We start from the raw sequence: 288,358 nt of genomic DNA, 5'->3' as shown, positions 1-288,358 counted from the left end.
TCCCATGTTTGGTTCTTTTAAAAATTGCCTTTAAATACACAGGTATTTTTCTGGCTACCAAAGTGACTTATGGGAAGGAGCACAAATCCCCAGCTGGTGTCATAAGAAAGAAACACTGTATTCAAACACAATATGTTAAGGGATGGGAGGAGTGCTCAATATGCAATAGTAGAAGGTCTATGAATGTCCAACAAGGCTGAGGCCTCCAGTATTGAGGAAAGAGAGTCTTTTTTTTTTTTTAAAAAGGACAGTAGTAAAATGCCATCCAGGAATTCAATAGTGACTTTGAGACAAAATAGACACATTTTATTCACTAAATTTTTGCTGAACACTGTATGTCCAGCATCAGTTTAGTCATGGGAAATTTGGCAGTAACCAAACCTCAATGGCAGGTTTGTGAAGCCTGTGTGCTGGTGCTTTTAGGCATTCAGATATGCTATAAGCAGACTGCACATAAAACGATATAGGTGCACACAGTAAGTCAAGTGTAAGTGTAATAATACAGATGAATAAAAGATGGTGGAGGAGGGTGAGGCAGCATAGGTGGAGTGCTGTTTCCATGGGTTTAGCGATATTCCTAGGCATATATAATAATTCTATGACATTAGAATGGAGCAAAAAAATTCTGAAGTCCCTGTTGTAGAGGGCTGCTTGACATTCATGGAACATGAAGTAATTCCATTTGGTCAGATGAACTAGAATGTATTGAACTGAATGGGACAGAGTAGTAAACAAGATGGGAGAAACAGTCAGGCAAGGTGTTGAGCTGATTATAAGGGTCTGAAACTGTTACTGTATGGATTTGGACAAACTGATTTTAAATATTATTTAAATAAAACAATGCTTTTAATTATCAAAAGTGACATGGAATTATCAATAAGGTAAATGAATATAAAGAAGTAAAAAGGAAGAAAACCCACCATCATCATTTACTCTACCTTCAATTTAATGTTAAAGAATACACTATCATTTGATTCAAGTTTTGAATGAGAGTCTTTTAGGATCACAAGTCTATTGGGTCTGTAGACCCAGGGGTGACATCATCCACGGTGGGCTGGGCCTTCCCACATCAACCATTAGTCAAGAAAATGCCCTATTAGTTAACCTGATGGAGACATTTTCTCAGTTTAAATCTTCTCTTCCCAGGGACCCTGGTTTGTGTCACGCAGACAAAACAAAATGAAGAAGAGTAGCTATAACAACAATCATTGAAAAACTTTGTGTATTACACTGTGGGGAGGAAAGTAATAGAATATTAAACCTAGTATTCACAAATGTTCTATACACAGTTACAACGATGTAAACTCTATAGTCAAGGGTTAGACTTTTTTCATTGTGCTATATCTGCTTATCGATACACTGTTCAAGTCTTGTGAACTGAATGTGTCCTCTCAAATTCTTCTGCTGAAGCTGTAATCTCCCACATGATGACATTAAGAGGTGTGCCTTTGAGATGGACTTAATTTTGCAAGCATTCATGGTGGGGGAGCTCTCACCATTGGATTAGTGTCCTTAGAAGGAAAAGACACATCAGCACCCTCTCTTCAGTTTATGAAGACACAGGGAAAATATGTGGCTTTCTGCAAGTCAGGAAGTGGGACATTATTAGAAACAGAATTTGACAGCACATTGATCTTAAACCATCTTCTAAACCTATGAAAAATAATGTCTATTGTTGAGGCACCAATCATATCATTTTTTATAGTAGCTTGAATTAAAGTAAGGTCTTCAATGTTGTGAGTGATAGTTCATTCAATGCAGGATACTTGAACTAATGGCTTTATTAATCTATGATAAATATATCTTGTCTATTTATTTTCACATTGCCTATAATTTCTTACTGAAAAGTTGTGCCTATGGTATTTGGTGTACATGTAATAACAACTATATTTTTTTCTGTTGGCTGTATTTTTGGTCAGAATTTTATTTATTTATTTATTTTTGGCTTGAGAGTGACATGATGACTCCTGATTTCCTTTTTTTATTAATTTGCATAGTATGTCTTAGGTGTCCTTTTGTTTCAATCTTTTGGCGTTTCCTTTGTTGTAGTTTACCATACTATTTTCACTAGCAAAGTGTATTGTGCTGTTTGTGAATTAAAAATAATTTTTTATAGAAAGGGGTTATTATTCATTATAATGACATAAAACAATATCTGATCTCGGTTCTGAAGTTCTATTAGAGATTTTCTTTGTGGTATATGTGAAATCTTTCACTGTGAACAATTTTTTCTTTAAAAAGAAATTTTTTCAATATTTGGGAAAGTTTACATTTTATTCTCTTAAATTTCCTAGTTTCCCTTTAAGTATAATATTTTGCATAGCTTTAGGATATTTTAAATAATTGAAATTAATTAATGAACAATTCTTTCTTGTGAGGATAGCAGACGGGGTAATTTTGGAACATATATATATATATATATATGTACACACACACACACACACACACACACACACACACATATATATATATATATATATATAATTAGCTCCTTTTGCTAATGCTTTAAAAGTTACCAATCCAGAAACTCTAATATATGGCAAAGCATAGACAAGAAATATGGGTTAATTTAAGTGTAAGAAGTAGCTAGTAACAAGCCTAAGCTATTGGCCAAGCATTTGTAATTTAAAAAAGTATGGATTGGATAGACAGAATATCTATCTATAGACAGATTATCTATCTATCTATCTATCTATCTATCTATCTATCTATCTATCATCTATCTATCTAGAATATCTATCTATAGAGAGACTATCTATTCAAGCACAGGACAAAAATGTGCTGATATTGACCTTGAGGCTGGGGACAGACAAATGAATTTTCTGTTTTGTGTACTTGTACATAATTGAAGTTTCAAGCTTTAGTTATCTTCTATTTTAGGTAGAAAAAATGATAGTGGATGCACTCATTGAAAGAGACTAATATAGAGGCTTGGGAAATGGTTCAGCGGGTAATGTGTTTGCTATATGAGTATGACTACCTGTGTTAGAATCCTCTTCTCTACATGTAAAAACCAAGGCATGATAGCATACACCTATAACTCTAACAATGAGAGTGGGGAGTAGCAGACACAGATGGGTTCCCAGGGCTCCCTGGTCACCCACTCTAGCAAAGCCTAACAACATCTAGGTTCAGTAAAAGACCCTTTATCAAGAAAAAAAAGTGGCAAGTGATAGAGGAGTATACGTAAGGTTGACCTCTGGCCTTTACACACATACATATACAGGTGCATCCATACCTGTATACACATACATATATTACACACATGTGTAAACACATATACAAAGATTAAATACATAAGAAACCTACAGATTAATAATAAAACAGAATTTATCACCCCAGAAATAACTTGTAGAGACAAAGCTCACATTCTTGGTAAGCACTGAAGATCGCTAGGATACTAACCATTACTTAGAATGATGGTCTCTAAGAGGTAATAAATAAAAATCTCATTTTTGCCATGTGAACATGACCTCAGAGGGGTTAAGCAACCCAGATGAATAAGGACAACTATTTTATGATGTATTCCAGCTAGCAATTATAAAAGTAATTGCATAATTAGAATAGCCACTGTTTTATAACCCAAAATAAAACAGTTGCCTTGAATAAAAGGTCCTCAAATAATGAAAACTATTAAGTAAAAGATTAATGATGTACTTATAATGAAAAAACTCTCACTCTCTCTACCTATAATTGCTGATAAATTAGTATTACTAAAACAGAGATGTTTATATTGCATATCTTGCAATAGAGGGATATAATTCCATGGTGGATTCCTAAACATTGAAATTCCTCTCTTATTAAGAGTTTTAGCACCCTAATCTAGTTTCCAGAAAAAAAGTTGTGAAATATAAATTCAAGAACAATGTAAAGTAACAACCTGCAAATTTAGAATGTGCAGGAGCAAACATTATCTGGATTTATTTTAAGTAAAACGTAGCATTACAAAGACAGGAGATGAAGAGAATTATTTACTGACAGTCTGAATCCCTCCATGCCATCAGTAGACCTCACTTAAATACTAATTTGAATAAACTAAGTGGGGAGGGGAGATATGACTCTAGGTAAATACAGAAATTTTGATCTGGTTTTGAAATTAAACATTAAGAAATTTGTGCTGACTTTACTTTGTATGACACAGCATTGTGGTTATACAAAGTCATTTTTGAGATGTACATTCAAATATCTTACAGTTAAGTAATTCTACAGCTAACATTTGCAATAAAATATTTCAGAAAATCTCAAAGAATTGCATTAAATTAGGAAATACAAAACATTGCTAGTTGTGTAATTGGGGAATTGATAGATGGGGTAGTTTTACCATTCTATTTGGGATACAATTAATAATTTCTATAATGACATCTACAAAATAACCAGCTTAAAATCTAGTACAATTTAAAATGTACTCTAGTAATTGAGAAGATAGACTCAAAGTCAGTACTTAATAGTGTACTGATAAAGCCATTAATTCCTCATGCACAACTCCCAAAACAATACAAACATACAATAATTCAGATCTGTGTTCCCATTTGGATGATATTTGTCACTCACATTTTTACCATTTAACAGTAGTTCAGGAGGAGAATAAATCACAGTTGCCCTGTGGCAAGCAGTTTGCAACTTGACATTTGGTGATGAAAAATAGATGAAAATTCAGAATATATATGCTAAAAGACTTTTGATTTTTCCCCCTAATAAACAGTTTATGCAAGTAAAATGAAAGGGAATTATTCAATAATCCAAAATGCATAAATGAAAACCAGTGAGTGCATGCATTCATACACAGAGCAGCAGAACATAGGTAATATCCTTGGGAAGCAGGCATCCTTTTTCTTGCAAAGTAGATAAATCTACTTTGACCAAATTATCTTTTTTTTTTCTTTTTTTTTTTTTTTGAGTAATGGAAGATTACTGTCCCCCAAAGTGAGTATTGTAAGACACAGAATACATGAAGACAGTTCAGGCTACGGACTTAGAAATCAAGTTTGATAGATGTTATTGTCTCTTGGCTAAGTATGCCTTAAGTACTAAATCTATAAGACATGTATAATAAAAGGTGCTCCATTGTTTTGTGGTGATTAGTAAACAATTACAGAATATATTTACTACAATGCTTAACTCATCAGCCTTCCACGACTAGAAACACATCTCTGTTTAAGATGTCATTCAAAGACAAATTCTATGATTCTGCTTGCTTGGAACAAATCCTTCCGTTGCCTACATGTTTTTATTTTCCTTTACATGTTATCTCACTCTGTATTCTTTGTGTCCAGATAAACTCTCCCATTACGGAAAAATACACAAGTTACAGGACTGAGCAGTCTTTCATTATCTTGGCTACACCAGGGTTTCCCTGCCTCCACACTGCTGAATTTGGGGCTGGATAATTCTGTTGTGGGAGACTGACCTGTGTACTGTAGAATGATGAGTTTTATCCTGTCCTCTGCCTCACTAGATGTGAATAGCACACTCAAGTTGGGACATTGCCAAACGTGCAAAACTGTACCTTGTTGACATCTACTGGACAAGAGTGATTGGCGTAAGGACTGGAGATATGACTCAGGTGGTTCCAATCAATTATTGGAATTACTGGGTAGGAGATGTGAAATTTCACTGGCTTCGCCCAGCTTGGCAGTTGTTAGGCTAGAATTGCGACGGATTTCTTGTCACCAGCTGGCAAGGCTACTCCTGAAACTGAAGGTTATTGTCAGCAGATGGAGAAAGAGAGAAAACTATTAGTCCTAGTGATATTGTATAAACATCTGCAATATTCCTGCAGTTTTTGGTATCAAGAAACATAGGCTTCCTTCAACTCCCAACTCTCTTTGAACTGGATTTGAAGCACTTGCAAGATATAAACTTGTATTAAACTTGGAAAATGTATTGGAATTACTGGGCAGAAGTGGAAATTCAGTCAGTAGTCTGTAAAACAATTTAGGATCAGCAACTCTTAACATTTTCATGACAAAGATCTTTATCAAATTTGAGGAAGCTATAGTCTTTCTCTGAAACACGCAGATGATAATATTGCTTGATACTTGATTTCAAGAGACTCAAGGACAGCTCCTTGAAACCCTAAAGATTTAGGTCCCACAAGTGGGACCTAAAATAAAACCACCTGAGCTTAACTTATATTTATCTTCTTACTTTTCAAGTACCATCTTGCCCATGAGACGGGAACTGGGTTGGTGAGAACACAGCTATTGCAAAATGCATTAGATGGAATGGTGGTACTCTTTCAAGTGTTTTAGATAATAGGTAAGCATGCAAGAATAGTTTCTCATGTTATACTTTAATACTTAATGTATTCTTAGAATCTGTGACAAGGCTACTCTCTGGGAAGCAATGGTATTTTGAGATTCTGTTCCTAATATTGTATATGATTAATAAGCATAAGGAAATTCAAGCAAAGTGCTTTGAATACTAAAGCCCAGGCCTACACATACAACATGGAAATGAGTTTTAAATGTGATAGTTACCACTGAATAAGTCTGCAAATGAATTATAATCATCAATGTGAAGCTTTTTTAAGCTTCTATTTCAAGGCTTCTTAGTGTTAAATAGTTTATCAGCGAGGGAAAAACCTGCTCATGCAACATGGCCATGACCAAAGGATCCTTTCAACTTTAATTTCTACTTTATGAATACATTCACAGAGATAAATTTTGCTTCCCAGTGTGGCCCAGATATGAATAGGAAAGGGAAGAGAGCAATGTTTATGGGAGTTACTGTTTCTTTTGTCTGATTATTTTACTGCCCTTGTGACATTGAACTATCAATATTACCTTTTTACTGCTGATTTCAATTGAAAAACATGAAATAAAGTTATTTTTCAGGAAGTTTAAATTTTGATTCCCATATTTCCTGCCTATGTGAGATTAGTTTTATACTCCATTTTACACACCACAAAGGAGCTGAGGGTTACATTTTCTTAGGTAGAATAATTGTCCTACTTTCCAAGATGTTTAAATAAAAACTAGCAACTGTGTACTTCAAATAACATTAGTCCCATTGAACAATCAAGGAATTTCTGGGCTGGATCTAACTGGAAGCAACATAATCTCTGACTTTGAAACATATTACATACAGGTCTATAGTAAGTAAAACAACATTGTAATGGCATAAAAACCAACACATGGACCAAAGGAATCAAATACAGGCCAGCAGTGAATCCCATTCATATATTATCTGGCTTTTGACAGAGGTACCAAGAACAGATAGCAGAAAAAAGACAGTCTCTTCAGAAATGATGCTGACAAGATTGAATACATGCATTCAATAGGATGAAATAATATCCCTCCCTCTCACTAAACAGAAAAATCAACCCATAGTGAATCAAAAGCCTCCATCTTCAAAATGAAATTGTGGCTGTTCCTGTGTTGCTTGGGGGTTAAAGATTCTATACTTTCGACTATAGTCACTGTTGGGAATTAATCCAGATGTTCATCTCTGAATAAATGGATGAGGAATGTGTGGTATATACACAATAGAATGTTATTTAGTCATAAAAGAGCAAAACACTGTCATTTGCAGCATCACAGATAGAACTAGAGGTAATTATGTCATGTGAAATAACTCATACAAAGAGAAATACCATACTATACTTAATTTTTGGAAACTACAGAGTCACTCTTGAAGAAGAATAGAATATTGGTCAACAGGGCAAAGGGTGAGAGAGAAAGTAATGGATAGAGCTTATTGAAAAAACACTAAAGCACAGAACTGAAGATTTTCTTCTCAATTTTCATTACACAGCAGGGCAACCATTGGTTGAAATTTTATGATGCACTTCAAAATGAATATACAAATATGACATTTCCAACAAAATGATTAATGTTTGAGGCAACAGAATCACCCACTACCCTGACTTGATTATTACACAAGTATACATCCACTGAATTACCATGGTGTACTCAATACATATGTAGATTATGCCTCAATAAAAGCTCCATGTAACATAAAAAAGCACATTTCTTCAGAGCAACATCTTCCCAGTTTGTGGGGAGGAAATGGATTGAACATAAAAGTGGTTGTTCCAGTGATCTTGTCAATCTAACCTTTCTTCCTGAACACCTATGACAAGCTGTTTGATTTGAGGTGGGGAACTGAATGGCTGGGGGATGCCAACTGTGATTTCAGAGGGCATCATGAAGTCTCTGAGTACAGTTTATTTCCTTGATGTGAACAAGATCAATTCCTATAAAAGAATTTTCATTCCTAAGTGAAGAACAGCAGATTTGCACAATCTCATCTGGAGGATATTTTCACTGAACTCATATCACAAGTGTACCCAGAAAGAGGAACTGATTTCCCCTATAGTTTATAAAATACCACTGCCCAGTTGAGTTTCTAAATCTCATACTGCTAGCTGACAAATGACTGCCTGGGTTGGTTTACTCAGTCAAGCTCCAATGATTATGTCTTTTACGCAAACAACTATTGCTATTACCCTTCTGTTATCAGTTAGGGAGGTCATAATTTTTATGGCTCCAATTTTCTACAGAAGAAAACCATTGTAGTGGGTAGCTGTTCCAGCTATGACCTTGAAGCATCACCCCTAGTGAGGCAGCAGGCAACTGCTACACCTGCCTATGACCTCGAAATACCTGCCCCTGAGGTCTGGCCGCTGAAGACCCTTAAGACCTGGGATGCACATACTCGTGGCCTTCACTTCATACAATAAATCTCCCATGGTAGTGAGTTAACCCTCAAATAAATTCTTTGCTCATTAAATAGACTCCATGGATTTCTCCCATTAAACCACCTGAATGGCATCAGCCCTGTGCTTCAGATTGGGAAACAATTTTATAATGCTTCCAGGGATATGGTGTTCACTGTGGGAAGCCTGGAACACACTGGACACATTGTGAGCTGACATGAGTCAGTGTTTGCCTGTTGTTAAATCCTATCTCCTTCAATTCTAACTATATACTTGTTTGGATAACATTGGGTGTTGTAATAAATCTCAATAATTTAAACAAAAAACATTCTGCTTCTCCGAGGTACAAGACAAATACCTTTGACTGCTCATAGCTCTTCTTCAAGTTAATGCTTCCAGAACACAGGCTGAATTCACTCTGTGACTTATCCATTTTCAAAGAAAGCATAATATTCAGTTTTCTACTTCTATAACAAATATCCAATACAATCAGTCACATTACAGAGAGAAAAGGGGTTGTTTTGGCTCACGGTTTTGGAGATTCCAGTCCATAGTTGGTTGGCTCTATTGCTTTCTGTCTGTAGTAGCATGTCAAAGTGTGAGCACACTGAAGACTCCAAGAATTCACCTCATGGCTAGAAATCAAAAGAAAGAGTGAGGAAAGAGACAAAGGATTCACAGTCCCTTAAAGTAAACATCCCGAATAACTTAGAGCATCCTCCAATAAGCCCCACATTTAAAGTTTTCACCACCTTCTTGCACAGAGGACTCTGAAAACCAAGCCTAAATTAATACATGAACACAAACTTTGAGGCCTATGTAAAATCAAATACCCTGCAGATGCCTTCCAAAGTAGGAGGAAGAAACAGCAGGTACAGGGGTTTGTTGGGGATCAAGTTTGAAGGTACAACTCTTCACTCCTCTCTGAGTCTTTGGCTAGAGCTTGCTAACAGTCAGCTGAATGAGAAAGCTGAGAAATTTTATTTGAATGTGTTTCCAAAAGGAAAAAAAAAAGACAAAATGGATTGAGTAACAAAGTAGACAGGTTCCTCTACACTGTGTGACTTAAAAAATACTTCTGCTCTGTCATGTTTTCTTCTTGCATAAAATTTAAAACACCTGGTCCTTCTGGATGGTTTGGGAACACTTCCCTGCTTGTTGGTCATATAGCATTGACAACTATTGTAACCAACAATATTTCAATGACATTTCCTCTATAGTAAGAAAGGTTTTGATTAACCAACTGCTTTCCTGTTCAACAAGAAGTTCTTATTCTCAATTCAAAGTGTGGAATTAAAATGAATGACTCTTCTTCCTCAACCCTAGCTGGATTTAAAAACTCAGGGAATCTGAAAATGGTAAAATTACAAAGAATATTTAAACTACATATGCTTAAATGAAATGCAACAGAGAAGAGCAGCAAAAAGTATCATGTTAAGGATGAAGATGCCATGAATAACTTTGTAGGAATTTTCTATTACCTGAGTACAATAGAAATCGTGAAGATACTGCTTTAGAGAAAATTACAGTTTTTCCTAGATTTTCTTCTTTATCTTTTTCATGTAATTGTTTAAATTATAATACTATATATTTATTTTTTTGAGAATTTCACATATCCACTCCAACTCCCTGTCTCCCCATTCTCCAAGATGCTGCCTCACACATCCCCTTCTTGACTTCATGTATATGTGTGGACACTGTGAATACTGCCACAGTCTCTGTAGGTTCATGTGCACACCAGTCCTGTTGGGTTTGAAAGATACCATTTCCTTCCTATCGTTCAGTATCTCTGACGATTACAATCTTTCTGCCTCCTCTTCTGCATAGGTCCCTGGTCCCTGAGGGGAGGAGTTTTATGAAGACATCCCAGTCCTAAATGATCCTTTTGATTTTATTTATTTGAGTTGTATCTCTTTTTTACTTACCTTAGCTAAGAGTTTTTCTATTTTGGGTATCTTGTCAAAGAACTGGTATTTTGTTTCACTAAACGCTGTATTGATCTTTCCCATTTTGTCTATTACTACTGTGATCTTTATTATTTCTTTCTACTACTTTAGAGTTCTGTTTGTTCTTATTTTCGTATTTCCTTGAGGTACAGTGGTAGAGTGAGAGCTTTGTGGGAAGGAGATAATAATGCTTTGAGCAAGCATCGTTTGCCATTAACTTCCCTCTGGTACTGCTTTTGATGTCTCTCCCACTGGTTTGTGTATGTTGGGCTTCTATAGTCCTCTGTTTCAAGGGTGTTTTAAAAAGTTTCCTTCTTGATTTCTTCTTTGATCCAATTGTCCAAAGCAAATCATTAACTATCCATATGTTGATACAGTTTCCTTTTTAAATTTTTATTGAAAATCGATTCTTCTCTCGTACAAAACATCCGACCACAGTTCCCCTCCGTTCTTGTCACTATTCGTTTCTACTTGCATTGCATGTGGGTCAGAAAAGACACTTTAAACTGTTTCACTTTCTTAGAAAGGTCATAGGACTTGTGCTTTGTCACATGATGGACCACTGAGAGTACTCCATGTGCTGATGAGAAAAATAATCATCTGGTGACTGCTGGCTGGGATGTTCTGTAATGTCTGCTAGGTCCACAAGGTCAAGGGTACAACTTAACTTTTCTACTTGTGATTTTTGTCTGAATGCCCAAATCATCGGTCTCTTGCTGAAAGTGGGGTTAAAGCTCACAACCATTATTACTGGAAGCTATTTTTCCCTTTGAGTCTGTTAACATTTGCTTTACATATTTGAGTGTTCCTCTGTTGGGTACACACATATTGAGCATATTTATTTTTCTCTTACTTCACTAACCCTCTATCATTCTGTAATTATTTTCTCTGTGATTTTTACTGCTTTTGATAAAACATTTACTTTATTTGATTTACATGTTTTTTTTCTACTTTTTTTTATATTCCACTTTTCAGGGAACATCTTATCCTGTCCTCCTAGTCTCATTTTTGAGACCTTAGAAAAGAAGTAAGTTTTATGTAAGTGAAAGATAATATATTAATGCATGTGGTGATATTATATTCCCCAAAATATTGTGCACCCACCGGGTGGTGGTGGCACACGCCTTTAATCCCAGCACTTGGGAGGCAGAGGCAGGCAGATCTTTGTGACTTCGAGGCCAGCCTGGTCTACAGAGTGAGATCCAGGACAGACACCAAAACAACACAGAGAAACCCTGTCTCGGAAAAAACAAAACAAAAAAAAAAAAAACCCAAAAAACAAAAAAAATACTGTGCACCCTAATAAACTTTTCTGGGGTCAGAGAACAGAACAGCCACTAGACAGACAGAGAGGCCAGAAAATGGTGGCACATACACCTTTAATTCTATCGCTTGGGAGGCAGAGATCCATCTGGATCTCTGTGAGTTCAAAGCCACACTGGAAACAGCCAGACATGGTGACACATGCCTTTAAAGGCATTAATGCCGGGAAGTGATGGCAGGAAGCAGAAAGGTATGTAAGGTGTGAAAACCAGGAACTAGAAGCTGTTAAGCTTTTAGGATTTTGAGCAGCAGTTCAGCTGAGATCCATCTGGATGAAGACTCAGAGGCTTCCAGTCTGAGGAAGCAGGATCAGCTGAGGAACTGGTGAGGTGAGGTGGCTGTGGCTTGTTCTGCTTCTCTGATCTTTCAGCATTCACCCCAATACCTGGCTTCAGGTTTGATTTTATTAATGAGGCCTTTTAAGATTTGTGCTACAAATGCAGTTGATATGAGTACTTTACATCTCACATATAAAATATTAGGGCAATTTGGAAACTCTTGTGCATAGTTACTCTTGGTGGTGAGTTTTCAGCTAACCTCCTCTGTTCTGTTTATGTCTGAAGATCTCCCTTCAGCACTTCTTATAGACTATATGTGGTAGAAGTTGTTTGTCCAGCTTTAGTCTAGTGATGTCTTCTTTAGCTTTATAAATGATTAATTTTCTGAAGAGAATATTCTCAAATCTTGTGCTTACTATTTTGTATATCTCCAGGAAATATACTGTGATACGTTGTTTTAAGCTTGTAGTGGTGTTGGAAAAAGCAGCAACTTGGCCACCTAAGCTGTCCCCGGGTTCACATCTACAAGAACCTGCATGATCCTTGGGATGCAATAAGGACCATACTTCCTCTGACAGCGATACAGGTCAAGAGACTGTTCTACTGAGGTATGAGTTTCTGCTTGGGCTCAGTTATTCTACAGCCTCATTTACACAGGCGTTGGCAAGGAAACAGCTTTTCTCTCATAATTTAAGGGTAATTTATGGAGACTATCCCCTGAACACCAAAGCTGACTCTGAGTTGAAGAATCTTGTCTCATGGCCTCAGAAGAATGGCAGGTACCCTCCTCACAGGATCCAAATTAGGGAGGTTGAAACTCATCTGCTCTGCCAGCCCAGAGGTCCCCATCTGATGCCAAGGTTGTTGGAGACTTACCTATGAGCTCTGGATGGCAAATGGACCTTCTATTTTGAAAGTGTGCTGGGTCGCACCAGGATGCTCTGTAGGTTAAACTCTAAGACAAAGCCTTTTGAAACCCAACTTTTACATCATCCTTCTAAGCAGGTTGAATTATCTTCCAACTCTGTCCCCAGAGACTTAGGGAAGTGTGACTTTTGCAGAGAGCAGGCTGATCCAAGGCAGCCCTAGCAACCCAGGCTTGGTGGCAGAGTCATGGGTCGTTGTGAAACACCGAGTTTCCCAATGGTTAGAATCTTATTTTCTTGTTTTTAGAATCTTCTATTCTAAGACAACTGATGTTGCTTGAGAAGTCTAATAGTAAGACCCTGAAAGACATGCAAGATGACCTTGGATAATCTAATTGCAACTTAAAACCTCTGGTCAAAGGTGGATCTCTGTGAGTTCGAGGCCAGCCTGGGCTACCAAGTGAGTTCCAGGAAAGGCGCAAAGCTACACAGAGAAACCCTGTCTCGAAAAAGCAAAAAAAAAAAAAAAAAAAAAAAAACACCTCTGGTCAAAAATGGCAAGTAGCAAATAACTGCAATCCCAGAACTTGGGACTCTGAAGCTGAAGGCTAGAAAATTTGAGTCCAGCTTGGGTTACATAGTGAATTCTAGGTTACTATGGAGTATGTCATGAGAACATCTCAAAACAATGAAGATTTAAAAAGAAAAAAAAAAACCTAAGGTCAAATAACCAAAAACTAGACTGGAGGGTAGAGACTTGAATGGGCAAAAGCATATTAGTGAACCCACCCCTAAAAGTTTGATGGGATGAGGTGGTACTGTCCAACATATCTGCCGCTTTTCACCCACATCTTTCTCCTTTCCCTCCAGTGACCTCTAACCTCATGCCTGTAAGATGAATGGTTGTACAATTTTCTGCCACTTTTATTTTTTGATATTTCTCTAAGCATATCTTCAGGACCCCCTTTCTCCCTTAGTCAACTACTGTTCATGCCTATGGTATTGAATTAAATACCTTGACATTTTCTAGGCTTTCAAGAGTTTCCATGAGGCCTTATTTTATCCAGTAATTAGCTTTATTATAGTAGTTTCCCTTTATCATTTATTATATAATATATTCCTTAAATTTAGAGATGTAAGTTTATCATTGTATCCTCCCAGTATTCTTTAAAAGGCTATGCACACAGTAAATGAATAACAAACAACTATTACCTTTTGTAAAGTAAATGAATAATAAATGAATATTATCTTTTGTACAGTAGCCTTAGTAGGGAGTCTCTGTTTTGTTGTCTTGCTGAAAGTAAGGTATGCACCAGATCTATTGCTCATTTTGTTTGGCTCATTTCAAACCAACCTTGAACTCTTTGGAGATCTGTGCAAAGGTGACAGATACATTAGTCTAAAACAGCGAGGATTATCTAAAATGGTTTGATGATTATCTCACTTGACGAAAGGGTAATGTCTGTCCTGTCCCTTGCTTAGAATAGTATTTTTATCATTCCATATGATATATGTCTCATTTTTCAAAAGCTATTCCTTATCCTAGTCATGCAGAATCTAAATAAATTGTGTTTATAAAAATATACTCTAATCTACCAACGAGTGCTGCTGTGGAGTTGGAGAAGCCTGTCCTGTTATCTGCAGTCACTCCGGGAAGTTTTGCATCTGAGAAACATCAGTTTTCAAATTGACTTATGCCCCATTTTGTGTTTTTAACTAACAATTAAAACAGCATTTGGACCAGCAGGTTTTCACTAACATGGCACTTGTATACAAGATGCTTCCATGCCTTTCTAGCTACAGAATCCTTCACAGAAATGACAGGCTAATCACCACTGCTTTAATGATTTGTTGTTATTGATTTCAATGCTCCATTTGTTTCAATTGTATGATTTTTATGCTACAAAAGGGTTCCTATTAACCATTCAAAGACAGTGCAGTTCACCCACCAAATAATGCTTACAAAAGTCCTAAGACAAAGGAGGGGGGAGAAACAAACAAAAATAAAGAAAAATGTACATTGGAGAAAGCTCCAATGGGGACGTTCACCGTAGTCAGTGAGGATCAGCTTCCACATGGGATGAAAAGAACTATGTTGTAACCAGCAGCTTGTATTAAAAAAAGACTATCTACATTATAATGTCTACTTTAGAGATGTGAGATGTGGTATATGAAAGCCCTATTATAATCTTAGTGTATACAGCCAAGGAAACTCACAGAACTGTAATTGAATTCCCTTACATGTTTATCATATATCTTTTCCTATTTATGGTACACAAATGACTTGGAGTAATGAGCTTTGAGGATTCTGCATATGTTGTGTGTATGTGTGTATGAGACTAAATGCAGGCCTGTGGCTGCTACAGTGTACACGTGAAGACAGAGGACAAACTCAGGTGTCAGCTGCTGCTGTCTACCTTGTCTGAGACAGAGTCTCTTGTCCACAGCTGCACAAGACAGCCTTCCTGGTTCACAAATGTCCTGTCTCTGTTGGAATTCAAATTATGGAGACCCACTCCTGACTTGGCTTTATGGGGGATCTAGGGATCTGAACTCAGGCCATCACACTGAGACAAGTTCTTTACCACAGAGCAATCTCCACCCTCTGCTTTCATTTTATTTGGGAAAAAAAAATCAGCTAGAAAGACTCCATGACAGAATAGACCCTTTAGAAATGGAAAACTTGAAGCTTCCCTTGTTTTCAATATTGGGAAGTGAGAGTTAAGGATGTGAGTCATCTTCCTTTTCCTTTGATGACATTTACACTAAGGCTTGCCACAGGCAGTGTATGTACAACTTATTTAAATGGTCTGGGTTCTGTCTTCCACACACTTGGACAAATTGCAGTCATTTATGGAATAAGTCCTATTTCGAACCTATGTGAAAATGTAGATTTCCTTTTTAAAAAGTTTCCCTTCTCTCTCTCTCTCTCTCTCTCTCTCTCTCTCTCTATATATATATATATATATATATATATATATATATATATATATATGAATTGTTCAAAAATTAAAATAAAACTGTAGAGACCTGTAGAAAGGCTCTAATGAATATTGCAGGAAGTGATCTGTACAATGCCTAGCCTCTTGTAATCTCTTCTCAGGTGGTACTTGCTACTCATGTCATTTTCAACTCATGTCATTACCAAGTGGGACCTTCAGAACCACACGGGGACCTGTCTGCCTTGAAAAGTCCTGTAACTGTGTCACATCTACATGGACACATTTCAAGGGCAACTTTGCAAATAACTCACTTTAGTTCTACGCTTAAGTAAATACTTCCTCTATTAAGAGGTAGCATGTGTTGACACCAGGCTGAAGCCATCTCACTGATCACCCGACATTGTTGCTTTTTTAAATGGGATATGAGGATTTAATTCTGGGGGCACATGCGTCTTTATATATCATTCACCAGGAACCATTGTGTGCTAAGTTGACTGTAGAGTCTAAAATAATTTGCTTATGGATATAAAATACTGTGGATTAACAATGAAAGCAGTGCCTGAGCCAGGGAGAAAAAAAACTTCCCTTAGTTATTTAATCAATACATAATTAGTAAAGTATTCCATTTTCTATGTAACTTGAAGCTTGCCTTCTACTTACTATTTGCCTTTGTCTGATAACATAGAGAAACAAATACTAATTCAATCAGTCCACTTGATGCCTCCTTTTGCCTAGAATAGGTGCTACCCGCCCCCCCCAGCCACTTACTTGGACAGAGGGATCCCAGATTTCAGCTTTATGTTTCACTTCCCTGTAGGTCTCTCTTTACTTCCTTTTGGTCTCAGCTCATTTTTCCACATTTTAAAGAAACTTTTACTTTTCAGATAAACTATAGTATTAAAAACCCCAAATTAGGCCCTCTGCATGGTGAGACAGTTGTGTAGCTTAATCTGCTTGGGGGCTCCCTGGAAATAGGATCAGAATCCATCTCTAGTGCATGAGCAGACTTTTGGGAGCCTACTACCTGTGATGGGACACCTTGTGCAGCCTTGAGGCAGGGGGAAGGGCTTGGACTTCCCTCTACTAGATGTGCCTCCCCATGGGAGGCCTCGCCTACTGGTGGGAGGGGGAGGCTGGGGAGTCGGGAGGACAGAAGAGGAGGAATCTTTGATTGGTGTGTAAAATGAATGAAAAAATTTTCTTTAAAAAAAAAAACTGTAGAAAAGAAAGCAAACTAGTACAAACAGCATATAATTCTTCCATTTCCAGAATGGGGGATGTGTTCAAACTACATAGAGTCTACATAGGAACTCACAAGGAATCACACATATATATCCTAAGATGCCTGGGCTGCGCTGTGTGAGAAGGCCAAACGTACACAGGTACCAGCCAGGCTTCAAGGCATCAAGCACTCACCTAACCTGTCTGTCTATGGTGCCTGTGTCATCCTTTCCTTCTGCTTGACTCCTATGCTTTTTCATTCTTTCTCTTGGTAGACTGGCTTTCTCTTCTTTCTCTTATAATTCCTCAGCTTTTATCTTCCCAACTCAAGAAAAGTAAAAGATGGCCAAATTCTGAAATGTCAGTTCAAGATCCCTGAGGGAGGAGTTGGAATTAACCTACTTAAATCCATCATCTGCGAGGTACTTCTTTATATGTGAGGGGATTACATCACACAAATACAACGCTGGCGCCTTCCTTCTCACTGCCAGGGTATAGAGTACAGTTTTCTGAGCGTGTTTGCATTTTAATTCAGTTCTTCATTTTGAAAAGATCATTTCAAATCCATATTTTTCCCTTAAAAGATTTTTTTCCCATTTTTATTACCTCAGGGAGAATGCAAAAAGGATAATTCTTGCCAAGCAATGCCAAGCCTATTCATATTTCAAAAGCAAATGAAGACACCATAGCTGAGTCCTTGGAGGCATTCTGCACAGGTAGGTAGATGATGCCCAAGAAATGAATCAATTTCATTACAACAGTTCCACCCAGCCTTATAGATCTGCTGAGAAGATTGTATTTTATTTTTGCTTGTTCAAACATGTAGGCTGTTGCCGTGGACAATGTCAAGGACATATTCCAGACAACGTCAGCCCATCAGCACCTCCAACACACACACATACACACATGCATGCTCACATTCACAGATTCATTTCTGAAGAAGTGGAACTTTGCTTTTAGAAGCAGTCAACATGCCATTTGTATTCTATACTTTCATATTAATAATGTCTAAGGCTTTGTTAGTGCTAGATCCTATACTCTGCTTGATAGTGCAAGAGTGGGAAATTGTAGCCCATATGCTTAGAGAGAACATAGCTTAGCAGAAGGGAGCATTAACTAAGTAGGTTACTAAGATGCAGGAGACGAGCTTTCGTCCTTGATTTGTAAGAACATTTTCTAGGAGGATTTCTGAAGAGTGTTTGTCAGGTTGAAGCCGAAAAAGTAATGGAGGTAAAAGCAACTGATCGAGGAAAAATATTCATTAAACAAGTACTTCCCTGCCATGATTTGTGCTATACACAGGATACAATGGCAGATAATCCACTGAGTCTATGTGGTTTAGTATAATGAAGCAGCCCAAGAAAAATGAACATACCCACTAAATTTCTAGGAAAGAAAAGAACCTGGAAGAGAACCTAGTTAAGGGAGGTTAGACATATTTAGGGGGGAAAGATTGAGGCAGGAAAGACACTCAGGGGGTCCAATGCAGGTGGAAGAAGATCTTTGGGGAGCGTGATACAAGATGATGGAGGCAGTGGCTAGCACTAGGTCATGCAAAGACCCACAAGTCAGACTAAAAGCTTTGATCTGGACCTAAGTGCAACTGGGCTCCACTGAGGGAAACAGGAAAGTAGGATGTTTGCCTTGCCTTTCAAAGATTGTATCGGCTAGTGTAGAGGGCATGGCAGACTGGTTTGGTGCAGGGAAGGCAAGATCTTAGACTGGATGAATTGAATATGATTCCATCTGATTGGAAGTTTAGATATTGGGGCTGGAAGGGGTGAGGTGGAGGTAAGTGGTATAGTGTAACAAGTATGCGTGACCCACACTCAACTGCAATGCTCAGGGCACTAGTTCTTTGTATGTTTCCCAAAATCAGCCAACTGAAATCAACGCTGTCTGTCTATCAAACCAACTCATCTAAACACATGGAACCACAGAGAAAAGCTGGAGCCTAGAAAGAATACTTTTGATGACACATCTCAGGAAATAGCTATCAACAAGTCATTCAGCTAGATCTTATTGGGGAGGGGGAGAATTTGTAAAGAGAACTTACATTTTTTTTCCTATTCATTCCAAGTCATTGCACTGTGATTATGATTCATTTCATAAGACAAATGTTTCCAGAAACCAATATTACACTTGCATTCACATTATTCTGATTACACGTTATCTTGAATACCTCCACCACAATATTCCAGTCTTTACTTCTCCTTTTCTCTAACTTGCTCTTGAGAAAGTCAGAGATGTTGCCAAGGGAGCAATGGTCCTTAAAACTGAAATTTTAAGCATGATATACTTTATGATTTATAATGGTAGTGAGTTGAACTCAGTGCAAAAATTTTCAAAAGAAGTCGAGTTGAGTCTCACATTTATGAACATGTTTAAACCTAGAGTACATGAGGGCATGAAGATCAAGAAGATGCATATAACAAATGTGACATTAAATAATGCCTTCCAATCATTCTTCCATGACTTAGTGTCAGGACACTAGACTCAAAGATCTGTCTCTATTTTGGGCCCCACGAAACTGCAAATTATTTGTTCATACACATAGTTATTTCCACTTGCAGAATCTCACATCATTATGGTGCTCATTGTATTTATCCTGTTTAAACCAAAGTGATTTTATATACTAAGAATTAGATGAGGTAACCTTGGCAATATCATAAGGTATGCTCTGCCAAAGCAGATTTCAGAGGGCATTAAGCTTCTGTGTGTCTAAAGATGCTTCTGGATGAGGTTTTAATTTTCTTAGTTTTACAGGGGAGGAAAATAAATACTTTGAGTTTTGAATTCAGGGAGTAGTTGGGACATTCTCAGTCTTTTTCTACTTTTTTTCTTTTTCTATTTCTTTAATAGCCAAGTATCACACCATGTAGAAAATGAGTAGATTTTGGAAACAGACAGGAGTTTTCTTTAAGCTAACAACTACTGTTGAGCCTCAAGTAAGCTATTAGAACTGCCAGACTCTTTATGTTGTCATCCCTTAACATGCAGATGGAGTACTCAATTTACATGCTAGTGACAATTTATGAACAATTCTTGGCACACTGAAATCATTCATAACAGGAGACATTAGTATTAATTATAATTGCCTACTTCTAACATACCAATCTTTTACATTTCCATTTCTTCTGTTCTTCTCTCATAGCATCACAATACCCAGGCTGCTTATCTCTGCTTATGGCCTCCTTCTGTCTCTGGCCAGGAAAAGGCCTTCGGCTTCACATTAGAGGTAGGAAGGGAAGTGAGGAAATCTGCTGTAGACTGGTTTCCTTCTGAAGCCAGGAAAACATTGGCTACTCCCCTCTCACCCTGCTCCTTTCTTTGGGACTTAGCTCTGAAATTCCCACCTAGGAAGTCTGTGAAAGATCTCCCATTGAATGTGGCTGCATTCTCTTCTGGTCTGTGTGTATAAGGACTTGCTGTTAAGTGCTGACTCTTTGGGAGTTTGAGGCTAATATAAACAAAATGAAATGAATAGAAAGACAGTATCAGTAGTAAAGACAAGTGCCAAATATCCCCTGCCCACAGCTGATTCCTTTTCCTGACCACCGCCCCTGCCCCTGCCCCCAACACGCACTCTCTTGGCATCAGAAATATTTACATAAGACCAACCAACATGGGACAGGCTGGGCCTGAACCGAGTGCTTGAAAAATCTATCTATGACTCCTTATTACTGAGTTTTCAACTTCTAAATGATAGTCTCGTGTAGAATTTAAATCAACTCTTTTCTTTTTTTTTTTTTTCCGATTTAAACACAGTTAATACCCAATTTCCTGCACTGGTGGAGAGAATAATTTACAGCTGAGGCTGGAATCCATTGTATACCGGGTGTTAGTTTTCTCAAGTTCTTCATTTCTAATTATGTCTGGTTGAGGCAGCGTGGCAGTGTGCAGTGTGCAGGAGCCCAGGTGTTAGGTCTGATTTATTATTTTGCACACAAAGGTCTATGATATTTGACCTTGAAAAGACAATTCATTTCTCGAGGAGCCTTAGCTTTCATTTTCCCCCTCTGGGAATAGTCATAAATATTTAGGGAAATCCACCCTGTAGGACACAGTGCATATTAATTGGAGTGTCCTCAGCCTGGACCACAGGGCCTGGCAACACTAGAGGTGATTAGTTCATGCTTATTAAAAGATTTGCGTTTGCCTCTGACATAGGCTACTTGTGCAATGGGAAATAAGAAAACTCATTGCTACATTTCATTTTCTTCCCCCACCAAACAAGAAGTTTCCTCTAATTATTATTATTAGTGAATGACAACAGCTAAAACAGACATGTTACCTCAGGCCTGGGACTATGAATGTCTCTTACTTCCTCTGTTTTGTTCCCCACAACACCTTTGAGGCTCCGTTTTAGGTGGGGAATCAGATAGATGTCAGTAGGGTTTAAGTAATTTGGCCCACTGGATAATGTCCATGCAAAAAAAAACAAACAAACAAAAAACCAAAAACAAACAAAAAACCAAAAAAAACAAAAAACCAACAACATCAACAACAAAAAAACTACTCTGACCTAGGAACACATGTTACTCCAGCTTTCAGCTTCCAACATGCAATAGTTTTGTAAGGTTGTTTTATAGTAACAGAACAAAGAACATCAGCCATCAAGGCACTTTTCAAATATGGTGGTGGAAATACCATGCAGGTGGGTTACAGCAAAAGAACAACCTCTATCATAGGCCTCAGATGCCATTCTTAACTTTTGTGTAGCACAAATCTTAAAAATTCTTATTAATAAAAACAAACTGGAGCCAGGTATTGGGGTGAACGTTGAAAGATCAGAGAAGCAGAACAAGCCACAGCCATCTCACCTTGCCAATTCCTCAGCTGATCCTGTTTCCTCAGACTGGATGCCTCTGAGTCCTCATCCAGATGGATCTCAGCTGAACTGTGCTGCTCAAAAGCCTAAAAGCTTAACCAGGCTAGTTCCTGGTTTTCATGCCTTATATACCTTTCTGCTTTTTGCCATCACTTCCTGGGATTAAAGGCTCTTGTTACCATGCCTGGCTGTTTCCAGTGTGACCTTGAACTCACAGAGATCCAGGAGATCTCTGTCTCTGGAATGCTAGGATTAAAGGTGTGTGTGCCACCATTTTCTGGCCTCTATATCTAGTGGCTGTTATGTTCTCTGACCCCAGATAAGTTTATTAGAGTGCACAATCTTTTGGGGAACACAATACCACCACACTTTTGGGTTGGTAAAAATTAGGCGGTATGTTTATCCCTTCTCAGAGACTTCCCCAGTAGTCACAAAAATGTTAGGTCACACACAGAGAACAACAATGACTCTTTAAGAGTTTAAGGCAGCCCGAGATTATTTGTACTTAAGCTTGGAACCTATATTATAATCTCTCTACAAACCTCAGACTTCCAATCACCCTTTATAGTACACTCAGCACAGCTGTATCTTTTTCCAAAGCAACTTTAGGTCACAATACCCATTTTTTTTGATGAAACATATTAACATCATGCTAAACTTTTCAAACTTTACCTGTTTGTTGGGTCCTGGTCACATTATCCTAAATAAGAATTGAAAGACAATACTAAAAGAGCTGAGTGCTCACCCCTTTGTTTCCCAACCTGCCCTGGGCTCTTTAGACTGAAAAGTGTCTTCAGGAGAGAGTAATTCAGGTATGGATAAGGACTGTACTCTTTCCAGCCTTAGCTATTGGAGGTGGGAGGAGGTAGTTAAAAACTATATTCACCTGAGATAAGTGACTTTCACTTGCTAGAAGGAAAGTGAGAGAGATGAGCAGCCAGAAAGAAATGGCTGCAACCCCGGCAGGAGAAAGCACACAGTGTAGGGGGCTGACATACAGCTTGGAGAATGCAGACTACGTCCTGTCTTCGGTATTCACTGTATTCTGTGACCTTGAATCAGCTCTTGAATCTCTCCGAACCTTGTTTCTTATTTAAACATGAATGGTAATAGCATGCCCTCTCCTCGCTGTGATCATTGGTGGGAGTGAGAAGATGCAGTGACAACACTTAGCCTGAGCCTGGGTGCTCAGTAAGTCCTCAGTCAATGTCAGCAAATCCTTAGACGGCGGGGCGGGGTGGGAGCATGTTGCTGTGCATGCACTAGCAGCTTCTCTTAGACATATAGAATAAAGACACATACAGCTGCACCCAACCGGCCTGCTTCACCTCGGACGCTCCTCTTAAAAGTTTGCATCGGTTCTTTCTGCTTCCTGGATTATGATGCAATCTAATGCAAATATTACCTTTCAGGTTCACTTCACTGCTATGTGGCAGTTGGTGACAATTAATTAAATTAGACGATAGTGATATATTGTCATAACTCCAGTCAGTTCTAAGAAAATGAACACTGCACAGTGTAGCCTGAATAGAAGTTCACCCTACTGCACCTCTCTCCCATTTTCCATGTTCCTTTAATTGTCCCGATTCTCCTCCTATCCCTTCTCCACCTCAGCCTCCTTTTGTCCTGTACCTTTCACCTGAAGGGATTTGACTTTGACCAACTTGATTTTGAATCTAATCATGTAATACAGAAATGTGGAAATTCATCTTCTAGCTGTCTGTGAGAGAGGAAAGCAGACACACAGCATATCAAAGGAATCAATTGGCAAGAGGGACATGTCCACAAATGTCATATCTCTAAGCTAATGACAGCTGAAGAAACACAGTGCCTGTGTGCCAGCAGCCTGAATGTATTTACTCCTGTAGCATTAACTACCATCTCTAAACAGGTCTTGGACTCTACCATCCAAATGCAGAGGGTCTATCCCTGTGTCCCCTGTAGTCTTGCAAGTTGTGTGGATCCTCTGAGAACCGCCATGTATCTGTTCTGTTGGGCCCAATTTTTGCTCCTTCTGTTCTCTCTTACTCTGGTCATTGCCTCTTCCTGAAAATGTGATTCTAGCTGCCTAATTGCATTTATGAACTGGACATATACCATACTGGTAAGCATTGCTAAGGCTGGGTTGCAGTATTTAACCAACGTTTACTGAAAATGTAAGTGTAGCATACAGGAATGTAAATGCAGTAATGTGAAGTTTCAACCTTTTCATCTGGGTATCAGATTTCACTACTCCTGGGGTCTAGGTCTACTGAAGTCATTTGTGCTTAAGGGATCCCTCTGCTCTGACTAGTCACAATTTTGCTGTTTGTACTGTGTTAGTTATTAGTTTCCTGTTACTGTGATAAAATATCCTAGTCAAAACAACTTAAGGGAAAAAAGGCTTATTTGTTGGACCTCAGTTCAGGGTACAGTCCATAATGACAGGGAAGTCATGGTGGCAGCTGGTCACATGGTGTCCATAGTCAGGAAGCAGAGATGGTGAACGATTGTGCTCAGCTCACATGCTCTTTTCCATTTGATCTGGTCTCTTCGTATGAGTCTTGCTCATATGCTCTTTAGAGGAGACAAAGAAGGAATTGTCCAAATGTCCAAATTACTTGCAATAGCTGTGTGGTAATGATGATTTTGAAGATATTTAGTATATGACATCACAAAATGGAATTAATAGCTGGTATGGGTAAAGTAGTAAGAGGGGGAAAAAGGGTATAAACGCATCTTTCTGAAAGTGAATACATTGAAGAGTAGAGTTACTGAAAATAACCAATGGGAAGAGTTTGAAGGTGAAGAGTAGAGTACCTGCTTGGGTAAGTCAACTAATTCCAGTGCTCAAGACAGTAAAAAGTCCACACTCTAGACAGAAAAGTAGCCCTTCTGAAGCCTAACACTCTTCTGGTCCATAGGTTATTCTGATACCAGCAAACAGCTAAGAAAACCAAGGGAGAACAAAGATGCTTCTGGGCGCTGATTGTAATGCATTGCTACCACTCTACTAGATGTCAGGCACGATCTCAAGCTCTTCCATTTATTATCTACAATCTCAATATCTGAAACATTTTTTAAAACATGTTTTTAAAACAAGTATGAAGATTCAGATGCCTCTATACAGTGATTAGTGCAGAGAATGGTGTTGGAGGAAATGCTTCATATATTGTCTGATGATAAACTAGGAATCCCGTGTATGCAGCTGGCATTACTCACACAGCTTATCTCTGCTTTACCGAAGACACCACAGAAAGCATAGGAATGAGGACAGAAAAAGACCTCAGCCAACTTCTGTTTCTGATACATGATTTATGAAGGTTCAGAATCATTGTCCTTTCCAGGCCTCCTTCCCTTTGCCATACATGAGTTTGTTTATATAGAATTATGTGGGATTAAGTTTCTCAGTGTCAATGAAAGCCATTTGACCACATTATTTTTGAAGAAATTGTGCCTTATTTGTTCACAAGGATGTTCTTGTTCTTTTCTGTTCTATCTAATGTGCTCTAATCCATGAGAAATAGCAGGAAATTCTCAAGAATTAGAAGTTGACTTAAGCTAAATATTAATATAACTAACATGATGGGCTCTAGAGCCACCCTGGAGGCAAACCGGTGAGTATGTCTGAGTAAGTTTCTAGATTGGGTTGAGGTGAGATGATTTATGTTAAAAATCTATGGGCAACACTGTCCAGTGGGCTAGAGCCGAAAGTGAGTTCGGCACCACCATTCATCTTTCTCTGGCTCCTGATTTCTGATACAATGTGACCAGCTCCCTCAAGTTCCTGTAGCCAGGCATTCCCAGGTGCTGTCTATCCTTGAACCAACTAAACCTTATCTTTCTTAAGTTCTTTTGTTAGGTGTTTGATCACAGCCATGAGGAGAGTAACTAAAATGCTAACTTACTAAAGAAAGATCTATTGTAAAGCCTAGATATCTCATCAAACTTATAAAGTACCACCCCATATTTTATAAGGACAGCTGTCAAATTCCTAGATGTTTGCTTTCCATTTCTCATTTTTCGTAAAATTTGTCTCTTTTAGACATCTGGTTAATTCATTTTTTCAGCATCTCTGCCCATTCTTCTAGAATTCACAGGGTGTATTGTGGCATTTGAGGTCTCCAAAGTCTATATGACCAAATACTATGAGTCCTGTATCTCCATTGGCAACATTGGTTTCTGTTTAAATTCTTAGTTGTCAAGATGGCATGTTTGAGGGGGCTATGTACTCCGTGTTCAGTTGGCTATAGGAAGATATTCTGGGACAAGGATAAATGAACTCATCTTTTCTATACTATGATAGAATATTTCATAAATGAGAAGTACAGGTGGGGAAGAGAATGTTGACAACTTTAGAAAGGCACAACGTGTGTTAAGAGAAACTCGGAATCATTTAGGTGTAATGGTGTTCATTAAAATACTCCTTTGACATGTCAGGCATGAGGAATATGGAATGGTACGGTGTAGCCAGTTTTCCTGTGTCCACCTGGTCCTGTAGCCACTTGGACCCAAGTAAACACACAGAGGCTTATATTACTTACAAACTGGATGGTCTAATGGCTCAGGCTTCTCGCTAGCTAGCTCTTATAACTTAACCCATTTCTATTACTCTATAAGTTGCTGTGAGGCAGAAGCTTACCACTTTCGCATCTTGCTTCTCCTGGGGGTGCTGGCAGCTCCCCCTCCACTCCTTTCCTCTCCCTTTTATGTGCTTAGATTTCCCACCTGCCTCTAAGCTGCCTTGCTGTAGGCAAGTGCAGCTTTATTTATCAACCAATCAGAGAAACACATATTCACAGCATACAGAAAGACATCCCACAGCAGTAAGGGGCTTTTCTAATGTTACCCAGAAAAAACTGGAGGTAATTATACCATGGAGAAGAGAGCTCATGTCATTAGAGGTCATAATAAGAAATTTAAGATAGCAGATGTTATCTTTTTTACTATGAAGTTCCCCCCATGTCTTATAAATATATCCCCTTCAATAATTTCCATAACTTTAATCCTCTCTGATTCTGAAAATATACCTTTTGGGGTGCTAGAACCCCACAGATCATGAACTTTAAGGCAGAAATGTAGCTTTGCCATTTCTTCTGACACTTGTAGAGAAAGAACATACTGCCAAGCTTTGATTTAATCACCTCAGAGCATTAAACCCTAACACTTAAAATAGATAAGTAAATGATTCTTGAAGGGGCATAAAATTCCTTTGTCTCCATTGGCAAGTCCATTATTTAAAATACGACATTCACTACAGTGTTTAAAAGTTGAGTTCTGCTCCAGGCCATGGGCCTCTTGCCAGGAACGAGCAAAGTGCAATAACTTAGAAAAGGCTAATAACTGTGAAATGTTATTACATTATTTAGACATCGCTCTGAGAGAGACTAATAGCAGTAACATTATGTGTGAACTGCCTGGTGCAGAAGCCACAGAATGGAATATCTGTTCATCAACAACTCCACAGGGTAGCAGACCTCCTTCAGTTGCCCTGTGTGTAAATCTCATTACGATTTCTAGGCTCTTCATACCACAAATTTGCCACATTCTTATCCAGCTCACAGCTTCTGTGACAGAATTGTTGGTTCTGTTCGTCCTTAAAAGGGTTGAGACTGATGGAATTGATCCTTTCAAATGTTAAAGGGAAAAAGAAAAAGTATGGGCAACTACTGTAAAATGAAAAGGCAAAGGTGAGAAATTCTCATGAAATACATAATTAGACAGCTTTTGGGGGCAACAACCCAACCCATGTTTTTCTATTCGTTTCTGGAAGTGATTCCCAGATCAAGGATAAAGATGAGGTCCAAATAATGTAGGGGTGATATTCTCTCCTGAGCAAGCTTACAGGTACTTAGTTTCTCATGTATTTTAACTAAGACGGCATTTAAACTTGCGAGAGTGTGTGTGTGTGTGTGTGTGTGTGTGTGTGTGTGTGTGTGTGTGTGTAAAGTCAATGATCAGGTCTGGAAAGCTTGTAGGAGGGGTGTTTTTGTTTAGTTATACTCAAAGAGCAGCAGAACTAAAGGGAGTTTGAAGGCCAAGGGCAACGGAAAAAGAATGTGGCCCTAAAGGTGTTAGTTGAAGAGATCTTTTGTGAGGTGTCAAAATTTTAATACATGTTTCCCCTGTTTTTGTTTTAAATGACAAAGCTCAAACATTTCTCTTTCAGAAAACAGAAAGCCTGATGAAACTATTCCTTGAGTTTTCTTTCCTAATACAATTCAGTTAGGAAATATTTAGGGTAATAAATCATTAAACTCCCATAAAAATATACTTTTCAAAATGAGTATCTTTTTCTTGTCGACTTTTGAAAGCCAGACTATTCTAAATTGTCTCATAATAGAGGCCAAATTCATAACTGTGGCAGCACAGTACTGGGAGAGTTTGTATTCCACACAGTGAGTGACTTTCGCTGGATTATAGGTCTGATTGCCTACTTTTCTGTAATAGGTACTACCATGCCAACCAGAACTACTATATAAGGAGAAGAGGCAAAAAAACTACTGTATCAGAGAAAACACACAGAAGATGAAATCATTTCTCTTAAGACAAAAATTGAAGAACCATTGATGACTAGTGGGTTTTTCATATACAATCAAATTTTAGGTACGATAATTTTGCCAAACAGCTTCTCAGCAGTGAACTAGAGAAGAGATACCATTGGGGAATGTTGTTGGGTTTGTTTCTGGTTGGTTATCTGTAGCTAGAGTTTTCCTGCCTGGTCCACAGTCAGGACAAATCTCTCTCACCCACCAGTCCTGCAGCTGCTCAGACCCAACCAAGTAAACACAGAGACTTATATTGCTTACAAACTGTATGGCCGTGGCAGGTTTCTTGCTAACTGTTCTTATATCTTAAATTAATCCATTTCTATAAATCTATACCTTGCCCTGTGGCTTGTGGCTTACCGGCATCTTCACATGCTGCTAGTCATGGCGGCGGCTGGCAGTGTCTCCCTGACTCAGCCTTCCACTTCCCAGAATTATTCTCCTCCTTGTCCCACCTATACTTCCTCCTGCCTGACTACTGGCCAATAAGTGTTTTATTTACTAACCAATCAGAGCAACACATTTGCCATACAGAACATCCCACAGCAGTTATCAGTTCTACTTTTTAGGGACTGGCTCAAAATCATTTAGAAGTTGTACATGTGATTCTTCGGTATCCAGTCAGTTTCTCCTGTCTCCAAGGAGAAGCCGTATTTGTCTTCCTGAGCAGTCATTAGTAGAGAACAGCAGCACTGGTGAAGCTGAGTCTTACTATTAATGGCACCTGGAAACCTTCCACAAGGAGCAGAGACCATTATGAAGGTCTCAATAAAGCCTGAAGCTCTGTGAGACTTTGAAATAAGAACCATGAGGCCAACTACCAGAGGTATAACATTAGGTGTTTTGGTCAGTGTTTTATTGCCATGAAGAGATACCATGACCATTACAACTCTTATAAAAGAAAACATTTAATTGGGGCTTGCTTAAATTTTCAGAAGTTTAATTATTATCATCATAGCAGGGAGCATGGTGCTGGAGAAGTAACTCAGAGTTCTACGTCTGGATCTGCAGGGAACAGGAAGAAAGAGAGACACTGGGCCTGGCTTGGGCTTTTGAAACTTCAGAGCCTATCCTCGGTGATATACTTCCTACAACAAGGCCACACCTCCTAATTCCTTCTCAAGTACTGCCACTCCCTGATGACTAAGCATTCAAATATATGCGCCTATGTAGGTCAATCTTATATAAACACCACACTGGGTCTCCTCTTTCAGGAGGCAGTAGAAGTGGGGTGCTCCAGAGTGGAAAGAATTATCATCAGGGGAGATGCTTCTAATACTGTTACCCTGTAGGTTTATCAGGGCTACCCTCTCATGGGTTGTTGTGTTGTGTCACTGTTTTGTTTTTTGGGGGAAGTGGTACAAGAGAAAAGATGATAATGTAATACAGACAAAATAAAATGCAGAAAGATCCATTTTGATAAATTTTTTTCATTTAAATCATAATTCTTCATTTTTAATGTCCATGAATATTATCCTGTGGACAGTAAAGACTTGATTCAGTTGATCTGGAGTTTGGTTCCAAGTTCTACTCACAGGATGTCCTGTCCTCAGCAGGTAGTTTCTGAGATAAAATCAAATTTGCTTTGCTCTGTAAGATAAGACTTCTACAGTTTAGAAGGGAGACAGAAAATTCTAAATGCTGGAAAATATAAACCTGAACTAAGGATTAGCCATTTCTTCAAGATGATTATGCAAACAAGAGAAAATACTTCAATTACTAAAATTGGCAAAGGAAGAGGTACATTTTTGCTACCCTTACATAAATTTTAAAAAAAAATCATAAAATGATTGCATGCCAGTAACCTCATATTATTGATCAAGTGGAAATATTTCAATAAACATTAAAACAACAAAACAAATTCCAGAAGTAATAGAATTTTGGAGTAAAATTATAAAAGGTAAAGAGGTTGAATTACTAACCAAAATCTTTCTGTAAGAAAAGCTGAAAACCAGTAGCTTCACTGGTGCACTTTGCCAAACATTTGAAGAAAATACAGGGGCAGTTAAAAGCAATGGTTGCTCTTCCAGACGACTTAGGTTCAACTCCGAGAACCTAGCATGGGGCTGAGAACCCTCTGTAACACCAGTTCCAGAAGACGCCACCCTCTTCTGGTCTCTGTGAGCCCTACAGGCAAGTGGTGCACAGATATCCACGTGGTAAAATAATCAAATTATAAAATTTATAAACCAATATTTCTTAAGAATATAGGTGAAATTTTTCATAAAAAATTTCTGACTAGGTATAATCAATGCCATCTATGCAGGATTATGTAGTATGAACAAGTGAGACTTACTACTTGTTAGGAACTTATAGTCTGTTTAAAATACAAACTTAACATGTATAAAATATAGATCAGTGCAATATACTATATTGATAGAATGTAGGAAAAAATAAAATAAAAACAACAATGGAACATATGACCAGCTTCATAGATGTCAAAAGTTTTTTTGTAAAGCATCGAACAAAAGCCAGTAAGCATTAAAAACATTAAACATCCTTTCATAATAAAAACATACCCAAGAACTTAGAAACAGACTGAAGCCTCCTCAAGCTGCTAAAGAACATGTACACACAACCTACAGCTAAACTAACATCATACTTTACAGAGGATGACTAATATTTTTTCTTTGACAATCAAGAATGCATCCAGGACATCTATGCTTACTACTTATATCAGACACATAAAAACAATTTTATATATATATATATATATATATATATATATATATATATATATATATATATATGTAATATAAATCTTCCCAAATTTGTGTGTGTGTGTGTGTGTGTGTGTGTGTGTGTATGAGAGAGAGAGAGAGAGAGAGAGAGAGAGAGAGAGAGAGAGAGAGAGAGAGAGATATCTAATGTTGCTGACTGGAAGTCTTAGATGATTAGTCATAGAAAATAAGTAACAGACGTCTAGCTTGTTGAAGCCAATATATATCTATCCTTATTTGCAGGTAACTTATACACAGAGTGTTCTAAAATGGATAAATATTACAGGCAGCAAGTAAGTTCAACTGAATTTCAGAAAACAAAACATCCAATAACAACTCTGTATACAGATCAGTTTTATTACTGTGTACTTGTAATAAATAATTCAAAAAAGAAATTATAAGAATAATTACATTTAAAATGTCGCCCAAAATAATGGAATTCTTAAAAAGTTTCCTGAAAGAAGTACAAGATTAGTGTGCTGATAATTCTAAAAGTTGTTGAAGTTAAACCAAAAAAAATTCAGATTAAATAAATGGAACATATTCCATATTTATCAGGATAGCAGAGTGTTATCAATGTGAGCATTATCTTCAAAATGGTGCATACACTCAAGCACAATTCCTATTGAAATTTCAATGGCTTTGGTGAAGAAGTCAATCTTGTTTTAGAAGTTGTACTAGTTTATATTGATGATTATTTTTCTCCTCTGGTAATGTGCAAGGCACCTTTCAGCCCTATAAAAGCTAGACAGTAGGGATGAAACCAGGAGTTACTGGCAATACATAGCAACTAGGAGACAGTTTTGTTTTAAGGTGTGGCCTCGAACAGGTCAAACACTCTCCAGTGGATGATCAGGAGCATATACAAACACCCCCCAAAAGTATATTATCAACACTAGCAAGACTTGATAGGTTAAAGAAAATGAGGATACAAAATTGGATGGGTCTCAAATAAAAGTTAGATCTGGGAGGAATTGAGAGAAGGGGGTGAATATGTCAAAATAAAATGTATACAAATTTCAAGGAATTAATAAAAATATACATTGAAAAGTCATACTGGAATGCAAGGGACATAGAATATTCAAAATAATCTTGAACACTGAAAACAAGGTTGGATGATTAAGATTTCCTGATTCTAACATTTCCTAAAACTTATGTTTTCTGTAAGGAAAGGACAGTATTTTGTGCTACTTTGATAATGGGACATGGATCAGTAGACTAGAACTGATTTCAGAAATAAACCTTATACTTACAGTCTACAGATTTTTGTTTTTTTGACAGGGATAGAACCTGGGGTTTTGTATATGCCAAGAAAAACATTCCACCAATTCTGGTTGAATGATTTTTTCATAGGAGTTTTAATTCAATTAAATTGTTTTGTTTTGTTTTGAGACTATTACTCTGTGTAATAGCCCTGGATGTTCTGGATCTTGTTTTGTAGACCAGGCTGACCTGGAACTCACAGAAATCCACCTGCCTCTGTTTTCCTGAGTGCTGGGATTAAAGGCATGCACCACTATGCCTGGCCTCAATTAAATTGTTAAAGAGTAATCTTTTCAACACATAAATGTAATATTTATGGTAAAACGACAAGGTACGCATGGTGGTACAAGCTTGATATCCCAGCACTCAGAACATTAAGGCACAGGAGTTGCCATGAAATTGACATCAGTCTGTTCTGCTTAGGAAGTATGGGGCTAGCTAGGATTATTACATAGCAAAGCTCTGTGAGGACAAAAGAAGCAATTGTACACCTATTTACAAATAAATGAAGTTGGACTCATATCACATATAGGTACAAAGTAAATAGAGACTGGAGACATTATAGTTAAAACTACAGAAGAAATAGGAAAAACTCCTCATTACCATGGGACTAGGCATTTTTTTTATTAGATATGATATAAGAAACACACATAACAAAGCAGAATAGATTTTAAACTCCTTATCAGTTATTATTCCCTTTGTGCTAAAACTTTTCTTGATAATATACTGATTTGATTGTATGAGTCGGAGGCAGGGATTGAAACACCCACCAAAGGAGGGCTCTTGTGTCATCAGTATCCAGATCAAGAAAGGGAATCATCAACATTTCACCAACATCCACAAATCCAGTAGCTAATCTCCCGAGAGGATATCATAGATTAATTTAGGCTATGTTTTGAACATTACAGTAATAAAATCATGATTTCTCAAGAAAAGGTAATAATTTTGTATCTATTGAGGAACTTGTAGCCATAATATACAAAACATTTTTACAATTCAACAATGGTAAGATAATTAGCCCAATTAGAAAACAGGTGAGAAACCTGAAATAATATTTTCAAAAATTGAAAGAAGTAGCAAATTGGTGAGAGCAATGTGGCTTCTTTGGGGAAGAAGACCTGAGGATAGCATGGACAGTTCTTCTTGTGGCAAGTCCCTGGAGACCCTAACAATTTGTCAAAGCCTGTGGGCAGTTCACTACATAATTCTGGGCATGACCCTGGGAGTGTATGTGCTTCCTGCTCCCCCTGCTTTCACTATGCTAGTCATATGGCTGGCTACCTTTACTTGCACTTTCTTAGTTAAGGATAAAATAGCTATCACAAAAGGAAAACTTTCCCCTGATGACTCTCCTCTGAGTGAGCCAGAGGGAATGTTGTTAAGAATATACAATGGACCTGATTTAGCCCCTAAACCTTTGATGTTTCAAATGTGACCATGAAATCAGGCTTTTTTAAGAACAGGATATTGCCTTTCCAATACACCCTGTGACTAGCCTGAAAAATCCACAGTAGCTCATGAAGTTTAATATTGCATATTTACGTAAGTGTTCTGGAAAGAATGATTTTAACCACCAGAGTCTTTGAGAAATGTTATTAAATAGATGATATTAGGAATTAATGGGAACAGTCTAGAGACAGGGAATGAAGTAAGATCATAGGAGACCACAGTTCTCTCATAGCTGTGCCAGTACACTAGAAGTTAAGAGAAAAGGACATGAGAACAAGAGGTAAACAGTGCCAACTGCTAAGAGTAAGTTTCCAAGTTATGTTGCCTACACAATAAATGGAAAAACCTGGTATATCCCCAGAGGAGATGGAGCAGTACAGAATGTAAATGGATTGATCTAGCTTCGGCTGGAGAGTTGATTGTGAGAACCCAGGCCCTGCCAGATGTAAATATTAACCACTGGAGACAAAACTGTCCTTCGCTCTCCATGATGCTGTCACTGCAAATGCTGCCAACTGGGCACACTGTTCTACCTGTAGATGTGCCTGTTTAGAAAACTTCCTTTGTCGTTTGCAACACAGCTTATGCTTCTGACAGTAGAGCTGTGGGTCAAATAGGTAATGGTTACCGTGGGATGTTGGGGGATGGGAGGGGAAAGAAGCAACAAACTGGTAATTATGGTAACCATTTTTAGAAGCGTAAAGGAACAAATCTGATTGTAAAACTGTTCATGCAAACCATTGAAAGTATATAAATAAAAACAACCCAGGCTATCCGGGGCCACTTGTTTGAACAGCAGGTAGTCACAATTTCTACGTTGCGCCGACTTCACACATCCATCCTAGGTCGTTGAACCCTTCTGGAGATAGGCTTCCAGCAGCAAATAATTACAAAGCAGATTTAAGGAAATGTAGATTAAAATTTCAGTGAAATACTACTTCTCCTTTGCTAAATGGATATGCTGTTAACAGCAGACAAGAGAAGTGTAGACACATATACAGGGGGATTTAAATCTTTGTTCAAATAAGGTTTTTAAATAGTATGGCCATACTGGAAAGTCATGTGCTCAGTCTTCAGTATATCAAATAGAGTTCCCTAGGTATATATGTACTTTGAAAATCTGTAACATGTTCACATTAAAAATATGTAAAAGATCCGGAAGGTGGTGGTACATACCTTTAAACTCAGCACTTGGGAGGCAGAGGCAGGTGGATCTCTATGAGTTCATGGCCAGCCTGGTCTACAAAGTGAGTTCCAAGACATCCAGGACTATTACACAGAGAAACTATCCCAAAAATCAGTATTATATGATATATATATATATATATATATATATATATATATATATATATATATATATATATATATATATATAGTTTCTCCTGGTAACTAAAATCAGTAAAAGGCATTCATAACACCCATAGTCCCAGTGCAAACAACTCAAATGTCCATCAACTGTTCGGTGGGTAAACAAAATATCTACACATCAAAATACTATTCAGCAGTAGTCACAAAAATTTAATTTATGAGTTTATATGAAATACCTAAATACCCAAAATAATAAGTCCATAGCAAGAACAAGTAGATTAAATGATTCTGAGGCATGTTTGAGCATTAGGGATTGGAAATGAAGCATGATTTTCAATGGATATGTTTTTACATATGGAAAGAAGGGAATTAGTACAAATCTTTTAAAATTTAAAGTGATGATGATGTTGTACAAGTGTGAATTTTCAGAAACCCACTGATTTTTTTTTTTTTTTTACTTCAAATGGGCAAATTTTATGGCAAGTAAGCTATATCTCAATAACAACCTTTTAAAGATTTTAGTGCTTTCAAGAAATAGCATAGTTATGACAACATCAATGACATAATTAAAATGTATTAGAATGTTAACATGATATCAATTACTTTATGCGATTGAAAAGTGTTATTTGTTACCAATTTATACTTAATGTGACTTGGCACTTGTCCCAGACTTCTCTAAACTCTTGAGACAGTGTTACGAGGCCTAAGGGATATGCCACATCTGCCTTTTCATTCATGAAATAGCTGAATGGCATCAACAGTCTTCCCAGAGTAGATTGTGCAACATTCCTTACCAGAGGGGCAGTGCCCTATAGATCAAGTAGCCAGGGTAAAAGAAACCCACTTTCTATCTGTTTAAATATACTTCTGAAGGACTGAGAATAGCCGTTAGTGTGTGTTATGGCTTAAATGTAAAATGTCCTTCCTAAGCTCACATGTTTGAGAGGGTTGAGGAACCTTTAGGAGATGAAGCCTTGCTGGAGGAAGTGAGACACTGAGGGTGGGGCTTGCAATGTTATTGCCTGGGCCTACTTTCTGGTCACTCTCTGCTCCCTAAGCATGACTACAGGAAAACCTGCCCTCTTCCTGGTTCTGCTGCTGTGTCTTCCTCTCCATGGTAGACTGGATCCCTCTGGAACTGGAAGCTCAAATAGATCCCTTCCCCCTTAAGTTGATTTCATCCATGTATTTTCTCATAACATCAAGAGAATAACTACAACAATATGGCCATGCAATGGTTCACAATTGGCTTTACTGACATTCTCTAGAACATCTTTGAATGAGACAGAATGTACCCTGCAACATTCTGGAAGATTCCATCCTAAGTTTGACCTGGAATGAATCCAGGAGGACTTTTTTGGGAAATCCAGATGCAAACATCTCATTTAGCTCCTTAAAAATTCACAGAAGAGATGTCAACGTCCAGAATATTTGATTTCTGAGAAATATATACGCATAACAGAAAACAGTTCCAGAAATTAACTTATCAAGAGATACTTCCAGTTGTAAGGAAATTTGAGGTAACTTTAGTAATTAGTGATCGATTTTATTTGGTAATGAGCTTCCTTTTTATATTCTTCAAAAGTAAGTTATCATTTATATTTTTCAATTGCATTTAAAAACAATCAAATTTGCCAATTATAAACAGATTGAGCAGGTTCTACAGCTAAATAATTAGTGGGATAGCTTCATTTTTCAAGGCCCAAGGAATGAATGAATACAGTATGAATGAATCTTGGAGAACTCATAATAACTGGGACTTAATGGACTTAATGTGTGAGATAACTGATGGAATCAGAAGGATTTTTCCACTCCCGCATTGATATTGAGGAAATGTACATTCTTAAGCAACATTGCTGTGGGTACATACTATTTCCTATTTATATTCATTCGGAAACAAAGAAAAATTTACAGTCATGAAGCCAGCTTTCATCACACCAAGCATCTCTTCATTCATAATATATCTGACTTGTACTAATCTATACATCTACATGTTAGCCTTCAGTCTAAAAGGTTTCCTTCCTGTAACATTTACACTGACATTTCAACAAATATCAAAAATCTATTTTTTTAGCATTTTTTAAGTCTATGATAGATTAATATCAACTAGATATATTAACTCAATATGTCCATGTTCTACATTATATCTCTTGAACTTATTGTCCTGGCAACTGGAATGCTCTGACTAACTGTTCACCTGTCCTCACCTTTCCACAATCTGTGTTTGTGAGTTCAACAATTTTAAATTCCAAGTAAATTAAACTATTTGGTATTTATCTTTCTGTGACTAGCTTATTTCACTTGGCATAGCGCCCTCCTGATGCATCAATATTGGTACAAATGGCAGGGTTTCATTTTGCTGTGTGATATTCTAGTATACATACATATTCATATATGTATAACATATACACACATATACATACATACACATTTACACATACACACATTCATCACATTTCCTTTATCCATTTAGCTGTGGTATGTACTTGTGATGATTCCAGATGATGGCTACTGTTCACAGTGCTACTCTGTACCTAGGAAAGTAGAAATCTATTTAACATACTGATTTCATTGATAAAGATTAATACTTATTAAAGCTTATTTTTTTATCTTGTGTATTCACGGTGCTGTATGCACCATCCCACCCACACATGTTTTTCTACTACACATATTTCTCCCAAATTGTTACATTCCTCAGTCTCAAAACCTGTCTGCTATGCTTTTTTCATCCTTAAGTCAAATAGTTTTGATTCTAGATTTCTTTAATTACTTTTCAAGTATTTTCTTAAAACTGGCAGAAGTAAAGCATTGTCCTGGTGCTGATTTTAATGGTGAAACTGGTTCTTCTTTAGGCCTAGAGATGGAGAAGGAGAAGCTATCTTGAAGATAGGTAGGAACAGTAGGGAAGAGGGGCACATGTAACTCCCAATAGTTTTAGGCCAATGATTATTGTGCCTAATAATGAAGTGAGCATGTTTTCCAAAGAAAGTAACTTGTCCATAACACTAAATAAGAAGAACGTGTGGGACACACTTTTGTACTGTGGAAGCAAGTTCACAAACCAATACATGCAGGACTCTCACAGCCCATAATATATGTAACTATAAATAATATATATGATGTGCCAGAATACTTGCTGAAAGGTATCCATAGTTTATCCTGGTAACTAAAATTAAAGCTTATGCTCAGAAGATTTGCATGGTTTATCTGCATTTTCTCATCTCATAGGGAGACCATTTTGAGTCTGACTGAATTTAAAAAATCTGTGCTCATTTTACTATACTTTTCACAAACTATCAATTGTAATCATGGAGAATGAAATGGTAAACATGTTGAACTTTGCCCAGAGAACCATGTAGTCCATTTCCAATGGTAAACAGTAACCAGTAGAGAATAAATATCATTTCCACAGTCCGCAGTCTATCTGGAAGAGTTTTCATCTGTATTTCATATACATATATATATCATACTTGAGTATGAGATATTCTTGCCCACACACTGTTTTCTAGTGTGAGTCTTTTCCCTCCACAATGTTTGCATATATCTGAATAGAGTGTTGTTTTCTGTACTGTGCCTGTTGCTTTCTATTCTCCTGATCCACTACATTTAATTGCAAACCTCTGGGCAAAGTGGAGGAATATTAGTTTTCATTTCTGTGGTGTTCTATGGTATGTGTTCTCAATTCAAAAGTCCCTGTTACCCTTTGGTATCTGTGGAGGGAAGCTGCTAGGCTATCCTTTGCATTCTAAGATGTTTAGAAGCAGTCAGGGATTTACTCAAGGACACTGGGAACACTTCACTCTACCAATTATAGTAACCAAAACACCTGCCAATGAGTTTAAAGGTATGTGTATGTATGGGAGGGAGATTTATCCCAATAAAACCAATACTTTAAATTTTCTTTCTTTAAGAAGTTTATAGGTTTATTACTAATTTACTATTCTTTGATGATGTTGAAATAAGTTACACTATTATTTTCCTGAAAAGTTTCTCAGGATGAATAATACATGAGATCATCTGACCCATAAATTCATAGATTTTTTTTTTCTGCATAGGTCCTATAACCATGAAGATAAATTCTGGGACTTTTACAATTTGGTTGACAGATCACATTCAGTAGCTTTAACACTCTTAAGAATTGTGTCTTTTGACTCTGGGCTTCTTTACTTTTTGTTTGCATGTCTAATATCACTGAAGTACTATAATTCAATTATGTAAAACCCATAATTCTCCTTCTTATTTTATGAATGAGGAAAACAAGAGTAATACAGAGCAAACAAATGGAAACACACAAGAATCTATAAAGGTGTTCATTCACTGAGGGTTTTTTTTATGTATTTCAAGAAAGCAGAGGTAAGAAAGAAAAAAAATCAATCTCAGATCCAGACTTGTCTGACTTGAAATTTCATCCTCCTTTTCCTTGCCATTATGCTCTACATCTCCATTTTTCCTGAGGCTGCCTGACTAGGTCTCAGGGACTCAGGTAGCCACTTACAACTGAAGAAGGTTCAACATGGAAGAAGGTTCAACATGGAAGGAGGCAGAGGTATGAGAAAAGAAGCAACCTGGATGCCGTCCACACTTGGCAGTCAAGGAGAGATTGCACAGCCTGTCAGTGGAGGAGGTCCAAATGCAGAGTGAATCATCCATTACCTTTGGAATAAGATGAATTTGATTCATACTGCAGATTGCTTTCTAGCAAACCTGTGACTCCATGCCCAAGGCTGGAAGTGTCAGGGACCTCTCCCTAGGATGCAGGCAATGGCTCTACCTTTTGTATCCCCTTGACCTCAAACTGTTGCTTGAGAACTTTTTTCCCATCATAGTTTCTGATGGATTCTCACTGCTGCTGAAGCCAGCTGCTCACACGATATGCTGGTGGCATATTCCTGGCAGGCACTTTCTCACAGCCAGTCTTGTTTATGCCCTTTCCAGCTGACTGCATGCTCTAAAGCTCACCCGAGCTTCAGAATCAAAAGAACACAGATGCCTGTAGGTACAAATCTTCCTGGGTCAAGTCAAAATTTGTGGGTTAAATGCATATTTATGATATTCATTATTTCATGTTAACAAAGTAACACTGGACAAAGCAACAGCAGTACTTTGTACTACATTCTGAAGTTGCATAAACATAGGAAACCATTGCCTAGCTGAAGACCACTGCATTAGCTGACAGAATTAAAGGATGTGGGAAGATGTTGTTGATTCTAATTTTTTTTTCCTGATTACTCAGATCAATGAAATTAGACTGCTAATGGGTCCAGTTAAATTAGCTCAAGGACAGAGAAGGAATTTATTGACTCACAAAACTGAAAAGTGCTTAGGTTTTCTAATAGTTGGATCTGGGCACTAAATAATGCCAGGAATCTCTTCATGGCTTCTGATAAAGATCTCTCCTTCTCTCTTCTTTCTCAAATTCCATACTAATGTCCCCACAGAAAAGTCCCAGTATCCTATGTATGATAGGTCAAGCAGTACACATCACTTAGGCTAGAAAGATTGGTGGATTGTTGCATAAAGCACACTCTAGAGGTAGTGTACACTCTAGAGTACAGGGGATCTTGATTGACAGTCAAACTTAAACTTATACAGGAAGATTCTGAAATTCAGTTGCCTTCCCAGTGAGAATCCTGGCAATTGAACAGGGTTTCATAGCTCCATGAGAAAAGGCAGTGCAAAATGGTACTTCCCTGGAGAATTATTCCTTTCCCAGTGTTTTCTCCCATTTTTGTTCCCAAGGCTAGAGGCTTGCTCTTGTCATCATCTCCTGCGTTGTTGTGGTTCTCCCCACGTTTAATCCCAGCACTGGAGAAGCAGAGGCAAGCAAACAATAGCTGAGTTTGAGGCCAGCCTGGTCTACAGAACAAGTTCCAGGACTGCTAGGGCTACACAGAGAGACCCTGTTTCAAAAAACCCAAAACCAACCAACCAAACAACAACAAAATCACATCATGTCCTATGGTGGTTCTATCAGACAGAGCTTATTCAACTCCTTATTTGTGTGCTTACTCCTAGATACACTGATGAGGGATAGTGATTTTTCTCCTCACTGGATCAACTGATTTGTCTTTTCTAGCACAAGAAGATTTTAGTAACCAAACAATTATTTTGGAGTTAGGAGCTAATCACCTTTTGCTTAATAAAAGAAACTTGATAATTGTACTCATGTTACTACAGTCCAGCCCAATGCATCTAGTCAGTACATCTTCCAGTCCAATAAAACCATAACAAACTATAAGCAATAATCATCAAATTTAACACCTTAAATTACATCATTATATTTTCTTAGATATTGTCCATGGCCTCTATTTTTTATTAATAACTTTCAATGTTATGCTTCACTAAATCTCTACAGAATATTTGGACATTTAAACTATTTACAAATTTACCAAGAAGAAAATGTGTTAGGCATATTTTATTGGCCGCAAAACTGAAAATTAGAAAGTTTAAGTTGTTCAAGCAATGTCTTGGAACTAATGAGAAAACGAGCTGGGATTCATACCAGACCTGTCTTGCTCTCTGTTCATCTAGTCCATCTTTCAGGACACCACATTAATGTGTTTTTTGTCATTTCTGCAATGATGGCTTTCACTTGAACAGGTTTTATCAAACAGTTAAGTGAAGGTCCTATTAAATAAGGAATGTTCTGTATTTTTTGGCAAGATTGGAGAGCAGTGTTCATTGAAATCTTTTGGCCTGCAACCTGAATTTCTCATATCATTGTTTCGCTCTTTAATTCTAGATAAATTAGCAGGTGACTTAACATGATTGGTGCAAGAACATGACAGAAAAGTCTATAAGAGGCTGAAATCAAAATTGAGTCACTTGAATCCAACCTTCTCCTTTGCAAAAAGAAAAAACCAAAACCCAAACCAACCAAACAAACAACAACAAAAAAAAAAGTAATAAAAAAAATAGCTCACAGGATGGTTTGCAACAGAGCATCTCCTTAGTGCCTATTTTTTTAAAAAAAAAAATCTTACTTAAGTTCTGATTCCTGGGGCTATCATCTGGTAGGTGAGGACTAGGACAAACCCAGGTGACACAAGTATAAGGGACCCACCAGGAGTCATCACTTTAAAATAATTCTACCTCGGAATCAGGGGATACCTTGATACTTGCTATGTGTGTTTTCTCATAGGCAAAATGAAGATGAGAAATACAGCTTATATTTGCTAGACTATATTGGAAACAAAAATAGACTGATAGTGGACTGGGAATCCAGAGTCAAGAACAAAGACACTTCTCAGGCTTGTATAATCATGGATTTTTTTTCTTGATAGAATTTGAATAGTAAGCTTAGTCTGTTTTCCCTCACTTCTTCCAATATTCTGAAACCCAAGATGTGGATTCCCTGTCCTTAGATGTAAATCTATAATATGCACATAATCATTGGGAAGCAAACTGTAAATTACATTGACTAGGAAAAATAGGCAGGTCCTTCTTGATCATTTGTTAGCTGAAGGAGAAATGTAACAGACTTAACCAGGGGCCAGTAAAAACAATAAAGAGGATAATTTGGGAGTATTGACTCAATTGTAAACTGCTTGTCTTTCATTGAGATCAACTCTGATAAACTTGATATCTCAGAAATATATTTATTTTCAAATTTGTCGTTTCCAAAAGGCAACTCAGAAAAGAAAAAAAAAAGGGGGGGGGCAATAAACAAAGACAGTATCTGACCAGTCAATCAGATAAATAAATTCCATTTAAAATGGTTGTCTTTCTATGAATAATACATTGGAAAATATTTGAATATGTACAAAATTCTAACTGCATTGAGAAGACCTCAATGAGCAGATTTTTTTTTTTCTCATTTAGAGGTGACAAACAGCACGGTATGGTGGCGTGCATGGCATTCATCAAATGTATTCATTTGACTTTGCATTGTCCTCTATAATAAAATATTACAAATGGGAGAAAATATTAACTTCTCTACAGCCGATTTCCAAAGATTAAGGTGTAATCAAAAGTAAGGACTTTCAACCTGTGGGCTGCGACCCCTTTAAGGTCACACATCAGATAGTTGCATTGTTATTCTTAACAGTAACAAAATTGCAGTTATGACATAGCAACCAAATAATTTCATGGTTGGGAGTCATCACAACATGAGGTACCAGCTTCCAAGACAAAAGCTACAGTAAGTGCTGTTATGCTAGTTGCTGCATTGAACAGCTGTGACAGAACCAATTTTACATTGCAGATATTTTAGGGAGGATTTTTGACTGGAATATAAGAAGTGTATATCACATTTTAGATCATGAGCTAACTCCCCTTGGGCAGAGAGAAGCACTGAAGTGATTCACATTTAAATTTATGGTCCTAGGAGGTTGTTGGCACATATTGCTGGTAACCCAAATGCTGATGATACTGTTGATGTAACAATGCCATAAATTCCACACTTGCTATTGGTCATAAATCCCTACTGCCTTTATGAAGACACAAAGCACACTACCCTTGTCTAGTTTTACTCTTTCCTTCCTTAAATTTATTGCCATGCTTACAATAGTAGGCCATGGCCTGTAATTTCAACACTCAAGTGAAGAAATTAAGAGGATTAAGATTTGTGTATTAGGCTAAGAGACCTCGTCTCTTTAAAACAAAAAATAAATAACAATTGTTGTTGTTTATTTTGATCTCTCAAACTAGTGGTTAACATTTCTATAGCAATGAAATATATGCTACACAGTCATCTATGAAAGGTCAAAACTGAACCTATCCAAATCAATTACTACTTATGATATGTTCTTATAGCTTCATTCTTGGCTTATAGTTTTCCTACATTCCTTGACACTATCATTTCCATTCTCTTCATAACATGTTAATCTAACATTTTGCTCTCATCACAAATGGAGGTCCTACAGTATATGGAGTGGTGGCTTCTTGGCTTATAGTTTTCCTACATTCCTTGACACTATCATTTCCATTCTCTTCATAACATGTTAATCTAACATTTTGCTCTCATCACAAATGGAGGTCCTACAGTATATGGAGTGGTGGCTTCTTCAGTGTTGCACTATAGTCACTTTGTGATACCAATAAGCAGAGTTCTTTACTATTTAGCAATCTGACTAATTAATCTTGTACCTCTGTCTCTCTGTTTCTCTTGAGTGAATGAAAGCCGAGTTAAAAACACAGTAAACAGAGGAGAGAAACTAAAATGATAGCTTTCCATTAATTGTACTTATGATCCTCAACTTAAGATCTTTTGACTGGTGTTGTTATTGACTTGATAATATTAAGATGACATATATTCAGTAGGAATTGTACACTGCAGTGAGAATTTTGACTTGTTGCTGGGATAGCCACATACAGTATTATACTCTGTTTTGATGCTTGGCAGCAGCCTTGAGTCATGGCTTTCAATGAGCCACACTCTACAGTGTATTGTGTTGCTTGGTTTTGGTGCTCAGTGGGTTGGATGTACACTATAAGCAAATGTGTTCTCTTCTCTGGCTTAAACTACTTTGAGTTAGATTTCTGTCATGTACACTTTGAAAATCTGTAACTGATGTTGAGTTTATAAGAAGCTTTATGATAAGTGGCTAAGGAAACAAACTCTAAGATGAATAAATTTGAGAATTAACTATTATAAATAAGGGACTACATAGGAGAATAAATAAAGAAAGGAAACAGTGTTGATATCATAGGGCTAACATGAGAAATACCATAGCCTAAATGTCTCACGGAAAGAAATTCATTTTCTCAATTCTAGAGTTTGGGATCTCTATGATGACTGAAGAGTCATTCCATAATGGGGGCAGGCTCTCTTGGCTCACAGATTTCTTGCTAACTGTGCCTCAGATCGACTCTTCTTGATATATGCCTGGAGGAAGAAATCCTGACTTTACTATTATAAAATTACAAACCAATTTTGAAAGTCCCATGTTACAAAAAATTGAGACCTAATTGCTCTCCAGAGATCCCATATTCAAATGATATCAGATAGGGATTGTTCACATGTGGATCTCATAGCAATCACTCTAGAATGTGATCTGTACTAAGATGAGTCATGATTAATCCATAAATGATGTGAACAGTAACAATATTTTTATGTATTTATTTAGTTCCTACTTTATATGCTGAGCACTCAATATCTAATTGTATTGTATGATCTTCACGAATAAATTATGAATCTACTGGTGATGATGTTCATCTCTTGTTTATTAGTGAGACAAAGAAAGCCAAGAGTTTAGACCACCTCCCCAGAGGTTCACGGTATGAGGGCTAAAACAATTCTGGAGTTTACAGCACTGAAGTCCATGCTCCTAACCAGAGTACTTCTTATTTTGTGAAGGGCATTTTATATTCTCTGCCCATATTTGTCATTGAATTGGTGACAATTATATAGATCTCACCTCATTCATTCCACTTGAATAGCTACCCTCAAAAGACTTTTCAAATATATTTATAAAGGGACACTTGGGTTATTTTTATGCATTTTGCCTGAAACAAAATCACACTGCTCATTCAATCATTCCTATTTATTGAACACTGGTTGTGTTTCTGTCTCATACAAGGCATAATACAAGGCATGGAGGATTCTTTGTTGCTTCAGTCAAAGTTCAAATGCTTTTGCAGATATGCGTTTCCATGAACAAAACTCATGTATCTTATAGCACAATATCTGCAAAGGCAAGTTGTCATATAACTTCAGGAAAAGTTCTTTCCATTCTAGCATTTATAAGCATTGGGTTATGAGCCATTTAAGACAGTGCTCTGTCACTGGATAAGGAAATGCTGGCTCACAGGTAAAGCAGCTTTTCATGGAGGGAGAAGATTCAGAGAAAAACTGAAAAAGGATGATTTAGGTTTGGAAAAGAAGATAAAATCAAAGCGTACTGAAATAGCTGTTTTAGAATGTGATAATGATGTCCTTCAAAGAACTCCCAATCCTTATAGCTTAAAAGAGTAAATACATGTCCTTCACTCATTGGCTCCTTGAGACAGCTCATGATCAGGCGGATGAATGGCAGAGCCAGAAAGAACTGTCTTGAAGAGTTTAAGGTAGAATGCTTCCTCATTTCTTCACATGGTTGCTGGGGTTTTGTCAGTTTATACTAGCATAGCTCCAATCTGGCTTCATGTTTAAAAAAAGCCAACTTTCCTGTGGCAGCATGGTCAAATATCCTCTTCTTCCTAGGATGCTGTCATTGGATTTGGGTCTATCTTATAACTTTATTCTAATATGGTTATACTTATAATATCTTTCCCCTCTTTGCCCAGATTTCAGCCATGTAGTCTTCATGAAATACACTTCTGTCTGTCATTGACTACTGACCTTTAATGTCCTGACTCACATACTTGTTTCCTTCATTTTACTGCAGGTTTTGGAGGCTTGTTCACTTGCATATTACCTATACTGTTTGGTATTTTGTAGTTAGTAAAAAAAATAAATTTATTTTAATTAAGAGCAATAATTGTTTTGGTGTAATATTAACTCAGCTGAATTCTAGTCACAAAAGTCTCACTCTCTGTTGTAAGGTGTGAGAAATCAAGCCCTTCTTTTGGAAAGCATATTTAAAGGGATGTGGAATTGGAATAAAGAGTTCCTGTTTAGTATTCTAATAAATGACGCTATTAGGTATGATTTTTGAGACATCTCTAATTGGAGTCATGCCTTATTCAGAAGTCATTAAAATTGTCATTTAGGTTTAAAAAAAATCAAACTTCTCTTTTTGATTACATCTGTAATTATAATGCATTAGCAGAACAACTATAAATACAGAAGTCCCATTTGCTTCTGACACCAAAATGTAGTTGTAAAAGAGATAAAATCACCTTGCTGTTGTGGCAGCCAAAGCCACATTAATTGCCTTAAGATTTCCAGTCCTGTGTCACAAGGTGTTACAAACATTATGTCTTATAAATTTGTGCTTCTGCAGGTGATTGAATGTCCTCCTACATTCCATTCTGGGCAAGGTTCCAATGTTTCTTTTCTGTACCAAAGCCTACATGAGAGATGCTTGGAAACTTTTACAGGTGGAAGAAGAGTTTGAACAATCCATTAGTCATCTATTGGCCTTCCATTCCCTTATTTGCAGGTGGTAAAACAGATGTAGCAGTGAGCTGACAGTAGAACCTGGGCTTCTGTCATTGGCAGAGGTACACTGGGTATTTTACCTCAGCTAGCATGCCTCCAAGCCTAAACCTGACGAGTCTTTTCATGGATTTTTTTTTTTTTTTTTTTTAGAGATTTCCAGAATGTGGCAAAAACAAAATTCAAGCCAGCTTGGGGCTTTCACATTCCAGAAAATCCAGACTGGTGTCTGCACATAATCCAATGATGTCATATTGACACAGTCTCTCCTTTCTCATCTCACCACTCTGCTTTCCTTTGTGTTTCTTCAACACCAGACTGTCTCTAAGTGTTGGCAGTATTGCTGCCAAACTGTCACAATTATGCCCTGTCTTTCTTCAAATCTAAATGAAATAAAGATGTATCCCAAGCACCACATACACAAACCCCTGCATTGTCTGTCATTCTTAGACTGACTTGGTCATTGATTTGTATTCTGGTAAATCATTAAGTTGCCAGAGTTAGGTAACTGGTCAGGCCTTGGTTGCATGTCCACTCTGGAGTTCATGGGGCTATGAGTACTGGAGGGTGGGAATCCACTAAGACAGGGAAGAACAACTGAAGTGCCTGGCTCAAGGTCTGACATGGTTTAGCATGAAGGGCTTATTATGGTGATAAGAATTAAACAGAATAACTCTGAACTTTTGATAAACAGTTTTCCAACAATGCATCTCTTCTTGTCCATACACAGAGAGAGTAGCTTGCATATTTAATCCTCTTATGTTTGGTAATCAACTGTCTTCTTAAGAATATAGACAATATAGAAAAATGTTCATTATGAATGTTAATCCAGAAATTGAAGGTGATTAATAATATTGATAGCATCTCATTCCAAACAAAACAGGAAATTGTCATGAAGATTCCAAAAGACTGCTCCTTTTGTTTTATTGAAAAGGAAACTAAGTTTCCTTGGGTCAAAATGAAGCTAATGGGGTCGTAGAACAAATCAAAGCCAAAAGCTAATTTTCCCTAGTCTGAGGCTTTATTATTCATAAACCAAATAGAACATCAGAGTCTGGTTTGCATAATCAGTACTTTTTTTCTAACACAATTTGTAGAAAAGTAAACAGAAAAGCATGAGTTAAAAATAAGTATGATGCATGGAAATGTGAGGTGATGGGTTGATAAGTGTCAGGATAACAGATTCCATTTTGCAGAGGTATTAGGAACATCTTTACTCTGATAAAAGCATACCTATTTTTTCTCCATTCAGCTTGTACCTTCCCAGGCATAGATTTTATTATTATTATCTAAAATGAGAACAGGTCAACATTTTTTCTCTCTATCTAGGGCAGCACTCTGGCTTAGCTGATGGTTTAAAGATAGAATAAAATCACTATCCAGAGCCCTAGTGTGGAAACACAGGAAGTTTTAAAAGACACTGATACTAGCAGAGAAGATTAGGATGCTGAGAAATTTTCAGCCATGCTTGCAAACTTTGATAATCATGACAATATAGAGATAATTTATAAACACATAAGCTGCTTATTTACTCCAAACTTGCTAAATTGATTATTAAAGGCATTCATTCAATAAATATTCTATAAAATACTTTGCATTTGAAAAATAACACATATTCTATTCCAGGTAATATCAGTGAATAAAGTAGACAGAATCTTTTCATTTATAAAAATAAATTTTAGCAAAGGAAACAAGTATAATCAATAAGTTTAGCATATAATACCATGGATGGAGAAAAACAATGTAAAGAAAAGAATAGAATCAGAAGGATAATAGGTAGGTGCAGACTTTAGAGAGTTAAAGGAAGGTGATGATACTGCATAATGTGGCAAGGACAGGCCTCATTCAAAGACTTTAAGGAGCTAATAAAGTGGGTTCTGAAGGGACAGTTCTAGACAGAGGGAAGAGAGAGGAAACTCTGGAAAGAAGCATGTCTTGATCATCGAGGTTGAACAATGACATCAGTTTAGCTGGAGCCTAGAGAAGTGAGAACGTGGCACCAGGTAAGGTATGCAATAAGATCACAGTATAAACAGCCTTGCCTTCTGAATCACTTTTTAAAACTTCTCTTTTGTTCTGTTAGAAATTAGGAGCCACTGAGATATCTTGAGCAAAGCGATTGCATGATTTGACTTGTCTCATAAAAGGCTCACTCCCGATGCTATAAAAACAGTGCAGGGGTTAGTTACTTATCTCCCTGCTGTGATAGGCTACCTGACAAGCCAGTATAAAGAAGGGAGGTTTTATTTTGGTTCATGATCTAAGAGGGGATACAATTCACCATGTTGGGGAAGGTGTGGCAGTAAGAATTTGAGGCAGCTGGTCTCATTAGATCCATATTTCTGAATCAGAGAGAGCTGAGTACTGGTGTTCAGCTTGCTTTCTCCTTTTTCCATTTTTATTCAGCATGCTAGTACAGCCTTATAGACATTCTCACAGGTATGTCTCCTAGTTCGTTCCTAACCCAGTCAAGTGGAGAAAGAAGGTTAATCTTTACTGTGTAGATACAAGCATGAAGGACAGGAGGAAGCCCAGCTAGACTCAGTTGAAATAATTCAGGTACGATATTGTTGTAACTCAGTCAAGTGGCTATACAGAAGGAAGTGAGTAGTGGTAATATAGTAGATATATTTTAAAGTGGTAGATACTAATTTTCTAATAGTTTAGATGTTAAGTAAAGAAACAGAAGAATAAATATGAGTACATATCAATAGCTTATTCAGTGGTGAACTCTATGAACTACACAATACTAGAGTGGAAAGCTGTACCCGTGGGTGAAATAATGGCATGAATGTTATGTGGGTAACCAACCACTTTCTGATTGGATTTAATACCCATTACAAAAGAGGAAATACATGCCTGGTACTGTAAATCTGCCCAAAAACCCACGATTGGGGAGCTCACAGGTCCCAGCAGTGAGTCTACTAAATAAATGGACATAGTATCAAACCGCAACTTAAATTTTTATCTCTATATTCACAGATTAACGTAACTTTCACTGTTCATCTGAAAAGTTTCATTGTGTAATGGATGCTGGTTAATGCAGTAACTCATAACTGGTGAAGGAAAAAAATAATCTGTGGAGTGCTGAGCCACAAATGTTATATCCATATCACTTTATTTCTGTGAAGGCTCAGGGATCACTGTGGAAGAGAAGGTGGAAAGATTATAAGAGGCAGAGGTCTAGGAAGACTAGAACACACAATGTCTTTTGGCCATGAGAAAACCGTTGCCCTCATGAACACAGAGCAGCTGTGGCTGCCTGCATATGATCTGCACAAGATAAATCTAGTCAACATTCTTGTGTGGTACAGAGGTGGGGCTCATGAGCTCCTACCCCTAATGAAGGGGCTATAGGCAGGTGATGTCTTTTGAAGGAGGGTAAGTTGTTTTCCATAATGGTGTTGATCCCACATCCATGAAAATATGGGTAGCTAAATTAGATTCAATTGATTATAACAACAATAACAAAAATGTGAGACTTTGGAGGTGGGTGGGCAGGTGGGTATGAATCTAGGAGGAGGTAGGGAAAGAGTGGAAGAGGTATATATGATCTAAGCACATTATATGTATATATATATGAAATTATCAAGGAATTAATAAAGTTACTATGTAAAAGGATACTATCATAGAGTTCCTGACAACAGTAAATGAAATTCCCATAAATTAGGGAGAAAAATCAGTTTGGATATTTTGTTTATGATGTGCATTAAATATATAAATACAATATGAAAAGTTGCTTGGATTCTAGAAGAGCGTTATACATTTAAGACATAATTTTTTTTTGGTTTTTCGAGACAGGGTTTCTCTGTGTAGCTTTGCGCCTTTCCTGGAACTCATTCTGTAGCCCAGGCTGGCCTTGAACTCACAAAGATCCGCCTGCCTCTGCCTCCGGAGTGCTGAGCTTAAAAGCATGCACCACCACTGCCCAGCTTTTTAGGCATAATTCAATGCACTCTAACATGAAGAGTTCAGAGTAGACTAAAAACTAACAAAGGTTTCTGAAAAGAGACTATTAGTGCAGTCACAGGAAAAGTCAGAGCTGAGAAGGTTGCTTCTGTGATCAAAGTGTCCTCTGATAAATACCCAGGTCACTCTGCATTCTCTAGAACATCCATAATTTCCCCAGTTACTTATGAAAGGGTTATGACACATTTGCTCTATGCAAAAGAGGAAGCCAAGAATGAATTGATGTTAGGAATCAGAAAGCTTTACCAAATGACAAGATCACCAGCTTTTTACCAGAAAAAAATACACAGAGAAATTACTATTCTTCACATAACAGTAGTGAACTTGAGTGTGGTCTACCCTTAGACAGATGCTCCTGGAGCCAGGTCTTTCCTTACCAGAAATCTGAGATCAAATTTGAAAATGGGTGCAGGCCTGCTTTTATTTAAAACTTACTTGTTCTCTTGGGAATCTCTGGCATCCATGAGTCTCACTGTCCAGGTGACCATATTTGTTCAGGAACAACAAATGACACAAAGGACTAGAGACCTGAGTGTGAATAGTGTCTCTGGGAAAGTGATTGAAACTCAATCATCAGGGAGCCTGAGTTCAAGGGCAGAAAGGTAGAAGCAGCTCTCAAACTGAACAACAAACCAATTGTAAAATACCATGATGTATCTAGTCAGAGGAACAAGGAGTTCATTGTGAGATCAACTCTCCTAGAAATACCAGAGAAGTTGCACACAGCAAGTCTCTCTAACATGGTTGCCTAATCATGACCTGAACAAGGATGGTAATAGTAGGCACTCTAATGTGGTAGGGGATAATCTCAGGAGGCCTCAACCCTAGACAAAGAACAAAAGGAACCTAAGAATGTTGAAAGTACAAGAAATAGTCTTCCCTGGGGAAGATAAAAGTACCATCATGGCATCACTGAGGATTATCTTTCCAAGCCAGTGGTTTCTGTGGTTCACTGGCCTTATAGCTGAGTAGGACTGTTCATGACTTTCTCCCTTAGCAACTTACACAGCGCCTGAGGTAGAAAAGTTAGTTTGGGTGCAACCAACAGCTGTCTACTTGGGCCTATGCCTCACTAAATGGGAAGCAATTCATGCCTGCTACTGCAAACCAAAACAATTACCCATGGCTGGGGGGGGGAGGGGCGGGGCCAGAGATTCTTTAGGAGAACCTAGTACTCCCTTTTCCTAAATCAATATAATGTCCATATACACAGAAAAGTAAGTGTAGCTTACACCTCACTATAAAACTTACTTTTACAATAGATGGAGATTATGATAGAGATTCATAACTGCTCAAAATGCAGAGAATAAATGACTATGGGCTGTTCAGTCCCAACTGATACATCTACAATGCAAAGTCAGCAATAAGGATCAGGGGAAATTTCAGAAGAAGGAGTAGAAAGATCATAAGAGCTCAAGATCCAGGACACCTGCTGCTAGATAACATTTTTAATGACAGAGAGGAGGCTGCACACTTAAAATCTCAATAATACGGTCGACTAAACGAGACCTGCATAATGACGATACCAGTTGACATGCCATTTTGAATGGGGTTCATTTCACAAGGTTTCCATCTCTAGATGAAGAGCTAGATCAATCACTGACTGTAAAGACAGGGAGAATCAGTTTTCTTGATGGATGAGCTTTTGGATAGGTTACCTAATCCCAAATTCTCAGCCCCAAATGAATTTACGTTTAAGCAATTCTAAACAGACCCTGTAGGACACACATACACACATGAATACATGCACATACACATAAAATTAAAGAAGCCATAATTTTGAAAGGGAGTCAGGGGAAGACACTGGAGGAATTGGGGAGACAAAGGGAGAAAGAAATGATGTAAATAAATATAGTACTCATAGTACTCAAGTATAAAATTCTCCAAGTTTTTTGTTGTTGTTTTTGTTTTTTTCAGACAGAGTTTCTCTGTGTAGCTTTGGCACCTTTCCTGGAACTCACTCTGTAGCCCAGGCTGGCCTCAAACTCACAGAGATCCACCTGGCTCTGCCTCCTGAGTGCTGGGATTAAAGGCGTGTGCCACCACTGCCTGGCTCTAAAAGTTTTAAATACATTTTTTAAATGAATACTATTCCCATATTGTGGTGGGTACATCAATTGACCTAAGACTGAGCATCCTCTATCAGGAAGGAACTCTACCAGTAGAGGGTCTTTGAACCAAAACATTGGCAGTTCCTCTGAACCTCAACCTACTGGTGCACACTAGAGGGTTTGAACACGTCTTTCTATAATGATTTGAGGAAATTTCTCATATCCAGTATCTCCAAGTATCGACATACGCCCTGCTGCTTATGTTCTCTTGAGAAGCTGAATACAACTGGGAAGGGAGATAACAAGCCCCGGGCCCAGGCTCTCCTTGAACAGTGAGAAAGCCTCACAAGCATTTACTTTTCTTTGCCCACTCCTAACTCTGTTTCCAAAGAGGTCATCCTGGGCGCTCCGGACGGCTCCTGGGAGAGGAGCCAAAGACAGATGCCAGCTTCCTCCTATCTGCCAGCCCTGGATGCAAAAAAAACCTCACTTCACACAGGCAAAATCCCCCCATTTAATTTTAGCAGAAACATTGTAAACATTTTAAAAGTTTTTACTTATTAATCATTTTGTACTTCATATGCATCAATAGCTTCATTTTATATATTTCGTAAGATTCTCAAAATGTTCAAAGGAATTCCTGGCAAGTGGAATGAGAAATCAAAATGAATAAATAAAGATTTGGCAAACCACTTCTGAAAGGTTGCCAGCTCTGAGCAGAGTCTTTGGTTCCTTCATGGTTGTTCTTAACCTTTTCCCCTCTGCCTCCATTTCCCATGCTTTCCCTTGCCTTCCCCTCTTCCCTTTACCCCTTTCTTTTTTCTTCTCTTCCCCCCTCTCCTCCCCTCCTTACTCTGTTCCCTACCTCACACCCTCCTATTCTCTTTTTATTCTTCATTTCCTTTCCCTTCCCATGACTAAAACTGGAAAGGTTTATGAAGCTCACAGTTGAAGGTCCATCATGGCTGGAAGTCAAGGAAGCAGGGGTGAGAAGCAGCTGATCACATCCCACCGGCTGTCCGAAAGGAGCAGTAACTGCTTCCATTCTGCTGCTTGCCCTCTTTTCCCGTTGATACAGCCCAGGGAATGGTCCAGCCCACTGTTACAATGGATGTTTTCTCATCAGCTAGTATAATGAAGACAATCCCCTACAGCTGAGGCCGATTCCCCAGCTAGCTCTCGGGTTCTGTCAGATGGACAACACTAACCATCACAGCCAACCTTTCCACTTTCTTCTGGTAGGATCCACTCTTGTACTGATGTTCTTGGAGCTAAGGATTTCCCCACTATGGATCCCAGGAGGAGCATTTGTTCACTTTCATGTGAAAAACCTCCTCTGACCTCCTGGGGGGCTTCAGCCTCCTCAGGTCTCGGTGGCCAGGTGTCAATAGGTGTCTTCTCTTTCTGTCCTGCCCTTTAACTTTGAGATGTAAAGAAAGAAAGAGAGAAAGGAAGAAAAGAGAGAAGGAAGCTAACGAAATCTTTCACATTGTGATATATTACTTTTACAACTCAAAATTGTTTTTAATGAAGACAGAGAAAAGAGGAACTTTTATAGAGTGAGAAAGCTGGGCTTTCAGATTCCTTGGATGATATATTTAAGGTTTTCATTTGATTTATTTCCACGCCCCTCTTCTCTTCAATAAATCGGGGATGGCAATCAAAACATCTAGAATTTGGAATTTGGGAGTTCTTGGGTTTTCAAAATACCAAGAAAATAATACAAACCTAGAGCAGGTGAAATGAACCAGGTGGTAAAAGCATTTGCTGTGCAAGCCAAGCAACCCTAGTTCAATCACAACACACTGCTTAAAGGTGGACGGAGAGGACCAGCCCCACAAAGTCATTCTCTGAATTCTACCCATGGACATCTACAGTTAGAAAGGAAACTTGGGAAAAAAATTTTTTTCAATTTTTTTTTCTTAAAAGTTTTGGCCTGGTTTCTGACTTTCCTCTTGCAGAATGTGTAGCCCCCAAAGGTATACTGAAACGATAATGAGTTGTGTCGCAAGCAGCAAAACAAAGGGGCTGAGTACTTAAGGTTGGGAGTCGGCCAGCTGAGGGTGCAGTGCAATCTGTGGCCCTATTACACGCTGTGCAGCAGGCTATGACAAATACGAGTTCCCCACACACCCTATTGTGTGCAGCATGGTTGGGGGTGTCAGTGCCTGAACTCATTTCCAAATTTGATCTTTCTTTTTTTTCCATTTACCTCTTTCCTTTATTCCTCCTCTCTCCCTGGTCTTCTCCTGGGACTGGATCCTTCAGCTCACTGCCTTGAATTGATTTTCAATCTGTTTTATCAACTGTAGTTTTATTGCAGTTAGGACCAAATTTCTCCTTTGTATTTAGTTTCTTTACATCATTCACTTTTTTATTACAGAAATGTTGGACTAAGTGTGTGTGTGTGTGTGTGTGTGTGTGTGTGTGTGTGAGAGAGAGAGAGAGAGAGAGAGAGAGAGAGAGAGAGAGACAGAGACAGACAGAGAGACAGACAGAGAGACAGAGAGAGAGAGAGAGAAGTGCTTACATGTGCAGTTATGCATACCCATGTGCACTGAGGTGGAGGCCAGAGGAGAAATGCAGGAGTCTTTTGGTATTGCTTACTACCTTGATTTGTTTGTTTGAGACAGAATCTTTCACTGAATCTGAAACTCCCCAGTTCAGCTGGCTGGCTGGCCGGTGTGCTCACAGCATGATCCTTTCCATCTCCCAAGCACATGTAGCCATGCCTGATGTGTGTGTGTGTGTGTATGTGTGTGTGTGTGTGTGTCTTCTGGGGATTTAAACTCTCAAGTGTTCCTAACCTACTGGCCCATCTCCCCAGACCACAGATAAACTTTTGGTTAGGTACTCCAGTTGTTTTCATTTGGTGGTGGTGGTGCTGCTGCGGGGGTGGGCAATGGGTTTTTCTCAGTAGCTTCCACTATCCATTTGATTTCTGCCCTTATGTCCATCACAGGCACCCTTAAACCTTAAATGGATGCAGCGCACTCTCCAACTCTGCACTTCTGCCCCTCCATTTCACAACCTCTGCCACACAAGGGATTTTGTTTCTCAGTCAGGCCTATATCACTGCTGGATAGCTCTGGGAATTGGTGCAGAGGGTCAAGGGACTCTGATCCAGGTGACAGGACAGAGATATATAGGCCTTCAACAAAATTGTATACCAGTTTACATAGTGAAAACTGGGCAGCTTCTTTGCCTGAACACATACACACACACACACACACACACACACACACACACACACATTCTTGAACAAATTTTCTTAAATTTGAGAAATTTCAGCCTCCACAAAAGAGAAGAAGAGTGACCCTGTCACAGTTACAATGGCATCTAATCTTATCTACACAGTCCCCTGGAGGTCCTAATACTCTATTCTTCAACTCAATTTGAGCCCTGCAGTGACAGAAACTTGGCGTACCCACTTGAGCACATGAAAAGAAGACTGAATTTTTCTAATCAGCCCATTATTGTCTTCAATAGCAAAAACTCAGTTCTTTGGTGTGGGTCAAGGTGAGAGTTGGGTTTCTTGCAGTCTAAGATTAATCTAGCAACGCTGGGCATGCAATCCTTCAAAGTGGTTGGATGGTACTTCTCAGGAGAAGCATGTCTTCCCAGAAGTTCACTTCCTCTTATAAGATGACAGCCCATACTACTTGCTTACAATCCGACTAAGCTTTCTGTAAGTGTGTCTACAACACACAAGGGTATGGGCTACACTAATCCTCTATTCAAATTTTGTTCATGTTGCTACTTGAATTTTCAGAACAAATGACAACACCCAACTTTCTGGGAATATGAAATTATCATATCAATTCCATCCTCTTACTTTGCACATCACTTTGGGGCTCTGGACTGACCACAGATTAACTAGGTTCCAACTAGGAACACAGTAATGAGTCTTACTTCTTTAATGAAGCTGCACAGACAATGCCCAATGTCTTTGTTGAGATAGCTCATTCTGATTCCTCCTTTGCTTGTGGTCACAGGCCTCTCTTGCTTTAGCAGCATGCCTATGGCAGGGCTCTGAACCTGGCCTTCTAATGTCACTGTGCCATCTGCTTTGTGTTGTGCCATTTCCCCGGGTCACAACCAGCGAGTAAAGCTTAAGTTTTTGCTTGACAGGTAACCTATTCCTCTTCTTCCAAGTCTTTGAGAAACTGTCTCGTTTTACTCTAAAAAAGTACTTTTATTTGCCTCAATAATTCTGAAACAGAATAGAGTGTTTCTGAGCTTGCCTTAGCAACTTTAATGTTTCCCATTAAAATCTCTGATGGAACACAAACACACACAGGAGAGATCTAGTGTAATTGTGTTTCATGTGCTTAGATTTTAATTTGTAATATAGGCAATGAGGAGCAGAGACCTCACATATCCTATAAAGTGTCTTTTTCCATAGCATTCACTCCTTGAGATCTATGACTCTCTTAAATCTGTGACTTTATTGGAAAATTGTGTGCTGGAAGGATACCTCCTTCAGGCTAGCATCTTCCACCAAAATGATGTTTGGAATTTTAAAATAACTAAGGGTAAAGGATACTGAGTTTGTCCCTGGAGTGTCCATTGGACCTAAGAATCTCAGAGGGGTTTGAGGGGGGAAGGCTGGGGCTGGAGGAAGGAAGAGAGGGGGATCAGTTGTTGGTATGTAAAAATGAATAAAAAAATTATTAATTAAAAAAAAGAATTTCAGCTGTGTGCAATGGTCAAGGACCATATATGTTCATGTCTGCTTTCCCCATGCCAGACAAACTGTGGATACGCTGGACAAATCTTGAAAGTAACCAAATGAGTGAAGATCAGACAAACCTGCTCACCCCTTTTCGTGATTGTTTAGTTAATGTTTCTTTTGCTACAACAAAACACCATGATCAAAAAGCAAGTGAGGAGGAAAGGCTTTATTTGGCTCACACTTCCAAATCCTAGCCTGTCATTGGAGGCAGTCAGAACGGAACTCAAGCGGGACGGGAACCTGGAAGCAGGAGCTGATGCAGAGGCCGTAGAGGGAAGCTGCTTACTGGCTTTCTCAGCCAACTTTCTTGTAGAACCCACAACCACCAGCCCAGGGATGGCCCTACCTACCATGGGCTGGGCCCTCCCTCGTTGATCACTGAGAAAATGCTTTACAGCTGGATCTCATGAAGGCGTCTCCTCAGCCGAGGCTCCTCCCTCTCTGATGACTCTAGCTTGTGTCAAGTTGACACACAACCAGCCAGTACAGTGATGAAGTAGAAATCATTTGTAAGAATTTGGGAGTGAGTCCAGGCTGTCCTTCTAAACATATAGACAAGATATTCATTTTTGTTGAACATGAGTTCCTTTTTCTATTAGAATTATAGTAAAGATTCAGGGATCCTTTCCATCTAGTTATTTGTCTTCAGTTACATGTTGAAGGTTAAGTACATGAAAGTCTTATGCATATCATGTTTTCATGAAGAAAGCCTGCCAAGTTCTTTTTTTTTTTTTTTTTTTTTGGCTGGGGGGAGGGTTTCGAGACAGGGTTTCTCCATGTAGTTTTGGTGCCTGTCCTGGGTCTTGCTCTGTAGACCAAGCTGGCCTTGAACTCACAGAGATCTGCCTGGCTCTGTCTCCCGAGTGCTGGGATTAAAGGCATGCACCACCGCCCCCCAAGTTCTTAATTAGTTATCTTTACCATACAGCATTGAGAGCTAAACTAAGGGAACATAGTAATTTCTGAGATATTTTAGAGGTGGAGAAAGCATTTGTGAAATAACTGCTGAATGGTCAAAGGTGATAAGTAAGAACAATAGCATATATTATTCACAGACCACTTACTGCACCTTGTACTATGTTAAGAGCTCTGTCATTTCATTTTTAAAATTACATTAAGAGTAAGAAAAATTTATGCCTCAAGATTACAATTAAGTATGTGCATAATTATTGCTTAGTAGGCATCATATAAGAACTCAAGTTGAAGTCTGCAAGACAATGGGTTCCAAACTTCTAAACTCCCGTGCTTCTCACAAAATAATTACAGTGTAAGCCACAGACACAGATTCAGACATTCATGCACAATAAAACCACACATAGAACTTTTAATTTTTATTTATATTTCTTAGCTCAAGAATTACACACTAGCCAACATTATTATATATTTACATGCGGAAACTGGCTGCAATAAGTTGAAATTCATGAAAATAATTCTTATGTGCTATTCATTGATAATCTTCCTTTGATTTTTACTACTGCATGTATCCCAGAGATTTTAGAAGTCCTGTTTTTAGAAAGACGTGAAAACGGATGCAATGTATCCCGCTAGTGCTTTGCATTGTCTAGCTGTAGGGGAGTGAACATGAAGTGTGTGTTCAGAAAGGCTACAAGGTCATTGTAAGGCTGATAATCACTACATTGTGAAGAAACTAGATCATCACTCCTTAGGAAAGGACAGTTCAGAACTATGCAGGAACAATTCCATAACAGAACTATTTAAACACCCGTGCAAAGAAAAATTCTAAGTGGCATGGAATTTAAATTATAGGCAACTTTGTTTGCGTGAACTGTGTTTAAAATAAACATGGTTGGATTCTTAATCATTGAACCAAAATATAAAATGAGAAAGAATACAAGCTGATGGAAATGTTGACTTGATTCAAATGGTGCAATGACAGAGGTGTGGCATCAGATGTAAGGTGGAGTGACTGGGAATGGCATTTTGCCTTAGAACTCAAAGTAATTTTTTTTCATTGTTTTGGATGTTTATCACAAAAAATACTTCTTAAATCAAATTAGAAATTGATGTCAAAATCTTGCACATATCCAGAGAAATGTTCTCATTGAATTTCCAAAAACTAAAGCTATTAAAGGGTACAACTTTTTCCAACTTAAAAATAACAAACACACAAACAAACAATAATTTGTTTAGGGCAGTATCTGAATTTACCCTCTATTGACTCCTTACTATTTTTTAAAACCATCTTCCTACTGCATTTGGAAAAAATATTTAAACTTTGGTGTAAAGCAGTGTCTTTTTTTCCCCATTTCCTTTTTTCTTTCCTTTTGAAAAATAATTCTGGAGTCTTTGGTTGAAAGGAATAATACTATCTAAAGACAGAATGCTACTATACATTAAAAAAACTCATCTAGCATGCACTGTATGTAACAAATTTCTGGAGCTGGCATGAATAAACATTTTTTGTTATCTGCAGTACGGCTACAAACCTCTAGTTTTGGGGAAAAGCTATCATTAGCAAACTTTGGCTTTTTTTTTTTAACTCTAGCTTAGAAAAACCACTAAGTTAACCCTAACCACTTTTCCTTTTCTCCAGTTGCCATTTCCAAAGCATCTCTTGGTTGTTAATATGACACCAAAACAATGCTACATTTCCCACTGAGAGTGAGAAAATAGGAGTGAAAAGAAGGGAGTGGAAGACAGGTGTGTGTGTGTGTGTGTGTGTGTGTGTGTGTGTGTGTGTGTGTGCATACTCATACCTCTATGTGAGAGACAGCAATGGAAATCCTTCTGTCTAGGATTCCCAAATCATTTATGCAAAAGGGTGTTTAAATTACTCTGCTGGGGCACTCCAGTAAACATACTCAGTAAAAAAAAAAAAAAAAAAAAAAAAAAAAAATAGATAAAATTAAGACAAAAACCCTAAACAGTTATTTGTATCTATTGACTATTAATTTACAGCATCTTTAATTATATACATATTGTAACACATCAATGTAAGCCATAAACAGAATTAGTACATTGCCTTACCATAAAATACAAATTAGAAGTTAAAAATATTTAAGAAATCTGTTTAAATATTTACACACACTCAGTGAAAGTCATGGTTGCTTACATAACAGACTCTGTACACTTGGCAAAATGGCGTGATTGCTACAGTTGTAATTTTCCCTGACCAACATGGTGAGGGTTAGTTTCTTTTTTTTTTTTCTTTTTTTCTCCTCCCAGGAGGATTTTTTTCCATTTTCTTATTTTTTTTAAATTTTAAATCACCAATGAACAACGTTATCTGTGTCCTTAGAAAGGGAGCAAATGGACATTTGACAAGCAATGCAGAAACTAGTTAACATCTGCTATTCTGAGGTACAGTTCTAGTGTAGTGTCAAACTGTACAATGTTCTTAGGAACTGTAGGCATTGATTTGCTGAGAGAGATGTTCAGTACCCTGTATTACTTATGTCAGAATGATGACTGTGGGTTGCCAAATTAGAAAAAAAAATACTCATATACAGGCTCAATGAAGGGAACAACTCATTAGCTTATTCCTTTTGTTTCTGACATATGAATGCATACATATGCATGTGTGTTTACACGGATCTCTATATACACATATACACATGTAGATATGCTATAAGACCTGTCTATGTTGATGTTTTCAGTTTTTGTTTTTTAGCATGAAATTAGCCATAAGACTGAAACACAGTGACCTACAGAAAATAGAAGTGGTCATAGTTGCCAATTTAAAGCAGGTCTTGCTTAAAATAACCATGATTCATTTCTCCATTAACTATTCCACTGCACTTTTGTGATGTCTTGTGCTTTTGTAAGCTGACAGATCATTTCTGTGTGGTCCTAATGCTAGAATGTAGAGTCTTTTGGTTTAAAAAAACAATCATTATTATTATTGTTGTTATTATTTTACTTAGCACTGCTCTTGTTGAGATGAAGAGAAAGAAGGACTAGATGACACTGCTTGAGTCCTATCCCCTGTTGTTAAATTGCAGTAGAAATAATTGTAACATTCCTATGCAAACACATGGGTATGTTGCATGAGATTTCAGTTCAGAAGTGCATTTCATACCTACAAGCAGTCATGTACAATATATATATATACAGATTGAGATCAGAGATTTCTTTTAGACTGTGCATTTGAGAGTCGGATTTTGCCTATTAATTTCTCAGAGATGAAAAAAAACACCTTAATTGCTGGCTATCTGGTTATTGTATAAACAAAAGAAAAAACTATACATATGTATAAACTTATTGTAATGCCATTTTAAGATTGCCAAAACACACCTTGGTGGTCCTTTAGTTTAATTACTGGGTAGCAAACTAATTGGTTTTCCCAGATTCATCAGACCTAGCACCCTTTCCTGCATTTCTAATTCAACTAAATATGTAGCTTAAAAATAAATTCTACATGGATCACTATTCCTGGACAGGATGAATCAGTGTTTTCTTCCTACATGGTTATTGAATGCCAACATATGGTTTCACTCTAGAACATTGGTTCCAAGGTTCCATCTTCTCTCTGCATTAGTTAAATGCAGAGATGTTTCCTAGTCATATGCATGTGAGGCCCATGCTGTGAGGCTGCTTCCCTCCATTTTGATCTAAATAGTTTGCTTGACTTCCCTGGACATCTAAGATTTTGTTATAATCACAAATGACAATATCTAGGATTCTTTATGGCTTTTATGGAAATTGCAAATGGGAGCCTAGATTTAGGCTCTGAATTGTCTTTAGAAAAATCTTCTCAGAATGGCGTGTCACAGGTGTGCCCCTGAGTTTATTGTTATGCTTCTTTCATGTTATTTTCGATTCGAACTTCACCCCTTGGTGACAAGGGATAGGCACTTTTATTACTGTGATCCACAGAAATGATTGCGTAGGAGAAAGCATGGAGAAGCTTGAAGGATCTCTACTCTGAGTGCATGCAGAGATTCTTTGTCAGATCTGTGGTCCAGTAACTTAGTGGTGTTCAGGTACATAACCAAAACACAGGAGCCAGACTTCCCAGCACTGACTGAAACCAAACCAAACCAACCCAAACCAAACCAAACCAAACCAAACCAACCCAACCCAAACCAAACCAAACCAAACCAAACCAAACCAAACCAAACCAAACCACCCTACCATCCCAACTTTGTGAAAATTTAGAAAATGAGTGATAAATTATTTTTCCCTTTTTCTTGTTTCTCTCTAATTGTTGGAATGGAAATGAACAATAATGCTTAATATCCCAAGTTTCTGAATCATGAGGGGAAGAAAATGGGTACTTTACCTGCAGAATGATACTAGCCTTGACGCCTACGCACTTACTGGGGACCTTACTCTGAGGACAGAATTGTTTTTGGATTATTTTGAAAGTAGAAATAGCAGGCATCCTCTGAGGAAATGGTCAATCAGAGCCAAACTTATAGAAAACTTAGTAATTCAGTATTTTCTGTAGGTGAAAGCCAGATAGGAGACCCCTATTGACAAAAAATAAAATTTATCAGCCTGTTCTCTTTTCTATCCAGTATATGAATGTGTAAGCCCAATATAGAAAGATGCAGAATGATATAATTGGAAAGGTAGAATAAAAACAACACATCTCACCATCCTGCTTGTCAGTTGTCTACACTTCTGCAGTGTCAACCCAGAGCTCAACACTTACCACGACTTTGTTCCAATCCCATTGTCCACTAGTTCTTATGATTTGCTTGACTAAGTAGGTTGCAATATATACAATGCAAGCACCCTTTAAATCACCAGACCCAACTGACACACAGATTCCCTTTGCACATACACCTGCCTTGGCAAATACAAAGACGGAGTTCAGGGCAACTAAGAAAACCCAGCTCCTGCAGTCTCTGAAATACCTCGCTGTGTCTGTCTCCTAAGTGTAAAAAGAGAATTTTGAAAGCAAGAAACGCTAAAGATGATGATTAATCATTTAGAGCAAAGAAAAAGTTCTCTTTTTGAAATACCGTATTCAATTCAGAAATAAACTGATGGGGAGATGATGTAGGGGCAGCTGACACTGAGAAAAATGACCTGCTCGTCTGTGCTCTGTGTTTGACTATTAGAATGATTCTCAATCTAACCTATCAAGATACTTTTAATTCTCTTCACTAGCTATTTGATAGCTACCTGTTGATGAGATAAACGATGAAAAAGCACCTTCCTTACATTTGCTCAGCTTATGCTTATGAGGTTGGCAAAGCCATCCCTCTCATTCTACTCTTTTATGATCAGCACTGTCTGCAGACCCAATGCCATGTGCCACAGATTTAGGGCTGCACTGGCTTGTCTTGCTTTCTCTTAACTACAAGTCATTTCTGGATTTTTAACCCTGCCTGATCCATGCTGTTAACTTATATTTTAACCACCTCAGAAATAGTTTTCTGACAAAACATACATCTTTGCTGCTATGCATGGTCTCCTCTGAAGTCTTCCTCTGTCTCAATGCCAAATTGAAAGACGTTGCAGCTGGTTCTTTGTAGGCAAGTGAACAGAGCAGATAAATTGGTTTCCTGAGTTTCTTCTTTGAAGCTTTGCCCCACCTCCCTACTTTGATTGTTCTCCAAATACATGTGAGTCTATTAGACCCTTGTGAATCACCTGTCCATGACACCATTATCATCTGGCACAGACCTCACTGACCATATTGATGTAACATGTTTCCATTATTGCAGATAATGCTTCATAAGCACAGTGCTGTCCCAACAGCATGCCATTCTTAGGAACAATGATGGAGAGCGAAATAATCATGTCTCAGAGAATTGACTGCCAGTACTATTCAGCTTTTTAACATCTTCTAGAATCTAGATAATAACCCTCTGAGTAGGCTGTGCACTAAACTCATAAAGTGGAATACTTCTCACTCAATCTTTCCAGCATGTGTATGTATCACTTGCTCTGTAACTGGAAAACCACAAGGACCTTAGTGTATTCATTACTTAGTAGAAGCAACCCAAATGGTATGAAATGGACCACAGGATAGGCCAGCAACTAAGGTATTTTAAGATCACTTTTGTCCTGGATTGATGTGTTTTCCAAGTCCTACATCAGGCTGTACAACAGTTTGAGGAGTAATCTAGTCCTTGCGTCCCATGGGAGGCTGTAGTTTAGTTCACGTAATAAAGCCAATAGACAATGTTGAAGAAGGAAAACACCACTGGGAAGAAAATGCGGGACCACCGATCTATGGCATTCACGTCAGTCAAGTCAGGGATGGTGATTTTCAGTTGAGAGGCACGTCTCCTCAGACGACTCTTCTTTTGTGCCACATGTCGCTCCAGAGCATTGCGGCCAAAACTATGCCTAGGCAATCCGGCTTTCCGATATTGGATGCTGGAGGCATCATAGGCAAGCATTGTGCTCCTGGGGTCTCCAAGTCCCATTACTGCTTCTGATGTGGCCATCTCATTTTTTATCTCGAGAGTGCTAAGTAAGATGTTCTCATGGGGGTCCATCTGCAAGGAGGAAGAATCAGAAAAGGTATATCTGAAACCATAAGCCTTTGTTGATGCTTGCACTACAAGGAATTATTACAAGGTACTAGATACTTAAAGATGTGTCTATCATAGTGACAAAGGGAGCTAGTTTTGCTATTGTAATGCTTGACTTTTAATTGCAGCTCTGCAACTATGAGCTATTTGAGTTTCAGTTTTCCCATTTATTAGATAGTATAGATTCAACCCCAGAGGATTCCTATAACGCAATTTTTATAACAGATTAGCTAGCACTCGTTTCATAATTTCTACTTACCTCATGCAGAGAAATAGAAGGTAAGAGACATCCCTTTACATAATTTATAGTATTGATATGAACAAATGCAGAATCAACTTTATTATGTATGGCATAATAGTAGGGAATTAGCTGCACAATTATATTCATATATTTATGTAAATTATGTATTCACTGAGTATATTTATTTTTAGAATCAATTATATCAATTGTCATTTTTTTCCTTCCTTTCTGGTAGTGTTGTGGAACTGCACCTGGAGCCTTCACCATCATAGGTAAGTGTCCTACCACTGAGCCACATGCCCATCACCATTTTTTTAATTATACGATAAGGACAAGTAAATTGAATTTTCTATGCATTGAGAAGTAAAACATTTTCGTATGTCTTACAAGAATCCAACATATACAATTTCTCTGAGGCATTGGTTATACAAGTTGGGCTTTCTACTTTGTTTCATCTGCCCTTATTACAATACAAACTAGACATGATGGGTCACTGAATATAGTTGTTGCTTTGACCCACTCAGAAAAAAAAATATTTTAAAAGAAAATTATTCAGTGGAGCAAGATTTTGTAACCTGAAAATTTCCCCTGGATTCAGTTCCCAACACACACATGGAAATTTACTAGTCCCAGGGGATTCAATGCCTTCTCCTGGCTTCTGTGGGCACTGCATACATGTGTTACACATATATAACATACAGGCAGAACATTTGCACACATATAATTAAAAACAAAAAAATCTTTAAAAATATAAAACTATTCTACTGCAGTGTTATTGACATGTAAATTACAATGCTATGTATAAAATAAAGCTTAATAAAAATAACAAGTAAATGAAATAAGGAAAATGTGGCTAATGAAAGGCACCGATGACATACAGAGTCAGGAGATGTGACCAATTAGTGACATTATATATTAGTGTGAACATGAACGTTGCAGAAAGAAAATGTTACAAGTATGACATATTAGTAATTAGCTTTTTATGTAATTTGAGGGTCCTATACTATAATTTCAAAGCAAAGATCATTTGAGAGATAGATGCTTTAAAATACAAAACATGCAGGAGCATAATAGTTAATCAATTATTGCTCCCTTACTCAAAATTCTTTATGTTTGTTGATGGTATAATTTTACTTTTTGGGTAGACTAACCAAAAGTGCTATTATAATTAACTTGGGAAGTTTAAAAGATGTGAAAGTACAAATAAATATATGATGAATGAGTATTGCCACAGCAGTCTTTGTGACCATTGGTTGGTTTCCTTTCCATAAACAAGGAAAGGGCCATTGAAATGCTTTTGCTATATTCCATTCTAGCAACTGCTGCAACTAAATACCTGTTGCCCAAGTAGAGGCATTCACTAAAACTTCCCCACCCCAAACACATGGTCACTAAGCAGAACTATAATTCAAAGCTTGCTCTTCTAAGAATTCAAATTTGCACGTGGGAGGATAGGGCTTTTTATCACTCCCTGCAGCTCCAACAATGTGTCTACTTTCTGTTATTTGTATTTGCTGTCGTTATATCCATAAGGGAAATAACTTTCAGCATGCAATTTTTTTTCAATGATTTCCAGAGCTTTCCTCATCCCAACACCAGGATGTTTGCTTTATTAGAGAGTGTTACTGTAGTAAGAGAGATTACAAATCAATGCTAGATTTGGCTGTTAATTTTGTAAAACAATAGTAACAACCACAATAAAAGCTTTGGCAACTATCAAAAGTAACCTTTTCTAAGTTTTAAACAAATTATCCTTGGACAATTGATTTAATATCAATCAGTTTCTACCTTATTTATGGAATTCAAAAGTTGAATTAGATGATCTCTGAAGGCTTATTATTATTTGTTTTTCACTTACAAATTCAAGAGATATTTTCTGTGTGATTAGCAGAGTGAGTTTTATAGACTATAGATACAGTACTGAGGAAGACCACAGTGGTGGAGAGTCCTCAACGCAAGGACCTTCAGCAGATACAACACTGGGTGCAAGTTACGTTGTATTTTTACATTTGTTAGTTTTGACATTAGAAAGTTACACATTCCTTTATCTGTATTGAGAGCTGAGATAGGATTTGGGAAAACTGACTGAAATGAAATAGGTAGACACTAAAGCACTATCCAAGCTGATTGTCATGACATGTGATAATTGTAGTGAAAGGCATACAAGTTCCCGGAACATAGAAAATAACAACAAGAATAAATAATCCAAGAAGCATTCCAAAATTGATAACTGTTCTCATAAAGGCAAAATCACCATTCACTAGATGATCAAATCTGATCTTCTAGAATAGACTCAGATGATGACCTTTTTCCAGGTAAAGCCAATCACCTCTGTCTTATTGGAGATCCTGACAGGCTGAAGCAGGAGTTAGTTGTGAAGATGGATGAGGTGTATGCAGCACCTGTGCAGACAAATGACGAGTTGCTACTCTTTGGTAGCGGTCTCCTCATTAGAATACTTTGTTGTTGTTGTTGTTTTTCAAGACAGGGTTTCTCTGTGTAGCCCTGGCTATGCTGGAACTTGCTCTATAAACCAGGGTAGCCTCAAACTCAGAGATCTGCCTGCCTCTGCGTATTGAGTGCTGGGATTAAAGGTACGTACCTAGCTTAAGAATACGTAAGTCTTAAAATATGATTGCTCTTCTAGACTCAATTACCTGAGCAATAATAGGAAAGAATAAATTTATCTAAAGTACTATTTTTTCCCCAGAAGATTCTTACCTAGGACCATAGAAATATGAAGTAGGGAGGAATAAGAAGTAACCGTCTTCATTTATAATTTGCATCTCAATTAACAGACAAGAAGGAGACTCAGGCCAGTTGTAGTTTACTGTGATATGCCTAGTAAAGTCCAGAGACATTGCTCTGGTTTTCCCAGCCAGTCCTTTGAAGGACCATTTTTTCTTCTTCATCTGTTCCCGTTTTGTACAAAGCTGTCTACATTTAGCAATTATCTTCACTTTTCTCTTAAAAGTAGTTGAATTCCTCGCGGAAAAGCACTCCTCAGTGCCCGTTTGTCCCACTCTTGGGATCACCAAGAAGGAGAGTGCTCTTCAGGTCTGCATGGGGGCTCAATCAGCACCTGGAATCCATTCTCTATTCTGTCTTAAGGCAGGCTGTTGTACAGTGTCCTGCTTCTGACTCTATTGGGACTATCCAAGCTGGTCCAGGTGCTACCTTTGAGACTAAATCTGAACTTCTCTGATTTCAGCTTTATTGTCAACTGGGGTAAAGTAGTAACATCAGCCTTCTGGGATTGTTTGAGAGGACTGAACTGCTCTTTGTTAAAAAAAAAAAAAAAACATAGCTAAGTTTATTAAAAACTCAATACAGCTGAGTACCCCAGAATCTCTTATTCTCTGCATGCCTTCACTGTAAATGGAATATCTATAGGCTCTAGAAGCCAGAAACAATGGATGCCTGTAGTGAAAATTATTTGCCAGACATGATATGACTATTGCTCACATGAACTCATAGCAGCTGTGACTGCCTACACAAGAGCTCTACAAGATCACACCAGCCAAAACCAGCATGGATAAGAGAAGAGTTCATGAAATTCCATCCCTGGTTGAGGACCTATTGGCTATTGATGGCTGATGACAGAAGGAGAGAGTTTTCTTCAGAGATGTGGCCTATAAAAGGCTATCTGGGCTCTAGTAGATGGTCCTATACCCATACACATGCAGGTAGCACTAAGTGGAATTAGTAGGTTTAAAAAAAAAGAGCATATGAAATTGAAAACAAACATGGTAGTTGAATAAGAGAGAAACTGAGTGCGGAGGGAATGGTAGTAGATTTAACTACAATTCATTATATGTGTGTATGAAATTATCAAACAATATATATCTTGATAGTTACTCAGTGAATAGATAGGTTTGATCTGTAGCTGCCACTGAAAAATGCCATAGAAACTAAACCTCCAAAGTCATTACTTTAAAATTAATTTTCTTTAAAATTCTGAGAGCAAGACTTAGTAACTAGTAAATACTACATGTTTAATTATAAAAACGATTATATTAAATATAATATGTCTAGACTACATTACATTTGGAAACAATTCAGTCTAGGCTTATTATATTTAATAATAAGATGAGCAGAAGTTGCATTTCATTTCTTGGCTGGCTGACAGACATTACTACATAACCATGTATGCCCTTTCATTTTAATCTACCTAGAATCTCCTGAGAGGACAGTCTTATGAAAGAATTTTTCTAGAACAAATTTGCCTATGAGCATGTCTGTGGGGGATTGTCTTGATTGTTATAGGAGACCCAGCACCATCCCCTAGACAAAGGATCCTGAACAGTGTTAAGTGAGGAGAAAGTAGCCAGACATGGTGGTGCATGCCTTTAATCCAAGCACTCTTGGGAGGCAGAGGCAGGCAGATATCTATGAGTTCGAGGCCAGCCTTGTCTACAGAGCAAGTCTCAGGACAGCCAGGGCTAAAAAGAAACCTTGTCTTGAAAAAAAAAAAAAAAAAAAAACCAACAAAGAGAAAGAAAGAGGGGGGAAGGGATAGGAGAAAGCAAGCTGAGTACAAGCAAGCAAACAAGCCAGCAAGCAAGGAGCCATGCCAATCATTCTCTGTGCTTGATGTGGATATGATGTAATAGCTGTTCAAGTTCCTGCCTTGACTTCCCTCGAGTGCTAAACTGTAATTTGGAATTATAAACTGAGATAACACCTTTCTCTCAGAAGTTTCTTTGGGTCAGGATATTTTATCACTGCAACAGAAATGAAAGTAGGCCACCACATGTACAGAACCAGCAGCATCCTCCTGATGGTGAGAAAAATAGAGCTAGAGACCAAGGCCAAAGAAAAACATTGTCAGTGGTACAGTGGCAGAGAGTAGGGACGGATGACCTAGCTTGGCTTTCCCTGATATGTCAGTTTCACTGAAATACTGATTCCAGTAAATTATACTTATCTTCTACATATCTGTCATTCTATCAGACAATACTTCTTGAGGGTACAAAAAGGCCTTTGCAACTCACTGTTGTATCTTCAAGCATCCTGCATTGCTGTCTGCACAAAGCAGATGTTCAATAAAGAGCAGTTGAATGAAATTAATGTTGTGATATTATGGAACCTATTTCACTTCTTTGCAAGTCATCAGTAAGTTGGAGTCAATTATTTCACATCATTCTAAGGATCAGAACATCACAGGAGCACCTCTGGAACTCCCTCTTTGCCCTAAAGTGTCTTTCTCTAGGTGCACGTCTCTTTCTAAAATAGAAAAAAACCTATACTCCCATGGTCTCCAGTGCCACTTCCAGGACAGAGTCTTCATTCTCATACAGAGAAGTACACTTGGCAACTAACAGCTTGAAGTTAGCATTAAGCATTTTATTTACAGACCCCTTTCAGTTATCCCATAATCCCACAGTTGGAAAATCGTGAAGAGGCAGCAGAGCAGGAATTAGATTTAGATCTGTTCCACTTTTCCCTGCTGAAGCATGGTACCACTCTACGTCAATATGGCCGTCATCTGGAGCCTTGCACAATTCTCCATAGGAAGTTTTGGATAAGAGTGTTTGCAATAAAATGTGTTACTACTAAAGGTAAGAGCTTGGGTAGACTTGTGTTAACTCCAAAACCTTCAGGTGAGAAGAGAAGGCATCTGTGTTCTGGTCGCCTATCATGTCCAGTCTACTCATTCTAATTTCTGTTTGGGAATGTACCATGCACATCTCTATTCTCTGTTTCTGTGTCCCTGGTGCAAGTGTACTTGAACACGTGGCTTCCCAATGTTGTGGTAGGCTGAGTAATGGACATATGACCTTTATATATTCAACCAATGCCAGCGAATTTACACCTAGGAGCAGGTGGACCTGAGTCTGTAGATTCTGTTGAGATATTTAAAGTGTAAGAGGCATTCATGGTCTACAAAGTAGCTTGCACAGAAAAAGAGTCTATGATGTGATATCACCATGCCTTTGGATGGTGGCATGCCTGATGCTAAGAAAGACTACCCTTCTCCAACCTTCCTTCATCTTTCCCTTTCTTCCTCTATCTTCTGTTTGTCCTTTACTACCTCTCTTCCTTTCTACCTCTCTCGCTGTCTTTACCCTTCTATCTCATTGTTCCCTTAAGTATGAATTGGGTTTTATGTTATTGCAGACTCAAAGAATACTAAGTTATGATTCATCTCATTTAATCATCTCAAGAAATCCATAGTACAGGCAAAGCATAAAAGAAATTAGAGACATTCTTATGTCATAAGAGTTCCTCATAATTCAAATCACATAAGAGTTCCTCACAATTCAAATCCAGTAGAGGAGTATAATCTTTGCATGCAAAACAGTATTGAGTTTTAGTATTTGGACTGGAATCAAAAGAGCCCAGGAGCTGCATGATTTGAGGGCCAGCCTGTTATATTGGTGGCACTGTTTCCTTGTATGTATTATTCTTTCTCACTCAAAGGGTGTAAATCATGTAAGGAACTGACTTACTGGGTCATAGCTGAATATAATAGAGGAGACTGATAGGCTTTTTTACACCTTTAAAGTGATAAAGGGATAAAACTTGAGACACATTACATCTAAGTTTATTTTAATTCTCCATTGTTTGTATAGAAGCAAAATTAACAATAAATATTTTCTTGGAAAAATCACTTTGACGTATGGATTTTAAATTCAATAGTGATTATCTTTTGTTTCATGTGAAGATGTCTGTTGTTTTAAGATGATGTTTGCTATGAAATTTTTAGAAAAAGATTCATAAGGTACTTTAGAATAGGCATTTTTCCCTTTGAGAGGGTAGGGAACAGAAGACTAGGAAAGATGAAGACAGTTACTAAAAGTTTTACTATTCGTAAGTCATATAAGAGTATAACATTGCTGGGCTGTGGGTCTAAATGCATTATGTCAATGCTACTTTCAGCCTGTCTTAAATCTACAAGGGAAACCTGACTCAAGTGGTGTTATAGAGGGTGAGAGGCTGTGTCTCTGGTTCCCAAGCTCAAGTGTGCATCAGAATCCCTGGAGGCCTTGTTAAAACAGATCTTTGGCTTCCACTCTTAGGACAACTGAATCAGCAAATTTGGAATGCATTTCAATAATCTGCATTTCTAATAAGTTCCCGGGTGACACTGGACTTCTGGTCTAGGGTCTATACTTAGAAAATGAGTCCATTGGACCATAGCTGAAGGACACAATGTAACTTCAAATAAAGAAGCAGCAGGGCTCAGAAAAATGTTGAAAAGTCAAGGTTCTGGCCAGAGGCTACCGCTGAGCTGTAGAGTAGCTTTCATAGAAAACATCATATTAAAAGTTTATACAATTATCACTTCTATGGAACTTGGCAGAAACTCTATGAAAGAGAGATCATCAATATCCCCATCTTAAATAGGAGAAGCTAAAGAAGAATGGCTAGAGATATGTCTAGGTGTGTGCTTAGTACCTACATAGATGGTATGTAATCTGGGCCAAGACCCGCTCCTAGTTACTCAACTGTAAGTCCCGAATTTTGTCACAGAATGCCTTCTCTGCATACTACACTTAGGTGACAATTTTTTGAAAATTCAAAGGTACTGCCATTGTCATGTCGATTTGCCTAATTTTAAAAATATTTTTTTTTTCACTCTAAACTTCTCTGATTGACCCGCTTCACAAAAGCAGTGAAGAGACAGGAAACACTACTCATCTAATCAGCTTTATGCTGAGGACGTGAATAAGATACCATTTTCCTTTAACTAATCATAAGAGCCATGCAACAATCTCCATTGCCCTGGAAAACATACCAACGTTGGTATGAAATCATTCTCTCCTGGTATTCCTACTTATTCGAATAGCCACGGGTGTTTTGTTGATAGCAGTTCAAACAAGATGGAGGGAAGCAAAAACAAACACAGGGAAAGGGAGGAGGGGGAGAGATTGGTGAGTAAACCTGCATACTTGCAGGTTAGCTGTCTTTGCAGGGAGCCTTGTTGCTGGATTTGCATGGTACTCTTATTCCAGGCTCGGGTTCTTATTCACCTGTCCATTTCTAAAAGAGCACTTGGTTTGGAGAGGTTTTACGAAATTACCATTATCAATCAAATCTGTTGTTTCCCGTTCAACACCACTCCCTGTACATTAAGATGCACCTGGAGTTGCATTTATCAATCAAGAACCAAGAGCTGGATTTTGAGAGGCAGACGAAAGACTCCTGCAAGGGTCCTCTGAGGATGAAGACAGCTTGCATAGCATTGATTTGGCAGTCCTCCTGGCTGCAGAGACACCTCTGCTGATGTGTCTTACCTTACAGACTGACCCAGGGAACGCTGGCTCTGACACCAGCAAATTAACCCAGGACATTTGGAATACAGCCTTGTTTTGCCTTCTTATTGTCACTATGGCAACATTTTTTTGAGAAAGGAAACAGGGCTGGCTCAGGAATTCTATTTTGCTGTTTTTTTTTTTTAAATAATACATTAAACTCTGAAAAGTGTGCCTTAGTTTTATAAACTAATCAGTTAGCTCCAAGTTTGGCTTCAGATTCACTGCTTCTTTGTCTCTGTCCTTTCTATGATTGACATATCATCTATAGGGACACCCTATGTCTAAGGTCATACACAGAAAAAAAATCACATCTCTCACTGGCAGAGTAGCTTATCTGAGAAGGGGAAATAGGGGCTATTTTAAAAATTCAGTTCACCGCTGACATTATCCACCAAATGAGAAATTACAAATAAAATAAAAACAAGTTCTAACTATGCAATTTCCCATCACTCTGACTACTATGAGTAGGAGATCTTATTTTATCTTCCATGAAATGGCACTGTGGCCTGTGAGACTTAAAATGCATGGGAAGGCAATGAACCATTAAGCACCTGGGATAGATATCCCAAGCACTCTTTCTGGAGGGGGATCTTCTCTCAAAACACCGAGCATGCACTCAGTACTCTGTGAAGTGAAGGAACGTTCAGTGGATCAGACCATGTGACGGAGACTCTAAGAGTGCAAACAAAGGCCAACACTCTTGACTTTTCAAGTCAGCGAACCAAAGGGAGTGGCGAAACAGCAGTCAAAGTTGGGCATTTAGAATTAGGGACTGTTAAAACGCAGGAGAATACTTCAGAATACCCAGGGAGCTTTGATTTCACTGTTTTTATGGACATCCTCCCTTCATTCCTTCCTCTTCCCTTCTTTGACTTCTTTCCTCTCCTTCTCTGCCTTTCTTTTCCTTTATTTATTTATTTATTTATTTATTTTCAATTAACCGGCACACAGTTACTGTGCAAACTGCACGTGTTATCCAGAAAGCATAAGTGGGCTAAGGGAAGTATTGAACCCTAAGTTCAATATTTTTTTTCCCTAAACTTGCCAAACCAGTGTGTCTTCAAGACAGAAAAAATGAGAATATCTGTGTGCTGGTGGTTATAGCTCCCCAACGCTGTCAAAAAAAAATTGCCCTAATTATGTGCTTAAAACAAACAAACAAAAACAAACAAACAAACCAAAAGCCACAGCATGTTAAATTGAATCTCTGGCAGAGTTAGATAAGTTTGGAAGCTTTATCTAAGCTAGGCTATGGAGACCTATGGCATGGAATCAGCCAGGTACTGAGAGAGAAAAACTGCACAACCTTACTCATTTGTGGAGTCAATAGCACTCTGTGACACACACCACCATCAACAAAAGATGTCATTTTTAACAAAAACCAGGGTGACTATAAGATCTGTTTTCCTTTTATTAAGTTGGCCAGCACTACCATTGTTCTAGAACCAATCTTTGCATCAGAAATGAGTTTATGAGCACTTCAGGCATAATCACATGTTTAAAACCTTCTCTCATCTTTATAAATAATTAGTAGAGAATGTACTGTATTAATTATTTTCAGTATAGACTAAAAAAGGAGCATGAAGTAGATTTCAGCATCTTTGAAACATGGTGACTATTAGTGCAGTTCTGATAATTCCTATTTTTTAACTGGACATGGGTATACATCTTGAAGTTTCCTTAGGAAACTGCTTGTATGTTAGAGCATCATCAGTCAGTGCAATCATTTCTTATGGATCAGCTTGTGTGGTCCTAATGTCATCATCAGGTGAAAAGTTTCTGTTCCTCTCACAAAAGATTCCATCAGGCCAGCAGACAAAACAAATGAGCTGGGGAATGGGTTGTTTTGGATCTTCTCTCAGGAAATGGAAGCAGAACAGATTAGATTAAGTTTCTTCTCTTCAAAGTTCCTTGGTGACAGACCTCATAATACTTTCAGTTAGTGCAGATTCAGCACTGCCAACCCCCTGATAGGCATGGCTTCTATTGAATTAACACCCTCACCCTTTAGATCCTTCTCCTAGAGTTTCTGCCCTTTGCAAAATTACAAGCATTGACAAGAACTCTGGCCTGTGCAATGACAGCAGATTCCAATTCTGACTTTCTCTCCTCCTCCTGTTCCTCCTCCTCCTCCTCCCCACATCCTCCTGCTCCTCCTCCCCCCTCCTCCTTCTCTTCCTTTTTCTAATTCTGTCTTGCTTTCTCCTCCTCCCTCTCCTCCTCCCTCTCCTCCTCCACTTCCTTCTCCTCTGCCCCACCTTCCTCCTTTATGTTGCTCTTCAACACTATGATTCACTTCTTGGCCTCAGGACTCCCTATCTTCTGCTGGGGCTTCCTGAAATTATAGAGAGGGGTCATGATGCCCAACCCCTCAATACATTTTAGCCAGAAAATCTAGGTGAACTAGGGAAGCCTTTGCTAGCTCTGTCTACTGGGTTCAAATCTGTTTGGTAAGCTTCCCAAATCTGTGTATCCCTCAAGAGACGAGAAGGTGTGGAAGGTCTGTGGCTTGATGCTATGGATCCACTATGCTGACGACTACAGAAGGTACCAATGAGCATTCAAAATACAACTAACTTGAATCTCAGGCAATGTTATACTAAATCATGGATCACTCATTTAAATCTGGCTTATGAGGGTTACCAAGCAAATCTGAAGCAGATATGGTATAGAATATGGAAAAGTGAATCAGACTAAAAGATAACCTACCTCAGTTACATCTAAATAAAGTATTCTCAGAATGACTTGGTGGTCAAAATTACAGTGTTGGGTGCACAGGCAGTGGCGTAAAGTTCCCTTTAGATATAATTTATACAAATTTCTCTTATAGCTGCATTTAATTTATAATTAGCAACTCACTTTTTTCAACTAATGTGTGAAATGATATTAGGAATTGGAGATAAGAAAAATCTCATCTTAAACTTCATGTGGGGGAACATACTCTTAATTCCAGCACTGGGAAGACTAAGAGGTTGTAGGATCTCATGCAAGTTCTGGACAGCCTGAGCTAGCTGTATATATGTGTGTGTGTGTGTGTGTGTGTATATATATATACACACACACACACACACACATATATATATATCCTAGCACTTCTTTCCCTCATTGTGTAGGGCATTGCAGATGAAAATCCTGTAGGACCCCTCCCCCTAGAAATTCTTAAGTAATTTTCTTGATTTTTGGTAGCTTCAAGACCTTATCAATCCTTTCATTCTCACAGAAACTCATATCTTCTGAAGCATGATATCATGCTCTACATAAAAAATGACATATTAGTTATAGAGGGGTGGCTGGTGTTTCTGTAGAAGATTTGGATTGAGATAGAAAGGTAGATGTTAAAGTTGAAAGGGAGGAGAATGCATTCAAACTGCTATAGTCCATATTATTAAAGTGCAATCAACAAAGCACCCTCTGAATCAATCTTTTTTTGCAGGTTGGTCAAATTCTTTCTTGGTACCTCTTCTTGATTTAGTAAAGTGTATACTAAATTTGAAAGTAAGATGTCATCTTCGTTGTACAGTGGGGAAAAGCAATAAGGATCAGTTTGAAAATTTCTAGAGAAAGGAAAATTGAAACTATACATATTAACCACCATCAATTCTTGCAATCACAAGAGGTTTCAATTATCACAGATCCCCATGGGGTAGGGAATGGAGTCTACTTTTACAATGAACTTTCCTGGGTTCAAAACCATTTTCTCTGGGTATAGTGATGTTACTCCTGACTGACCTTAAATTTCTAGGCTCAAGAGCTCTTCCTGCTTCCCAGCCTGTGGAGGAGCTGGGACTACAGATTTGAAGCATTGCATCATTTAAAGACCAGATTTAGGCAAGTTTCTAGGAAGTGGACGTGAGAATTTATACAACCAAACAAAATACTTCACGGAAGAATGGGATGAAAGCTTCTCCCAGTTCCTTTTTCATTTGTTGTACTGACACAAGCCCGAAGCTAGAATCAGGAAATTGATCTAATCTTTCCATTAACTGGTTCATCTACCCCAAAGCATCATGGGTGGTAAATTCCTAAGGATTCTTACCTATCCTGTATAGCTTGTAATTCACAACTTCTCAATTTAAATGACATAAATAAGACCACAGAAGAAACTTGCTTTTTGTTTCTTTCCCAAGGCTAGAAATATTCTAACCAATGATTTTTTTAGTGTACAGAAGGAAGGCAAAAATAACATGCTACACCAGAAGAGGAGGTATGTTTCTTCTGGGATACACACATCATGTCAAGTACGGTAATAGGGTACATCAGTAAGAAGGATAAACAATGTCTCCAGCCATGTTCCCATCCCTCTCATAATCTTCAATCTACAGTGATGAGAAATAAGTTCATTGGGTCAAATTTCAAGTTTATTTAAAGGTCATAATTAGCTTCAAGGTTGTGGTTTAAATCAAACCAGGTCATTGAGAGAGGAACTTGTGATTGTTTTTTTTTCACTTGGGTTTTGAAACTGGTCATAATAGATATTGTCTCATAAGTATATGAGGATGAGTTTGGACATAGAAATCTACCCACTGCTTCCTTTCCAGGTTACAGGGAAATTGTAACCCACTTCTAGCTTTTATTCAAAAGCTAAGAGTCCAAGTTTGGTTCCTGTCACTTTCAGTCAGGGCACATATATTTTACTCTGTCTTGTATTTTTAAAATTTATTTTTTTTCTCGTGTGTTTGTGTGTGTGTGTGTGTGTGTGTGTGTGTGTGTGTGTGTGTGTGTGTCATACCTGTAGGGTCAGAAGACAACTTATAGGTGTTGACTCCTAAGCTCCCAGCAAATGTAATTACTCAACCAAGATTGGCAGAAGACTGAGCTGCACCCTAGCCTATACCAGGGAGGGTCTCATGAAGCTTCTCTTCTAGCTGAGGACCTATTAGCAAGAACTACATTGCAGCTGACACAGGAGCAGATGTCATTTTTCTTCAGTGGTGTGGCCACTGCTAAGTTCTTCATGTTCCAGTAAATAACCCCAGATGAATGCTCCTACAAGCATCCCTAATTAGATTGTTAGAAAGAAGAAGTTGAAGGGGAATGGGAGTGGGAAGAGAGAGTAGTGAGGGTGAATAAAATCAAAATATATTATGCACATACATGTAATTCTTAAAGAATAAATAAAAATATTAAATAAAAAAACAAAGTTCAAGTTCATTAGGGCAGAAACAGGACTACTATGTTTAGGAGTGTGAACACTTGATGCTCAGGCTAAAATCAGGCTGTGTAAAGGTAGGCTCATCACACTATAATCCTAGGTTTATTTAACCTCTTTGAGGTTACTCAGTTGTCAAATAAAATAATATCATCCTATTGGATTAAATGAGATGACTCAAATACCTTCAAATATTACGAACTCAATGAATATTAAACCTTATCATGCAGAAGTCAGGAGTAGCACTCATGTGTTAATCAAGAAAGTTTTTTGTTTGTTTGTTTGTTTGTTTGTTTTCTGGTAAAACAGCTCCCAGTGTCCAACATTGGTGGAATTGTAGAGGCACACGGATGCAGTACCACCTCCATCACTTCTCACAAAACAAATGCATCAGTCCAGGAGTGCTTCTCCTTGCTCTGGCCCTCTGTCAGGGAGCTACTTCTAGGCACGGAGCTGTTGGAATTTTTTAGTTCCCATATACTAGGAAGTGTCTAAAGTTAAAACCTCAGTGTTTGCAGGAAGCAAAAAGACTGTCAATCATTTGTCTTCCTGATGCTTGATTTGGGGACCTGATTTGCTTCTGTATCCTTATAATGGCAAGAAAGAACTAGAAACATTCCATCTCATTATCTGCCAACAAGATCAGTCTAAGTTTTGGAAGGCTCAGCCTGCACTCATCAACAAAATTAAATTTTCAGACTAGTTCTTATTCCATTTATATATGGAAAATAAATATCTCTTCTTGCAAATGAAATGCTTCAATAAAGACAGCTTCATTATGATGATAATGATAATATGCAATTCACATTCTGTGCGTGCTCTTTGTATAGTCACATTTAAAATTTGAGTAGAGACAAGAACATTTATGTAGTTAACTAAATTTGCAGATATGAGCTATAGAGACAGCTTTGAATTCTTGCTCATCTACCAATTTGCTGTATGATCTTGGCTTACTTCCACAGCTCCACTGAACCTCAGTCTCCTAATTGTTAAAATACAGGAATGGAAAAAAAGTAACAGAATTCATAAGCCACAAAAGCAGAAGTAGGATTGTTAAGGGAGGCAGGGAACCATTCGATGGGAGTAGAGGATGGAAAAGGAAGTGGGGAAGGAGTACCAACAAGACTGAAGCATCTATGAATGCATTATAATGAACCCCATTGCTTTGTATCCTAACTTCAGGAGAACTAATACATATAAAATGAAGGAGTGTTATTTTGAAGTTATTTTAGGATGGATTTATAGCATTTATGGTCCTCCAATGGCCCATGTGTTAAAAGGCTTAGAATGAAGCCTATGGTGCTATTGGGAGGCAATGGAAAGGTTAGGAAGTGGGCATACTAGGAGATAATTGTGGGCATGCTCATGAAGGGGATATTGATACCTTAGTGCCTTTTATTTTTATTTTTTTACCTATTCTTAATTTTTAAAAATCCTGACTATGCCTAGTCGCTTTTAGCATGATGTGGATATGCTCCTACTGGCAATGAGAGGGATGAGGTATGGAGTAAAACCCCTAAAACTCTAAGACAAAAAAAATTTTTGTCCTTCCAAGTTGATTTGTTTCAGATTATACTTTCCAGCAACTGAGAGCTAACTAACTCAGTAGATCACGCAGCATGTCTGGCATGTGATTAGGCAATAACCCCATTGGTCAAATAACAAAATGTCACCATTTCTAAGGTGCTGGTAATTTGCAAAGTCTACAGCTCATAGAAATGCTACACATTTACAAGCTCATTTAGGCAGACAACACCAATTTTTACGTTTTCTCTCTAGTGTTTTAGTTTGCAGACGAATCTACACTTGCACTGTGATAGAGTAGCAGTGACTTCCTGTCCCAAGTGTGAGCCTGATGACTTTAAGCCAGCCTCCTTTCTCCTCCCTTTTTCCTTGGCAGTGGTTGGTGCTGCAATGGAAAAGATGAAACATCCTAAAACAAGGAGGACTGCTTCTTAGTGAGCTCCTGCATACAAAGAAAATGCCCATCTCTCCCTTTGGTCAAGGAAGAGGAAGCAGGACATCTTTTTGCTGATATGGAAGTATTCTATAAGAACAAAGGGTTCTAAGAAAGATTTGGAGTTACCTGGGTTGGTCCTTCCCTCTCTCTAGTTTTATCATCATTAAGCAGTGGTAGAAAATCAGAAGAATCTCATTATAATAATTAGCCATTTCTTCAGATAAAATTTAACCTAAGATTCCATAGTGTGTATGTGTGTTTGTGGGCATGAGTGTACACGTGTGTGTGTGTGTGTGTGTGTGTGTGTGTGTGTGTGTGTGTGTGTGTGTTTGAAGCAAGTACTTACGCTGTAGCTCAGGCTATGTAACCTGGACTAGTTTCAAACTTCCACCTATCCTTCTGCCTTAGCTTCCTGAGTGCTGGGATTGTACCCTATAGGGCTAAAAGTAGTAATCTCTTGAAGAAAGTTTAATGATATCTTACAACATTTTAAATACAATCTTCCTGAATTTATTGAAGCCACCTAAATTCTTAATATGTTTTCAGATCTTTTAGGCTGCTGTTCTCTACAACATCAGAGCAAACATGAACGATTAGGTGTGTTATCTGTTAATCTCACAAACAAGAAAACAAGATCAGGGACATTCTTTAGTGAAAGTCACCGAGTTTTTCCAGAGACTCAGCTTCGTTGAGTACCCTGGCTTTATGAATCCAAATTAGATTCTGTGACTGGTTCTGGCAATTATAGAAGTGAGAGGAAAGTTATTTTAAAATAGCTTTCACATGCAATCTGTGATTAAAATGTGCAACTCTGAGAGAGTGAAAAAAAAATCTAGGCATGCATTCTAGCTTTATATAGCCCAGCCCAGTAACTTACTGGCTTGTATGGGATCCTCAATATATCACCGAAATCTCTGGGTTTCGGCTTCTGTATGTTACATGAGAGGATTTTTGGAGGTGATGCCTATTCTTGAGTTCACGATAGGCAATGCTAATGGACCAACTGGGCCTGGACTCAATTGTAGCATCCTCAATGTAGATCTGAAGGCAGAAGCCATGAGTCATCCAGAGTTGGTACTCAAGGAGTCCTGATTTGCATTCCCTCAGCTGGATCTTTGCTATTTCCTATGAACTATAGATTAGTTGCTGTGGCATCACTGGAATGTGTGTGGAGGTTATAGAATCTGAAGCCTTGACCTATACAATCCAGACTAAGAGTTTGTGCCCTACCAGGGTCCTTAGGTTACCTGTACGCATAGTAAAGACTGAGAGGAACTGTGATAAATCATCCAGCCCTGACCATGCCACTTGGCATTCTAAAAGTCAGTGATATCTGATTTAAAAGAAAAAAATGAGGCCTTGGAAATGTGCATACATATGATGTTCCTCACGCGAGCATCTGAATTAATCACAAGTAAGGTGCCATATAAACCCTCCAGGAGAGAGCTGGGGCTGCCCAGGGAGCTATAAACTCCACAGTAGCCAAGGATTTCTTACTCAGCTGTGGTCTGATGGCTTCTATGCATTTGGCCAATTACACGGTGAATTACCCTAGTGAGCACTTGTCAAATGCACCCAGTACTCTGCCTCCTCAACTCTCTCCTTAGGAGAACTGCTGTTAATCTGACACAGCCTTGTCAAACATCCCTGTGCCCTATTCTAACAGCCAATTTCCCCTAGCTAGGAAGTTGGATGATGGTGGCAGACAGCACGTGTTGCTAAACTCTGGAACGCAGAGGCTACACTTTAAGCAAAAAAATGAAAGAAAAAAATACAAATTTAGAAGATGTGGCAGCACACTGTGTCCAGTTGATGCCCTGGTACTTTATATACGTATGTTTTTTGTTTTTCCAAGACAGGGTTTCTCTGTGTAGCTTTGGTGCCTGTCCTGGATCTCACTCTGTAGACCAGGCTGGCCTCATACTCACAGAGATCCACCTGGCTCTGCCTCCCGAGTGCTGGGATTAAAGGCATGCGCCACTCCTGTCCGGCTGCTCTGGTACTTTATAAAGGAAAAATAATTGTGGTCATGTGCATTCATTGGATATTTTGTTAAATTTTATCTTCCTGAGCAATCAGAAATTCTGACCTAATAGTAAGCCAGAAATAGAGCTAAGGGTTATTTAGAATATCAGTGATTCAAAATGTTTTGGCCTAAAGATGACCCTGTATGTAATTGTGTTTTGGGGTAGTGGATAATAGGAGATATTTCAAGCAGATGACTTCATTGACTTCTGACTTTACACAGCCTTAGTAAGTATTAGCTTTTGAGAGATACCAATATTTGAGACTTGAAGAAATTTGCTCATTGCTACAGAGTTGTCCAAGCTGGGGATAAAATGGTTTTCATTCTACCAAAGTGCTGTTCTGCATATTCACATCTCTCAGAGACATTTTTGTTTGAATAAAGAGATTCAGGTGACCTGCAGATCAAATTATTATAAACTTTTCACTCTTGGGATAGATGACAGTGCTGTAATGGGGCATGGTATACCAGAGCTCTAGCCTTTATTATCTAATTGCTATGTGACCTTGGACTAGTCATTTCTTCTGTTTACGGATTAGTCTCTTTGTTCATAATGAGAAGATCCTTCAAATGTCCCCTTAGAGTAAAATGTTGTCTTTACATGCTTTGTACATTCAAAAAAGTAGATGGAGAGTGACATTTTCCCATTTTAAATTTTCATTTTAGAATTAAAATTAACATTTTACTCTCTGATCCTTTTCCTGAGCATACGTCTGAATGCAACATCTCTCTCCTGTGAAATGGAGTAGCACATATTATCTGTGTACTGAATAAACTAGTGTTCAGTTCATTCTGAGTACTGATACTATTAGAAACGTCTTACAGAGGTCATGGCAAGGCTCAGCAGACCCAGTGAAATTAGAGCACCAAATTTAGAAGTGCATCTTAAAACTCAGAAAGCATTCTCAACTCTGTCCTCCCGTTCTAACTGTTCAAAGTCAGAGTTACCATTTGCAACTGCCAGCTGCTCTTTCAAGAACTTTCTGCCTGACTTTTGGGATAGTTCTTAAGACCACCATTTCAGGGCAGAGCTGAAACTTCTGCTGTGCAAAGGGGCATTTTGTGAATCACCAACCTTCCATCCCAAGCACACACTGCTAAAAACTGAGTCTTGTGGCTTAAGTTACAGGCTGTCTCCAATCCAAGGTGAAGCTGGATTCATCAAGCTAGAACTCTCTGTGCCCTTAAACCATCAATATAGAGATTGCTGTTCTCTAGGAGTAATCCTTTGGTAAATATTTAGTGAACTATCATCACATTCATGATGTTCTTTCCAAATCTGTACTCTTGTGAGAAGTTCCATGCTACCCTGCCAAAGGCAATTAGAAGCAGAACAGAGTGTAGCTGGGAGACTGTCACAGGGACAAAACTCATGTGTTTGGTTTCAGGAGGCCAGCATTCTCAAATAATTCCTAGGCCTTAAAATAGTCCATCCGAAAGTAGAACTGTGACAACTAGAGATTATGAAGATGCGAGGTATAGGGGCTATAGATGGAAGTTAGATAATGGGTAACAAACATAGACGGAAGGCGGAGGATCTAATACCCTATACCACAGGGATGTAACAGTTCATGGTCACCTTGCATATCATAGGAAGAACTAGAAGAGAAGAACCAGAAAGTTCCTAGGATTAAATAATGAAAAAAGTATTAAACCATTAATTATCCCAATTTAAATAGAGCATACTGCATATCATAGTGTACTTCATGAATGTGTCCAATAACAATAATAGTCCTTGTTCCCAGCCTGCAGAAATGTGAAATGCTCCATGAAGCAGTGTTCATATGTGGGTACTTGATGTTACAGTATGCTCTCAAGGGGGCAGCTGAGACTGGCTGCCTTCCCCTCTCCTGACTCAGATGTTCAGCCCCTAGTCCTCTCTAAGGAACCACCACAGGTGTCCTGATAGAGCTTCTCCAGCTTCCAGAAATCTGTAGTCAGAGCTGATAGAAGTGAGGAAAAGAGACAGCTTATTTATTGTAGAGGGTGATTTCAAAAATCATGTCAGGGTCCATTTTTGTTATGTCTCCCTAGGTACCCTTTGCCAAAATTAAATCAGCATCAAGCTATCTTGCAAAGCTCATTACAGCAGAGGCCATAGCAATCCTGAATTTCCTTAGGAACACAAAGAGGAACTTGCCGGAGGTATTGTATTTTTTCTTGTTGTGAAATAATTCAATATTAATAGGAAAGTGGTTAATAAAAATTTGATGCCAGCTCTTGATTCCCAGAACAGCTCATGGAACACACACTTTCTCTTCTTTCTTTTATTTAATAAACATTTCATAAGCCTTACAGAGTTTTCTCAGGAAATATTTGTTTCCTGACAATAGAAACTTTACCTCATTTTCTAGAATTTGAGACTCTGTCGGTGTAAAATAAATACTGTAAAAATAATTCAGGCATGGATAAATGGAGGCATAAGACAGAATGAGAAGATAAATATCCATATTATGTGCGCCCCACCCTAAGTTCAGGAGCTTTAAGAGGTGGATCATTTGTTTTAAAATTGAACACTATTGGACAATGTTAGTCTACTTTCTTTTGGAGATCTGACTGTCCAGTTTATCGAGTTATTTTTCATTTATAGCCAAGAGTAGATGCTGAAGTTTTATGAACAGTTTTTATGGTGTCTACAGGGGGAGAAAATTTTCACTCTTTCAACTTTTATGCATATTATCCTTGTACTTCAAGATAACACACATCTTAAAGTTACCCCAGGTCTTCTCTGGATATATCTACCTAATGATTTTTTTCCTCCCGTTGATATTCATTATGGAAGTAAACCTATAGATCTATAGACCTATAGTTTACTTTATAGAGGTTTGATAGGGGTTTGGCATCATTTAACTGTGGTGAACTTCTAGATCAGTTGTAAGTTTTCCTTCCAGCTATGTCCTACAAGAATTTTAGTACTGCTGAAAGTGACTACATTTTAATATTTGAAAGAATTTATTGTGGAAACTATCTGAACTAGACATTCTTTTCTAAGATAGGAGCTACCTTTTTTTTTTTTTTTTTTTTGGTTTTTCGAGACAGGGTTTCTCTGTGTAGCTTTGTGCCTTTTCCTGGAACTCACTTGGTAGCCCAGGCTGGCCTCGAACTCACAGAGATCCGCCTGGCTCTGCCTCCCGAGTGCTGGGATTAAAGGCGTGCACCACCACCGCCGGGCAGGAGCTACCTTTCTATAGTGATCCTACTAGTTTTTGGGGTTTTTTTTGTTTTTGTTTTTTCGATCCTATTAGTTTTAGTTGATGCAAATGTAACATTCTTTCCATATACATTTTCTAGCCTCTAGAAAGACTACTTTGCCTTTGGATCTATGTCTCTCTCTCCTCTCTCTCTCTCTCTCTCTCTCTCTCTCTCTCTCTCTCTCTCTCTCTCTCTCTGTGTGTGTGTGTGTGTGTGTGTGTGTATGTGTATGTGTGTGTGTGTATTTGTATATGTGCATGTGTATGGGTGCATGCTTGTGAGAGGTGACCAGAAGACAACTTGTAGAAATCATTTCTCTTCTTATGCCGCGTGAGTCTTGGAATTAAACCCAGGTCATGAGCCTTGGCTACAATGCCTCAATCTGCCTAGTTCCACCCTTTAATCCCCTCTCATTCCCATTTCTAATCGTTTGTTTCTTCTCCATTTTAGTTTTCATAGAAAACTTTATCATAAAATGGATCTTGAGATATAACTTTTCTCCGTTGATTCTCCCCGCCCCCGCCCACATTTTTGTCTGTTGCTTATTGGCCCCTTCTGCTCCTGACTTCATTGACCTCTTCCAGGGTTTCTATGCTCTTCTCTGGTTTGCATCCTTCATCTTGACTCAAACTTTGCTGTTGGGTTTTCTTCTTTCCTCATCTACAGCTTGGGTAGATTTGTCTGAACTCTGCTTGCATTAGCCCTGGCTTTGTTTACTTGTATTTTGCTGGGCAGTGCTTCAGTTGGAGGGGAGTGTTGCTTTGGTTTGTTTTACTTTTCAATTTTTGGTTTCACTTTATAACAGTTTAGACAGAAAATAAAATAGATCTAGACTTACTTTATCCTCCCATCTCTCTAATACTTAATTGGGTAGAGTAAAATATGTGCTTTCTGTTGCTTCTTTTTTTTCCTCTCATTTTAGAGGCAAAATGTACATATGGCACACTCCTCTATGGTGCCAATATCTGAGCAAACTACATACAGGACAACATAGGGAGTGATAAGTAAATAGGTATCATTTCATTATGGAACCAAAAATATTCCATTTTTCTATAAAAGGAGTTAACAGTACACAAAGTATGTCAGCAAAATGAGGCTCATTTTATAGTTGTTTGTAGTAGACACCCCTGATGATTTGGCACTCGGTAAAATATTGCCACCATTAATTTGATTTATACTTGGAAATAAGAAAACTAGCAATCTATCCAATGGCAGAACATGATTATCTCTTTAAAAGAGTATCACTAAGCTTGAACCAAAGGCAGTATTAATGATGGTTATACCTATGTATGGGGATACAGGTATTTTCCATTGTTTAAAACTCTGTCACCATCCCAATATTTCTAGCCAATTTTAACCAAGTGCTCTTAGCTGGTACTGTATATGTTTTTAGCATAATTATCCCAATCATCTTAGCAGCTCCATAAGGCAGAAATTAGTGACTCCAGGTTTCAGCCAAAGGACTTAAAACATTAAAATATCCAATGTTGCACAGCTCATAAAAACAATAACACAATGTGGACCCTTTCAGTCTGACTCTAAAATACAGCCGCCTTCTTGCCTCTCATGATTGCCAGGGACATCTTGATTATTTAGCATATTACAGCTCTAATTAAAAAAAATATTTAAAATCCTCGGTGTTAATTTATATTTCAAATTCTGAACACAAACTTAAAGACCCAAAGAAAAGAACAAAGACATATCTGGAAAAACACACAAAATCAGAAAACATTAAATTTCGTACTTCATTGTATATTGTTGAACATTCTCTTTAACCAGTTATATGAAACAAGATCTTGAAAAACAAAGGTCTTGATCATTGGGTCATAGAGTATTAACTCTTTGAAGCTATCACTTAAACAACTTGACATATAAGAAGCAATATTTCTTCAAAATATTCTCACGGTGAGAGGATGTTCTGAATTTTCTTGGTGTTTTATCCAGTCATCAGACCAATCATAATAATTTGATTTGTTTTTTTAAGTGCAACATTCTTCAATAATAGTCTAAACACCAGCTTCCACAGGATTGCATTCAAAATGATTACCATTCCTCCCAGAGTGGTGCTGGATCAAACCAGTCTACTTTCTACCTTCATTTCAACAAGAGTAACTGAAGTTTAAAAATCAGAGCAGAAACAACATAGTCATGATAACCTGAAAGCACAGACGCCTTAGCTTCCAGAATTTTTGAAGAGATTAAGACGAAAACCATGATTAACAAACTCTCAAATGTCTCTGATCCCAGAACCTATTGCCATTTCTCGGGTAAATTCCTAACAAGCAATAAAAATTATAAAAGCAACGAAGAACCAAAACAAAGAAGCCCTCTGATACAGCACTCACACCTGCGCCTCTGCACCAAGACCAAAGAGTGAAGTGTCAATGCTCTTGAAGCCCAAGTAGCAAAATTAAAGAAAAGTGAGGTAGTTCAGAGATACAATAGGGAACTCCTTAGGCATCAAGTCCTCACAGGAAGGGTTGAAAAGCACTCAGTATCACCTTATCTCCATCAGGAGATGGACATTAAAACTCAAAACCAAAATGTCCCAATGGGCTAGTGGTGGAAAGCTGAGATTATTGTGTTCATTCTTTTCCTCTTACTCCAAAGGTAATATGATGGACTGTTTGTCAATTAAAGTCACAGACACATGGGGATTCAGAACCCCAACTCTAAGTATTAGTAAAAATAAACTGAGACTTGATTAATCACAGAATACTTTCAGTTACTGTCTTTATCTCTCATGATAACAGAGCCAGTCCTGCCAAAACAATGCTTATTTATAAAATAAATAACAATAAAGCAAGGACTTGATGCAAACATAACAATCTTAGTCACAAATAAATAATCTAGGGTAGAACTTAAGGTTCTGAATTCCAATACTCCAAACAACAGAATACTCATTCAACTGTTTAAAACACTCAACACCAAAACCAAGGAAAGCCAAGCTATATCATGATACTGCAGTCCCTCCATATAAACAATAGGCATGTCCAAATACAATCTACTTGCTTTGTTCTCTAGCATTGCAATAATTTCTTAAGGTTGTTGTCCACACAGCTGTATTATATTGAAGACTCAAGTAGGTCTTCAAGGGATACTTCCCTTAGACTCAAATCTGTGGACACATGCCTATAGATTATCTTCAAAAATGCCAAACATTATTTTAAAGGGAACATCTAAACAAATTTGTCCCAAACAGAAATAGAAATAAATGGATTAAAAACTGGCTATCTAACCGTATACAGAGAGAAATCGTAATTGGTAGTCCGTCTAGTTGGGGAGAGGTTTCCAGTAGGGTCCCACAAGGATCGATACTGGGTCCCATTTTGTTTAATATCTTTATAAAAGATCTGGAAGACAAAGTAGAGAATGTGCTAATTAAGTTGATTGATGGCACCAGTAATTAAGGTGAGCTTGGTATATATAAATGCTATTGGTCTTCAGGAAGCATAAAGGAAAAAGACCAATACTAATGGAGAATGGGAGAATACTGATTAGCTGATTTTCAAAAAGAATTTTCAGAGTTCATTCTAAGCAGTAGGAGTACATTGAAAAGGTCTTAGTGGCTTTGCATTACAAAAGCCTCAGCAAAGTCATAAGGACAATACAGAGTCACAACACCCTAATGTAGACTAAGGAACCTCAAGTAAGCATTCTTTTTGGAAGAGTTTTATTTAGAAAACTGGTGGCTGTAGGTTTAACAACACGAAAAGCACATTGGAGCGATTTCAAGTGTGCAGTAACTAAGGCTGAAAAAGCAAGAATGACTAGAGTCTCAACTATGTAAATACTTAGCAACTTGCAGAAAAAAACTCAGGAGACCACATAAAGCTTAAAGCAAGGAAAGGTGTGTATGTGGCGACGGGGGTGGGGGGTGGGGTGGAGTTGAAAACTTTAGCCATGAGAACAAATCAACCTAAAGCAAATTCTATCAGGGAACACACACACACACACACACACACACACACACACACACACACACCTGCAAAAACAAACAGATAGGCTTTGCTCACATCAAGAAAAATTTTGCATATTTTTCTCATTATTTATTTTTTGGGGAGAGTATTATACGTGTTGAATTACTGCAGAGGACACTTGGGGAAAACATCAGTAGGTCTTATGATGGTTTGAAGTTGATTTGAAATTCTTAATGTTTTACAAGTTAGATTGTTCTCTAAGTAGAGGTAAAAGAGATGCTGAGATATGGATTTTCATGTGCAGGGTGCTGGGTTTAAGTCAAGTAAGCTGATGGCACAGATGGACTAATATGGAACAAGAGTTGTAATTTCCCTTTGTTTTTCTCAGTACCATGGAATGCACACTAATTATGGTTGGGGAGACCCAGAGCACGTACTAGGGTAGGTTAACTTTCCTACGCAATTCTGGCTATTGCATGTTTTCCTTATTAGCTTTGGTTTCTGAGTTACTTAAGTGACAGGATGGGAAGTGCTTCAAAAGCTGAAAAATATTTTCAAAAAAATAACAGCGACTAATAAAGAGAAGTAAGGAAACTACAGAAGCAAGCACATCTTTCCCCTTTTGACCTTCCCCATCTCATCCCGCCCTGACCTTGGGACTGTGCAGTCTAAAATCACCACAGCTGAACACACACAGTCCTTCCATCTCTAGGAAGCCATCAAAGCAGGAAAAGAAAAAAAAAAAAACCTAATCCCTCTCCTAGCAGCTGATTCTTTTCTTTGTGACAGGAGATAACAATACTTAGCTGATTATGTGTCCAATCTTGGGGGAAAATAACCTTAGAATTATGCTTGAAAAGAAGGGACATTTCTGATAAGAAATAGTGGCATTATGCATGATACTGACACAAAAGAAAGACTGAATAATCAGAACTCAATATGGATCTCCTCTGACCTTTCATGCTGGGTTGAAAAGAAAGTCAGTATCTGAAATGCTACATGGGCATCTTTTTGTCTTAATCTAATCAAAATGATGTGCTGCCCTATGAGATGTCTGACACAATTTGACACAATAAATTTGCTGTAAATTTTATAGCTAACAACTATTGAAAAGGGGATCCCCTTGCTGTAATAGTAATTTCTGACACACATACACTCCTTTTTAGGTACTACTCTACTTTGGGGATGCTGGACCATGTAAAAACCAAAGAAATCAGTACCAATCAGAATGTAGATGGTCTATTTAATATAAAAGCAGTAGTGCTTAAAATATCATTTTTATTGATACATACTACTCAATGAATAGGCTACTAAGTAATGAGGACTCTCTTACCCTCTTTTCACATTCTCATAATAATCTTCAAATAATCTCTTCATAATAATATTATGACAGAAGAACTGACCCTACTTTACAGATAAGGAATTGAAGGCCAGACATGTTGACTCTTTCTATTGTCACAAATGGCCAAATATTAAACCAGATTGATTGAAAATTTGATGTGGAATTATTGTGCTGGATATCTTTACTGGGGTTCTGATCAAATACAATGGTCAAACCATGTGGTCAAAGACTAACGACACCAATTCAAATATATTATTTGGGGGAAGGGAAAGGGCACTGTTTCTCAGGTCTGAAGTAGGAAGGTTGGGTGCTTTGGGCAGATGATTCTTCAGCATGGGAAGCTATTTTGGGTACTATGGAATGTTTACTGACATCCTTGGCTGCCACACATGGAATACCAGTAGCAATAACCACCTTCCAGCTTTTTACACACACACACACACACACACACACACACACACACACACACACACACACACAAATGTCTCTAGACTTTGTCAAAACTTCTCTGGGGGAAAAATTATCCTGTTTTGAGAACCACTGTACTAGGAGCTGCCTTGGCATCCTTCTGTGTTCTCGATTTTGCTACTTATGGTCTGTACTGTGCCCACCTTCAAACAGAAGGAGGGACTTTTCATCATCAAAAAGTACCTATCCCATGAGTTTTTCTCTGCTTCCATCTGGAAACAACTGAATTTAAAACTTTGTAAGGTTCCTTTAGGTTCCATTTATTTAAACTCTCCACTGCTCCAATCTTAAATTTATCATTTAAATGCAAATTAGTATGAAAAGATCAGGTAGATGAAGGTGAAATGGGATCAGATGTTATCTTATTAAGCCAGTCTTGCATTAGGCAATCGTTTAAACTCGTTTTAAACCCTAGTCCTAGGAGACAATTTTATTTATTATTCGTTCTGCTGGTTTTTTTTTTTTTTTTTTTTTTTTTACTTAGGATACAATAGCTGGCAAATCATGAAAGGGATTTATCTGTATTCTCATTTGTCAAACTGAGAAAGCCATACCAATGGACTGGCTGTTTGCTGTCTACCAGCCTAAAGATTCCAGCTACGGAGTACCTGAGCACTGACAATACATTGACAGTTTCTAGACTCCCTGCTTATTGGCTTTCAGAGATTACATATAAAATCTATCATTATAGAAATCATCATCTGAGAAAGAAGAGTCTTTATTTTAAAAATAGTCTACAAACAAATATCAGACCTATGGTTAAATTGGGATCATGACTCAGGAGCTTCCATGGAGTTGGCCACAAGTAAATTCCAATGGTGGAGCTCACTTGTGTTCTATCCTTAGAATTAAACTGAAGGTGAAGACATTAAGATGCCAGTGACCTAGTTAACTATTGTTATTGCTAATAATTATAGATGGTTTAAGCACATTCTTCTTCCCCATAATATCAGTATGAACTATTTAATGGGTCCTGTATTATATACTATTTCATAAATACTAGGGCAGATGTTAAATAAAAACATGATTTTATTTATCTCAAGAAGTTCAAACATGGAAAATGAAGAAATGGGTTCATAATTATTCTGTTTAGGGCAGACAGCATTACCATAACAAGCCAGAGGGAAGTTACATTTGGATCAAAGAAACCCACCTCCACTGAGTCTGGCACTAAAGCCCTGAAGTGAGGATTCCTAAACTGGGTTGCAAACTAGAATAACCCAGTGATCCTTTAAAATGTATGATGCCTAGGCTTAGGAGAAACCCAGGACTCAGTCTTTCAAAAATTCTCTTCTGGACATTCCACTGAGATGAAACTCTGACTTCAAGAAGAAACAATGTGTAAACTTGTGTAGGAAGTCTGTGATCCCGCTTGATTTAATGAAGACGGGGGCACCTCATGCAGGGAAGTGCTCCGGGGTAAGTGGTACATAGGCAAGGCATTAAGTAATCCGTGTCACTTGAGAAAATTACTCCTCTTTTCTCTACTTCTTCCTATCATTTTGATTACTTGGAGGGGAAAAACATCTCAAGTTGTTGTTGGTAGGTAATTAACATGTTTCTAAAGTTGTTTATTTCTATTTTAAATCAAAGAGAGTGTGGATCTTAGGTCCAGAGCCTTCATTTAATATAAACAACAGCTTAATAATGCAGTTTTATTTTATATTTAAGGTTATGTACCAGCAAGTGCTATTGAGTAAGATGAAATGAAGTTTTCTATTTAAATAAATTTAAATGAAGTAACTAAATTTAGAGAAATGTAAATTAATTATAACATATGATTCTCATATATGGAAAAACAGCTTGTGTGGTTATCAGGTATTGAAGTTTGAACATCTCTACTGCTGACAGAAAGGCCATTCAAACATTGGGTGATACATTTAGGGAGCCAATTTTGCCTCTCAGTTATTATCTATGTAATATTGGGACGATATTACCATTCCCTTCTCCAGGCCATGTTTCTCTATGTGTTAAGAAGTCCATAGAGTTCTGTAGCATCACTCTATGAGATGTACTACTTTCCCTGTAAATGTACCTTGTTGACATCCAGGCGCATCTTCTCATTGTTGGCATTAGCAGCTTTCTCTGCTGCTTTCTTTTGGCGCTGGGGTCCTCTCCCAAAGAAGATGTAGTTGACCAAAGCATATTCCAGAAGGGCCATGAAGACAAAGACAAAGCACCCCATCAGGTACATGTCGATGGCTTTTACATAGGGAATTTTAGGGAGAGTCTCCCTGAGGTGGGTGTTAATTGTGGTCATTGTTAGGACAGTTGTGATTCCTGAAGAAAAGAAAAGAGAGGAAAAATTAGAGTCATAACATTCCTGTTCCCTTACTGTTCTCACAAAAGCTGGAAAAGCTAGCAATATTTATTTATATATACTGATGTATTTGATGGAGGTTTATCATATACCAGCCTATCAAATACCATCCCTGGGAATATGCATAAGTTAACTTACAGTGAACATGAATTGTTATGGGAAATTTCCTTTAATTTGTATTTTTCTATCTGTAGTTATTTATGAAGTAGGGGATTGGAAATACAAATTAAATATTATGGTAGACATGTATGTTTGGGGCAAATTAGCATAGAGAAGACCCTAGTTCAGATTCCTGTTGTGTCAGGGGCAAGAATGTAGACTTGCGGGGGTGCTTCCTGAGGAGTGAGTGGGTGTTTCCCAGGCAACCAGAGACTGGAGATGAAAGGTTACAGCGGGCTCCAGGGCATCATGGGTGGAAAAACTTCATGTAAGAAAAACTTCCTTCAAGAGAGTTCACAGCTCTTTAACAAGATTTCAAGATTTTCATAGATATATTAAAGAAGAATGGAGGTCAAATGAAAGAGAATGTCAAATGCTGGCCAGATGCAGACAGGCAAGCGTATACATGGACACATTGAATTTAGGAAAACTGCTCTGGTAACAATGTGGAGAATGGAGGAACACAGTATAAGACAGGAACAAAGAATACCAGTTAAATGGTTCCCCTGATAGTGCATATAAATAATGGAAACATGAAATTAAAACAGGCAGGAATAGTTCTGAGATCTATGAATACATTATATAGACGATACACAAATAGGTGTGAACATTTGGAAGCTGGAAGCAGAGGGTTAAAGAAACAGGGACCAGAGTGTTCATATTTTTGAGTTGGACAGCTGAACGCATAACACACAGACATGAGACACATAAGCTATAGGAGTCCTGATTGGAAATGTCACCCTGGGTCAGGTTATACTCTCTCGTCCAGTCAGCAGGCATCTCTAACAGTGGAGAGCAGTTAGTCTCAGAGCTGCCACTGGAAAGTAAAGTCATTGGGATTCAGAGTCCTCCATACAGTACAGTTCAGCTTTGTAGCAAAACAGTGCTGAGAAAATGAAGTACAGACAGAGGCCACGGTCACCCAGGTGACGCTGCCACCACCTGAACTTAGATGTCACGAACCTTCGCCTTCCAAGCTACCCCAAATCATACCTCAAAACTTTAATGTCATTTTGCAAAGACTTCTCTGATGAAGTTTTCTCATTTAATTCTGTCTCCTTAATGATTTTTATTTTGTTTTTAGTAGAACCTCATGGATAGCTACATGAACATAAGTCTGGATGCCAGTTTTACTTTAGATAAGGTGTTTTCTTACAGATTTCAGATGTTCTTTAGTAATTTTGAAATATTTTCAATTTTATTTTACTTCGTGACATTTCTCCTTCACATTATACTATATTATATACACTTACTACATTTACATTGCTGACTTTAACATTAATCTGAATGTCCCTTGAAAACAGTTGTGTTCCTAACAATAAATGATTCAAATACAAAGCTAATTTAAGCATTTCTCTTAAAGCATCAATAAGTTATTTGTACAACAGATACATAATAGATACTATAATTTTACTTTATGAAAACAGGGTATATTGTTTCCATTACTTTATTAGCATTTTATGAACACTAATCTTTGCATAAAACAACACAGAAATATAACCACATACAAACCTTTCTCCAGTAGATCTTTCAAAGATTAGGGGAGATAATCACAAAACCACTAAATAGAAATTGTATTTATGGTTAGTTTAAATAAGTATTTATGTCATTCTAAGAACACATATGACAGAGAATTTATTCCTGGAGGTCATTGCTCCTCTCTCCCACCCTCACCCTTGATCTACCTCAGCCTAACCTAACAGCATTCAATACTACCACCCTAAAACAGAAATTATATCCCGGCACTTACACGTTCCATGTCTATTTCACATTGAATAACAGTAAAGCCTTCAACCACACCTCGGAATCCCTTCACGACCCCTTCATCTCCCACCTCCTACTGTCTTTTCTTATGACTTCTCTCCATACTATCCCCTGCAGGTTCCCACTCACATTCCCAGTTTGTTCCAAGCCCTGAGCTTTGTCAGAGGCTTGGACTGTCACCACTCAGATGCTGTTCTGCATCTTTTATTTTCTTGAAGTCTTTTCTCCTGTAACAACTTCTGGGTGAGGTCAGCCCTGATCATGGTAACACTCCCCCAGGCATAGCTACAAAATGTTGTTTCCTTCTCTCTGCAGACTCACCACTGTTACGTTTTGTGGCTCTCCAGTTTCTAGTTTTCTACTTTTTTAAAAATAATCATGCAAAATTTTAGATTTCATTGTGACATTTTCAAACATTATTTTTATTCTACATTGTCCATCTTCTACTCCAGCTCTCTGCTCCACTTTTACCTTTCCACTCTAGTACCCAACTTTCTGTTTTCTCTGTACTCTGTTACCCTCTTCCCTTCCCTCAATACCTCTTTTTTCTCCCCTCATGACTCCGTTTCCAGTTTCATTCACACTCATGCACATACTTATACATATAAACATCAAAAATTGGGGTTTCCATATGATTAAAAAATGTGACATTTTCCTTTGTGAGAATATCACTTATATAATTTCCAGATCAATCTATTTTTCCTCAGATTTTATAATTTCGGTTTTTACAGTTGAATAAAGTTCCCTTATGTATATAGACCACACTTTCATTATCCATTCTTTTGTTAGTAGTCACCAAGGCTGCTTCCATCTCCTAGCTGTTAGGACTCTTATCTATCTTTTACTGCTAAGAATGTAACTTTCACAAAAGGAGAAGTGCATCTTCAGTACCTCATTATGTCAGCACATGGTAGACTCTAAGCAAATGTTTTTCAATGCAAAATGAATGGTTTTCCTGTGAGTGTAATGACTGAATCAGGATCTTATGATGAAGTCAAACAATCCCTTATTATAAAGGTCAGAAATGTAAATAGTAAAATCTGTGCAAGAGGTCATACAATTTACTTTACTTCAATCTCATAAAAATGTTTATGAAATGTAATTTATTCACATCTGGTGTTAGGAGAGAAAAACACAGTCAGGCATATGGTGAACAATACTACAAAGGATGTCCCAGCATTTTCACTCTTTTGTCTCCTGCCTTCTACATGCTGCTTTGAAGCAGGAATAAACCCTGAGAAAAATTGTTGCTTATACATTTGTTATATAGCACATCTCCATGCTGGGGTATGGGATAAAAGGAAGCATTTCACAGGTGAAGGAGCATGGAGACAAATTGAGCAATTATGCAAGCATTATTACGTGAAATATGTTTTGATAAGACTATCAAACTGATGAAACCAATTTCATTACCAACAGCTCTACCATTAACTAATTTTGACATGGAAGAACTTTAATTTGTGTTTAATTGATTTAACGCTGAATCAGATGATCATCAAAGTCTCACGGCTGAACTCTTGTAATGGGAAATGTCCAGTCTTACCGTACACCACAAAATTCTGTGAAAGGAAAGTTCATGTGCTTACACACACACACACACACACACACACACACACACACACACACACACACACACACAGGAAAGAAAAGGAAAGAAGCACAAAGAGAAAGAGGAGGAGAAGAAGAGAGGAAGATGGAGGGGGGGAGGGAGAAGGGGAGTGGAGGAAAGAGAGGACTCCACAGTTTGCAAATGGCCTACCTAATGCAACTCGTGCAGCAGAAGCATCATAGTTAATCCAGAAGGAGACCCACGAGAGGATGGTAATCAGAATGGATGGCATGTACGTCTGCAGGATGAAGTAGCCAATGTTTCTCTTCAGCTTAAAGCTGAGGGACAATCTCGGGTAAGAACCTAGAAAGGCAATTTGAGGACATCATCATTATCAATCAATATTTATAGGGTACTTGCCATTAAAGGCCCATAAAAAGTTTGTACTTCTTCCCTAAATTTAATTTTAGCTGCTAGTGAGGAGCATTTTTTTTTCCTGTAAATCTAGTCTGAGAGCCCAGGTGTTTTAATGAGCCATAGGACTCAAGTGTTGAATGCATCCTGTTCTTACCAGCAACTAAATAATCCTTGCTCTTCCTGCTCAGCCTCATATATTACACCAAAGACGTTCATTCTCTGCAACTGTGAGGACAATGCAATTGGGAGCAGTCACTCTGTTTCCTCTTTCAACTCTTTCTTCCTACATTTACCCTGCAGTTTTTTTTTAAATTATAAGAATAAGGCTGTAGGCTCTAATGGAAGTAAAAAACACCTTCAGAAACCATAGGATGCATCTTCAGTCTGTGATCAGCACCCAGGTGTCTGCGTGGGTTTTCACAAAAATAATGTTATGGTTGGGGTCACTATATGAGGAACTGTATTAAAAGGTCTCAGCATTAGGAAGGTGGAGAATCACTGGTTGAGAGCAAAGAAATCACTTGAGAATTACAAGTTTTAAATAAGATTCATGGGATATAAAGAATTCAATGTCGTCCTAAGGACATAGCTCTCGTTATGTACTAGGCTACCAAAACACCCATCCAACAAAACACGCCTGCCCCAAAGAGCAAACAAAACAAGTTTCCTAAACCTGAGTCCTTTGACTGTGGAGCTGTGGGGAGTTACCATTACAGAGAAGACATATAGGAGTGTGCAGTCGTGGAGTGTGAAAAGTTCACCCTGTAAAAGGCAGCAGGAGAGACAAGGAAGACCTTCCCACCCATTTACAGGTTTTTAGACACCGCGGCTTATGGGAAGCTTCTGGGCTGTTTTTTTTTTCCCTTAAGCTAGAGACAACTTTGCATTTTCACTAAGTCACAACAGCCTTTGCTGGAAGTGGTTTACAGCTCGACAAGTTTCTGGATCCTTAGCAGAAAGTCAATTCTCCAAATCTGCAGTGTTAGAGCTTGTTATTTATGCTCCTGTTGGATTCATTTCAACAAGAAAAACACCAAGAGGAAAATTCTAGCGAGCTTATTACTTCCACTAAAGGAGTTTCTAGCAAATGCATGCCTTCCTGTGTCCTTTGTAGATGAGCTCCTATGGCTACTCACAACATCACGGATGTATGAGATAAAGTGATAAAGGGGCCTGTGTCATCTCAACATTTGGGAGGCCTTAGCATAAAGAGAAGGGGGAGCTAATGAAAATCCCAAGCTCTAAGGAAAATGTGGCCTTCTAGGCTACTGATCTTAGAGGATGCCGTGCTACAGTGCCAGGTGCTGAATGAACTGTCCTCGATGCCGAATGAGCTGTCCCCAGAAAACCATAATGACTGAAAAAAAAAAAGTGATTTTAAAAAACAAACAAACAAAACACCAATACACCTAAGTCTGGCCCAGCTCTTCCTTCCTCCCTCTCTCTATACTTCATCTCGTCTCTGGCAAATGAGAAGTGAAGAGAAGGGCTTGGCTTGGCTTGAAATTGCCTTTCCGGAAAAATAACTGTGTTTCTGAATGGTGCAATGAGGCCTCTTGGGAAACAGTAGTTGTAGCATGGCTTCTATATTGTTGGTTCCTAGAATACAGCCTCAAGAAAAGGAATCCTGAAAAAACGTGCTGAAGTTTCTTTTGCATAATCCCTCTACTACAAACCTGTGGAGAAAACCACCTTCTTGGTGATAAGTTTATAATCTACGATGGAGAACTGAGGAAGTTCAATCTTCGTCACCCCCGTGACTGCGTTATCATCGCCACGCCAGTAAAACTCAATGTCGTCAGTTGTATATCCATCTGTAACAGGAAACACACACGAGTTCACAATACAGAAACAAACACATAGAAAGGACACCGATATAGCAGCTGCTCTCTGCATGTATCACAGCCTACAGTGGTAGCGTGATGTGTGAAGGAGCAATCTAAGCATTTTCAAGTCTACTGAAGCATTTCAACCTCATACAACCTTGTCATAAGGGAGGTATCATTAGACTCACACATACAAGGTGTCAAAGGCTGAGGGAAACGAACAGCATCTTCCTTTTAGAAGTAGAAAGTGGTACACATGGGGTTCAGATGTAGATCTATCTGGTTGTGAGTCTTCCCCTGTCTATGAAACATGATCACATTATCACATGACCCTAGATCATGCGTAAGAGATGATAAAAGAAGAAAAAAATGAAGTATTCAAGAGGTTAGTTTAGTGATGAATGCCACCAAACTATCCCCCTCTAATATAGAATATTTGAATTGTAACATATTTGGTTTCATGTCAGAAAAGAAGTTATCATGAAGAAATGAATAATTAGGTTTTCAATATCCGTGTACTACATCTCTGAAAACATCTCTTTTTTCCTCATTGAAGGTTTTTGAACCTTCAAAATGCTACTGGTTCTAATAGTTTCTAACAGATCTGAATGTATAGTGTCCAATGAAAAGCATACTACATTCAGGAAGTGTTCTACCATTCATTTAACAATAATTTGTGGGACCCATATGATGTTCATCATTGGATATTCTCAGGTGAAAAGATTCTGTATAATTATGATACTTTCAATCCCTGAATCTTAACATTGGAGCACAGAAACCATGAGTGCAGGGAATAGCATGTATTAGATTGTAAACAGTATTTTCAGAGATACATGCAACAGAACCCAGTGCATATTAATAATTAATAGATTCATCTAAGGTGGCCCCAAATATATCCCTCAAGCAAAAGAATGCACCATATCTTTACATATGGTGTCACATTCTGTCTTTAAAAATATTTTATATCTGGACAGCTGAATGTTACAAGTCTGGGAACTGGTCCCTTAATTGCAAAATCAGCAAAAAAATTAGAGACTCTATAGGTTCCTTGCTTTTGGCTTGTTATTAAATGATGTGGTATGGATAACCAGAATACCAGTCTTTAAACACTTAGCTGCACATCGATCATGATCAATAACCCACTTCTCTTTCCTGATAACGAAGGAGTTAAATCTCTAAATATCAAAAGTAAATAAAGTAAAAAGATGTCATTTAAGGCATTCTCTGTGTACATGTGAAGGTCAGAGGACAAACTCTCATTTGGTCCTTGCCTTCCACCTTGTCTGAGACAGCTTCTCTTGTTTTGCTCATGCATTGCCAGACTAGCTGTCCCACGAGCATCTGGGGATTCTCCTGTGTCCGATTTCTCAGTTCCACAGGAGTGCTGAGATTTGAACTGACATTCCCATGCTTGTACAGCAAGTTTGACCCACTGAGCCATTTCTCAATGCCAGAAAAAAATTTGTGATAGCAGTAGGATGTTTTCCATTTTCTGCATAGATTACAGTTCAGTTCAGATGATGGTAACTTTAAGGACATCTGAAATTCCATCTATTCATAATAGCATATCCATCTCTATTCGATGCACAAATACAGGCCTTAAAAAGAACTTAGTAAGCATTAGTATGGCTGGGTTCACAGTGTAGGATTTTGTTGAACTTTTTAAAATGTTTGTTTACTTTCAAACACCATAAACTATATTGAAACACAATTGTGGAGTTTTAAATGATTATGTTTTTATTAGTATGAGCTAATCTAGAGAGCTTTTTTTGGTGGATTATCTGCTTTCATATAAAACTTTGATTTGAAAGTAAATTTCAAGATTTTATGTATATTCTAGTGATAAGTCAATGGCAAAATAAACAACTTCTCAGCATAGAATCCATACCCCATTAAAATTCTCATTCTAATCCTAAGAAGAGAGGTATCTCTCTCAAAGGACAAGGATATTTTTTGAAGGTTGCACTTTTCCTAATATTAGGCTCTCATGGTCCAGACTGGTATCTCAAATGCAATCTAATTTATTTTCTGTTTTTTATAGAAATATCTCAGTTATGAGATAGTTCAGTCTTCGATAACACAATTTATAATAAGAGAAAGGGCAATAGTTCCTAGAAGCAATCAAACCAGGTCCTTGGAAATGCATCCTAAAATTGGTTTTTGTCATACATAAAAAGGGGTATTTGTAAAACAAAAAGACACAATCAGTTCCCATGGGAAGAATTTAGGAAATAGTCATTACCACTTATGGATCTAGTCAAGGGCTGTTAAGCAGATACTAGACACCATCCCTTTACTGAGAGCCTAAGCCTCAGAAACAATGAATCTGGGTTTATCATCTCCTGAGCATAATAATCAAAATGCTTGACATAGGGACTGCCTTTTGCTGTTAAATAAGCATCTTGGATAACTGTATTTTGGGAGGAACTTGAAAACCTTGAGAACCACCTGTCTAGCACCTGAAGATGATGATGATAACAACTAAGAAATAACAAATATATTAAATATGGCCTTTTTTCACTATGGAACGCTAAAATAAAAATAATTTCTTATATCAATATTTACAATTATTTTACAGTGGAGGAGTATTTATAAATGTTTTAAGTTTCGACTGCACATATTGTGAATGAATGTTTTTTATCCTAGCTTGATGGCAGAAAATGACTGAGACTATGAAAGATTACATAATGTGCTTGAAGTCACCTATCTGGCATGTGACTGAATAAGGGACTGCCTGCTAGGGGACATAAAACAAGCAACATGTTAAAAAAGAGGCCAAGTGCCCGCTTTGTAACGCACACAAAGGGTAAAGAACTTCGAAGTAAAAGAGGAGAAATGAGTCCCCAAATATTTCCCATATAAAGACCATTTCTACTCTTCCAAGCCCCTCTCCTCCCCCCTGCCTTCCTCAGTACCGACCGCCTTCTCATTCACCACTGTGAATATTACACATCCATAGACAGAGGGATTAGAAAACGGGAGGCATTTCAGTAAGCTGGCGTAGGCTATGCTTGTTATTTGTTCACCTAGTGGAAGCATCATTAAGAACAACATCTACGTGTTTGACAGTGTTTGCTAGGTGATACTGGCTAGGGAAAAGGCACTCAGGAAAATCATTATGTTAAGACAATAATGATTTAATGCACATGTTGATTTGAGTGGACAGTTATTTATAATGATGATTTATCCAGGTATCTATATATTATGGACACCCACACCCACACCCACAACACCCTGACTATACATGTGTCTAAGTACTAAATAAATACTTTCAAAATGGATTTTAAAAACTTCATAAGAACATTTGAGGGTTACCCAGAAGTTCTTTATCATATATTTCCTCCTGTCTTGTGAAACGATTTTACCTTTTTTATTCTCTATTTTCTCTTATATAAATTGGGACAATAATAGAAATAACAGCTACTTTATAGAAGTGAATTACAAGGGAAAACATCACATAATTTTTTGAATTTTTTATTGTTTAATTTTTAAAAATTCTTTTCAAATTTCACACAACATATTTTGATCACTTTTTCCTCAGTTACTCCCCTTAGCTTCTCCCTTCCCACCTCTGGAAATTTCTGTTCTCTTGTTTTATTTTAAACTTGATAACCCATCAACTCTAATTGTGCTATGTCTATATTCCTGGATGTGAGGTCAGCTACTGGATTGAGATTGACCTTCTAGGAGCTATACCACATTAAAGAAAATGAGACTCTCCTCTCATAATTCATATAAAATCTCATAACTGTACAGGAGGGATAATATTAATTTTTGATAAGTTTTAGATACTAATTATTAAGATGAATAGCATTTATCTGCATTCCATCTTATTCATGAGCAGAACAAGGGACCACATGATGAGAAAATCAGTGATTTGACTACATTTGTAGAACTGTCCTAAAAGCTTGGAAATTGAGAATGAAACATTTAAGGTCACTTTGATGCCCAAGATTTTGGTATCTAACACAATGACGCAGCACATTACACACATTTATTAGCTACTGCTAGTCTTCAAAAGCCAAACCGTATCATTTTGGTTAGCTCAGGCTAAAATATTCTGAGTGAAAATCAAATGCATTCTCACATACCCTCTGTTTCTCCAGATGAAAGAACAATCACCCCTCACTGAGTGAGGGCAGGGAAGTTGAAAAGACAGTTCCATATACCGTGTAGGATTGGCTTAAAACAGACCTAGTTTTCTCCTAACTTTGAATTTTCTCTAGAGAAATGCTTAGCAGTCTCTCAGAGTGATTAAAAACTAGGAGAAAATATATGCAAATGTGTATGACCTGACTTTCATAGCATTCATAATGAAAATAATTAGATTTCCTTTGGAACACATCAGATGGTAGCCATGCACTGAAGGGCTTCATTAATATCTCACAAATCAAACTTATCTTTTATACTTCAATCATAAAACCCCTAAATCTGATCCATTATGTTGTTTTAGGTTGTATCATCAAAACCACAACCTACATACTGAATTTAGATGGGCTATGAATGCATAAAGCACAAGTGAATTGCAATTCACCTGGAAGAATAAGAGTAACAAGAACTCACACCATGACATCACTTCTGATCAGGAATCACAGGTATGTACATTTACAAATGAGTATATAGGAAGCATGAATTAGAGACGTTTTTTGCTTCCAAATATCAGTAAGTAAATGTATTATCAGAGATCTAAGGAGTAGGAATGACACTTTGAAACATAGATACATAATAACTGAACATATCCTTACAAGTATGACATTATTTTCTTATGCAACATGGTATTTTAAAAAGTTTTACCTCTCTTTACTGTCAGTCTACACATATCTTATTATTTATTAAGTCAATGTTCAATTTTATAATTTTACTTTGCAAATAATATGTACCTATGCCAAGGCATTAAACCATGAAGACCAATGAGAACACTGATAAGGGACTAATTGCTGACTCCACAATTTATTTTTGATAGTGGGACATTAAAGTGGCTTGGTCCTCCCATAACTTATCCAAGATTTGTTTCCCAGTGAGATTGGAAATGTTTTGCAGTTTTTATCTGCGTTTACCTGTCACTATCATCATTATCAACACTTAGCAATTGTTTCAACCAACTAGTAATATCTTGTTCCAACCAATTGGCAGTGCATGAGAATCATAGATCAATGCTATTGGGAAATTCACAGTAGATATGAGTTCATTTGTTAGAGAATCATATAGGAACCATTTGAACTCAAATTCCCTGCTTTTCAGGCATATAAAATAGTGCTTTGAAAGCTTTTCGATTCAATCACTTCATTTCTAAAAATTTAGCATGTAACTCCCTCATAACATTTTCAGGTGGTCACTATGAGTCTCTGAGGAACTGTTAGCAAATCTTTATTTCTTTTCTAAGAAACATTACTCTTATAATTAGCTTTGTATGGAAACGGGTTCCATAATCTATGCATTCGAGAATAACAGCGCATTTGGGCCACTTGTTATATTTGACACAGTAAAGGAAAGGAAACCATGAAATACATACTCCATTTAATTCTATTTATTTCTATCATAGCTTGGACTTGTGTGGCTAGAAAAAAATAACTATTTAAAAACACCCATCCAAATGCAATCATTCCATTAAATGTTTGATGGGAATAGTTCACACAATGCAGGAAAACCATAGATGGTTCTCTTAGCAATTCCCACAAAGCCTGCGGAGAAGCACATGAGAAGACTTATGAATCCTTAAGAGTAAACTTTCTTTAGTAGATTAAACATCATTTTAATCCAAATAAGTTTCCAAGACAGAGAAAATATTTGCAATAAAAGAGATGTAACTGCCTTTTGTGAAGCAAAGTAGACAGACATTTCAGGGAGGTAGCATGGGGAAATGGTTGCAAGAAAGCAAGCACCATTATGATGTCTACATCAAGTGACCATGATTAGAAGCCTACAATTTGAATGGATGCCAATATATATGTAGGTCTGAAAGTCATGCAAAGGTACAAGACTGTGTACTATCAATGCCACATCCATGAGGATTTTTTTTTTTTTTTTTTTTTGGTTTTTCGAGACAAGGTTTCTCTATGTAGCTTTGTGCCTTTTTCCTGGAACTCACTTGGTAGCCCAGGCTAGCCTCAAACTCACAGAGATCCGCCTGGCTCTGCCTCCCGAGTGCTGGGATTAAAGGCGTGCGCCACCACCGCCCGGCCATCCATGAGGATTTTTAAGACACAGCAGTGGCTGTTTAAAATTCAGCAACACATATTGCTGATACACTGTGAATGATTTCTCTGACTCTTTCTAACACGTTCTTCACTCCGCTTTTTAGATGAACTGCTAGACACGAGTGTTCTTCTGTAAAGCCATTTCTAGACCACAAGCAGTTCAAAATAATTGTATACAAGAGAAGGTCAGGCTTGAGTGTGTAGTGCTCTCTTGGAAAGCTTACCATAAGGTCGTGGCCCAACATTCATTTCTGCATCAAAGTGTGTGTGTGTGTGTGTGTGTGTGTGTGTGTGTGTGTGTGTGTGTGAGAGAGAGAGAGAGAGAGAGAGATTACCACTCATAAAATTCAAGTCTTATGAAATATGAGACTCTAAAATCTATCACAGTCAAATAAAGTTTCAAATGGTGAATTTTAAAATCCATTTCCCCTGACAAAACAGTAATTTTTTTAAATCTCCATATGGGTGCAGAGTAGTTTTGTGATAATTTATGGAAATTTAACTATAGTGCATGTCTTGGACGTTTGTTTTGTGTTTGAGAGGTGAAGTCATTAATGCAATGGTCCAGATCTAAAACCATTAAAAAAAATAAACAAAAATAGCCTCAGCCATCAATATTAGCTTGAGGTTGGAAGCCTGTGGACAAGGTACAGCTTGAAGCTTTTAATATGGTCATGGCATTACAGTAGGTTGGAAGATTGGTTCTAGATATCAGGATTCTTCCTGTGATAGAGAAGAATGTTTGTCCAAATGCATGAATTCTTAGTCTCAATACAGAAGATTCTGAAAAGTTTTGGCTTAAAAAATAGGACAGTGCTTTTCAAACTTCATGTGTATAGAAATCCCACAGAAATCTTGTTAAAATGCAGACTTGATTTAGATATGAAGCCTAAGATTCTGCCATTCTATCAAAGCCCTTGGGGAGTTGATGCTGTTTGTCCAAATATCATCCTTAATATAGTAAGGGATTAAAGGATTTTGCAGAGTGAAATCTCTCTCCTCTGCCATAAAGTCAGGTAAGGAATGCCTTGGATCTAGCATGACAGGCTAAGGAAGAAGATCTCTTGAAAACAAAAGTTTTATTGGACCTCAAATTAAAATAAGAATTTCTGTTTTATGAGAGATACTAGAAAATAATTATCATATACTGTCTGGAGACCTGATTTCATTTAACCATCTACAACTTATCAATAAGCAATACTGCAGAGAGCAGGAAGGGTTCTGGGCCCAAAAATTCTAACACAAATTGGTACCCATGCCAATTTTATTCCTATGTTTAGCCTCATTAAGTTCAAGAACACTCCATCCTCTCACTAGTTGAAAACATCTTTATCTAAATTCAACACCAAACCAATCAGCAACTTTTCAAGTATTCCCCCTTCCTCCAATTTATGAGACACAAATTATTACTATTGCTTTGTTTAAAACTGCTCGAGAGCCAGGCATAGCAATACAGTTATGTAATTTCAGCACTTTGGAGGTCAGCACTGGAGGATTTGGTGTTGGAGGTTAGCCTGGGATATATAATGACACTCCATTTCAAAGATAACACAAACAGGACAAATGAAAATAAAATGTAAAAGGGCAGTAAGGAAAATATTGAATGAAGACAAGTTGTTGATGCTTTTGTTGTTTTTTCAAAACAGTGTTTCTCTATGTAGAGCAGGCTGACCTTGAACTCACAGAGATCCACCTGCCTCTGCCTCCTGAGTGCTGGGATTAAAGGCATGCACCACCACCACCCAGCTAAGTTGATGGTGCTTTAATAAAATAATATGAAAAGTCAAAAATAGAGAAAATATTTGGGCCATCTTTCCAGATGGTCCAAAACTGAATGAAAACCCATCAGTCACATATTGAAAACTGACATTCTATGGCTTCTACCTGCTGCCTCATCATATATATCTGTCTCTTGCAAATATCTTATCATTGGCCTATACTCTTTGTGAATTTTGAGGAACTGTTTGACCTTCAGGTCCTTGTCCAAGTGATCTTAGTTACTTGAAGTATTTCTGCTTTCACATCTAATGTCCTAGGATCAGCACTCTGCAAAGGCCCATCGCAATGTCCCTCTTTTCCCATTCATTCATTTTCCTTTAGTTGAGATCCTTGTCTCTTTCCATTCCATTCCTGCATCTTCCTTTCAGAGCACTTTAGTTGAGTGTCTGCCATTATACTTCCCACAGCCAAGTCTGTATTAGAGGATTTGTGGATGTGCTGGTCTTAGCGTCGAGATTATCAAAAGACATGTCTGGCTCTGCAGCTGTTTTTCTCTTCTGTGCAGGTCTTAAGCCAGCACTTGCTCTACTTGGGTGAACTGAATTGTCAGTGTGGTACTAACCCCTCCACCTGTGACACATCAAATCTCCTCTGTGAGCACAGTGAAGCAAAGAAGCCATTTGATGAGTGGCAGAGTGGCAGAATTACAAGTCTGAGTACTATCAGTGGCTTCAGATGTGCAAGTTCCATCCCACAAGCTCAAAGTCATTAAAAGAATGCCAATACTGCTAGTACCAGTCCAAAGAAGTAGTTTATCAAGTTGTAGCCAATGTTCCTGTGTTTAGTCAAACTTCCAGATGCTCTGGGTTTTTTAATAGGTATTGTCATTCCTAGGTTGAGCTCAAGTATCCTTTGAAGGGCTTCAGAACTCTAGTAATGATTTCCTCTGGGCTGATAGATTTGGGAACCAATCTGCCACATTAGTCTCCAGAGAGATCCAATACCTGCAGCTCAAATACAATAATGCTCCCTTGTGAAAGGTGGAAATAGTCACCCAGAAGAGCATGCTAACTCAAGAGTGATAATGGAAGATGTTTAAATTAACAAGGCCAATTGAATGACCAAGGAGATTTGCACAGCTGTGCAATAAAATGCCGTCAACTGTGACACCAACCCATCTGCTTCCTAATAAGAGGTGACAAAGGAAAGAAAGGCTTGGCTGACTGATTCAGAGACTGATATGGGTCTTTCCATCTTAACCCACTCTTTTGCATATTCTTACTTGGACACAAGGTGAGCTGAGGATCACTTATACAAATGGTGGCAGGCAGGAAACTCCTAGTGAAGGATGCTTGGTCTAGAAAAGCTCTTCATCTGTGCTGTTAGCATAGAGTTTGACTAATAATGCTCTTCCTACAAACAGTATATGAGCCCTTATTTGAACCTGCATATTATTTTAATGGTATTCAATATATTTAATATGTTATCTGGCACAGACTCTATCTTTTTTACTCAACTGTGAGATCTTACTTAAACAGAGAATACACTCCTTCCATCCACAAAGTGGCATGGAAGATCACAAATATCAGATATTTACTATATATTTATTGAGACGGACTGGATTTATGTTCTGTAAGAGGGTTTATGTACCCAGCAGGAGGGAGGACTTAGAACTGATGGCTCATATGCCACTCATGTTGACAGATGTGTGAAGTTAAATATGGCATTGTTGTTTTGTCAGAGGGACTTGGGAAGAATTCCCTGAAATGAGATAGAGCAGGGGCTTTATAAAACAGTCACTGGCTTATGTGATTACAGCATTTCCTCTATGGAGCCCAGTGCTTCCTAAGCATTGCCTCACCCAGCCTTTAATAAAGCCTGACACAGAAGCTCTTTTCCTTATTTTATAGATAAAGAGCCTACAGTTTTTAAAAGGTTAAGTTACCTGCCCTAATGTCAGAAATGAGAACTGGTAAAGAACCTCTTGGTCACTATAATTATCATCCAACATTATACTACAAAACAATATGTCTGAGCTATTATGTAACATTATAGAGATACTCCACTGGGCTCCATTTTTACGTTTTAGAGCACAGTTTGGCTTATCTTTACTGGAATACAGGGTCAGCTGGGGACATTCATATTTAACTATTTTTATTGTATTCACTCCTTTTTGCAATGTGAATTCATAACTCCTGCCATGAAGAGGTAGACTATTTCTCTGAACCCCAAATCTGTGCTGTCTCATGTTTTAATGAGCTGTGTTGCTGACACAGCCCCAGATTGGGCCTCAGGAAATTTGTAATTATAATTACCCTTTGAGTTTCTTGCTGCCACCATGGAAACAGGCCTTGGGCAGCCTGCTGGGTAATATGGGGCATGAGGCACAGTTTCCTTTATCATGGACATCAGACAGCAAGTCCCCAGGACAATAGCATGCATGGCCATAGCTAGAATGAGCTCAACTTGAACCACCCAGCTAATGTGTAGTCTTTTAAGGAATAAGGAAGATTGCTTTTGTTTTAATTCACTGAGTTTTAGGCTAGCTTTTAAGTAGCAGAAACTAAGAGAGAACAACAAATCCTATTTAAAAGTGAAAACAAACTTTCCTCAGTTCATGGAGATATATGGAATATATACTTTCCCTTCCAGGATAGTATTCACAGTCATATCTAAACATTGCTTCAGGGAATTGCCAACTGCTTTTATGAATCTTAGAAACTGGACCAACCAGAACACCTACCTAGATTGCTGTCCCAATTTTGCTACACAGAAACCATAGAACTGTGAAAACAGAATATATACCCTTCAGAGCTCATTTTCTACATCTGAAAAACACATTATTGTCCTTAAACTGCAATCCTCAAGTTTTGGCGTCTGAACTCCTATATTCTGAAAAACTACTGAAGACACTAAAGAGATATTTGTGTGGGTTAAAGTTATTGACATTTACCATGATATAAATTAGAATACATTTCAAAACATTTATTGTTACTAGTCATTAACTATTTGAGACCAACTGTGGTGGCCCTGTTACTTGTTAATATAAAGAACATTTCTATGATGATAAATTACACTTTTCAAAACAAAAACTGTATGGAATAGGGTGTTAGTTTGAATCTGTGCATCTCATCAATGTTGACAGAAATTAGATGGATCCCCAAGTATACTTTCACATTGTCACTGCAGTCACACATTACTTAACGCCTCTAGGAAATGTGTTCTCATGGTGTAAAAGAAAGGGCAATGAGGGAAATAAATTCTTGATACTCTCGTGAATGGAACTGTATATCTGAGCACATTCTAGAAAGTTCCCTAGATAGATTTGTTCTCAGGAAAATCTGGGCATTTCAGACCACACATTGGGAATCACTGTCTCTGGGAATTAGCAATATAAGAGTCTATGATTTAGCTAAAACTATGAAGAATTCTGTTTTTCAAAAAGATATATTTAGTTTATTTAACGTGTATGAGTGTTTATGATATGTATTTATGTGTACCATGGAGTTCAGAAGATGATGTTAGATCTCCTGGAAATGAAGATATGGATTGTTGTGAACCACAATGTGGGTTCTGGGAACCAAACCAGGGTTCTCTACAAGAACAATGAGTGCTCCTAACGACTTAACAATCTCTCCAGTCCCAAATCACTTAATTTGAAATGATTAAAACTACCCATAACTAATAATTTTGTTGTCTTATGACAAAGAAATAAAAACAAATAACCTTTGTAAAGCTAGGGATTTAGAGGTTATTTTTAGCTCTTAGCTAATTTAGTAATAATATATATTTACAGCACTTAATTTTTAAATATATTTATTTGTTCTTCTCTTAAGCAATACTCCACACACACACTACAGCTTTCCATCCCTCAGCTCCTCTCAGTTCCCCACACTTCCCCTCTCCCCCAGATCCACTCTCCCTCTGTCTCCCCTGGAAAAGAGGAGGCCTCCCAGGGACAGCAACAAAACAAGGTACAACATGATACAATAAGACCAGGCACAAGCCCTCACATCATCATTTGCTATTTCCCTTGATGAAGAGGGGCATGTGTATCTGAGAAAGCAAATGAATATATTTGTATACAACTGAAGCTACATCCATCCATATATGGTTCTCAACCTGGTGGAAACTGTGTATGTGATTGTGGGTTACTGAAAGACTGAACGTTGCTTTAGGATGCTTATACCCTTTTTCACCATGTAGATTCTTTGCTCTTTCATGATGGTAGACTCAAATGTGAGGCAGAAAGTGAGTTGTTGACCAACAATCAGAGGACTGAGCATCTCAGTTCAGCAGCTTCAAGCAGCTGAAGCCTGCTACAACTCTGTAAGTGAGTCTGATTGTAGATGCCAGCTTGACCACAACCTAATGAGAGACTCTCAACTTAAGTCACCAAAGACCTTCTTTATTCCTGAACATCACACATTCTGAAAGAAGAAATGTCTGCTATTTGAAAGCTTTAGGCTTAAGAGAAATTTGTGAGTCAGAAATAAATTCACAATCAATTTATGAAATAAACACTAAAATTCAGACTGAGTATAAAAGAATATACTTTAACACAATAAATTTACAATAAAACCACAGTTAACATTGTAGTCAATGATAAAAAGTCAACAACTTTTTCACTGAGATCTGAAGAGACTGATGCTCACTCTGGCTGCTCCTATTCATCACAGTACTTAAAGAATCATTGTCAGAGCAACTGGACAAGAGAAAGAAAGAAATACACCAAATTGGATATGAGGAGTTTAAGTTATATTTGTTTGCAGACACATATATGTGCACACACATGTGCACACACACAGAGAGATACAGACCCATGTCCACATGCTGTGGATATTGCTCTGTATGCTGTGAATGTGTTGCTTTGATTGGTTAATAAATAAAGTGCTGATTGGCCAGTAGCCAGGCAGGAAGTATAGGCGGGACAAAAAGAGAGGAGAATTCTGGGAACAGGAAGGCTGAGTCAGGAGTCACCAGCCAGACACAGAGGAAGCAAGATATAAAAGTACCTGTAAGCCACAAGCCATGTGGCAACTTATAGATTGTAGAAATGGGTTAATTTAAGATATAAGAACTAGATAGCAAGAAGCCTGCCACAGCCATACAGTTTATAAGTAATGTGTGTTTACTTGGGTCTGAGTGGCTGCAGAAGCCAGGGGGACACAGGAAAACTCCAGTTACATCCACATGTCCACACACAAGCACTTCAAACTAATAAATTTATAAAGGATACAAGGTACAAAGTCTATGTTTTAAGAAATAACTAGCACTTCTTCAAATAAATAATAAACTACGTGAAAAATGAAGTACAGAAAACAACCACAGTCGTAAAAGATTCAAAAGATTCAATAGCAACAAGTCTCATTAAGGAGATAAAAAATTTGAGAACTGAAAAATATAGATGAAACAATCAAATGCTGGCATATGAAATAGAGTGCGGGCATTATGACACCAAAGTGTTCTGCCTAGACAAATGTAAGGATGGATGAGCATTGAGACAGGGAAGGCTTAATGTATTTTAGATTTATGTGAATTTATAACAAGGCCAGTTTTAGACATGCAGATCTGTATATGTAAACTTTGGTACATATACCAAAGTTGGTATTTATACCAAACTTTGGTACATAGACCAAACACTGTGAAAGTCTTCAGGTTAGAGATAAACATTTGAATATATTCAGCACACTAATGATATTGAATGTTGGACAATTCTGTGAGATAGTACAAAGACATGAATTCAAACTGGGACAAATTCTAAGTGCAATTTAAGTTGAGTGGTCTGTGTATGAACTCACATCCTCAACTGTGATGTGAAAGGATGTAAGATTAAAAACAATAAGACCAAGAAGTATAAGAAAAAAAGTACATACGGTAGTAGAGAAAACTAGAGAGTATGCCACCAATACTGTTAAAATATTTGCCTCAAACAATTCACTTAAGAGGAGAACTGTGGTGTTCATTTGAGGTCATTAACAGCCATGGGAATCTCAGCTTGAGTCATGGTGGAGAGGCAAAACATACTGGAGGAATTTGAGAATAAAATATAAAATAGACATAGAAAGGAAGTTTGCCTTAAAAGGGAAAGCTAGCCTTGAAGCTAGGTATGTTTGTTAAATAAAGGAAGACATTTGTTTTGAAGTAAGAAGAAAGAGAATCCCCTTTTAACCCTGTCAATTGAGCAATAAGAACTGGTATAGGAAAGAGGGTAGATGGCTGGAGCCATTCCCTTGAGTGGGCAAGATAAAGGAATTCTATTTACAGGAATCATGACAACAGCCGGGAGAAGGTGACATGTGGGTGAGGAGGCTGGTGGCTGGGTAGGTGCAGAGTGGGAGGATTCTAAGTCCTCTCATGATGATTCGGTTTTCCAAGTGGGGTGGAAAGCAAGGTCATTAGCTAAGAGAACACTGAATGAGGTGCTGAGAAGGTACAGGTTTAAGAGAGAGGGAGAATAAATGGATCAAGCATGTATAACATGATTGTCCAGCAAAATCAATGACATAGCTGGAAGCTGTGATCAGAAACACAAAAAAGACCAGTCACCATGCTCTGCTTCACCTGCTTTAACTAGGCTTTTTCTCTGATCCAAAACATTTAGACCAGAATATAGAATTGCATGGAAACAGCTTTGTCTCTTGGGAAATCTGTGGGTGGCAACTTTTTATTTTGATGTTTTAATGATGAAAATCTAGGACATGATTATATGTGAGTGTCTTTTTTTTTTTACCCTGGAAGACAGAAAGAAAATCTAAATTGCATCCTAACATATCCAAATACATCTAAGCATACTTAATCCAATGGTTATAGATGTGTATACTACACGGCATATAGTATACACACTTACACACACACACACAAACACACACACACACAATATTCAGGAAATATTTGATGTTTTGATATATCTATGTTGCTTTATAAATCTTCATTATCATGTGACATTGATAGTAAAATTTATACTTTTATGACCTATGCTTAACATTGATAAATTTCTCTATATATCAAATTTGTTTCTTTGTTTTTAACAACCTGTAGATACATTTGAACTGAAATATGTCAGAAAGCACAGACCTGAATGTCTTTTCAGTTCATCCATATATATATAGGGCCAAAATTTCAAAGACATGATTTTTTTTCCCTCAGAGTGTAAGGTTGACAAGGGTATAAGTATATCTTACTAAAAGATGATGATGTTGATGATGATGATAATGATAATGTTAGTAACAAGATTTTGAACTTTTAGTATGTTGAACTGTGATGCAGCGAAACAGTATGACATGCTTTGAATGATCTCTTAGTAGAGCAGTTCTTTGGATAAGATTTCCTAATCCTCATTTAGATTTATGCGATGCCAAAGATATTAACTGGGCTTTTATTATGAAAAAGAATCACTGATAAAAGAAAAAAAGTCAGTTTGTAAGAACTCACACTATTTTTTGTCTTTAAAAAATGAAAAAAAGGTAAGTCATCTCCTCCAGCAATCTACTGAAAAGCCTCAGATGTGATCAGCCTTGTTGTCTGTGGTTGTTAGCTATTGTTCTCAATAAAAAGAAAAAGAAAAAAAAAAACATGGCTGCTTAGAAAAAGGGCAGATTTCCATCTGGGGAAGTGAAAGTGTGAGCTAAACCTAGAATACTATAAAATGAGAAGAAAGCAAAATGTACTAGATTTGAATCAAAAAGGCTCAGTTGTTAACAGGTCATTGGCAAGAATTAAAGAACAGTTTCTACAGCAGTAAATACAGAATATGTAATGCATGAAAACAGTCTTTAAATATACCCCTCAACTCATACCCTTCCATGGTCAACATTGAATGATACTGTGAAATCATTATTTTGAAAATTCATATAAAAAACATATGAAGTTCTATTTCTAAGAGTATAAAATAATCTGATATGAGAGAATCATTTCTCATAGAAATATTCTAGTTAATAAGTTTAAAAAAGAAAAATAATCCTAATAATTATATGATCAATCATTTTGCAAACTGTGATGATGTACTAAATCTAAGCTGGTGCCACAAGACAGCTTAGTGCCATATGTGTCCTGATATTAAAAAAATGATTCTCACTAGGTAGTGCATCTGACAGAAGTAAAAACCATACAGTTACTAGAAATGCTTAAGATTTATTCCCGCAAAGAAGCCCGAGGAAGGAAAGTCTCCCAATAAAACACCCAGGAAGACAGATAATATTAAGAGATGCAGATATCGTATAAGATACCACACTAAAATTATCAGCCTTCCTTCATACTGCATGGAAGGCTTAAAGGAAAACACGAGAGTAGTTTTCAATATAATAATTAGAGGGAAAAAGGAAGGAGGCAAATTATACATCAAAATTATTTGAAAGAATTGCAATTGCATGGGCTTTATTTGGATCTGAACTTGAATAGTGCAACTGCTTTGAAAATAAGTTGATCTAATATAAATGAGCACTGGCTAAAATTTGATTACTTTGAGAAATGATTTCAAAATTTGATGTTGAATGACCATCCTTATCCATACTCTAAAAGTAGCTTTTAGTCTGATGATATAACTGAAATACTTAAGGACATGACTGCAAAAATCTTCTGATCTGGTCCATGATACGGCAAGCCAGGGGTGTGGACTTCCGGGTAGGGAGCTTATGAGTTCATCATGTTGTGCACTATATTTTGGTGCATGACTGAGATTTTCCGTTTTGAAAGTGAGGAAAAGAAAGACAAAGTTTAAGTTTCTCCTTCTCATGGACAGGGGAACCAGCAGAGAACACCACTGTGATTTCATCCCAGGTCCCTGGCTTGTTTTGTAAACGTGTTCGTTATCTTCTTCTTTCGGGAGCTTACGAAGCAGCTGGGGTAAAATAATCCTTCATTCTTTATCTGGGAGCCATCGGCTTTATTTACGAATCCAGGCTTACTTGTGCCAAATATAGGCTGGAGGGAATGTTAGCAAGAGTTATGCTCTTAAAGACAGAGACGTGCTGTTTTTTGAATAATTCTGAAGGTTTGTGCTGTTCCTATCATAATGTAATTTTAATCAAAAACAATTCTAAAGGAAATGGATTTTAAATATTCAGTGTTTTGTTAAAAATTTTAACAGGCTGAAGGGAGGGGTTGGAAATACTGGTATTTCAGTGCTGAGGATTGAACCCAGTGCCAGGCAGAGATGCTAGCCAAGTGCTCTTATACGGAGCACAGTACAGCCTCAATTTATACTGGTTTTGGAAATTCATTTTTCTCTGTTTCTCATATTACTGAGTGTTATGAAGTGATTAAAGACTACATAGCTTTTCTTCAAGTTATAATGCATAAAACATCAGTCTTTAAACCTTTCTTAGAGTATCATTTATTCAGTTAGAATGATTTATTTTACATTCTACACTACAGCAATTTTCATCAGTGTATACTGGTTGGAAAATAATTCAAACTTCATTCTTTACGCTTATGTGTCTATGTATTTGCTTATGATAATCCATATTTCTGGGCAAAATGTTTGTATTATTTGATAGTAATTAATAGTAGAGTTTTCCTCGTGGATCATATATTAAACTTATCTAATCTTTTGATAATGAAATAGTGAAATTTTATGACATAGTGTTTAGGCTTTTCTCCCTTTTCTGTGTGCCTGCAACATTATCTAGTATATAGTAAGTTTTACCAAAAAATAAACTGAATGGATAAAAACTTTTCTATGCTAAATTTCAAAATGGTGACATTCTAACATGTACAATGGCAGTATAATTATAAATGATTGGATTCTGAAAAATTCTAAAATATGTCTACTACTCTATCCATTCATTTTATTTTATTTATTTTTATTGAAAACACATTCTTCTCTCATACAATCCATTCCTCCACTCCTCCCAGATCCCCCCAATTTTCCCTCTTCTTCAGATCCACTCCCCTTCTACTTCCTCTTCAGAAAAGAACAGGCCTTCACGAGACAACAACAGGATACAGTAAGACAAAGCAAAAGCCCCCATATCGAGGCTGAACAAGGCACTCCAACAGGAGAAAAGGAATACCGAGAGCAGGCAAAAGAGTCAGAGACACACCCTCTCCCACTGTTAGGAGTCCCACAGAAACACCAAGCAAACAGCCATAACATACATACAAAGGACCTGGTGCAGATCCATGGAGGCTTGCTGCTTTAGTCTCTGTGAGCCCATGAGAGTCCAGCTTAATTGATTGGGTGGGCTGTGTTCTCCTGGTATCCTCCATCCCATCTGACTCCTACAATTTTTCCTCCCCCTCTTCCATGGGGCTCCCTGATCTTCTAGGAGACCCAATGGAGACCTCCAATTTAGATTCTTTCTCTGTATAATGTTTGACTGTGGGTCTCTGCACATGCTTCCATCTGCTGCTGGCAGAAGCCTCTCTGATGACATTTGGGCTAGGCACTGTAGGCTCTGATCCATGAGTACAGCAGAATATCATTAGGAATAATCCCATAGGGCTTTTTTTTTTTCTTTTTTTGGCCAGTTGTGTTTGTTTTTATCCTAGGTCTCTAGGCTATCGATTCTCCTAATCCTGGCCATCCAAGCACTTATCAGGCATGTGTTCCTTCTCTTGGAATAGGCCTCAAATTAATCCAGACATTAATTGGCCACTCTCACAAGTTCTGCACCACCATTGCCCTAGCATGTCTTACACGGGACAGATTGTAGGTTGAGGGTTGGTGTCAAGATTTCTCTTTCCATAACCTCAAGAGTACCTTCCCATGCTTAAGAGATTAGAATGTGGGGGTGAAGACTCCATGCAGCCACCAGCTCAAACTCTATCTTCAATGAGCTGTGTTGATGTTGTCCCCAGCAATGGGGCCCGCTGTCAGTTTTCAGGAACATCTAAGTTGTTTTCAGTTTCTGGATATTATGAATAAAGCTACAATGAGCATAGTTGATCAAGTGTCCTTGTGGTAGGTAGAGTATATACCTTTGGGTATATGCCTGAGCGGTATAGCTGCGTGTTGAGGTAGATCAATTCAATTTTTTGAAAAACAGCCATATTGATTTCCATAGTGATTTTACAAGTTGGTACTTCTACCAGCAATGAAAGAAGCTTCCTCTTGCTCCACATCCTCACCAGCATGAGCTGTCACTTGTCTTACTGATCTTTGCCATTTTGACAGTGAAATATGGAATCCCAAAGTAGTTTTGATTTGCATTTCTCTGATGGCTGAGGATACTGAACATTTCCTTAAGATTTTCTCAGTCATTTGAGATTCCTCTATTGATAATTCTCTGTTTAGATCTGTATCCCATTTTCAAATTGGATTATTTGCTTTTTTTAATATCTAGCTTCTTGCATTCTTTATATATTTTGGATGTTAGCCCTCTATCAGATGTGAAGTTGCTAAAACCCTTTTCCCATTCTGTAGGCTTCCACTTTGTCCTCTTGATGGTGCCCTTTGTCTTACAGAAGATTTCAGTTTTAGGAGCTCCCATTTGTGAATTGTTGAGTCAGTGCCTGTGCTGTGGGTGTTTTGTTCAGAAAGTTGACTCCTGTTCCAATGAGTTCAAGGCTACTCTACTGATTCATTCTACATTTTCTTGCACTTCTCTACCTATATCTTAGGTAAGAAAAGGAAAAATGTTTGTGATATTATTTTTACTCAAGCGTTTACATTATATATCACCAGCTAACATTTTAGTAAGACATTTATCTGCAAATCTTAGAAAAATCAGACTACTTTTTGTTTCTTCCTGATTTAAAATGACCTACTTTGAAGATAAAGACATAGTGCTTCTACAAAAAGTATGATCATGGTCATTTTATTACAGATCATAAAGCAAATTTCTTTAAATTTCATTTGAATTTGAAGGGGATCAGTATTTTATATTCTTTAAAAGGACTCTTCAACTATGTAATAATACGACTTGTGTAGAAAAACTTTTCCTGTTTTGTTTTAATTTTAAAATTCTATATGTTTATTTCTTTATTCAGTGTGTGTGTGTGTGTGTGTGTGTGTGTGTGTGTGTGTGTGTGTGTAATTGTACCTATGTGGAAGTCAGAAGACAATTTGCAGGAGTCAATTCGCTTTTTTCAAGTAGGTTCTAGAGATCAAATTCAAGGAAGCAAGTTTGATGGAGAAGCCTCTGTCCTGAACCACCTCATCAGTTTAACAGAATGGAAAATTTAAAAATTAATATGGATATAATACGATTCACTGTGTGTGTGTGTATGTGTGTGTGTGTGTACATAACTGAAGTCAGTTCTTGAAGAGTTATTTGCATGTTATGTTCATTTCAGCATTTTCCATAATATCCAAGACATGAAAACGATGTAAATGTTCACTGATTGAAAAAGAGTAAAGGAGACACAGTATACGTAGTGATGAGATATTATTTGGCCATAAAAAGAAGGACACGCTGTCTCATGCAAGAGCATTGATGAACCTTTTGGACATTGTGCTTAGTGGCATGAACAAGGCACGGAATGACAAAGGTGGTGTGATTCCATTACATGAAGTTGCTAAAATCAACTGAGAACCAGAGGTTGGAACGGCATGGTAGGAAATGGAGGAGTAGAAACAGGGGAGTTGTTTTTTAGAGGGTATGAAGCATAGTGGTTCCTCCCAAAACCAGAAAAAGAACTTTCATATGTCCCTTGGTTCTGCTAATTCATAGGTATTCCAAGTAATTAAAATATGTATACTTGAGGTATAGATAGGACAAATACCCTAAACTGTTCACTACTGTTTATACACATTGAAATGCTACATTACACAAGATAAATATGTAAATTATTTTATATAATTTAAAAATATAAAACAAAACAGCAAATATTAGTGAGAATATACACAAAATGGAACCCTTATACATTGCTGATGGGACTGTTATCTAGTCTAATCACTATAGAAATCATAATGACAATTCCTCCAAAACCTGAAAATAGATCTACCATATGACCTAATTCTATCACAGCTGTGCATTTACTCAAAGTACTCCAAGTCCAAATCATTCAAAGATGTTTGAGTATCAATCTTTATTGCAGAGCTAGACACAATAGCTAAGTGATGGAGCCAATCTAAGGTGTCACTCAATAGAGGAATGGATGATGAAAATATGTTATACATACACAGTGGTGTTTTTAAAGCCATAAATAAGAAGTACATTATGACAGCTGCAGGAAAATGAATGCAAGTAGAGAATCTCATTGACAATAAACATGTACATTCTTTTTTTATGTCACCATTTCCTAAATTATAAAAAGTGAAAGTACATTTTAAAAACAAAGATACCAACTCCAATCAACCAGCCACAGCACACAGTGCTACTTTTGCATGTCTTTTCACTTCCAAAATGAGCTATATTCCCTGTGTTTAGAGCTTTTTCTCCTTCTTCTTCTTCTTCTTCTTCTTCTTCTTCTTCTTCTTCTTCTTCTTCTTCTTCTTCTTCTTCTTCTTCTTCTTCTTCTTTTCTCTCTCTCTCTCTCTCTCTCTCTCTCTCTCTCTCTCTCTCTCTCTCTCTCTCTCCTCTCTCTCCCCCTCTCTCTGTTCTCTTCTTTATTTTGAAATTAAAACCTATTACATAATTTTTTCCCTTTTCTCACTCCAATCCTCCCCATGCAACTATACCCACATTCTATTTCTCTAATTGCCATTTCATATGCATATATATATATATATATATATATATATATATATATATATACACACACACACACACACACACACACACATATACACACATACTCATAAACATATAACTGTTTTAGAACCATATTTAAGAACAATTACCATGAACGTCTTTCATAGTAATGGAGTTGCTGGCAGTTTCTAACACAGGCACTTTAATTTTCTTTTTGTTTTGAATCTCCTTATGTTATGCCATTTGAGATACTTTTATGGATAATATTAGGGCTTTCCCAGGCCAATCACCTACACTGAGTAGGTCTTAGGTACTTTAAGTGTCCAGTGAGCATGTATAGTAAACTCTCAACTCCTTAACTGAGGAATCTGCAAACCGGGAAGTTGGCACTTTTAAGTTAGGGAGCGTTTCATTCTGCCAAGTTCCTCAGAGACTCGATGTTATAAAAAGCAACCTAGATTCCTAAGAATACAATAAACCATTTCGAAAGGAAATGACAGTCACAGAAAGGGAACCTCTTTAAAACTGCAACTAAAATGAAAAGTATGACTGACTGGCAGTGAGTCCCAAGACAGAATCATGCTGATGAAGCAATGGCCGAAGAATTTCTATTATCCCTGAGCCATCCAAGGGCTTCTGTTCTCTTGCTTCTAGCTATGAAATAGGAAAGTGATTGTTCTCCACATTTGGATACTTGAATCTCATTCAAGTAAATGTGCACAAAGAACTACAAATTTAGAACCAATCATTTGACATCATCTGAAGAAAATCAGCGGAGATCTAATTTAACCACATTTGTTCTTCCTATCCTAATGCTAGTCATCTGGACACCTTGAGAGCAGGGATAAAAGTCATCATTGTCCTATTTAAGATGTGAGAAATGCTTAATTAACTCTTCACTCAAAGTGTGCATTCAAGAACGCATAAATGGTGCTCTGTTTTTAACAGGAAAGTCAGGGCTTGGTAACAGTGATGAATCAGTCTTAATATAACTTGTTGATAACAATTTACAAAATATTGCCTTAAAGTTCAACCCTTTGGAAAATTAGATATTGCTCTAAGGCATATTACAATAAGAGAAAAAGAATTCTTTGAGATACAATAAAACCTTTTCAGATTTATTAATCTTTCAAGATTAAGACATTAATTATTCTTGACTTATTAATTAATCTTGATTAGACTTCTCTAGTTTGTTAAATTCCAAATTCCAATTTTTATAGTTATTTAAATAAAAAATTGATCTTCATAAAACTTTTATTTATACATACAAAGGGATGTTTCTGTATATGATTAAAATGAAAAACACAATATCACAACATTGCATTTTTTCAAACATTTATGTCCCTTGTAAAGATAAATAACAAAATGTTCACCATGAGGCTTGGTACATACTAAGAGATTAATCAAAGTTAAATATTATTCTTATGGAAAACACAAATAAAATGCTAACATAACTAATTGCATAATTTGAGTTTGTTAAATATTACAAGTCAACATTGTGTTTCTCTCTGAATGTATCAAGTAGGAATTACTATCCAATATATAAATTAGAAATTCTGCTATTTTGATCATTTCTTTTAGGGTTTGTGAATTTTACACTCGCTTTTAATGAGTTTTGATTTAGTCCATCCTCCATTATTTCTCTCCAATTCCTCTCCTGTGTACTCCTATCACTTTTTCTTTCCAACTTCATGTCTCTTTAAAAACTCATAGTTCAGTCAGTGTTGCCTGTATGTACATGGATATAAGATCATAGGAGCATAGGCAGCTTCTCGGGGACTGCATGCCTGAAGAAACCCTGACTCTAGCTACTCTGCTGTGGATATAGCTCTGCATGCTGTGAATGTTGCTCTGATTGGTTGATAAATAAAACTCTGATTGGCCAGTAGCCAGGCAGGAAGTATAAGCCAGATAAACAGACAAAGAGAATTCTGGAAAGTGGAAGGCTGAGTCAGGAGATGCCAGTCCAGCATCCAGGGAGCAGCATGTAATGGCACACAGGGAAAGTCACAGAACACGTGGTGACATATAGATTAACGGAAATGCACTGAGTTTAAGTGTAAGAGCTAGTCAGTGGTAGGCCCATGCTAATGGCTGAGCAGTTTTAATTTAATAAACCTCTGTATGTTTACTTGGGTCTGAAGGGCTGTAGTACCATGGGGCCACCAGGTGGGAACACAGAAAAACTTTCAGCTGCACTACTCCACAGTCATCAATTGCCAGTAGCTCTTCTCCCATCTATGCCTAAATTTTGGATGGATTGATCTTTTCTAGATCTTGTACATGAAGTCATAGCCACTGTGTATTCATGTATGCAACAGCCTCACTATGTCTGAAAATTCTTTTTTGTCATATTTAATTCAAAATTTCTTCTCATTTTATAATACATATTTAGCATAGGTTACATTTCAGCAACTGAATTATTTGAAGTCTAACTTTATCATTAAAATACCCCAAGAAATGTCATCTCAAGTGTTAGAAACAGCTACCACATGCTTCAAAGTTCAGGGGAAATCACATACACATTTAAAGATTAAATATGGCTTCAAAACATTAACACCAGGAAATAGACAACAGCATTTCACAGTGTTAAATGTCCCCTTCTGAGATAAGGAGGTATTAAAAAAACATTTCTTACAAGTATTTATTTATTTTATATTGTGAGTCATCTCATAACTGTACATGCTTGTACCTGGACATGGATGTGGAGGTCAGAGGGTAATGGGGGAAGTTCTTTCCTTCCACCAAGTAAGCTCAGGAGATCAAATCCAGGTCATTGGGCCTTTATCCACTAAGCTGTTTCACTGTCTCACAAGACTGCATTGTTTAAAAAAATTATAGATTATTTTGGAAAAGCATCTCCAGAATCCACTCAGCCAGGCAACTTCACTCTGCATAGTACCCCCAGGGCAAACACCCCAATCTAGTGTCTGACACACACAGGTAAACCCAAGCTTCTTCCATATTTGTGATTTAACCTCGTGATCTCATTTCCCACAATCCAATTTGTTCTCTCCCCCTCCCTCTTTCTCCCTCTCCCTCTTTCTTCTTCTCTTCTCTCCCCTCTCATTTATCTTCCAGAACATTTTTTATTTCATTTAAAAACTTTTATTTTATGTGTATGACTGTACTGTCTGCTTGCATGTCTGTGCACTATGTATATGCCTGATCCCTCTGGAGGCTAGAAAAGGGCATCATATAGCCCAGGGCTCTAGTTACAGATGTTGTGAGCTACCATGTGGGTGCTGGCAATCAAGTCTGGGTCCTCTGGAAGAGCAGATAGTACTTTTAACTGTTGAGCCATCCCTTCAGCCCCACTGAAAATATTTTTAAAACAAGGTATGAGCAAAAAGAAAAAAACCAAGCAACATAAAACCATCAGAGGTCTCTCAATCAAAACCAAAAAATACTTACAAGCTATCAATACTATTTTAAATTTAATGGATGAAAAACTACTTGGTTAGTGTGATGATAACCTGCTAATTCAGGCCTGCATTTGGGCGAAAACAAGGTTTGAAACTGTAACATGGAACAGAAAGTAAGATTTTAGAGAAATGGGTTGAGCAAAGCTTTAGAGATTATTGAGGAAAAGAGATAAGCCTAATGGAAGGCAAGAAGGCTGCCAAGTTAGAAGTAGACAAACATGGCTATACAGGTTCAGCATGAACCAAAGATGTGACATCATCAACACTTACAGGAGTAGAGGATTTCCAATTACTTTTAGAATAAAGTCTCGACTCCACTGTAGCATTGCCTTAAGTTGAGGAGGGGTTTCCTGCTGTAGAGCACACTTATGGTCCACATTGCACAGCCAGGCTGGTATTTGAGGGCATATTATTTCTTAGGACCAAGAAGGCTAACGGCCCACAAGAGATGTTAAACCTTAGACAAGAGAAGTGTTTGTAGGGTTGCATTAGAGCAGAAGCATTGAATTTTCCAAAAGAGGATAAGGTGGAACATGCTTTGGTTATAGATCTTAAGGAGGAACTCAGCTGGACACTTCCTCCTGCTGGCTCTCCTTTAGTGCACTGCAAGGTGCCATGCATACTGCTGAGAACTGTCCTTAGCACCTTAACTCAGCTAAGGGCCATACTACACTATTGACTGGCCAGGTAAGGTGTGCCCACTCGTATGATAGTGTCAAGTATGCTATGAGAATAACTGTATTAGTTATTTTTTTGTTGCTGTCCAGAATACCATTAGCAGAAACAATGTAAGGATTAGAGCGTTTATTTTGGTTTGTAGTTCCAGAGGGATAAAAAACCCATCATGGTGGAGCAGAGGCCTGGCGACTAGTGGCAGACGTGGTAAATGGAGCAGGAAGGCGAGAGGAGAGATCACAATTTAACAGCAAGCATGAAGCAGAGAGAGCAATTTGAAAGTAGAGGGAGGCTGTCTAACCTCAAAGCCCATCATCTCCGGTGATGTGCTTCCTCCAGCAAGGCTGGAACACTCTACCTCCTCCACAACACCACCACCAACTGAAAACAAAGTATTCAAACACCAATGTGTACAGCAGACACTTCCCATTCAAATCCCCAGAGTAACCAATGCTTTCTGGTGGGATCTGAGTTTTGCTCTATGGAAAGGATTCGTATCTGCATCTTTAAAACATGGATAAAAGCCCATGACAGAGGGGCTCATAGACCCTGGTAGGAAAACACTGCTGTTGAAAAAAGTGGGCAGAAAGTGGTATAACATCTGTTAATTTTCTTCCATGTATCTGATCAAAAGATTGTGGTTATTCAGCACACTTGAGATAATCTTTTTATATTTAAAAGAATGCCTGATAGTATAATGTAGGGTTTAGCAAAGCAAAGTAAGATATTATGGATGGCTTCACTATCATCAGATCTGGAATTGATTTGATTATACCTGCTGATTTTTAGGGGTTTCACCTAATCTGTAGATAGGTCTGCATTTGGCAATGTCTATCCCAAGGCTTTCTACCTTCAAATTTCTTTAGGTCCTATTATTAGAAAAACTTGATTTATAAATTCTGGTAAGTTCCCCGTTTCTCCTGTACAGTTGTGAACCTATCAGCATGCCAAATCTATGCTGTTAAGTAGATTTCCTGCAGGAACACAGGCAGCTCCTGCTGTGGCACCATTGAATTGTTATCAATTAAGGAGTTTTAAAAGGAAAATTTTTTTAATAATACTTTAAATGGCAGCTCTATTTTTGACTCCTTGGATAAGAATATGCATTAGCAGTGCGTGTATCATGTGGATTTCTCATGCACATGAGTGACAATCATCTCTTCATTATAAAGAAATTTGAGAGAGAGGCTTAGAATTCTCTATAAATTTATAAGGGATGAATGATATCTCAGAGACAGAGATATGCAGATAGACACACACAGAGGGAAAGGGGAGACAGAGACAAAGAGAATGGAAACTGCCCATTGAAGTGAGTCAAATCAATTCATCAGATGCCTCCTTTTGTTTGATGAGAGGTGATATCTTTAGGATAAAGAATTTCTTTCTGTTCTAAGAAATGGATTGGCCAAATTGTATAGATAATCTTCATTACAGTTTTGCTACATTTGGCATAGCTATAACTGAAATATGTTAGTACTGATTTAAAGTCTTTAATGCTGGACTGGAGAGATGACTCAGCAGTTAACAGCACTTGCTGCTCTTGCAGAGGACCTGAGTTTGGTTCCCAGTACCCATGTCCACTGGCTCACAACCACCTGTCACCATTTTTGGTCTCTGCAGGTACCCATATGCACATGACATATGCACAATCAGATGCATACATATAAACAAATGCAGATGCGGAGTTCTTAGTGTGAACTTGTCAAAGGAATGGGTGATGACCACAAAGGTCCTCTGCACTGGTCAGATCTTTACCTTTGTTAAAGTTAAAGTTGTGTCGGCTCATCAGCCTCTTCTGCCCCTTTGAAAGACAAGAAATTGACCAGGATTTTCAGGCAATTTTCCTGATCATCTCAGTAGTAGCTAAATTTCAATGTGATAAAAATTTTGGTCAGGATAAAACATTGTAAGGGAATTTTCTAAGGAGAAAAAACAAAGACAAAGCTTAGATTGTGCCGCATGGCATTGGAAGCTGTCCTTTTCAGAATCACATTTCCCGTTCTTCCTTAAAAATGAAAAGTAAAAATGAATAAGGATTTCACACAGGTGAGATGTCATGGCTTGCTACAAAAGAAAAATAAAGTGAATGAAACCAAATGTCATTCAATCTCCATGGCCTTTCTCTCCCAACAGCCCTTAAGCGCAGCTTGATCTATTTATCATAGTGTTTACAAAACCTAAATTATGTCTAGTTTGGAGTACCTGGACCATGTCAAATAGAATGAAAATAATTTCAAAAGAGCTATGTGACTTGGAATGATTTACCTAGAAGGAGGAAGGTGGAAAGATCTATCTTTTTCATTCACTAATATGTGTCAGAAACTCTGTGACCACACACTGTAAATCTGTCATTACACCTAGAGAAACTACACTCTATAATTTTTACTGGCTATCATTCATTCAAAATACCTGTTCTCTATTTTTCCCACATGTCAATGAGGTGTTTGGCAAGATCAGGTACTCAGTATCATCTAGGCAGAGAATTACAACTTCTACTATTTATCTATATTAATTCATCACTCAGCACACTTCCAGTATCCATGGACTGGCAATGAAGCTAAAATTAGTGAATAACAGTCAACTCTGTTACTTGCTCCAAACTCAAACCAGAAGGGCATCTAAATATGATCACTAGTGAGCCCTTAGTACCCAGTGTGGTGAAAGAGCCACTGTTGAGCACAAGGTCCTGAGACTTCAAGTATTGGAGTCAGCCCCCACTATGTTGTAGACTCCAGAGTACAAAAAGCAATGTTTCTTGTCTCTTTCCAAAAAAAACAGTATTGTAGTACATTGAGATCTAAGAGTTCTATGGTTATTTTCCTACACTTTCCCTCAGCTCTTCCTCCACTTTGTTTTGACAGCTGGTCTGGCTTAGACATTAAGGGAGTGTTAAGACAGGCTTGTCTCCAACCTCCTCTGACAAGAACCAAACTTTGGTAATATTAACATCACATTTATTTACAATGCTTTATTTCTAAGTCGTGATCTTGAGAAGAAATTCTCTTGAAAGAACACCTTTAGAAAAATCTAGAAGGTAAAAGGCAAAGAAAAAAATGATGACCATAGGCATATATATTTAAACCATAAAAATTCTATCTTATTTATGAGATCTATATGCACCTATGTATACCAATCATCCTTCTATCCATGTATCATCTATCTATACCTATAATTTATCATCTACCTATATCTATCTATCTATCTATCTATCTATCTATCTATCTATCTATCTATCATCTATCTAACTGTCTCTCCATCTATCATCTAACTTAGGCCACTTCTAAAATATGTGCTGAAGACAACACACACACACACACACACACACACACACACAGAGAGAGAGAGAGAGAGAGAGAGAGAGAGAGAGAGAGAGAGAGAGAGAGAGAGAGAGAGAGAGGTGTTATCACTCCAGGCAAAGCATATTCTAGAGTAAAATCTATTCTTTCCTTGCTATTTATTTCTATCTCAACACTTCTGGCAGACCAGGGCCTTGTTGCCTTAACCTTTCTTTATTCTAGCTGCCCTTCTTCCTCAATGACCCCTCTTTCCATTAAATATGTGAAAATGTCATTTACTTTTATCACTACAATGCACATTCTTTAGATCATGCCCTTCAAGTATGTGGCACTCACTTTTTTTGATCTCCTTTCATATTTCATGTCTAGCTCAGTCTTCTTTACCATCTTTTTGTATACAAGTATCTCCTTGATGTTCTATCCATAATGGGATGTCTAGAAGCATCTGAAACTCAACAGTTTCAAAATGGAAAACCTTCATTTCTATGACAGCCCAGTTCCCATGGAGGCTTCCACCTCTGTAAATGAAACTGCTTTCACCTGCTCACTCTGACTGATTTCTTCTTTCAAGATACCCAACTAACATAAACTACTGCCATTTCCTTCCCGATAAACCCACGAGCCAATCATTTTACATAAACTCAGTTTTATTATAAACAAAGTTCAATTCTAGATTATCAGCAAAATGCTTTAAATTGGATTCCTTGGCAGGGGTGGGGGTCTTGTACAAATTTCCTTTCTTCTTAGAAATATTCTTTTCAACCACATGGCCAAGTTTCTTTAGGACTATATTAAAATTTCTCTTCTTTGGAATGGACTTCCATAATTATCATGCATAAATGTGTAAGTTAGCAGCATTTTCTTTGTTGCTCTTTTTTTTCCCTACCATGCTTTTCCAATCTTCATGTGTACATAATTACTGTCCACATTACATACTTGTTGATTTATTTGTCTGTGTTCTTATAAACACTATAAATAGCTCAATAATCTCTTTTTCATTTCTTTGCTCCACCTTTGAGAATAGTGATTGTCATGCAGTAGGGACCTCGTAGAAGTTTGTTGGATAAATGAATGAATAAATACTTCTGGTAGGAAAAAAAATCCTTTCTTTGTTTTACTATTTCTTATAATATCTGCCTGAGTTGTAAGAAATGGGAAGGAAGTTTAGACAGAAACTATTTGCTTTTCAAGCTGTTCACTATTCAGGAAGCTAATTAAATGCACAAGTGGCCATGGTAGTCAATCCCTAATTCTCAGATAATAACCTAAGCTACAGTCCACAGCAACTATTCAATGGCCATTCATCAGAAGGATGGCTTCAACACACCCATCAGAAGAACTCCAGTATGAGTGCTTACATTAAAGGTCACACCTGTGACCAGGGGATAAATTTGAGATTAGATAAATGTTTCTCAAATAACAATTTCATATGAAAATTAGGTATCCATTTTTTTTCTTGAGAAACCAGAGGATCTTAACAACAATGACTTCATATCCTCTTTTGGGAAGCAAGAGGTGCAATTGAAGAAGGTGTCATCTACAGAGGCAGCTTAGGATACTGTTTTTGTATTTGCTGCTTCTCTTATTGATAGGCCCTTTCTGACCCCTAGGCTGCTTGTGACATTGTGATTCTGCCTTTGTACAAATGGCAATTCCCATCATCTCATCACTAAAAAAAACCTTCAGGAAAAAAAACCAGTATTCTTACAGGCATAAGTGTGTGAGATTTTGAGCCAACTAGACTTGGTTTCCAGTATCATACTCATCATTTGTAGTTAGATAAATAGAACAGTTTTGACCATAAACTTTAGTTTTCCCTTACAGAGAAAACATAGGCAACACAAAAACATCATGAGGCTTAAATAAGATAATGTAGCTAAACAGCCTGGAACTTAAAGCATTCACAAATTGGTAGCTCTGGTGTCAGTAACAGTTGATGACAAAAACAAGGTCCCTTATTATAAGTATTAGGTTGACTTGCATTAGGAATTATTAGGAAAATTAGACCTAACATTTTCTAATCATGTGCAAATATCATTATTCATGCTAATCTTCTGTTGCTGGTTTTATTTATTCTATAGTCAGAATGAAAAATCTCCTGGGCAAGAGCCATGTGTGTTATTAATTTTCTTTTCTAACTATTTCTTCCATCAAATCCACACAAATTAGCCATGTATTCTGAAACATTATATAAAGATGAAAATGAAAGGGTGTGCATTGATTGGTCACTTATTTATTTTGTAGTGTGGAGCTAGAACCCAGGGTCTCAGGCATGCGATGTAAGCACCATGCTAGCACTATATTCTCATCCACGATCATTAAAAAAATTAAGTCTAAAATTCTAATGTCATTTTTTTGGTATCACACGAGCATTTGTTATAAAGACAGAGCTAAAAGTGATAAAAAGAAGGGAGTAAAGAAGCAGCTGTTCTTAGGTATAAAGGATGAAGTTGATGGACAGAGCACCTACTGGCCTTCCTTTACGCTAATAGCAGACTTGGTGTTATTGGAACTTAATATACTAGAATCAACCATGTATTAATAAATTTATAGGATGTAGAAGAATCAAAACTTTGTAAGGCATGATCTACTGTCTGCCTAAAAAGGCCCAATGGAGATATATGTGAAGGATAACATTCACACACAAAAAATGATAAAATATAATCTTCCCTAAATTTAGTTTATATAGTTTACCACAATAAAAGGAAGTATTCATGAATATTTGGGGGGGAATAAGCATTATAAGAATTGTTCAAGTTTTGGTTTCATTTGCTATTATAGTATTATTGGATAACTTAATATAAATTATATATATTTATGTAAATATAAATTATATTCAGAAAGATATATTATCTCCAATCTTAAGTGTGACTAATGTCAAGAACAATATTATATATATATATACTATATATACAAATATATATATTTAAATGTTCATAAAACAGGATGAACAGCTTTATGTTTTTTGTCTTCAATACATTCTAATTACTGCTATAACCATGGTGAGCTCCACCACAGGTACAAATATAAGAGTGTTGGGTTAAATTTGGGTGAAATAAACAGTATTCTATTTCCAAATGTTTAAAAGGTGGCCTTGATATTTATATCAGGAAAGCCTTTATTTATAAACATGGTAACTGGAGAGGGAGGGGCAGTGAAGACAGAGAAGTGAGGACTAGAAAGCAGGCATGTATCTGAGAAAAGCTAAGATGGGTTATTGGAATATGTTGGCTGAGTAATAAGATTCAAATTAAGAGAACTTTCATTTTAGGAGAAATTTTATTTTTGCTACTTCTTTCTTTATTTGAAATGAAGTGTTTTAAAAAATTAAATCACAACCAGGCATGGTAGTGCACGTCTTTAATCCCAGCACTCGGAAGGCAGAAAGCAGGTGGGCCTCTGAGTTTAAGGCTGCCCTGGATTACAGAGTGAATTACAGGAGAGCCAGGGCTACACTGAGAATCTTTGTCTTGAAAAAAAAAAAAAAAAAAACACCCACCCACCCAAACAAACAAACTAAATTAAACAATGCTTAAGTCATGATTGGCAAGTTTAATATTTTGGTAATTGATTTCTAGAGTTACTAACAAGAATAACATCACTTGATGTGTTTGAGTGACTAAAGAGTCACTGTGAGTTCCAGGAAAGGCGCAAAGCTACACAGAGAAACCTTGTCTCGAAAAATCAAAAAAAAAAAAAAAAAAAAAAGAGTCACTGTGTTTTTGGGGTAACGCTCATTCTTTTAACAAAAAGAAAGAAAAGGACTTTGTATCACTAACCTAGCTCCCTAAATGTAAAATCCATTGCTCATTTTTAGGAGTTCGTTATGTATCCCTGTTATAAGCTTTCCATATGTGTTGAGTACTTATCATGGGCGGGTATAATGTATTCTGCCAATGCTGAGAATTAAGGAGGCTTAATTCTCCTAGTGTGGAAAATATGGCATCCTTAGGACTAAATGCAAGTGAAATCATTATACCTGGTAAGAGCTTTTCCTTCTATTTAGCTGTTTGAAGTCTTTTTAAAAATAAAATTAAATGGGGCTGTTAATGCCTACTGAAAGGAAACGAATATGTGTTCTATTCAATGTCCTTAGGAGCAGGGACTACTGTACTTTGACAAATAATTTAGAAAATGTTCCAGAGTGTAAGTACTCAATACATTATTGAATTATTGTTTGGGCTAAGTCTTTTATGGTGTGGGAGTCTAGAGAACCTGTCACATATTTTTCTCCATGCAAAAGGCTTTTCGTTAAATGGAACTAGTTATTTGAAGGTAAAAATTATCTTCCTACACAGACTAAAGATTATGGTTGCAGATCAATTCACATAGTCCTTTCTAGTAATTTGTCTGTGTATCTTTAGGTTGGAAACCAAGTCAGAATTTTTCTTTTTGTTATTAGATATTTTCTTCTTTCATTACATTCTATTTTAGAGGACAAGATGAGAAGCTTGGGAACTGTGACACTAAATATTTAAGATAATGGGATTACTAACTTTATGCTTTTAAAAAGAACAACAATTTACTTATTCCCTGAGAATTTTATACAGTGCATTTTGAATGTGTTCATCCTCTCAATTTCTCTCAGATCCTCCCTCTACACTCTCACGTCTCTACTCACCCCTTCAGTTTTCTCCATCTCTTCTAAAGCTCATCCAATCCAATTATGATACCCAACTGCTTAGAGAGTAGGATCTGGCCTAGAATTTGGTTGACCAACTAGAGGTCACACCATTAAAGAAAACCGACTCTTCTTCTCCTAGCAGCAATCAAATGCCAATAGCTCCCCAGCTAATAGTAAAATTTTATGAGAAACTCTTCCCTTCCATGTTGGTATTTTGTCTGGCTAGAGATTACCATGCTGTCACAATCCCCATGAGATCATGTATGCACCTGTTCCTTTGAGTCCTTGAATTTTACTCTCATCTTTGGTTCTTATAATCTTTTAATTTCCTCTTCCTCAAAGTTCCCTAGGCTCTGGAGTGAGGGGTGTGATATAGATTATTATTCTCTTAAATACACACAGTATTAAGATGACTGCTAATAACTTATTATTACACCCATATGTCAATGCATCTCTCAGTCCTCATCAGAGAAGCTGCTTGCTGTAGATGGCAATTAAAACAGAGACTCAACTGATCAACATCTAGACAATAAAAAATTAAGGAGTGTTCAACCCTAGATTTATGTATTTTCAAGTAATATTTAAGCTCTTCAGAAACTGTGCTTTGTCATCCACAAATTGAAGGGATAATCAGAACAAAGACAACATCGTTCTATGGCCCCAGTAATCCTGATTAATCAACTGACTGGTTGCTGATTGATAAGATGTTCAAGCAAATGTTGTTGTACCCAACAAGAGAATAAGACATGTCCAGTCTTAAGTATGATAAAAGGTGAAATATTTGGGGAGACAAGCCATTATTATCCTACCAGTCTTTATCCCTGAAATATCTATATTCAAATACCCCCAGTGAACATGATGTATCCCACAAAAGGAGGTAACAAAGGGAGCTAGGTTGTTTTTTTTTTAAGTTTCTAGGAAAACATATCTTTTGGCTAAGTGTTATTTGTGTTTTGAAGTAGCAGCTGTCATAGTGTGTGTTTATTATGATAAGTAAATGAAAAAAGAGTTGTAAGAATTTCTGAGATTTATTTATAGCTATTTCCGTAAATGAATCTTATCTTGCTAAAAAAAAAAAAAATGTACTTGATATAAGTAGATTGTAATTACTCTGGCTTGAAAGGGCTTGAAAGGTGTATCTATTCAGAGTATTAAAAAGTGATAAGAAAAAAGAGGCTGGAGAGATGGTTCAGTGTTTAAGGGTACTTCCTGCCCTTGTAGAGGACCCTGGTTTGGTTCCCAGCACACACATGGTGGTTCACAATAACCTGTAACCTCAGTTCCAGGGGATCTGGCCTCCACAGGCAGTGGGCATGCATATGGTAAACATTCAAACATACAGACAAAACATCAATACACACAACATAAAAATAAAATTTTAATAAAAATGCTCAACCTACACTGGTCCCTTTGAATAACATATATTAAAATTCCAAGGCTAAAATGAGAGCAATTAAACTGGAATCAATTATGTTAATTCAAGCTGTAGAGCTTTTTGGGAATTTTATTGAGTTCAAAAGAATATACATAAATGGGTCAGAGGGCATCTGGTCAAAGAGACTAGTTTGAAGTTATCCAGAAAAGTGTTTTTTCTAAACTAATCCAACTTGATGGGATATATGTTCACATTTTCACTACTCTTCACGAGACCGTGCCCTCTTAGTTTCTGGTTTATAGTGTCATAGAAATGACACTGGTTGTCATCACACTGAAACACATGAAACACTCTTCAGTATTCCATAAAACATGTTCCTGGGCCTGTCCACTAACCCACACAGGCGATAGGGAAACAGAGTTTCTATTCCAGAGGGATGGGGACTTGAGGAGTCATTACACAGTGGAAAGGCATTCTTTAAACCATAAGCCAATTATAGTTATTTGTTCAAACAACACAAAACATATTTGAGTACCATGAATAAAAGCCAAAACAAAACAAAACAGTGGTCAAAGAGGCCTTGAAAGTCCTTTGCTGATACGGAACTCATGCCTGTAAAAGAACCTCCACAATATTCTACTCTTAATTTGTAAAAATTTATTTCCCTAATGGAGAAGTACATTTCTACCAGTAAACACTTCAAATATTTAAGGAAAATTTCTAAAAGTCTCACTGCAAAAACAGAACAGTGTTCACAAGATACTATCTATTAAGATATTTTTAATAACGGGACTTCAAAATTTGTTTCACTGGTTCTATTCCAAGTGCTCAAGAATTCTGAATGAGGAACTGATATTTGTTCATCACAGAGTAGATATAGCATCATGAGGTCTTACAATAGACTTCACTGCTAACCACCTCCAACCATCCCCTCTCAATAATTTAACTCAAGATGGTCTATTCCACCTTCACTCCTTTGGTTGAAATGTAGCTTAGGGTTGAATGCACTTGGACTTTTACATGCAACTTCTAGAGTGGGTGGCACTTGGAGTTTGTCAATGATTCGTGTCACAACCTGAAAAAGATATCTACATTCTGCCTAGAGAGAAAATAATATAAAATATGAAGAGAAATCTTAATTGAGAAGGTGAGGAGATGCAGAAAGAGAAGGGAGCACACTGAGCTATAGTAATGTACTTGAGTGTTTAATATTTTATTGCTTTGTAGAGTTTATCTTATAATTCCCTTACAAATGACTTTTCTACCTATACTTAAATGCTTTGCTGATAGTTTTATTTCCCTGGAGTCTGTTTTATTAAGGTTGAATTGTGGTATGTAGCTTTTCATTTTAAGCACATATTACTGCTCCAGGGAATGTGTGTGGTCCAAGGGGGATCATTCATTAATAAACATGTCTTCTCAACTAGAATCTGTTATTGTTAGAATCAGGTTGGCTTTATTCCACAACTGCACAATGATGAAATTTTCTTTCACAAAACTTTAATTCTTCAGTAACTTAATTTAGCATCTGCTGTCACCAGAACATCAGAAAGCATCTTCATTATTTTATGTTAAACCAGGTCAACATAATAACTAACCAAAATTCTGGAATTTATTAAGCCCATTTCTCTTTTTTTTTCCTCTTTAGTATGTTGTAATCTCTATTTAGAAGCCAATTACACCAACTCCATACCTAAACATGTTTGCAATAGCAACAAATATGGCCACAAGAGTTGAGACTTGAGCTTCTTTGCGATTGCCAAGGGGAATTAGCTTCCTATGTTGTTTCTGGAGTAATGCTGACTCACTTAAATTTCTTTTCCAGACATGCGATGCTTTTGTGGAAAAATAATGTGGAAAATCAGAAAGCAAAGTTCAGGATGTAGGCATATTTCAGTGGCAGAGACTTGCCTGGTGTGCATGTGATTTTAGGTTTGAGTCTCTGCCCTGCAAAGAGGTTTTGAGAGCTGAGTCTAATCAGGTTTAAGTGATGTAACTTCTGAAGTAAGTAAGTATGTTTGCCTGACTTCACAAGCCCTATCACAAAGCTTCTGCATAAGAAACAATTTAGAAAGTCTGAAGGTAATTCAAATTGCCAGATTGAAAGCGATGTCAATCATCCACATGCATGTACTTAATTTTCATTTAAATCTTTGCAGTAGAAAAAACATGGGATTAGAGGATCATGTAGCATCAGTTTCAAAAGCTAGCATTTGTGTCACCTGGAGAAAGTAGTTATTTGTTTTATTTATTTATTTATTTATTTGTTTGTTTGTTTGTTTATTTAGTCTTCTCTTATACATTACATCCTGGCCACAGTTTCTCCTCCTTCCAATACTCCATGCATGCCCCACCCACTACCACCTACCCTCTCTCCCAGATCCAGTTCTTCTCAGTTTCCCTTCAGAAAGAGGGAAGTCATTTAAACTTTCTGGGATTCAGTTTCTAAACTTGCAAGATGAATATCAAGATGACTGCCCCTAAGACTATAGTAAATGTAGAGAGCTCTGTGTGTAATCCTCAGATATAACATTATTCAATAAGGCAAATTCACCAACAACAACAGCACCATGGCAACAACAGCATTATCATCATGGTGATCTAAGATGAGGAAAAGGTTAGTCATTTTTGCCCCAGTGATACTACTGAAAGTACAGTTTACAGATTACTTCTCTGGCTACTTCATCTGTCTTGTGCAAAGTTGTGTTCTCGCCATGGTTGGCTGACACTTTAGGATGAGGTCGTGTCCTTTTGGGATGGAAAAGACTGTGTGGAAATAGGTTAATGGATATTCGGTAGGTATTCAAGATAGTCATTGCAAAAGAAAAAGTGTCTTGTGCCTCTTGGGGCCAAGAGTCAAGTAGAACAATATTCTTAGTGAGATTCCAAGCTAAAATTAAATAGATACTATGCTAAGGAGAGTGAGTTTTGGAGTGGGAAAATGCCATTTAAAGTATGACTTCTAGTGATTTTTAGCTTTGAAATTTGGATCAAACTATTAACCTCTCTGAACTCAGTTTTTGTCTACTAAATGGATATATAACATTATGCATTATCTATATCATGGTTCTGATGTGCAGTTATATTAAGGTAATATTTGTATACAAAGTACAGAATTGTATATGTAGAGAATTTTCAATGCTCACTCTAATCCATTGATATGACTGAATTTATATGATCTGGTTGCATGTCATACTTTCTGCTTGTTTCTATTTCTATATCATGACATCTTAGTTAAGTGCTCTTGAATCATTCAATTTAGCTTCTGCTTTATTGCACAAATAGAGAGCATGTAACATTTCCCATACCGTCCAAAATATTTTAGGGAAGTGGGGCAAATATGGAAAGGAGACAGTGAGGTGGCTCAATGAGTAAAGACAATTTTGACCAAGCTCCTAAACCCAAGTTTGATCCCTGGTACCCATAAGGTGAGAGGAAAGAATCAAATCGCTCAGGTTGTCCTCTGTCCCTCATTCACCCTTGGACCATGGCAAGCACACACAAGAAAGGGGGAGAGAAAAGAGAGAGAGAGATGCTCTCATGCATATGATAAATAAATAAAATGCAATAAAAATAGAACAAATGAAGAGGATGGAAGAATGGGAGAAAAACCTCCTAATGGTAGAGACCAGTGGCAGACTGTGTGCTATAGCTCCTTGCAATTCCTAGGAATGTTCTGTTCTCTAGAGTCAGGTTGAAGAGGTGAAGAAATAGAGCATATTTTTGTATAATAAGGAAATATTTATTAAAAGATACTTCCAATGCTGTTTGGATACTCAAAAGCCTGTGGGGTTGTACATAGCTGAAGGTCCCTGGATCCTAGTTGAAGCACAAATCCATTTATCTTAATTGCATTTGGCCTACGTTAGTTTGCAGTTTTACATTTCTGTCTTTTGTCATGTAAGTAGACAATACTGTATCACCAACGTTGCTGTTAAAAAGAATTACATTCATTCCAGGGTATTCTCTTTCTGTCTAAGTTAAGTAGGTACCACTCTATTTTTCCTGTCCCTCCTTACCTTTTTGATGTCTTCCGAATACAGAGGAGGGGTGGATTGGGAGAAGGGGAGAAGGGAGGGAGTGAGAGGAGAGGAAGGGGAGGCTTCAGTCAGGATGTAAAATAAATGAATAAATTAAATTAAAAAATAATAATAAAAGAATATTCTGAGACACAAGAATCCCTCTCGGTTTGGAATTTTCTGGATCATAACTCATGTCATAATTTTGTCTCATACCTGAAGTTATAAACATTTGGCTGTATGCTAACTCAGTGGTGCTATATACTCATTCTAAAGGATTCTTTTACAGACCAATTCTTCACATTGAGAAACCAAGTTTCTACATTTTCATCAAGCAACCCTGTGGAATCTCAACACCCTTCAGTCTTATCTCATACACTCTTGGCCTAGTCTCTTGACATCTGAAAAAAAAAAAAAAAAAAAAGGCTGCCCAAATTCAAACATCCTAACTCAATTAGCAAAGAAGTCTTGGCAGACATCAAAAGAACAGGGCTGTAAAGACTTTTTTCCTCCCCTTTTGTTTATCCACGTTCTTTTTCAAATATTTAATTGACAAAGATTTTATGCATTCCAGAACTACAATCATCTGATACACACAAACATTGTTTAAGAATTATCACAATAAGTTAACATTTTAAGTCAGATTCCTGAAGCTTGTTCATCTTCGACCTTAGAGTCAAAGGTCTTGGACCGAGTCTTTCCATGTTCTTCTCCACTGCACTGCAGTGTTCATTTTGCCATCTGTTTCTACATTTCCTAGCTTCAGCATAGTAAGGGCATCATAATTTTTTTTGGTCTTCCTATATTTTTCTTGCTAAGATTAGTCTAAATAAATAATTAAGACACTGTACATAAGCCCTGTTTTCATCATTCAGCTCCTAGTCATGGTGTTTCACTGATAATTTATCTGTTCTTAGGTTGTTTATTACAGCAGCTGCTTGTCATTTGTTGAATTAGATTAAGTAAAATTAGCTAAAATTAAAATTAAACAACAAAAAAATTGAGTTTCTTACTTGTAGCAATTCAGGAGCCATATGTGAGTGGTTACTTATATTGTGAAAGTCAATACACCAGTTAAAAATCCGTCATTGGAGAATGTTGCAGAAGAGCATGCTAGCCTACAGCCTGCCCTCTCATATAATACAGGTTATGTTGAAGCAACATCCATCAATATTGTTCATATCATTACAACAAGAAATTAACAGAAATTGTATACTAATACTAATTGTAAACACTAATATACAGCTGGCATTAAAATCTCCTTTCCATAATCTTATTGCATAAGATGGGGTCTGTGAGGAGCCTTTATAGGTTTCAAATTAATTCAAAGGTTTTATGCAAAAACTGTTAAAGTATACACACAGAGACACAGATGCACACATGCACAGTTTTACTTGGGAATATACTGTGTGGTAGTTCTCAAACTCTGATAAATTCTAACAAAAATATGTTTCTGAAAATTAGAGAATAACTCACTCAAAGGAGTTGCATCTAAGTAACTGATTAAGTAGATGAGCTCCTTCCATTACAAAGGATACTGTAAGTGAATTTCCTAATCACAAAACTAGAATTTTTTTCTTTAAAAATATTTTTAAAAAAATCTTTCATTTAATCTGTTACAATGCATATGAGGAGATACTTCATCTGCTGCATGATTCTGTGTAATTGTGAGGGTGTTGAGTGGAGTGGGGGCATGCTTTTCCTTTTACCTTTGATATAATTAGGATAAGACTCCTCAAAATGCAAAAGTCGCCTCATTCTTCCTTATCGGCAGTTTCAAATGCTAATTTTCCTGCACTTATCCAGCCATTCATCCAATATGTGCTAAGAACACCAACTCCTATGATGAGGACTTAGTTTTGAAATAACTATGATATGATGCTGGATCTTAATGAATCCTCATATGAAATATATTTGACCCTAAGGAGACTTAGAGTTACTGAGAATAACTGTGCTGTGACCAGGATGAGATGACTTGAAATAATTTTGTCAGATGAACAACTATCTGTCCTGTACTTACTGTGAGCAGGCCTGTATGAGGTGACTGGGACAGGTTAGCCTTTTGCTCACCCAGAGTGCATGCTCCCATTCTATTTAGGCAAACGCCCTCATACTTCAAGTTGCAGGGGTGCGGCAGATAATTGTCTATAAATGTCTAGTATTTGGAGTGGTAAAAAATGGGAGTATGAGCTCACTGCTTTATCTTGGCTGTGACCCTTCTGTTGGCATCTAAGCCAACCTATCCAAGTTGCCATTTACTTATTGCCTATTTACTTACCTCTTCCCAGGAGATCCCTGACATCCATGAAATGAACTGTTGAGTAAATAAATCCACAGCTGCACCGGAATGTTTGTGTTGGGCATCCATTACTTCTTTCAGAAGGTGCAAAATCTCTGATTTTCCCTGGTCTTTCTTAAAGTAAGTGTTCCCACCATTAAGGCTGGAGTGAGTGTTCCATTCTACTTCAAATGCAAATATCTGCCAAGAATAGCTCCATCTCTACCTCTTCTACACACATTTCCAATTGAACTCTACCGCGTCAATCATTTCTAAAGCATCTTATACAAAATCCCTCATTAATATCACTCTGTAAACCACTTTTCTAGCAAATTTCTACTTCATTTCTTTCTTTCACTGAAATAGAACAAACCGAATCAGTATTGATACTTCAAAACATTTTATTTATTGCTTACTGGTTCGTTTCTGTTAAGTAAGGTAGAAGGTTCTGGATAGTAAGATTGTAGATAGAGAAAACGTTCTCAGGTTTTAGCATTCATTGTCTTAAGAACTACAATACTCAAAGTCAAAAAGCAAAACTTAAGTTAATAATCACTAAATGATCATCCATTCTGTGTCATGATCTATAATAACCAACAGATACCTAATGTTGGATGATATTTTAATGTAATAATTTAATAGTATAAAGTCATTAAATAAATGGTTATGAAAATGCATCCGTAAGCTCTATCTTTCAATGATATTTTCTAACAAAAAACAAAGAAATGGTAAGAGGGCAGTTTTAGGATTTTAGAATGTCTATGTGCAATTCATACTTAAATTGTATGTCTATTATTGTGTTGATATTTTAGTTGGACACTTTCAGACATTGTGAGGGCCCATGTCCTATTTCAACATGTTCTCTGTTGTTGTCATTGGGAAAGCAAAGAGTGGAATTACCTACCCTAGCAATCATCCAAAAGTCTGCATTCTGTGTGGCCTTGAACAACTTGTTTAAAAATTCCGTGCCTTCATCGCCAGTTTATGACACCAGGGTGCAAAATTTAGGCATAGGAAATGTACCAGGTTCCTGAGATCATTAATCAGGATTATAAAATTATCTTTAAAACTCTGAATGGTTACATATATTGTCTTTTGAAGTGTGGTTGTTAGGGGTAAGCAGTAGTCAGTGCTGGGGCTTGTTACTTGAATCTGGAATCAAATTACTAGTGTCCAAGTTGCCTTCCTTCCTACTATCTATGCTACCCTAAGTCAGCATTGACATTGTCTGTACTTAATTCCCCCTTCTGTAATGTCCCAAGGAATATAACAGACCATAGATAGCTCATGTGGTTACCGTAAGAATGAAGTGAGATAAGTCAAATACTTAAAAATTTAGAGCAATGTCTTCTACTTCGTACCTTTGATTTGTAGTTACCTATTACACATTCTGAATTTATGTGTGGCTCTGCATGTGTCTTTGTATATGAGAGGTGTGGAATGCAATTTGTGCACATACATATTCAAATACAAGTGGCCCTCAGGATTTCATTCCCAATTCAAATAGATTCTTTCCTGCTGCTCTATTTTCATGCCCAAATCACTCCACTAACATGACCACAAAAAGACCTCCTTAATTTTGTGGTTTGATGAAGTAGGCTCAATCATTTCCACACATGCAAAACTTGCATTTTACCTAGGTGGCTCTCCTAGATATAGCCCAGCCTGTGGTCTCTGTCAACATTTAAAATAGTGACAAATTCTCTCACAAAATCAGCTAGACTAAAGAACCATTATAGTGATTTAATGCTCAGAAATCATTTAAATAATTTCAATGTTATTCAATTGTCCCTGTTTTATAAACCAATCCAGAAGCTAAAACATGAAATTAGGTTGATACTCAGATATTCTACTGTTCTGTTAAATTTAGACTGTCAAGGAGGTTGAGGAGTTTGACTTGTTAGAAAACATGGAGTTATACAAGAAGCATGAATATATATCCATCACTATATATATATATATATATATGTATATATATAATTTTTAATTAAATGCAAGAAAATATAAAACTTAAAACTAAAAAGGACTAGATAATTAAAGCACATAAAAAAAAACACAACTGGTCTATGATAGAATTCGTCATAGAACACATGCATGGGCAGCTGTGTCCAAAGGAAAGGCCTTTTAATGAATGACAAATAAAAGTTCTCCATACACAAAAAAAAGATGAACTGTCTTTCCTGTTATTCCTAATTGTGTAAATATTTCTGAAAGATTCAGTGGAAAAGATAGTCAAAGAAACATATACTAAAGCTGTCAATATAATAAGGTTTTTGAAATGAGTATACCAATATATTTGAATCCTAATTTAAAGATATATTGTTTTATTAATTTATTACTTTTAAGTGATCCACATTTTTCAAACTGAGAGGTATAATTTGGTTAGGATGCTGACTCTTTATTATGCAAATACATTTTATGAGCACAAAAGTTGTCTTCTGATATGCAGTATCCTTGATTAATTTTGCCCCTAGAAGATAGATAAAGGTAGATGTGGAGATAAAGGAATTGCTAATTTAATAATTAGTATGCTATTCAAAATTCATGTAAAGCAGATGTTTTAGTCTTTATAAGGAATGATTGTATAGCTAATAAAATAGCAAAGAATTTATTTTCTTATCAAACCCTTGCCTTCTGTGCTAGAGTATGGCATCATAACACTCCAATTTACCTTCAATGACAAGTTGATGATTAATTGCTATACTCTAAAATATAATGACTTCACTTCATCATTGGAGAAACATACAAATAAAATTACATAGAAAACTCATATAATATGTATGTAGAAAATAAGAATAATTAAAAGCTCCATTTTAATGTGCTGCTTTTTTTTAGAAGCACAGAACTTGAAGGAGAAAATAATATATAATACAGAAGCTCCAGTCTCCAATCTGTCATTAACCAGACCAATGATCTGCAACGCATTGATTCTTTATCTGTAAATTTGGATAGTTGAACTAGAGGATATGTTTCTCTCAATTCAGTGCATTTGTAACAACAATGAGGGCCTTTCCAGAAATTGAAACATCCAAGTTGAGTTTTAAGCTAACAGGAATTATAATTTTAATGGGTTGGATTCATCCAGATGGTCCAAATTAGTAGGTGCAGCAAAACTGGTCTTAGGTTATTTAGCATGTCAAAACTGTTCATAATTAAACTTCCAAAATATACTCTCTGAGTCCTTCTCCTGCTGTAGTGTTAGAAGTGTGATAAATAAATCCTTGAGACTCTGACAAATATCACTTTGATATTCAAGCTCAAGAAATTTCAGTGGTTAATAAGATGTGGTTTATAAGTGTGGTCTTTTTGTTTATTATTGCATTTGCAGATACATAAAATACAGAATGTGTACATATATCATTGTGTGTTAGAGAAGAAGAAAAAGAGGAAGGGAAGAGGTGGAGAAGAAGAAAAAGAAGGAGGAGAAAGATGAGCTCAGGAAAGAGGAGAAACAGGTAAAAAGGAAGACAGGATTAAAGAATCAGCTGAGAGTATTTATTTATAACAACAGTGAAAAAAATTCATTTTATAAATGTTTTCACAAATATAAATATTTATGATAGCTCAAAGACTTCTGGAATATACCTTTATAATAACATGATCCATGGGTTTCTCTCAAAGAAAAACAGATCAACCATCCACACAGGCACTAACTTTATTTTTCAGTGAATTATTAGCATGGACCTTGGAGCAGAAAGTTTTTGGCTTAAGCATGCTGCTCACAGCTGAGAACTGGGAAACTGGGAACCTCCCTACACTCTCCTTGAGCTGGAGTTCCCTCAACAACAACAGAATGATAATAATTCCTACTCCATAAGGTTATTTGGCAGTGACAATAGGCAATGTATATAAATCATAGTATCTAGTTGTTTTCCTTTCAATAAAATGTGAAATAAATTGTGCATATGATCAAATTTTATAGCCTTACTTAAAATAGTAGATAATCCAAAGAGCTTGTGCTGGGCTTTACACAGTTCAGTGTAGACATGTGAGCACAGGTCTGCTACTCTACTGCACTTAAATCCATTCTGCTGGATTTTATGTGGCTTCTTAAAGAAATCTATTATACATCTGAGTAGGCCAGTTTTAGGAAAATAATATATCAGTCCAATTAAGACTGAGGGATCTCTCTATCAAGTACTGGACCAGTTATCAGTCTTCTAAAGTGTTAAGCTTGTGAGTCAGAGTGAGGAACTCAGAGCGCCTGAGACTAAGAAGTGACTATAACTAAATGCAAGAGTCTGGGTTGGACCCTCACATAGGAAAAGTATATTCATAGAGAAGCTGGTGGAACACAAAGACTGTCTTAGCTAATGGGATTTTTACCACTGTTATTTTCTTATCTGACATGGCTGTAGGACACGTTGACCTAAGGAAAGCTGGTGTGAAGGCTTATAGTCTCTTGGTAATATTTTGCAAAACTAATATTATTTCAAAATAAAAACTTTCCAAATGTTTAAATTTGGAAATGATATTTCTAATAAGCAGTCAGGCCTTCCACCCCCTTCTCCACCCCTTTCCTCTCAGTCCTTGCTATTTATGCTGTTCCTTTACCAGCAAGCCTTTAGCCCTGTTGCAAATCTACCTTGGTTCTTGTACATATTATGAAATTGGTTCAAACTGTTATACTTATTTCCAGCCACATGCATCTCTGTAGGTTTCAAATAAGAGTCAATAATAGAAAATGCATGGTTCAGGAACTGTCAGTAGTGTTGGAGAGAACTTATCCCTGCTAAGTTCAAGGAGCGCATATCTCATTAGCCTAACAAATTAACCGACAGTGACAGTGGTATGGCAATTAGGTTACATAAACTTATAACCATAAAGACACATCATTAGGTTATATTTTTAAACTTCCATATGCCACCCGAACTCAGGCATAAAGAAACATGTAATGCCATCTTCATGACAGATTTTCTTAAATTCACTAGTTTCCCCATCTATCCTGACATTTCATTGAAATTTTAATACTCTACACTTTGGCATTTGACAGGTTTGCTTCCACTAACTTTGTCAAGCAGGAGCATCTGTTTTAAAATGGCAAACTATGCCCAACGAACCCATCTTCCTTTTTGTTAGACTCATGGGCCATTTTAACAGGTACCAGGTTTTTTTAAAGTCTATGATATCAAAGGGTGTTTGTAAACTATGCTCTGCCAAATAGCTTCCATTTGCTTGCTTTCTTTTCTTTTCTTTCTTTCTTTCTTTCTTTCTTTCTTTCTTTCTTTCTTTCTTTCTTTCTTTCTTTCTTTCTTCCTTCCTTCCTTCCTTCCTTTCTTTCTTTCTTTCTTTCTTTCTTTCTTTCTTTCTTTCTTCTCTTCCTTCCTTCCTTCTTTCTTTTTTTCGACATAGGGTTTCTCTGTTCAGCCCTGCAAGTCCTGGAATTCATTTTGTAGATCACACTAATCTCAAAATCTGCCTCTCCAGTGTTGAGACTGAAGGCATGCACTACCACAACCCACCCATTTGTTTTCTTTATTGATGGGGATGGTCTCCTGGGGTGTAAGGTCAGGTAAGAGTAAGCTCAATGTGAATTATCTTCATGGGGTCGAATCAGGTTTTGTTCAACTTCAGATACCAAATCTGTATTCTCATAAGGATAGAAAAATATAACATCATTAGCAGCAATGAAATGGAAGATTAGCATTAGGAAGTATGCCAAAGAGCAAACAGGATTGCTGAATTAGGAGATGGCTCTTCCTTTGTATATGCAAGACCTAAGTAAAAATGTCTTATCTTTTCCATAGTTGGAAAACTAACAGGTTCTGATCCACAGAACGTGGTGGGAGATATAAGCAATATGGGATGGGATAGTTTCACTTTGGAGTATAAAAGGCAAGAAACAAAGGTGTCCAAACTATAAAATCATGACAAAGCACTTCTTGGCAGTCCATCAGTTGTCTGAGATAGGAATGGATCACACTGTGTCTTAAAGTAGAAGCACCTTGTAGCACTGACTCCTAGTGCTAAATGTATCCTCTGGGTAGCACATTGTAACGACTGCAGAATGTTGAGGGGCAGGAGTGGTATCTATGGGCTACAAAATTGAACTGTGGGGTGCCATGCTTATAAATTATTAGTCTTGGAACACTCAGCCCTAAATGGGATGTATCCCTCCCCTCAGAGTTCAGCCCCCCACCCCACCCAGAAGAGGAGACCGAAAAAGTGTAAGAACAAGAAGGGACAGAGCACAGCAAGAAAACATGGCCCTGTGAATCACCATGAGCAGAGCTCATATAAACTCACAGAGACTGAACTGGTAAGCACAGGACCTGCATGGGTGGGTCTGAACCAGGTTCTCTGCACATATATTAGTTTTCAGTTTAGAGATGTATGGGATTCCTGAGTGTGTGAAGGAGTAGGTCTCTAATTCTTGTTCCTAATCCTGAACTCTTTTCCTTCTGTTGGTTTGTCTGGTCCAACTTCAGTGTGATAGACAGAATGGGAGTAGATCCACATTGGAGGGGTGGTAGGGAGGAAATGGGAAAAATAGGGGAGGAAAACCATAATCAGGATGTATTATGTGAGAAAATAATCTATTTTCAATGAAAGGAAAAATAAATAAATAATAAATTAATGAGAAAGATAAAGAAAAAAGGAAAAAAATCTTCAGAACAGGCTAGGAATGGAATTCAGTGGTTGAGCCCTTGCCTAGCATGTGCAGACTGTGCCTTTGATCTCTATTATTGCAGAAAAATATTGAAAGTGAGTGTGGAAACTCTTCTAAATATGGAGCCCTGTGTGATAGATAGTCCAGGCCTCACCCAAGCTGAGTCTGACAGGGCTTATCAGAGAGAGATAGGCTGAGTTTATCTCTCTTATTCAGATGTAAATATGTTTCTCTGGGATATTAACCAAAAATCTATGTAACAGTATTATGAGCCTCTTGTCTCATTTTTATAGAGAAATGCTATTTAAATGAAAAATAATAATAATAATAATAATAATATTGTAAACCAGAAGAAAGCTAGTTGACTACTTGGTCTAATTCCTCCATTCTGTAAAGAAGTTAATGCATATGTAGCCATAGTCAATAGCCCTGACTTAGACCTTGTACCTTCATATGCAATGGTCATGATTAGGAAGAGTATTGTCTTAATTATATAATACTCACTTTTAATGTTAAACACAATATAATGCATGATATGTGTATGATATAATATCAAAGATTTTAATGTCTCCATAAGACTTAAAGGAAAATAAGCCATAAGAATATATTGTCTAATGAAAGCACAGTTGAATTAGTTTATCATAATATTACATATATCAAAACTCTAACTTAAAGCAACATAATCTCAAATAATTCATGACAAAATAATGAAAAAAACTTGAAATTTTAAGGTTATATATTTGAAGATTCAATCAGTGGCACAAGGTTTCATCGATTTAAAAAAAAGCCTAGGAAAATATGAAGAGAGAAAATACAAATGACATATTGAAAGAAAAATCCAAAGGGCATAAATGGATGGAAAAAAATGGAAAACAGAGAAAATGACTAGAGCCAAAGAGGATCTTTTATAATACTTAATGGAATGAAAAACAACCAGCTACTTATGAACAAAAGACAACACAGGTCACCAATATCAAAGACTCAAAAGGGACTATTGTCACAGATCCTATGGGCATGGGTAGTATGATAAGACAATACAATTAGAAACTTCATGCAAATTTGATTCTTAAGGAAAAATAAAAGTTTATTGAAATATACAACTTTATCAAAACTGTGCAAGAAAAAAGGAGAATTTAATCTTTAAAAAAAAACATAGTTATTAAATTCTAAGTTTACCAAAAACTTCCTGAAAAGCAAACTTTGGACTCAGAGATTTTACATGTGAATTTTAGCATCCATTTGAGCCAGGAACTAGAAACAGACTCACTGGAACCTTTTTAGAAGACAGAGGGCCAGGGCATTTATCAAGGCCAGCAAGGTTATCATTGTTAGAATGTCAAATCCTAACAAAAACATCATTCAAAATGGAGAAAGCTATAATCTAAGGCCCTTCCTAGTACAAAAAGGAACTAGTAAAACAGCAGAACATCACACTCAATGGCAGCTAAAGTGACATCAAATCAAGACCTCTGAGAGATGCTGGATCTCAGACTTATTGGAGTGGCAGAAAACTCAGAATACAGACTGGCCGCTCATTTCCTACTTGGGAGCAAAGGATTGGGCAGATGTTGTGTCGTGTTATTTCTGAGGAAGCATTCACATTGTCTCAGATTTCACAGAGGAGAAAGGTGGTTAAAATCATAAAATGTATATGTACCACATTTTATTTATCCATTCTTCAGTTGAAGGGCACCTAGGTTGTTTCCAGGTTCTGGCTATTACAAATAATGCTGCTATAACATAGTTGAGCATGTGTCCTTGTGGTATGTTTGAGCATTCCTTGGGTATATGCACAAGAGTGGTATAGCTGGGTCTTGAGGGAGATTGATTCCCAGTTTTCTAAGAAAGCACCATATTGATTTCCAAACTGGTTGTACAAGTTTGCATTCCCACCAACAATGTACAAGTGTTCCCCTTGCTCCACATCCTCTCCAGCATAAGCTGTCTTCGGTGTTTTTGATCTTAGCCATTCTGAAGGGTGTAAGATGGTGTCTCAGAGTCATTTTGATTTGCATTTCCCTGATGATTAAGGATGTCGAGCAATTCTACTACTCAGCAGAGAAAAACAATGACATCATGAGGTTTGCAGGCAAATGGATGGATCTAGAAAAATTCGTCCTGAGTGAGGTAACCCAGACTCAGAAAGACAAACATGGTATGTACTCACTCATAAGTGGATACTAGCTGTAAAGCAAAGGATAACCAGACTGAAACTCACAACTCCAGTGAGGCTACTTAGTAAAGAGGATACTAAGAAAGACACAGGGATCACCCAACGACAGAGAAATGGATGAGATCTACATGAGCAACCTGGCCATGGGAGGGGTAATGGAGGGCAAGAGACAGGGGAAAGAGAGCTTAGGGGAGCAGGAGGTCCCAGCTGGATCAGGAACAGAGTGGGAGAACAAGGAAAGAGATACCATGATAAATGAAGACCCCATGGGGACAGGAAGAAACAGAGTGCTAGAGAGGTCCCCAGAAATCCACAAAGATACCTCCACAATAGACTACTGGAAATGGTCGAGAGAAAGCCTGAGCTGACCTACTCTGGTGATCTGATGGCCAAACACCCTAACTGTCGTGATAGAACTCTCATCCAGTAACTGACGGAAGCAGATGCAGAGATCCATGGCCAAGCTCCAGGTGGAGCTCCAGGAGTCCAATTGGCGAGAAAGAAGAGGGATTATATGAGCAAGAGATATCGAGACCATGATTGGAAAAAGCACAGAGACAAATAGCCAAACTAGTGGAAACACATGAACTATGAACCGATAGCTGAGGAGCCCCCATGGAACTGGATCAGGCTCTCTGGATAAGTGAGACAGTTGATTATACAGCATCTTAAAATTAAGAGTCTGGTACTTTCATCATACTGTGGGTATTTATCTACTTAGATAATAAAATCATAAAACTGAAATTCACATTCAATTTAGGACATATTGATACCTTATCATCTGGGGAAATGGTGGGGAAAATTCAAAGACAATTTGTTTACAATGAAAGGAGAGAGTCAGGGAGAAGGGGGAGGGTAAGCCAAGGAAGGGATCTATGACAAACAAAAGGGACTTAAGAAGTTCATTTTATGTTTTTTTTTTAAATTATTTTGTAATTAATTTAATTTTACATATCAGCCACAGATTACCCTTTCCTCCCTCCTCCCACCTCCAGCCTTCTCCCCCAATCCTCCCCTCATTCTCACCCCCTCCAAGGCAAGGTCTCCCCTGGGGAGCTCAGCCTGGTAGATTCAGTTGAGGCAGATCCAGTCCCCTCCTCCCTACACCAAGGCTGAGCAAAATGTCTCAGCATAGGCCCTAGGTTCCAGAAAGCCAGATCATGCACTAAGGACAGGTCCCACTGCCTAGGGGCCTCCAAAATAGTTCAATCTACCAGGCTGAGCTGAATCCCCAGGGGAGACCTTGCCTTGGAGGGGGTGAGAATGAGGGGAGGATTGGGGGAGAAGGCTGGAGGTGGGAGGAGGGAGGAAAGGGTAATCTGTGGCTGATATGTAAAATTAAATTAATTACAAAATAATTTTAAAAAAAAACATAAAATGAACTTCTTAAGTCCCTTTTGTTTGTCATAGATCCCTTCCTTGGCTTACCCTCCCCCTTCTCCCTGACTCTCTCTCCTTTCATTGTAAACAAATTGTCTTTGAATTTTCCCCACCATTTCCCCAGATGATAAGGTATCAATATGTCCTAAATTGAATGTGAATTTCAGTTTTATGATTTTATTATCTAAGTAGATAAATACCCACAGTATGATGAAAGTACCAGACTCTTAATTTTAAGATGCTGTATAATTACACAGATATTAAAACCTCTTATTTTATACAGTATGGATATTCAATTTTGGTTTGCCTTTTATACTTAAATAAAATGGAGAAAGCACTTTAAAAATTGCTACACTTTGGGAATGAAGTTAATTCCAGTTCTAACATTTTTCTGGTTAAGTTCTTTAACCTTTGTCTTCTCATTTTTAAAATAGATGTGACACACTCCCTTCCCAAGAGGCTATTACAAGAAATCTGTGAGATAGCCTAGGTAAGGGAGTTAGTCAAAATACATAGCAGAGAGAGACATTCCAGGTGGCAACTGTTAGTTCCTATATACCAAACTAAAAAGGATAGTTTGTTAATGTGTCTTCACAATCCAAACCATTGAATCAACTGTAGTACTGAGTGTCTATAATACCCATACCTAAAAGTTGAAGCAGAAGATTACCATGGATTTGAGGTCAGCCTGGACTACATAGTGAATTTCGGACAAGCCTGAGATATAAAGTAAGACAGTCTCGAGGAGGAGGAGCAGGAGGAGGAGGAGGAGGAGGAGAAAATAAACATATCTAGTTAGTATAGCATGACCTTTACTTAAAGTTCAAAGCTAAGCCGAACTGAAAGATACATTCACATCATAGCTTTCCTGCATATAGCAGCAATTTATATACCGTCTTATGTTTATTTGTTATTATAATACAATTATAATTGAAAACACAGATCATTATTCTTTCAAGAGCAGTTCATCCCTTATGTATGTCTCCTGATTCTGTTTGCCCATTTTACTATTCAGTAGTAAATTTGATTAAATGTGTACTTAAGTAGTACTTCATTATACATATAAACATAGATTCAGAATTTTTAACTATTGTAAATGTTTCTCTTTAAACACGATTTTTCACAAGGGACATTTGAAATCAATTATTTGATGGAGTGCCTTTATTTTGCTAAGAAATAAGGTTTTATTTCCTAATTGTTAGAAAAAAAATTGTACTGAGTAGCAATGGTTTAAGCGATCTGAAGATATATTGATACCAGGATACCAATAAGTGACAAATTAAAAGCTCTTTCCTTAATAACTGAGCCTGAGGGGCTAGAGAAACTTTTATTGCAGATATGATTTAGAGGTACACAAACTGAGGACAGGATATGTTTGAAGAGACTTTCTGAGATTGCATCACAAAACTACTCCTCATTGGCTCTAAGACCTCTACTTAATCATTCTCACATGCCTGGCAGGTTAAAATGAGGCAACTAGTGCAGGCTTTTAGTATGTAACAAATGTCCAATAAATTATATATACTCAGAGATGTTATCAATTTTATGTGTGTGTGTTTGTGTGTATCCATGGGAGTATTCATATTAAGTATCTAATAATTTTATTTAAGTAACCCCAAATCACTTATCAAATATAATGTGAGCAGGATAAATAGATCCAATAGAGAGACATATATATATATAAATATTCTTAATTCTATGATTTTGCATTTTGTTTTGATAAGGTCTCTTGATACAGTGTGCTTTATAGAAATGAAAATATATATAAATATAGATGAATTTGCTGATTGTCAGTCATCCACAAAACACCATGGGTGATAGAAGATGATTCAGGACAGAATCCCTCCCCTTAAAAGCCCACTGGTCCTTAGTTACAAATAATAGGGATTGTCTTGAGCTAAATTAAATAGAAAACTATTTATCAAACAGAAAATTATCAGTAGCAGACAACAGGAGACCAATGGTGTAAGCTATGTGGTCAGAACCAATGTTCAAACTCATCATTAACACTACCACCAATGGGCTGAGACGTGAGGTGCACTGCAGATGCCATGGGCATGTAGTACTACTGAGCACAGTCAGAAGCACACACACTGTCACTGCTGTCCTCCACAGACTAAGTGTTTCTGGGTGTTGGCTCTCATGCCTACAACTCAAAGTTAATATGACTGGTGATGCTCAGTCTGCACATTTAGTTGTAAAGCAGGCAGATATTGAATGTCTGGTTTTTCAAGGGCCACTTATGGGAAGTAAACTCTGCCTTATAAAACAGGATTATTCATGTATAAAAAGATGAAAACATCTAATGTCTCCTAAAATCATATGAATGAGTAGATGGAATTTAATAAAGGTATGGTTATTTTGAATAAAATGCTTACAGTACAAAGTGAAGTGTGTTAATTGTGCTAGAGACATAAATAAGGAAACTCATAATAAATATAAATGCTTGAAGGTATGAACTCTAACAACAGACCAACTGGGCTAACATCTCAGCTTAGGTACTGCTTGAGACTAGCAGGTGACTCACTGAAAATTGCATTTTTTCTGGTTCACTTTTCTTTACAGTTTTGAGCCAAGTGTGAGATCTTTCAATCAGATGTGCTTGCTGAGACTTAAGTTCATGGCTGAACTGAGTGGCCTGAAAAGTACAGCTTACAGATTCTAGGGTATTAGCATAGATTACATAACAAGTAGGGTAGTTCTGGTCCAGTGGCTGAGTAGTAGCCTCCGTATTCCTCAGATGGTTACACTATCCCATGAGCAGCTGCTACTTTGGCAACAGAAGGCTGGGTTGCAATTCTGGGAGTCATATCAGAAGGCTCAACCTAGTTTCTATTTCTTTAGTCCTCTCAAGAATTCTTTAAGTCAAATTAATCCCCCTGCTTAAAACCTAGCTACACTGAGTTCTATATTTGCTGCAATTAAACCTTAAGCAATACATTCACTTACTGGTCTATGTGGCCGTGTGTGTGTGTGTGTGTGTGTGTGTGTGTGTGTGTGTGTGTGTGTGTATTGTGTGTGTGTATACATTTTCTTAATGTTTCATAGCCTCATATGTACAGATGATATTAGTGGCCTCAGGAGATTTGGTGAAGTCAAGTCAATTTGTAGACTGCATGGCACCATGCGCAAAGCACTATTTGCTATATGGTGATTCTTAATGCTTATGGCAGAAACAACCATGGTGTAATTAAATGACAACAACTGGGTTGACTGTCACAGAGATTGGCACAGGGGTAGGGAGTAGACTTGCAAGCCATCATGAAGAAAGAGACCTGACTTTAAAAAAAAAAAAAAAAAAAAAAAAAAACACACCTAACATTATTTAAGGCCCATGAAAAGTGAGAAACCGTCGAGAAGTAACGCTGTGAGTCAAATTTCAGATGCGTCAGAGCTCAGTGGGCTGCAACTGTTAAATGAAAACAAAACACGCTGTCTGGAAGTGCTGCAGGGAAGGTCTGTGGGTGTGCTTAGGGCTCTCGATTATGAGGCTCATGCCATGCTTCTCAAGAACTCTCGAGTTTTCAACATAAACACTAAGCAATCCACAGCTGTGGCAGTTTCCCCTAATCCAGATGGAGTATCAACTGAAGGCCAGCCAGGAAGAGACACTACCCACAGGATGATAGCATTATTGACAGCATCACTCAGCCTAAGGAAAAACTAAACAAGTGGGTTTGCTGTCACCCCCCCTCCCCCCAGGAAGCTTGAGCACTGAAAGCCTACACTGCGTTTTTAGAAGAAGTGGACAGATTCAGAGCAGGACTCAATTCAGTAGCAAGAGCTTTAAAAGTGGGTAGGCATCAGATTCTGAAAGGTACAGATGCTCAGTGCCAACTTCTGAGCAGAGCATCACTAAACATCCAGTGTCCTGAGAGACTCAGGGGCTCACTTTGTTCTTAAGAAAATGCTTCAATTTGGAATCTGTAGCCTTGCCACCCTCCCCCTACCTAACCAGAACAGCTGTTTGCATGGTCAGAGGAGTGTTCTTCTGGGATCCTTTAGCCTTATAAGAGGTAATTTATACAGCTAAGGTGGAAGCCATTGAGTTCACGATGCTTGCGTTTTTATATAATAGCATTTACATTCATTTTCCTGCAATGTTACAGGATAAAAATCTAATAGGGGATTAAGTCTATCACTGGAAGATGTATCTCCAGTCTCTAAAGCCAAAACGCTTCTCTCATTCGCACGAAAGTCTTGACTGATGCCAAAAGTAAACCACATACCTATGGTGTGCCCTGTGGGCAGGCAATTACTTTGCTATACTAGAATCGCCATAAACTTTTCACTTGCACACCCTATTAGAAAGAGCCAAATGATGTGTTGAGGGAAATGAATTGAGCAAGTAAGATTTCCACTTATGAAAGAGTGGGAAATACTCATTTAATATCGGAGTTATGCTTTGTTTTGGTTTTCCCAATTAAAACTAATAAAATCGTGTTTTCCTTTGCAAATATAAGAATCATGATTTGAGTTCTAATGTGCTTCAAATTCCTTTCCATTTTTGTGATTTTAAAATCAAATATAGACTCCTGAAGATCTTAATATAATGAATGTTACAGACACCTAGAAGTTATTAATACAATGAATGTAGGGTTTTATTATTCTTATCTCTGTGCTGGTGAATATAGCAAGGGATAGTATTTAAGAGTGGAAGATATTTGACAGATGCTGCCACCTGATCAAATAAATATTCTGCCTTGCTCCATATCTGCTCAACATTATAGTGGTATAAGAAATTTAATTTCCTTTTAGAATTATATTCTTTCTTCTTTCATCCTATGTTTCATATTGGGAAAGTGTTGCCCACATAACCCACATAACATCATCCATGCAAAAATAGTGTGAAAAAGTGACAATGTAAAAATCCTCAGCCTAGAAGGATGTGTAGACTCCACAAAACAGTGTCAAAGAATACTTTAAATTTTATGTTTTCTATGATGGGGATGTTAAACTTATATGAATCCATCTTATATTTTAGTGTCTTTCAACAGACTTCTCTGGGATGATGGCTATCTTATCTGTCCTGTCATAGGAACATAAACAGTGTAACAAAGGAAATGAATGTCTAATTTTATTTTATTTTGCTAAATATAAATTTAACGTTTGGGTGTCGGAGAGATGGCTCAGCAGTTAAGAGCACGGACTACTCTTCCAGAGGACCCAGGTTCAAATCCCAGCACCCACATGGTAGCTCACAACCAAGATCTGATACCTTCACACAGACATACATGCAAGACAAAACACCAATGCACATAAAATAGAAATAAATTACTTTGAAAAAATTAACTTTTTATATCATATTAGAAGCATGATTATATATACTATATTCATAAATGTATGTACACATACATGTGTATAGTATTAAACTATTCTGTTTAATAATAGACTTTGTCATATATAAATCATTTTATTTAAAACAGAAATAACTTATCTTCTGCAATAGATGACTGGTTAAATAAAAGGACATTTCATAGAAAATCAGGTGAGTGTGGCAACTGAGTGATCAACACTAGAGATTTTAGAAAAAAAATTTAGAAATTAAATGCATAGATTCCAATGGAAAAAATTCACTACTAATAATTTCTTTGTAATAACTATTAATGTGGAAGACAAAAGCTGATGAATTTTGGTTCAAATCTATGGTAGACAGATACAGGAGACACAATATGTATTCAGTGGGAATTGCAGAAAGAGAAAAGAGAGGATATGTAAAGAGGTGACTAATTACAGGTGAAGAAAATGAAGATTTTTTTTTTGTTACTGGGGATAGAGACATTATTGAGTGAAAGGGTTAATAGCCCCACTTAAGATGCACCTTTCAAATTCAAGGTGGTGCTTTCAAATGATGGGAGAACTGAAAAGCAAAATTCTAGTCTAGACATCAGAGTTAGAAATAACAACTGCCCCAGGTAATAAAATTCTGAACACTCCTGTAGGACTTGTCTTGGGGACTGATAACTACTAGCCTCGATCACAGTCCAACAAAATGTCAAACATAGCAAGGGTGGGAAGATACAACCTTGCCTTCTGCAAGCCTAGATAAAGTTCTAGAAACTATCAAATCCCAACAGCAATACCAGCTGAATATTATTCAGTGACTCAATGATCATTTGCTCTTGGCCTTTTCTTTGGTAAATAATTATAACTAGGCTTCACTGGAGTTGCATAGGAATATTTTATTTATTTATTTATTTATTTTTTATAACTTTTTTAAATTTTATAATTTAATTTAATTTTACATATCAGCCACGGATTTCCTTGTCCTCCCCCCTCCTGCTCCCCCCTTACCCCGCCTTCTCCCCAGCCCACCCCCCATTCCCATCTCCTCCAGGGCAAAGACTCCCCTGGGGATTGAGTTCAACCTGTTTGGGAGGCATAGCAATATTTTTAATTGAAAATAATTCAAGGATTATTTAAAATTCTGGCTAGCTTTATTACTTAACACATCTCCACCACTCCCTGTCCAATACAGATATAAATAGTCACAAACGCACTGTTTTCTACTGAGCCTTATGAGGAAGAAAAGACTCAAAAGGGTTTAGATTATTTAGGAAATAGTGTATGTACGGAGTCTCTTGTTAGTATCTTGGTCTAATTCTGCACAGACAGAACTGTAAAATGCAATCCAATGAGGAAAATTTGAGTAAAGAAAGGTAGCTAAGTAACAGTAGACAAGCAGAAACACACATATACACACATATACAGAGAGAGAGAGAGAGAGAGAGAGAGAGAGAGAGAGAGAGAGAGAGAGAGAGAGAGAGAGAGAAACTTAGCAGGGATACGATTTTTATCTTTTCCTAAACAGTACTGCTCCCAGAGGTACATGCAGATGGGCTCTGCAGCCTTATATAAACCAGTGTTGCCTTATCATCCTTTAATTAAATTCTTTCAGCTTTTACTGGTGCCAAGTCACCCTCAACCCACAGCTACTTAGAAACCTTCTAATCTCATCACTTTCCTAATAAACTAATTTCTTCATGCCCAGTAAATGGTTTTGCAGAATACAGCTACCCATTTGATTTTCACCGGCCATAATTGCTAAGAGTATTTCTTTCACTCTTCTGACCTAAATTGCTTTCTGGCATCTTTAGCAATGGTCTATTTTTCCCTTTAGGTCAGATACAGGCAACTTCCTTAAGAGGAAATGGCACAGTTATTTTTTGAATATTGCATCCCTCCCTTCCAGAATCAATGTTCCTTCCTCAAGGTAAATGAGTCTACACAGCTCCAATTCCAGTTTCTTCTACTGGCTCTTCAAGCTGTCTGTTTTACGTATTATTTGTCTGGCTTCAGTTGTTCTGATTGCCAGATCTATCTCTTAGAGTGTTGTGTGCTTAATTGGGTCCAATGTTCTCAGAGTAATTTGATAATATCAATAGTGATATTATCAGGATCAGAGCTGTTGCCTAAAAAAGTCACTAGTTCAAGCATGGCACAGAAATGTTACCTTATTCATCTAACTGTCTCTAAACCTAATAATAGTGTGTGACTAAAAAACAATAGTCTGAAGAACAGCCACTGATACTGGCTTATTTCACTGAAGAAGCTACATTAACTAACTGTATTCTAACATAACGCCCTTCACTGTATCAGTTTAGCCCAGAGACCTATCTGCTCACTACCTCCCCTATTCAAGAATGGCTGACATTATTATGAGGTGATGTTGACCTTATAGTAGTCCTGACCAAGGTAGTCCATACTGACCATCTAGACTTCTCAAGATGGATTTCAAGGCTAGTTCTAAATAATCTTTCTTTAACTTAAAGTATTAAATAATTTATCCTGCCAATATTATTTAATTTATAAGAACATTGTATTATTTTTTCTTTCCATTATATCTCTAAGCTTATTATAATGCCTAGTAAGTAATTAGTGTCCAATAAATGGTTAATAAAGACAGTAATTATTGAATAAATTAGCAGTGAATTAATTTCTCATGCTCCTTACTCCAGGCTTCCTAGACATAGGTTACACCATCCTTATTAAACATGAGCCAATATACTTACTGTTAACATGTTAATAATAATGATTTAACAATACTACTGGGGCCGTTGCAAGTTAAGAACTAGGAAAAGAAATGAGAAGAGGAGAGAAAGAAATACAAGAAAGAGAGAGAAAGAAACAGGGATGGAGGGAGAAAAAGAGAGGAAAGAGAAGAGTCTAATGATTCCCTGGGCTACCAAAGGAAACAATTGCCTAAGGGGGATATCACCTAGATTTCAGGAATCATATGGAAACTTCTTGTTTAAGGGATAGAACTTGAATATATTCAGCAAAATATAACAAAGGCCTACATATCACATGTATTGTCAATACAGCAACATATTTCATTTTCTACAGTGATGATTAACTATCTGGATACATCTGTAAGCACCAATTACCTGTTGACTGGGACACTGAGAAAAGAGGTGACTTAATCTAGTCCATCCAGCATCAGCGTTTTTACTAAGACACACCAAATGATCAATGATCGCATCATCCAAGTTATTCTGCCTCTTAGGGGGGCTAAATGATACTGGAGATATATCATTTTTACCTCTTTGGATCTGTTGTCCTGGTTATAAAGACATAAATATTACTAGCTACTTCATTTCACAGGGCAACTAGAAATAGAAATGAAGAATGGAAATTGAAATGATATATAATGTTAATTTAAAAATAGCCATTTTCAAGTTGTAATATAACCCCTGTGTGCTGCCTGTATCAATGTAGTTGGAATTCCTTATTTAAGATAAAAGAAATCAGGTTGTTTTTTTTTTTGAAGGGAGTATAGAAGACTTGAATGAAGTAGATCAGTAAAAGTATTCCATCTGTGCATAACTACAATTCTTTATGAGCTCAGTAAAATTTTACCTCCAAAAATACAATCATAATTAAAAAATAAGTGGTACCCAGAAGCATTTTTTTTCCAAGAAATCCTCCCACTGAGCTTCTGAAACTGCCTAAGAATTTGGTCTTTGAGAAATATTGTACCATAAGTTAAACACACGTAACATGCAATGCTATCCCAAAGATATTCACATAAAATTAATCATTGAAATCCTATAGGCCAATTTCATTAACTAGTATTTTAATGCAAAGAACAAATTTGGAAATAATGATGAGTTAGAATATAAGCATGCAATTAGTTTCTTTACAAGTGTGTGTAAATTTAATTATGCCCAGAAGCTGTCTTTTATAAATGAGTAAAAATATGCACAAAGTTTCATAAATGCTCTGTGTCTACTCAGAGCAGTGATTTGGAATCATGCTCTTTGCCATAGCTAACATTTTTCTCAAAGGCAGAAAATATCCTCACAGTCCAGCCACTTGCTGTACACTGCATTAAAATTGTCTACTTCGAACTATGGACTGGGATAAACTACAAAACTGTTCCAAAGCATTGGTGGAGAAAAATAGATGAAAACTTCTTTTCCCTTAAACTAGTTCTTTGTGATGTCTGGATTGCAGAAAGATAACAGAATTAACATTTTAGCCCACCCAACGGGCCAGATGACTGACTTATCATCGTGAAATCCCTGGTGCAGAAAAGCAAACACATTACAAGGCAAGTCAGCATCATAAATAAAATAAACACATGCATACACAGAGGCACAAGCACACTGATGCACAAACACAGACACACACAGGCACACACAGGAGCACACATGCACAGGCACACAAACCAGTCTTGCCCACTCTATGACCTTTGACCTTCCTCAAGATGATAAGCTTCCAACACTGAAAATAAGGATTCAAAGCAAAACCAAACAAACAAAATCCACAGTTCAATCTTCAGAATGCAATCAGTTTTCATGGCCACATTCCACATTCACTTAATAACTGTAAGAGATAATATTTATGTTTCAAGGACAATCGGGATATTTTATGACATATTGTCACCTTCACATATTTTCTCAAGCTTGTCTTAACTCTTTGTGCCAATTTTTTTCATACTTTAAATTCCTGAACATCTTGTGATATCCTTCCAGGGTATTAGTGTCTCTATCTCTCTTTTTAATGACAAATCACACTTTTTCCTAAATATGTTCTATAGGATTTAGAGATAGATGTAAGAAAGCGGCAGCATTATGGAGGGGAGAGGGTGTCAGTGTCTGCCTGGATCAAATTTCAAATACGCCTCTAGCAACTTGGCAAGACCACTGATTTAGACACAGAGGGTCTGTGTCTAAGGTGACCTTCCAAGCAGGAGTCCAGCTGAGCTGGATCCTCAGAGACTTACAGCTTTCAATCTCCAAGGTGCAGTTTTGTTCATCCAGTGGATACCGCCTCAGGTCCATCATGCAGGCAGCTGTAGTTGTGATTCTAAAAGAGAAACGCCAATATGTGTTGTCAGTGCTTAAAGCCAAGAGCAGAAAAGGCAAAGGCAAAGTAAAACAAACAAAAATTAGCACTCTCAGAGACTGATTCCTAGCCTAAGCGTCCACAAAAGGGAGTGATGCATCTTTTGAAGACTATATTTTCCTTTACAGATCTTCTGCCTGCTTCCGAAGAGATTGGGTGATGTAAGTATCCAATTGAACCCAAATCATCTACATGTGTTTCTAAGGCAATTCTCACACATCTCCAGAATGCCTTTGGGGTGAAGTGGTTCTAGCTGTATCTAAGGTGACTAATGATAGTGACAAAAAAAAATTCACAGAGTCTCACGTTTGTTTTATTCCATTCTTCCTTAAGACTCTAAAATAGAATCTTCTGCCAATCTTAGTATGGATCTATCATTTTTCATGCTTTCCTATATCACATTGTACTTTATAAGCATCATCATTAATGTACAACACACATCAGCCTTCTTCTAAGCCTGATTATTCTGTCCTAAGTAATCTGATATTCTCTTGGCCGCTTAGAAAGAGTGTCTTCTTTGATCTTACATTTCTGAGGAGCCAATATGCTCCTTTGGCGTTTAATTTCTTGGTCATTGTTTTACATTGATATTTGTATTGACGACCTACCAGGAGCCACAAAGATTATAGTTCTAAATGATTTACAATGTTTCAACACAATATCATGAAAGAACATAAAGCCCTAGACTCCAGTACGAACTCCAGTTTTATGCACAGAAGCTAACTGAACCCTTAACATGTAGTAGGCTCTTTAAATATGGGTATTGGCTGAGGGAAACTAAGAATAGAAATTAATGCTGGATTTAACCAAACTAGGTTTGCTCTATTGTAAGGAGCTCTGACCTCTGCTAGGAATGGAAAAATGAGATGGAATGCTGTCCTGGAAGACAGAACCTAGACTAAACTTTCTAAACTGAAATCATATCGTGTGGCGCTAAACCAGTCATCCACATAGCCTGACTCAAGGAACACACTCAGGTTAATCTGAGAATTAACCCGCAGGGTAGACCAGGAAGATGTAATTTGTTATTTATAATTATGTTTCTTAATTTTAGTTTTATTGTTGTTTATGACACAAATGATCCCCAGAGCAGATTTCTTCCTTTACTTAGTGTCCTGTTGGTCACTCTTCTCCAATTCTCTATCACCCCACTGTCTCCTGAGTCTGTCTTCAATGTTTCATCTATAGGTCAATGCAGGAGCTGGACCTCAAAACCTTTCCATCTGTCTCCATGCTTCCATCATACACACAAAACATAAAGTAGATTTCGTCATGCCTCTGTTTTAAAAATTTAGTGGCTCTTCCATGGGAATCCAAAGCTCAAACTTTTCCTACTGTGCCCCACACATTCTGTTCCTCTTCTTCCTTCCCATCATCATGTCCTACTGTGTCTTCTTGCAATGTCTGTCAGCCATCACCTCTGTTCTCTTACAACATGCTTACAACATGCACTGCCCCATGTCCCACACCAGTCTTCACATCTTTCCCCATCTGTCACTCAAAACCATGGTCCTGGGAGCTTGAACAGCTTACCCAGGGTGATTGCCTTAACTCATGCTCCTTTTTAGCTTTCTGTTCACTAACTTCAAGCAATTACCACAATCTGGAATTGGCTTGCTAATTGTTTTCTCAGAACAGTCTTTTTCTTTCAATAAAATTTAAGCTCCTTATGGGCATAGGCTCTGCTCAACTCACTGCAAAGGCACTCAATAAATATCGGCTGAATGAGAAAACACATTAATTTACAATGAAGCAAACAGTTGGATTTGCTCATTATTGGTCTTTGCATTTGGAAGATTATTTTATTACATTACTTCTTTTTTTAACTTAAAATGGTATTGTGTCTTAGGTTAGAGATGTTCCTTTTATGGTTTTTACAATAAATGGAATTTAATTAATTTAAATTACAGGACATAAATTGTACTAAGGTTATCTTATCAATTTGGCTGTTTCAGCTTTCAATGAGATTTATGCTATATTTAAATTCTAGGAATTATATTAAAATTAATATTCACATTTAAATTTTAATCTAGTCTGGCTACATGATACTTGAATAGATTTTTTTCTTGACCCACTATTTTCATTTATAATTTTTGTGTGAATTTATAGATTAATACACTGTGAATTGCCAATAACCAAAGATTATGACAGGAAATGAAATTTAGGAAATGATGGACATACCATACCCCAATGCTGTGATGTAAAACGGTTGAATAGATTCCTTTTCTTAAAAACTAGGGGGGATTATTACTTCCTTGGATAAATCTAATTCAAAAGACACGAATGTTACAGAGGCAAAACTACAATTTCAAAAATGAGAGAAACAAGTACAGAAATCCAGGTATGTAACTAAGGTGAAGTCTGTAATTGATGCTGTAGGTCGTGGTTCACAACTCCGCTGATACATATTCCTGGCAATTAACACCCATGAACTATCCTATATCCAACAAGAAAAACAAAGTTACTAAGGCTGTCACAGGAGGAATGAGTTTTCTCATGTTTTAAAAATAAAGTAGAAAGAGGTATGGCTGTAGCTGTAACCCGTTAGTAGAGTGTTTACCTAGCACGCATGGAGTCCTAGGTTCAATTCCCAGTGCCATAAAAAGCAGGAGTTATGGCTTGAAGAAAAGAATCAGAAGTTTAAGATCAAAAGTGCTGAGTTGAGGCCAGACATTGTCTAAACAACAATAACCAAAAGTAGAAGGTGTTTTTCTTACAATATTCATATTATTTATACCTTTTATTACTTACTGGTTTTATTTTACTATTTTTTAAACATTATAACTCAGAAACTTAGTGCTTTCAAAATATTTTCATCTTCTATTGGAGTTAAGTCAAAATTCTGAGACCAAGACTATCCATTTTAAATTTTGATCATGTCATCAAGGACTAGTGGCCTCAGACAAGTCACTGGCATCCTCTACCAAATGGAAAGACTTGTCAACCAAATTGGCTGTAGGATGATAAAAGGAAGTTAAACATAATTTATAAGGTTTGCTGCAACATTTGTTATTACTCTGCCAATGAATAGATGCCAAAACAACTCATTTCACCACAAAGCAGGAATTTTTGCTCAAAATGAAGAAATGTATAATACCTCTTGTGTCCATTACCAGCAAGGCAGAACTATATATATGAATATGATAGTAACACCACAAAGATATGGAATATTGCTACTATATACACTTACATATCATAAACCTGGATCTGTCCCAAGAGCTCAAGGCGTTTATGATTCACATGTTTAATCTTATTTGTATTTCAAACACATGTGCCTGACACATGTCACTAACTCAAGATTTAAATATTAATAAATGACCAAACAAAATAGAGAAAGACACTCCAAGGTAAACATTGACCCACAAATTAAGAATTTTGAAGTGATGCTTGTTATAGGTCAAATATAACTCATCTAAGAATTCTTAAATAAATTTGAGAATTAAGGTCATTTTTTACTGAAGGAACTACTGTGCAATGAATCCCATTCAGAAAACATCAGACACAAACCTCTATTTTTATTCATAATCCAGCTGAGATTCTACAGCAGTAAGTGCAACAGACATAATCTCAGTCCTAATAAATATCCTCACCAACATTAACAAATCTTAAATCACTCAACAGTACTACTAGGTGTCTTTGAAGAGAGACTTACAACCTGTTATAAAAAATATCCTGGTTAAAGATTGCATGATCCAGAAGATCAAGGAATTTTCTGTGAGATTATATCTCCTAGTAACATCAGAAGCTACATCCATAAATTCTCATCAACATCATTATCCAATCCTGAGCTAAACAAAGACTCCACTAATAGACATGTCAAAATGGACTTTGAAAAGCCCATGACACCTGAACCCTAGAAAAAGGCCTATCAACAATAAAGGAATTCTGAGAGCAAAAGAAATAGTCTTCCTCAAAAAACAGCACATCATTTCATTATCTAATATCAAATGGTCAGCCCTGAAATATATACATACAAATAATATTAGGCAGACTAGTTAAGTTTTAAGACTTAACAAAATGGAAACAGCCTCGGTTTTCAATCAAAGCAAACAGTCCACCTCCAGAATGTACCTTACTTACTTGTAGAAAGCCATCAATGGTCTAATTGTAAACAACTTCTAGAGAGTTAAACTCTTTTGAAGAACAAATGTTTTCCTTGGAAATGCCTGTATTTTATTTGGACCAAGAGATCTCTGATAAAAATTTTCACTATTCATCAGCAACTATCTTCCCATAATTCCTTGTACTATAAAATGTTAACATAGAACAAGAAAACCAAATATCTAGCATATCCTAAGGATAAAGGCATTTATACATCAAGAAATACAAGCTAATCCAACCTAATAAAACCTTTGTATCAAAGCTCTAGTTGATATTTTTATAATTTCAGAATGCACATGTATCATTCAAAGTATGGATATAGCTAAAGATGGTTACTAAGCAGAAATGGATGCCCCTTTTCCTTATGCAAGATGAAAAACTTGGAATCACAATCAATGTGACACATCTTAAACCTTCCAGTAGATTCTTTACGAGATATGGGAATTGAAAACATGGTCACATATGTACAGCCTGTGAGAGTCTGGGTGGGATTTCAAACAGAAATTGTGAGAATATGAATGAAGTGATTTTTTAAATGACTTTGATTTCTTTAATAGATTATGTTATTTATTCCCCAGCAAAAATTGTTTTTATTCATATCATTGTATGGTTAAAAATGTCAAGTGTCTTATCCTGAACTACATTTTATACAGTATTCTATGAACACTGTGGGTTTATTTGCTCAACAAATACATTTACTCAAAACCCACAACCAATTATAACTGCAAGGGAAAAAGAAGACTTCCTGGCATCAGCAGGCCAAATAAGCAGAGGAAAAAGAAGAATTTTAAAATAGGGAAATGGAGAGATGGCTCAGAAGTTAAGAATGCACGCTGTTCTTGCAGGGGACCTGAGTTCAGTTCCTAGCAGGCGTATCTAGCAGCTAGCAACTGCTTGTAGCTATAGCTCCAGAGGTTCCAGTACCTTCCTCTGACCTCTGTAGGCATTGTACTCATGGGCACAAACCCATACACACACATACACACACACACACACACACACACACACACACACACACACACACACACACGTACACGCGCGCGCGTGCGCACACACACACACACACACACAGTTAAATTGAAAATAAAATCTTTAACAAGATCAGTTATCTCAAACATATATCAGTGTGAATTTTGAGGTTTTCAAACAAAGAAAATTTCAACATGGGGAAATTCTAAATTTAGGCATTAGATATTAACTCAAATTATAAAATGTTCCAAAAAACTCACTTGGTTCTCTTTCCTTAAAAGATCTTTAAAAACTACTTTGTTACTGTACTACCATATTTGACATCATTCTGTATCTTATGGCTACTTTCATTGAAAAAAAATTAATCTTTTACATAACTCATATGCAATAGGCTTTCACATTTTGTTAGGGAGAAAGAATATAGATAAAGAAGGTGGGTGATTTCTTAAGTAGAATTCTAATGTCAAACACCACATATATTAATTGATCAGTTACTGATAAGTTATAGATGCTATTAGTACTATGGAAACATTGCATCTCATCTAAGACTAATTATTATTCTCATATACAGACACAAGACAGTGGAGTATTTTTTTGAGTTACACTGTAAGTGGCAGAGCAGGAATTTTTATGTGGGACATTTGAGTCTATAGTCCTCGTATTTAAGAATGGTGACATAACTAATTCAATAGATGACCTTGACAGTGTGGTGTTGGTTCCTCTGCATACACCCAGAATGAGCTTATGAGTTCTGTGATCTTGTATTCATACATTCATGATGTGACCTTGGAGATGGTGTAATTTTGTTTTACCCACACATGCAAATGCTGTATTTCACAGATGTTTATTCTGTTTTACTCAATTATGTAGATCAGCCCACCGCAGACAAGTAAATACAAGCCTCTCCTTAAGGAGTCCCAGCTAATACTCTCTCCCCCTTGATTGAAGTGCCTCCTCAGCCCCTCCCCATTTTTTTTGTTTGCCTTTCTAGCCTCTTGAGTGGCCTTGTGCTTACATTAAAATCTCCAAGACTCTTGCATAATTGTTTTTAAAAGCTCTTTAGAAGTCCTCATATAGAGTCACATGCACTACTACGCTCAACTTTGCAATCACCCAAAAAAAGTAAGATTGCTGGCAATCATGTTCCCATTTGATAAATCATGCATTTCAGATTAGAGCTATTTGTACTCTTCTGCAGATGTTTGGCCTTCTGTGACTCTTTCATTTTCTGGAATCTTATGCTCTGCAAAGATACTGTGACCATTAAAGGGCTACCCAGGTCTCGGCCACAGACACAGACACTATTATGAAAGACATTTCCCGAAATAGCCTGCTTCTGCAATGCAACCAGAAGACTGCAGAGAGATCTCATTTTGTGAGCACGTAAACCACCGTTCATCACAAACATTAATATAAATGTCTCAACGTAAGTTATTTGCCTTCTGTTTGCTGTCTCTGTTTTCCCCCATCTTTCCTGTATTAGGTTCTTGGTGGTCTCTCTTACAAATTCTATGCTTATCTCAGAGGCATCTTTTTTCTCCCTAAAATTTTTATCAAGAGAATTAAGAGGCATAAGGAAAAGTAATCATCCCATATTTGGGATCACTGACTAACTAAAATCTGACTTTATATCACAGAAAGAGATCAAAGGGAACTATGATATCTTTAGAAACTGGGGAGATATACAATAAGGATGGGAACTCTGAAGTATTTTTAAAATTGCACTTTATTCACAATTTAAAATAATGTTCACTATACTGGGTAGTTTCGACATTATATCTATCTATTAAAATAATCGGCTAATCTTTTTTTCCCGTGTAATGTATCAGAAACCTACCATTTTAGTACAATTAGTTTCATCCCCATATTTCTTTCATTCATTCATTCATTCATTCATTCATTCATATTTTTTTAGAGACAGTGTCTTCCTATGTAATCCTAGCTAGTCTAGAAATTGCTATGTAGACCAGGCTGTCCACAAAGTCACAGAGGGCTGTCTCTACTTCTGGAGTGCAAGAATTAAAGGCTAAAAGCTTTGGTCCACCACAGCTAGCTCATTTAATGTTTTTAATAGCTCACAGATGTTGTATGAGGACTTGCCTGTGACAGACCAAACTACAACTTCAGCTGGGTCTCTTCACATCTTTCTGGTCCCTCCCAAGTATATCTTAAAATGCAGACTCCACACGTGGGAGCCTTCCTTTGCTTCTCTGATTGCACTCCCTAACCTTAATCCCCAAATTTTGTCTTCTTGAAAATCAGTCTGTTTGGACTTCCCAACCTATTCTGAGCTTGGCTGTCTGGCATAGGGAATGGAAGGCAGGACATGAAACTGAGATCAAGGGGAAGTTAGGCTCATTTTCAGCAGGACCCATGGCCCATCCAGTCCTGCTACTCCTTTGAAAAGTGACTCCTAGGGAGCTGATGGCAACCTGCTGATCCTACGTTGTTAAGGAGGGGTGTTTTTTGTCTCTTTGTAAATAGCCCTTTTATTGCCTCCTCAAATGATCCCATTTTCAGCGTACCATCTGTTTCCTGTTGGATTCTTGACTGATAGAATACATTATAGAAATGTATTTAAAATCAGAGACGCTAACAGTTATGCTGTCAAAAATTCAAACAATTTCTTTCTAGAGTTCTCCGCCTTGAGAATTTGGAGATAAGATAATGAATATTCCCTTCCCTCCTTAAATGAGACACCTCCTCCCTGTCATTCCACTGTCTCTTCATCATGGGCCGCGTAAGATGCCTTTTCCCACTGCCCAGCTAACATGGTCCTCCTTCCTGCCCGCTGCCCACCTCTCATGCTTATTTCATAATAATATCTACCACTGCTAGGATTCTGTGTGTTCATTCGCAGTGAGTTTTGCTTTTTCCTTAGCACATTTGGGCATTGTCTAATTAAGGTTGGGTTCTCTAGAAGCTGACCCTGAGAGGTATTTATTTGCGATCATCAACTACACAGGGAAGCTAGATGAGGGTTTGGACAAAGGAAGACTTCAAATTGTATTCTATGCCAATGGCAGCAATCCCAGCATGGCTACTCTCCCAGGAAAACTGCAAGGTTTCCTTTAGTCAGACTCAAGTGGCCCTTAACCAGCCTTTCACAGCCTACTATGCACCCATAGACTACGCCAGGCAAGCATGGCCGTACAGAGGAAAGCATGTTTGGCTAATTTTTCTCCTCCTCTCACTCTCTCCAACTTCATTTAGCTAGCTTGCTGAATTCATAAGGTTGAAGATTCTAAGTGATCTCATTATTAACATATCATCATACACAGTTTCCATGCACTGCATCTACATCTGTGATGGATAAGCTATCATATACAACATACTGGTGAATCATTTCTGATTCCAACAAAATCTACACGTGACACCATCTCAGGGCTCTCTGCCACCTGACCTCGACAGCCAAAGAATTTCATCCACAAGGTACATCTCATTATTTCAGAGTGACATGTTTTACATAAAATAGGTATAAAGATGTGTTGGGGGCTGCTGCTTAATGCTGGTAGAAACCACACATGTGTATTATAAGTACAAGTTAAGCCTTCATGATTATTGCTTATGTAATCAGAACAAAACTTGAAGGAATGATACCCAGTACTTCAGATGCTACATAGAAATAGACTCTTCTCTGTAGGCTGTGGGTTGGACTACAAACTAGTATGATAACATTTCTGAAGGACTGTTTGACAACAGCAAGAAAAACCTATTGAGTATACTAACCTTTGCTCCTAAAATTCCACTGGTGAGTCAGTGTGAAAGCACACTGATATACAGAGATGTTGAAGAAAATTTGTGATTTGGCCCAACAGAAAGGCTTGTGTACTTAAATAAGGTTATTGAGATGAATTTGGATCTAGACACATGATATGGCAAAACACTGGAGAACAGAAAACACAAGAAAGTTTTCCTGATAAGAGAATAGAATAGACAGCAATCAGAAAAGTAATGTGGGCAATATTAGTTGCATGCATCTAAAAAGTTATATCAGTATGTACTGAAGTAGTTAAGACCCTCCTAAAAGAGGGTTGGAGTGTTGCTTAATGGACTGTAGCACGAATCTTAAAAGGTCTTATTGATAAAAACAAAATCAGTGCCAGGTATTGGGGTAAATTCTGAAAGATCAGAGAGACAGAATAGGCCACAGCTAACCTCGCCTCGCCAACTTCTCAGCTGATCCTGTTTCCTCATAATGGAAGTCTCTGAGTCTTCATCTGGAATGAAGCTCAGCTGAACTGCTGCTAAAAGCCTAAAAGCTTAACCAGACTCTAGTTCCTGGTCCTCAAGCCTTATATACCTTTCTGCTTCCTGCCATCACTTCCTGGGATTAAAGGCATGTGTCACCATGCCTGGCTGTTTCCAGTGTGGCTTTGAACTTACAGAGATCTGGATGGATCTCTGCCTCCAGAATGCTAGGACGAAAGGTGTGTGTGTGCCACCATTTTCTGGCCTCTAAGTCTATCTAGTGGCTGTTCTGTTCTCTGACCCCAGATAAGTTTATTAAAGTGCACATTATATCGGGGGACACAATATCACCACAATGGACAGAGTACTTGCTTAGGGTGTACAAATCTGTGAGCTCTGTCTTCGTCATTGCATAACACTATGCTTCGTGGTGCACACCTATTGTTCTCACAATGGAGAGGTGGAATGAGGAAGATCAGAAGTGAGAACCATTTTCCGATACATAGTGAGTTCCAGACCTCCCTGGGCTACATGAAACCTTGTATCAAGAAATCACAGAAAAAGTGAAGATGTAGTTGATTGTTATTTTCTTATGTTCGGCAATTTTCTTGTTTCTAGAGTGAATAGGCATCATTTTTCTTTTTGATAAACATAATAAAGTCAATTTTCTCTGTCTGTTTGGGGCTAGGACAACACTGTTCCTGACTCTGAACTGAACTATCTGACTAGCTTTTGTTCTTCAAGTGATGACATTTGCTTATGCATGGAACACTTACCATATTCCATGGGTTGGAGATAGTGGTTATCAAAACTGTGATGCATGTAGGTGCTTTAATAGACTGCACATTATTAAAATGTTTATGGGAAAACCATCATGTATTTATGGGTTCTTAAAGCAGATAAGGGGTTTAAGTGATAAAAACACAAATGCCATTTTGATGACTGAGTCCTCTCCGAGATCTCTATAATTATTGTTTTAATGAATCTCCAGGTACTTGGAACTCAAACTCTCTGAAAGGAAACAATTTTGTCTTCAGAAAGCTGTGGTTATCAGAAAAATTTTTTATATTTAATATCAGTTTGAATTTCTTTAATTGTAAATTATTTATTCATGTACTTTGCAACTTTTGGTCCAGGAAGTGTTCTTATTTTTTTTCATAGAGATTCTCAACAGTTTATGAGATTTATTCTCATGGGAGCTATCACTCACTTGCATGTTCATTTCTTATTCTGCCATTATGTGTAAAATGTTTTTATCTGTTGCCAAATGAGTGAAAATTTCACTGTATTTGATTCATGCTTTCAAATTTTATTCTTTCCTTTTAAGCCCATCAAAATTTTGTATTGATTCACTATTTATGCTTAGAACACAGACTATGTTTTCTTTTCTCATGGAAAAAAATGTGGTGCCATTATTTTCTTGACAAACTGTCATTTCTTTCCAAGGTAAGAAGTAGTGAAGGCATAGATAAATTGAGATTCTCATCATTGCTAATAGAGATATAATATACACTTTGTATATAAATAATGTAAGGATAGAGTGGAGAGTGTAGTTTCATTTCTTAAAATGCTTTCTCAGCATATACAAAGCCCTAAGTTCCACCCCAGAACTGTATACACAAGGTATTGGGTGCCCTCCTGTAATCTTAGCACTCAGGAGGTAGAAACAGGAGGATCCCAAGTGCAAAGTCTTCCTTGGCAAAGTAGGAAATTCAAGGCCAGCCTGGGATACACAAGTTCCTGCTAAGCAAATTTCACATATTAGGGCAAGAGATTTTTTTTTTGTGATTTTTAAAGAACATTTTGTATAAAGGAAGTGATCAGAAATGAGTACAAAGAAGCATGGAAAAAGTATTCACCCTTGCATCATCACTCTTGATAATGTGGAGACTGGTGCTTGAGACACTAGTGTAACATTCTCATATACACCGACACAGAAGCAGACAACAGAAAATGAAACTTTAGAAGCTTTGGAACTTGGCTTCTATCATAATTTTGCCTCTTGCTGTGTGACCTTGAACAGTCTAAGAAGAAACTCTACTCCTATGAAAAATGGTCCTGCCACCCCGAATACTTCATCATCCTGTGGGTGAGAACCACTCCACAAAGCAGTAAGGATGCTTGCTTCTGATGTGCAGAAACAATTTCTTCAAAAGTTTTAGCTACTTAGAAAGGTTTTGAACTGAGAAGTGGGGAGGTATGTGCATCTAAGCAACTGGAATTAAGAAAGCCCCTTACAGCTTCTGATCAAGAAAAACAACAGCATGTGCTAAGTTTCATTAGGGAAGAAATCCAGTGCTGGTAGTTTCTCAAAAAAAAAAAAAATGTCTAATATGAGGGTGTTTAAAAACAAGTGAAAAAGAAGGGAAAAGTTGCCATGTGTTGAAATGATGACTCAATTTGCAATAAACATTTAATTTACAATAAACAGTTAATTAAGGCAAAATAAAATGAAGCATGCAAAAAAGAGAAGTGGGACTCAATGTTAGGAAGGATTTCAAAGAAACATAAAAGGTTTACAAATAGAGGTTTAAAAAAATGTCAGGCACCTGTGTTCCTACTACATGGATGGCTGAGGCAGGATGATTACCATGAGTTTGAAGCTAGCTTGGGCTACACAGTACTTAGTCATAGTCCATCCTGGGCCTCAGAGTGAGACTGTAGGAACTAGAAGATAAAGGAGTTTGCTGTGAGACTGTGTTTCCTAGTAACGTGAGAAACTATAACCTTAAAACCTCACTATGACTGCCTAAACGTGAGCTGAACAAGGACAACAATAGACATGCCAAAATAGACCAGGGAAACCATGAGGTCTCAAACCTACAAAAACTACAGTCAACTAAGAAATACTGGGAATGGGATAAAAAGTCTTCCCCAGAAAAGATCACACCCACTGGTTATCCAAAAACAAATGATCAGTCCTGCAAACATACATATAGGCAACATTATACATACTGAGCAGGTAGTACTTAGGAATATCTGTCTGTCTGTCTGTCTGTCTGTCTGTCTATCTATCTATCTATCTATCTATCTGTAACAACAATTAATGAAAAAAGAGGCCATAAATTTGAAAGAGAACAAGTAGGAGTATATTGTAGGATTTGAAGGGAAGAAAGGGAAGAGAAAAATGATGTAATTATATTACAGTCTGGGAAAATAACCCTCCCAAGTAAAAAAGGACAAAAATTATGTTGATTAACATATATATGTTGCAAAATTAAAATATACGGTAAAGTCACTAAGATATTTTAAAACATTATGAAAAAGACATAATGGGGAAATTCCATATTTTATTCCCAGAAGAAGGGAGAATTAAAAACAGATGGTATCAGAAGAGAAAAGTTATGGGATATGATTTTAAAAAGTCCGTTCTATTTCACCCCATTGTGAGATGGAAAGGAGGTTGAAGGAAAAGGGAAGACTACAATGTTAAAGAACAATTGTCCTAATTAATCCTTCCTCACTCTCCACCCTGTCTCTGTGTTTGCTGTAATTCTGTCTGTTTTCTTTCCTTTCTTTCAAAAGAGAAGAAAAGATAGATGATTTCATGATTTTGTGAAGCACCACTGGATGCTACATCCTGACACACTGTGCATTCCTGCTGGGGCAGGAGAAGCTCTGTGGTTCTAACTGGAGACAGGGAAGACTGATGAATGATACCAACCGCCATTCATATGAAGGGCTCAGTGGAGCAATGATTAGTTGTTCATATGATCCACTGTGGACCAAACAGAGAAGTTTGCTCATAAATTTTACCATGAAGGACACTAAGGATTTAGGTTAAAGAGAAAGATGACTCTGCTGATAGTAAAGCTGTAAATGATGAGATGGCTCTCCAGGGTGGATGAGCAGGCTTCTTTTCCTGGAGATGATGTGTAAAGAACAGGCTCATTCGTCAAGATGATGGGATGGGGAGCAACTCATGGTGGTACAAGGATGATCTATATTTTCTGGTTCATGTAGACAGCCTCTCTACATGTTAATTTCTAGCAACAGAGGCAAATGTGTAAATTATTTGAAGCGGCAGCATATATTGGCTAATTTGTTCCTAACTGAATTTCAGCTGAAGAAAGTGGGCAATACTACTGAGATTGGTCAATGCAACTGCTTATCTGCAGGTTTAATATGGCTCCTAAATATTAAAGTATTTTAACACATGCTCAATGACAGCAAGGGCTAAAGAAAGATGTTTCTGACAATAATAGCTTAGGGACATTCTGTAAGAACTGGATTCAGTATTTCATGTGTATTTCAATGATCTTGTTGGAGTTTCTGATTAGTTATGACAATTGTAGTAGAACACTACAATGCTGCTAATGAACAATTGTTTCTGGATTAATTATGTGCAAGTAATTAGATGCATTGTATCACTGTGGCACAACTGATTTCACATTTGTTTTCTCTGTAGATCGGATGACTTTACCTGAGACAAATAAGGAAGACTAATAATTACCTAATGCTTAACATCCCTGAGAGAAACACCAAGCAACATGAGATGTTGCTATTCTGATGCTGATAGAAGAAAACACTGATATATGATACTAAGACCACAGCATTTGAAAACTATTTCTGCACAGGACACAGAACACAATGTTCCTGGTATTTGTATTTTTTCTTCCTAAAAATAACTTAAAAATATGAACTTTATGGGGAAAATCAATAGTTTTTCGATTGGCCTTAAGACCTATATTATGGTATAGGAGGAAAGAAACCCATGCCTGGCCAAGAATCCTTAGTGGTGAAGTCATAGATCCTATTACTATTATTTTGATAAAGGGTCCTAGTATCAAGCTGCCTTCTAAATACTATCCACAGATTGGTGCAGCTTTCACCCCTCATCACAGAAGCTTACTTATGCAGTGGCTAGTCATTAATACAGAGGTTCACAACTCACCAAATGTCAGGGAATAAGTGTGTGTGCAGTACTCAGCCCTAAACAGGACATCTGTTTCATATATCTTCCACCATGGCTCAGGCAACAATGTGAAAAAGTTGATGAAATGATTGTAAGAGCCAGAGGTGAGGAAGATGGCTGCAACTTGATGTCTTCTGAACATGAACCGGCCATTGCTCTCACAATCTCACAGCAGCTGTGGTTGCTTGCATAAGGCCTGCATAAGATCAAGCCAATCTCAACACTTCAGAATGAAAAAGAAAAGGTCCCCCTGCCCCCCGCCCCGAGTAGCTAGCTGAGGAGTGCTTGTTTGCTGATAGATGTTGGGGGAGGGGAAATTAGTTTTCTTCAGTGATGTAGCCCATTGTAGGTTGGCCATGCTACAGGTTATGATTCTCTACACTCTTATGCATACGGGTAGCACTATTTGGACTCAGTGGATTCTAAATAATAAAAAAAAAAGACATGAACTTGGGAAAATGTTGGGGTACCTGGGAGGAGTTGTGGGATAATGGTGGGACAGATATGATCTAAACATGATATATATATATGAAATAACTAAGAACTAAGAATTTTTTTTTAGGAAATAGAAGAACATATTATAATATTTAATGGTGTTACATTGGCCAGAAAAATAACTTTTATAGATTAGGTTGGTTCTGAGGGCTGATGCTAAGTAAGCCTTTGATATAATCTGAAAGTTTATAATTGAGAAAACAAGTCTCTGGAAGTCAAAGTGATTAACCCTAACTGGCAGTCAGTTGGATGTGACTGAAGACCAATTTAAATCTCTTTTGAGGTGGAGAGTTAATCCTGGACAGTGTGTGGCAGGGCAAAGCAAGAGCCAGGACATCTGTGAGCTTTCAGTACAACCTTAATTTTACTAATTAATGTCCTCAAATTTTGCACTTTATTATATCCCTAAAGTAAGCAGTGGAGTAAATGAAATGTAAAAAAAACAAAAATAGTAATAGTTTCCAAAGCATGTAGTAGTGAATTCAGAGACTCATGGCCACCCAAAATGCAGAGACTAAGCAATGATTTTGAAACAGCTAATTTATATACTCCCTACAAGGCCCAATTTCCACTGAGGAAGAAGGGTTAGGAAATGCAGAAGAGCTGAAAAATAGGGCAAAGAGCTGAAAAGTGAAATTCTCTAGACTCAATGAAACTGTTGTAATCATCAACTCATGATAACTGTAGTTACTTTCACAAAACCAGCCCTATCAACATCAGAAAAGGAGGAAGGAGAGGCTCATTTACCCCTGAACTTCCATTTATACACAGATTCTTGGAGAAGGGGAATCACTCTCTCTACTTGTGTATACACTGCTGAGCTCTCCAGACTCCAATGGATAGCTCTAAACCCATGTTCCCTCCGATGGCACTGGTAAAAAGCAGGGAAGCACAACACAACATAAAATGAACAGAAATGAACATAAGGGAGACATTTGTGGGGGTTGGGGAAGGTGGACAGGGATGGTATGGGGGGTGGTGAAATTGTTCACTATGTATTGCGTTTACCTATATAAAATTGTAGAAAGAAAACCTGTTTTTTAAAAAATTAAAAAGAAATTAAAACTAGAATATGTTGGCATAATAATTTCTTTGGTTCACAGAACATACAAGTAAGTTAGGATAAGACTAACATGACTTATATTACATTTTTCCATTTTAGTTAAATGAATAGGTCTATGAATTATTGGCACGTTGCACAATTTCAGAAAACAGAAATGTCTTCAGGAAATCTCAGGCTTCTAGAATGTAGGCCTCTTACACGACAGAGCTGTACTCCATGGGCCAAAATGGAGACTGTTCACAATGAGTCTCAATAAATATTACTACATTTTAAGTTGACTGCCTCAGATATTTTATCAAAATGACAGAAAACTTACACAAATACATGCAAATGAGAACATAATACTCAAGGTGATATAGCAAAGTCATTTTTACTAATTAGTTTGCAATGCGTAATAATTCTTTGATAGATACCACCCATTAACATAGGAAACAATGAGATTTCTGATAATAATTTTCTCATTATTATCAATCTCTGATTACTTTTCACTTAGGCATTCCTTCCACATTATTCAAGTATTTCCAAGACCATTTATTGACTATCTACTAACTGCCACCCCCCGGAAGATGAATCCAAGTGAATACCAATTTTAAAAGAATGTATATTACACAATTACTTGTCTTTGTATATGCTTACACATAAATATCATAGGTAAATTTGTCAAGTTTTTAATAAAACAGTTGTATTTCATGGGAAAAAATTACAATTCCTTAATATATATATGCAGAGTCAATCTAAAAGCAAAATGAGTAAGTTACTATCATACAATGTTTACTAGACTATCTCAGCTAACTAACCCCTCTCTGAACTGAAATCCTAAGCAAAAAAAGCATGCACAAAAATTCTGAAGACTAATTAACTGACCAGAATTTCATGATGTTGATTGTTAGAATATTATAGAAAAAGAGTCAAGTATCTTCAGCTATCTTTAGTCCCCTGAACAGAAATCCTTTTTCACTTCTGCATCTAACTTAACATCCTTTAAACTAACAGTTAAAATCATTAGAACTCACTAATTGACCAGATAACTAGCTTCCACCAGCACATTAGTGAAGACTTTCATCAAATAACATCAAAACTGATAGCAGACTTACCCTTTCTTTGTGGTAACCCCCTACCAGATGCATTTATTAGTGTATTTGAAAAATGCCTTAATTTATGACTTTCTTTTATTCTGTGACTATAGAAGTTCATATAACTACACTGGGACATGCTATTTAGGGGTAACCTGAATCCAGACACTTGCACTCAGTTCACGATAAATGTTCTAAACACCAAGATCTGATGGACAACCAAGAGTAATAATAATATTCCATATTGTTTTGGGGGTCTCCAGGATAACTATGAACAATATCTCAAGGGCAGGTATCTCATACACCCCACACTGAGTTTTCACACCCTACACTGAGTTTTTAGTTTGGAAAGCTATGGCCTCTAGGAAAATCAATACCCCTGTGTAGGGTACCTTCAACTAAGCTCTCGTGTGTGTGTGTGTGTGTGTGTGTGTGTGTGTGTGTGTGTGTGTGTGTGAAACCAGGTTTCTATCTGACTTTCAAACATCCATAGTGTTAGCCATCCTCCCTGCACCCCTTCCTCTGCAATAACATTATAAATATTTACTAAAGCCTCACAGAAAACTTTCTAAATATTAAGAAATTTCTTATGAATTAAGGCAAGAAACACACTTGGATATCCCTCTAGTGACTCTCAGGGTTAAATTCAGCTAATGAACTGAAAAAAATTAACATTACATCATCAAATACTTAAAATATTTTCATTTATCAACTGACAGTTTGGAACGAGCGCTTCAGAAAATGTCAAGGCAAAGATAAATACTATTTGTATTTACAGCCTAAGAACTCCAAGGTTGTAAATGTTTTCTGAGTCATAAAGAAATGGTAAATGAAAATTTGATCATGTATTTCTCTGATTAAAGTTCGTCATGGTTTCCCTTGCTCTAAAGATTAATTTCAAACACTTAAATATTGTCCAGAACAAACTTGTCTTATTGCTCTAACCTGCGCTGTTTCTCATAGCTCACTCTACTAGTCTGTAGCTCAGCCACTGTAAAGTCATTCTGCTAACTACTTAGTCTTCATTTGGCATGCACACTCTCTCCTCTATGGGAGTCTCCCTCCTCTGTTATCCCCAACTTCTGCTTTGTTTGACTATCTCAAAGTCTTCCCTTAAGTGGGCTCACCCCCAGTATTGCCCCCAACATGCAGACACACACGGCACACATGCATGCATCCCAGGCTAACTACACAGTAGATGCTGTTGCCTACTTCCGTATCAAATAGATAGTAGGTATCTGAGGTAGTCATATCCAAACACAACTGAGAAACCATACAGATGATGTGAAAAGAGGCCCAATAGGGAGAACTAGAAACCAGTTATAGTGATTCATTCTTTTAATATGTTTTTACATTTATTTTTATTAAGTTATATGTATGAGTGTTTTGCCTACATGTATGTATGTGCACCAGGTACATGCTTGGTGACTAAAGATTTCAAAAGAGGTTGACAATCCCCAGGGATTGTCACATACACACATTTGTGAGCTACCATGTGGGTGCTGGGAGTCAAACCCAGGTCCTCCACAAGAGGAACAAGATCTTAACTGCTGAGCCAACTCTCCAGGATCTGTGTTGGTTAGTTTCCATGGTCAACTAGACACGATCTAGAATCATTTGTGAAGGGTGGCTCAATGAGGAATTATTTAACTAGGTTGACCTATGGACATATGGAGATGTGATCTGTAAACTGTGGGTGTCACCATAAAGCAAGAAGAGGATTCTGAACTGTGTAAGAATGAAAAAAGTGAGTCGAGCACTACTGTGAGTGCATTAATGCATTGCTCTCTGATCCTGACTCTGGATATGACATGACTTGCTACTTCAGTGTCCTGTTGTCTCCTCTTTCCCACACTGATGGACTGTGACTTAGGTTTATGAGCCAAATCAATATTTTTCTCCGTAAGTTTCTTCTATCAGAGTGTTTTATCACAGCGATGGGAAAGGAAACTAAGGTATCAGGTAATCAAGTCAATAAATTCAGAGCCATACAGAGTTCTCTCCACATGGCTTCTCTGGGTTAATCAACAGCCATGTCTGTTGGTCAATTAGGTCAGAAGTTGGTTTACTAACAAATACAGTGACTCCACAAGCCCACCCCTAACAACCTTGGAATATTTATATCCACTGTTAATGAATAATACCTAGTGTTTAGTCTAAAATAGTTTTCTTTCTTCTTAAAAACAATGGAGTAGGAAATTTGGCTCACTGTTAGAGACTGTGTCAAGTATGCCAGACCTTAGACAGGTGTCCTATGACAATGTATGGATTTTAGAGAACCTAGTAAATTCAGAGATTACACTTAAAAGTGGAAAATCAGCCCAGAAGATACAAATGACTGTAATAAAACAATAAAATGCCAAAACCCACATAAGCATCCCAAGGTTGGCAAAATATATCACTACCGATAAATAATGCAGACCATGCACTCTTAAAAATGGTGCAGCAGTAAAGAAAAAACAGAGGCTTACTTATCATATAATATCAGCTGGAGAAAGAAAACTACAGAGTAACAAAAATAAGCAAAGTTTTCCATGAAGGGAAACACATACAAGAATCTAGAAGGAAATCCTGACTAACATTCATGACAGACTTCTGAAGGTGTAATTATTAGTGTGTATTTTCTTCCAGCAGTTAAAAGATTTAAGTTCTGCCGGGCGGTGGTGGCGCACGCCTTTAATCCCAGCACTCGGGAGGCAGAGCCAGGCGGATCTCTGTGAGTTCGAGGCCAGCCTGGGCTACCAAGTGAGTCCCAGGAAAGGCGCAAAGCTACACAGAGAAACCCTGTCTTGAAAAACAAAAACAAAAAACAAAAAACAAAAACAAAAAAAAAAAAAAAAAGATTTAAGTTCTTTACTTTTCTGACTTTCTGTGATGCTCACATATATACTGGCAACTAGAAAACAATACAGTACTATCAAAAAGAGGAAGAAAAAATCAAGATAAGCATAAAGAAGGAAAGGGAGGAAGGAAAGAGGATGAAGAAGGAAAAGAATAAGGTAGAGAAGGGATGAAAGATGGGAAGAGAAAAGAAAGAAAAGATGAAAAGGAAAAAATTATTTTCATGTATTTTTAAATTAAAATATAATTACCTCATCCCCTCTTCCTTCTTCTCCCTCTAAATGTTCCCATGTCTTCTCCTATTCCTTCATCTCCCTTGCTAATTGATGGCTTTTATTCTTTGATTGTCATTGATAATTGATAATTGATATACATATATCAATTGTATATATAATAAAACAGAAATGGGGAATAAACAGTTTTTAAAAGTTCGACATTAGTCATCAGGGAAATGCAAATTAACACTACTTTGAGCTTTCATGTTATCCAAGTCAAAATGGCCAACATCAAAGAAACTAAGGATAGCAGATTCTGGCTTGGGTGTGCGGAAATGGGTATGTTTATTTACTGCTGATAACAATGTAAACTGGCACAACCACTATGAAAATCAACATAGATGTTTCTTCAAAAAGCTGGAGATATATTTATCACATGATTTAACTACATCACTCTTGGGCATATACGCAAAAGACTTATCCTACAACAGAGATACTTGCCAACCTATATTCATTTCCTGCTCTATTCACAATAGCCTGGAAATGGAAATGTCTCACATGTCCATCATCTGAAAAGTGAATAATGAAAATGTGATACATTTAAACAACAGAGGGTTAAAAATCAACAAATAATTTTTCAGATGCCCAGTGCCTCACAGTCTTAAAAACACATTTTACAGTGATAGCAACCCATATTCTTGAGGTACAGAAAACATGGCATGGAAACCTTCTGAGCTCAGAGAACAGATGAGCAAAATTTCTCATATGCAAAATAATGCCTTGAAATTAAAGTCATAAATAGCTTGCATATCATTAAATTATATATAAGAGAAATTCATTCAAAGTATCTTCAAATATGAAAATTACTATTTGTTCATTATAGTAAGCCAAGGTTTTACAGAAAGATTAGTGTAAAGGAGGCAGTATGAGGTAGTTACAATTCTATATATCAAATCGACATGCTTCCAGTATTCCATTCTTTCATTACCAGCTGAGTGACTTGGAAACATTACTTAACTTTCTATGGTTCATTTTTTTCCCCAGCATAAGAAAATCCACCCCAGCAGTAAATAATGTAAAACAATGTCTAGCACATAAAAGATATTTAGTAACTATGAATTAAATGAATGACTTAAAAGGAAAATGATTGGAAAAAAAATCAACACATAAAATATCATGAGCAAAAGTCCATGTTGTGAGTAAATTTGGAGAGCACATTTGTAGTGATTCTCTTGGATTGAATCTATTCTGCTGGTCAATGACCAAATGATTGGATTACTGTGTTACCTACCATGAAGACTTGAAGGCAACCGCTAAGAAAGATGGAGGTAAGTGTTCCTTCCTTGTGCTGAGCAATCTCTCTGCATTATATACACAGCATCATGATCTTGGAGCAGCCTAGGTCCCATGGACAATAGTTATTCAGTGCTCATGACCTGGGTCATAAGGCAAAGAATGTTCAACATCTGACACTCATTCTGCCATCCTGTGCTTTTGTATTCCCTGCTCATTTCATTCCTCTTTTCTGATGTTGGTATCACCCTCAAGCCCTGTGATACACTTTACCATCTGTTTGCACACATGGTGCTGTCAAGAAAAGTCAAAGAGTCTCGTGTCCCCAATTCTTTTTTGATTCAGTTGATCCTCAGCAGTGAAAAAAAAAAAAAAACAAATGATGAATTACAAGCTCATGAAGCATGTAGATATCATGATTCTTGCGAAGAATATGTTTAATCTAAGGACCTGGATTGAAGCAAATGCTGTATGTAGCCAACTATTCCTATCATTCCCCTTCATTCCACAGTCTACTACTGACATCATCTGTGGTATGGCATCACATCCCTCCATCAAGTATTTGCAGTCAGCAACTACAGTAATGATCCGTTGTGAATTTGGCTGTGCATATTTTACACTCTGTTCTAACCATGCCTACAGAAAATTAAAGGCTGCAAGGATGAAATTGCTTTCTGTAATTAAACAAGGTTGTCACTGAATGATGGTACACTGGTTTTTCAGAATTTTCAAACATTACAAAAGATGAAGTAGAGCCAAGCAGCTCATTTATTCTGGGAGGAAGCCCAGAAGCCTGGGCATCAAACTAGCACAGTAGGCACATCAGAGCACCAGCATCTTCTTGTCTGAGATGTCTGTGACTCTCTCAATAAACATGGAAACTAAAACCAACACCAGGACCCAATCTCATTCAGCTTCTTTCATGATTCTAGAACTTGAATACAAATGCCCCTTAATTCATATTATTTGGAACATGGTCTCTTGAAGTAAAATCTGTTTTTCTTCTGGCTAAAATTTAGTAGGCATCTGTGCCTTTGTTGACTATTTCTCTTTGCTCTCTCTCACTCACTTCCTCCCCATCCTGGATACCTCACAGTGAATCCAGTTACTGTACCAAGGCAACTCTACTTAACTTTCAATAAGAGCCAGGCATGTGGTTCATCTCATCTCATTATGAGGGGTAAATATTAGCTACATAGATATTCTGGAACTTAACAAGGACCCACAAATCAGTCCTTAGTAAATGGAATTAGAAGGGCACTGAAACATTCAACATGCTTTTACAACTATCAGCCAAAGGAAAGAACTAGTTGAAACTCATTATCACATTATGAACCTCTTTTACATTTGTGTATCTAATTGCCCAAAGGGAAAACAAAACTACAAGCCCTGGTGATTCTACCAGCATTGCCCCCATCACAGGTTCAGAGGTAGAGAAGAGAACATCTGAGTTGCTACACACACACACATACACACACACACACACACACACACACACACACACACACACACAGTAGTATAGGCAGGAGAGTCTAGATGGCACAGACATTATCTATGCTCAGCAAAGTATATGACATCACGGTTAATGGGTCATAAAATTTAATGACATTTTCATTGTTATGCACAGTATGCAGCAACACACACCACACTTAAATTCAGTCCTAATGAATTTTCTGAAGCTTTTTTAAAAAAGATTTCATTAGAAAGTGTTCTGTCATTGACTTACTTTATTGTGGAGGCTAGTATGGGTTAGCTAATTTCTACCTGTCTATCTCTGTACTTTGATAGTTCATCTATCATTTGAAGTATTTCATTAAGCAAAAATATTATGTGACATAAACGAGCACCCTGACAATCAGTTCATATTTACATGTAAATTGCAGTTTAGGAAGCTGAACTCATGGCAACAGCATATCCTGTTTTTGTTTTAAAACATCTCTGTAATCTTCTGGAATACATATTACATGAAGAATACTGTAACTACTAATGTAGTTTTCTTATTTATAAAGAGAAATGCCTAACATTGTAAATAGATAGGACAATAAGATTATCTTTTACCCCATTACAACATAATAATCTTTAATAATTCAGTTATAAATGATCTCAACTTAATTTTATACTTCTTTTTCTACCCCTTTTAAATCACCTCAAGAAGTAAATCCATTGTTAGGCATTATTTTTCATGAGTTACCTGCACTGAAAAATACAGGGAGAAATCAATTTGAGAATAACTCAGTAGAGACCACAGACCCCATTTAACTGCAGTTTTAGACTGACAGAGATCAATATTCTGTGGAAAATTAGTAGCGAGAAAATCAATTATACATATATTAATTTAACATTTGTAGATGGTTTCTGTGGGACACACATGCATTAGTTGCCAGGGTGTTGATTTAACAGTGGAATACATGCAGCAGCAGTCTCTGCTCTCATGGAGCTGATATTAGGAAACGTGCAATGAATATAATACTTAGGTAATGCATTATTTTTCAAGAGCATAAAACACAACGACATGAAAGAGAGTGATGAGGAAATTTTGGACAGAGTGACATTAGTTTCGTTTTTCCTTCTGCACAGGAGACTTTCCTGCCCTCAGGGCCATGTTCATCTATTGCTTCTAACCAGAGCTCATCCTCAGAACTCTTCCTTTTTCTCAGTGATAGCTTCTCTAAGCAACTGCCATCTTCTAAGGCAATATGCCACCTCTCCTTTCCAGTCGCTCCTCATGAGATTCCTTTGGTCCTTTACCTTCATTGAATTCAACAGAACTTGAAAATTTTGTATTTATTTGTTATTAAGTATACTTATTGCCAATGGTCATAAGATTTTCCTCAGTATGAGAAGTGCCTGGAAATAGGCACTGTCACTGACTTACCTACACCACCAACAAGCACCTAGAGCCACCAGAACTGCTAACTTAGGAGCTGATTGTATAAATTGAGGAATACATGAATGAGGCGTTCAATGATTGACTTAAAGTTTTATCAAAAATAACCATGTTTTTCTATTGCTCCAGCTTCCCTTTTGAGCACTTCATACACATTCCTAAAGTTCAGTCTATCAAACTCAACAAGTACATTGAACTTCTTCTCAAGAAAATCCCCAGTATCCCTTTACCTGCTTTTCTATATTCCAGTCCACGCACCAAGTTATTTTTCTCTACTAAATCCATTTAAAGTATGTAGGATTCAGACTTTAGAGTTGAACAGTCTTTGAAGCTATTTCTAGTTTTGACATGTATAGTGCTACTTTGAACAACTCACTGAATTTGCTTTAATATCCTTCTCTCAAAAATTGAAATGATTCACTGCTTCTAACCACACTCCTATTAATCAAGTTGTATCATTTCCAATGAGGATCTGTTATGTGACTTTTTGCCACCATTGTCTTTGAAGCTAGAGTCTGGCTCTTACTATACTCCTTCTCTTCATCTTAGTTATTTATTTTCTTCTCCTAGTAACTTCCCCTTTTAAGTCACAGGCATTGAAGGGTTATTTTTCTTCATGTGTACCCAATGCTGGCATGGGGTAGATACACAGTAAGTATTTGATCATGTATTTCCCTCTCGTCATAATCCATTCCCCACCATGGGTCACAAAATAATAGGTCAAAGGAAAATATTTGAAGCAATGCTAATAATAACAATTATCTTTAAAATCAATTTACTATGTGCCAGGCAATTTGCTAAATGCTTTACAACTATTTATTCATTTAATTGCCTCAATAATCCTTTAGTGTAAGTGTAATTAAATACATTTTACTGATAAGGAAACTGACATTCAATACATGAAGCACAGGACGTCTATGGCTCAGAGTGGTCTTGAAACGGGACAGTTGAGTTCAAACCCATGCTCTTCACATTGCAATGCAGCTACAGCAATGGATCTGTGTAAACTCCCAGAGGCCTCTTAGCCTGTTGACATCTGAAGAATCTTTATTCTTTGTCTTATTTGGTTTCCTTTAACTGTCAGCCTATTACAGTTGCTAAAATAAAAAGTCCTGATTTTTTTCTTCTATTATGGCTAGTGGGAACAATCCAACATGGGATTAGTATCTCCCTGTAAGGATTTAATTGCCATTTAGCATTGTGCTTCCTTTTATCCTCTCCATAAGAGTACAGATAACGAGCTCCTTCTTTGAAGCAAAACAGCCTGAGCATTTCATGTTATGGGGAATAAGATTTGAGTCATTAACTTATTACACTGGTTAAGTTTCCAATGAGAAAGCTTGCTTTGTGGCCTTCAAAATAAAGAAGTACAGAACGGCTAGAGAACTTCCCTTATCCATTTAGCAAAATGACTGAGTTAAATATTTTCTTAAAGTCTTTAACTAATTTTTTTTTTTTTTGGTGAGGGGAGGAATTTACAAAGGTTGGGTAATTTTAAATTTTCTTTTTCCCCTTTCAAAGAGAAATAAGGCTGAAACAAACACCACAACTCAGTCCATAAAATCAACAATTACCCTGGTGTTCTCTTGGGTTTTGCTCAATAGTCTGGTCCATAAATGAATCTGCCTAGTTGCCCAAAAGTTAGAGGTGATCATAGACTCTGAACTCATTGCCTCCCCCACCATTGTAAATGTTGATGCTAAAGTTACTGGTAAGAATCTCAAACAAAACAATAGTGCTGTACATCTTTAAAATAAAACTTTGCAAGTAATTCAGGTAAATTCTTCCTGAACTACAAATTAAGAAGAGGGACTTTTTAATGTAGCAGCAACAATCTTTACTGTCCACTGGGAGATAATGTGCTTAAAATGGGATAGAATACAATAAACACCTAACATCTTTTCATGTGTATCGTATTCTATTGACTCAGATGGTTCACACAGGATGAAATAAAGAACATGCAAGTTCTGCCACTGAATTTGTGTAAAAGAATGCTGTTTTCCCACTGTAGCACATACATATAAAATGCTATCCAGAGATATTTTCACAAACTTATTAACATGTTGGTAATGGCTATCAATGCCTGTCCTCTTTACCACGTCAATGATTCTATCACATTCATCCTTGGGCCTGTACAAGATCTCTGCCTTTTGGGACAGCTGTTTGGAATTCCCCAGGTTCTGATCATTTCTCTTTCCTGCAAGTTTCCTTCACACCTCTGCTTTGTATCAGATTCAACATTTAACACTGTAAAAAGCCATAGTCAGCTTTCTTTCCACTGAAGACAGTGGACATAATGGTATCTAGGGACACATGTAGGTGGGAATAAAGGAGACTTACTAACCACAAGGGTAAGATGAGCCAGAAATATTTAGGAAAAAAAAAAAAAAAAAAAGGTAGCTAGACTTGCCTTTCCAGTTAAAATGTTTTTCTATTTAAAACTTGCAGCAAAATGTTGCAACAAAAATGTGCCCACACACCATCTCTACTTCTCAGTTTTCAGAGTCCTGTAATTCTGAATCTACTGGTATTGGTTTGGATTTAAATTATTTGGTAATGTTAGTGAGATAATGATGGTTCTAAATCATCAAATAATACCATTGCAACAACAGAACAGAGAACAATCCTTGAATTGGAAGTTAGGTGTTTGGGATAATACTGTGTTTTCCAAACTAACAAATGCCTACACATACAATGGTAGGTAAGTTGTCCTCTTTTTAAATCTGCCTTTAAAAGGCAGGTGTCTTAGGGTACTACTGCTATGAGAAGACACCATGATCAAGGCAACTTCTGAAATTAAGTGTTTAAATGGGGGGTTGCTTGAATTTCTTAGAGAGTCAGTCTATTATAATCATGGTGGGGACCATGGCAGCAGGAAGCTATGGTGTTGGAGAAGTAGCTGAAAGAGAGAGAGAGAGAAAGAGAGAGAGAGAGAGAGAGAGAGAGAGAGAGAGAGAGAGAGAGAGAGAGACTGAGCTTGCCATGAGATTTTTAAAACATTAAAGCCCACACCCAGTAACACAGTTCCTCCAATAAAGCCATACCTCTTAATTCTCCCCCAAACAATTCTACCATCTGAGAACCAAGTATTCAAATATTCAAATATATGAACCTATGGGGGCCATTCTCATTCAAACCGCCATAGAAAATGAACTTATACATGCTATAAATTACTTCTAAATATATTTACTTTAAATTTAAGTAATTTTTATCTTATATGAAAATTATGAAGAAGAAATTTACTTTAAAAATTAGATGGAGTTCTTTAAAAAGCTGCCTCTAAAATGCCTCATGGCCTCCCCTGCATTTTCTCCCCGTGAATCACAGGCAGGACTTTTTTCCTGCTTTGAGGAATGAGATTATGTGGTGAGTTCTCCCATTCTGGCCAAGAAGACTGATATTCTTAATAAAATCTCTTTTGTTCAGCCTGACAAAATACAATTACTCAATATCTGTATGAAAATTAATTAAACCAATTAGGAAATCCAAGCTAAAATTGATATTTTAATGTTTAATAGAGCACATTTCTATGTGTGATGACTATCTTGTACTAAAATTTGCATAGTAGAGAGAGCAGATGGCATTACTAAAACCCTACTTGCCTATGCCCATTACAGGCTAACATCATCCTTTGCCATTTTCCCAATGACAGAGCCTACCTACCCATCAGGGGGTGGTTGAATTACTGTTTCGGTTGCCTGCTGTATCTTTCTTTAAGAATGTGAAACTTTAATTAGGGGCGACAAGTTTCTCATCTAATGTTACATAGGGGAGGTACATAGACATGTGAGGTCAAGCTGACCCCCACCACTGCACACACACAAACACAGACCAAGCCAGCACAGGAGCCATTTTTAGATGAGGCAGCTTCTACTAAAAACAAGAAGGCCATTCTTAATGTAAAACTGTCTTGAAAACAACAACAGAAACAGGCTTCAATATTTATTCTGAGCCATTTCTTTTCCAAGTGAGACTGGAAATGTGAACAGCACAGCTATATGATTGTAAATTATACCACAAGCACTCTTCCCAGTTTCTCATTAAAGGACTAAACAGATTTTAAAGAACATTCCTATGTTTTATGGAAACAACTTCATTTTTCACCCTCCATCAAAACCACAAGCCATATCTTGTAATGGGTAAGGAATACATCTTAAGCATATCCTATAATGGTTGAAAAATGAATGTCAGAAGTACTTTATCCCCATGCAATTATGTTTATTATTATGAATTGTTAAGACACAGATCCTCAAGTTGTGTGTATAATATTAATATATTTTCAGAAAACTATGTATGTACTTTTCTAAACTGAATACAGGTTAAAAAAAAATATAGAGCAAGGAGTAATTTTATTTCCTTAACTCTTTGTAGTAGTTTGCACGTAACTGGTTCCCATAGCTCATTGGGAGTGACACTATTAGGAGGTGTAGCCTTGTTGGAGGAAGTGTGTCACTGTGGAGGTAGGATTTGAGGTCTCATATATGCTTGAACCATGCTCAGTGTCACAGTTCACTTCCTGTTGCCTCTGGATCAAGATGTATTAACTCTCAGCTCTTTCTCAAGCACCATGTCTGCCTGTATGCCACCATGTCCAGCCATGATGAAAATGGAGTAAATCTCTGAACTATGAAATACCCAATTAAATATTTTCCTTTAGAAGAGTTGCCATGGTCATGGTATCTCTTCACAGCAATTTGAATCTTAACTAAGACTATAGTTTCTAAATATTCAAGAAGAAAAAAATCATAATTTAAAAATTACTTCTTTCTGCCATGCATTTAATATGACAACATGCTTATAGGTAATGCTAATGAACTGGCATTAAATAATTTCAGTGTTGATGCTAAGTTTTAATGAAAATGTAAGTTGTTAAAGATGTCACCTGTTGATAACTTGAATTGACTGATCTTTCGTAAGTCAGAATGAGATGCTGTTGTTTCTGCTTTCCTAATTCACCAGAAGAGGTTTTATTTTTTCTAAGAGAAATGATGTCAAATATATATGTATGTATATGTGTGTGTGTGTGTGTGTGTGTGTGTGTGTGTGTGTGTATTGAACATTGCTACATGAAAATGAGATGGGATTTACAAGGATAGATGCCTCACATAAGCAAAATTGCAGTACTACAGGCTTTGGGGAGCTAGAATAAGCATTTAGAAAACATTTAAATTAAATGATTGAATGAATTATCAGTTTTCAGAATGCAGACTGGCTTCCAGTTTAATTTTTCATTAGCCCTTTGAAATATACTAAGTATGCTCTTTTAAGAAAGTAAGAATATGTTATATGTAGGTAACATTCTTTTTAACCATAACAACTAGAGGTAAAATCTTATTCCTACATGCTCAAACTTTAAAGACCAAGGAATAGAAATTTCATGTCCTTTTTCCATGAAGGGGGCTGAAATGATCTGACTGAGTGAAAGATATTTTGGAATAGAACTTAGTTGATTCTGTTTGAAATTTTTTGCTTTATTTAACAAAAGGAAACTGCTTTGTGTGGTCAGGGATTTTTTTTTCCCTTATCACTTCTGTAGTTGTAGTCCTACATTGAAAACATTCTTCCCCATATTTGGCCACTTCTTTCAATAGAAATCCTTAAGGGGTAAATAAAAAATACAAGCAAAATTTTATCTTATCAAAATGAGACCACTGAGATATAAAATACAACCCAAAGTAAAGGTGAAGGTTATGGTCTGAATATTGGTTTTCTTGAAGTTTAACTTGTGTAATCTAATAACCCATGTCTTAGTGTCTTGGTCTTGGGTGAGGTCTTTCAGGATTTGATTAAACCATAAGTGCAGAACTCTTATGAATAGGATTGGTGACCTTATAAAAGAGTCTCTTGACAGCTGAATTCTTATTTTATCGTGTGGAGCCACAACAAGAAGGTGTCTTCTGTGAGCCGGAAGAGACTCTCAACCTAGAATCCATTGTGCTGATACCTTGAGCTTTTACAGTATCTAGAATTATGTGCAGAACTATGTAGCTTATAAACCACCCAAAATGTCCAGTTTTGTTATAGAGTCAGAATTGAGTACACCAGAGAAACCCTCTCTCTGACGATTTCATTATTCTTCAGCCACATGTTGCAATTTTAAGGGGGAAAACAATATTCATACCTTACTTATTCCTATAACCCTCTTTCTATGGAGTTGCAATGATAAGACTTATCTACATGATGAAAAGAAATGGCTTTATTTAAGAAGAATTAAGCAACATTTGATTAAATCAGAGATTATAACTGCATTTTATAGATATTGTACTGATTTGGGGCCACAAGGTAGGTTCTAAAGGCTGTCATGACCACACGGGTGTCAGGATAATCAGTCATCCCCTTTATCCAACTGTTCAGTACATAGCACTAGCTGCAGATAACTGGCTCCCTCATATATTTGTTATCAACATTGACAACTCTTTGATTTTTCATTACAATTTCTCTGGGAGGAGGGGACTGGACCTGCCTGGACTGAGTCTACCAGGTTGATCTCAATCCTCGGGGAAGTCTTTGCCCTGGAGGAGATGGGAATGGGGGGTGGGCTGAGGGGGGGCGGGAGGGGGGAGAACAAGGGAATCCATGGCTGATATGTAGAATTAAATTATATTGTAAAATAAAATAAAATAAAACAATTTCTCTTCTCATTCTAGATATGCTTGGCCTAATCCTTCCTCATTATCTTCATTTCACTTGCTATTCTCGCCATTCTGAGTTCTAGACAAAGGACTTAGAATCTTACTTCACAGAATAATGTAAATAATACTGAGTCAAGTTCTAAAAATTTCCATCCATCCAATGCACCCACATATCCATTAAGTAACGTTGAATATTTAGCATTCAACTACTACTGCGTTACTCCAAACATATAATTTCATTTTCTAGTATAATGTTTAGTGACAGATTATTTTACATTCATTGGCCATTAATTGAGACATGATTAGGCTGTAACAAAATTTGCATCTTTTAACTCATCCTCGGAGAATTTAATCATTGTTCAAAAGAAGCAAGTGACAAATTAAAAAAAAAAAACAAAACTCTAAGTTGTATTATCACTACCCCTTGTGAAGAAAATTAGTTGTATTTCCAAACTTTGTCCATTTAGATGTCTGCATAACATTCCAATTCTGTTCCCATAGTTTTACAAGATTGTTAACCTGAAAAACAATGAGAAGAGACTGAACTATGATCTGGTGTTTTTGAAAATAAGCAGGCAGAGATTCAGGGTGAAACTGTTAGAACTCACCCTCACATGGGCCCCATATGTCTTCATCTCTATCTTCATATTCTGAACTTCCCAGGTCAAAAGTACCCTAGGCTTACTGCTGAGCAGGAGACATTCTATGCTCAATGATTGCTCATCAAACACAGTCTATCACCATGGATTGATTGAAAGCTTTGGCTTTGTACAATTAGAAGCAATTGGTATGTTCCTACAGATGGAACAGTTTACAAGGAAGTCAGCAAGGTGTTAGCTGAGGTGTTTTCACCACCATCCTCTGGATTATGCCATAGCTTTGTCATGAATTTTACCTGCTGAGCCACACAGCCTCTGAGAAAAGATGCCCTGTCTTCTACAATGGCCAATAAAAGCTATTCATATAAACATATGAATCCTAGAGTTCTGAGAGGTCAGAACTATCATTCCTTGCCTACAAACCTCTTGAATCTCTATGTGTGTTTCTGTGTACTATGTGTGCACGTGTATGCACACCTGTGTGCATTAATGCAGAAACCAAAGGAGGTTCTGGAGCATCCCACCCTATCAATCTCTGCCTTATTCAGTCTAGAAAGGGTCCTGACTCAACCTAGAATTAGGCTGGAAGCTAGCAAGCCACAGCAACCCTCCTAGCGTTGCCCCCACAGCACTTGTTCTGTGGATCCCAAGTGCTCACACCTGCCTTTTTTCTTAGATGCTGAAATCAAAATTCAGATCCTCTTACTTCCATAGCAAGCCCTCTGCAGACTCTCCAGGCCCTAAGCTCTTAATTCTTCTCTTTATAATTTATTTTATTTTCAATTATGCTTTAAAAATTTTAATATTATAATATAATTACTACATCATTTACTCCTTCCCTTTCTTCCCTCAATTTGTACTCATATTTTTTTTAGATAGTAAAACAACAATGCCATAGCCTCTGGAACATATTTTTTAATTGTTATTGGGGGTTTTTGTTGTTGTTATTGTTTCTTCTGTTTTGTTTTTCAAATTTCATGATGAATGTTTTCAAACATTCTGGCAGCTTCAAAGAATGACATCATGAACACCTGCCCACCTACCATTAAATTCAACAGGCATGGTATTCTATCATACCAGTGTCTCTATCATTGTTATGTTTTAATACCTGAAAGGATCACTAGATGGTACTTTATGACAGTTCTCTCAAATACTGTATATGTTAATCTCTTCATCCTCGTCTGTCAAGAGGGGTAGGATGCAGAGTATGTTTATGCCACAAACACTCAGCTCAAAGTCTTTGATTAGCAAATTACTGGTCATTGTCTTGAGTATGAAACTGTCTAGCTCTCAGCCTTCTACATTGAGGTTGAATGATTGTCTTTCAGTTTTCATTACTCACATTGATAGACTTTATGATTACTGACTTTTTTTTGCAATGACTTGGTGCCCAAGGAGCACACACACACACACACACACACCTCACCCTTTTAACTAGAACTCCTATAGACCTTAGGATCTCCAGGTGAACTTCCATAGAAACCTCTTGCCTTCTGTTTCTCAAGCTTCATTTTATCATTCAAGAGAAAAGTCTCTAGCAACAGCCCTACTGAGAACTGTTTCCACCTAGCTTTTCTGCTCTTCCATTCTTTTGAGGTTCTCTCAGGGCTTTTCTAAGTATTATTTATCACCACATAACCAGTACACAAAGGTTAGGATGGAAGAGTAATATTTCTACATTAAGATAAGTGAAATCATGGGGTACAGTCGCTATTTAAATGTCTATAAGTTCCTTTGTTTTTTCATATAACATGGAGAAAATAGTGAGACTAAAGTAATGTTAACAAAGAAAATATGCATAGTCTGTCATACTACATGCTAAATTTTTTCCATGAGCCCTTGCTGCTTTCAATAATATTCTAATTGTATTCAATGTTTCAATGTTTCTTCTACTTCGCATTGACGCTAAATAAAATTCTTTCTAGACTATCAGCAATGGGAAATAACAAGATTGGTGATAGACGAGTAGGAAGAGGGGCTGTGCATTTGCAATTAATACTGTCAGTGGTCATTTTAACTAAATTTCTCTCATCTATTGCAAATAAGCCTCCTGGAGACAAGAAAGGAGTATCAGGCACGCACTGGTTTTCAGTGGAAACTGTTCTATTTTTCCATAAAATTTACTAGGACTACTTAAAAATGCATTTTAAAATCTTTCAATTAATTTCATCTGCTCTCAATTAATTTCAACATTGCAACTGAGGGAACAATCACAATTAATGAGCCTGCTTTGCACAGAAGTGCTAGTTTTATAAATGTTACAGGTGCTCAAGAAATTGTTTATTGTGTCAAGAGCCTGTGTTGGAAGTGGAAATGGGAAAATAATGATATTCTACTCTCAGAATTCTCTGCTAGCATCCATCTCAGAGATGTGGAGGCCCCTAAACCATTTGCCTCTAGGTGCACACTTCTGCCAATCCATTGACAATCAGTACAGACACATAAGGAGTTCCAGGAACTGCTGCCTCGGGCATGTGTATCTGCCTCCATGATAGCCCTGGTCACAGATATGAAAAGGGTTTTCCGCACCCTCGGCCTCAGAGGTACACATCCTCACCCTGCCTGCACGTGGTCCTAATAGGTGAGTAGTTCCTCTGCACCTTGCCTCTCATACATTCTTCCAGTGTCCCACAGCACCAGGCCTAAAGAGGTAAGAAAACTACAGTCTCTTGCCTCTGGGGATTACTTTAGCTGCTCAACAAGTTCACTGAAGCCAGGCAAGGGAGAGACTAATAAAGCCATAAGAGCTGGAGCCCCTTCCCTTCCCTGAGTGTGCTCTTCTTCCCTGAGCACCACAGAGACAGAGGTCACGATCCATTTGTGTCTGTCACATATGCATAACATTCTTCAAACACCCTGGCTTGTGAATTTAGAGGTCATGGGATCTCGAGCATTGGTTTGCTTTCCCATATGAAAGTATGTTCTAAGATTAGTGGACATGTGAAACTGCTGCCCTTGGTACAACCCACTGATACACCGTACTGATTCTGGTTTATGAAGTCAGAGCTCGTGACGCTCTTCTCAAGAAAGCAACGATCACCCTCACCTACCCTACCCATGGTCAATGCCAAGCTCCTCCACAACTGAACTTTAAGCGCTACTGAGCCCAGTCAAGACTCATGAAGCAGAGGTGAAGCTAACATCACACACTCGCTCAACTCAGCTGTGACAAAAAGTCTCAACTCACTCCAGGTTGGCAAATCCCAAAGTACAAACACTAGCGACTAGAAAAGCCGAGACAAAATATCTCCTCCAACAATTAACAGTCACTTAGTGATGGCTGCCAATAATGGTGACTTAGACAAAATCCTAGACAAAAATTAAAAAAAAACAATTATAATCAATATGTTCAAAAATTTCAAAGTGAACACAAATAAACTCATGAATGAATTAAAAGAGGATACAAATAATCTCCGGAGTCAATTCCAAGAGAACACAATCAGTTGAATAAATTAAGAAAATCAGTTCAGTATTGAAAATAGAATTCATCAAATACCTAGAAATACCGAATAAAATGCAAACTGAGATGATTTCAGAAATGAAAAATTCAGAAAGTCAATATAAGCCTTGGTGGAAAGCTTCAGGAGTGAATGGATCTTATAGCAGGCAAAACATCAGAGCTTGAGGATAATACAGAGGATCATTCAGTTGAAGTTAATGACATCTTTTTTAAAACATATGAATGGAATGCAAAAGATAAGTAGGACACTATGAAAAGACAAAATTCATTAATTATAGACATAAAAGAAGGGGAAGAGTCCTATATCAAAATCATAGATAATATTTTCAATAAAATCATAGAGGAAAATTTCCTAAGCTCTGGAAAGGGATGCCCTTCCAGGTATAAGAGGCATAGAGAACATCAAATGGACGGAACTAGAAGAGAAACATTCCATGTCATATTGTTAGAAAACCATACAGAATGAATAAAATATCCTGAAAACTTCAAGAGATAAAGCTTAAGTCATATATAAAGATAGTTCCATCAGAATAACAGTTCACTTCTCAAAGGAAACACTAAATGCTAGAAGCACTTGGAGCAACGAACGCACTTCAAGTCCTGAAAGACTTGAACATTACTATCCCAGGAAAATTATCTGTCCTAATGCCAATAAACAGAAGAGAATGATAAACATTCTTGGATGCAGAACAATAGAAAATAATAAAACTGTGTGCATGTAAATGCATGATGTGTGTGTGTGTGTGTGTGTGTGTGTGTGTATGACATATGTGTGCTCGTGTGTTTGTATGTGTTGGGGTAGATGATTGTCCCACAGCATGGATAGGCAGTCATAGGACAATTTTGGGTATCAGTTGTGACCATCTACCTTATTTGAGACAGGGTCTCTTTGCTGCAGCTCCCTGATCTCTAAGGCTTTCTCTCCTATATTTGGCTCTATGTTCTTTATTTAGTAAGACTGCTTACAAATTCGTCTACATCTCTTTGCTGTTCACTGTTTCATACACCAAGCTATTTGGACTGAACATTTCCAGGCATTCTCCTGTCTCTATATCTCATCTCACTACATAAGCCCTGAATTACAAACAGATACTGTAATATTGTATTATATCCAGGTTTGGGTTCTGGACATTTGTATGTAGTCAAATATATTACTTTCTGATCCATTCATCCCCTTTTCTCTTCCTGTGAAATCAACACAAATTCTTCTGATTTCTTATTTGTTACCACTTCTTGATCGCATCCAGTATGTGTCCAAACTTTCTACCAAGTACATTGAAAAATCCATATTACTAGCTTGCAGTGCTCCATGAATGATTCTCTTAATTTTTCTCATCAATCTACATGAAGCTTCCAGAACCATTTTCACCTTCATGCATAAAGTATTTCAGAAGCTCAACAATTGCAGCTTCAATGTATGTTATTTCATACATCGACAGCAGTGAAGTATTTCCATGTCTGGACAGTGTTCAGATTAATTCCATCAACCACCAGGTAAGTGTGTATTCCTTGTTCAGTTTACCCATGCTGTGAACAAGAATATAAGATATAAAAGTTGTGGTAGAGGTAAAAGTAGAGCTTGAACACAATCGTCTACATAGCAAACATGCAGGAAAGCCAGATGCACTGCTCATTATTAATAGACTTTAGCTTTTCTTCCTGCAGGTAAGTTTTCATTTTGGATATAAAGCAGTAGTGAAAACCCTCTGCAGAAAAAAATGGCTGACACCCTGGCTTTTTTATTACATTGCCAGGACATGGCATATGATCTCCCTGTGCTTTTCAAAGACTTAGATACTTTACTCTGGGCACGTGGCCTGATTATGAAATTCACCTCCATGATGCTGCACGGTACCAAGGTTGATCTTTCATTCCTATGTCCTGATAATATATCCTTTGCACTTCTATGATTTGAGGTTTTTCAGAGTGCTTTCCTGTCAAAGAACTAGGTTTCATGGCAACTGAACACTGGTCTTGGAGTACATTTATTCTCTTTAATCAATATTTCCAATTTTTCTAGAAACAGAACAGCAATCTTGAAACACACAGCTGTATCCGCTCCAGCAACTGTCTTAGTGTCTCAGTCAGACCTACCACTAAACCTTTATAAGTCTCTGTTAGCTGCAGTACATGGCTTGGTATCACTCCTCTCAGTACCCTTTGATGATGTCATCATAGAGGGTCAATATGTCTCACACAGCACATTCCTGTAATATGGGATGTATTTCATGTTCATATCTTCCATCCATAACTGGGAAAAACTAGGATGCCATTCTTATTTTAACTAATACTTATCACTTATTGTGGCTGTAACTTTTCCAGTCTAATAAGAAGTTATTTTTCCTACTTTGCAATTTCATTAACAGAAGATTTATTCTACTTTCAGAATTAGCAATCTGAGCACACTAGTTTTTCTTTCCTTATAAATTGAATAAAATGTACCTATTTGTTAAAAATGATGTCTCTACGATTTCTTTCTGGTCTATCTAAATCGCCAGTCCCCTACCCCTGTGCTTCAGGGCTGTTATTATGAAAAAATAAAGGGCTACTTGAACACAGGTACTGCCATTCCATGAGACAGCCAAGATGGCTACAAAGGCACTAAAGGTTAGCTGTAGCATGAATTTGTGGGGAAAACAGTGTCATGTTTCTCAGGTAGGGCTGGAGAGTTCCGCAAGTACGATTTCATTATGCTAGTCATAATAACGCATAACTCGAATGTTACATTTCGTTTCTGATCATTTCCACTCAGTGTGTTCAGACCACAACTGTTGTGGATTATGAACATCAAGAAAAGTAAGATGCAGATAGGGTGCTGGGTGATGACTGTTGGATGTGTGGAAAGCACTTAGCTCAGTGTGTAACCCCTGAGAAGGGTTCAGTTGATGGATATTACTGATGACACTATCATCATTATTATCATAGCATAGTCACATGTTTATGCAAAATAACAGATCAGAGGCAATTGAAAAGGCTGGCATTTAGAATCATTTCCTTCTCTCATGCAAAAGTGTTTACACTGTAATATTTTCAGCATAGAAATATTTCATGCGAAATAATAGTTCAGAGGCAATTGAAAATGCTGACATTTAGAGTGGTTTCCTTCTACCATGCGAAGAAAATGTTTACATTGAAATCATTTCAGAATAAAAAAAATATATATTTTTTGAGAACACCATCTACTGCTTTTAATTGAAGTTAAACTAGTTTTCTTTACAAATTATTCCCATCCAAATAGCCTGGTAGTGGAATGCTTTCCTGGAGGTACATTTAAGAGCATAAATTAAACATTAATAAACATGAGATGGTATTTATATGTAAGTTGATTGCTCTTTGGGGGATAAGAGGGCATGATACTCCTCTCTGCCACCAGAGGACCATGACCCAGTTCAGCAGCTCAGGAACATCTGCCATGTCTAAACAATCATTCATCATTCAGGGTTTTCTGTTGTCCAATTTTAAAGAAACTCTATGCTTTAGCTATTTTGATATTGTTTATCCGTATTCCTTAAAGAAAGCGGCTTTAGCATCAGCATCTGATACTGGGAGATAATTCAGAAGAAGAAAAAAAAATAACAACAACTTAGTCTTAGCTGGAGCTAAGTCCTTTGTACACATGCTTTCCTAAGCTCTCAGATATCTCACTGATAGAAGGTTTAACTCTTTTTCCACAGAACTGCAGAAGGAATACAGAAAACAGTACAATTTTTACTCTGACTACAGGCAATTGGGTTTTCTTTTTTCAAGAAAATTTAAATTTTAAAGATCCACACTACAGACCTGAGGCCATACAGGACTGTGCCGTCTGGATGCAGTCGGATCATACGGTTTTTGACAGTCACCCCATGTACAAAAGACTTCTTATCATTCAGGAAGTAGGTGTCAGGCACCCAGAGCTGGTCTGCCACTCGATTGTCCAAAGTCAAGTTCAAAGGTATTACATTGTAGGACAGCCTCTTATCTCTCCAAGCTTGCTGAAAATACATGGTCAAGGTATAGTCCTGTGGATGTGAGAAGAAATACAGTTACTTTGCATCATAACAGACTTGTGGACTGTATTAATCCATTTAACTCTTTCTTTGGAAGCACCTACTATATGACATGCATCTTATATAGCAGTAGGTACTATGAATATAAGGTGAAGAAAATATGTCTACACAAAAGGTGTTATATGTTACAGGAAGATAGATATCAACAAATAATTACAGAACTGCTTTTTCTTCCTTTACAAAGTAGAGTGCATGAGGTTGTTTTAAGTAAGATATAAAAACAATTTTAAAAGACTAGACAGGCGCTTGTTTTCTTCTGCCCTGAAACAATTAACTAGCATATCAAATCTAAGATTTCATGCATTGATTCATTCAACAAATATTAAATTCTTTCTTGGTATGTGGCTGTCAGTGCTGAGGGGTAGGTCAAAGCCTGATCTCAGGGAATTTATAAACAAAGCACAGATAAATGAACAGAGTATCACATAATGCTGTAGTCCACAAAGCAAATAAAGCAAATTTAAAGACATTTATCTGGGATGGTGTGGAGACCAGGTAAGCCCAAACTACTAGCTGTTAGAAGAACATTTTTGGCACAGGCGATTCTTCAAAGGTCCTGAGGTTGGAGTGGAATTGCCATGTTTAGTGATCAGAATAAAGAGATTCACAGAAGAGAGCAGGGGCACACAGGAAGAGTGGGAATAGAACAACTTCATAAGATTTACCATTCAGAAGAGGATAGATATTTATAATACCCAGCTATGAAATGACAACAAATGCTGGTGAAGATATGGGGAAAGAGGAACCCTATTACTTTTGGAAGAAATGTGAACTAGTGCAGACATTGTAGAAATCATAGACATTTTTTTCAAAAATCTAAAAATACAATCACCATATGACCCAGGTTACAACTTGTGATAATACTAAAAGGATTCTCAGTCCTACCACAGAGGTACCTGCACATTGATATTGATTTGGCATTATGGGCTGTAGCAAAGAATTGCATAGATGATCATAAACTAATGAATGAAAAAATGTAGCACATATAAACAGTGAGATTTTACAGGCTTGAAGGTGTAGCACAAATCCTAATTGGTCTTATTAATAAAAACCTGGAGTCAGATATCAGGGTGAAAGCTGAAAGATCAGAGAAGCAGAGCAGCCAGCCACTAGTTCTTACCTCTACGAAACCCTCAGACCAAAAGGAAGGAACTGAACTCCTGTCTCCTCCCACCTTATATACCTTTTTTTCTGCCCAGCCATATCATTTCCTGTCTCAACCTCTCTAGAGCTGAGATTAAAGATGTAAGATCCCAAGTGCTGAGATCAAAGGTGTGTGCCACCAATGCCTGGCTCTGTTTCTCTTTTAGACTGGATCATTCTTGTGTAGCACAGGATGGCCTTGAACTCACAGAGGTGCCTCTGCCTCTGCCTCCCTAGTGCTGGGATTAAATGTGTGTGGCCTTTACGGCTAACTAGTGGCTTAGCGCCACCTCCCTCTGATCTTCAGGCAAGCTTCATTTGTTAGATCACAAGCAAAATATCACCACATGAAGGAAAAAGTCATATTAACAGGAAAAATTATGAAACTGTAAATTGTTAACAGAAAGAAGCCAGACTTTGAGAGACAAAGTCTTCATTTTTTTCTGTCACACATGGATCTTAGACACACACACACACACACACACACACACACACACACACACACACACACACATACACACGAGTGCATTTGTGTATCAGGGTCATGAAACTGGAAAGGAGACCACAGGGAAGAAGGAGACCAGCCAAAGAAGGTAAGAGGATGGGAGATGGAAGTAGAGGAAGAGAAAGGAGAGCTGGTTATCAGTACACATTCTTTTTGCCTGAGTTGATTAAGTATAAATGGAGCTTTTAATATATGCCCAATCTACTCAGGACTATTATGGAAATTAAATAAATAATGCAAATGCAATTTGTAAACCACAAAAGCCAATATATTATGAATAAAGCATTTACATATATATTGTGACATGCTTGATCCATTAGAAGCCTATGGGTACAAAGGAATTGCTCTCTCCCCTTCATTTGAATAACTAACCGGAGGACCAAATACTCATTTGAAAAAAGATAATTACAAATCTATTTTAAAATTAATTCACAATGACCTACTTGAGGGCTTTAAAAAAAATGAGAATCATGTCTTAATCATTCTAGCAGCCTGCGAGGCTCGATCAACACCAGGGCACAAACAGTGAATGTGCTGTAAATTGTGCCTCTGGGATCGCTGTCCAGAGCTGAATAATTCTGGGTATAAGGAATGCTATTCAATCTCACAATGCCCAAGTTTTCCCAAACTTGGTTGGGATTTATGTATTCTAATTCAGTGCCTCACATGATATTCTATGCTACAAACACTTATAAAAAAAAAAGTAAAAGTGTGTATACAAAAAAAACAAGTTTAAATATGTCTCTCTGGATCTGCTCACTTTGTCCTCATCAAGAAGTTACTTCATCAAACAGCATCTAAATTTAGCATCAGACTTCTATTTTAATAATACAGATATAACTAATATTCTAAAGGCATTTCAGACATTTGTAGATGAAATTCAGTTCAATGGATCACTCTGAGCATCACTTTGGACTGTTCTGCAAATTTCTAGTTCAGTGAAGAGTTAGTATGAAGGATCTTAGAATTCAGCAGCTTGATAGAAACAACATTGGAAACTCAGGAAGCACAATGCCGCAAACAAGAAAGGACCCTGAATAGTTTTCCTAAGTCTGTGTTACAAATACCTGAAAACCAGGACATAAAAAATAAATAGGTAATTAATATTAAGAATGAGGAAACACACTTAGTGATTTATAATTCTTGAGATAAAATGAAAACTTTGATTACTGATCTTATTAGAAGTCAAAGCTACTTACATTGCCTTTAATAATAAACTTTCTTTATATTAAACACAATTTGAAAGAGATAGATTTTGTCAGCCAGCTGATACATGTTTGGATACATGAAATCGCACTCTTTTTTGGTCCAAATAAATGGTAATGTTGTGATCCTATGTTACATGCTAACAAGGCATTTCCTGCTAAGAAGTGCTCCCATACAGAACCTGGACATTGTGTAGACTAGAGTATCAGCTTTCATTTCATTTATCTCAAAATTACACACCATGGCACTGTCAAGAAAGGAAGAATTTGTACACATGAGCAAAGAATGTCCCTATAGTCTATCCTCCCCGTATCTGCTTGTTTACCTCAGACAAACCCATTCAACTTTCGTATTGATGTTGTATCCTTTAGAATTTAACCACGAGGAGCTGTCTCAAAGTTGCTGTATTCAAACTAGAAACAACCTGACCACAATCCAGATCATCAGCATAAAAGACAGATTTAGAATATCAAAACTAAAATCAATTATTTTTCAGTACTGTGCAAACTGAAGTTAAGTCCACTGTAGGCTGTTTGTCCCACTAACTGCAAGCAAAACATAAATCTAGAAAGAATATGAAAGCAGCTATCTGATGATTATATAAAGCTAAACATAGTAGATGGATAAGAAAAGGAATCAAATGTGAAGTAAGACTACTACAAGAGTGGCATTATTATTTTAACTTTTTGTCTTCCTTTGTTATTTAACTAACACACATGCATATGCACACATGCTCACACACAAAGCTGGAAGCACATAGCCCTGAATAACTGAAGATACTTGCTATATTCATGACTGCAAGGGTAAATGTTATTAAGCTGTCATTTTCATTGAAATCAATCCGTAGATGTGACTCAACAGCAACATTAATCATACCTTTCCCTTATGGGGGTCATTTTTGTTAATAGTAACATGATGCTAAAATTCATATGCAAAACAAATGAGAATAGTCAAAAATAGCTAGACGTCATGGTGCGAGCCTTTAATCCCAGAACTCTGGTCATAGAGGCAGCAGATCTCTGTGATTTTTGAGGCCAGTTAGTACAGAGTGAGTTCCAAGATGGCCAGGGCTATTATACAGAGAAACATTATCTCAAAAAACAAAAACAAAAAACAAACAAACAAACAACAAACAGAATAGTCAAATGATTTGGAAAAGAAAGAATAATATTGAAGGACACAGAATGGGTCTTAAGACTTAGAATGAAAGTAGACTCAGATATGTGGTGATAGTTATAGATACATAGATCAGTAAAACTTAAAGAGCCTAAAAGTAACCACATACACCTGTATGTTTACTTGATTTTCAACAAAGGAACTGAGGCGATCAATTGGAGAATGCATAATCTTTTCAGCATCTGTCTAATTCAACTGGAATGTCCATATTAAACTAACAGACTCATCCTTCTGGAACCATAGCCCAAACAAGCACATTATCTTATGAATTATCTCAGTCATGATATTTTATCACAGCAATAAAAACTAATGCAGAAAATATGACTATGTATGTTTTTATATACACTTGTAAATATAAATATGAAATTGTCAAAATAAAATTCAATCATTTGGATGCTATCCTAGTAGAGTAATTTTAAAAATTAAACAAAAGCTATGTGGCATTCATGTAATAGAATATAACCAAATAATAAAAAGAACAAACTTATTAATATAATATCATCACTGGTTAATGAATGCAAAAAAAGAAGTGAAAGAAGTTAAGACTCAAAAGGGTTCATATTATACAATTGCGTTCATATGACATCCTGGGAAAGGTAGATCTTTGGGGAAAAAGAAGAGAAGGGTGTTACTTGGGGATTCAGGATGGGGTGAGAGGTGGTTTGACTCCAAAGGTAGCACTGGTGATTTTTGAATGACAGCAAAGCTCTGCATCTGCTTCACTGTGCTAGTTACAGGATTTTAGGAATTTTTGAAAACTGAGAATTCTGTCCTTACATTGAGTGCCTTACTTTGTATGCAAAAAAGAATGTATTTCGACACTTCTTTTAAAAGTAATATGACTGCTGGGTGAAGGAAAAATAGCCTTTTTTCCTACTAATGAGCCCCTTTATAGGTTGTCTGATGTAAACTGCAGACATATACATATATATATCATATACATATGCATATACATATACATATGTTAAAAATAATAAAGAAAAAGAGGCTATCAGTTTGAGAGTAGGGGCATGGAAAGGGCTGGAGGAAGAAAAGGGAGGGGAAGTGATGTAACTCAATTTAATTGAGATAAATATTTTGTAAAGAATATTGTTTCTGTGTGTCTGTAGCCATTCACACCAAGGTAGTTTCCTGGTATTTTCGTCTTCTTAAGTCACTAGGAGAATCTAATACATGGAAGTTTGGAGATACAAGGGCAGGCTCCATATATGATAGGGAAGAAATAATTCACAACAAATAAGTTTCACCCATGCATGTAAGGGATCATCTACTCACAGAAGGAGAGGCTGACATGACCACTTCAAACGGTTATAGGTTCTGTAGTACCATTGTATCCAATGGCGGCTTTCAAGGTCATTTCTAAAACTAGAATAATTCGATTCCACTAATGCTTTGCTGACTTTACATTCAAATATCTTAAATACCACTCTGGAAATGATGGAATGATAAAAATAAATATTTACTTTTAATATGTCTTAGTTTTTGTTTTTTTTAAATAAGAGGGTTTTTTTTAGATTATAATGGACTGATATTTTGACCTTGCTTTCATTTATTTTCTTATATCAAGATTCAAACTTTGTTTTTTTTTTTCTAACTGTTCTAGAAAATACATAGCCTGAAATAACTTGGGAATACATACTTTCTTTTTTTGTTGTTTTTGGGTTTTTTTTTTTGTTTTGTTTTTTAAGACAGGGTTTCTCTGTGTAGTTTTGCGCCATACTTTCTTTTTTTAAACTTTATTATTTTATAGGTTGTCTGTTCATATTCTTTGTGGCTTTTCCTGGCTGATGTGAGTGTGTGTGTGTGTGTGTGTGTGTGTGTGTGTGTGTGTGTGTGTGTGTGTGTATGGTGTATGCATGGGTATACATGTTAGTATATGTGTGGGTGTCTGTGTGTTTGGTAGGGTGAACAGGTGTGTGTATATATGTAGATCCAAACTCAATGTTGAATGTCTTCCTAGATCTTTCCCCTTGTTTATTGAGTTAGGGACTCTCATCAAGCTTGAGCTCACCAATGCCAGATAGTATAGCTGGCTAGTTTTCTGAGGAATCCCCTCTCTGCTACCTGAGATCTGGGATGCCAGACAATTGTCCCACCTCTTGCCTACTCGGTTTTCATATGAATCTGGAGATCCAAATTCCAGTCTTTACACTTGTACAGCTTTATTTATCCATTAAGCCATCTCTCAGCTCTTTATCACATTTTCTATTTGAATATATTTCTCTTTCAATCAGACATTTAGGTAGATAAACCTGCATATGCATAGATTTGATAATATGCTTATAATCAGCTTTGAAATTTTTCTTTCCATTTGTTTTAATTTTATAATTTAAAATGAGAATTTCACAGTATCACTACAGTACATTTTACATATCTTCCTCTAAGATGAATATTTCACATGACCATAAAACTATCAATTGGGAAATTAACACTCATATATTACTATTTATCATTAATAAACCACTGATCCATTGTACTAATTCATTAAAGTCATTTTGTTGTTGTTGTTCCAGGATTCATCCAAGTTGCCACCTTGACTTTTTGCACACCTTCAATCTGGGATAGTTTCATAGTCTCATTATTTTTGTGATAATGCTTTTGAAGACTTCTGGTCAGTTCTTTTGTTGAATTCAGTCTGGAGTTTGTGGCATGTGTACCTAGTAGACTGGGTTTATGCAGTTTGAGACAGTATGTCACTTAAGCTATGGGATATCTATCACAGAAGAGATAGTGTATGTCATTCTGCACATTCTTTCTGATCTTAATTTTACATAGTTAGTGAATCTGGTATCTGCCAGGCATCTCCACTGTACTGTTACTATTTACATTTATAGTTAAAAAATCAAGGTTAGGTATTTTGGGAACATGGAAACCATAAACCAATAACCTTATTGTTAGGCTAATATTGATAATATTGTTTTCTTTTAATCCAGTGGTTCTCAACCTGTGGGCTGTGACTTCTTTGGGGGAGTGTAGAATAACACTTTCATAGGAGTCACCTAAGACCACCAGAAAACACAGATACTTACATTATGATTCATAATAGCAAAGCTACAGTTAAGTAGCAAGGAAAATAATTTTATGCTTGGGGGTCACCACAATATAAGGAACCGTATTGAAGGGTCCCAGCATTAGGAAGTTGGAGAAACACTGTTTTAATACCTTTCAAAATTTCATTTATCTTCATTCACTAGAACCTTAATCAATACTCAAAGCAGTAGACACTAATGTAAGATCACTGCATGAGGTGATTCTCCATAAGGGTCTTTTTCCTTCTCCCTACTGACATCCCAGGCTGTGCCCCTGCTCTGACCACTGCTAGACACAGATCCTCACTGTGGTGTGTGCTGAATTTTTTTCCTGGTCAAGCCTGTTCGTTCCCCTCTTGTGTCTGCAGTCACTATTTATCACAAATCTTCTGCTTTCCCCTTACTGCCCTTTTACCTGTGGCTTTCCATTTCTTCATTTTTTCTCTAAGAAACTCAGCATTTCTATTCTATGGATATTTTCCTTTGTTTTTCCATGACATCATTACTCATTTGGGAAAATATCACCAATATATTTTCATTTTCCAATTTAATTTTTCTGTATCTAGGGGGAAGCCATCAGGGTAATGAATGTGTTTAATGTGGATTTTGATCTGTCCTTTGAGCATACAAGAGCACCTGTTAGCTTCTTTAATGGGCAGACTTTAAAATATGTTCTCATCAATGATAAAATATAGGATTAATCTACTTTATCTACTGTAACAACATTTTGTAAGCTTTTAAAATGACTTGTTACTCCACTAGAATCTTGAACTTCAGTGATTACTCTTGCTTGTATGTTCTTCTAGATAATAGCTTTATCTCCAAAATTAGATGTTGTCAGAGAAATCTCATTTTCTTTTCTAAAGCTTTTATGATTTTTGAAAAAAAGAACTTTTTAAAAAAATTATCACCTGTAGAAACAACAAGTGTGTCTAGTAATCATTGTTTATTACTTTCCTTTAGTTAATGGCACACCAAGGTTTAGGTTATGAACTGAGAGTCTGAACTGCCTCTTCTTTTTTTTTTTTTTTTTTTTTTTTTTTGGTTTTTCGAGACAGGGTTTCTCTGTGTAGCTTTGCGCCTTTTTCTGGAACTCACTTGGTAGCCCAGGCTGGCCTCGAACTCACAGAGATCAGCCTGGCTCTGCCTCCCGAGTGCTGGGATTAAAGGCGTGCGCCACCACCGCCCGGCTTTCTGCCTCTTCTAAGACTCTAAGACAGTTCCAGTACTGAGAAGGCAGTAAAATTCTATTGCCAAGAAATCACAGGATTAATTTAAATGTAATGAATGTTTCCTGTGTATAAAATGCCACAGTTGTTCAACACGTACACTGTAGCTTTTACTCTCATGCTAGGAATAGTTTACTAATTTGAAGGCGAGCTTGGAAGACACTTTCATGTTTCCATCTTGTATTTCTACTGAATTCCAAAAACTGAAATGCAAAATAGTTTTCATTGTTTAAAAACCTCATGTTTTTGCCAAATATATTACATGTGATGTGTAAATTATTCCTAAACATTACAACTATAAAACTTAATTTTTTACAGGACACACTTTTTAATATCACAGGCTGTCATCTTCTTGATAGAAATTCTAACTTATTCATGTGGGCAGAGAAAATATTTAGCAAACTTTTAGGTAAATGAGAGTACAACTGCGTGATATATGGCATTAATTTCTTGTGAACACTGAGTAACAGTCACAGAAGTCTCTAAAATGAGATTCCTTCTTCTCAATATTGTCTTCTTAGTGATATATTTAATACTTTGTTGTTTCGTTTTTAATTATGTATATGTGTATATGTTGGTGTGAGGGTGTGTGCATATGAGCACAGGTGACTGTGCCAGTCAGAGATGTTGCATCTCTCTTGGACCTGGAGTTACAGGCAATTGTGAGCTGTCTAAAAAGGTGTTATTGGAGGACGCAACTCAGGTCCTTTGGAAGAGCAACATATACTTCTAACCACTGAACAATCTATTGAACCCTAGAAATATTTGTAGAAAAAGAAGTTAAATGCTAGGTCTTCATCCCAAATGTTATAACACATTTTCAGTCTTAACCATTGATGGAAAAATAACTATTACATGTGAATTATTATAAGATCATTATCACTGTCTCCCTGTTACATCCTTGCCCTCAATAGGATAGTAAGAAAATATACATATAACTGTGTCTTCCTTGGTAAATATAGTCCAAAAGCTTTCTGCCATTCTTAGAATGAAAATACCTACTTCCACAGCCCTATTTCTTTGGACCTGTCTCTTACTGCCCTATAGCAAAAGTTTCTCTCATCCCACTTTGCCTCACAGTTCTGTTGCCTCTTTTAAAAATAATCACTCAGAGATTATATTAATGATCAACTGTATGGCCTATGGCAGGCTTCTTGCTAGCTAGCTCTTTCATCTTAAATTAACCCATTTCTATTTATCTATATATTGCCACATGTTCCATGGCTTTACCTACATCCCATTACATGTTGCTCCTTGGATGGCAGAAAGGGGGATATGATATAGACATGATAGGATAAAAGGGTAGATTATGGAATCTACTTTTAAAGTGCAACAACTTGTTTGAAATGTTTTCCATTGCTATGGATTTTGGTTTATTGATACAAATTTAAAGTTAATTTTGTTATATTGTGTATATATATATATATATATATATATATATATATATATATATATATATTTCTATTCTTGTTTAAGGTGTTATGTTTATACAACTCATCATATTGCAATATATAATTAAGAAATACAGATTAATAATTAGTCTTCTATGATAGTCAAATCTATAGTCATGTTAGTTCTGTTTTTTAGATATATAAAGATACATTTCCATTAGGTAGGTAATTTTCAAACACTTCAAAGACCTAAAGAATATGGTAATTAAAATGTTTTAAGAACTTAGACTTTTGGGACAGTGAGAAATGTCTGCTCCTGGCTGTACCAATTACTTCAAAGAGGATGATAGGCATTGAAGAAACTCATTATGGAGTTTGCTTTTTTGTGGCAAAAGTTAGTCACTGGGTAAAAACAAATGCCCTTGCCTGGACTGCTTGACAAGATGTTGTATAAACTGGATATTTAGGATCCATAGGAAAATGACCACTAAATTCTGCCAAAGTAAGTCGAGATGGCCCTTCAGGTTCCTGCTTTACAGAAGAGATTGCCAGACATTCTGCAGGACACAGAGAGAAGTGACTGAGAAACTCTAGACCTATAGGCTGAAGATGGATGCCCCAAAGCAGAAGAACTTTGGATGACTGTTCAGGTAGCCAGATGTCTCTGTCATTCTAGATTTTTGGAAGTTGCCTACAATACACTTCCTGTTTACTTAGGTAATAGATCTTTCTGGGGTCTTTGATGTAGTTGAAGACTAGACAGTTATAATTATAGCTTTCCTTAGTCATGATAAAAGATGAATTAGATATAAAACTTTAGACTCACAAAGTAGGATATATAGTAGAATATTTTCTAATTTTGCCAAATATAAATAGACCAGATATTGTAACTGTAATTCTTGCTTGATAACTGCTTTTTTATATATAATTTTACTATGTTAAAATTAAAGCCTTCCTTTTTTACTAGACAGAAAAAGGGGAAACGCTGTGGGATGTCTTTCTGTATGCTATGAATATATGCTGTTCCTATTGGTTAGTAAATAAAGCTTCATTGGCCTATGGCAGGGAAGGATGGAGCCAGGTGGGGAAATCCAGGTAAGAGGAGAAAGGAGAGTGGAGGGAGATGCCAAACTGCCATCCAAGGAGCAACACGTAATGGGACACAGGTAAAGCGGCAGAACATATGGCAATACATAGATAAATAGAAATGGGTTAATTTAAGATGAAAGAGCTAGCTAGCAAGAAGCCTGCCATAGGCCATACAGTTGATCATTAATATAAGCCTCTGAGTGATTATTTTATAAGTGGCTATGGGACTGTAGGGCTGGGTAGGACTGGAAAACTTTGCGACTCTGTTTTTAAGTAAATTTCCCTTACTTCAAATCATAAAGCACATTCATATTGGATTTTCCTGTTGTGCAAACATTTCAAGTTCTTTTGTACTTTTCAAACACTATCTTAACAGATCATGGGCAAGCTACATTTCTGTGTCTGGTTAGAACTCAACTCAAAGTTCAAACATACCCAGCAGGAGCCCTTCTGACAAGCCCAACCCATTGGACCTTAGTCCAGCTTTCATTTTGAGTATAGTCACAGAACTTGAGTTTTTACAAAATCATGTTCATTTATTTGGGTAGTTTTGCATTTTCATCTTCACAATTGAAAGGTATGTTTTATAAAAAATGAGCTTCCCAGGCTGGGCAGTGGTGGCACACACCTTTAATGCCAGCACTCAGGAGTCAGAGCCAAGCTGGATCTCTGTGAGTTTGAGGCCAGCCTGGTTTACAGAGAAAGATCCAGGACAGGCACCAAAACTACACAGAGAAACCCCGTCTCAAAAAAACAAAAAATAAAAAAAAAATAGCTTCCCAGGTTTTTGTAACATTGTATCTTTTGATATTTGACTTTGAAGTATCTGAGACAGTCAGCAATACCAGTTTTGGCTTTTCCTTTTTCTTTTTTTTTTTTTTTTTAAAGTTTTTTGAGACAGGGTTTCTCTGTATAGCTTTTGAGCCTTTCTTGGAACTCACTCTGTGTCCCAGGCTGGCCTTGAACTCACAAAAATCCACCTGCCTCTGCCTCCCGAGTGCTGGGATTAAAGGTGTGCGCCACCACCGGCTGTCTTGCAATACAAGTTTTAAAAAACACACAACTCTACCTATTGAAAGATACAAAAATAAATAAAAGAAAATATACACTTATTAGTCCATACATATAAATATATATAAACTTAAGTCCAGAACTTTCATAGATGAAAAATTAAGTTAAACAACACATAGTACAAACTATGTAGTTAAATGTATATATATATATGTATGTATGTATATGTATATATAGTGTGTAAAAAATTACATAGCAGAATTATTAACATGAATAGATATTGTTAAAGTATTATTAATATTTATTGTGAAACATTGATAAATAAGAGTGAACAACAATATGACACAATTGTTTAAATATGTACATTATATTGAGACAAAACTAATGAGTTTATAAATATTAATGGTACTATCTTGGTTTAGTGCTAAGCAAATTGGTTTTCAATTCTTTAATTAATCTGTATTTTTTCCGAAATTATGTCATTGTTCTTTTTTTGTTATTTTTTGTTTGTTAGTTTGTTTTTTGTTTTTCATGATAGTTTCTTTCTGTAGCCTTGGCTGTCCTGGAACTAGCTCTATAGGTAAGGCTGGCCTTGAACTCACAGAGATCTGACTGTTTCTGCTTCCTGAGTCCTGGAATTAAAGGGATGATTCATCACTGCCTGGCGTAATCATTTCTTAATAAAGTGATTCAGGTAACTTATATTTATGACTTCTTCCATGGTCACAGTAAAGCAAAAGTAAATTTAAAAACAAATACTTTTGGCTGTACTAAAGATGGACCTAAATTTTATGCATATGAAGCAAGCACGTTATGACTTTGCTGCAGCTCTTAAATCACATTTTAAATCACTTTATTAATTATGATCCACAAATCCTCAAAGTACTCATTCTTCTTCCTCCCATGTATTGGAGAGTTAGTTTGTGTTTTTTTCTCCCATTTTCAATTTTCAGACCCCTCAGATATAATGGCATTTTTTTTTTCATTTTTCATAGCTGTTTGAATTCTACTAACAGTCTTATAGAGATAAGGGCCTAGGAAGGACATAATCTATCTATTTAAAGTAAATAGACCTCTGAGAAGCACATATATAATCCCTCCAAGTTGTTTCCGCATCTGTACCTTTATACAATGCTCTGTCTTCCACAGCTGAGCCCACAAATTGTGATCCAATTATAGGTCACAGTAATATTTCCACATTATCAGCCTTCTAAACTAGAATGCAATGGAGGAAAGTTCATCTCCCCCTTAATGGAAGCTGTCACAGCAGATGTTCAATTGCAGCATTTTGGAAGAAGCACATGGTAACAGCCCTGAATAACAGTGAGACACACATTTGGGGCAGGGGACCTGCAACCAAGATCACTCATCAAGAACAGTCAAGTTCAGAAGAGACTAATTATTTTCTTGTTTGTAAACCAAAATGCACATGGTCATGGTAATAAGGGTTTCCATTATTTTGTTTAATTCATTTTGAATTTTATTATAGTTTACCCTCTAATTGATAGTCTAGTTCAAAGGATAGACTTTTAAAAAATGACAAATATAACTGGCCATCTCTGTCCCTATTCTAATACGTGACAGGCACAACAATGGACTGGATTCCCCTTAAAAAGTAAGCACTGAAATTATACTTTCTATATATGATTTATTCCTTATCAGCATGCACTTACTCTAAGTTTTCCTTCCATTGCCTTAGAATATTCTATATCATAAATAGCCTGTACTCAAGCTTAACATGATCCAACATTGCCTATGAGTTCACACTTTTACACACATTTTTTTCACTAATCACAGAAACTGTAAAGTGAAACATTGGATTCACCACTTAATAGCTGCTGTGACATTTGGGTATGCACCCAAACTCTGAGACATTGTAATCTATTAAAGGAGGAGAAGCAATGTTTCTATTAGTCAGTTCACACATGAAAAGTGATTGGCAGAATGCCTGGCTCAGATTTAGTGTTCTGTGAGTGTTGCCTATTATATTAGCCTTATTATTTCCATCTCCAAGTTTTCCATGTGATACATTTGAGAAAAAATAGTAGAAGGATTTTCAAAATCATGCCTTGTGTATGGATTTCATTGACCATATACTCTATCTTCTTACAACTTCATCAATCTGGATTACCCATGACATTGTTAATTTGATTTTGATCAATTTTTCCCCTATTGTTTTCATTATCCTCCACCACTGTCTGCAAAAATTAAAAAAATAATTTAAAAATAAAAATAACAAAACAATGTATATATATATATATATATATATATATATAAAGTTCTATAAATCAATTACAAACTAAAATACATCAAGCATACATAAAATAAGGTATGTCGGTTTTATTACCAGACAACTTAATGAATTTACATACAGTTAGAACTGGCATTGAAATTGAAGATGTGAACTTTCACATTAAATGCCTCACTTTTACAGTTGACATTGAGGAGGACAAAGGATGACTGTTAAGTTTCTGGGTATTCTTCATGATTTGAAAACTGCAATTTTGCATGTATGACAGAGTATCAGAAAATACACAGAGTCCAAATTTACACAAAACTGTGACTCTATCAATTCACTGTGATTGTGGAGAATGAAGGAAACAATCTGGTTTGGGCGGAGAGTACCACTGGGAAGCATACAGCAACATCTACATTGTAGAGTTCTACCTATAGTTATTAGCTTTCTCAGAAGTAATTCAATTAGAAAAATGTCCCTTAAAAATTATCACACTCTTCACTCCCATTCACATCACTCAAGGAAGAACTGAGGCTTTTCAGAATAAAATATTTGAAATTTGGTTTTAAATTCAAAAGGACAAGGTATATATGGTAGCTACCAACAGGCAATTAAGTTTACTTGACCACAGTGAATAATTTCAGTGAATGAATAATTAACTCACTCATATAGCATAAATTTTAAAAATAAAAGCTTATGTTATAAGTGAGTTTTTCATGGCTCTATAATTTGTGTTCAGAATAAAAATAAGGTCACATTATACTCCAACACTTAAGAAATTTGTCAAACTCAGTAAAAAGTCTGGCCATGACAAATCAACGTAACTATCCTAAGAAGAAATTAAGTAGAATATTTTAAACTCAGTCACCTGTGTAGCTATTCCTTCAAACTGAAACATTCTCTCCTCCACACTTTTGGTAAGTCTCAGGACCCCAACAAAACGTAGAAGGCTAAAGAAGTTTGAAATGTTACAAGGGCCTTCTCCAATTCTATTAAAAGGTAAACAATTGTAGGAGAAGAGGAATAGACTGGTGCTCACTGGGTAGTGAACTCCAAGGATGCTGCTCTCATGAGTATGCAACCAAGAGCTACTTTTTAGTTACCCATACCCTTATCATTAACTCCAGTAAATTCATAAGCCAGTCTTGGGGGGAATGATTTCCTGGGTCTGTTGTTGCCCTATCTTTAATGAGCAGATGTCTGTTCATACTTCCCTGTGAGAAGTCACATGGTGCTGTTTTAGTTTGTGGAAATATATTCTGTGGAATTCATGCAACTAAAAAATATTGTATACCGAGACATATATCAAAATGAGTTATCATCATTAAGGGATGGGTGAATTAATACAGTGATAGCCATTTATGTAGCCAACTTATAAAATATCAGAGACTAATGAAAAATGAAGAACACTGGGTGAATTTCGTAAAGATAAAACAAATTTAACTTCATTCTTTAAGACCACAAGAACAATAGCTAAAAATTCAATTTGTTTGAGGCATAAGGTTCTAGACTGGGGATGAATATTTAATTAAAGTAAAAAACACATTTAACTTAGTCTGGTCATACTTTGCCACATTTAATTCTTTGCTGCATAATTAGGTGGGTTCCTATGGTAGAAATAATACTATGTATGTCTCCCTTGCTACTTTTCCATATGTTCTAGTAAAATGTCCATAGAGGAACAGAATGGAGCACCACCAACTGTAAGACCTTGGAGAAAATCCACATATAAGAGACTTGTCAAGTGACACCTTAGTATTTGTTGATATTTTAATACATAAAGGCAAGCATAATTTATTACATATCTATTACAAATCAGAATTATGCAAAGGCTGCACAGATCTTTATTTAAAGCAGAGTTTCTGTTTTCACAAGACTTCAGTTCAAAGTGAGATATAGACTATAATTAAATGAAAATGTCAGCTATGAGATATGCAAGCACATGAAAATTTATACAACAAATGTTAAGATAAAGATCAAAGTATGGAGAAAAGAGAGATGTTAGAGAAAGTAGAAGAAGAAGCAGGGCAGGTGGCACAGGCTCAAAGTCCCAGAGCTTACGAGACCAAAGGATGAGAATTTCCATGAGTTTAAGGCCAGCCTGGGATACACAGTGAGTTCTAAGCCAGCATGAGCTGATTAATTACATAGTGAAACCCTGTCCAAACAAAACATGAAAAATAGATAAGAAAGATTATTTGAAAAAAACATAGAGAAACATATTTTATAAGCTTATTTAAAAATACAGACATACTTTACACATACACACACAAATATATAGATATAGATGGTAGGTAGATAGATAGATAGGTAGATAGATAGATAGATAGATAGATAGATGATAGAAAGGCAAACAGAAAAGCAGATGGATAGATGGTACAGTTTAAATTGAATTAACCACCGATTATTTAACAAAAACCCCAATGCCGGTCAAAGGGAAACCTCTCTTCCAGTATAGGCCATTGGCACTGGCCTTTGTTGCATACCAGAACTGAAAGGCTGGATATTATTTCTGAGATACACATACTTCAAACATAGGACTTTGAAGAATCAAGCTGGTACTGACCTGGTAGCTTCCCCTCTGAGTGCTAGTCCTGAGAATACTAGAAGATGCTGTGCAAGCTGCCAGTGGAGAGAAGCAATCACTAGATCTACCCAGTTGTAAGTCTTTCAAAGCACAATAATGACTAGCCTTCAAGATATCCCCTTGGTGCAGTTGCAGCACTTATGTCTCAGGAAATAGCCAACAGCTAATTGGACTGAAGTCCCACTCAATAGGATGGAATGAATGCCTGCAACTGTAAATATAGCTAAGTACCTGTGCCTGGACAGGCCATAGATGGAAAAGGAGAACCTACAACTGCCATTTTCCTAAATCAATAGTTTCTAACTGTATGCAACCTTGGTTAGTGCAACTCTAACCCTTTACCGAAGGAATTCCTTTTTCCAGAAGATGGGGGCTACTACAGAGATCCACACAGGTCAAAATACAGAGACTAAGTGAGCATGTAGATGCAGTTAGTATGTCTACAACACATGCCCTAACCTAAAGCTCAGAGAACATATTGGGGGTGGGTGGAGCAGGAAGATTGTAAGAGCCAGAAGAACAAGATACCTATGGCTAGATAGTGTTTTCTAGTCATGACAAGGAAGTTGTACTCATGATATCTCAACACTATGGTTGTCTAAGCCAGACCTGCATAATAACCACACCAGTCTACATGTCAAAATGGATGGAGGACATTTCACAAGATCCCACCAGAGATGAAAATCTACATTTATTTAATACAGACTATGGGAGGGCAAATTAGTTTTCTCCATCCAAGGATGAGCTCACGGAAAAGATTTCCAATCCCAAGTAGTCATCCCTAAACACATGTGCATAGGAGCAACACTAAATGAACTCAGTAGGTGTGTGTGTGGGGGGGGGGGTTAAAAATAATTATACAAGTGGTTATGGATTTGACAGGGAGTAGAAGGGTAGGTAAAATGGAGGAGTTGGGGGGAAGATAAGGAGGGCACAAATTATATGAATTTAGTGTAAAAAAGGAACACAAAAACAGAAAAAAAAGAAAATAAACTAACTTTTTAATTCTGAGTCAAATTTCAGGATTTTTTCTAAGTTTCTTTACTTAAGAACTATTGGATAATTCCCCAAATCTCACTAAAACTTAGTGTAATTATCTATAAACCAAATATATGAAATATATAAACCAAATAAAAAAATACCTATTTTATACAGCTGTTTTGAATATTGAATGATATAATTCCTATGTAGAAGCAAGTTCAGTGTCTGGTATATAATAAACTCTAAATTAAAATTTAAAAAGAAAGGCTGGAAAATTTTTCACTACAATAGGAATAAAACAAAGATGTCAACTGAAAATCATAATCAGAGCAGTTACACAAGAAAAACAAAAGACACCCAAGTTAGAAAAGAGAAAGAAATAATATCTCTGACATGCTCTTTATATATAAAAGACTAGTTGACAAAAACTGTGAGAACTAATAATTTAGAAAAGTTATGAAGTACAAAATGAACATCCACTCAGCTGTATTTCTGTAAATTAAGAATGGGAACTATGGAATGGAAAAATATTCGTCAGTCGTGTATTTGATAAGATGTTAACACTGAAAATATAATAATGAACTCAACAACCAAAAACGTGATAACATGGCATAATAAAGAATACTACTTGAGTATACTTTACCAAGTAATATACAAAATTTCAATAGAAGATGCTGAAATTTATGAAACTATGAATTAAAATCTCAATGAAGTGTCACTTCACCCATATGATAGCTACTGTAAACAATCTACCAAACACAAACTCAAAATTTAAAAACACAAAAAACAAGAAGACAGAGAAAAAATAGAAGTTATAGAATATGTATAGATACTGGATGGAACTCCAGTATTATTATTGATGAGAATGCGAACTAACATAGATGCTATGGCAAATATATACCTGTTTCAATGAATGAATGAATGAATGAATGAATATAACACCAGGTAATCCAGGATAAACTTTTGTGGAAATAGCTGAAAGCAGGAATCTGATAATCTAATCCAGTGCTAGAATGCTTCATACCATGCACATAAACCCAGCACCATGAAATTATACCCGTTAAGCACAGGATATTCAAGGAACATTTGTTTAGTCATGTTCTTGGCATTATAACAACAACCAAAAGATAAACTCACCAAAGATAAAAGGATAGAGGAAATAAGATAAATGAACACAGACACAAACATACACATGAATATACCTGAACATCATGGGATGTTATTCAGTATTAAGAAGAGGAAGAAATTCTAATACAGGGTACACCACAGAGAGCTCTTGAGAATATCATGCTTAGTGAAATAATCCAATGACAACTTAAACACTGTATGATTTCATGTAAATGAGTCATTTAATGACTCAAGAAGTCAGGAAGTAGAATAGATAAGGAGAGGAGGGAGTGAGAAATTGTTTCACAGACTCGGAGCTTTCATGTTATCAGAGGGCGAGTTCTGTTAGTGCTGCAATGGTGATGTAATAAGGTGACTGAACTGATGGCTTTTTAAAAAGAGCATATGAGGCACAGTTATCATTTATGGCACTGTTTATAATTACATCATAAACCAACCATCACTTTCCTTATACGTTTGGATTTCTGTATTTGATGGCAAATGGCCCTTCTATGTAGTGCAAACAAGCCTTGAACTAGTGATCACCTTTCTTAGCTTTCTGAATTCTTGGACTACAGAGGTGAGCAATCATGCCAGGCTAACTTATAGCTTTTAACAGGAGATATTGTAATAAAACTATGAGAGAAGCCGAGATCAATTTTTCCTTCCATTTGCACAAGCGGGTGATGTAAAACAAGCACATAGACGCCTCCTGAATACCAATATCTTCATTTGTATTCCCACAAGTGCGGAGAGACAAGACTGATCAAGGCACTTAGGAAAACGTTAAGTTGGATATAGTCTCCAGAAAGAGAAGAGATGCAAAGAAATGGCATTTATAGCTTCGTTGTGTGTCATGTTTAAAGTAATTTGAAAACTTACCTTAAACACTTGCATACATAACACCATTCCATTTTTTTTAAAAGTAAACTCAGTGTCCAATGTCTTACATTGCCACTTGGACCAGATGTGGTGTTTGCCTCAAAAACAATCTTTGAAATCTAAACCATCAACACTTAAGATTGCATTTTATGCTCACCACCCACTGGCCAGAGGTAGATATTTTTATTAAGCATATCAAACGAAATAACTTACAATATGCTTCTTGCGGTGTTTTCTAATGGTTCATTAATCTGCTGGTTACCAAATAACTTCACACACAACATTACAGAGACAAGTGGCTAGCCCACCTGGGTTTTCATGAGCATTTGCTATGGCTGATGACAATGCATTCTTATCTGCTTTATATTTTTAATAAAAGTCTGACCTTATTTACACTTACCGTGACTAGCAGAGCCCATCCAATCCTAACTGCCTAGTTTATATCTCCCTTTGATTCTCGGCAGTGATTTCATATGAAAAGCAGAACAGTGTTAAGGAATCTGACAGACAAGAAGTGCCACGTAGACCCTTTTCAATATTTCAGGTGCTTATTTTTGTTCAACTCAGCATGAGCCAGGCTCATTCTCTCTGAAACAGCAGCTTCTGAAGCTATCTGACAGTTCTAAAGGGAAAGGACATTTTCAAATAAGGACATGGCTCCGGTTCCATACTTTTGACAAGCTTGTTGAAGCTGAGAACTCAGCCAGTTTGCACTCGGAGGCTGGAGCAACGAAAATGTGCTTAGTCGGTGCTTCCAAGAGAATACCTGATGGGCCAAAATGAAATGCAAATGCCTATGATTAGGCTTGGACGGAAAGGCCGTTTTGGGTTGTTGTTCTTGTTGGTTTTTTTTTTTTTTTTTTTTTTGTGTGTGTGTGTGTGTGTGTGTGTGTGTGTGTGTGTGTGTGTGCTGTTGTTGTTTTATTAAGACCAAAGTGACGTTAAGCACACTGTTTCAGAACTCTCTTTGTCTGAATCAGATGTTCTTCATAATCACCAGTGTACAAAGAGGCCAAGATTTCTGGGACTTCCAATAGCATCCTATCCCTTACATGTCTGACCACCATCATCATAAACCTTAGTTCAAGCTCAACATCAGCAAAATCCTTAGATCACATGCCCTCGTCACCTCACTATAGCCCCTTTATCATCTAAAGACATGGCTGTCACCAGGGTTCTATATTTTGTCATGAAATCATTAGAGAAAAGAGAATCTAATGAAAGAAACTGATGAGGAAAATTTAAATGGTTTGAAATACCAAGTCACCTTGAAAACAGACCTATTATTTTGGGAAACTTTTTAATGTGTGATGACAGAGCTCAAAAATGAAGGAAATGGCCTCTTTTAGTCTTGAAGAGAGAATAGTTACTGCTAAGAAAATGAAAACTTTAATGGATCTGCTCAATAGTGAGAAATTCTATTGTGACAACTCATCAAAATCTGTGAGTTGATTACAGAAGTTCGTGTTATCCTGATACAGCAAAATTTAAGAAGTCCACTTGTTATTTATTGATTACATTCATAGGTCATGATAGGACTAAATTTCTGATGACTTGGTTACAGTTTGATCTTCTGTGTGATATCTTCATATTTTAGCACATTTAAACAATTTTTTATAAACAAATTTTTGTTTCATTGTTGCCTAAAGCAGGTATTCTTTTAAAATTTTTATTTATTTGTTTGTTTGTTTATTTTACACTCTGACCACAGTTTCCCCTACCTCCTCTCTTCCCAGTCCTCCCTTCACCTCCTTTCTGCCCCCACCATCCACTCCTCCTCCATTTCTATTCAGAAAATGGTAGGGCTCCTGTGGATTTCAACAAAACATGGCATATCAAGTTGTAGTATGACTCATTACTCTGCCTTGTGTTAAGGCTGGGCAAGGCAACCCAGTATGAGGAATGGGGTCCCAAAAGCCAGTAAAAGAGTCAGAGACAGCCCCTGCTCCACTGTTAGGAGTCCCATAAGAAGATCATACTGCACAACTGTCAGCTCCATGCAGAGAGCCTAGGTCAGTCCCTTGCAGGCACCCTGTTTGTTGGTTCAGTCTGTGAGCTTCTGTGAGCCCAGATTAGTTGATTCTGTGGGTTTTCTTGCGATGTCCTTGACCCCTCTGGCTCCTACAATTGACAGGTATTCTTACATATGTAGCATAATGGAATGTACATTTTGCATTGATTGTTTTGGAAGAGGAGTAGTACCCCTTAAAGGGAAATTCATTAAACAAAAAATAAATCCATTACCAAACTACAAGGTCAACAATTGGGCTTTTAAAGCAACAGTAAATTTATAATTCCTCATTTCTTAGTAGGTATGTATGACATTAAAAAAATCACATAAGCATTCAGTAACGTAAGTATATATTTAAAAACAAAAGAATTTAACAAAAAATAGGGTTACATACTATGTATCAAGTTTTATGTCAAATGTATTATACAAGCTTGACTTTAAATGCAACAATTGTGTGCCAGACATTTCATGAAAACACAGTTTAAAGATAACTTGGAAAATTTAATCATACATTAAGTATGGCCATGCAAATGAAGAAGCTTCCTGACAAAGAATGCAGGGAGCTGGGCCTGGTAACACAGGCCTATAATCCCACCTACTTAAGAGGCATAGGCAGGAAGACCACAAGTTCAAGACATAGCTCTGTAGCCTCGCAAGACTCTGCCTCAAAATTTTAAAAAAGAAGAAAATAAGAGGAGGAGTAGGATGCATTTATGATTCTGTCCAGGGTACTAACTGAGTGATGGATGGGAGAGTACTTACTTATACTCAGACTGGCTTCTCTCTGTCTCTCTCTCTCTCTGTCTCTGTCTCTGTCTCTCTCTCTCTCTCTCTCTCTCTCTCTCTATATATATATATATATATATATATATATATATATATATGATAGATAGATGATAGAGATAGATAGATAGATAGATAGATAGATAGATAGATAGATAGATAGATGATAGATAGATATAGATATAGATATATATCACCCACTTCTACCCATAACACAACTTTTCCTTGGAGAAGCAGTGCTCTGTTTCATATTTTCTGCAAAGTAGAACACTATTTATCCTCAGGCAAACCAGACACATGCTAATAAAACATAGTTATTCTATCTAAAGCTGGTATTACCCATGTGTATCTTTAATCCATTCAAGAAAAATTAATAAAAATATGGTTTAAGAGTCTTATCAGAGCCGGGCGGTGGTGGCGCACGCCTTTAATCCCAGCACTCGGGAGGCAGAGCCAGGCGGATCTCTGTGAGTTCGAAGCTAGCCTGGGCTACCAAGTGAGTTCCAGGAAAGGCGCAAAGCTACACAGAGAAACCCTGTCTCAAAAAACCAAAAAAAAAAAAAAAAAAAAAAGAGTCTTATCAGAAGTTTAGACACAACCTGATCTGATAGGTTCTGAGGCCAGAGCTGTCTGTGATCACTCTGTCCATAATAAGCCACTGAAATTCACAGTGGTAACAAGGACTGAGCTAAAATACATCTGTCATATTCAGGCTCCAGAGCAAATGCTCAGGGAGGCAGTGATCCCAAATCCTTGAATCTTCATAGGAAAACCAATTCTTACAGCAGGGAGGTCACTGATCCAGTCTTTCAAATTTACGGAACAGGAATATTGAAACAAGTAATTCTACCCCAAACTGTGTGGGTACTTGAAGGCTGGGTGAACACAACCTCCTCCTCAGGGTGTTTCATTTCCAGATCTCAGAATCCTTCATTGTCAGGTTCTTCACGACCAGTAACCCCATCAACAGTAAAACTTGCACATTCAGCATCAAAATCCCTTACAAGAATTCAGGTTGTCTATTGGAAGCGGAAACCCATCTCTCAAGATGACATGTGCCCTTGTGTTTTGGATTCAGTAACTTGGAAAATGAAACTATATGCTTTAACAACGGAGGTCTGTCCAAATAATGCTGTCTGTGACACTGTCTTTTCCATGTTGTTGTTGTTATCTGTTTCCCACAGTGGGGTCAGTTGCAATAGTCACCCTGCAGATGATCAGCAGGTAAAGTAGCTTGATGCTCTATATCTGAGGATATGAGTGAAATTTGGGGATCCACAGGGTGAAAGGAGAGAATCTACTCCTTCAAGTTGTCCTTTGACCTCCACATGTTAATCACAGCAGGCATGCAAATCTGCCTCCTTACACACATACACATGCACACACATATGCAAGTATGCACACACACATATACACATGCATAAATATAAATATTCAATAAATAATAATAAATGTATAATTGCAATGAAATATTTTTTTCTCTCTTAAGGTTATCTCAGGATAGGAAGGAATGTTTTAACTTTTCAATATTTTTATTTAGACCCTCCCTTCTCTACACAATGAGATCTTTGGGGCTATTATAAAGCCTACTGAAGATATGGCAATGCTTCCTCTCCTGTATTGTGTTAAATCTACAAATCTCAGTCTTAGCGAGCCAATACTCCAGAGGAATGGACATGATTTCACTTTAGAAAGATGCTTTAGGTTTCTGTAGGTGAGGAATATCCAAGGACACACACACACACACACACACACACACACACACACACACACACACATAAGACTCACTGATGAAGTCGGTTCTAATTTGCTTTCTGTTGTTGTGATGCACGCTCTTACTGAAAGCAACTTGGGGAGGTTTGTGATTTGAATGAGAATGGGCCCCAAAGACTCCTATTTTTGAATACTTGGTTTCCACTTGATGAAACTGTGAGACAAGTCAGGAGTGGTCTTGCTGGAGGTGTGCCAGTCACTGTGGGTGAGCTTTGAGGTTTCAAAGACTCACTTGCACATTCCAAGTGTGCTCTTTCTCTGCCTCTTACTTGTGGATTAAGATGTGAGCTTCAGATGTTCTGTCACCATGCTTTTGTTATGCCATCGTGGCCTCTAACCCTCTGAAAATGTGAGCTCAATAAGTGCTTTGTTTTATAAATTGCCTTTGTCATGGTGTTTTGTCATAACAATTGAAAAGTTACTAAGGCAAGAAGAAACGGTTTATTTCATCATACAGGTTACAGTCCAACATTAAAGGAAGCCAGGCAGGAGGTCAAGGCAGGGCCCTGGAGGTGAACAAAAACCCGGAGCAGAAACCATGGAAGAATGCTGCTTGCTGGCTTGCTCCCTGGCTCATGCTTAACTAACTTTTTATACCGCCTAGTTCCACCTGCCTAGGGATGGCAACACCTACAGTCTCTGGGCCCTCCCATATGAATTGCAGTTTAAAAAATGCCTCATAGATATAGCCACAGACCAACCTAATGGAGGTAATTCTTTGGTGAAGATTCTGTCTTCCCAGGTGACTATTGGTTAGTGTCAAGTTGATAGCTGAAGATAATAATGACAGTGCTCTAATAAAAAAAAAATCCAGAAGACTTTTATTTTGAGTTTCCACATGTTTATTAATCTGGATACCATGTGTTCCACACAATAGTTCTATTAACATGTTTCTCAATAAAATTGTATCACCCCATTTTATGTTTCCTTAGGGATGCAAAATGGTTTACTACATGATCAAATTAAACAAAGTTAAGAGGTTTCTATTCTGGTGGAATTAGAATTTTCAAAGAATACTTTGAGAAAGGATGCACATTGAAGCAAGCTTGATCCCATTTTGCCATTTTACAGTGATGCTCCTGATCTAGGTAGCAAGATTCTATTCATTCTTATTAGTCTTTGCTTGTAAAGTCTACCAAGAAAAGGTCCTTGTATTTTATTTTTTATTTTTGCACTTCATTTATTTACTTACTTTATCCTAATGCCGAGGCTGAATAGAGGACCTAGTATGAGATCACCCTTCAAACAATCATCCTGAATGAGTAATGGAAAGGATTCAATAATTTAAGAAAATTTAAGAGAGTAAGTAGGCGAAATCAGAGCAAAACAATGAACAAAATATTCTGTAAGACCTGTAGGCATGGTTATGTAGGGTTAGTGTTAGAAAAAACAGGACAAAACAACCAGAAATGCCTTCACAATGAGTAAGCCTTAAATGAATGCTGCAATCCAGAACTCAGAATCCAGAATTCTGGTTAGAATAAAAAAGCCTATACACAGGAAAACTTTGGGAAAATGTTAATGCGGCATGTTATAAAAATAAATATACTTTAATAGAAAGACAGAAATCATTACTCCTGTAACACCCAGCATAAAACAGCCCAGAAATATATACTTGTCTGTAAGTATATGGAAAATACAGTTAAATGTTGAAATGAAGGAACTGTTACAGAAGTATTTTTTGCAGCCTGACTCTTTAATGGAAGAATTCTTTCTCCCAAATCCCTGACAGATGGTAACCCAAATTCTGCTTGGATACTTCCAGTAATGAAATCTCTACCTGGCAAAGCCAACATTGCACCGTTGGGTGGCTAAGACTGGAAGAACGCTGCTGTTTGCCTGTGATTTCCACCCTCTGGTGTACGCAATGCTGACTCCCCCTTTGAAAAGGAGTTGATGTGTGATTTGAGACAGTTTGCATCAATTAAGACGCAAAGATAAAATGAATGAAAACAGCAACAAAATGAGACTTGATTTCCTGTGAATATTTCTACACACAGTGGTAAGGGACCACTCCTCCACTGAGAAATACCCCCACCTGAGGCACAACAGAGGAAAAAATGCTAGAATCCTAGAGGAGATCAGCTTAGAAAAGATTTACAAAAGAATCAGTGTTGATCAAGAAATTCCTTTCTTCATACTAGTTTGTCTTAAAAACAACTAACAATGAAAATGTCTTTTTATCCAACTAGTTTTATAGGTCTACTGGGCTGTATATAATACCAAATATCTTAAAAATCCAGCAAATTTCACAATAGGAAGTTGAGGTAATTCATTGTATATTATGTATTATAATATAAATGTATATTATGAAAGCCCCAACTCCCTTCTAGCCACCGTTTGTCTTACCTGAGCTAGAACTCATCATACCTCATCTTTGCTTCTGTCAAACATTCACTGCACTTTTACCAAAATACTTTCTCAAAATACATTTTCTCATGTTTCATTTTCTTTTGTAAAGTTCTTTTAGTATTGGTCTAGAGCAATGGTTCTCAACCTTCCTAGTGCTGCAACCTTTTAATATAGTTCTTCATGTTGTGGTGATTCCCCGCCCCCCAACCCAACAGTAAAATTATTTTGTTGCTACTTCATAGCTGCAATTTTGCTCCTGTTATGAATCATAATGTAAATATCTGATGTGCATAATATCTGATATGTGCCCCCTGTGAAAGGGTTGTTTGATTCCCCAAAGGGGTCATGACCCACAGGTTGAGAACCACTGGCCTAGAGTGTTCAAGACAGGCTTAAACTATCTTCTGACACCAAACCAATGCCTGGTCATTTTGGTTAGTGAGACAATACATTCCCCCTTTGAAGAAGTCTGCTTATGCTTTGTTTCTGTTATTGTCTATTTACATGGCAAGCAACTAATATTTGGATCACTTTAAGGCAGTCACAGACAGATCCACACTAAACTTTAAAGAATACATAGATAAGAAAGATAAAAATAAAACTAGAGTCTTTATCTGGAAAGAGGCATCATAGACAAAAGCCATCATTTCTGCCATCAGAGTCTCATAGTTTGTTGTGTCCATCATAATTAAATGGTCTACAGAACCAAATATATCCCCCAGCAACTCCATATCCCGGGAAAACACACTGGAAAGCACTTTGTCAATAGTAATAGATTGCATTTTAATCCCTTACACACATCACTGAAAGAGTTTGATAGCATCTATGATACACTCTAGCCTGATTCATGAGGCTACAACACAATGTCTTTGCCAAGGAATACAGCAGGTTAGTTTGAAGGACAGCATATCGATTGAAGAGCACCCATTTGTGACATGTGAAGTCAGCTGTGTAATGCATGAATTTATACATTAACTTGGTGGCTTTCATTATGCAACCCTAAAATAGACAGATATTCTTTGCCTCCCATTCAGTCCTATCTTTCCAAGTTTCCTCCTCCATATGTGGGGATCATGAATATTCATTTCAGAAAACCATCAGCTTGACACTGGCACTCTACTGCCTTCCAAAATGCTAGAAAGGTCACTGTGATAAACTACCTCATACGAATAATTTTGAACTTCATTGCACAGAGCAAACACACCTCAAGTGCCACTGTTTGTTTTGAATTTTGGTGCAAGTGAATTTTCTGTCAAATTTTTCAAGAAGAAAGCAGGAATTAGCTCTTTCAGTTCAGCAAAAAGATTGGGTTGTCCCTCAAAAAAAAAAATTCAAGTCAGTTCCTGGATTTTTGATCTATACTCTCTTCTCATGTTATTCTAATGCCAAGGAAGTAACTTGCCTTCTAGGACTGCCTGACTTAGTAGTCCTGCACATTATGAACATGTTTCTCCTACACTTTCCTGGTAAACCCTTTTCATTATTTGCTATTTGCTTTCCTATTGGGAGATAAGGGAAGAATAAATGGTTCAGTGGTTAAGGGTACCAACTATTTTTTCAGAGGACCTAGGTTCAATTCTCGGTATCCACATGATGGCTCACAAGAAGATCCAAAATCTTCTTCAGTCCCCAGGCGCCAGGCTATGCACAGACTTACATGCAGGTAAAAACATCTATTAGGGGACAATCTTATTTAGAAACTTGAATGCATTGAGTAAACACACACACACACACACACACACACAGACACAGACACACACACAGACACACACACACACACACACACACACACACACACACACACACACACGCACACTGCATCCCTAGACAAAATATCACAATGTATTTTCCTAACATGATAAAATGGGGCAAACTGGACTAGAACATATAATAATAAATAATTGTGGTAGAGTAACTGCATTTTTCCACTGATTTTTTTGCCTCTCCCCCTTTTTTAAATGCCATACATGTTAAGTTAAGAGTAGTATTTGATTGAAAAGCACTCAATTCAAAGGACATAAACAAACACATTTTTAGTATAAGGAGTTAAATAGAAAGGTTTGGGTTTAGGTTTTTACATGTGAGGAAAGTTCATGGTATCTCTTGACTCCCACATGCAGACACAGGAAGGTCTGCAGAGCAGAACCTGTTTGGGTTAGAACATAGGCTTGAGGCTTCTCAATTTCAATGACCTAAATTTGGGATCACTGCGCTTTCAAATTTATTATCTGTAAAATAGGAGCCTTGATGCCCAATTTACAAAGTAGCTCTGAAGATACAGCAAAATAGCACATAAAAGGCCCCTTGATCAATGTTAGCTAAACACATGAAAACTATAAATAGTTAAAGAGGATTCCCCCAATTGCTGTCTTCAAATACTCTCATGTTCTCACACTAATGTTAGTCATTTTAAAGAAAAGCTTATCACTATTACTGAAAAGTTACTGAGTGTAGATGCTCTGTGACACAGATTAGAAGTGTTGAAAGAACTAGAAGAGCACTGACCATGCCTACACAACTAAATACATGGATTTCCTACATGTTTTTATGAATGTGAGTAACTGAGCAATTGAAAGAATAAGCTCACCGTTATCCCTCTGCAATTGACACCATTGCATCCAGTGCCACAATGATTGCGATGGATTGTGGAGGGCTTTGGTAAAGGCACAGGATATATGCCTTGATACATTGATTTATATTTTGGCTGGTAGTTCTTTCTTTTCTTTCACTTTATTCTATAGAACTTTAAGGCTCCAGTAGCATCAAGAGACCTTGTAAGTCATATCTTTATGTGAACATGTAGTTTGTGCCCCAGAAGTAGATTATAGATGCAGAGAACTTGGTCCTTCAGGAAGGATGTACTGCTTTCTCTCCCCGTTGCCTGAACCCCTTTTCTACCTACATTCATTTTTGTGCCACCTTAGTTGTGTGGGTTTGTCAAGAAATCATTGTATGAGTATGTGCTGTGGCTAAAAGGATGCTTATGAAAACTTTATGATTTGAAAAAGATTATCACCTCTATCTATTTTATGGTTATTGGCTTTTGATCACAGAACACTTTAAGGAGCTCTCTCAGTTGGAAAATGGCTGGGTTTTGCACATTACCATTTTATTATTCCCAAATGAAAAAATTAATTTTCCTTCTAAATTCTTCTCTAATTCATTCAGTATCATAGCACCTATAAAAGCTTTGTTCCACTTTCAAGTAAAACATTTTTATCTGGTTTTCATTCCTAGCTTTACAGAATTCATTCAAGAACAAGATATTTATAAATTCTACAAAATATTTCATGTATATAAAAAAGAATAGGTGCCATTACAGCTTGTAAAAGAGTACTTAGCTATCCATTGATCAGAAACCTGTTTATGGTTGTGCTGTAAAGGTTATTATTTTGTTTCATTATGTTAAGTGGCTACACTTTGATTTTATGTCAAGAGATAAACATATTATTAAAGACCAGAGATGCCTTCTAAATACATTCAGGACATTCTGACATTCAAGGTGATCATCATTTGATGACTGAGCCATGGATTCTAATGAAACAATCATTTTTATCCAAATAAACAGATGATTAGTGTTAAGGATGAATGGCTGCTGGGTGACAAAGCTATAAGTAATAGACTTTCTAATCACAATTTCTTCCCTGCAGAGAGGATAGGCTCAGTTTTGGCATAGACTATCCATCCTGAAGTAATGTGAAAATATTGAATGATGCTCAAAATTATGTATAACTCTTTTAAAGTATTTTACCATCAAAACAAAAATGATATAAATGAAGAAAACAAGAAAATAAAATATTTCATAATCATGTATTTATTCCAGGCAATTTATAATTCAAATCATAGATTTTAATTTAATTTTCATTAATAGCCTCATTGGCTATACATTGCCATAACTTTGCTTTCTTATAGGTGAGAAAATCAAAGATCAACTAGAACAAGTAACTTAGTTGAGGTTGTAGACATAGAAAATAAGAGTGTCTAAATTTAAATCCAAGCCATGGAAGTAATGATCTGAAGTACTGACCAATCAGGACCTCACATTACTGACTATTCTGAGAAAGTACATCAGGCCATGTGCTTGAACAACATTTCAGCAGCATATATATATTTTTTGCATGTATACCAACTTAAACAAAGATGATCCAGTGAAGACACTATCCTCTGAGAATAAAACCTGCCACTCCCAAATGCTTAATTAACATTAGGCTTACTACAACTCAGTACTTACATGAAGGTTAACCAGCATGAGAAAAGGTCTATTTGTTATCACCACTTGATGAGTAAAAGAATCTACTCTCAGGAACGGAGAGATGACTCAGTAGTTAATAACACTGGCTGCTCCTCCAGAGGACCTGGATTTAAATTCAAGAACCCACCTGGGAGCTTATAATATGTGTAATTCCAGCCCCAGGAGGTTCAACACACTATTCTGGCCTCCATGGGCACCATGTAACATGAGGTGAACAGAAACACATTCAGGCAAAACACACACACACACACACACAGAGAGAGAGAGAGAGAGAGAGAGAGAGAGAGAGAGAGAGAGAGAGAGAGAGGAAATACAGGCTACACCTCTCTATGACTTTGTATTGTTCTTATAGATTTAAATTCTAAGTTAAATCAAATGTAGTATTATATCAAACCAATGAGTTTCCAGTTATAGTTCAATGATCAAGAGACAGAGAAAACGTTAGTGAGACGTCAGGTAATCCAATTTTAGTTCTACAGGCACAAAAGGTGATCACTAGACTTACAAATAACAAAATATGCCAAAACAATATTTTCAATAGTTTTTTTAGGGAGCTGTGTTATCAAGGTTTCAAATACATCCCATTAACTAGTGACTAAAAGTCATTTATCTATGCTGTCTATCTTGGAGTCTTTTATCACTTTTGCATATAAAATACTCTCTCATTTCATGATGGATTCCATGCCTACTACCAGTTTTTAAAATTAAAAATCATATTACCAATATTGTGGAAAGTCTACTAACAGAAGTTTTCCAAATAAATATAAATATTCAAGGACACTGTCCTTGGAATTTGGGGTGTGGTTCACTGGTAGATCACTTGTCTATCATAATGGGGCCAAGGTTCAACCCCTTGTACTGGGGGTGGGGAATATCTTTGAAAACATTTTAGTTTAACATCGGACATATCATGAGAGTTCAGCAATGTGACTGGTCATGTCACTTGGGTGCTTCCCAGATCCTTCTTAGAAATTACTACTCTAACTAATTTCTAATATTCTCCGTTAAGCATTTCACTCCCCAGCAGTGTTAAGTACTTGATAAGCATCCAGTTCTACTACTGCCTGCGCAGTTCCCAACCTTGTACTGCTAAAACATTTATCAATTTTCTAGAAGAGGAATGTGAGCCTAAAATTAGTAACGTGAGCATGTCCTCAAAGTCTTATACAGTTCATGTCCCTAAATGAGTGCCCAGTCCATTCTTGTACAGTTAGCAGAATATAGAGCATAGTTCTACTTCCCAGTGTTCATTTTCTTTAATATATTCTCAGGCCTTATTATATATTCTCATCTTACCTATTGAGGACTTTTCCTTCTGACTCTAGAAATCTGTCCCTTTCTGAAATGGCCATTAACAGAATCACAGGTCATCGTTCCTTTCTCATTTCCACATAAAATGTAAACGCTTCAAAGGGGACACCATTATAAAATGGAAACAATCATTTCAAAGTTTACCCAGGATAGCAAAACTGCTCAAAATAAATGTAATTGTTGGTTTTGTAATTCACTGGGAAAATGGTAAAGAAAATTATAATAATATTAATAACAATGACACCATTTCATTGTATATAATATGAGCATGTCAACAACTTGTCTATAAGTAGAAACTTGATGTTACATATAATTAAATGATGCTGGATGCATGCTTAAGGATATAAAGCCTTTTCCTATGAGATAAAGTCAATGACTCATGACTTCCTACTAGATAGTTCTATTTTTCTGTTCAAGGAGATACTTTATCTATAGTTGAGGTTCTCAATGCAAACTTTCTATTAATTTTTCCCTTAAAGCCTTTTTCAAGTTTTCTTTTTCTCTTCATTGGTAAAATATTGATTTATATTACAGATGATAACAGTTTGCTTAAAGTGGTATTTACCAATTTTGCAAAAGAATATGTGAAAAATAATCTTTCAATTTGTTAAATCCAAGTTTTATTATACAGACATTGCTTTAAATAGTTAATAATGTCCCCATTGATTCTAAATGTTCCCTTTTCTTTGAAATTTCAATTGTCTACTTAGCTTTATTTACTCTTTCGCATAAAAGAGGTACCCTTTTAAGTCCCAGGTTACTTTTTACAAACATGTGCATGTAATAAAAATTGCATTGTATTTTCACATCAATTTGGAATAATGGAGGTCTTTTAGTATCATTTGAATCAGTTATTGTTTGGATATACAAAATTTCATTTTTGCTCACTTCAGGGGTAGTTGACCACCTCAACAGAAAAAAAAATTAGGCATCTCCTGAAATAGTAATATATTTTGCCTTTAAGACACTTGCTAATTTTGAAAATTATTGGTTTATGAAACTCCATTTGGTGCATCAATCCTTCTCTGAGGACACTAAATATTCTCTTATCCTTACAGTAGAGGATATACTGAATGAGAGCTGACACTCAAATGCTTATAGGAGCTAAGCACTCCCTGTGCTACTGTGGTGACAAAAAGAACACATAATTAACATATTATATAAACTAATAAATTGTTAAATGCTGTTCTACCACTGTCTATATTTGATGATGTGAAATTTTCTAGTGCCTCTAGATTATATTACAAATAAAGCAAGATTATGACTATCAGTTCAACTTTTCCCATAGCACTCTAGTTTCCTTTGGTGATTTGCATATCTAATGTCAGAGATATGCCTGCTGATGTGTATGCTGGTATGTATGTGCACACAAGAGGAATGAAGGCATCTGCAATATTGCATGAGCAATGAAGAATGAGTTGAGTTTTCTATAAGAAGTAAATGTAAATGTGGATGTTTTTCCAGTGAAACTAATCTATATGACCTACTTGATAATTCTCTAGGCAGTACGCAATGTTCAGGCTTTGAATTCTGTTTGCTATCTTCACTTCTTAAAAAGAACTATTTAAAGAAATCAAAAGCCAGCAGGGAAACATGCCATGGGCATTTATCACAATGCCTCTTCCAAAAGCCTCTGGACAGGACAGAGCAGCTGCACAGGGGATCTCTCATAAGTTGAGGTTACTTGCATAGACTCCATCCAATTAAACATCCCAGCATAGAGGGAGGTGGAGGCTCCTATTGTTCCACCCCCAACTCAGGTGCTGTTGGCAACTGATGGCTGCTCAGGGAGGGCAGGTCACTTTTCTTTAGGCCACAGCAATAGGTAGGTTTTCATTCTCCAGTGAATGGCCCCACACCCATGTACATATGGGCAGCACTAATTGGACTCAGTGGGTTATAAAAATGAAAGAGGAGACTTGAAGTTGGAAGAAAGATATGAGCAAGGACTGTGGAGTTGGCAGGAGAAAGTCAAGAATTAATATGAGCAAGACAAGATATGTACGTATAAAATTTTTAAGTAATAAAAAATTTGTATGTGTGTGGGGAAGTGAAGCAAAAACAAATCCTACCTAAAATTCCTTTTATTGGTTTTAGTTTTCTAGTACATTTAGATTTAAAATTGGAAATGGTTTGTTTAAAAATCGTTAAGTTAGCTTTTTTAAAACTTGTATCATAACCTTATGAAAAGTGTTCTTTATGTCTATATGGATTAAAATCTTAAGAGTTTGTATAAATACAGAAAGAAGACCAATTTCTATTTGTGGTGGTTTGAATGAAAATGGAACCCATAGGCTCAGATTGGTGAATGTTTTGGTTCACCATTGTTGGACTGTTTGGGAAGCATTAGGAGGTGTGGCCTTGCTGGAGAAGATGTGTCACTGGGGGTGGGCTTTGAAGTTTCAAAAACCCATACCAGGCCCAGTCTTATTCTTTCTCATCCTCCTGACTGTGGCCCAGGATGTGAGCTCTCAGTTACTGCTCCAGTGCCATGTTTGTCTGCTACAACCATGCTTCCCACCATGATGATCATGGACTAACCCCCTAAAACTGTAAGCAAGAACACAATCACATGCTTTCTGTTTTAAGTGGCCTTGGTCATGGTGTCTCCATGTAAAATAATGTAATAATAAATGTATAGAAAGAAATAAAAGCATTAACACAGTAAAACAATTGGAAAAAATGAACATTTTAATGCCATTTGAAAAGAGCTTTGTGTTTCACTTGCTTAAAAAGATTTGTTATGATTTCTTTCTTTTTAGAAAAATCTGAAGATGGTTTTCCTCTAAGATGATGAATATCCCCTTTAGCAAGGGGCCCTTAAGAAATTAAATGTCAACATTTTAAAATAATGGATCCTGTACTCCAAGGGCTAAACAGTTTTCAAGACTCTGAATAAAATTACAGTCATAAACGAGAGATTTCTTTGAAAATATCTGTGAAGTTTTGAGCCATGCTTTAAACTAAATCAAAGTCAACTCTAAAAGGAAGAATGCCAGTCAAAAACAATATGTATGATGTCAGGGGTTTCCTATGCATGAGTAAAGGACTTTTGTAGTGCCATTTCTTTGTGCCTTATATAATCAGCTGGAAAATGTACAAGGCTGAAGCAGATAAATTGGCATACTTCCTTAATCCAGTGGTGCTACTTTCCCATGACATTGTCCATAGTCAAGTGGGCTTTGTATTTCCATCCCTTGCTAGACATCATGAAAGTCATGACAAATGCTTCAACCAAATAGAAAACTCAAATTATGGATCAAAACAGATCACTGGCCTGTTTGGAGACAAAAGATTAATTTATTAGAAAGAGAAAGTAAACACAGCAGTCAAACTGAAGAAATGCAAGAATGATCATTAATTCTACTCTTTCTTATTTGTGTGACTGAACTTTGGGAAGCTTATGTGTTGTCTCTGAGTCCTTTTTCCCATCTATAGTTACCACAATGCTTTCTCTAAAGGAACATTAAGAAGATTAAAGTAATGGGCCTGCTCAGTTAGAGTCAAACAGTTTTAGGTTGCATTGTAGCATCTCATTACTTACTAATTTTTCAACTTACCTTGTTTATAATAATATTTCTCTCAAAATTCAAAGACATTTATTGATTTTCTTTAGAAACTATCTATAGTAGTTATAGATAATGGGAATGAAAGAGAAATTACTTAACCATATTCTATGAATTAATGATTGATCATTGCTGTCAAAAGCTGTCATATACCCTTCCATTAAACAAATATGAATAATTTATGACCATATTGTACATGTGATTTTGTTATGTTTTAAAGTTCAGATATCTTCTACGTCATCAAATGATGTTTTATGATCTACAGAGGATTGTACTCAATTGAAGGTGTTATCAGTACTCTTATTGGATTGTGTGCTTTTTAATATTCTTTTCATTGTATCTTCTAAATACTGATAACTTCAATGAACATCTTTATATAGCACATCTTCATTCATTTGGAAAAAAATTTTCCTAGTAATAGTTTTATCACATCTATTTTTTTTTTTTTCGAGACAGGGTTTCTCTGTGTAGCTTTGCGCCTTTCCTGGAACTCACTTGGTAGACCAGGCTGGCCTCGAACTCACAGAGATCCTCCTGGCTCTGCCTCCCGAGTGCTGGGATTAAAGGCGTGTGCCACCACCGCCCGGGACATCTATTATTTTTATCATTTAATTAAACTACATGACAATGGTTGTACTCCCCATGAGACTTGTGTCCCCAGCTTGCTTTCAAAATACAAAACTGAAAAACACTGAACACTCAAGGTGAGACATTTCTTGTATTATGTTTTGAGTGAAACATTAGAAATGCTTGACGGCATTAGTCACCACAGATAATAAATTTAATCAACATTTGGATAGTGCTCCACCTCCAAAAGATGGCTAGGTTAGCAAATGTCAGCAGAAATGGAGAAAAATAGAAATATCCACACACTCTGGAAGAGTGGTAAAACAATATGACCACTTTAGTGAGTTCTTTGGTAGTATATATAATAAGGCCCATTTTTTAATCCAGTAATATCCATTTAAGTTATTTATCCAAGTGAAACGAAAACATATGTAAGCAAAACATTGAATGAATATTTTAGTCTAATTAATATTTAAGTGTCTTAAGGTGAATATCATTTCAACTAACAGTTATGGAATAAAATTTAAATATTCTTTATCACTAAGTACATTCTCTGTAGTTAGTGTGATGTAAAGGTTTTTTAGGGGTAGGCCTATTTATACTTCATTGAAACCATATGGAATCATATATGTTGTGTATTAAATAATTTATACACAGTATTTATTAAGAACTTAGGATGTTCCAAGGAGTCATTTAGGCACATGAGACATAGGAGATTAGATGTCAGATTTCATGCTGATATAAACTTGCAGTCTAGGTGGAGAACTAAATGGTAAATATATGAAGACAAATTAACAGGTATTGCAATATTACCCCCATTTTAGAATGAGGCTTGAGAGGTAGGGACTGTAATTAGAGACCAGTTTCTCTGACCCACAACATACAATGTCTGACTACCTTATCACCTCAGGACACCAAAGTAGGACTTAGTTTCTGTCCTTTCACACAAAGCACTCCTATCAAATACTCAGTTTAACAACTCAGGGGAAATTGCAAAAGACTGTTGGAAATCATTTCAAATTATATATACAGCAAGGAAAATGAAGTCCTGCAACTTCTGAAGAGAAATTAGGCAAATACCATTGTTGCCACAAAGGAGATATAATTAAGCAGCCTGCAGCTGGCTAGACAAAGGTCTATGTACCGTGCATTTTGCCCTGACACCATTTCGTAGATGTGTAGGCTGAAGTGCTCTCTCTGTGTATTATTAATTAGTTACACATGTCACATAGATGGCCATCTTCATCTATGACTTCAGAACCACAAAGCACAATGCTAATATTAGAAAAATATGCCATGACAATCTGTACCTCCAATGCTGTGTGAGTAAAGTGGAGTTAATTTGCTAGAACAACTTAATTTCCTCTAAGCTAGCCTCTCTTTGAAGATGCTCTGCTTCTCAATTTTAAACTAGTAATACTTAATTTCATTACAGATAGCTATATAAGGAAATGAAGCAACACTGCATAAATGGAACACTAGATCTTCCTTATTTTGCTCACTCTGAATTACCTTCAAACTAATAAATGTTATGCTACATATAAAATTTACTCTGATTAATGTACCTGAGAAACTAATTATTAAAACACCATCTTCAAAGCCTGTTTTATCTATGAGAGCCAGGGTTCTAGCTCAGTAGCATACTGCATACCTATCAAAACAAGCCCTGTGTTTTAAGCCTAGCAATCAATCAATAAGTAAATAAATAAATATATATACTCATAGAGGTTTAATATAAATAAATACTGTTAACTTGAATAAGCGCTGATTTTAATCAACTTAGAATCCTACATCATAAAAGCACATGACAGTTATATTGCTACAATGACTTTGTTCTGTGTACATCATACTCCAATTTCAATTGACATATACATCCATGAATATCACCTTAAATTTTAATACCTGACACATCAGCTACATGTATTCTTGAACCCCAAAAGTGCTAGCACAGCTTCTTTTACATGAGGTAAAACAGCTCACTCATCACAGTCTCAGAAATTCCTACCTGACATCCTCAGTGAGTGAATTGCTCTCCTTTTAGAATCAGCTCTGTACTTAACATACATTATCCCAATGACTGCATTTGCAGTACCAAATTGCATCATTTATTTACATACACATTTATTAAGTGCATTCCCTTCTGACTCTGTCTTCTAAGTATTTCTCAATTCTCTCTTCACATCACCTCCTTCTAGGAGTTGTACTGAAGATGTATGATATCATGTGTAGCACGAATCTTGAAAGGTTTTATTAATACAAACAAACCTGGAGACAAGTATTGGGGTGAATGCTGAAAGATCGGAGAAACAGAACAAGCCACAGCCAACCTCGCTTTGCCAATTCCTCAGCTGATCTTGTTTCTTCAGACTGAAACCTCTGAATCCTCATCTGAGTGGATCTCAGTTGAACTGCTGCTAAAAGCTAAAACTTAACAGGGCTCTAATTCCTGGTCCTCATGCTTTATATACCTTTCTGCTTCCTGCCATCACTTCCTGAGACTAAAGTGTGTCACCATGCCTGGCTGTTTCTAGTGTGGCTTTGAACTCACAGAGATCCAGATGGATCTCTGCCTCCAGAATGCTAGGATTAAAGGTGTGAGTGCCACCATTTTCTGGCCTCTATGTTTGTCTAGTGGCTGTTCTGTTCTCTGACCGCAGATAAGTTTATTAGGGTGCATAATATATTGGGGGAAAAATATCACCACAATCATGGGCTTTCCCTCCCTTTAACTAGATTAGTTCTTTCTGAAAAGATACCATTTCTAATTAAGGTCACAACTGAGGTAGTGTGAATCAGGAATTCAGCTTATGAATTTTGAAGGACACAATTCAATCCATATATATGGTTGATATCGACGACGACACAAGATAATTTCACTTTAAAGTTTAAAAAAAAATGTTTTTATTGTGAACTGAATAGGATGACACCAAGAGACACACCAAAGTGGGTAAGTGAAACCCCACAAGGCACCAACCCAACACAAAGAACTACAGGCAACTAAGGAATGCTGAGAGAGCGAAATGGTCTTCTCCAGCAAAGAGTAAACCAATTAGTTATCTAATACTAAGTGGTTGACCCTGAACCATACATATGAGTAACATTATACAGACTCAGTGGGTTATATTTAGTGTGTGTGTGTGTGTGTGTGTGTGTGTGTGTGTGTGTGTATCTTCATGTAACAATAATGAAAAAGAGGTCATGGGTTTGAAAGAGTAAAGAGGAATATATGGAAAGGTTTGGAGGGAGGAATGGGAGAGGAAAAATTATGTAATTATATTAGAATCTTGAAACTAACTTAATATGTTTTACTTGAGTAAACATTGATTTTAATCAATTCATTATCTTGCATCTCTGGTCTCCTACACCCAAGTATCTTTAAAACTCAAAACTGACTATCAGTAGGAATTGTACAAAAATCACACACCACAGAAAAGTACCACAAGACTGAATATGATCTATAATGTGGCAAAGATTGTTTTTTGCATTATTTTGTTGCTTTCTCCAAACCAAATTCATTTCAGAGTTAGGCATTTTGGGGCTACATTTCATTTGAGGTGAGGAAACAGATGTTTTCTGTGGAGTTGTATTCTTCTCCTGCCAGAAATCTCAGCTAAGTGCAATTTCATTCCAGGATTTCATGATTACAGCTCCAGGGAGCTCAGTGATGTGTTCAACAGCTGACACTTTTGCCTCAAGGGTTACAAATGTGTTTGCTGGTTTCTGACCAGTGTGCTGACACTCTTTTCTCACCTCTTCCAAAGGGCATCCCTATTCTCCACTCCTACCTTTTACAGCCCAGGTTACATGCAACCTTTGAAATGTTTCCCCATCTCTGAGTTGTACTCTAATGCATTCCCCTGTTTTCTTCACAGAATACTGTGTCAGATTCTTATTTGCCTGTTGACTTGATCATTGTCATTGGCCCACACTAGGATAAACATCAGGAGAAAAAGAATCTGGTCTTACTTGTTCATGTTTATATCTCCTAACATACTGTCTATTCTAGAGCAGATGGCTCATGTGTATCTGTTAAACAAGAATGAGGTTTGTATGCTTTCTAGTCACAAAAAAAAATGTACACACACACATACAATACACACAGTTATGGGAAATGTACTGATCACTAAACACAGTCCTGGAAGACCCAACTGCCTTTTACACTCTGTGGTCCTCTCAGTTTACCCAGATATCTCAGTCATGTTTAATGTCTCCATATGACTCTGAATTCCAGTCATTTTAAAACTTATCATTTGAGCCAAACTTCCTCTGTTGATGATGTGCGTTAACTTAGAGGACAGCATTTGTCTTTTAATCTTGAGTTTTCTATCAGAATTTTTCATGACTTTTCAGTGAGAAAACGTACGGCATCTCAAGACTGTGTCAGAGCAAGCACTCATTAAGGAGTAGTAACAGTATCATTTATCAGTATTTGTCAATAGAACCAGATGTACTCACATAAGACAGTTAATTTAAACTGTTATGGAGCTCATCAGAAACATGATGTAGAGAGGTAGGGAAGGGACCATATTGTAAAAAATAAGCTCACTCTCTAAAAGCAGTCTCTCCTTTTAGTGGCAGAATCATTTTTATTTAAACATTATCCTGTTAATTTCCATGTGAAAATCTTCTGGTTTTTCTAAATACTTTGACTAAATATAAGATTAAAAAAAAGCACAAAATACTTTTAAAATTCAAAAGTAAAATAGGCTCTTTTGTTGTCAGCAATATGTGCCTATTTGGGGGGTGAGGGGAACAGTCTTCTTTTACCCAGAGACAAACTTCAAAACAGGTTATTTTTTTAATTTGAAAAAATGAATGAGTGGATTATTGTACACAAGGATGGCTTTGAGAAACTCAAGTTTACTGAATATCTCCTGGTTTTATTTTTTCCTAAGTACATTCATTAGTTGACATGAGAAAAAAACAATGTTTACATTCTGATATGCTTCACATATCCTATTAATTCTACCATGGATTTAAGATTCTTTAAACATCACAGATTTTTAATTACTATGCAAATGTATTAACTAAGCTACTTAGAGTTAAAGGTTAGGAGCCAGTGTGGAAATACCAATAAAAAGTATATCTCCTTTTTATGTTAAGAAAAAAGTAATTTAAGAATTCTTACAATGGCTGAAACTCTTTAAGATTGTTTCCTATATAATAAGAATGGGCTAGGTATGATAGTGTACATCTTTAATCCCAGCATTCCGGAGGTATAGGCAGTCAAATCTCTATGAGTTCAAGGCTAGCCTAGTCTACAAAGAGATTTCAGTTCAGGCAGTAATTAAGACCATATGGAAAGGGAGAGAAAGAATCAGCACAATTCCCACTAAAATCCCAACACAACTCTTTTTTTTTTCCTTTTTTTTTTTTGTTTTTTGTTTTTTTGTTTTTTTTTTCCAAGACAGGGTTTCTCTGTGTAGCTTTGTGCCTTTCCAGGAACTCACTTTGTAGACCAGGATGGCCTTGAATTCACAGAGATCCGCCTGCCTCTGCCTCCTAAGTGCTGGGATTAAAGGTACGCGCCACCACCACCCAACCCCAACACAACTCTTTAGAGATCTTGAAAGAACAACCAGGAGAGCTAAAACAATCGCGTACAATAAAAAAACTGCCAGAAGTATCACCATCCCTAATTTCAAGCTCTATTACAGAGCTATAGTACTAAACATTGCATGGTATAGGCATGAAAACAAGCAGGTGAATCAATGAGATCGAATTGAAGACCCAGATGTAAATCCACACACATATGGACACCTGAATTTTCTATAAAGAAGCCAAAATTATGCAATGGAAAAAAGAAAGCATCTTCAATAAATGGTGTTGGTATAACTGGATGTCTGCATGTAGAAGAATAAAATAAATCCATTACATCCATTACCCTGCACAAAACTCAAGTCCAAGTGGATCAAAGACCTCAACATAAATCCAGATACACTGAACCTGATAAAAGAGCAAGTGGGAAATAGCCTTGAGTGCATTGGCACAGGAGACGACTTCCTGAATAGAACACTAGTAGCACAGACACTAAGATCAACAATTAATAAATGGGACCTCATGAAACAGAAAAGCTTCTATAAGGCAAAGCACGCCATCAATAGGACAAAATGGCAGCCTACAGAATGGGGAAAATCTTCACCAACTCGATATCTGACTGATCTCCAAAATATATACAGAACTCAAGAAACTAGACATCAAAATAATAATAATAATCCAATTAAAAAATGGGGTACAGATCTAAATAGAATCCTGAACAGAAGAATCGCAAATGGCAGAGAAACACTTAAAGAAATGTTCAACATCTTTAGCCATCAAGGTAATGCAAATCAAAACATCTCTGAGATGCCATCTTACACCTGTTAGTATGGCTAAGATCAAATACAAGTGACAGCTCATGCTGGAGTGGATGTGGAGCAAGCGAAACACTCCTCCATTGCTAGTGGGATTGCAAACTTGTACAGTTACTTTAGAAATCAACGTGGCGGAATCATCCTTGTGGATTTCTGGCAACTCTGCTGACTCCCCATGGGAGATCCTGCCTTAGAGGAGGTGGGAATGGGGGGTGTGTTGGGGGGGAAAGGCTCAGGGGCGGGAGGAGGGAGTACAGGGAAATCTGTGGTTGATATGTAAAATGAATAGAAAATCTCTTAATAACATATATATATATATTTATGTATACATATATACATATACATATAAATATGGGGAAAAGAGAAATCAATGTGGCAGTTTCTCAGAAAACTGGCAATCAATCTACCACAAGATCCATCTATACCACTTTTGGGCATATACCAAAAGGATGCTCAATCATACCACAAAACACTTGCTCAACTATGTTCATAGCAGCTGTATTTGTAATAGCCAGAATCTGGAGACAACTTAGATGCCCCTCAACCAAAGAATGGATAAGGAAAATGTGGTACATTTACACAATGGAGTATTACTCAGTTGTTAAAAACAATGGCATCAGGAAATTTGCAGGCAAATGGATAGAACTAGAAAAAAAATCATCCTGAGTGAGGTAATACAGATCCAGAAAGACAAACACAGTATGTACTTACTCATAAGTGGATAATAGCTGTAAAATAAAGGATAATTATGCTACAATCCACAGACTCAGAGATTCTAGGTAACGAGGAAGGTTCAAGGGGATGGTGCTCCGATCTCAGCAGGAAGGAGAAATAGAAGAGATTTCATGAGTGGCATGTTAGCGGGTGGGGCTGGGAAGATGACTGATCATGTTGGGAGGGTGTGGAGGGGGAGAGTACTGAAAGAGACTACTAGAAACAGGGGGCATTTCAGGGTCGGGTAAAAACCTGGTGCAGGGGAATTTTCCAGGAATCTACAAGGATGACCCCTGCTAAGACTCCTAGCAGTAATGGATATGTAGCCTAAACTGGCCACCTCCTGTGACCAGTCAAGGCTTCAAGTGGAGAGATTATGACACCAACATAGCCACATGACCCTTGACCTAGAGTCTGTCCTGCCTGTGGGATATGCTGAGGTAAGGATGGCCTAGGGATTGAGGGTTGGCCAACCAATGACTGGTCTAGACTAAAACCCATGCCAGGGGAGTAAGCCCTCCTTGGACACTGACTGCAGCATGAGGACCTACAGGCTGAATGACCCAGAGACCTAGGATAGACCCAAATATGATTGGAGGAAAAAAATGTCAGTGTAATGTTGCCTAAGATATTCTGTTATATTCATAAATTAGTGCCCTGCCCAATAGTCATCAGAGAGGCTTTATCCAGCAACTGATGGAAACACATGCAGACCCCCAGCCAAACACTAGGTGAAGCTCAGGGAATCCTGCAGCAGAGAGGAAGGGAGGCTGTAGGAGCCAGAGAGGTCAAGGACATCACAAGAATAACCACAGAGTCAACTAACTTGGGCTCATAGCGGCTCACTGAGACTCAATCATCAACCAGGGAGCCCGCTTGGGATTGACCTAGCCACTCTGCATATATGTTACAGCTGTATAGCTTGGTCCTCTTGTGGGACTCCTAACAGTGGGAACAGGGGTTGGCTCTGACTCTTTTCCTGGCTTCCAGGACCCTACGCCTCATATTGGATTGCTTAGCCCAATCTTAATATATGGAGAGGTGCTTAGTCTTACAGCAACTTGATATGCCTTGTTTTGTTGGTATTCATTGGAAATCTACCCTTTCCTGAACAGAAATGGAAGAGGATTGTATGGGGGGTGGGAATAGAGGGGGCATAGGGATGGAGAGAGTGGGAGGAGAGGAAGGTGTGGTCAGGATGTAAAATTAATCAATTAACCAATTAATTAATATAAAAAACTTAAACAAAAAAGTAAGAAAGAAAGAAAGAAAGAAAGAAAGAAAGAAAGAAAGAAAGAAAGAAAGAAAGGAAGGAAGGAAGGAAGGAAGAAAGAAAGGAGGGAAGAAAGAAAGAAAGAAAACAAGAATGCAATTGTCAAATAGCCACACAAGATACCAAATGGGTAAGAAAACATACTTGTTTCAATCCATAGACTCAGCAACATACATTAAAAAGACTGCTGGGTGTGGTAGCATATACCCTTAATCCTAGCACCCTACAGGCAGAGCAGGTGGATCTCTGTAAGTTCTGTGTCAGCTTGGTCTGCAGTATGATTCCAGGGCTTTGTAGAGAGACCCTCTCTCAAAACACAAAAACAAACAAACAGATAACAGAGAATATACGTAGAACCAAAACTGGCCCAGCGTACAGTGGTACACAGGAGGATGAGGAAAGGGTGACCTTTGACCTGGTGAGCCGAAGTCAGCCAGCTTCCATAGCAGCTTTTCTTCTTGCTACTTTGTGGGGCATTGCCACAAGGCAGCTGCTGTAGAAATGACTAGTCTTTTGAAATGCTACTTTCAAGCCTGTAAGTCTTGATTTTTGACATTAATTGGTGGAGTTAGCGTGGATATTCTTACTTTATCTCTTATCCTGTTCTTCAAATTTCCCAGTAAATTTACAGGTAGTAGGACACAGTGAAGACTCTCTCTCTCTCTCTCTCTCTCTCTCTCTCTCTCTCTCTCTCTCTCTCTCTCTCTCTGTGTGTGTGTGTGTGTGTGTGTGTGTGTGTGTGTGTGTGTGTGTGTGTGTGAGAGAGAGAGAGACCATACACACATGTGTTCTAATGCACATGCTTACCTACACATGTGCAGGCCAGAAGAGGACACTGGGTAGGATGATTTGTCACTTTTTGCATTATATACTTGAGACGGAGCCTGTCACTGACCTTGGAACTAATTATTTAAACTAGACTGGCCTGTGAGCTCCTGAGATCCTGTTCTTTCTACCTCCCAATGCTGGGATTATTAGGCACACACATGACTGTGCTCAGCTTTTCTACGTGGGTGCTTGAGCCACAGGTATTCTGATGCACTGAGCCATATGACCAGCTAAGGACTTCAACATTTTTAAGGAAGTTCAACTACTTAGACCATATATGATGACCATCAGTATGTTAGCTACTGTTCAAAGCAACTCCTCTAACTGTCCTAAAGGCTCTATTTGATTCTTTCATTTTGTGGTCACAACAAACTCAGAAACTAGGTTTTAGTATCATACTTGCTCACCAGCTGGGAGTAACTACATGAATGAACCTTGCTCTTAGGTTAAGTATGGTAGGTTTGAATGAGAATGCCCCCCAAAAGCTCATATTTAAATGCTTGATCCCTAGTTGCTGGACTGCTTAAGAAGGATTAGGGAGTATGGCCTTGTGGGTGAAAAGTATATGCTTTGGGGTTTCAAAAGGAAAATAAACTTCACCTTGGCTTGTAAGTATGTGGGTATCTAGTGTTTATATCAATGAATCTGGCTGTTTTCAATTGAGGTTGTGCAGGTATGCACACCTGTGCAGATGATTCTCATGATCTGGAAGAAAACTGAGGGATGATTCACTTAAGGCACCCTTAAAGTGCCAGTGGCAAATAAATGGGCATGTGGCAATAAAAAGTGTCCACTGTGGGTATCATGCTCTGTACTCTTGATGCTCAAACACTGGCAAACTGACTCACTCTAAAGGGCCTGTGTCTAACAAACTCACAATGTCCAAATCCAGAAACACACACACACACACACACACATACACACACACACACACACACACACACACACACACACCAAACAAACAAACAAACAAACAAACAAACAGAAGTTTAATAGAAACAACTCACAGATGACAAAAATAAAAGTGAAAATTCTATTTTTGTCACAAGAGAATATTGACGTGGTTTTTGAGGAAAATAATTTGGTTAAATTTTCCTCACAGTTATTTTTGATAAGCTACACAAAATTAAATAAGCTTCCATAACTAATGTGAAAGGAGTGTTTTCAAGACTGAGCTCAAATATGTCCAATGACAGATTAAAAATCTTCCACGTTTCCCTGACATAGCAGAAAGATGATGTCACTGTTTAAATGGAAATATAAGACTATGTAATCCATGGGTGTGTCATAAGCCGTCAGAAGAGGCAATGCCGTCTGGTCACACTGCTGCCTGTTACTGACAGCTTCTGCACATCTGTGCACAGTGTATCACGCATGCACTAATCCTTCCGAGAGTTCCTCTCACTCTATCTACCCATTGAGATGGGCGGTGTTTGATTCACGAAGAGTCCTGGAAAGGACAATAAAGCCTGGGGTTACATCGAGAAGACACCATAAAGCACATACATCCTCTGCTAATGCAGGAAAAGATGTATTGCTTGTGGCCATCCATGAATGGAATCAGAAACCCGTCATCACACCTGCAGCTAAACACGTGCCTGTAACACTTTACAACCCTCCACTGAAACACTAGATTTTAGTTCAAAGTGGAACTCATTAACTCAAAACAAACTCCCATGGAAGGCAATGGTGGCTGTTTCTTATACATCAACACCATAGCAGTGTCCACTGAGTCTTATGAGGTTAACAAAGAGGAGAAAGAAGCTTCAGGGCAGAGTTCATGAAGCGATAATGAAGATGCTCCAGAGAGCATCTCAGCAGCTGTGGAGAAATGATAAGCTTGAAAGGCTCCACTCTGGAAAGTGCTGTGTGCTGGCACGAACCAGCAAAGAGACAAATAGCCGGATCAGAGGTACCCTTCTGGGTATCATGAGCCACAGCTCATGATAACAGTGTGGGAAGAGAATAGAAATCAATCCACACACACATATCGACTCAAAACTCAACAAGCACCTGTTTGTTAAGTTCAGTCTTTTATCTTGTGATTCAAATTGGCTTTGCTTAGCAACACCAGGCCATGCATCACCCTTGTCTGAACAAGAAGGTGCTTTCTAAAAACAGACCCATAAGTTTATAGAGAAGATTTTTATGGTGCTCAGCTCTAGGTACATCATCTTTCAAGCATTCTTCTCCCATTAAGAAGGCCATGCCATCTGCTGAGGGAAGTCAGCGATGTGTTAAGGCTTTTAGGAAGCAACAAAGATACTACAAAGAAAAAGATGTTCATTTTTCAAAGGTTCATTACTATTAAAGGATCTTGCTGTATGTAAGTTTCATCATCCTTAAATATGACACAAAGGTTGCAAACAACTGATTCAGAAAATTTAAAGGAAAGGAAAAATTAAAGGAAAAAAACTAAAACCTGAAAAACCTGGGAGATATTTTATGGGAATGTGATATAGTAAAATAATAATATCCCCATTTAAGATGACGAAAAATGGTCTGGACATCAAAGGTGAGGGAAGATAAAATTTATGAAGCCATTCTGTAGTTTGCTATTAGTCCATGAGTCTCATGATATAGCAACTAAGTCTAAAATATCCTGCAATAAGGAAAGCCAGGGCAATATGAAATAGAAAATACATTTTATTTTTCATGGGATCTAACCACTAATACTACAAATGTATTATTTTTGCAGTGTTCACCCCCATGTTGGTTTTCCTTCTTTCAACCAACGCTGATTAAAATGGAACATAGAATGAACCATGTCTATTTACCTTTAGGATAATTTATTGTCAAATGAAACAGAAAGACATTTAAGGTAAGTGGGAATCATTGGCCTTGCCTTAAAGTAGAAATAAGTACATTATCCAATCAGCCAGGAGAATGAGTTACATGAATGCAAAAGTATTTTTGCACCTGCCTCTGATGGTAGTTTGAGAAACATGGCCGTGTGAGTTGGATTTCAACAGACTTGTCTTATGCGACCTATAACCTTCAGTATTTATCTACATGATTCTCAACTCTGTCCTCATGGCATAAAGGGATTAGCACCTGAAAAACTAGAAAAGATCTTTCTCTTTGCTAATTTTTTTTTTGGATGTCTCACCAACTAACAACTCTTCATGAAACTAGTCACAAAATGAAAAAGATCCTGTTACTTATTTGAGTGTATCCAACTCTTAAGACAGTTGGATACACTTGATGGTCATATCTCATGTTCTTCCTCTGAACCTTCATTAAGGAGTGATGTTGACACAATACAGTCACATTTCACACAGACTAGTAATATTCATGTATGTACTCAGCCTGACATTCAATGTTTTCTGTAGATAGACATATCACTACATATGAGCTTTGCATATATAATATTTAATCTTCAAGCAATTCCCTCATTTCACAATTGAGGAAACCAAGGTTCAGATATTATATAACTTTTTGGGGGGTGTTTTTCAAGACAGGGTTTCTCTGTGTAGTTTTGGTGCCTGTCCTGGATCTCACTCTGTAGACCAGGCTGGCCTTGAACTCACAGAGAACCGCCTGCTTCTGTCTCCCAAGTGCTGGGATTAAAGGCGTGTACCACCACTACCCAGGAGATATTATATAACTTTTTAAATGCACAAATCCTTGACAGTATATAAATACTGCCACCAGGACTCAGACCATCAATTCTTAAAGTGAAAAGTGGTTTACAAGCATTCATGTATCCTATGATAGTATGAACCCTGCCTAACCACAAACAGCTGTGTGTGTGTGTGTGTTTGTGTGTACATGTTTCTGTGCATGTGTGTGTTTGTACATGTGTGTATGTGTGTGCATGTATGTGTGGGCATATGTGTGTGTGTGTGATATGTATGTGTTGGTGTGTATGTGTGTGTGCATGTGTGTGTTGGTGTGTATAAGTCTGTGTGCTTGTATGTATGTGCATGTATGTATGTGTATGTGTGCATGTGTGTGTGATGTGTGTGTTGGTGTGTATACGTGTGTGCATGTGTTTGTGCAAGTATGTATGTTGGTGTGTGTATGTGTGTGCTGGTGTGTGAATGTGTGTGTGCACCTATGTGTGCATATGTGTGTATGTGATAGGTGTGTGTGTTGGGGTGTATATATGTGTGCGTGTGTGTGTGTGTGTGTGTGTGTGTGTGTTAGTGTGTGAGTGTGCATATGTGTATGTGTATACTCCAGCAATCTGGGTAAAGCATATTTGTTTCCATGACCTGAATGGGAAAGAAGCACAGCTAAGCTCCTCATCACAGTTTGCCACATTAAACCTCAATAATCAATAAAGCTTGCTAAGAAGTCAATTGCTGCTGTGATACATTGCTTTAGAAAACAGGTACAACAAAGCATATTTACTGATTTTTAGGCTTGTCTGAGGAGGTCTACTTTGTTGGCTGTTACTAAGAACATCTAAGATTTATGATACCTGATTACATGTGGCAGTGCTTTGAACCTAGACAAATCTCACATGGATAAAGAAGATGGAGGGCCATTGGCTTTACGGGGTTCTCCAAGTTACCAAAGGCAATAAAATACAATGATATTCATCAAATTCCATTTGCCCCTTTAGGAGTGACCATCAGGTTTAGCAGCTCTTTAAAATAATGAGTCGAAACTAACCACAACTAACTAATCAATGCTCTCAAAAACCTCATCAATCGCTCTTTCTTAATACTGAATAAACAAAATTAGCTATACTTCTTATAATCTGCTTCCTGAATCAATAGGTCTAGCACCAGGCCTGAGCTTGGAAAACCAGAGCTGTAGTTCAAATTTAACTAATTTGTAACTATTGCTAAAATGTCTTCCCTGGGAAAGCTGTAAACAAATCTACTTCCAAAGGTCACAACAACAAACTGAGGTATGATCTTGCCATAATTTATTTCAGGGATTAATACTTACAGAACACAGGTGAGGTGTTACTTACAGGAATGTGAGTTCTCTTTGCCTAAAAAGCCTCACTGGAAAGTCTTAACCATAGCCATATTGATGGATTTCCCTCCACCAGTCTTTTCCCATCTATACATCCTACCTCTTCCCCAAGCACTGAACGTTATGTGCATACAACTTGTTGGAAGAGGTGGTTAGATACTCTGTTGAGGGTCTTGTGACCCTCCCTGTACCTTCTTCCGTGAAGGAATGTCATCAGTCAATCCGCCCAGCGATAATAACCACTCATGAGCAGGCCCAGCTGAACTCCTGAGGTATGGCTTGGAGAACATTTTGTGCAACAGTAACTATAGGATTTATGCAATAACAAGACACTTAAGATCTATAAAATTCACTTCTTAAGATGAGGGGAGAAGGAATGGATCAGGGTGGGAAAACACTTGGGTTCACTTCTCAAAGATGGTGGGTGAGACAGATAATGTGAAGTCGCCTTCAAAATGATGAACTGTGGTAAAAATGGTAGCATTAATATTCTTGTTGTATGTGCACGGAAAGGTCTTTCATACAGTAGGTGAAAGATCACACTTAAATCATGTTATTAAGATGGTTATCTGAGAAGCTTGGTAGTGTCAGAGCATACTTCTGTGTCAGAAATGGCCCTGTCTTTGGAAATTTTAGATTCTACTTTACTATTTTTCATGCTTTGAAAATGACCTTGACAACAATTTCTATGTGAATCTGAGAGGATGGTGTTCCCTTCCCTGCTCCACTGTACACCGAGGACTCAATTCTTTTATTTTTCCTGTAACATCTAAGTCAGAAGCCATAACACTATGTCAGAGTGCCTTCATGTCCCTGGGCAAGTCCTGCTCTTTTTTCAGGGGGAAAAAAAGGTGTCATTTTCTGTACATGAACCGTGGAACTCTATCTTTTGAAAATGAAGCTCTTGTTAGCCCAATGTGTATTTAAAAGCCCCTTAGGTGTTATCACACATTTAAGACTAGATACGTATGATTTGGGAACAAAAGTACCTTACAAAGAGCTGAGAGGAGAGTCAGTGTCCTCTTTCCCATTTCAGCTATTCAGTGAATTCCTTTCAGACATATGAACAGATATTAGCATATGGAAATATTAGCACCTAACAAATCTCCTGCAGACTCCTGCAGATGGAACACCTTGGGAGGATTAGCCAGCTGAGGCTTTGTGGAATCAACAAAGCCCTGCTACAAAACAATCACAAAATATCCAGGAGGAAAGAGCTGAGTTTCTAATGGACAGCATAACACCTTTTCTTATCTCCCTTTTCATCACGAATAACAAAAGCTCTTGTCTTCCTAGCTCTGCCCATGTATGATTGCTAATTTAAGAATTTAAAACAATCTAGCATTTTTTAATTCATTTTTTGAAAAAAAAATTCTAAACTGGTATAGCATATTAATCCTTTAATGCATCCACAGAAATAGAACCAGGGCTCAGAGAAAGAAAAATAAAAGATTGACTCAAGGTCACACACTAGTGAGAAGGTAGGATAAATTTAGAATGTAGGTTTGCTGGATCTAACTCTAGTACCTCTCTATGGAATGGCTCCTCTGATCATTAACATCCATGTGCCTCTCAGGGTATGACTGTCTTCTTTTGCTGCCCATACATGAAAGCTGAGGTCAGGTGTGTTTTGAAATTCCTATGGAATCATGCAAATTTAATGTATATCATATTTTGGGTTTTTGCTTTTTTTGTTTTGTTTGAGTCAGGGTATCAATATGTACCCCTGACTGGCCTAGAACTCACTATGTAGAGTGGTCTTGAATTCACAGAGATCCATCTGCCACTGCCTTCCAAGTGCTGGAATTCTGAAGGCATATGCCACTAAGCCTGGCTGCGTGCCATATTTTAGTGGATACTATTTGTAGATATATTGTAATGGACAGAAATTTTAATACATCAAGTATGTATATTAAATTATTTACTTTGGTGGATAACCTTTTGAAGTTCACACCATTCATGTTCTCATACAACTGGTGGGAAAACTGATGGTCTAATAAGTCAATTAATTTAAACAGTGCTGCATAACTAGTACATGAAGAGACAAGATCTACAGCCAAACTATTTATGGGCAATGCATTGTTAACAATGTTTATAAAAACATCAAAGAAAAAGCATCCACTCTGCAAAATTTCACTTGCCTTTATTAGTTTTAAGAAACAAAATGCACTTCTAATAGTTGTAGAAGTAACTACAAAATGTATTTTATTCTGGTCCTGCAATAAAATATAGATTGTGTTGCATTCCGTTCTTTAAAAGAAGTTGACCAATTTCAAAAATACTCAATATTTTAAAGAGAAACTTTAAAGGAGTGGATCATGGTAGTTGGTGCATGCCTTTAATCCCAGCACTCAGGAGGCAGAGGCAGGTGGATCTCTATGAGTTTGAGGCCAGCTTGGTCTACGTAGTGAGTTCCAGGACAGCCAGAGCTACACAGTGAGACCCTATCTCAAAACAAAATTGAAAACAAAAACAAAAACACAACAATAACAAAAAAAGAAAGAAACTTTAAAGGCTTGTATAAAATAGTGATAAAATAGTTAATTTTTCTTACATCTGATTTATTAAGGCATATTTATTCACTATTAAGCCCTATTAAACCACATTTTATGTACAATTTGATGCTTCTGTTTAGCTCTGGTTTTTAGTTTCTTTCTTAATCTTAGTGATAATTTCAGCATACAAGCTTCAGAAAGGAATGCTGCTGGCTAAAATATCCAGTTGGATCTGCTGGCCAACTATAAGAAGCATCCCTTGAAGACTCCTGATACACCACTGTCATCCTTACTGACATGCCGAGTCTTACATCAGTAAAGGAATGCAGAGTTAATACAGCACAAAGGCTTCGAAAGCAAATTCTCAAATTGAACTGAAACATCCTAGAGTAAAAATTGCTGGTTGAATGCAAGCGGTAATAACTTCTAAATAAAACTATAATTTGGTTGTGCCATAACTTCCTGAGCACAAGAAGCTCTAATGAAAGAGATTACAGGTTATTCTAACATTAATTTAATTCATTTCTTATGTAACCACCATGAGTCAGATTTCTTTTGAGCTCAACCTGCATATGGTTAGAATAGTCAAGGAAACAAAATGGTACTGACTTCTGAAGCATGGCTAAAAGGTTGTGATGATATTTGTTTAGTGAGATTAAATGTATATGGACAATGAGTTAAGATTTTCCTGATTTTAATTACTATAGTAATCAAAATACTAACAGTGTTAAAAGCATCCATACATTATTAGCTCATACAACTCCATGATTAAGTACAAAGCAAATTGGAATACAAAATAAAGACTGCCTTGGCTGTATTTTAGAGATGATAGATGATGCAGAAGTCTTTAATAATTGATTAACAACTGATAGCTACAATATCTAACCTGCCACCTATAGGCAAATTTCTCAACTTTATGTACTGAAATTGTAGACAAAATTGCAAACTAAATCAAAGCACAGAGCTGAACATGAGTGATGAATTGTACAAAAAAAAATAGGTTTAACTATTATGATGAAATAATGAATAAACATAAAATCTCAGGTGTAACAAATTCTAGAAATGGAGTAATAAACATATTCAGCCAACTGCATAAACAAAGGCAAGCTTTAACAGAAATACTTGAACATTTCCATTAATAGTGCAAAATACATGTACTCCAAGATACATTTAATGCTTTTTCATCTCTTTTTTGTGTAGTGGATGAGTGTACATGCACACATTCAAAAGTTTTACCAACTGTAAACCTTGGGAACTTGAACAATCACCTGCATGGCAAGATATGATTATGAGTGTAATAGTGTAATAGTGGCAGGAATGTTAGGAAGGCAATCAACCAATTTCTGTGGGTTTCCACTCCACAGAGGAAATACAAGTATAATATTGTAAACATGGCTGTGAACTCCTAATTGGGGAACTCACTGGTACAAGGGTAAACCTATTTATTATTATTATTGTTGTTGTTGTTGTTGTTATTGTTATTATTATTATTATTATATCTTGCTAAATGAACATAGTATCAAAAGTATCAAACTGCCTTCTAAATTTGTTTCTCTATACCTATAGATTATTGTGGCTCTTAGCCATAATCAGAGAAGTTTCTTTGTGCAGTGGACAGTGGTTAGTGCAGAAGTGCACATCTGGTCATGGTGCAGAGAACAGTGTCAGTGGAGTGCTCAGCCACACAAAAGACATCTATATTTCACCTCACCTCAAGGCTCGGAGACTATTGTAGAAGTGGAAGGGAGATTTTTAAGAATCAAAGACTGGAAAGAACTGGACCAAAACAAGACATTATACTCAATAGCAGCTGTGGTTGCCTGGGTAAGAATCTGCAAAGGCTCAAGGCAGTCAACACTCCCGCATGGAGAGTGGAGGAGATCATGAGCCCCCACTGCTGACAGAGGAGCTATTGAGAGTTGAAGACTTCACCTAGATGAATTACTTTTCTTTAAAGGTATAGTTTCGGTAGGTTGGCTACACTCCAGTGGATGGCCCCAAACCCAGCAGTATAATAGAAGCATAAATTTAACTTGAAAGGCTGTTTTTAAAAACAAGACACAAAGTTGGGGTATGTAGGAAGTTGGGATAGATCAGAGAGGAGTTATGGAGACAAATAAGATCAAAAGGTATGTTATGAAATTCACAGAGAATTAGTAAAATTTCTACTAAAAAGAAACTAAGCATTTCGTGTATTTAAAAGGAAAACACACACAAAACAAAACAAACAAACAAAACAGAAATGCCTTTCTGTAGCTTCTAATCTCTTGTCCTTTTCTCAAAGGCATATTGACTTAACTAAAACAAAAGTTACCCCACCATCTAAAAATCTAAATGTGTGCTGTGTTTTCTTCAGTAACATATTTCATGGTGTTTTCTAGAAATCATGAGCTAAATGGGTCATCATGGCCATCAAAACAGATCAATAAATCAGACTATCAAGTCATGGTAATAAAAGTGGCCAGACAATGATTGCCTTAGACTATTGTGATGGGAGAGTTTTTATGGTCCTTGTTTTTAAGGTACCAGCTGGCAGGACACAAGCCAATTCTGATTGAATGTTGAATCTTGCCAAGCCATTGCTATGAAAGAACTATATGAGGTAATATTTGTGTACAGAGTGTCAGATGCACTATTTTATTTTTCTGATTAGAACTATTTTAGCATAAGATATCTCTTCCTTATAATTTGTAAATAAATCAACTCTACTCCAAGTCATTGCTAAAATATGTAAACATAGCACACAGTGGAATCATGGTTACTATATTCATAGAAGTTCTTATTTTCAGTAAGTTTACAATATGAGGGATACAGATGGGACAACCCCTGCAAAGACAATTAATTCAAAAGAATATTTTAGGAAATTCAAGGGGCATTAAGACACTGTCCTCGGTGGCAATGCATGCTGGTTGTTTGGGACAGATTAGAAAACTGAAATTAAAAGTAAGCAGTCATACTTTTATATCTCTAAGTTGATTAATAATAGACTTCCCTTAAAAGACTGTACAATTTTATGTGTGTGTGGTGGGAGGGGGTGCAACTGTATTAGTGGCATCAGGGGCATCTCACCATAGACTGAACTAGATATGGTAGCAAGAATGGTAAAGCTAAATAGTGATTTTTCCTGAGATGTCTGTTTGACATTTGTTCGTTTGGCTAAGAATAAAAAATTGAATGTAAAATTTCCCATCCAGACTACTCATAAAAATCTAAAGTACTGAAATATAAATTTAAGAACTGCATAGACTTTGTAGGAATAAATTTATCAAGACATTTGCAAGATTCACATAAAGAAAACTATAGAATTTTATGAATCACATAAAAGAATATAGGTAAACTGGGGCAGTAGGGAGGAAAGTCATGTTTTTCAATATGGGAGAACCCATGAGAAACAAATTTCCTAATCTGATCTATAGGAAATTTCAGGACAATTTAATATTCAAATAAAATAGTGATATATATATATGTTATATGTATAGAATGAATGAGTGAGTATAAGAAAGTTTAAAATAAATATAAACATAATGAGGATGATTCATTATCTTGAACATAAAATTACTATTAGCACAAAGTACAGGTAAATATTAATGAATCAATTACAGAGTAAAGATTACAGATCTAAAAGCAGAAAAAATAATTTTACAAGTATAGCCGATATGAAGATATATAAGTACTTTATATTGTTTATTTCATAATAGCAAAGCAAAAATTACTCCAAATAATGAGGTTCATCCATGGAGGATTGATTTCATAAATATAGTACATGTATATATTAAAATTATATGCAATCATTAGAATGGCTATAAAGAGCATCCAAAGATATTAACAAAATGCTGACAGCCATAAATATACCTGAAAGCATAATAATACTATCCGATTTTATTTTTTATGATCAATATATTTACTATTAATAGTATTTCTACAAAGTCTGAAATTTTTATATTAATTTTGCAATTGTAATCACATGCATTTGTCATTTTTTTCTGGCCAGAAAAATATATTTTAATTTATCTATTTTAAAAAAAGGTGTTTTTTTTTTTCATTTTTACATACCAATCCCAGTTCCTTCTCCCACCCCCTGACATCCCCCCATCCACTCCTCAGAGAGGGGAAGGCCTCCCTTGGGGAGTCAACAAAGTCTAGCATACTGAGGTGAGGCAGGACCAAGCCCCTCCTCTGTGTGTGAAGGCTAACCTGTCCGGATTGGGGGGAGAATATGCATGGGACTAAACTAAACCTTCTTAGGGACCAGGACTTATCCCGGTGCATGAATGGCTTTTCAGAAAAAAATATTTTAATGGCAATAAGAAAAGAAAAGCATCCAGATTTTTAAAAGTCATAAAATATGGAGAAAATTGTGTGGCAGAGAAATGAACTTGATTTACAAATAAAATGTAGCAAGAATTTACAAATAAAATGTAACTGAAAGGTATCTTACACATTTCAACTCCTCCACTAGCAAATTAAAAAAAAAAAACTATTGTCTAGAACTCAGGAAAGCTGTCCCATGATATAAATTTTATCAGCTACAAATAAAGGATAAAGTTGGGGCTTCTGGTGTCTTCCTTTTGATATAAATATTATTTCATAAGTGTAGAATTAATCTGTTAATATTTGATAGCAATCTTCAATTGAAGGATTCTGCTTTCTAAATAAATATACACAATATATAACTTGGTGATTATGTAAAATGTGTGTGTGTGTGTGTGTGCAAACAGAATTATCTATATACATGACATTTTTTCTGACTTTGTTCTTATCAATTCATGTGGAATTTAGAAAGAGTATATTAAAGATAAAGATATCATATGTGTGTTTTTCTACACAACATACTTTCCAGAACGTAGATATGCATCTGCTCAAACTGAAGTCTTTTGAGTGGAGTTGACACACGTGTAGCTATTATTTTGCAGAAACTGAAATGCTAATCACTAGAGCATTCTGAGAGAGGTGTCATCCCATAAAAATGGCAAGTGTGATGTGGAGGGTTAATTTTTCTTGGCTCCAAGAGTCTCTCCTAAAATTTAATCAAAATCTAATTTTGTTCTTAATTCCCAGGATTAGCAAATACTTTCTTCTGAGCACATTTTTGTTTTGAGCAAGAACTGAATTCACTTCTCAGGAATGAAAGCTAATGTACAACAGCTAAGAAAAATATAAATTATAATCTCCAATTTACTCACAAATCCTACTGGGGCTGGAAGTGATAATTACTAGCGGAATTCATAGCTAACTGACTGAACCTATATGCTTTCACAGTGTAGCAAACTTTTTTTTTAATCTTCTACTCATGTCAGTTTTGTGGATTACACAAAGATTGCCTATTAAGCTCAAGTGTAGACCAATAATCATCACCTTTGGAGACTATGGCAAGGCCACATCCCCTCAGTTCTTAGCAAATTCTTTTTCTATTAACTTTAGAAAAACTTTCAGGGTGGGGCAGGGGCAGGCTTCAGCTCTGCTCCCAACACTTTCTGAAGCATCATACATAGAGCTGTATTGTCCTGGATGTAATTAGGCCCTAGCTTCATCTTTTAAATCCTCAGTCCACATCCACAGAATGTGATTGTAGAACTTATTTCATAGGTTTTTAAATAAGAAATGAATTTAAAATTGTACTGTATCATAGATGTTAATCAATAAAATGAGTTGTAAAATTAGTCATAATAATATCCCAGTTACAGGTCAAAATTACAATTCATTTCCCAAGTGAATCTTTAATTTTCTTTCAAATTCAACTGCTTTTTGTATGAAGTATTACAGCTTCAAAGAACAAAGGAAATCTACATATACTTTAATAAATTTGATTCTATATTACCTAAATTTGGAAGGGCAAAATCTGGGCATGGAGTCATTGGTAGAGAGTGCGGTTCACATATGCAAGTGCTTAGGTAAAGTTAGGAATAAGGGGGAAAAAAGAAAGAGACAAATCAAAAGCCCATTCTGGGTTATGGACACATCCTTACGTAGTGCATATTGCATACTTCACACATTTCATACCAAGTGAGAGTCGGTGATAGTATAAAACACAAGCCTTCTTTGTCCTAGGTAGTGAAGACATGCTTCAGACTCAAGGGTACAAGCCTTCTGTGTTCATCATTCCCTCAATCTACCCCACTCTCTTCTCTGTGTAACATCTTTAAAATACAACAGCATAAAAACAGCAAGCAGACGAGAACTAAAGAATGAGTACAGAAATGGGGATCAGAATTTAAACCCTGCTCATCCACAGCTGTTCAGTCATACTCAAAACTCTTTGCCATGCGGGAAAGTTTGCTTGTGTTGCTTCTTTAATGAACCCATACTCCATTTCATTCAAGATTAATGGTGAAAAGAGTTTCCCTGAGACACATTGCAGTCATAGACCATGCCTAGCTAGCAAGCATGAGACCAGAACTTTGACCATCTACTCTCTGAGCAAATGAACAAAAGAGGAGAAAATAAAAGATCTGAAGTCCAACTCTTGAAAACTCAGATGCTCACAAAAAAAAAAAATCAATGTTTAAAAATTATTTTTGTAATTGACTGAATGGCTAGGTGCTCAAATGTACAGTTCACTGTCAATCTAATTTACCACAGTCTCAAAACAAACAACAGGAATAGGCAAAGCTTTGTTTTAAATAAACAAGTCCTGCTTTGTAAAAAGAGTAAACAACATTCAAAAATACTATTTTTTCTGTTTCAGATGTTAGAAGCTTCAAGGTAGGAAAAATGTGGATATAGTCATAGAAAACATTAAATACTTAATTTTATCTTTTGAAGTTTCACTACCTCATGTTGCTTTTAACAAAAGAATATACAGAAAAAAGGCTGAATTTTACATGATTATTAACAAGATCCTATTTTCGTGGAAATTGAAAAATTCTAAACCAGTATTGAAATGAGAATAGAGTCAAAATATTACAGGTCTTTAAAAAATAAAGTCCTGTTTAAATATTACAATTGAGTATGTTTCATAGTATATTAGTGCATAAATACACTGGCATATATATATTGTTAGAGTCAAACAGCCCAAGGTTTTAAACCTCAGTGATGGTGACCTTTATCATCATGTGACTATGGACAGGTTAATTACTCAAAATTTAGTCTGTGCATCTATAAAAATGAGCAGTTAATTCTTTCAGTTATTAGATTAATTGTGTTGTGTAATTTATCTAAAATAAAATAAACGATTTTCTATGTAGTATTAAGCACTGAGAGAAATCCCAGAACCAAGTAGCCATGAAAAATGATGGGCATAAAAGTATTCTAAATTATGAAATATAATTTTTGTTATTAAATTATGGACTTACACAATGTATTTAGGCACCTTAGCATTCATAAATATGTATATTCATGTATATGCACATGTATATATGTACATATGTATGTATACATATAACATGTGTTTACACAAATGTCATTGCTCATCTACATACACACAACAATGAGCCCCTTATGAAACTGTAACACCTTTATAAAATAAATATTAGCAATAGTTTTCACAGAAAATGCATGAACATGAAACTGGCATTGTGGAATGAAGTTTTTAATTTGTATTTATTATAAAAGATTAAAAACTCTAATAACTATCAATAGTAAATTCTTCCTGTCAAAATGAAGTGACGGGCCAAAAATAACAAAATCTATTAATTAGCAGATTTAAAGTGATAAAATTTGTTGTATGTCAATATATAAACTGTACATATCAATATATAATATGACAGTGATTTTGTAATGCTGTCAGATAACAATATAAAATAAGTTATATAAACTGTTTACAAATATATTTATAACAGATATAAAATCACCATGAGTATTTATATATTAATAATTATGAGGAAGACATTTATGAGCCAGATTTGTGTATCTGAAATACTTAATAGGAGACTAAAATAATAAGATTTATATAAAAGTAGAAACAGTTCAACCTAAATTTTAAAAGAAAATAATAGCGGGAATATTGAGTTTTATTTATTTATTTGATTAATTGTTTATTTAATTAAAATGCCTTGTTACGGTTTGGATTTCAAATGTCTACAAAGGTTTACATGTTGAAGCCTCGGTCTCCAGGGTAAAGTAGTAACTGGGAGAGGAGCCTTTAAGAAGTGGTGTCTAGGGCTGGAGAGATGGCTCAGAGGTTAAGAGCACTGACTGCTCTTCCAGAGGTCCTGAGTTCAATTCCCAGCAACCACATGGTGGCTCACAACCATCTGTAATAAGATCTGGCACCCTCTTCTGTATACATAATAAATAAATAAATCTTTAAAAAAAAAAAAAGTGGTGTCTAGAGGGAGGAAGGTTGGTCACCAGCAGTGGGACCTGCTCAGCTGCCATGGGGTGAATAGGCCTCTTTTTCTGTTGTCTAGCCATGGGCTGCTGGGCCACTACAGTCTCCAGGCATCAAGGCTCAATGACTCTGGACTATCTCCTCTAAAACCGTAAGAGTTTCGTGCTTCATTCAGGGTTCTACCATAGTAATGCAATGCTGAGTCACATCACTGCCATGTAAAAACCTACAGATAAATATTTTAAATATTTTTGATTAATAATTTTGAACAAATTGGGTGCTGAAAAATTACTGATCTTTAAGGTGCTTAACCATCCAGACCTTACATTTCAAAAATATTTTATTTTTAATTATGTGCATGCACGTGGTATGTGTGTCTATGTGTAGGTGTGCAAATGTGAGTGCAAGTTCCAGAGGATGCCAGAGACATTGGATCCTCTGGACTTGGAGTCACAGGCAATTGGGAGCTACCTGATATGTGTACTGGTGATTGAAAACAGGTCTTCTGACAAGAGCATCACACTTTATTGTTGCAAAAGCTTTCATCATAGTTAGAGACTCGCCAATTGTTTCTCATTGCCTTTGATGGTGAAAATACCAAGTTCACTTCTAATTTCACTGTAAACTAGTGTTTCTAAAAGAATGCCATACCCTAACAATGCTTACTTCTGTGATTCCTGAGAACTCTCAAACAAGTGAAGTTCTGCCTCACACTTACTAAATCAGGTTTTGGGCACAGACTCAGAGGACATGACTGCTAGCACAGAAAGACTCGAGGGTCACAGTATGAATTAATCCTCAGCATTTCATTGTGCATTGCATGTTCACATTCCCGTCTCATCACCTGAGATGGTCTCTATCGTCCTCTCATTTTCAACTTCTGCAATAAAGATGAATTTTATTTTGCAAAGAAAGACTTAACTCTAACGTAAAATCTACCTCAATAACTATGATAAAACCTTACCAACAAGGCACACGTTTAGTCAGCACTTGATGAATATTTTCCAAAGAGCTGTCCAATGACAGTCAAAAAATTCAGCCCTCAGTGGTTGCACATCTTGAGATCGTCAGGCCTGTGCTGAGCATCAGAAGTACTTGCAAAGGCTGGCTTCCCAAGCTCTGGTCTTCCTCCATAGCTTACTCACATATCCCTTTCCTAAGATATACATTAATCCACCTTTAAAACTTCATTAATTTAATTGTTGCTGTTGTGTTAGAAGGAAATTTATATCACCTTCAATTGCCTGAGAATTACTTTTTAGCGAAGACCTCTTGGCAGGAAAATGGACACTAGGTGCCAACTTACAGAGCAAGGAAATGAGAGTTGGCAATAGAAATGCCTAGAGCACGTTAACAAAATTGCCAGCAAAAGCCAACAGGCAAAACACCTCTCCAGACTTCTCCATATAGATTGTGACAACCCATTTATCTCCTTGAGTAATATACAATATGATAGAGTAATATAATATATTATATGTTTGGCAAATAAGATGCATGACTAGAAACATATAAAGTTTGGTTTTATATCTTTTTAGTGAGTCAATTGCCATAATTGTATACCTCTATTAAATAGATACAACAGATTTTTTTCTAATAGCAGTCAATGAATAACAGGTGAGTGATCAATAAATATATTCATATGTTTGCACATCTACAGAATTATAGAAAGAATGCATAGAAACTCTAGTTTGCCTTGGTGATAATGATGTTATGTATTCTCATCACTATAATTGTAAAAATGTTTCTGTCCTATTAAATTAAAATGCACTCTATAATACCATAAAATAACTAAGAGCACTCTGCAAAATATGAATAAGAACAAGAATTAAAATGTAATGAACACAAATGAAAACAATTTGAAAGAACTAACAAGGATGCAGATTTCTGTGTGGTTTTAAATAGTTTACCCACAATAGACTTCTGAACATAAATGAGAATGGCCATTAAATACAGAAAAACATTGTTCAGTAAGAATGCTTTTTCTTCTCTGCTTGAAGACAAAAGCATGCTATTCTTAACACCACAGATTCTTCATTTTTTGGTTTTCCTAATTTAGTGGTTGCCACTTGCATCTAATAAATAGAAGCAAGAGGTGCTGTTGAACACGTTATGGTACACATGACAACCCTCTACAAGAGAGCTAGCTGATCCCACATACCAGGAGTGCCAAAGTTCAGATACTCTGAATGAATAAAAAACAAGAACTCATCCTTCCAAAAAGTATTTTCTCTGATTTATACTCTTGTAGGGATTCTGTAACCGTGTAATGGATTAGGAGACAAATAAAATATAGGATGCCTTCCTAATTATGACATTGAAGAAAGATCCCTCCATCTGCCTTTTTTACAATGTAAGCCCCATAGTCAGATCTTTAATTCACCTCTCATTCAAGCAAAGCCTTGCTAAATACCCAGCAAGAGAAACAGCAAAGGATGTTCTCTGATAGAGAGCTGAAAGGAAGAGATTTGAAAATTGGGATTATTGAATGGAATAGATGTTCAAAAACGCATGAAAAGTCTAAAGATTCCATGCTTGTGATGGAATTGAGTTTAGGTCATATGGGAAAGATGGAAGAACATGAAGCAGAAAGAAACAGGGGTCTTGAAAATGAACAAAGAAAATGAAAGAGTGTGGTCTTTTCATGCAGTGCCTACTCACAGCTTAAAATCATTAAAACAGATTAAAGCTTTTGAAAATCAAGTCAGCAACATTGATGACAATTATTTATCATAAATTAGTAACTTCTATGGTCACCTGACCCTCATTGCTGAAGCACTAAAATACAATTAGACATGGCCATGACTGACACTTATTAACAACGAAAGAAGTTAACCCCAGACAATCAGCTTCCTCAACTGCTTGAGATCTTAGATAAATCTTCCTTTAGTCACCTGGCCATATTCAGTACACACTGAATAAAGAGCCTGAGTAGAGGAATGGTTTGTGTTAGACTGAGGTGTTTCAAACATAGGGAAAGGAGTGACGGTAACATCTCATAAATGACTGGTTCATTTAACCTATCCACTGTTTTCTTACACACACACACACACACACACACACACACACACACACACACACACCTCAGAAGAATTAAAACCGAACAGTGTCCTGGTGGAATGAAAATGATCAAAGAATTAGACTTTTCCATATTAAAGGACAGTCAAAATGAGATGCTAATATTGAGCGATGTGAGGGTGATTATTTGCTGCCTGTGTCACCTTGAAAAAGTCACTCCTCATCTCTGCAAATCTAGTTTCTCTTTTCATAAATAAGTTGATTGTAATGATCTGTTTTTCTGGGAGGTTTGATAATGAGATAATGAGAAATAACACAATGACCGCATAAGAACTCAGTAAACAGTGGATATAATTATTTTATCATATTAATGAGACGGTGATGACTATGGTGATTGCTGAACACTGCACAGGTGGTGGAGTAGGAGGAAGACAGCAGGGAGGAAGAGGAAAAAAGATGGAGAGAAGAAGGATGCAAATAAGGGTGAACAGCAAGAAGAGGAATGGGAATAGTAAAAAGAAAACGCTGAAGGGAAAGAAGGGAAGGGAGTTGATGAGGAAAAGAAGAATGAATATGAAGAAGAGGAAAGTGAGGAGGAAGGAAGAAAATGGGAATGGAGGTAGAGAGGAAATGGGGAAGAAGAGGAGGAAAAGAAGGAGGAGGAAGGGAGTAATGTGCCAACGTTGAGAAGAGCTTCTGCACATAATTTGTTGAGAGGTAATCCAAACTGTGGCCACTGAGTGTCCATTCATGCTTCATCCCCTTTTCAGTTAGCCTAGTGACCCCCATTACCTATTTCACAATAGTCATCCTGCCTCCTCTTCTCATTAGAAAAATGTCTCCTGTGATACAGAGAACATGAAAGTCTTCAGTCAAGCACTCTTTGACTCTTCTACCTACCGCCTCCTGAAAGGTATTTCTTTCTAATGTACATATGGCTCTTTTTTTTTCTTTTCAGCCATTTTCCTCTCCTCAAAAGTTCAGTTGGCCTCCAATCACTAAAACGCTTCTCATGCTTTCTTAATATGTTCCTGTCACCGTGACTGAGAGACAAATCTCACAACTTCTCTAAACTGATCTTGGTAACACCAGACCCAGTTGATCGCTTGTTTCTCATTTAAACTCTCACGAGCATCAGCCTCTAGGACATTCGCTGATGGTTCTTACACCGGTCACTTCTTGGCTGCATCTTAGCTGCTGATCAGTCTCTTTTCTGAGCTCTTTCAGTTTTCTGCCATGGAAACCACAGTGCTCACAGACCCCCATTTTTACCTATCTTTTCCCCCTTTTTCTCTTCATAGTTATAAGTCCCAGTTACCTCCAATAGTGTTCCAGTCCATGGGCAACCATTCTTCTTTCTCTGCTGTACGCTTCCATTTTTCAATCGCCTACCAGTTATCCCCACTTGAATGCTGCATGCACACAGAAAACTCAGCATTGCTCAAACTGAACACACCATCACTTCATTCTTCCAGCCTCCACTGCCTTTATGTTCTCCATAGCAATAAATGACACAGACAAAATCTTGGGATCCATCTACACCCTACCATTTCTGATCTGTAAGTGAATGGGTTTTATATCTCCTCCATTACGGTCATATCTTAACTCACCAACGATTCCTAGCCTTTGTAGTTAGTTTTCATATAGTTCTTTAGACCTTTCTCCACTTCTGCTCACTTCCTGCACTTTACATCCATCTTCTAGAGGTTTGAGTCAGACTATGCTATTCTGTTAAGATTTTTCCATGAGTTCTCACTCTCTTTGGAAAAAATAACAAGCTCTTCAGTGAGACAGACAGACAGTCAGACACACACACACACACACACATGCATGCATGCACCTTCTCTGTATAATCTGATCACTGTCTATGACTACATCACCAACACTTCACCATGGCCCCAGGATCACACCAGATTTTTAAAGCTCCCAGGAAACCCCTGACACCATCTCTTTCTCCTTTGCCATATTCTCTCCTTTGCTAGCTTTACTTTCTGCTTGGAGCATCTATCCACAGATCTCTAACCTCCATTTGGACCTCTATGTAGCTCATCATTATTCTATATTTCTACAATGTTCTGTCCTCCTTCAAAGCACTTACCACTTGACATTGGGGTTCACTCTACATTGTTGTTTTAAATGTTGCATGTCATCAAATCAAGCACTGGGATTCTATGCTCTATTTCCCCACATATACATTATGGGTGGTAGGCAATGATAACAAATTTCTGCTTTGGAAATGGATTCTTCATTCAATACTGGAAACATCCCATACTGGCCGAGACAATATTATTTGTTTCGATGTAATTCATCAACAAGATAGAAGTGGACAGGTGAACTATGAAGCCAATAAGCCAACTTGACATGCCAAATACTAAACGAGCATTGAAATTAAGAAGTGACAACAGACTGATGGTGGACAAAGAACACTAGGCACCTGCTTGGCTGTTCCACAAAGGCCTGAAAGAAAAGATAAGCCTCAGGGAAGCAAATGTAGGAACCTGAGGCAGAATTGACGAGTAATGCACCCTCAAATATAAAGTTATATGAGGTTAGGAGAGTGATGATCTTCTTTGTTGCTCTGTCCATCAGGCCTTACACATATCTTGCTTATAGTAACTGCTAAATTACTATTTCTTGAATGGAATTTTAAGCTGTGCAGCTGGCGATACAAGAAACATCTGTATATTTTTAAAGCATTACTTCTCTTCATTTGCCATTCCATAAAAAGGTAATTTTGTGAATGTGTTTACTAGAACTCTTTCCTGAAAAGTGAAATATTGCTTCAGTTGGTTGGCAAATGTGCCATTTCAAAATGAAGAATCTGCCTCAAATGAAGAAAAAAGCTATTTTGGTCCATAATTCTCAGAGCCAAATTTGAATCGTAAAATGCACTTTTCATCAAAGAATCTTAACAAAAAGATTCCTGCCAATTTAACCAAGACATCTAAAAATATTTCATTCCAGAGCCAAGCTTCCTGCTTAACAGCATTCTGACTGAGATCATGTTTTCCAAAGCTCTTCCACTGGGTAATGGTCACCCAGGTCAAGAGCCTGCCACACAGTCACCACCCTCCTAGGAACTCAAAATTACGCACTGTTTAGAAATTTTCGACTTCCTTGATGTTTTTCTACATTTTTCTAAAGTTTTTCTGAAACCTGAATATATTCAACAGTTACCATAACAAACAAGTGTAACTAGAGATGCATGTAACTTGGAGATGGAAGTCAATTAAATGTGTCCTTCTTATTTCAACCATGAAGAAACAGCAACCTAATGAGGCACACAACCATTGCACAGGAGCGCAGGCCAGCAGCGGGAGTGGATACTGGGTACCTTGAGTGCTTGCCTGGTTTTCACTCATCATTAAGTTAAGTGCAGCCAATGCCACTTTACTAATTCTGGTAGTTATCTGGGATGGTAGAACAGAGCTCTCCTTCGACACTTAAGGAAATTAAGACCTTTTTGACTGTGAATAAACTCAGGGTGGCTAAGAAATGGAGCTGGCATCTAACACCTTTGATCAAGATACCATTGTCATCTGTAAAACAAAACAAAACAAAACAAAAAACAAAAACAAAAACAAAAAATCACTCCAACACAGACTTTTATTCTTTCAGTTCAAATGAGTGAATGGTCTAGGGACTCTCATTCTTCAAAGGCAGATGCACCATACTAAAAGTTACAGCTACTAGGTACTAGTTCACAAGCCATGTTGATGAAGAAATGTGTGTGTTAATCAATGCTGAGATTGCACTTAAATAAATAATCAACCATTCTTTAGATACTAAATATAACTAAAACATCCTAACCCTTATAGGCCTTTATACAATATACATTAACATCTTATATTGAGCTACCAATGGGGGTCTAACTTATCTGTTGCTTCCAAGAGAATAACCATATTTAGAAACAAGGTAATAGCAACATATGTTACAAAAATATTCTTAGTTTTAGGTCAACAAGACTGATAGCTGAAGTAAATATAAGTTTTTCAACAGCTCAAAGTGTGGCTGGACAAATCCATGAGTGTCAGCATTAAGCTAAGAAAGGAATCTGGCTTGAAATTTTTCACACTTGCTTCAAATCATTAATGCTACAATGTTGTCCCATTTACAAGCTGACATTTATTTTTGCACTTTCGACATCCCATGACTTCTCTGCAACAGTAAATAGCTCAAAGTGATGACACCCTGCCTCAGCTGGATCTATATTTTGACTAGCAGGTCTTGGCATTGTGTCCACTTTCGATACCTCTCCAAAATGGTGCATGCAGGGGGAAAATGTCAATGAAATTCATGAAGAAAAAAAAGTTTACCATTATACGCCATGTAAGGTCATAGTGCACCTAAGTCCTTATCTAACCTATTGTCATAACCTGGAGTCATTTAGTGAGCATTGCTTCATCTCATAGATGCCTTTTCTTATACTTCTATAAAGTATCATTTTGTGATGTTTCAAAGGAGTTGGTAAAATAGTATTTTATTAGAGAAGAGGGACATAAATCAAAAAGAAAATCGATGAGATATTAGCCTGACACAATCACACTTAGAAAATACAAAACCTTACTTGATTTCTATATAACTTTCAAGTTAGCAGTTAGCAATTCAATCTAGAGTCAAGTACCTAGGATCATGGAGGTACCCAGATTAGGACATTTTCTATTTTTATTTTGATATACTTCTCAAATCCCACAAAAGTCAATATTTGCATATCTGAGAAATAAGTTTCTTAAGAAAGACATTCTCTATCCACTCAGGGGAAATCACCTGTGTGTTTCCTAGTCATCCAATATTGTATTTCTTCTGTGTTCATGTACCATACAATAAAACAACTATTTCAATGTGTACATTGTGATTTTTCTTATTAAACCACTGCTGAATTAATTGATCAATTAATTAACCTCCTTGAGTTTATGTAAAATGTAAAAATGTAGAATCTTATGACACCTTTAAATCATTTCTGCCCAGCATTTGTGATTGCTATATGAGTGGCCTCTTTGAATTCTGGGAATGTAGGAACTTCTTTCAAGTTGAGATGAGACCTAGGTTAAATTCTAATACTTCAAACTTCTTGAGTTAATTAGTATGTCCTAAATTTCATGTCCCAATGGCTGGCATAGAAGTATTTGTATAAAAGATCACACACTTCATCTCCTTCTTTAATTATTCGTCCACTTTGCAGACAGGAGGACAGGAGGGTGTCATAGAACAATCTGAAATGTGCTGTGTGCTATCAGATCAGAAAGGAATACTGGAATATTACATTGAGGTTCAGCCTGTCTAGACAGACTTTCTAAATGGGAGAGAGAGAGCAAGAGAGAGAGAGAGAGAGAGAGAGAGAGAGAGAGAGAGAGAGAGAGAGAGAGAGAGAGAGAGAGAGAGAAATTCACTGGAGAAATGCCCCTGAGTTAAGTGGGGGAATCTGGGACACTTGTCCTTGTCATGCATGTCCGTAGTGCTCCAACATGGGCAGCAGGGGGCGCTCCTGCATGAAGCAAACCCCCCCAAAAGTGCTTCCCTGTTGGAGAACACAGGTTCTTCCCACACTTCTCTTTCTTAGTGCTTGTTCTTTATCCAAAGAAGTACTGAGTGTGGCTCTCAGTAAATTGTAGGAGCATGGTACACATGATGAATAACATTGCTGATTCAATAAGAGAGTGCACTTGCTATTAAGCTTACCTTTTGGAAACAGAGTGGCCAGCTTTTATTTTATCTCACTGGGATAGCAAGAAGGGGTTAAAGGAGATGGAGAGCAGTGGGGGGTGGGGATGCTGAATATCATCAAGTATAAAGAGGCTTTCTCCCAAAGCAACAAGTGGGCATCAATGTCCCAAGATCAATTACTTAGTCTCTTTGTTACAGTTTAGTTTATAAGACAGAGTCCCTGATACATTTTCTGTCACATTCAAATCCTCCTTTTCCCATGACTTATCTCCAAACCCAGAATTGTCCCTTGACAAACTAAGGCTTCCAAGAAGCTGTTAGAACCATAGAGTCTGCAGGGGGCCTCCAGCATACTGCTGCCTTTTACAAGTGAATGTGTGATGTATTGTATTCACTCTGTATTGAGACACAATGTTGGATCCAAATTGGAAAAAAGTGCCAAGAACCAGAATGAGTTGTTCTATAAGTACATATACCATGAGTTCCAGGGCAAAATAATACCATGCTCTTGTCCCCATACTATACATATATTCAAGCATACCACACCCCCAATGACTACACTGTCCCATCCCCAAATGAAGCATTGCAGAGGCACAGCTATGAACATTAATACTCACCATATTGACTTCAGAGACCATATCAATGCTGGCAATATCAATGTTCATTCCTACAGCCACAGGGGGACCTGCAAACCAAGATGGACAGCCATGTGACTTCTCAGAACTTAGTCATTCATAACAAGAGTTGTCACCAGGAACCCTACCGAAACCCCCTCTCTAAAGTTAATCCTCATGTTCGTCACTTTCCTACTCCTTGGCACAAAGAGTGAGGAAACACTCTTCTAGGAATATGTACACATGTGTTGATGGGACCATCATTCCAGCTGTGTCTACACATGTCGATGCCTCAGCATGGGAATTCATACAACTCACAGCAGCAGAAGAATGTTATAACCCTAGGAATGTGTGCATTGAAACCCCCTCCTTCTCATTTTTACCCACACACTTCTGTGTGTAGGTTTTAACTCTTTGAGTCCCATTAAGAGTCTGAAGCAAAATTAAATTTTCACACTAGCTTATCTGGGGCTGCAGAGAGAGATGTCCTTCTCCCTCTGCTATCTCTATCTCCATCCCCCAGACCCCATTCTCGCCTATGCCGTTAGAGGACTGGAGAGTATCCAGACACGAGCCACTTTAAACCATGGCAAGAACTCTTCCAAAGTAGGTGGGCACAGGGAGTTCAGGCCATCTCTCCGCCAACTACCTGCACATCCTGTCCTCAAAAATACTCATATTACAAGACAGCCCTGGGCACATCGTTAAGTAAACTTAAAAGGCTTGTATGTCAGGAAAGCTCAGACTGGCAACAAAGATTTATCATGGTGAAGGAGGTGGAAAGCAGTTATCAAGTCTGATTACATGCTAAGGGGGTCGTTTTTGAAAGACCTCTCAAGTGCTGGACAGTAACAAACTGACTGAAGTTTAGATCGTTTCTCAGCATGGTAAAATAGGGAACCATTTCATACACCACATGCACCCACAACTAAGGAGAGGCAAGAGAGCGCACACAAAGCCCAAAAGACAGCTTCGGCTGGAGCTGGGCTGTTTCTTATTTGCAAGGCAATTCCATTACCTCCAAAATCTGGTCTCAGACGAATGTCATAGCCTTTCAACAGTCTGTCCACCGTCTCTTTAACCAGCGACATATTACTAGGGTCATTGACACTAAAGAAAAAAAATGACAATAAACAGGAATGAATAAAGAAGCCAGCACACACGGCATCTTCAACAGCCGTGCTCACAGAGAGGTATGCAGACAGAGCCCTGACAAGTGAGAAAGGAAAAAGACACTTACCTCTGAGCACAGACAGCGGCGATGATTAAGGGAAACGACCAAATCCCAAAGTAGCCCCTTTTCCGGACTCTGCACATCCCTTTAGTTTTTGATGGGATTGAGGGATTCACTGAAGAGAGGAGATCCAACTTAGTCTGCCCAGTGCAGTAATTCTAATGTGGAGCGCATGCGCACGGCGTACCAAAACATCAAAGGGGCAGCAGCGGCTGCCGGGGACCGAGATTTTCCTTGTTTAAAAAAAAAAAAAAATTAAAGGGGAAAAGGGGAGAAAAGCATATATGTATGTAATATGTACATGTTTGAATAATATTAAACTGTCACCCCAGAAGTGCATTCAAAGTAAAATCTTTGTTGTTGTTCTTTTTTTTTTCTTTAAGACAAAAGCAACCAGAGCGTCTGGTAAGTTTCTTTTGTTGCAGAAGGTAGTTTTGCACCTTACGGGTGGTGGGGTTTGGAGATGTGTATTTGCATGTGTGTGTGTGTGTGTGTGTGTGTGTGTGTGTGTGTGTCCTTAAATATGAAAAACAAAGATTAGGAGGTATGGGGTGTAAGGAGCCGGGGAGATATGGGTGCCTGAAGTCCCACTCCTGGTCTGAGCAGGTTGAAAGGGACGAGGAGTTGAACTTTATTTCCTTAATACCAGTCCCCTGCCTGGGACAAGTGGAGGTGGTGGGGGTGGGGTGGGAGCACTAAGAGTGGGGAGGGGAGCAGCGGGAACCAGAGTCCGAGGAGGAGAAGAGAAACCAATCGGAGGAGTGCTGAGCAAATGTTGGATTCTGAGCGGGGGGTGGGGTGGGGAGTGGATTGAGAATATGAAAGAATCAGAAAGAGGGTGAGAAGCAAGAGGAAGGATACAGGAATTCAAAGACGCTAGTCTTTCCTGGGAGTCAAGGGACAAGCTTTCTCTTCACTACTCACGAGCGATTTCTTTCTCTCCTCCTGCTCACCCTTTGCCCCCTGTTCCCTAAGAAGAAAACCTCGGGGTCCTGGTTTCTGACGTTGTGATGTTCCTGACCCGCTAGCCTGGCTATTTATAGCAGGAGGGGGGAGGGGGCGAGGGGAGCAGTCAGGCAGAGGCTTCTCTGGCTTTGGGTCTGACTCTGCACTCTGAGTGGGCAGGGTGAGGTTTGACTGAGGGGCAAGGGAGGTGGGGGTGTGAGGGACAGAGGGTGACTGGCGCTCCAGCGCAGGTGCGGGGCCAAGAGGCACCAAGCGCGAGGGCGGGTGGAGGGGTGGGATGCGCTCCTCCAGTCCCCCACGACTCGCGGACGCACACGCAAGGCAGACACGCGCGCACCACACACACACACACACACACACACACACACACACACACACACACACACACACACACACAAGATCGTGGTCCCAGCCACCCGCCACTCCTTACCTCACCCGCCCGAGCTCGCCGCCCACTACTGTGGCCCAACAGAGCTGCACCCCTGCCGCTCCGTTCTGGCCAGCTGAAACTGCACCTCTGCGTCCAAGCCCGGTGCTTCACAGAAAGCAGGCACGATACCGCCTGAGCCACCAAGTCACCTCTCCTCACGCCACCACTTCCCTTCTTCCCTTTCTTAGCCCCCTTTCCTACTGCCCCAGGCACATCACCACCAGACTGAGACTCAGTTCACGGAAAAAATCATTTCCTCTGCTCAGGGCGCTGGAGCGGGGAGGGCGGGTAGGGTGGTGGAAGAGGTTGCAGAGAACACCGAGACTGGGGTGCCACGGAATCGTGTTCCCTGGCTTATCTTGGAGAGGGGGAGGGAACAGGGCAGGTACTCCAACTACCCGAAACACTCCTTGGTATTGAATAGGTGGAAAGGCAGAGCTCAACCCTGGGTCCTGGACCCCAGTACTCAACCTGTATCTATTACTGAGCTTTGTTATCATTTACCGAGAGCACCTACTATGCACAGAAAGCCATGCTTACTGCAATATTAGCTCGAAGTTGACACCTTAATGTCCCCATTTTACGGGTTTAGAAATTGGCACATAGAATCTGAGGAACATGTCCAAGGTCATTCAGGTGAAGGGTGAAAGCAAATTGCGCTTTTATCGCAGTGTTTCTAACCCTTAGACTAGACAGCCTCAACTCTTAAATCCAGGACCTCACGCTCCGTTAGCTCCTTGCTGCCACGCGGGGGACCTCCAAGCGCCCGCGGCGCCCGTCTGACAGAAAGCTCACAGATCACACCCGGCTGGTGGTCCAGCAGGTCTCTGCTGAGAGCAGGAACCCGCGTCCCATAGGCTCCACAGCTGGTATAGCATTGCAGATTCCCAGCTGAAGCCCTACTGTGGCTAGGTCCAGCCTCCCTCCTGACCCACATACTACATGCCTCCTCCACCCCCCACCGCCCCGGGACAATGAGAGTCATCCTGGTGCAGTTCAGAGAGGTGACTCCAAGGGAACCCTGGAGGAGGGATGGTTGTCAGCAGGAATCTGATAGCTTCCCTAGGATGGAGGACAAAACCAGAGAGAAAGAGCTGTTTGCTTTCATAGTCAGAGGAAGTTTCTAGGTTACAGACAGGTAAGGAAGAGCGCCATAAACACAGTACAGATGTACTGCATGGCGAACTGCTAGGCTGGGAGACATACAGGAGCCCATACAAAGAAAACACACACACACACACACACACACACACACACACACACACACACACACACGAGTTGGGACCAGAGAAGGATTGCTGATTTCTCTTCCTTATCTTTGCTCTTACAGGAAAACTATTATTCAAGCTAAATTTAATGAAGATAGAGAAATATGTTTCAGTAACCAAAAGATTCCCAAAGTAGTTAGCAGACAATGTAACCTAATGACGAAGTCCTAGAAGGCTTCCTTCTTTCTTAAAAACAAATCTCAAAACCCAGCTTTCCTTCTACTGGTTACCCCTTTTGTCCGTCCATCACCTTCAGGAAGGTTCTCTTTGGTTTGGGTTGAAAGAAAGAAGTTCTAAAAACAAAATAAATCCCAAGCTACCCTCACATCCACCCAAAATAATAGCAGTGACCCAGTGAGTGACTAGACAAGCATATATTGAAGATCTGTTATGGGTAGATCTTCCCAAACAGTTAGAAACAACTTCGCAAGACATTAATGTCTCTAAACTGTGCTCTCCTTCATTAATCTAATTTAAATAAATATTAACACTGGTTTCTCCACTGGATTACTGTTGAATGATGCAATTGTTTGAGTAGCATTTGTCATGTGATTAACACATATTAGCAAACTTTAATGAATGGACAAGAAAGCAAACAATGTTGAGTGGCATTCATCTTTAAAGATGGAAAGAACAGAAATTGGATGCAATTATTATCAATTTGCCTGAAGAGAATAAAGGAGCAGCCATTTGAAGAAAATCAAAAGAGTATTGTAAAAGATAAGAAAATAAAATGTGGAAAGATGAAAGGAATCTTTTCTATCCTCTACATGGTAGATGTCATTTATATCTCTTATCGATAACTACAGGGAATAATAATAATAATACATTTATTGTTATAAGATATAAGATGGGCATACCTAGAACAGATCTTACTGTAGTCCCAAGACTCTGGAAGATTTGCTGGTATACCTACTTAGGAAAATATGAAACAGGAAAAGAAAATCACATGTAATCTGAAGGTTGATTGAGTCATGGATAGTGTGATCCAGCATCCAAAATGTAAAATCACTGGGCAAAATGTCAGCACTCATAAGAGTGTGTGGTTTCATAGTCATCTTTGAGTATCTGCCTTATAAACAGGAAGTGACAACAAGCATCAACTCCCTATCACTATTCTTTTGCATGGTGTTCATTCACTATCATAGACAAATGTTATTTGACAAGCATTGACAATGAGGTTTTGAAGACAGATATGGTTCTCACCCTCTTGGAGTTTATATTCTAGTAGGGCAAATGGCTATCATAGAGCTAATGGCAGATTGAATATGTGACAAGGGAAATAGTCTACGTTATTTGGGGAGATTACTCAGTCTGAGGGTGTAGGTAAAGCTTGTAACTGAGTCAGTGATTCATTGCATGAAATTTGAAAGGTAAGCTAACCTTGGGCTGAAATGAAACTGAAAATGTTGGTTAACTTCCATACCACCTGAAAGAGCTATGCAGTCTATGTACGCTATGGGGGATAAGGCAATGGTAGTATTACCCAGCTGTGAATCCTGTGCACTACAGTGCTGACTTATCAGGCAAGAGGTGCTCACCTGCGCAATGGCTGCACAATTGTTACAGAGTAACCAAAAGCCTTTAAATTGGATTTGAGGCCCACTCCACAGGAGGGAATGATTGCCTGGTACTCTAAACTTGGTTAAAATCCTATTTCTTGGGGGTATAATTGACCTTGGGGGTCCTCATCACCGTTGTTAACCTGTATTGATATAGCAGTTTAAATGTTTGTGTCTAGATCCATAGACAAATGCACCACTCTTGCCCTAGTTTAAAGAAGCTTCTCTTTGCAATGAATGACAATGAATTCAGAGAGTCAGGGCTGCTTAAGATTGTTAGACTAAACCAAGGAGGAGTGCTCAGCTCTTAACAAGACATTTATACTACACTTTTTTTTTTTTTTTTTGGTTTTTCGAGACAGGGTTTCTCTGTGTAGCTTTGTGCCTTTCCTGGAACTTGCTTTGGAGACCAAGCTGGCCCGAACTCACAGAGATCTGCCTGCCTCTGCCTCCTGAGTGCTGGGATTAAAGGCATGTACCACCACCGCCCAGTTTATACTGAAACTTTTAACGTGGAAAGAAGAGGTAACTAAAGTGATGTAAAAGCCAGAGGATAGGGAGCTAGCAAAACGCTATCTTCAGATTGTGACACAGCCATTGTAATCATGCTCTCACAGCAGCCTCAGCTGCACTGAGCTGGAACAAGACTGGACATGTCATTAGATAATCCTGAACCTAGTAGGGGCTTACAGGACTCTACCCTACTCTGCTGAACTATTGACAACTGAGAGATTCTGGAGCAGGTTAAGTCATCACCTTCAGTGTGTACTGAACAGTGAACCTACCAGGTTCAGTGGATAAGACCAAATCCGTAGCCACATAGATGATCCTAGTTAAAAATCAGTGGGTCACAAAATGAAACAGAAAGACATACGGTATGAATGAGGGGAGGGGACCTGTAAAGGGGAGGGCTATGATAGAAGTGGAAGAAAGTTAAGAAGGGGGAGTGGGAGTAAATAGTGTGTAGTATATAGGAATGAAATAATTGAAGAGCAAATTTTATTAATAATAAGAAAAATGAGTTATCCTGATACAGAGTTGAAGAAAGAACAGTAGGACTAGAGGATGAGAGCGAGAGTAGCCACTGAAGGGACAATGGGGATGTCTGGAAGCAGAAGTGTGGATGATGAATCTTAATCACACCTGAGAATGACAGGTATGGCTGTAAGGGATGTCCAAAGCTAGGGGAGAACGCAGATGAGAGATGATGTTGCTCTGAATTACAATAGTGGTGATAAAAACAAATAGATGTCACTACCACCCTGGAGGCAAACTGACAGGTGGGATCTGGAGAATGGGGGGTTGAGAAAGATTTTGGGGTGACTCCTACATGCCCAGTTTGAGCTACTCGGTAGTAGTGACAGGCAAGAAATACTGGTTATGATACACTCAGTTTGACCATGTTCAGTACACGTTGCAAGCAGAGATACCCCTGGTAGTTGGTTCTCTGCATCCTAATGCTTAGAATTGAGGGGTCGAGGACTAGGCTGAGTCCAGAGCACCACCCACCTCTTGACACTGTGGACTTTCCTTTTTTGCTCTTTTTTTTTTTTTAATTTTAGAAAGTGTAATCATGACCATATTTTATCAATTTCACTTTCATCTTCCTGAACCAGAATAAGGCATTTTTAAATGTATTTTTTTCCCTTTTGTTTTGTTGGTACTCTATTCTAGAACCAACTAATACCCTTCCAAGACATGGAAGACAACATGTTGCAAAAGATCATTGACACATGAGCCTAATCTGTGAAGAATGACCAGAGCAGGAAATCTGGATGTTCTAGAAGTCACTCTTTCTGGCATGTTACTGGAGAAGCATCCTGATGATTTGGGAGAAAAGACTCACAGTAGTAGGTTACTTGTTTTGCTAAACCATTGAAACATTTGAATTTATGTTTTTTTAAAATGAATAATGGCTCTCAGCTTCAAATATTGATCAGTCTTTTTAAATAGTGTTCAGAAAATAAACAACATTCAAGAGTAATGAGACAGCCCTGAATAATACGTAGACTTAAAGTATAGTGTATAATATGTATACATATACATTTATAAAACACATACATATATTATATTAGTTCAGGACATGCTACAGCACAAACTGGGATCTATTTGTAAAGTGTTGACAGGTATATGGCTGCCTGGACAACTGTGATGTGAGAATAAGAACTGATAATAATAATAATAATAATAATAATAATAATAATAATAATAATATACACACTCACACAAAAGTCTTTTCAGGTCTGGAAAGACGACACTGTGGAAGTATGAAGACCTGAGACCTGAGTTCAAACTCCCAGTTTCCATATAGAACTGGATCCAGTCATGTGTATCTGTTCTCCCTGTGCTTCTCTGGGGAAATTTGAGGTGAAGATAGGAGAAGCCAATGGGCTAGAGAGCCTGGCATATGCGGCAGCAAAACAACCCAGAGGTCTGCTCTCAAACTGGGTGAAAGGTCAACACCAAAGCCTCAGATGTCTCTGACTTCCACATGTATGCCCTGGCACATGTACATGCCTGAATTAAATAAAACATAATAATGTGTTTACTCATGCACATATGTACACAAACACACTATACACACATTGAAACATCACCCTATATGTCCCCCGCATAAATGCATTTGTATTTATTTTTTGTGCTAATAAGTGTGACTAAATGAGTTTATAAGGTATGGTTCACCATTGTGTTGGTTATATAATCACCTCTGATTTATTTTTCTGGCTAACCCTGCCTTCTCAGGACCTGAAAAGAAAATTCTCCTGAAATGCCATGTATTCTATATTAAGCTTATGGCTGAAAACAGTGTTTTTTCTCTAAAGAAAAATAAGTGTGAATTCCATGTTTACTGTGTTCTGTATCTCCTTCAACAGATGACATTAACACTGAACTTTGGTTGTGGCAAAATATTTGGACACAGTAAGTTATAAATCACTAAAAAATGTTTAACGAGAAATATATTAGTAAAAAATAATAAAATAGGTCATTGTATCAAACATTTCAAATGCTTTATGTAAGGTAATATATTCAGTGCTAACAATATGCCTATAAGATGCAATTCCCCTCTACCACACTATGAGAAAATAAAATGCCAGTATCTTTAAGGTCACAGTTTGTGAGACAATATTCAAGGGCTAAGGCCCTTCCTGATAAATAAAATTCTTGTATTCTAAAGCTCTCAGCTTCTCTCATTGACTAAGTTGATATAACTGAAACAAAATCTCAGCTCAAACAAAGGTGCTCTGAATTTTGTGAATCAAATGACCCCTAGGCATGATGGAGGCTTGAGTTATTGAACATCAGTTGAAGTAGGACACCTTTCAGAGCCACTTCGGGTTAATCGATCTTCAAGAATACAGAAAGCAAAGTGCACCTCAAAGTTGGAAATGAAATTAGTGATGCTTCAAATGGAGGCAAATTGTTCAATGAGGAAATTACCTAGAGTCTGACACCGCAGGGATGCTAATTATATTCACATAAGTCTCAGCAGTAATAAAACACTACATCCCCAGTGCTAGAGATGGATGGGAAGGAAAGGAAGCTTTTTTTGTTTTTGCAACTGTTTCTCAAAACCTGAATGGGGGGAATAAACAGAAACTCCTTATCAATATATACATGCAAACTGATCGACAGGCAGACATGTGACAACATGGAAGAACTATGGAGTAATTTCTCATATTCTATTTTAGGTCTCTAATCAGTAAAGAATGTCCAAAAATGGATGATCTGGTGTATAATGTGGATTTTTCTGGAACATTGGTCAGACTCTCTTCTGGCTTTTCTAGTGTTCCTTTTTCACCACATGTATCCACTTGGCCATGATAGCTAATGACCCTGGAGTTTATAAGCCTTTGGAGAGTTTACCAAAATTTTAAAATTCTAAAAAAATTTGTATATTTTTCAGAAATTAAAAGCTAATAGAACACTGTCAGAGCTAAGCTCGGTGGTACATATTTACAGTCAAGCAATCAGGAGATTGATACAGGAGATTGCAAGTTCCAAACCACTCTAGACTAAATAGCAAGATGCTGTCTCAATCTCATTCAAGCAAAACAAACCAAAGCAAATAAAAAGAAATCCCTGATGCTGAGTATTGTGGGGCACATCTTTAATTCCAATACTTGGGAGACAGAGACAGGGTCTCTATGAGTTGGAATCCAGCCCTGTCTACATAACAGGTTTCAGGCTAGCCAGGGCTACATAGTGAAAACCTGTCCCAAAACAATCCACCTTGTGCTAAAACTAGTGACTGCTTAGTTAAATCTTTTAACATCTAATACTATGTCTTCAATTATACAGTTTTAATTAATATTGAAAATATATGTTCAATATACTTTATTATATATCAAGGGACCTACGAAAATTAGATGTTAAAGGTTTTATGCTTACAATGGCTTTCATATCAGTGCTGTGTTTCGTATGTCCACAGCTGACTGTGTTTTTATATCCACTCATGTCTCAAGTGCCTTACCAAAGTAGCTCTTTGACTAAACATATTGTGGTTTTCCTCTCATTTTGTTAGTCACCAAGATCAGCGAATTGTCTTAACATGTATCAGGTGTTCCTAACAGTTTTAACTGCAGTTGTGATTCATCAGGAGTACATTCCAAGTTCTTGCTCACTTGGCTTGCTTTTTCTATAAGGACCACCAACAATTTGTTACTCATATAATTTTCCCAAGCATATGTAGGTTGCTACTCAGTGCTGTTGGGGTTGCAAGTGATGAAAAGCTAAATCTAAATATCATATCTAGAGTAAAGTAATAGTAAGTGCAATTTAAAAAGTCAGGGTGCATGCAAGACCTTGATTATTTTTTTTTCAATTCCGTTTTGTGACTGTTGTTTTTATTCACAGCCAGAATCTTGTCTAATAATGATCACCAGCTGTTCAAGGTCAACAGAGCTGAGAAGATTAACAGCTTTTCAATTCCAAAAGTTGGGATACTAAGTATACAGGGATGTGTGTACATGGGTGTACAAAATGCACACACATATGACTGCCTGTAGAGGCTGAAGGTCGATTTTGTTATTTTTTCTCCTTACTGTCCACTTTATAATTATAAAATTGTATAATTATAATTATTATTTGTTTGAGTCAGGACTTTTGACTTCACCCAGAGATTAGCAATTCAGGTCCCGTGGCTGTTTGGTGAACATTAGGAGTCTTACACTCATTGTCCTCTGGTCTTATAGAAATGCAACCCCACATCTGGCTCGTTCTTGGGTGGTTGAAATCCAAACTCAGGTCATTAGGTTTGGCAGTATTCATTTTACCTCCTGCACCATCATCCCGGATCCTAAATAAAATTTCCAATGCATGAATTCTATAACAAACATTTTTGTTGTCTAATCATTTATATGAAATATACCACATGGAACAATGGACTTTTCTCTAACAATAAAAATATTCCTTCATGTCATGCATTGTGGCACATGCCCTTAATCAGCACTTGGAAGGCAGAGCCCAGAAGATCTCTTGAGGGTCTGAGGCCAGCCTGGTCTACACAGTGAGTACTAGTGAGACCATATCTTGAAAACCCAACAAACTAGTCCTTCATGTTTATCATTTGCCCTCAGGACACAGTCACTGCTGATGCTAACCACTCTTTCCTGACACTTTACATTCTAGTGGATCTGTATTCCGTTTAATTTTCTCTCCACACTCTGAGGCAGGTTCCAAAACTGCCTCTAATTCACAGTATTTGGCAAGTGTCAAAGTGTTGAGTTTAAGCAAAACCTTATAGCAAAAAGGAATAGGTCATAGGTGAAGGGTTTGAAAGCGAATGCTTACTCGAACCTGGACATCGTGAGTGAGTTGTGTTAGCCATTGCTCTCTTCCATTTGCCATAGCAGCATCATAGAAACAGCACAAATCCATGCTTTATTCTTAGTTCCTGAGAATATTAATGTAGGCTTAGTTCAGATAAAGAGTTAGAGGAGCAAGAGGAAACCTTTCTCTGAGTTATGCTGCGTGGAGGTATGGAACAACATCATTGCTTTTTCTTTTTCTTTCTTCTTTTTCTTAAAGACCAAGTCAATATTAAACAGAAATCCCCCCAACAATCAATTTCTATTGATGTATATATCTTTAAATATAATTATTCTTATGAGAATTCAGCTATGTGATTAACTGTTAGAGCTAGTGATGTATTCACTGTGAGCAATGAGTACTTTGGGGATCTGACACATTTCAGCACATGGATTGTTTAGAATGTGGGCTGTGGCTGGTTTTCCAGATGGTTTTGGATATTTACATGCTCATGTATTCAAATTGCATCATACTACAGACTGAGAAAATTGTTTTACCTTTAGGTTCTGATTATGTCACCAAAGAAGTCTCGGTTTGATGCTCAGATAGCGTCAACATTTTTCTAAGACTTATCTGCCCATTTTAACTGAGGGTTTCAGGTGTTCCGATATAAAACAATGGTCTCACCACTCTTATTCTTCAAATGTAGAGATTCCACTTTCCTTTACAAACAAAAAACTTAAATATCAGTACATTTAGGAAAGTTGATAAAGGAGCAGAGTGATGATAACAGGATTTGACAAAAACAATGTAGGTTGTATGTAAACAAATGAATTGCTGCATAAATTTGGGCAAGAACTTGCTGTCATTTCTATAACAGAAGTTCCCATCTTTTATTTTTTAAAAAAAAAAACTTTCTTTTTGCTCTTATTAGTGTGTATGAGGAATATGTGTACATGTATGTATACCATGTGCGTGTTTTGTTCCCACAGAGGCCAGAGTGAGACGGCAGGTTCCCTCGAACTGTAGTTAGAAGTGGTTGTTAGCCACCATATCAGTGCTGGGACCCGAACCCAGTCCTCTCTATAAGAGAAATCCCTACAGTTAAACTGAAGTCAATTTCTTCTAACTCTGTAGAATCTGTGATTATAAAATGTCAGCAGTGTAGGTAATCAATAGACGTGAGATATGAGGTGAACCTGAACATTCTCTCAAAACAATGACATCTTTCTGAACCTGAGCCCAAAAGTCTAGTTCAGCAACTTAATGAATATGCTGAGCTTCAATGTACCTGTGAATTTTCTCCAGAGAAAAAAGACAGGAATTTGTGCCTCTTCCCTTAAGGAGCTTAATTGTAGCAGCAAGAGGGAGATAGGCACCATGAATGATATTAATTTCATAGGAAAACCATAAATCAAAAGGATTGTAATCTTTGGTGGATATAAGAAAAGAGATCAGAATTTGTTGGGAGCAAATGTGAAAGATTAAAATGACATTTAACTATTTGGAAATGGACCCTGAAGGGTGGCCAAGACATTTTTGCAGTTATTAATGAGCTATGGAAAAGCTTGAAATAAGTCTTGCATGAATGCAATGTATGTGTAAGTTGAAGAGATAAACAGTTACCAAGGCAGCTAAGATGTAGGATGCTCTGTATCAGGAGGAGATTCCAAATTATAGCTAGACACTGTGCTTTAGAATTCAGTCCTTATAATGCTTTTTCATTCTTTATTTTAATCAAAGATAAGAGAGCTTTTTTATCATACTAAGTAATGGATGCTTTGCCACACACTCCACTTTGCACGAGAAGCATGCAGAGCAACCATAGAGGAAGCGAAACAATAACGATGAGTCATAATTTAAAGAGCAGTAGACTTGAAAAGAATTAACAGGACCGGAAAACACAGTAAGATTTTACAAGCAACAACAACAACAAACAACCACGCAAAACAACTCTTCTTGCAAAAGTAGTGTTTCCTATGCATATTTATGGGTCTCCCATTTTTAATGTGTGACGTGGCCTCTTACGTCACTTTAACCTTAGTACAAATTTTCACAGACTGATGCCTAAAAGCTTAGATCACAGACCCTTTCAAAATCAGAATGGATAGCTTGGGAGCTGATCAATGAGAAAGCATAAGCAAAATATTTTTTAGGCCCTGGGTTCAATCCTCAGCACTTAAAACAATAAAATAAAATTACTGTGGGAAAGTAGTTAAGAATTTACAGGAAGAAACCTGTAAGAATCTAACAGATTTTCATCTCATTGCTTATTACTTCATAAGAGCCAGGGGTAAAAGTAGACTTTAAGGACTTGTCTGCCCCCTCCTTCCTTCCATATGGAAAAAGGGAGTATAAAAGGGATGGGAGAAAATAAACCACTAAGATACTATCACGACTAAAATTTAAGTTTTTGGTTTTCCTTGGAGAAGAGAAAAATATCTAAAACTTAAAGATTAAAATTAATTAGGTATCTGTCTTCTACAACAACTCTTGAAGATAGGAAGTCAAGCTCCTGGATTTGGAAAGACCCACCAGCAACCATCAGCATGCTGATGTAATCCCTATGAATTTGTTCCTCAAAAATAGGAACTTCAAGTAGATACCTAGCAATATTTAGTCTGCATCTACAAACAGGCTAGCTTTTGTGCTTCCTCTTTTGTTCAGGGCACACAGCAGAAGACAATGTTCACATTGGCTTCCTGAGCATCCTGGATCTATCTATCATATGCTGCAAATTAGGAGGGTATATAAGCAAATTATACTGGGAGCCTCCTCATGCGATCAGACTCTGTCTACTGCTGCAAGACTTTTGCTTAACTAACCTCTTAGCCTCCTCTACTTGCTTATCATTTGCATAGGAATTTTGCTCCCAATGTCCCAGTGAAGGAATTGGATCTAAGTCCAGGGGACAGTTTGAAGTGCATCTAGGGAAAACAATCATCTCTGGAAGAGAAAGCATCTTTATCAGAGCTGCTTAAATTCAAAACATGAAGGAGCAGAGCTAGTTGCTAAGTTTTGATGCTAGTTGTCTGAGTGTGTGGTACCATGGTATGAAGAGGCAAAACCTTCCTACTAACTCTGTTGTCTCAAATATAAATGAGAAGGTCAAACTAAATGATCTTCACATTCTTAGCAGATGAAACTCTCTATGATATAAACCAGACATTGGCAAACTATGGATTTCTAGCCAAATCCAACCTTACCTTTTATTTTGCTATTTCAGATTTTTCAAGCCAGAGGGGATCCCAGCACTGAGAGAAGGAAGTAGATATGCAGTCTCATCCCTAACCAATAAGCTGTTTGCAATTGATACTGGCTGGCAAAGGGTGTATCAACTACACTTCCGGGCAGGCCTCATGCCCAGAAGTAGTTGGCCAATGTAAAACAAACTCCATGTTTTGAGGGTGTGGGTTGTTTTGTTTTGACACTTTGTCTTATTCTTTTTTTCTTTGTTGTGAGTTTTGTCTTTTGTTTGTGTTTATTCACTTATTTTGAGAGAGAGGTAGAGAGCTAGAGAGAACATAAATATGTACTGGTGTGGAAGAAATTTGGAGGATCTGAGAGGAGTTTGAACAGGGGAAATATGATCAAAACATGTTAATGAAAAATAACAATTTCAGTTTTGCTGGAATGCAACCTTTCTCACGAGTTTAGGCATTGTCTATGAGTACTTTAGTACAACCGCTGGACACATGAGTAACCTACACTATTCTGAGACTTGTATTAATATCTTCAACATTTAAAAAAATAACACAGACATTGAGGCAAAGCAAGTCAAGCATCTTTCCCCAGTTCATTGGGGACTGGGCAGGAACAGGGACAAAATTCACTTTCAGCCAGTCTACATCCAGGCAAGTGCTTTTAGCAGTGCAGATCATCCTGGATATTGGAAGGGCCATGAGGAAAGTGGATCTTAAAACCTCTGAGTCATCATAATATGCTGCTTTTGTTTTATTCTTAGAAGTAGAGTTAACATCAACAGGAACTCAAGTGGAAGCATGAATGGAGGAAAGTGGGGAGGGGGATGGAGTCTGCAAATTCACCAAAGTTAGAAAATATCACCAAAGATAAAATTTAGCCCACTGATTTTTTCACCATCGCATACCACCCTGCCTGAAATGTGTTTCATGTTTTCTTCATTTTTCCTCATGGTGCAAATCACAGGCACATTCACAGATGAATTCACAAGTGAGATAGTTGACTTGATCGTCAGCAGTGGCATCCCGCATCTCTGGAGTGTAACTAATCATTTTCTGTCACTTCGCACTTCTCATCCACTTCCCACTTCCTTTGAGATTGCATTTGTACTGAGGCAACCTGATGAGTGAGAATGCCAAGGGCAGATGATTTTGCTCTTCACAATCCACAGCAGGGCAGTGCTCAGGCACATTAGCTTTGTGGTGTATATTTTGTCTTTGTAGATCCTATTGTGGAGACCCTTAAAATACATTTGCATGCCCTTTGCCACTGTGGTAAAGACTCCTTTGAATGGACCAAAGTTCATAGACTAACATAAAACAAAGAAGGAAATGTCTCACAGAGGAAAGAATAGAGAGCCATTTTCCAATATATCTTCCTTAAATGACAGTTGGAATTCATATTATTGGAGGAGCAGAGTTAGAGTCTTATAATTTGGGGGAAACTTGCATTGGTTCCTAAAAATCCCCTCTTCTTCCTATTTTTCCTTCTATTTTTGGTAAACATTTCTCACTTACATGGTTTTCATAACTATATGGTATGAACTTGGCTCAAATAACTTAGTTTTGGCCATTAACTCCTTTCCTAGTGCTCCCAAATGTAAGTAAAGTTGTTAGTAAATTTCTTTTGTTGTTGTTGCTGTTTATTTGCTATTATGAACTAATCTGTGATTGCTTTAATCTCATATGTCTTTTTCACTATATTTTATTGTTTTCCTTTAGAATGATTTCTTTTTTCCCCTTATTTTTGAAAAGAGATTTGTTTCTTACATAATATATACTGATAACAGTTTCCTCTCCCTCTACTCCAACCTCTCCTCTCATCCAGATCCATTCTATTTCTGTCTCTCATTATAAAACAAATAGGTTTCTACTAGGTAATGATAAATAATTAAATTAAATTAAACAAAACAAGAAGAAATAAACTTCTTAATTCTGCCCAGGTCAGAATTTCCTGGAATTATCATTTTTAACATTTTTGGGGTTTCGTAATAAAACTAATCCTTTCTCTCTCCCCCCCCTCTTTCTCCACTCCCTCCCTCTCTCCTTTTTTTCACTCTCTTCCTCTCTCCCTCTGTCTTATCACTCCATTTATTTAATTTTTTAATTTATAGTTATATTACTTCCAGAATGTCTGATCTCTTAATTTTGCTAGACACGGTGCTAAACAATAAGCTTCCCTTCACTGAGTCCTCACATTAATGTAGTTAGAGTTTTCCTGCCTGGCCCACGGTCAGGGCAAATCTCTCTCACCCGCCAGTCCCACAGACACTCAGACCCGATCAAGTAAACACAGAGACTTATATTAGTTACAAACTGTATGGCCGTGGCAGGCTTCTTGCTAACTGTTCTTATATCTTAAATTAATCCATTTCCATTAATCTATACCTTGCCACATGGCTCGTGGCTTACCCGGACCTTCCCACTCGGCTTGTCATGGTGGCGGCTGGCAGTGTCTCTCTGACTCAGCCTTCCACTTCCCAGAATTCTTCTCCTTGTCCCGCCTATACTTCCTGCCTAGCCAATGGCCAATCAGTGATTTATTTACTGACCATTCAGCAACATACTTGACATACAGACCATCCCACAGCACATTAACCCTTAGATCTTGCAACTGCCACCCAGACTTTATGAATGATAAAACTAGGTAACAAAAATGCTTAAAGATTTGCTAAAGTTTATACAATACCAATGATGAGCTATTATTACTGCATAATAATCATAAAGGTGAACTCAAGACTCTGACTCAGGTGGGTTGGACTCTTGGTGGTAACATTCAACATTGTACAATTTCAGAGGGTAATATTCCAGCGTTCCTCAAATAGTAAAGGGGGGGGGTGTCAAAGTATCTTAGTTGCTAGGAATGGACCAGATTGTGGTTATGACTGTAGATCTGTGTAGTGCTTGCGGCTGCTGGACAATGAACTAAACATTGTATGTAACGTACCA

General features: G+C 37.3%; 1 protein-coding gene across 1 annotated transcript; it reads right to left on the bottom strand.

Moving 5' to 3' along the window:
- Positions 1 to 60,961: 60,961 nt before the first annotated feature.
- On the bottom strand, positions 60,962 to 272,380 carry Gabrb2 (gamma-aminobutyric acid type A receptor subunit beta2). Its single transcript, XM_059270364.1, has 9 exons — positions 272,242 to 272,380; positions 272,020 to 272,111; positions 271,005 to 271,072; positions 200,389 to 200,609; positions 161,753 to 161,835; positions 100,027 to 100,164; positions 98,144 to 98,296; positions 94,177 to 94,421; positions 60,962 to 65,546 (listed from the first exon to the last, which is right to left on the bottom strand). Exons 1-9 carry the CDS (start codon positions 272,316 to 272,318, stop codon positions 65,199 to 65,201), a joined length of 1,425 nt encoding a protein of 474 aa, XP_059126347.1. The 5' UTR covers positions 272,319 to 272,380; the 3' UTR covers positions 60,962 to 65,198.
- Between the last annotated feature and the right edge of the window lie 15,978 nt (positions 272,381 to 288,358).

Source organism: Peromyscus eremicus, chromosome 8a (genome assembly GCF_949786415.1).
Source record: "Peromyscus eremicus chromosome 8a, PerEre_H2_v1, whole genome shotgun sequence".
Lineage (NCBI taxonomy): Eukaryota > Metazoa > Chordata > Mammalia > Rodentia > Cricetidae > Peromyscus > Peromyscus eremicus.
The sequence above is the reverse complement of the archived record's forward strand: the minus strand, read 5'-3'. Positions and strand labels throughout refer to the sequence as shown.

Excerpts from the sequence above, each read along its gene's own strand:
- Gabrb2 (XM_059270364.1), bottom strand. The coding sequence starts at position 272,318 with ATGTGCAGAGTCCGGAAAAGGGGCTACTTTGGGATTTGGTCGTTTCCC. Across the intron at positions 272,112-272,241 it reads GCCGCTGTCTGTGCTCAGAG|TGTCAATGACCCTAGTAATA; the intron begins GTAAGTGTCTTT and ends TTTTTTCTTTAG. Across the intron at positions 100,165-161,752 it reads CACCTTGGAGATTGAAAGCT|ATGGATATACAACTGACGAC; the intron begins GTAAGTCTCTGA and ends TTCCTGTTACAG.